Below are 238,916 nucleotides of genomic sequence, written 5' to 3'. Positions count from 1 at the left end.
AACAGGACCAGTGGTCAGGGGTGATGGGAATTGTAGTCCAAAACATCTGGAGGGCCGAAGTTTGGGGATGCCTGATCTAGATCAAGGGAAGTAATAGTACCACTGTATTCTGCTCTGGTCAGACCTCACCTGGAGTACTGTGTCCAGTTCTGGGCACCACAGTTCAAGAAGGATACTGACAAGCTGGAACGTGTCCAGAGGAGGGCAACCAAAATGGTCAAAGACCCCTTTTTTCTTAGTCTTGTCTTTCGGTTTTTGTCATATTAAGTCTGTTAATTTAGCTAGCTCCAAGTATTCACATAGTTTATCTCTCCATTCCCCTTTTGTTGGTATAGTGGTTCCTTTCCAGATTTTTACAATTGTTACTCAGGTGGCTGTTGATGCGTATAAAAAGATGTTGATTTTTTCATATGGGATATCATTACCTAGAATTCCTAGTAGGTCGAACTCTGCTTTTTAAATAAAATATGTTTTTTATTAATTTTTGGGTCTCTTCATGTATCATTTCCCAATTTTTTTGAATTTTAGGGCAGGTCCACCACATCTGGTATAGCGTATCAATCATATTCTGGTATCTCCAACATTTGTTGCTGGCATTTTTGTTTATTTTCCCTATCCTATCTGGACCCAGGTACCAGCGGTAGTGAAGCTTCATTAAGTTCTCCCTCAATGTGTAACAGGCTGTAAAATTTATATTCTTCTCCCAGAATTTTTTTCATTCGCTTTGATTTATTCCAAATCCCAGATCTAGCTCCCACTTACATATGTATTTATTTTTAATTTCTTGCTGTGGTTCTGTGTTGTCTAGAAGCCTGTACATTTTCGAGAGTATTTTTTCATTACTATTGAGAACTTCTTTCTTGAATCTTGAAACTGTATTGCCAAACCCCCTTGTTTTTTTATCTTTCTCAAATGTTGCCTTTAATCGGAAATATTCTAACCAAGATACCCCTCTTGTTTTTAATTCTTCACAATCCTTTAATTTGATGCTTCCATTTACATTTTCCGTTATCTCTCTATACATTAGCCAGACTTCCTTTTTGTAACATTTTAAAGTCGCGTTTGCCTCTCAGCGGTGACGTCCACCATGGAGTTTTATCTATTATTTTTTCTTTTGTTCTTTCCTTCCTTACTGTATGATTTTTAAAGTCTTTATGGATATTACGCTTCTCATACATCAAATACCCATGCCAGCCATAGATTTTATTGCAACCTTCCAATTCCAATACGTCAGGCTTTTCTAAGGTTAGCCATTCCTTCTGCCAGGTCCAGCAAGCTCCCTCAAAATATCTTTTCAAATTCGGTAATGCAAAACCTCCAGATTCTTTTCAGCCTGTCAGTATTCTCTTGTTTTTCATGTCCTGCAGGGTCACCCATTTCCATTTTTATTCTTGCTTTCTTCCCCTGCCATATAAAGTCTGCTAAATCTTTTTGCCAATCTTTGAGATATTTTGTTCCAATTACTATGGGTATGTTTTGAAATAGAAATAGAATTTTCGGTAAAGCTATCATTTTTATCATTGAGACTTTGCCCCATATTGAAAGATTTAAACGTTTCCATTTCTCTAGACTATTTTTTATTTCTTTCCATTTCTTGATATAATTATCTCTAAATAAATTTGTATTTTTGTTGGTGATCCATATTCCTAGGTAATTTACTTTATTCTCTATTTTTATTCCTGTTATTTTTATCAATTCTTCCTTTTCTCTCTCTCTCATATTTTTGTCAACATTTTAGATTTGTCTTTATTTAATTTGAATCCGGATACATCACCAATTTTTTTCATATTATCTAAAGCTTTTGGGGTGCCTTCTTCAGGAGTTTCTGTCATAATAATCAAGTCATCGACGAACACCTTGACTTTATAGCAAAGCATTCCCAGATTTATGCCTCTTATTTCTTTGTCTTTTCTCAATGTTATTAATAAAGTTTCCAAAATCATAATAAAAAGGAGGGGTGATAGGGGACACCCCTGTCTAGTCCCTCTTTCTATGTTAAATTCTTCTGTAATTTCATTGTTTCTAATTAATTTTGCTTTCTGTTTTTTGTAAATTGCCTGTATCCCATTTAAGAATTTTGATCCTAGTTTCAAGCTTTCACAGGTGTTATGTAGAAAACTCCATGATACACTATCAAAAGCTTTCTCAGCATCCACCATCAGCATTGCTGTTTTCATGCTAGGCTTTAGTTCCATGTATTCCATCAAATCAATGATTATCCTAATATTATCTTTCATTTGTCTCCCCGGGAGAAAGCCAGCCTGATCTTTTTCTATTATTCTATTTAGGAAGTTTTTCAATCTGTTTGCTAAGATTCCAGTAAAGAGTTTGTAATCTATATTTAATAATGAGACTGGTCTGTAGTTTTTTTAGGAGGTTCAAATCCTATCCTTTTTTCGGTATCAATGTTATTAAGGCTTCTTGCCAGGACTCAGGTATTTCCCCTTTTTCTAATATTTCGTTCATTATTACTTTAAGCTTAGGTACTAATATTTCCTCTATTTTTTTGTAATATTTAACTGAAATCCCATTGGGCCCTGGTGGCTTCCGTTTTTTCATTTTCCTTATCACGTTCCTTATTTCTTCTTCCTCGGTTTCTGCATTAAGATATTGATATTCTGCTTAAACGACTATTTAAAGAAAATAGGCATGGGAAATAAAACATGGCTATGTCTGGACTAACCCTGCAGGACATGAAAAACAAGAGATTTTTTTTTACTAGATTAATAACTATGTATACAAGATAGTATATTATTATGAGACAGAATAAATAAACAATAAAATATAAAATTACTGTGCTGAAAGTGGTGGAAGTGCTTTAAGATATAATGAAATTTGTTGTTAAATATTTTTTTCTTTCCTTTTTACTTGCCTTATCTAAACTATTTTCTTTTTCTTTTCTTTACACTTTTTCTTTTCTTTATTCTCTAACGTTTATTGTACTTTTTTCTTTTTCTATCAATTTACCAAAAATAAGTTAGCCCAATAGCTTAATCTATTATTCTTTTATTCAATGTATTTGCTGTAAATCTTGTGATTAAAAAACTTTAATTAAAAAATTAAAACAAAACCAAAATGGTCAAAGGCCTGGAAATGATGCCTTATGAGGAACGTCTTAGGGAGCTGGGTAGGTTTAGCCTGGAGAAGAGAAGGCTAAGGGGTGATATGATAGCCATGTTCAAATATATAAAAGGATGTCATATGGAAGAGGGTGAAAGGTTGTTTTCTGCTGCTCCAGAGAAGCGGACACGGAGCAATGGATTCAAGCTACAAGAAAGAAGATTCCACCTAAACATTAGGAAGAACTTCCTGATAGTAAGAGCTGTTCTACAGTGGAATTTGCTGCCAAGGCGTGTGGTGGAGTCTCCTTCTTTGGATGTCTTTAAGTGGAGAACTTCCTGACAGAGCTGAGTGAGATCTTGCAGGAACCTGGAAGCCACTACTACTCCTCCTCGCTTTTCCAGCAGCAGTGGCAGGAGGGGGGCCTGCAGGGGAACCACCCCTTGGACTCCACTGCCCAAGATGGCTGCCTCAGTCTGCCTTAAGGACGGGCTGGCCCCACAGTACATATAATTAAACAATAATGACAACAGCAGCAAATCCTCCAACATTTCTCCAATGAAAATAGGGACACCCCATTCCATAATTTTACTATTTATACTCTGGGTGACTTCCAACATATATAAAAACATAATAAAACATTAAACATTAAAAAAACTTCCTTATACAGGATTGTCTTCAGACAGTTCGGGGGCTGGATAACTCCATACTCTCCAACATTTCTGCAATGAAAATAGGAACGTCCTAAGGAAAAGTGTGACATTCCGGGATCAAATAAAAAACTGAGACGGCTTCTCTAAATCAGGAATGTCCCTGGAAAATAGGGACACTTGGAGGGTCTGCAGCAGCCACTATCAAAACAGGAAATACACAAACATGCTTTAACAATCTTCAGATGTGTAGAATGATGTTTTTTTTGTTTTTTTTAAACTGCCCTATGAAATAGCTGAAAGGAGCCATCCTGGTCGATCTCCTTAGGAGATGGAGTTCCATAGACAGGATATAAAAACTGGCCCAGCCCTGCTTCTTGCTGCCTGCCAGTCCAGGGGAAGGGCCACAGCTCACTGGTGGAGTGCATCCTTGGCTCAAGGCTTCATCCCCATCAGCTACGGAGAGGACAGGCAGTGCAGACACCACCAAGCGAGGTGGACCGATGATCTGTCTCAGCAGAAAGCAGCTTCCTAAGTTCATTACACAGAATGAAAGCTTGTGATCTGCCCACCTTGAAGCAGCTCACCTGCCATATATTGCCACTTTTCAGCTTCCCTGGTTTTTCCAGGGCGGCTCAGAGTAAGACCTCCCTCATCCATGACCTGATTGTGGATAAAGAGCCTGATCTGGTCTGCATCACTGAGACCTGGGTGGGTGAGCAGGGTGGAGTTGTGCCCACCTGGGTCCTCGGTGCAGCATCAAGCCAGACTTGAGGGTTGTGGAGAAGAGCTGCTGTTATCCAGTCGAGAGATTCCATCTTGTGGGAGATTGCAGTCAAAGACAACTAGCAAGCAGAAGGGGTAAAGGAACACAGAGCAGTATTGCTAGATAGACTCAGCTAGGTCATGCCCTATCTCCTTTGGAGCAGGGGTGCCAGGTATATGGGGTACAAGGGGTTCCAGCCCATATTGAGGGGGCCGCCACCCCCTGCTGCCACCAGGTGCCCCAGTCTCTGCTCAGCAGCTGGAGCTGGGCAGGATCTGCAAAGAGCGAGGGCAATCTTTGCTCATCCCAGCCTCTGCCTGGGAGCCCAGGAGCTGGGCGGGAGCTCTGGAACGAGCAGGCATGTCATGTGGCCACACCCCCTCAATGTGGGGGGGCAAGTCAGCTTTTCCCCTCCCTCCCTCCCTCCCTCCCCCCTCCCTCCCTCCCTCCCTTCCTTCCTTCCTTCCTTCCTTCCTTCATCATGTAATCCTTCCAGGTAACCTTGCTCCCAAGCTTAGAGCACGTGTCTTAGAGCATGAGAGGTCTGTGGGGCAGCAACAGGAGAGTGGGTCTTTTCTGCAGGGGCTCCCTGTTTGCTGATCTGGCACCTTTGTTACATAGTTACAATGATTGTGCACTGTTATGTACTGAGCTGAATCCTAGAACAATAGGATTCAGAATCAGCGGGAGCTACCCAATCCAACTCCAGGTGGAAGTGAATCCGCAACCTGATTGGCCTGCTGGAGCAGCCAATCAGGCGGCTGGCAGAAGTGAATCTGCTACCTGATTGGCCTGTAGGAGCAGCCAATCAGGCTGCAGGCAGAAGTCAATCCATAATATAATTGGCCCACAGGTGTAGCCCTGAAGTAGCCAATCACGCAAGGCCCATTGTGTAAATAATGTATATAAGCAGATGGTTTGGGGAAAAGAGCCATTCGTCTTCTCTTCTCCTCCTTGATGATTATGAGCTGAATAAAGAGCATGAAATTCACTCTTGACTCCGAGTATATTTCACTGGCGACGAAGGTGGGATCCTGCTGAGCTGACCGCCACCACGCACTGCACCGCAGCACCGCCACCTGCTGCACCGCTGCATCGCACCGTGCATCCAGGCTTCAGCTCCAGGACCCAAGGAACCCAGAATGGCAACCGACAGCAGCTTCTCGCCATTCAAACCAGCATCAGGAGACTGGGAAGGGTACGCCGCCCGTTTCAACTTCCTCCTGCAAGCGAAAGAAGTCACCAACGATGCCATGAAGAGGGCGACATTCTTCAGCGTCTGTGGAGAGGAGACGTTTGAAATCGCCCGGGCTCTCCTTGCACCTAGAGATGTCGCTACCGTCTCTTACAAAACAATAATGGAACGGCTGAAGGAGCACTTTTCACCACAGCCCTCGGTGGTAGCTTGCCGAAATGCCTTCTACGCAAAGCGGCAAGCCCCGGGGGAAACCATAACTGGGTTTGTGACCTCCCTCCGCCAAGCCGCCCGGTTATGCAACTTCTCAGAATTGGAGAACATGCTTCGTGACCGCCTCGTCGGTGGCCTGAGGGACGAGATGTTGCAACGACGCCTCTACGCCAAAAAAGACCTCACGTTCCAGATTGCTCTGGAGGAAGCCCTGGCAACCGAAGCCGCCGAGAGGTCAACGCAAGAGGCACGACCGGCCCCGCCATCCCAACCGAGGGTCTACCACGAAGACCTCACCGACGAATCCGAATCTGACAGGGAGGAAGTACACCGAGTACAGCGGCGCACTCAAGCAGCACACACACCACAGCAGCCTCGACGAGAAGGAGGGAACTGTGCAAGCTGCGGGGAGAACCACGAGAGGAGGACCTGTCGTTTCCGCAACGCAGAGTGCAGGCAGTGCAGAAAATTGGGACACATCGCCCGGGTGTGTCGGGCTCGACTCACCCGTCGACAAGCATCAGATGACCGACCCAGGAGCCCCAGGTCACACGGCACCATGCACCAAGGCAACTCGACGGAGATCACGGACTACCAGGTATTCCAGTTGCCCCATCCCAGCACAGAGAAAATTTATATAGAGGTACAGATAGAGGGAGCCCCATGCCGCATGGAGCTGGACACGGGTTCAACTCTATCCATAATCTCGGCCCGAACATTAAGGGAACTGTGCCCTAATGGGGGTCCCAAACTAAGGCCGGCCCCATTCACCCTCCGGGACTTCCAGAAACGTAAGGTCCCTACTATGGGGGTGGGGACCTTCAGGGTGCAATATCGAGGGCGAAAGCAACAATTGGACTTGCTGGTAGTTAAGGGCCCCTACGTTAGCTTACTGGGACTGGCATGGTTTGGACCTCTGGGGCTAGCCGTTACCGGGGTGAACCGCACTAGCTTACAAGTGGACGTGGACGCCATATGCAAAGAGTTTCCAGGGGTTTTCGATGGGGCATTGGGACGATATACAGGACCCCCCATTGCCCTACAGCTGGACCCCGCTGTACGACCCATCAGGCACAAGGCCCGCCGGGTCCCGTTCGCCCTGAAACCCCGCATAGACGAGGAATTGGACCGGCTCGTGGAGCAAGGAGTGCTGGAGCCGGTGCCCAACGCCCCCTGGGAAACTCCAATTGTCACACCCGTCAAGCCTAACGGTTCGGTCCGCATCTGTGCAGACTACAAATGCACCATAAACAAGGCTCTCACGGCCCATGCATACCCAGTGCCAGTGGTCAGCCATGTCCTCGCCACCCTGGCTGGGTCAAAAATCTTTGGCAAACTGGACTTGGCCCAAGCGTATCAACAGTTGCCTGTGGACGAAGCCACAGCAGAGGCTCAGACGATTGTGACGCACAGAGGGGCATTCAGAGTTAAGCGGCTGCAATTTGGCGTTAGCGTGGCACCAGGCATATTCCAGAATCTAATGGACTCTCTCCTTAAAGGGATTCCTGGCGTCACCCCCTTCTTCGATGATGTACTGATCGCCGGGCCCACACCAGAGGAATTTGAGGACCGCCTCCGCTCCGTCCTGCACCGTTTCCAGACGGCGGGCCTCAAGGTGAAGCGGGAAAAGTGTTTACTGGGAGTGCCGCAGGTGGACTTTCTGGGATTTAAGGTGGACGCAGAAGGGGTCCATCCAACCGGTGACAAGGTACGGGCCATTTGTGAGGCCCCAGCGCCCAAGAGCAAGCCCGAACTTCAGTCATTCTTGGGACTATTGAACTTTTACCATGCCTTCCTTCCCCATAAGGCAGCGGTAGCGGAGCCCCTACACAGACTCCTAGATAAAAGGGCCCCTTGGGTGTGGGGCCAGCGACAAAGGGCCGCATTCCAGGCAGTCAAGGACTTGCTCGTCTCGAACTCGGTCTTAGCACACTTCGACGAGAGGCTGCCAGTGGTGCTGGCATGCGACGCCTCTCCCTATGGCATCGGCGCTGTCCTGGGACACCAACTCCCGGATGGAAGAGAGGTGCCGGTGGCATACTTCTCCCAGACGCTTGCTGCAGCCGAACGAAACTACTCACAGATTGACAAGGAGGGTCTGGCAATCGTGAAGGGCGTAAAAAAATTCCATGATTTCTTGTACGGGCGGCCCTTTACCATAGTGACTGACCACAAGCCGTTGCTTGGCCTGTTTGCCCCTGAGAAGCAGACCCCCCAAGTGTTGTCTCCACGTGTCCTCAGGTGGTCAATTTTCCTTGCCGGCTACCAGTATGCACTAATCCACCGCCCTGGGAAGGCGATGGGCCACGCAGACGCCCTCAGCAGGCTACCACTACCAGAAACAGGCCCCGACCCAGCGCCTGCGCAAGAGGTTATGACCCTGGAGCTGCTTCCCGACCGACCCATTCAGGCACAAGAAGTTGCGCACCATTCCACAAAAGATAGGGTCATCTCCCGGGTCCTGGACTGGGTGTGGCGAGGATGGCCCAGCAGCAGCCCCGGGCCAGAATTCGCTGGCTACACAAACCGCAAACATGAACTGTCGGCCCACAAGGGGTGCCTGTTATGGGGAAGCAGGGTTGTTGTTCCCCAGCCCCTCCGCAAAAGGGTCCTCACAGCCCTACACGAGACACACCCAGGGGTAGTGAGGATGAAGGCCCTTGCCAGGAGTTATGTGTGGTGGCCGGGGATTGACAGAGAGATAGAGGCCTGGGTCCAACACTGCCAGACCTGCCAAGAATCCCGCCCGGATCCCCCAAGGGCCCCAGTCCAGCCCTGGGAGTCCGCCCGACATCCATGGTCACGCTTGCACGTGGACTTCGCTGGCCCCTTCCAGGGAAAAACATTCTTCATAGTGGTGGATTCCTACACCAAATGGCTGGAGGTCGCACTGGTACCGTCCACTTCTACGGCGGCAGCCATCCGGGTACTACGTAAGCTGTTTGCAACCCACGGGCTCCCTGACACCCTCGTCTCGGACAATGGAACCGCATTCACGTCAGAGGAGTTCCAGACCTTCACAGCGCAGAACGCCATCCGCCACATCCGCTCAGCACCATTCCACCCTGCCACCAATGGCCAAGCGGAGCGCATGGTGCGGACCACCAAGGACAGCCTCCGCCGCATAACACAAGGGGACTGGGAATACCGCCTTGCCGCATTTCTTCTAGCACAGCACAGCACCCCAAGCACAACGACGGGCCGGAGCCCAGCTGAACTACTCATGGGCCGGCGCCTTGCAACTAGACTGGACCGACTTCACCCCGACAGAGCTCAGGATGAGGTAGTGGTGGGGAAAGGCAGGAACCCCCGGACATTTGTGGCCCAGGACCCAGTGTATGCAAAGAATTTTGGGGCAGGCCCAGCATGGGTACCCGCCACAGTCACCAAGGTGACCGGTCCCGTGTCGTACGAGGTACTAACGGAAGGGGGGCAATGTTGGCGCCGCCACTGCGACCAGCTACGACGACGATTCCCAGGAGGAACCCGGGAGGAGAGCGGGACAGAGGGGTCCCAAGGGGACAGCAGGGCAGTGAGGCCTGTAGAGCGAGAGGGGTGGGCAGGGGAAGCAGAAGCAGTAGGCACAGAGGGGCGCCCCGAGGCTGGAAGGACACCGGAACCAGAGCTACAACCTAGTGGTTCAGTGGCGCCAGACCAGACAGCCCTGGCACAGCCAGCAGCCTCGGAACACGAGCCAGAACCAGAACCCCTGACCAAGGAACACCCCAGGCCACAACGCACACGGAGGCGGCCAGCAGACCTTGGGGACTACGAATGCAACTTCCCGGGCAGGACTGGAACTTAGAGGGGAGGGGTGTTATGTACTGAGCTGAATCCTAGAACAATAGGATTCAGAATCAGCGGGAGCTACCCAATCCAACTCCAGGTGGAAGTGAATCCGCAACCTGATTGGCCTGCTGGAGCAGCCAATCAGGCGGCTGGCAGAAGTGAATCTGCTACCTGATTGGCCTGTAGGAGCAGCCAATCAGGCTGCAGGCAGAAGTCAATCCATAATATAATTGGCCCACAGGTGTAGCCCTGAAGTAGCCAATCACGCAAGGCCCATTGTGTAAATAATGTATATAAGCAGATGGTTTGGGGAAAAGAGCCATTCGTCTTCTCTTCTCCTCCTTGATGATTATGAGCTGAATAAAGAGCATGAAATTCACTCTTGACTCCGAGTATATTTCATGCACCTTTGCAGCATCTTTGCTGAGGGGGGCACAGAATTGCAGAGGGTTCCAGGCGCTCACCCAGGGTTGGAGGCTGTAGTGTCATTACCATATATGGTTTAATTGCACATATTTGCTCCTGAGTTTAGATAAAGGGGGTGCAGATCTCCTTGCATTGATATCTAAAGAGCAGATTATTCTTCACAGCAGCCCATCATTGCAGACAGAGCCGTCCTAAGTCCCATCCCTTCTGCTGCCCTCCAGCCCCTGTCTGGTGTTCTCCCCAACTCCTCATCCTTCCTCCCAGAACCAAATGCCGCTCCTCCCCTTGGGCCTCAGCCATTCCAAGCTTGGTGCAATATGGACCATTTTCCTGTGGCATCAGGCCTGTAACCTTGACAACTTCCCCATCATCTTCCACACTTCCTAGCCAGTTCCATACAACTGTAGTTCTGCTGATGGTTTCTCTCTGGGACCCCCGTTAGGTTCATTGCTTCCTGCTGGTCCTTCCACCCAGTGGCTTCCTGGTCCCAGACAACCACTCTCACCAATATTGTAGCACATTGAATTCTGCCCTCTGCAATGCAGGAATCTCAACTAGATCATACATGACAGGGGACGGGGGGGGGAGGACTCAACTGGAAAAAGAACCACCCCCTGCCTGTCTTTTGCACCCTGGAGACTCTCGGTGGCAGGGAGAGTTCTGGGGTGCGGGAGGAGGGAGGGAGTGGAAATGATAATAAAATCAAAATTAACAAGAGTATATAAATATACTATGGGTAGTATATAAATATAAGTTCAATGAGATTGGAAAAAGGTTTGGAAAAACTATAAATGAAAACTGTTAAAGGTGATTTGAAAATGAAAATCAGTATGGGGAGGTCTGAGTAAGCCCATGAGACAATGTTTAGGAAAAATGATAAGGTATATAATTTTTGGTGGTTAGTGTTTGAAGTGTGTTAGTATTTAGTGTGTATTGTTCGGTTTGTTTATTGTTATGTGTATATATTCTTACAAAATCAATAAAAATTATTGGGGGGGAAATAGATCATACATGACAGGTGATCTGCAAAGCTCTTCCTGTCAAAGCCGGCACATGGCTCTACTGTTGTGATGCTCTCTCTCCACGTCCTCACATTTTAGCAATAACCAGCCCAGTTCCTTTGAGAGTCATTACTCTAATGAGGACGAAAGTAGACAATTCATCCCTCCTGGGCATCCTCGGTTTAGGAGGACATCAATTTATATTTGACCTCATCTTTAAAAGTTGTTTTGTGGACCTTCTTTAGCCTCCCACTCCCATCTGCTGAGTGGGTGTCCCTGCGATCTCCGCCCTTCATGTCTCATAGAATCATAGAGTTGGAAGAGACCACGAGGGCCATCCAGTCCAACCCCCTGCCAAGCAGGAAACACCATCAAAGCATTCCTGACAGATGGCTGTCAAGCCTCTGCTTAAAGACCTCCAAAGAAGGAGACTCCACCACACTCCTTGGCAGCAAATTCCACTGCCGAACAGCTCTTACTGTCAGGAAGTTCTTCCTAATGTTTAGGTGGAATTTTCTTTCTTGTAGTTTGAATCCGTTGCTCCGTGTCCGCTTCTCTGGAGCAGCAGGAAACAACCTTTCTCCCTCCTCTATATGGCATCCTTTAATATATTTGAACATGGCTATCATATCACCCCTTAACCTTCTCTTCTCCAGGCTAAACATACCCAGCTCCCTAAGCCGTTCCTCATAAGGCATCGTTTCCAGGCCTTTGACCATTTTGGTTGCCCTCTTCTGGACACGTTCCAGCTCGTCAGTATCCTTCTTGAACTGTGGTGCCCAGAACTGGACACAGTACTCCAGGTGAGGTCTGACCAGAGCAGAATACAGTGGTACTATTACTTCCCTTGATCTAGATCCTTTTCACATGTACTTCTCTCAAGCCAGGTGTCACCCATCCTGTATTTGTGCCTTTCATTTATTTATTTTTGCCCAAGTGTGGTACTTTACTGTTAAAATTCATCTTCTTTGCTTTGGCCCAGTTGTCTAATCTGTTAAGGTCACTTTGAAGTGTGATCCTGTCCTCTGGGGTATTAGCCACCCCTCCCAATTTGGTGTCATCTGCAAACTTGCTCAGGATGTCCCCAAGTCATTGATAAAGATCAGGGCCTGGCGCCGTGGTGCGAACTATCCCTCTGGCGCCCCCCCTTTCCGAGCGCAGCGCCCCCCTGGCAACCCGGCACCCTGGAGCATTGCGCCACCCAGCCTTGCCTTAGGGCTGGCCCTGATAAAGATGTTGAATAAGACTGGGCCCAAGACAGAACCCTGTGGCACCCCACTAGTCACTTCTCTCCAGGATGAAGAGGAGCCATTGATGAGCACCCTTTGGGTTCAGTCAGTCCACCAGTTACAATTCCACTGAATGGTAGCATTGTCTAGCCTGCATTTTACCAGCTTCTTTACAAGAATATCATGGGGTATCTTGGCCACCTCATGAGAAGAGAAGAATCCTTGGAAAAGACCCTGATGTTGGGAAAGATTGAGGGCACTAGGAGAAGGGGACGACAGAGGACAAGATGGTTAGACAGTGTTCTCGAAGCTACGAACATGAGTTTGACCAAACTGTGGGAGGCAGTGCAAGACAGGAGTGCCTGGCATGCTATGGTCCATGGGGTCACGAAGAGTCGGACACGACTAAACGACTAAACAACAACAACAACAACAACAATCTTGTCAAAGGCCTTGCTGAAATCAAGATAGGCTATATTAGGCATCCCCAAACTTCGGCCCTCCAGATGTTTTGGACTACAATTCCCATCATCCCTGACCACTGGTCCTGTTAGCTAGGGATCATGGGAGTTGTAGGCCAAAACATCTGGAGGACCGCAGTTTGGGGGTGCCTGGGCTATATCCACAGTGTTTCCCTTCATCTACCAGGCTTGTAATTCTGTCAAAAAATGAGATCAGATTAGTCCAACATGACTTATTTTTCAGAAACCCATGCTGACTTTTAGTGATCACAGAGTTTCTTTCTAGGTGCTCACAGACTGTTTGCTTAATTATCTGCTCTAGAATCTTTCCTGGTATTGATGTCAGGCTGACTGGGCGGTAATTGTTTGGGTCCTCTCTTTCCCCCTTTTTGAAAATAGGGACAACATTTGCCCTCCTCCAGTCTGCTGGAACTTCACCTGTTCTCCAGGAATTTTCAAAGATTACTGCCAGTGGTACTGAAATCACCTCTGCCAGTTCTTTTAATACTCTTGGATGTAGTTCATCTGGCCCTGGAGACTTGAATACATCTAAACTAGCCAAGTATTCTTGTACTACCTCCTTACTTATTCTGGGCTGTGTTTCCCCTGCTGAATCATCTGCTCCATATTCTTCAGGTCGGGCGTTGTTTTCTTTCTTGGAGAAGACTGAGGCAAAGAAGGCATTGAGGAGTTCTGCCCTTTCTCTGTCCCCTGTTTGCATTTCACCATCTTCTCCTCTAAGTGACACCACTGTTTCCTTGTTCTTCCTTTTGCTACGGACATACCCATAAAAGCCCTTTTTGTTGCTTTTAACCTCTCTAGCAAGCCTGAGTTCATTCTGTGCTTTAACTTTTCTGACTTTGTCTCTACACATGCTGGCTATTTGTTTGAATTCCTCTCTAGTGGTTTCCCCCCTTTTCCATTTTTTTGGTACATATCCCTTTTAAATCTTAACTCCGTTAAAGGTTCTTTAGATAGCCACCCTGGCTTCTTTAGGCCCCTTCCATGTTTCCGTCTCATTGCTATTGCTGGAAGTTGTGCTTTTAATATCGTCCCATCCGAGAGACATTGCTTTCACTTTCTACAATTTGGAGCTGAGAGGTTTTACTGAGATGGTGCGACAAAGATAACTGCCAAAAGTGACTATAGTGAGGTCCCTTTTATTTCTTCCTTTGCCAATATCTTTCCTCACACGAACATTTACTTCATAGGTTATCACTTTCTGAGCCCATGTGTATCTGTGCGAGATTCTTTTGAAAGACAGAGGGTGACCAACTCTAGGTCAGGATGTTATTTCTACTGATCTAGAAGATGTCATTGCAACCTTGCTAGAGGCTCTGGGGAGTCCATTCCCTGGAGTACCCGGTTACTCTGGTATTTCTATGGATGCAACTGCTGTTGATTTGTGTGTGTGTGTGTGTGAATGGTCTGTGCACAGACTCATCTTTTTCTCTTCCAACCAATCCCGCTCTCACACTTTGCTGTGCTGAGTCTTTCTCTCTCTTTGGTTGCCTGTCAATTGACTGGGCCTGTTCCATGAGCTCAGTGACAGTGATCCGCTTCTCTCTCCTGCCACCTGCCAGCTGCTCCTTTCCCCTCTCCACTGCTCTTGGCGCCTCCTAGGGCTCCCTGTTCCATTTCCATAGGAACAGAAGAATTGCCTCCTGGATCAGGCCAATTGCCCACCTGGTCCAGCATCCTCTGCCCACCAGATGCTTGTGGAAACCAGCAAACAAAACATGAGCAGAAACTCCCCTGCCAGGGTTTCCAGCAACTGGTGTTCAGAATCATTGCTGCCTCCAGCTGTGATGGCAGAACAGAGCCATCTTGGCTAGGAGCCATCAATCGCCTTCCCCTCCACGAATTTGTCTAGTCTTCTTCTAAAGCTATCCAAGTTGGTGGCCATCGCTGTCTCCTATGGGAGGGAGTTCCACAGTTTAACTCTGCACAATGTGGAGCACTTCATATCCTCCAACATTCCTCAGATGAAAATAGGAACTCACTCCCCCCCAACTGACCCTCCTCAAACCCCTTGTTGCCCCTCCCCCATAGAGCATCTCCTGTCAGAAGAGGGACGAGTGCCACCACCACAACACCAACAGGACCCAGCACACACGCCCTCCACCATCCTGAGAAAACTCCTTAATCCCAATTTTATTTCATTCTTTGGTGGATTTACAAAAAGAAAAGCACACACATGTTAGAAAGGGGCAAGATTAGATGTGGATACACAGAGCTCAGGGCGGCCCCATACTCCCCACTCTGCGGCCCTTACTAGAGGGCAATTGCATCTTATGCACCATTCAGCCAAATGCAGTTGAAGTCTGCTGATTGAAATCCTGCATGATAAATGCAAGCCAAGCACCTCAGCAACACAACCCGTATTTATTTAAGTCTATCTGTCTAGTGGTCATTCCCATTCACCGACACACGATGGTTCCCACCTTTTAGCCCGTTGAGTGAAACCCAATTAATGTGTCACAGAACTACTTTCCATCACTAACTTTCTGTGGGTTTTTTAAAGGTGTGTTTACAGGTCAAGGTCCGAAACGGCTATTTGCTTGATGTATGAGTTAGGGGCTATAGTTTCCACATTCTTTTGCTTAATTTGGAGCTATGGGCTCAAAGTGCCTGAAGACGTCCAGTTTATTTTATTTTATTATTTTAGTTTCCAACAAAATAAGAACCACCAGATGAATAGAGGGAAAATCTATAAATGCACTGTGTCATTAATATTTAGAAGGGTACAATATTTGTTTAAAATATTTATATGTCACTTTTCCTGACATGATATGATCAATGTTCCTGTAAATCTCAGAGTTAACAGCTACAGACAACTCTTTTTAGATGGCATCAGCACTGAAAAATGATGGTTCAATTATCAGTAATTGCTAAAGGGAACTTCTTGAACGAGGCACATTTTAAGAATAGTCATATATACAGTATGTGGTCTGAAATGATTGCCCAACCTTAGACTGTACTTTCATGTTTGGAGAACATTTTTAAAGTAACTGAATGATCAATTAATTTTAAGCATGTCAGCAGGGTTAGATTTTCTGAACAGTGTTGCACTTTATAGTATAAGAAAGTTTGGGATTTTGAACACACTAAGATAAATCTCTCTTGTCTCCTGTGGCTAGATATTTAAAACAATCATTTACTTGTGAGGACAGAGATATTTTGTAAATCAGAGCCCATTCGTAGGCCTTGACCCTTCCTGAGGAAAGATGCGCCAGCTTCAACATCTGCTTTGGGGGCAAAAGATTAAAACATCATTCATGTTTTAGTAAGTCTTTGCCTCCATGCTCCCTGAGAGCGGGGAGCAGAAGGTGATGACAGAAGCAGGCTCTTCCCATTGGTGGCTCTCCATTTATGCAGGGGTCTTCCTAGGGAGGTCTGCCTGCCTGCCTGCCTGCCTGCCTGCCTGCCTGCCTGCCTGCCTGCCTGCTGCCATTACTATCTATTTTTAGGTGACAGGCAAAAATAATCGTAATTCACCCAGTCCTTTGGAGGTGGAGTCTGATCTCTTTTTACATATATTAACTGTGCATTTTGGTTGCTTAACCTGGCTAAGCAAATCAGCATAATCAGGGGTCCATTTCCAAATCTATAGTCCCATAGATCCCTTTTCAATGTGGTCTGAGGGCTGCAACGTCACTGCATATTAAAACTGGAGGCAGCCATGTTTTCTGCCTAATTATCCCTGAGATATGGCACACATTGTCATCAAGTCCCATTGTTCCCACTGAGACTTGCATGCGGCAGCAAGGAGCCCCACTTGCTAACCATTTCAGATTGCAGGAGGCTCCACGGCAAGAACCAGGTGGTGGCTGTTTGCCAGAGCAGAGAAAGCACTCCAGCCCTTGGACCCCTGAGCAGCCTTGTAAGTTGTTGTCTCTGACAGCCAGGCAGGCCCCAAGAGGGAGACGCTGTGGGCCAAAGGGGCCGGCTAGAATTCCCTCCAGATAGTAGCCGTCTGCAGGGCCAAGGGGAGCCAGTAACTCAAGGCTTTGGGGTTTCTTGCTGCTGGGAAGGATACACTGTTCTCAGGGCCGGCTCCCACCCTGCACCCACCCACCCGAAGCAACAAGAAACGGGGGGGGGGGCGCTGGAGCGATCTCCACACCACGGCGCCCGGGCACCCGACATGGTTGAGACGGCCCTGACTGTTCTACTGGTGCCAGTTATTTTTTAATCCCTCTCTCATAACACTAGAACTTGTGGGCAACCCAGGAAGCTAAAGATTCAGGGCAGATAAAAGAAAGCCCTCCTTCACACATAGTCACTATGGAACTTCCTTGTCCAGGAGGCCACGATGGCCAACTGAGATGGCTTTAAAAGAGGACTGGACAAATTCATGGAGGAGGAGGAGGAGGAGGAGGAGGAGGAGGAGGAGGAGGAGGAGGAGGAGAGGAGGGCTATCAGTGGCTAGTAGCCAGGATGGCTCTGCTCTACCTCCACAATTGGAGGCAGCAAGGCTTCTGAATCCCAGTTGCTGGAAACCATGAGTGGGGGGTAGGGCTCTTGTGCTCATATTCTGCTTGTGGGTTTCCCGCAGGGATCTGGCTGACCACTGTGAGAGCAGGATGCTGGACAGAAGGGCCACTGGTTCTTTTTTGAGGAGAAGCATGAGTTGGAGATCCCCAAGAAGTACTGAGTTCTCAGACCTCATGGAATCCCTGAAGGGGGTATTGTCCACATAAAGGAGAGGAGACCAAGGGGATAAAAGCTCTTCATACTCTGAAGCCCAACCACAGAGGCCACACTGGGCCATGAAGTAACAGCCAGTCAGACCTGAATATAAGGACTGACAGGACACTATTGGTGTGCTTGTTTTCACAGCTGCTCCACTGGAAAATTCAATCCGTGTTTGGATTCAATGGAAACTGGGTCTCCTGAGGTTCTCCTAGTGCCAGAGCGGTTAAAAAAGAGAGACATGTGTGTGTGTGTGTGTGAGAGAGAGAGAGAGAGAGAAGAGAGAGAGAGAGAATCCTCCCTCACACTGGCAGAGCTTTTCATGAAGGAGGACAGATTGTGCCCTACACTATTTTACTAAACTGCTTGTTAAGTCCATTTAATAGCATTCTCCACCAAAAGAAACCCAGACACACATTACAGGGTTACAAATTTATGAAAGTTTTGCCATTATTTTTAGTGGTGCCATATTCAGTATCCTAATGCGAGATTTAGAAAGTATTATTTGTTTTCAATTAATTCACAACTATGTCTCAAAAAGCACAGTCATCTTCACTCCAGAATCCCTGCTTAAGTCACCATTAGCAGTTTAGATCGCTTACAAAATGTACTGAAATATAATACTTGGGTCAAGGTCACCATTTAACTTATGGTATAGAAAAGCTGTGCAATGAAGTGGACTCGCCCTCGGGAGAGCTGTTTTGAACCACAGAAAAGAAATTAATGTTCAATAAACCAGTACAGGGGTGTGAAGCAAGAACTTGTTAAAATAAAGATTTTGCTCAGACCATATGTCAGGAAATCTTGCAACATGGAAACATTGGGCCAAAGAGTACAATTTTCACAGGGTCCCGAGGCAATGAAATCACTGACCTTTGAGTTTTGTTAATGAAAATACCAGCCAGAATTTTGTGGGCACTAAAAACTGAGCCTTAAATACGTATGAACACATCTGACTGCTGATCCACAGTACTTGGGTGGTGAAATACGACAGAATCATTTCACCCCATGTCATGAGTTTCCCACAATTATCACCGTGCTTCCCAGAAGTGCTTTTACTGAAATCCCACCAGAAACTCTTTAAATTCTAGCATATTACTAAAACTAGCCCAGGACAGGATGTATACCAAAGAGAGATGCCTTGAGAAAATTTGCTAGTTAATAAATTTTTGTTTGCCTCCTCCCTTCCCCAAATTCCTTACATGTTCATCCCAAGCAGGAATCTCAAAATGTTGCTCTAGGTGAGGTAGAGTGGCCATGCTTGTCTTGGTCGTATAAGCTTTGCTTATGGTCTAGGCTAGGGGTAGCCAACCTGATGTGGTGCTGGAGACTCCTAGTTCCCCTCAGAGACCCACCAGGCAGCTGGTCACCTCAGCACATCTGCAGCCCAAGCCCTCGGATCTATGTCCTTGGACTCCACAACCTCCTTCTCCTATAAGTCAACAAGATATTGAAGAACCTTAGCCAGGTCAGATTACGGCACACAGATGTCTGGCTCCTTGTCACGAGGCCTCATAGATACTAAGGCAGCACCTTCTAGTCAAAACAGTGTCGCTGGTAACTCTGCAAGGTCATACACTGTGGATATATGAAAGCCACCAAACTGGGAGGGATGGGGAGACAGGAAGTTTAAAACAGGGCAAGTTCAATGGAAAACAACCCAGCCTTAAAGTATGCCAAACAAGGCCATTAATTAGTAATCCACCAAAGGTTGTCCTGTTGCCGGTGCCTCTTGCTCTTTCCCCATGCTAACAGCAAAAACATTCCCCATTGCATCATTTGTGATTACTCTATAGATAAAGATAGTTTTGCCAAGAGAGGTTATTTTGCAAGCAGCCCAATGGATCTGTGTTAATTGTCACAGCCATTGATGATTCTGCAAGTGAAGTACATTGTGGGTAGACACTCAGCAGGTAGCTGCATGCACAGGCTACAATGTCACGCAGGATCAGGATGTGTGAATCTTACTTGCCCTCACTTGTCATCGTCTTGTTACGCTGCCCCTCCCACCTATCATTTGTAGAAGTTGCAGGTAATAGGTAGGGAGCTTGCAAGTTCAAATATCTTCAATCGTAAGTTCATGGGTACTTGCTTCTTCAATGTTTTTTAGCTGACGCAATTCCCACTCTCTTAGTCTATTTTTCTGAAATATAGAGAGAAAAGGGGTTTTTCCCTCCCCATAATTTCATAAATAAATAAATGTGCAAAGGGTTTGGGGTCAGCATGCAAGCATTAGGCAAGAATGGGTCATATGCAGCAAACCTTTTAAGGAAACACATCTCTCAGGGAAAAAACATTTTGAGGAGTGGATAAAAGGAGGGGTTACATCTCATGAAAAACCAAAACCCTCTTTTGGGGGTTTGGGCAAAGATCCCTCAACATATCAACCAGTATCATTGTTGCTGCTGTTGCTCTTATTGTATCTATTAATTAGATTTCTTACCTGCCCTTACCAGCTGTGAGGGACAGGGGATATCGCGAAGTCCCTCCCCTCCTGAGTTCAAGCCCATCCCCGAGCACAGGGGAAAGCAGAGAGAGTTCCGATTCCAGTGGGGAAGCAGGAAGTCGTGTCCGAGGCTCAGGCAAGGTAGCGGAGCCAGGGTCCCAGGTGGGACAGGAAGGGGCAAATAAGGGGGGGAGACCCATCCCCCCAACTCCGGAATTGCGCAGAAAGCGGAGAGGAAAGAAGATGGGTCTACCCAGGCTTTTGTGTTGGAGAAAGACGCGCCAAAAGCCATTCGGAGGTTCTGAACCCGACTGAACACATAGCTCCGTGTAAATAGTAATGACTTCAGCACTGTAAATACGCAGCACCAATAAAAGAATAAAATGCAGAGCTGTGTAGAGTCGTTACTCTGAAGTAGCCCGCTCCGACCACTGTGACAGCAACCTCCGAATCTTTTTTGGGGCTACTTTGGAGTTGCCGGGATGAGTGCGTCAGAGGCGGAGAAATGGCGGCAGATCGCGGAGAAAGCCCAACAGGACCTGCAGCAACTGGCGCTGCAGGCACAGGGGGAATTAAAGGCAGCTAAAGAAGAAACCAAGAAGGTCCAGGAGGACCGGCTACAACTTGCGGAACAGGTGAGAGCGCTTCAGGAAAAAGAGCAGCAATTAAGGGCGGTGGCGGTAGAGCTCCAAAACAAGTTGGATGCCGAGAAAAACAAGGCGGGAGGGGCCCCCCAACTCCAAGTGCTGCCAGGAAGGAGAGCGGGGACCCTAGTAAGCAAGTTCAATGGAGACCCGAGGGAATATCATGGCTTTGAGACTGAGATCGTGTATGCTCTTGAGCTGCAGCATGATGAGTTCCCGGATGATGAGCACAGGGTAGCGTTTATTGTGGAACACCTCACAGGGGCAGCCAGGGAGTGGCTAAGACCGTTAATCGCGACAAAAAATCCTTGCATGAAGAATGTCAAACTATTTCTAGAGGCTTTAAAAACTATGTATGCGTCCGATAGCCATATGGACCAGACCAAGGAGGAACTGCATAATTTAAGGCAAAGAACAATGACAGTTCGCGAATATTGGGCGAGATTCACCATGCTAGTACACAGACTGGGGTGGGAACTGCACTCGCCTCCGATGGAAGCGGCGTTCTACCTGGGGTTGAATGAGGATGTGAAAGATGAGCTCTCGAGAGGTCCAAAGCCCAGTAATATGGATCAGCTGAGCAAAGCGGCTCTGGCGGTGGGGGTGAGACAGGAATCCCGGTGGAACGACAAGCAAGCAACGTGCGCAAAGCGGGCTTGGTTCCCATGGTCGCAGGAGAAGCCACTCCCCCAACAACCCTTCCAAGCCACGCCTGGGGCCAGCCAGGACCAGGAACCCATGCAAATTGATAGCGCGCGCGCGCGGGCTTTTCAAACCCCAGCGGCGACAAGACGCAAGGAGGGAAGGGGCGGGAATTGCTTTCTCTGCAACTCCCCCCAGCATCTCGTCAGAGACTGCCCACATCGCAGAGAGTGGCAAGGAAAGGCGGGAACGGTTGTGCCCTCCCCCACTGACGCAGCACCACAGCAGGGAAACGGGAAAGCCTGGTTGCAGGAGACAAGGGGCAGCAGCCAGGCGCAGTCAGCAGACAACAGCCCCAGCCCGCCCACCCGCACAGCGCGGAGCAGAGCCAGCCCACCCCTCCCAGAGCAGGAGTGGTTCTAGAAGTGACACTAACGCTCCCAAATGGCTATCCCCTGACGGTCCTCGCCTTAATTGACAGTGGTGCATCAGCCAACTTCTTCTCGAGAAACTTTGCAGAGGAGCACCAGATCCAGCTTCTGCAGCTGGACTTTCCCCTGCACGTAGCCACCATTGACGGCAGGGAGTTGCTGGGAGGGGCCATCACTCATCAACCCCCCCCCCCCATGAGAATGACGGTGGGAAGGCACTCAGAGACACTGGCATTCAACGTCACCACCATCTCAGACCCCCCCATCGTCTTGGGCATGAGCTGGCTGGCGCGCCACGACCCCTCCATCAGTTGGCACCAGAGATGCATCACGTTTGGGTCGGACTTTTGTCTGGAACATTGCATGCAGCACCAACCAGGGGAGGGGCCTCCAATAGCCACGGTGGCCACCATGCACGTCAAAGGGGGTGAGGCGATACCCAAACCATACTGGGACCTGCAGGAGGTCTTCAGCGAAGCGGAGTCCGACCACCTACCCCCACACAGGTCTTTTGACTGCCAGATCAACCTGGTGCCAGGGGCAACGATACCCCCAGCCAAGCTGTACGCCATGTCAGACCAGGAACTGGAGGATCTGCGTGCGTTTATAGACAAGAACCTCAAACGGGGGTTCATCAGAGAAAGCAAGGCAGCAGGGGGCAGCCCGGTCTTCTGGGTGGACAAGAAAGACACGCAACAGCGCCGTCTTGTGGTGGATTTTAGACGGCTCAATTCAGTGACAGAGCCAGTGGCTTTCCCCATGCCCAGAGTGGACGATCTCCTGACAGCGGCACGCAGGGGCAAGATTTTCACCAAGCTAGACCTGAGGGGGGCGTACAACTTGATCAGGATCCGGGAAGGCGATGAGTGGAAAACCACGATGTTCACGCCTCTGGGCTCTTTTGAATATCTGGTGATGCCCTTCGGGTTACAAGGCGGCTCAGCATGCTTCCAGGCCTTCATGCACCACGTCCTGGGGTCCCTCCTCTTCAAGAACTGCTTGGTCTTCCTGGATGACATCCTTATCTATTCCAATGACCCAGTGCAATATGTGAAGGATGTCAGGGAGGTGTTGCAGCGCCTGAAGGAGAACCACCTGTATGTGAAGCTGGAGAAGTGCAAGTTTCACACCAGGGACATAGACTTCCTGGGCTACAAACTGTCAGACAAGGGGCTAGCGATGGACAAGGACAAGGTGCAGGCCATCCTGGACTGGCACAGCCCCAGGACGCGCAAAGATGCCCAACGCCTCCTAGGCTTCGCCAAATTCTACAGGAAATTCATCAAGAACTTCTCGCGGGTTACGGCTCCCATCACGGACTGCCTGAGAGGCAAGCAGAAGTTCAGGTGGACACCAGAGGCGCAAGCAGCGTTCGAAAGCCTCAAGAGGGTGTTCGCTTCCGACCAGAACCTGTTCCACGTGGTGCAGGATGCGCCCCTACGTGTTGAAACCGATGCTTCAGACAGGGCTTTGGGAGCGATCCTGTTGCAACTGGACGCCAACAGAGAGTGGAGACCTTGTGCCTTCTTCTCCAGGAAGCTGACCCAGCCGGAGCGCAACTACACGGTGTTTGATAGGGAACTTCTTGCGATCCACGCTGCTTTCCAGCACTGGCGACACTTCCTGGTGGGCGCCAAGCACCCCATCCAGGTGTGCACAGACCACAAGAACCTGGAGTTCTGGAGAACAGCCAGGGTGCTCAACCAGCGGCAGATACGGTGGGCAGAGTTCTTCTCGAACTTCAACTTCTCCATCCACTACATCCCGGGGGAGCAGAATGTCAGGGCGGATGCCCTCTCCCGCAAACCAGAGTACATGGAGCAGGAGTTGCCACCAGCACCCAGGCACATTTTCCCCCCATCAGCATGGTCCTGCGGAGCAGCAGTGGTGAGCGAGGCAGAACTCACAGCACTGACAGCAGCTGATGAGTTTGCCACCCGCATTTTCAGAGAACTGAGAGGGGGGAGGGAGCAGGCAAAAGACTTTGCAGAACGCAGGGGGCTGCTTTTCTACAAGGGGGCACTGTACCTGCCCACCACCCAGCTTAGACGTAAGGTCCTCAAGCAGATGCACGACAACCCAACGGCGGGTCATTTTGGAAGGGACAAAACCGCTCACCTAGTCATGAGACACTTCTGGTGGCCAGGGGTGCAGGAAGATGTTAGAGACTATGTACGGGGCAGTGACACCTGCCAGCGGGCAAAGGTAGTCAGAGCAGCCCCAGCAGGATTGCTGGAGCCCTTAACCACACCACACAGGCCGTGGGAAGTGGTGTCCATGGACTTCATCACGGACCTGCCTGCGTCCAGGGGCAAGACCGCAGTGTTGGTGGTGGTGGACCTTATGTCCAAAATGTGCCACTTTATACTGTGTGCCAGGGCGGTCTCTGCAGAAGAGACAGCCAAACTGTTTGTGGACCACGTATTCAGACTGCATGGATTACCTTTAAGGGTTATTTCGGATCGTGGCCGCCAATTTGTTTCCAGGTTCTGGAGGCGGCTCATGAACCTCCTGCAGGTGGAGGTCAGCTTATCGACGGCTAGACACCCGCAGACCAACGGACAGGCGGAGAGGGTCAACGCCATTCTGCAGCAGTACCTAAGATGCTACGTCAGCCAGAGACAAACGGACTGGGTGGATCGCCTGCCACTGGCGGAATTTGCCTACAATAATGCAGTGCACGTCTCCACAGGGGTGTCGCCCTTTAAGGCCAATTATGGGCGCGACCTCAGATCTTTCCCGGAGAGGGAGGGGGAGGAGGAGGAGGAGGGCCCACTGGCAGAGGATTGGGCAGAGGAACTGGAGACGGTGCACCAGCAGCTCAGAGAACACTTGGAGAGGGCCAAGGAAGCGTACAAGAAGTGGGCAGATCGCCACAGGCGACAAGGGGAGGTCATCAGGGTGGGGGACAAGGTTTGGTTGTCCTCGGAGGGCCTTCCCATTAGAGGGAGGTGCAAAAAGCTGGCGCCCAGACGGCTGGGCCCCTTCACGGTCACGCAACAGGTCAATCCGGTGGCCTTCAGATTGGCACTACCAGAGGACATGAGGGTGCATCCAGTGTTTCATAGATCGCTGCTGTCGCCGTACAGGGAAAGCAGCAGGCTCCGAGACAGCGAACAAACCCCCGAGGGAGGGGGGGAGAGGGAAGGCAGGGAGCAACTCAATGAGGCCACGGCCACCCTTGATTCACGGAGAGGGGTGGGGGGCCTGGAGTACCTCATGGCATGGGAGGATGCTCCACCGTCACAGAATAAATGGGTCCCAGCCACTCAGATACAGGAGGAATTCTTGGTGGAAGAATTTCACGCCCTCTTTCCCCACAGACCCAAGCCCTGGCACATGGAAAGGGAGGGGGAGGGGAGGGGGAGGAAGTACTGGAGAGCAGTTCACCATGGGGATGGGAAGCGGAGTTTGAGGAACCAGAGGAAGAAGTATGGGCGTCGCCGAGATCCACCCAGTCAGAGGAAGAAGCAGACTGGCAGCACATTTTTACCCCCACCAGCTCTGACGCCACGGACTTTTTGGGATTCCAGTCCTCCCAGGCGGAAGGGGGGGGCTCGCAGGACTGGGGGGAGGTGTTCACACCAACGGGCTCGGAAAGTACTGAGTTCTTAGGCTTCCAGTCGTCACCGACACCTGGGGGGGACCTGGGGAGGGGAGAAGGGGAGCTTGGGAGGGGGGTGGATGTGAGGGACAGGGGATATCGCGAAGTCCCTCCCCTCCTGAGTTCAAGCCCATCCCCGAGCACAGGGGAAAGCAGAGAGAGTTCCGATTCCAGTGGGGAAGCAGGAAGTCGTGTCCGAGGCTCAGGCAAGGTAGCGGAGCCAGGGTCCCAGGTGGGACAGGAAGGGGCAAATAAGGGGGGGAGACCCATCCCCCCAACTCCGGAATTGCGCAGAAAGCGGAGAGGAAAGAGGATGGGTCTACCCAGGCTTTTGTGTTGGAGAAAGACGCGCCAAAAGCCATTCGGAGGTTCTGAACCCGACTGAACACATAGCTCCGTGTAAATAGTAATGACTTCAGCACTGTAAATACGCAGCACCAATAAAAGAATAAAATGCAGAGCTGTGTAGAGTCGTTACTCTGAAGTAGCCCGCTCCGACCACTGTGACACCGGCATTCAAAGAAATTACACTCAAGAGAACAGGGCTTTTAATGTTTAGGCTGCTGTTAAAAAGCTGCCAGAGCCTGCTCACTTTTTCCAATGTGGTTGAGAAGCCTCCAAACTGCCCACGCATCCGGAGGTGGGTCCAGAGATCCCACAATCAGAAGGGGGAGGAGAGTCCCACCAGGATTCCCCCTTCAGTCTAGAAGGACTCCTGAACCACAGGGGCAGGGTCACAAGGGGCTGGGGGAGAAAGCTGGGGGAAACCACCACTGCCCCCACAAGCAGGGGTCTCCACTAGGTGGCAGCTCTTTCTGAGGAAGAAAGAAACCCTTCTCCACATGGAAGGGCTACTGTGGACCTAAGGGATTGTCTTTGGGGACATGGCTGTCCTAGCTGAGGGCAAGGACCAAGATTCCAGATCCCACAGGAAAGCACTCTGCAGGGGACACTTGAACCTCCATGGAAAGGGGTGCTGGGGAGCTAATATTGTGCCTTGGTTTGCATGGGGATACCCAAGCTCTGAATCCGCAGTCTGCCATGACACTCCCTGGGACACCCTGGACCACTCAATTTATCTCAGTCCAACCTACCTCAGCCAACTCAGCCAAGAGCATTAGGTCAAACAGATTCCTCACTGGCCTTGCAGACAATTTCATTGTCCAGAAAGTGGGAGAAGCAACAAGAGGATCAGCCATTTTAGATCTGGTCCTAACCAATAGTGATGGCCTGGTTAGTGGGGGAGAAGTGGCAGGATCATTAGGTGGGAGTGACCATGCTCTTCTGGAGTTTATTATTCAGTGGAAAGGAGCAACCAAGCATACTAAGACTCAAATTCTAGACTTTAAGAAAGCCGACTTCAGAAAACTTAGGGAAACGCTGGGTGAAATCCAGACAGAAATACTAAAAGGGAAGGGAGTTCATGATAGTTGGGAGTTTGTTAAAAGGGAGATATCAAAAGCACAACTTCAGGCAATACCAATGAGACAGAAACATGGAAGGTGCCTAAAGAAGCCAGGGTGGCTATCTAAAGAACTTTTAACTGAGTTAAGATTTAAAAGGGATATGTACAAAAAATGGAAAAAGGGGGAAACCACCAGAGAGGAATTCAAACAAATAGCCAGCACATGTAGAGACAAAGTCAGAAAAGCTAAAGCACACAATGAACTCAGGCTTGCTAGAGAGGTTAAAAGCAACAAAAAGGGCTTTTATGGGTATGTCCGTAGCAAAAGGAAGAACAAGGAAACAGTGGTGTCACTTAGATGAGAAGATAGTGAAATGCGAACAGGGGACAGAGAAAGGGCAGAACTCCTCAATGGTTTCTTTGCCTCAGTCTTCTCCCAAAAAGAAAATAATGCCCGACCTGAAGAATATGGAGCAGATGATTCAGCAGGGGAAACACAGCCCTGAACAAGTTAGGAGGTAGTACAAGAATACTTGGCTAGTTTAAATGTATTCAAGTCTCCATCCAAGAGTATTAAAAGAACTGGCAGAAGTGTTTTCAGAACCACTGGCAATAATATTTGAGAATTCCTGGAGAACAGGCGAAGTCCCAGCAGACTGGAGGAGGGCAAATGTCCCTATATTCAAAAAGGGGGAAAGAGAGGACCCAAACAATTACCACCCAGTCAGCCTGACATCAACACCAGGAAAGATTCTAGAGCAGATCATTAAGCAAACGGTCTGTGAGCACCTAGAAAGGAATGCTGTGATCACTAAAAGTCAGCATGGGTTTCTGAAAAATAGGTCATGTCAGACTAATCTGGTCTCATTTTTTGACAGAATTACATACCTGGTAGATGAAGGGAATACTGTGAATATAGCCTATCTTGATTTCAGCAAGGCCTTTGACAAGGTGCCCCATGATATTCTTGTAAAGAAGCTGGTAAAATGCGGGCTAGACAATGCTACCATTCAGTGGATTTGTCACTGGCTGACTGACCGAACTGAAAGGGTGCTCATCAATGGCTCCTCTTCATCCTGGAGAGTAGTGACTAGTGGGGTGCCACAGGGTTCTGTCTTGGGCCCCGTCTTATTCAACATCTTTATCAATGACTTGGATGATGGGCTTGAGGGATTAGACAACTGGGCCAAAGCAAACAAGATGAATTTTAACAAGGAGAAATGTAAGGTACTACACTTGGGCAAAAAAAATGAAAGGCACAAATACAGGATGGGTGACACCTGGCTTGAGAGCAGTGCATGTGAAAAGGATCTAAGAGTCTTGGTATTCCACAAACTTGACATGAGTCAACAGTGTGATGCAGCAGCTTAAAAAACCAATGCAATTCTGGGCTGCATCAATAGGAGTATAGCATCTAGATCAAGGGAAGTAATAGTACCACTGTATTCCGCTCTGGTCAGACCTCACCTGGAATACTGTGTCCAGTTTTGGTCATCACAGTTCAAGAAGGATACTGATGAGCTGGAACGTGTCCAGAGGAGGGCAACCAAAATGGTCAAAGGCCTGGAAACAATGCCTTATGAGGAACGGCTTAGGGAACTGGGTATGTTTAGCCTGGAGAAGAGAAGATTAAGGGGTGATATGATAGCCATATTCAAATATATAAAAGGATGTCATATAGAAGAGGGTGAAAGGTTGTTTTCTGCTGCTCCAGAGAAGCAGACACGGAGCAATGGATTCAAACTACAAGAAAGAAGATTCCACCTAAACATTAGGAAGAACTTCCTGACAGTAAGAGCTGTTTGACAGTGGAATTTGCTGCCAAGGAGTGTGGTGGAGTCTCCTTCTTTGGAGGTCTTTAAGCAGAGGCTTGACAGCCATCTGTCAAAAATGCTTTGATGGTGTTTCCTGCTTGGCAGGGGGTTGGACTGGATGGCCCTTGTGGTCTCTTCCAACTCTATGATTCTATGATTCTATGATTCTACCTCACCGGTAAAATGTGTTGATATAATATGATTGACTAAGGAGCTTTTTGCATAGCTGCCAAGTTTTCCCTTTTCTCGTGAGGAAGCCTATTCAGCATAATGGAAAATCCCTGAAAATAAGGGATAACTTGGCAGCTATGTTTTTGTGACAATTTGGTACCTAGCTCTTGCAGCAGGTCTTCAGGGCTGGGGCAGGGGAGGGTCATCTGCCTGCCTGCATGATTTTGATCACAGCCATTTTTGTTGTGGTTTTGCTACTAATCCCGTTTGTGAAAGTATTGGCCACCAAAGTGTCCTGGCAAAGTGGTCTGCCAAGCTTCTGGCATCTCTTGGTAGGATTTTTTTTGTTTTGGTTTTTAAAATTAATTTCCCTTTCATGCTTTTAAAAAAAAATAAAATAAATAGATGCTTAATACTTGACTGCTATTTGACAACATTTGGCCAATCAAAAAAGCTGTCAGTTTTTTTACCACTCAAATGGCAATTCTAAGCACTCTATAGAGATCCAAAGCCAGGGTCTGAGAAAGGTATTTACCACAAGTTGTTTATCAGTGGCTCCTTTTCTTCTCCTTTTCAGAGCTGATTTTTTAAGAGGTGTTGCATCTTGCCCTTTGCATCCTTCTTCTGCAATGGCTTCCTTGCTTTTGCCAGGCAACTCTTCAGGCTCTCTGGTTCTTTTGACTGGTGATGTGGGAAGGGTGGCAGTTTGGTCCAGTTCTCCCGGGGATCCCTCTGAACCAGTTATAGTGGAGAGTCTTCTTCTAATAAAAGCAAACCGGGAGCTGCTGCCAGGTTCTTTGCTGGGGAAAGACATGACAGGCAGCCTCCCCTGTAGCAAATCCAAAGCACTCTGTGTCTGGGGCTGCCAAGGCAACTCCTCAAAGGATGGTATAAATTCAAAGGACTTCTTGGACATAGGAAATAAATCCCGTGTAGAATTCTGAGGCAGCATTGACAGCTCTGATGGGGTGCTCTCGCTTGGCAGTCTCTTGACATTTAAGGAAATGTATTTTTCTTCAGACATCCTAGTAACAAAATGCCACCTATGGAGAAAATATAATTAGTCCGGGGAATCTGTCAGAAGTATTGTTTGCAGACAAGATTTAAAGCTATTCATGTCTTTAAAATGCTGTTGCAACATTTCCATCAAGCCACCTTCTCCTCTGTGTTTGGCCACCTAGCTAGAAAACGATCTTTTGTGTTCTTCAGAAGCCTGGGGCTCCTTGGGAGGCCCCCCGCCCCCTATATGGAGAATGACAGTATTGGTGGGCTAGGTTCCCTGAAAAATGGCAGAAAAAAACCAACCATTACTGAGGTTTCTCTGCAATACATGGCCATAAAGTGCCCTGTTGGGTGAGCACAGCATGAGCAGAGGATGATGATAATAATGATAATGATAATAATAATAATAATTTATTGGCCAAGTACCAACATATTTGGAATTTTGCTTCGGCTACATTGCAATGTAAACATACCTTATACAAACATTGTTCCACATACAATACAATAGCACGGCAAACCCCACCCATAACTGGGCTCCCCTTCCGCTACACAACTACGAATTGAACAATTTGATGGCACAAGGGAAAAAACTGTTCCTGTGCCTAGCCATTTTTGTGTATAGAGACCTGTAGCGATGTCCAGATGGAAGTAAATCAAACAGATGATGAGCGAGATGCAAGGGATCTGCAACAATTTGCACTGGTCTCTGCCTAGCTCGGATAGTATAAAGTGTCTCTATTGTAGGCAAACTAGCACCAATTACCCTTTCTGCAATTCTTACTGCTCGTTGGAGCCTTTCCTTGTCCATCTTGGAGGCTGTGCCATACCAGGCAGTAAGAGAATTACAGACAATGCCCCCCCCCCCGAACATGCTCTGGAATCCTCGCTCAGCCTGCACAATGGCGGTGCCCTCCTAGGACCTGGCAACCCGGGAGGAAGTGCTGGAACTTCTGCAGAGGGCAGCCCCACAGATGACACCACTTGATCTCCAGCACAAACTGTTATAACTCAGTGAATCCGACCCAGGGCCGTCTTAAGCATATCTGGCGCCCTGGCGACGTGGTGCGAAGATCCCTCTGGCGCCCCCCTGCCCCATTTCCCAGTGCCCGTTGCGCGCCCCCCGGGCGCCCTGCGCCACCCAGCCTTGCCATAGGGCCGGCCCTGGAGCTACCATTACAAACTGGGGCTATTCCGATGGAATGGAATGGAATGTAAATCCTGCAGCATGGGTTTCCTGTACAAACTGGGCTGCAATAAAATAAAGATAAGTCATGCTGCTTTGCCCACAAATCTTTCCCTTTGCCACCTACTAAAAATGGAATTTGTTTTTTTAACTCCTGCTCACTGAATATCTCCATGTAGCTACAGGCAGCCCCTCCATGAAGCCTGTCTTGTCTCTAGTTTAGGGCTAATCCACCCTTCCTCTTGATCCACTGCTTCTCAGGGGGAGGGAGGAGGCTGCTCTTTAGCGCTCAATCAGAGCATTAAACATTTCCCCCAAATTGAAGTTTGTTCCAATTTACAACTGGCAAAGGGGGAACTGCTTGGACCATGCTGAGAAGGTGCAATTCAAGCAGAAAACCACTCAGACCCATGCTTTTTAGGCATGGGACAAGTGGGAGTGTGGATGAGGCCTTTGTCTGATTTGCTTTTAAAATTGATCCCACCTCTGAATTAGATCTCACCAGTGTTGCTCTAGTAAGAAAGAGGCAGACCCTCAAGCACACTCTTATCGCATGGTTGGTCTCCCCTCTCTCTCGCCTACTTATTTTCATAACACCTGCCCACAAAACAATACAAGAGATTGTGTAATGCCTTTTTTTCAGCCGCTGCAAAATTATAAAGCTGCCCTGACAGAAAAAATACCGTAGCAGCCTTCTGATACTTGGTAGGATGATCTACCATGTCTGGAAATCTCACCAAATATTTATTCATCAAATAAAGTTATAGAAAGTCCTTTTAAAAAAGGTCAAATTTTAAGGCGCCCAGCACAAAAGTAGGGGAAACCACTCTGAAGCAAACTGCAATGCACTTTTCCTCTAGTTTGGCACTAAAGAGTGGGTTTTCTCTGGGAAAGGAGCAGGGAAAGGGGGAAACAAGTGGAAATGAGAACAAGTCCTACATTTGCAAATTTAATCCACTTCGTCAAAATGTGGATCTTATTTTCTGCATAATGGATTGACTTGGTTTTTCCAAATCTATTTCTGCTTCTGCCCTGAGCAGCATCCTAAGGACCTCTGATGGAGGCAGGTTTTTCCCCCAAAGCACAAATCTGGAATCTGAACCAAATCTTGTGATCACTGGACACCTCTGGGATTCAATTATTAGTAAATGTGGTTATGCATTTTGGGGGAGTGACTCCTTCAGAATATTTACATCCAGGTACTGTAAATAAGGATGTGACTGAGTTGCGAGGCTGCAGTTCTAAGCATGCATACTCTGGGCATGAGTAAGTCTCAGTGAGCATGAGGGGACTTACATCTGAGCATGTCTATATCATGCTGCAGTGCTACAATTTTGCTGTTAAAACCAGTAGTAATTATGCTTTTGTTTTCGCTAGGAACAGGATTATTGTTGGTTTTAGGTACGGTATTTGGTAAGACAGAAAGGAGAATTCCCTGGATGCCTAAATCCAGGTTTGGGCCAAGTACTCTTTAGTGGGACAGCTCCAGAAGAGATTTAACGTCACAAAACATGCAAGAAAATAAAGCATGGAAGTATTTCTTTAAATATCTTTAAAATATCCCCTTCTAAGTTGTTTCCAAAATTACCCACTCCCCTTAGCATAGAAAGAGGCCACATGCTTACCAACTTTTCAAAGGCCAGATTCATGAACTTTTCTATACAGCAGCAAGAAAAGCCAGACAGTTTAACTTAGTTTCAAAATGGTGAGTGTTTCTAAATCATTTGTATAGAAACACAAAGATGGTTTGCTAAAGCCAGGTGGTCTAAGTTTGGAGCAATCAGCTTAGACCTCCTTACTGATTGGGTTCACCTGGTGGAAGAGTGAGAGAACAAAGAGTTGAGTAACCCTTCCTCTCAAGGTGGGGAGTAGTAGCCTAGTGAAGCCTGGCAAGGCAGCTTATTGGATGGTTTTAATCCCTTCATGCATTAATTAGTGTTAAACATGTTGGTGAAAGGAGGCTGGGTATCCCACAATTACTACTGAGTGATTACTTTTTTTCACTGGTCCTGTACCTGCCTCTAACAGCAGCATGATACTCAGAAATCTCACAGGTGCTGCATTTGGTTCCAGATTAGAAAAATCTTCACTTCCTTCAATTTCCAGACACCCTTTTCAGGTGGTTGCTCAAGACCTACAGGACGAGGAGGACCAGAAAGAAACTCCCTTCAGCTCCCCAATAAAATATTTGAGCCCCACCCCCAAGTTAATGGGCATTGTTATTCAAAAGGTGTGTGTTTGCCATGTCATGTGATTCATTATGTGGGGCAGGGCTTACCTGTGTGTGGGGGGGTGTATTTTATTCAAGTTGCCCCCCCTGGTAACCACAGCCTTTCTGGTAAGCCCCCCAACCCCCCAAAAAAACCTCAGTTTTCTGCTGCCTGTAGAGAGAAAAACTGGGAAATGTTCTCCCACTGTGGGGGCCTGTGGGTGGGGCTGGGGAAACTGGCATGGCAATCTTTGCTCTGCTCTCTTTAATTTTTAGTTCCTTGGCAACTAATACAAAAGGGCAGGCAATTTCTGCTTTTACATTTCACTGTGGGTGGGGTGGGGGTAAAGGTAAAGGGACCCCTGACCATTAGGTCCAGTTGCGAACAACTCTGGGGTTGCGGCGCTCATCTTGCTTTACTGGCCGAGGGAGCCGGCGTACAGCTTCCGGGTCATGTGGTCAGCATGACAAAGCCGCTTCTGGCGAACCAGAGCAATGCACAGGAACGCCATTTACCCTCCTGCCGGGGTGGTACCTATTTATCTACTTGCACTTTGTTGTGCTTTCGAACTGCTAGGTTGGCAGGAGCAGGGACCAGACAACAGGCTCTTACCCCGTCACAGGGATTCAAACTGCCGACCTTCTGATCAGCAAGCCCTAGGCTCTGTGGTTTAGACCTTGGGGGTGGGGTAACCAGGTACTAATTCAGCAAAATTAAAAAGTTCCCTTTCCCCCATTGTCCTCCTTATTATTTATTTATTATTATTAAAGGTTCTCTTGGTTTACAAAGATATGTGCAATGTCTCTTGTAACATTTTTACAAATCAGTTTCATTTGTTGAGACATTGGGAAGTGTTATGTACTGAGCTGAATCCTAGAACAATAGGATTCAGAATCAGCGGGAGCTACCCAATCCAACTCCAGGTGGAAGTGAATCCGCAACCTGATTGGCCTGCTGGAGCAGCCAATCAGGCGGCTGGCAGAAGTGAATCTGCTACCTGATTGGCCTGTAGGAGCAGCCAATCAGGCTGCAGGCAAAAGTCAATCCACAAACTGATTGGCCCACAGGTGTAGCCCTGAAGTAGCCAATCACGCAAGGCCCATTGTGTAAATAATGTATATAAGCAGATGGTTTTGGGAAAAGAGCCATTCGTCTTCTCTTCTCCTCCTTGATGACTATGAGCTGAATAAAGAGCATGAAATTCACTCTTGACTCCGAGTATATTTCAGGAAGAAAAGAGGAAAAGAGGTAGATGGGGGGAGGGTGTATGGGGGGTGGGGTCGGGTGACAATGTTTCTGTTTTGCTTAATATATGTGGGGTTTATTGTCAGCGTCGCTTGTGTAGGTTCTCTGCTGTTCGCTTGTGTTCCTTTGGTGGTGAGAGATGTTGGGGTTGGCCTAGGATATGGTTGTTCATTTGTGGTCTTTGTTTCATGTGTGAGTGGGGTGGGTGGATGTTTTGGATCAGGTTAGCCATATTGAATTGTATGCTGTTGGTGGATTTTTGTCATTGTCTTGTTGGGCTGTGATATGTGATAAAGGGGAACCATGCTGGTCCTTATTTTGAGCCAGCTGTTCTCTGTGTTGTCTTGTCTGAGCATCTGCAGCAGTAAGGTTTCACAGAGCTCTGTTCTGCAGGACAAGGTTTGTTTTGGTGCTTCCTGCCAAGGCCAGAAGTTGTGTTCTGCCGTCCCTGCCTTGTACATTAAAGCAGTCCATAGAAGGAGGGGTCCTCCTGTGGGTAGAGAAGAATTCACACAAGGAAGGGCCCTTCCTGGTGGGGTCTCCGTGGTGGGTGCATTAGTAGTGCTGTCTGGAGGGGCTAATAGCACAAGGAAAATGGACTTAGTGGGACTTACACTGCAATCTTAATCATTTTTACTCAGAAGTAAGACTGCACAGCCTTTGCTCAGTTACCTGGGAGCAAGCTCCAGACGTCCCAACTTCCAAGGAGTGAAGCTTGTGAATCGGCCCTCGTGGTCTCTGAGCCTTGATTTAGGAAGTCCTGGTTGTATTCCTGGGCCTTTACTCACACAAGAGTGTGCATAGGGTTCAAAACCTCTCTACTCATTAGGAAATGGCTAGGAAAAGGTAAAAGGTAAAGGGACCCCTGACCATTAGGTCCAGTTGTGACAAACTCTGTGGTTGTGATGCTCATCTCGCTTTACTGGCCGAGGGAGCCGGCGTACAGCTTCCAGGTCATGTGGCCAGCATGACAAAGCCACTTCTGGCGAACCAGAGCAGCACACGGAAATACTGTTTACCTTCCCGCTGTGTTGTTGTTTAGTTGTTTAGTTTTGTCTGACTCTTCATGACCTCATGGACCAGAGCACTTCCCGTTGTAGCGGTACCTATTTAACTTCTTGCACTTTGACATGCTTTTGAACTGCTAGGTTGGCAGGAGCTGGGACCGAGCAACGGGAGCTCACCTCGTCGCAGGGATTTGAACCGCCGACCTTCTGATCAGCAAGCCCTAGGCCCTGTGGTTTAACCCACAGCGCCACCTGGGTCCCTTAGGAAATGGCTAAGCTTTCCTAATTAGCTGTTTAACTATAGATAGACAGTGATATATTTTGCCTTGCCTATGAAATGTAATTTAACAGAAAACAGCTATTGTAATTTGAAAGAGAAGGCAGGAAGGAAGGATCAGGAAATGAGAAAAAGAATGAAGGAAGGAAAATGGGGGAAGATGAGGAAGAGAAAAAAAGAAAAAAAGAGGAAAGGAAAAAGAAAGAGAAAGGGATGAAGGGAAGGGGGGAATGAAGAAGACAGGGAGAAAGAAAGGGGAAATGGGAGAAGGAAAGAGTAAAGATGGGGAGAGAAGGAAGGAGAAGTGAAAGAGGAAGGAAAGGGACTGGAGAAAGGAAGGAAGGAAAAGCAGGGAGAAAGGAAGACAAAAGAGAAAGAAATGAGAGGGAAAGGAAGAGAAAAGGAAGGGACATTGGGGAGGTGAGAAGGCTTGGGGGATAAGGACACTTTTGGGAAAAAGGCAGTGAATTTACATTCAGCACCAAGTGCAAGCTCTGCAAGATGGGCTTTGCTTGGCAGCTCCTGGCAGAGCTGCCAACTGAACAGACCCCTTTCCCAAGCAGGGCTGGCTTTCTTCACAGTCGAAGATGCTGCTGGACCAAAGTCCCCTCCTTCCTGAACACTGGCCAGGCTGGAGCCCGATATTTGGAGGGCCACAGCAACCACCCCCACCCGGCTTTGCATTTACAATTCTGTGCCCCCAAGGAGCTGAACTTAAACTTGGGAAATGGAAATCCTCTACAGTCATTTTTTTTAAAAAAAACACGCCATACAAGTAAACATCCTGGAAATAGTCTATCCAGGGAATGTTATTTATTTGCTATGCACCTAATGGAGGCAAAACATTGAATGAACTTAAACTATTTAAAGATATTTGTGGCCAGACTCCCCCCAGCCACCCAAAAAATCAGCCTGAAACCCTCAGTCCTTTGTAAACACAGAAGAGGTAGACCAACCCTTACCTCATTTGGAGTATTAGTAGTTGGTTTGTCATTCCAGAGTCGCTGTGGCTTGAGGAAACAAACCACGCAGCTCCATTATATGAACCACTTGCATAGCTGACTTGCTTATTCTTTATATAGCCCAGAGCAGGGAGCAATGGCAGGGAGCAAGAGGAGATTTGCAATGTCATGCTGTGTCGCCAGGCTGCAACATCAGGTCCCAAAGCAGTCTCTTCCCCTCCATTTCTAATGAAAGGGCATTGCCAGCTCCATCAATTTGAATCCTTCAAATTCAACCTGCCTGCCACACACCATATCAAGGTATATTATTTTGTAAAATGAGTCTGAAGATTTTGTGAATTTATGGATGTAACACTACAGTGGTGGTACCTCATGTTACGTACTTAATCTGTTCTGGAGGTCCGTTTATAACCCGAAACCACCTGTAACATGAGGCGCGCTTTCACTAATGGCACCTTCCGCTGCTGTCGCACTGCTAGCGCGCGACTTCTGCTCGCATCCCGGGGCAAAGTTCGCAACAAGGGGCATCTACTTCCGGGTTAGTGGAGTGCGTAACCCAAAGCATTGGTAAGGGGTATGGTACGTAACATAAAATACCACTGTATTTGTAATAGTATCAGTTCAAAAATTGTATGAATGACAATGAATGAGTGATAATATTGGGATGAATGGGAGCTCTTTGCAAGGATTACCAGAGAGAAACCATTGTTGATAGCTATCTTAAATAAATAAGGAGATATGAGGAAAAAAAACCTTCCTTGGAGGAAGAAGAATGTGGCCTCTTTGCCTGGAGGCCTCTAGGGGAATCTGGAAGGCTTGCACTTCCAAGGCCTGGAAGCACGAAGAGGGGAGGATTGATGCAAAAGGGCTTGCAATCCCACCTTGCTCTGTAGTCCTTGAAATTGAAATGAGCGTCTACAATGGACAAAACGCTGAGCAGAAATGGTAAGAACTGTGGTGTCACAGCCACCTTTTGGCAAGCCTGTGCAACACCCCAAGGAGCAGGATGGAGCTCGGACCTCCTTCCACTCCACCATCTCTCTGGGCCACTAGACTTACCGCCAATCCATCCCAAGTGATTGTAGCACTGGCAGAGCAGGTGTGAATGTGTTGCATGACTGAGAGCTCTTGAATAAATGAAGGGAATAAATACTTTTGGAAATGGGCCCCAGTGCCTTGACTTCTGTGGCTCCTTGCTCCAATCATGAGCTGTGTCTACTGCACCATGGAGCGCAGAGCATTGCTGTGGTCTCAACACAGCTGGGTGGTGAGGGCTGGTCCAAAACCATGCAGGATCTCTTTTGAGAGCTGGATGGGATTTGAATCTGAATTCACAAAAACCAAATCAACCACTCAAGAGAGACCCTGAAGACCACAAGTGGGCAACCTTACCCCTGTGCCACATGCTGCCCTCCACACCTTTGGGTTGAGGCCCCAACCATCGGTGCAGCTGGGGGGGGGGCAGGAAGGGGCTGCTGCCCCCCAATCAATAAAAAACAATAAAATACACAGCAAACTGAGGTTCTGGTTCTCCCTAACAAAAGGCCTGCTCCCCCAACCCTGAGGAATGACAAAGACAAAGACGAAGGAAGGAAGGAAGGAAGGAAGGAAGGAAGGAAGGAAGGAAGGAAGGAAGGAAGGAAGAGAGGGTGACTGGGTGAGGGTTGCAGCTGTGCATAGATTAGTGTGTGTGTGTATAGATATGGATGCAGGTGGCGCTGTGGGTTAAACCACAGAGCCTAGAGCTTGCTGATCAGAAGGTCGGCGGTTTGAATCCCCACGACGGGATGAGCTCCCGTTGCTCGGTCCCAGCTCCTGCCAACCTAGCAGTTCAAAAGCATGTCAAAGTGCAAGTAGATAAATAGTTACCGCCACAGCGGGAAAGTAAACGGTGTTTCCGTGTGCTGCTCTGGTTCGCCAGAAGCGGCTTTGTCATGCTGGCCACATGACCCGGGAGCTGTACGCCGGCTCCCTGGGCCAATAAAGTGAGATGAGCGCCGCAACCTCAGAGTCGGTCACGACTGGACCTAATGGTCAGGGGTCCCTTTACCTTTATGTATAGATATAGATATAGATATAGGAGGTTGCATGTGTGTGGCTGGATAAGAGTGAAGGGAAGGAAGAGTGAAATAGGTAATCCGTGATGTTCATCCCACTTGCAGCTCTACCCCACCTGCTGCCACCACATTGTGTCTCTTGGCCACTTCCTCACAAGGGGCCCCAGACCCTCAAAACATTACCTCCCCTTGCTCTACACCCACATATGTCCCCACAGAAGAATGGGCAAAAAGGTCCTGCCTTATTGTGATCTTATTTCAGGTAATCATTTTTGTTGAATTTGGGGGGTCAGGCAAAATCTGGGGATGATAGGCAGGAAGTTAATTTGAACAGAATATTTTATTTTATTTGTATACTGCCCCCCAATCCCTCAATCTCATGGGCTGGACACTTTGGCTGCCCTAACCCTAACCCTAACCCTAACCCGTGTGCTGCTGGGCACCAGAGATCTTCTCTTCGTCCAGATAGGGGAAATGTGGAAGCCGTGCTTAGCACAGATGCGAAACTGCTAATGCAGACGAGTATAGGCAGTATGCAGAGCTGTACGTCTGTGGTTCTGGTCAGATCACGGACAAGAGCATATTTGAAGGGAATGCAGAATAGGCTGCTGCTTTGGACGTGTGATGCTGGGAGCTCTGTGGATGCAGCTGTGTGCTGCATGGTGGCCTCTCTTCGTCAATCTTTGCTAAATGTACAAAGTCTTCAGCATACTGTGAGATACAAGCCTTATGAGGAATGGTTGAAGGAGCTGGGTATGTTAGCCTGGAAAAGGCCAAATATCTCAAAGGCTGTCACATGGAAGAGGTAATATACTTGTTTTCTTTTGCTGTGGAAGGTTAGGACTCGAACCAATGGCTTCAAGTTACAAGAAAGGAGACTTCAATTAAGCGTTAGAAATAAGTTTCTGAGAATAAGAGCTGTTTGGCAGTGGAACGGTTTCCCCCAGGAGGTTGTGGACTCTCCTCCTTCAGAGGTTTTTAAGCAGAGGGTGCTTAAGTTGAGATTCCTGCATTGCAGGGGTAGGTGCGCCATCTCCTAGGGGCTGAGCCGTGTGCTCCGCTCCCCGATATTTTTTGGGAGGGGACTGCACCCCCAATGCTCAAAGCAGGTGGAGGAGGCCAAGCATGGAGCTGAGCCTGGCATGGCTTCAGTGGCCAGCTCTTTCCCTTCCTCCTCCTGCTGTGGAGGGGAAGGGGTGGGGAAGCAGCCCCCAGCTACCATCGGTAGCAAGAGGAAGAGGAGCTGTGGCCACTGAGGCCTCACTGCCACCACATTGCTGCCATGCTTGGCTCTGCTCCCAACTCCTACTGATGCCCTGACATCACACACCATGCAACACCACGCCCCCCATTCTCCCTTGAGAGTTGGGACCTCTGGCACTGGGTTGGACTAGATGACCCTCAAGGTCCCTTCCAAGTCTAAAATTCTATGATTCTATGAGTCGTGTCCAAGGTCCTGGTTTGAAGGCATATGATATAGCAGCACTGCTGAAACTAAGCAGGTCTGTGGTTTTTTTAAGACCTGGGTAGATCTTTTAGGAAAGTCATGTACACTGTTTTGGTTTCCTAGAAGAAATTGTGGTTATCAAAAACAAATAAAAGTATAAATAATTATTGAATTATTTTTCTACCCTCACTTTATAGATCATAGTTAAAGCAGGAAAATGGTGACAAAGTATTGGGAACTAGTGAGAAGTTCTCATGCGTGAAGCAGGATTTTTATTGCACAATGTTCCCTTGGAGTGTTTGCTAATCAAGGAAAAACTGCATATATATCTCTGAATACCAATTATAAATGTTCCCAAAATGTCCATTTCATGAACAATAATAAACTAGGTGTGTTTTAGCAGCTGTGGAGGTCAATAAACTTTGCAATAGCAATAGGTTCCCTGCTTGTGCAATGACGTCAATAACTCCTTTGCATAAAAGTCAGCCAGCTAGTACATTGCTCATCCATTACTGCTGTAGCCCAGTGCCACACTGTGTTCTGTCTTCACAGTGTTTATGCATTCGCTGGCCTCCTATGCATTCTGCACACGCAGAGTTCTACATCCATTTCAGTTAATATTCAACAAGGAAACCTTCCTCAAATGTGCAGCGTATGTTCTTTTTGACGGCTTCAATCCCTCCTGGGGATGTTGGTGTGCTGGATGCTACTGCCAACGTTTGGCATGCACAGTAGCTACAAGGCTAGAAAGAGAACAAGTGATGGAGAAGGAAGAGAATAGGCATTCAGGCACAAAGGTATATGCTAGCAAGGCACACCTGGTGTTCGCTTTAAAGGTAAAGGTACCCCTGACCGTTTGGTCCAGTTGCGGACGACTCTGGGGTTGCGTGCTCATCTCGCCCTATAGACCGAGGGAGCCAGCGTTTGTCTGCAGACCATTTACCTTCCCGCCAGAGCAGTACCTATTTGTCTACTTGCACTTTGACGTGCTTTCCGCGTCACGGGGATTCAAACCGCCGACCTTCTGATCAACAAGCCCTAGGCCCTGTGGTTTAGACCACAGCGCCACCCGCATCCCGGTGTTTGCTTTACTGGGGCTGAATTTCCATTAGCTCCATTCAAACTATAAAATTAGTGAATGAAATGAAAAATGCCCACAGATGCAGTGCACAAATGCACTCTTTTTTTCATCTAAGGCATTTGCTTAAAGTGAACAAGAGTGCAAACAGGAGCTGGACAAAGTTTTATTGAATGAAAATATAGGGGGCTGGTTTTATCACAGGAATTTCTTTGGCAGTCACAAATTCTTTTGCGTCTCCTTCCTCCACTCATGACTCCTCATTAACTTTTTCTCCCTTGTTTTTGAGAAACCCATGCTGGGTCTTAGTAGTCACAGTAGTCACAGCATCCACAAACCAACTGTTGAGTTATCTGTTCAAGGACCTTTCCTGGTGTTAGTGTCAAGCTCACTGGTCGATAGTTACCCGGTCTTCTTTTTTCCTCTTTTTGAAGATGGGGACAACATTTGCGCTCCTCCAGTCTGCAGAGACCTCACCTGTTCTCCAAGGATTTGCAAAGATAATAGGCAGAGGTTCTGAGATTACATCCACAAGTTCCTTTAGTACCCTTGGATGCAGCTCATCTGGCCCTGGAGATTTGAATTCATTTAAAGTAGTGAGGTCTTCCATTACCACCTATTTTCCTAGCTTGGGCTGGAGCTCCCTCTTTCCATCATTTATTCTGTTACCATCGTTTATTCTTTTATCAGCATTGCTTTCCTTTTGGGTGAAGACAGAGGCAAAGTACGGTAGGTGTTGAGTAGTTCTGCCTTCTCTCTGTTCCCCAATAGCATTTCTCTGTCTTTTCCATGCAGAGGGCCAAACACTGGATTATTCTTTCTCTTGCTTTGAACATAGTTGAAGAAACCTTTATTATTATTATTCTTAACCTCTCTTGCAAGCCTGAGCTCATTCTGGGCTCAACCTGCTTGACCCTATCATTTGTCCATTAAGACATTATGCACAATCATAGTTAAGCTTCCTCCATCATCGCATGTCATTATGCCTGCAGGGACTGTTTGCTGACATGCAATTTATTTATTAAATATAAACTGCTATTCACCAAATATTAGAGTGGTTTACAATAACCATACAATAAGAAGCATAGTAAAAAGTTGAAATCAGAAATCAGCTAAGTATTGTAGGAAGGTATCTTCTTCATTGCTCACATAAGTCTCATGGAGTGGGAACTTTGGGAAGTTGTGGGCTTTGAAGCAGAGGTTGGGTGGCTATCTGTCATGGAGGCTTTAGCTGAGACTCCTGCATTGCAGGGGGTTGGAATGGGCATTCGTTGGGGCCCCTTCCAACTCTGCAGTTCTATCATTCTACGAATAGAAAAGTTTTCAGTAAATGTTAAACAGTTTAAAAGTGTTTAAAAGTTGGAATAGCTGAATCTCTATTGGCCAAGTATTCCACCATACTGAGCCAATGGCATTTAAAGGTTTGGTTTCCTGTTGTCAAATGAACCTCCCCAACTTGGGGAATGACCATTGATGTTCCTGCAGACTGTGTCCGTGACTGAGCTGGGATAAAAGTGCTCAGGGGGTCCAACTTTGGACCCAAGTTGTTCAGGGCTTTGTAATACAAGGCCTTGCCCCTGGCTCCATGGTGGATGGGCTGCCAGGGCAAATGCTCGCACAAACAGTGTCCCATATGGTCAACCAGATGCACCCACCAGCAAACTGGACACCACATTCTTCATCGCCAGGTCCAAGGGCAGCCCCACACAGAGTGCATTGCAGTAGTCCGTCCTCAAGGTTAAGAATGCATGGACTACAGTGGTCAGTCTATCCCTGTCCAAGAATGACGGTAGGTGAGTCAGTCCAGGAGGGCCCCATGCCAATGGGATCAAAATCCACTGAGAGACGGAGGAGAAGGAAATGGATTGACATTGGTGACCTGCAGCTCTTTTCTCAGGGATGGCAAGAGCAGCATCAAACCAGAAAAGGGAAAGTGCTGTAAGATTCTCAGATTCTTTTGCGTCTGAACATTGTGTTCCCAACCAAGGGCAGCAAGGCTTCAGAAATGGCTGCTGTTATCTGGATGGAACTGGCCTGCTATGCTTTGGATTTGGCCCACAGATAGTCAAGTGTACATAATGTTCTCTATTATTCAGTCAGAACACTTTCATAATCATACCAATGTGTTTGACCTTCCGTTGTGCTATTCCACACCACTGTTGATGAGGCCTCCCCATTCTGAATAAATTACCTGGGGATATGAACCTCTTGCAAATCAGGCTCCTGCCAGAAGGACCTCATACAGGGGCAGACGAAAGAGTGTGATATTGTACCATTGATGCCATTCATGGGTGCAGTGAGGCAGAAATAAGCTGTTTCAAAGTAGCTGAGCAACAGCAGCATGCAATCTAAATCCACCCCCCAAAATTGCAGCTTTGAAAATGTGGAAGGTAGAGAGGTGAAGGAGAATCGACTGCAACATCCAATTCAGTTAAGGTTAGCATTACCTGGACTTTCCATTGAGGACATCCACTCAGCAGATTTTGTTTTCATTTTGGGACTTATTCACCAAGCCTCATTAGACTGGGTAGGCTGTGATGTTTCAGAGAAGGACATCTGATGGACAGGCCTGGGAAAAAACTGGGGAAAACCCAGTTTTTTTCCTGTTTTTTCCCCAAAGCCATTTTTTTTCCTGGAAAAATTGGGGGAAAGTGTGTGGAATATTCAAACTATATTATACAGCGGTACCTCGGTTTATGAACACAATTGGTTCCGGAAGTCTGTTCATAAACTGAAGCGTTCATAAACTGAAGCGAACTTTCCCATTGAAAGTAATGTAAAGTGAATTAATCCATTCCAGATGGGTCCGCAGCATTCGTAAACCAAAAAATCGTAAACCGAGGTGTTCGTAAACTGAGGTTCCACTGTATTTTCCTCCAGAAAAAAAAAGGCATTTGGGAAAAACTGGAAAAACCTGGTTTTTCCAACTTTTCCATCCCCCCCCCCCAGGCCTTCCCAAAAAGCAAACACTTCTTGGCAAATCAAGTTTTGCTATAGAGAATGAGTCCAGGAATTCCCTGTGGAAGACTGATGCCATTTCTGCTGGTGAGAAAACCCTCTGATGCTCCAAAGACCTTCTCTCTGGCACAAAGGTAGTAATGACACAATTGAAAACCATTTGGTTTGTGGTGAGGTAAGGGATGTAGACGTTCTGTTGCCATTATGAAAAGATGAGTTTGCCCTTGTTGAAGGGGCTAAACAACAGTGTTTCTCCAAGGTGACTTTGGGCCATTTGGACTGTAGTGAGACCCCAGTGAAATTGCAAAACATTTCTAGAGCAATTTTTCAGCTTTCACAAAAGTAAAAAAGTACCAAGAATGGGAGGTGGTTGGATTTTGTGCACACAGAGCAACAGTTAAGAAAGGACAAGATTTACTCTGTTCAAGTTCTGCAACAACAGAGTGCTATTTTGGGCTGCAGGCTCAACAGGGTTAGCAAGCACAATGTTGATAAAATAAACTTCAGCCATATTTATTCAAGCAATTTGTTTCCTTTATTAATTAAATTCCAGAAATGATAATTGTGCAAACACTCAGTATAAAAGTTGCAGTAAGAAATGTACATTCACAAATTTAACATTTCAATCCACTCACTTCTCCCCCCCCCCCAACATAAAAACAGGGCAAATATTCCATTGCTCTTTTCAACTCAACATTCCTGAAAAAGACTGGAAGATACTCTACAATGTTTTATATACATAAAAAGAGACCCGTATTATTTATGCAAATTTCTCATTCCAAGTTACCCAGTGTTAAGTTATTGTACTGAAAAGAATATATTTTCCCCTCTTTGATTAAAAAAAGCTGTTGGGGGTGTGCACATTTAAGTGGGAAAAGTGACACCGAGGAAAGATTTCAGCAGTGTTTGCCTTACTCCAAACCTCTGCTTAACTCTTGGAAGATGCTTTTCATTGCTGGAAAAAAAATATACAAGTCACTGTGCTGCAATTAGCATAGGCCTGAAGCAGTGAGGGTTTCACTTTTTGTTTTTAAAATCTATTAGGATATTTGTAACATAATGGACCAGATCTCAGCACATCAAAATAAATGATAATTGTCATCCATTGAATTCAGAGGGAAGTAGACCCCAGGATCTAAACCTCCTTTATCAAGATCAAGAATGCTGAAAGAGCATGATGGCATGAAACAAGTTCACACATAACATGAAACTGAGCCATGGCTCAAGGGGAAGGGACTTGCATAGAGGGACTTGCAGTAAAGCCCATGGCCACTGCATTCCTCCTCCAAACCTGCTGCCGCCACGCTGCCTGGTTTAGCAAACGATTTCATCCTGTCTCCCTTGGCAAGCCAAGAACAAAACTTTGTTGCAGATTGTGGTTTGTTTGGAGAGTGGCAAACCATGAGCCCAGATTCAGGCATAACGCTGCGGCTGCATGCACAGCACACTGCGCCTCTAAAGCACACACAGAGAGATTCCTTCCCTCAAAGAATCCTGAGCACTCCAGTTTGTTAAGAGTTGCTGGAAACTGCAACTCTCTGAGGGGTAAACGACAGGGCCCAGAATTCTTTGAGGGAAAGAAGGTGTTTTGAATATGCTTTGATGTGTCCACAGCCCTAAGCCATGGCTTGGCTCTGCGTGGTGCAGCAGGAGCAGGACTGGGGAAGGGGCACCCCAGGGGACAAAGCTTTCCCTGAGGGGACTCAGGCATAGCTATGGCTCACTTTGTGTGCCAAGGAGCCAACTCTCAGTAAGACCAAATTCAGCAAGACGGTTTATAGTATATCCTCAGCAGAATCAACGGCTCATCCATGCTTCCACTTGTCCTGCTGCTCCCCCCTCGGGAGAAACCCGCTTTTCCTGCAGAACAAACATCACTGAGTTTTTCTGCAGATTGATGCTTGTTCCAGTTCAGCAGTAAACAGAGGATTTTCTCAGGGAAAGTGGCGGCGGGTCAAACAGAAAAGCTCTTGGAGATCTGTGGTTTCTAGCCAGGGGGCATGCAGAAGTGGGGAGAAGCCCCAAGTGGTAAAACTTTGTCTGAATTGAGCCACTCGGGCAGTGGAGGGAGGGGGCCACCTGCACGTTTGAAATCTCCCACATCTAAAACAAACATCACTTAACATACAAAGCTACCTGCAAGCTGAAGTGACACCTCCAAGACAGGTTTGCTGGTTGGTTCTGTAACATAAACTGCCTCTCAACTTAACCGGATGCTCACTGCTTTGGTGCAGACACATCCTTCCAGCTGCCCTAGGAATGTCAATCTGGCAAATATGTTTTACAAATCAAAGTAAGTCTTCAAAACAATGCCATTATTTTCTTCAGAAATCTAAAGGTGCTTGTGCAGAAGCTTTTTATAGTGCCTTCTAAAAGCTTAAGATCTGGAGCTCACTTCTTTCAAGTTTATAATTATGGAATTTTAATTTTTTCATACCTTGAATGCACACAGTCAACTCTCTGTATGTTTATGTGTTTATTATTTAAATGCATGTATGGATTTACATGGAGCTACAACCACCTGCAATTCACATGCCCTTCGGGCTCCTCATTTCTTACTACTATCTTAAGAGTTTTGTAAAAACTAATGGGGGGGGGGATGAGAAGATGCCCTTGATTTCCACCTGGACAGACAGGCTGGGATTCCTCTCAGTGGCCCAGGCAGGTAGTTTTAGACCTGGGACTAGACAGCCTTATTGATGTTGGGGGGCACAACTTTAGACCCTCTGGCCCCTAGGAGTTGGATCCTGTGGTTGTGAAACACACAACTGACTTTTCTTGTCTATGCACCTCCATTCCCTACTTCACAGCAGCTCCTGCATTCCTGATATGCTGGAGCAAAAATCTAAAAAAGATCAATCTTGTTGAAGAAATACTCTGAGCATGTGCAATTCCTGATTTTAAAAACTCACTTAGATCATAGCACCAACCTGACTGCTGGCGTAAAACAGAGCTTCTTTCTGGTAACCTGCTTATAAGCACATTTGCTGGGAAAGAACGAATTATTGGTTTTAACTACCGTACACTGTTCTTAATTATTCTGTATTTTATAACTGATGTTTTTAAATGCTGCAAGCTGCTTTGAATCCCAATTCCATGTGGGGAGGGAAACCAAGCTTTATATTACTTTTTACAGCCTCTTATCAACACCCCCTCTATATTTTATATTATCATAGAATTATAGAGTTGGAAGGGATCCCGAGGGTCTTCTAGTCCAACCCCTTGCAATGCAGGAATCTCGGCTGAAGCATCCATGACAGATGACCACTCAACCTCTGCATAAAAACCTCCAAGGAAGGAGAGTCCACCACCTTCCAAAGGTGTCTGCTCCCCTGTTGAACTGCTCTTACTGTCAGAAAGTTCTTCCTGAGTTTATTCCTTTCCATGTCTCTTCTTCCTTTCCCATCCTCTCCCTCTAGACTAGTTCTACCAGAACCATTAGCTGACCTCATTGTGGCCATTCTGACTGTCCAGGCCTCCATTGTTAAATGTTCTGCAGATGGAGGCTGCAGCGACATGTGACTGGCTGATTAGATTATCTGTCTGGAAACTGTAGAAATGGCTCCCTTTCCTTTCCTAAAGAAAATGCAGAACTGTGAGTTGAACCCCATAAAACAGGATTTTTTTTCTTTGCAAGGTAAGCTCAGCAACTTTGAGCTGATCCTCAAAAATGGAGCTTTCCCCCTTTGCAAAAAAGCTGCAGAACTGTGAGCTGATGCTCAAAAAATGGAGCTTCCCCCTTTGCAAAAAAAACTGCACAACTGAGCTGATCCACCCAAAAATGGGGCTTTTCTCATTTGCAAAAGAAGCTGCACACCTTTGAGCTGATGCTAAAAAAAATGGAGCTTTTTCCTTTGCAAAAAAACTGCACAACTGTGAGCTGATCCCCCCAAAATGGGGCTTTTCCCATTTGCAAAAGAAGCTGCAAGAAGCTGCACAACTTTGAGTTGATCCCCAAAAAAACAGGACTTTCCTCCTCTAAAAAATTAGGTGCGTCTTTTGGTCAGGTGCATCTTATGGAGTGAAAAATACGGTAACTGTTGTCAGAATGGTGCAGATTGAGAGAGCAGGGAAGTGGTAATGTTAGAATATCCCTGTGTGAGCTTGGGAAAGCTTTTAATCGTTGCTCTGTCACTATAGGTTGGTATGTTCTGATGGCCCTAGCATGTCACATTTATACAAGAAAAAGAAAATAATATGTTATATAGCCATTCTTCAAGGGAACAGATTTAGCTAAATTTTTAGGCTCCCATTATAGTAAGTTTTGCAAATTCACACTCTCTGGCTGTTATGCCTCTGGGTATTAAACAGGCTTTCCACCTGCATTCTGTTCTGGTCACATTATATTACTGACATCCTAATACATTTGTTATTCCATACTAGATTCAGATATTCAGATACTACCATTTTAATAAATTGGGCTTGCTTTGCTCTTTTTGCATTTTTCAAACAAAATAAGCAAACAAAACAAGCAAGTTGTGTAATAAAACTTAAAATTTAAGGAAATAATATCCATCACCACAATTAACGGCATATTTGCATTTGTATATCATACTTCTGGGTATCCAAACCCTCCTTGTAAGAAAATGAATGACAACTTTTGAATAGCAAAATTTTGTTCATCAGGACATCCTGCTATCATATTATCATTGTAAATGACATTAGGAGGAACCTCAGGAGCAATAACTGGAAGTGTTGTTTCTGGTTTAACTGGAAGTGCTTGGGACTATAGCATGCCCACTTACTGAGACATACATGTTCAGAAGCATGACTGAGATTGAAGTCCTGAAGTTTATTTAGAAAACTCCCAGAAAGCAAAGGAAAGAAAAGGCAAAATGAAAATCTGGTATTATTTTTAAACCCCCCAGTTCAGCACAGCGCTTCATTTTTGGTACCACAGTTCATTTTGGAACTGTATGAATCAAAGAAATAAGGCATTGACTCAAAAGTATATTCAGCAATCTATAACATCCGAAAACAATTTCTTCATATATTTTGTATCGCGGATACAACAACTAGTAACAATTATTACCACTTACACAAGCATTTGGGTAACTTAAATGGAGCTATTTCTCCCCCTCCCCATTTTCTTCAATGCAGTTCTGCCTGCTTGCAGCTTGATGGAACTAAGACCTTGACCTTCCTACCTCAAGGTCCGTCTTGCAGGACCTGCAAGGCCCACAGCCTTGGAGGGCAAACTCGCCATCTTTCCATGGGGGTGGGGGGAAGCCCATAGCTTAGTGGTAGAGTCCATGCATTGCATGCAGAGGCTACCAGGTGCAATCCTTGACATCTCCAGGTAAATGTAGGTAGCAGAGCTGGGGGGAATCGGAGGCTGCTGCCAAACATTGAAGTGAATGACCTGACCTGCTGCAGGTCAGCTTCATTTGATCCAAAATTCCTAACTTGAAGGGCCGAGGGAGCAGCACGAGAAAAGACTCCTGCTTGAGAACTTGGGGGAATTGCTGCCAATGAGAGTGTTTGGGATAGACAAAACAGTGGTCTCAGTCCAAGGCTTCACCCACACATCCTCTTGTCCCACTGCTTCTCACCCTGAGGCAAACCGCTCTTTATCACTCAAGTGGAGCAAAATGGCAATTGGGGTCCCCATCTCCCCAACTGCCATTTGTTCTGGTCTATCCCTCAAGAGCAGGTTTTCCTTGGGAAAGGAGCAGTTGAACCCAGGCTTCCTAGGCACGGGACCAGCAGACGTGGGGGCAGACCCCAAAGCAGCCTCATGACTACAGACAGAGACAATTGTGTGCTCTGGCATTTGGGGATTTCCCAAAATCAATCAAACATTTACTTATACCATCAAGTCAAACAAGATAACAATCAGTACTGAATGTGTATGTGTGTATGTGTATATATACATATACACATACACACACACGCACACACACACGCACACACACAACAGTATATGGAGTTTAGTTTATTGCTTCTAATAAACAAAGGTAGCATAGATGCTGAGAGCACATTTTAGATACTGTATACTGTAGACAGAGCAACACTGAGGTTGGCAGAACATTGCAGGTGGTGTTGCTTTGTAATTTTACGTTTGCTTTGCAGTATACACATGCAACTAGTAGTGCCTTAGAAACAATGTGTTAAACTGATATGTCAAAAACATCTAGAAAGATACTTACTCTTTCACTTTAAAAAAAAAACTGAAGTCAGGCATGAGTGGCATGCAGTAAGTAGGTTGCAGAAGAGAAGCAAAAGTGTTTATAAACTTCATGCACAGGTAAAACCTCTGTTTACAAAAAAACCCATTAGCATCTGTTAAAAGTGTGCCTTTTTAAAGACTCGTAGTTTACATGCAACAAACTTGTCATAGCTAAGAGTATTTACAAAATTTCATACATCCTTTAAATAAAATATTAATTAATAAGACTACATGAAAGGCCAATATGTAATAGTGTACAAGATTAAAAATAAATAAGGCGTTATAATACAGTTTTATTTTAAATTTGAAAAGTTACTTGCCACTACAATATAAAACTGTAACTTGAAAGAATATTTATGGCTAAATAGTCCTCTGGTTAGGACTGGAAATGAAAAAGAATTTGGATTCCTAATGCTGGGTTAATGTTTTAAGGCTGGTTCAGATGAGACTCTTAAGAGTACAGAGAGCATGTACAGTGAGAAACTGGAGCTGCTCCTGCCCTGCCCCGCTTGAATGGGCTTATTGCCTCTGGGTGGGGCGTAGGTCCAGGCATTGAAGGCAACATTTGCACAGGGCCTCCCAGGCATGACATCCCATACCCATAAACCCTAAATGTGCAGCTCTGAACACAAATAAGGTCCACTGAACAATTACCGCACACGGGGGTCTCGTGCCCCTAGGCTAGGGGTAGGAGGTGCTTCCCAGGTGCCCTGAGGCTGCCAGTCACTTGAGCCATGTTTTCCTTTGCCCATGTGGTTAGAAATCAATGCATGCCTTTGCCCAGCAATCAAACCACCACTGCAAAGGCAATGGGCCTGCAAGGGATGAGGATCAGCTTATTGCACAGAAGGAGAGTGTGGAATGAAGACCCCACTGAGCCCACCTAGTCCCACAAACAGGAGCTTCCCCACTGCTGCCCTACGCCAATGCAGTTCAGGGACCTGAGACATTAAAACTTTGGGTCCATAGGGTGGAAGGGACCCCGGAGGTCATCTAGTCCAACCCCCTGCAATGCAGGAATCTCAACTAAAGTATCCATGACAGATGGCCATCCAGCCTCTGCTTGAAAACCTCCAAGGAAGGAGAGTCCACAATCCATAACCTCCTAGTCTTCTCTCCCAAACCCCTTCAACTGTTCCTCATAAGGCTTGGTTTCCAGACCCCTGATCATCTTTGTCACTCTCTGCACATGTTCCAGTTTGTCCAAGTCCACCTTAAATTGTGGTGCCCAGAACTGGACACAGGACTCCAGTTGGGGTCTCACCAGGGTAGAAAAAAGTGGTACTTCACTTGATCTGGACAGATCCCTTATTTTGATTTGGTTACCATTTTATGTGATTAGAGATCCAGTTTTGCTCTGAGTTCAAGGCAATGGAAGTTTCCTCTCCAAGCCTTTCTTGTGTGTGTGTGTGTGTGTGTGTGTGTGTGTGTGTGTGTGTGCATGTGTGTGTCCTATTCGCATTCTATTTGATTCTGTGATGTGAACATTACATCCAAAGATTGGACTTGGGGGCAGTGCAGTGCAGGAACTTCCCGTGGAGGCATTGCACTCCATTTCACATGCATTTTGTACCCTTAGAGTCTTGCTCAAATTGGTACATACACTAACTAAAGTCAAGCAATTGAACGAGTGACAGCGATTGAGACTGGATTGTAGAGTCACAACCATGCAACTGCTAGGATACCACTTTAAGCAGCCAAGGCTTCCCCAAAAGAATTGTGGGAACTGTAGTTTGTTACGGGTGCTGGGAGTTGGTATGAGACCCCTATTCCATGCTCCCCAAGAGCTACAATTTATTTCCTGAAGGGGGGTTGTGGAAGCACACTGGGAATTGTAAATTAGCAGGGGGTGGGTCCTAAGAACTCTCAGCACCATGACTGTTTAAAGGGACACTATGGTGCTTTAAATGCAGGGGGGGGGGCTTACTTCACCTACAGTGGTACCTTGGTTCTCAAACACCTTGGTTCCCAAACGCTGAAAAGCCAGAAGTACGTGTTTCGGTTTTTGAACATTTTTCGGAAGCCAAACGTCCAATGCAGCTGTCGGCTATTGTTTCCAGGGCACTTGCACCAATCAGAAGCTGCGCCTTGGTTTTCAAACATTTCGGAAGTCAAACGGACTTCCAGAACGCTTTTGTTCTGGCGCTTTTGTTTTTGTTTGGCGCTTTTGTTTTTGTTTGGCGCTTTTGTTTTTGATATTTATTTTGTGTTTTTGTTTTTGAAGCTTTTCCGGTTTATTTCTTTTTGTGACTGTGTGGAACCCAGTTCAGCTATTTATTGATTGATTGATTGATTGATTGTGTGACTGCAGAAATGGATAAAAGCCCGCCACCCAAACAATGACTATCATCAGTGCAGGTAAGAAAAAAAATAATTTTAATTTTTATCATCTACAATACTGTCTTATTTATTTTATAGGGCAGTACATTTATTATTGCTTTAATTTATGGATTAATGGTCTTGTTAGATAGTAAAATTCATGTTAATTTTTTAAGGGTTGTTTTTTAAAGTCTGGAATGGATTAATCTGTTTTGCATTATTTTCTATGGGAAAGCGTGCCTTGGTTTTGGAATGCCTTGGTTTTGGAACGGACTTCAGAACATATTAAATTTGAGAACCAAGGGGCCACTGTACTTAGGACCAATTCACATAAATGGGGCTCTATTTATGTGGTGGCAGAATGAGATTGTATAGCGCACACACACACACACACGCACACACACACCATGCGAATAGATGCTGGGCATTATGTAATTATACACTTGGGTTATGTTTTACACATGTTATTGGCTCTTGTGGGAGACCTGGTTTGTCATATCAGTCTTTTGCTCTTTATACGTTTAGAAGTATAGATCCCATTTGTTTACCATTAACTTGGAATAGCCTAGGGCTAAACAACAATAAGGATTGATTACCACATGATTACTCATGTAATGTACAACATGAGTGCTTAAGCCAAGGTGCAATTTGTGCTATTAAGAGGTGGCGAGGTGGAAGCTGTGCACAAAGGGAGCCGACATGTGGATGGGCCCAGACAATGCTCTTCTTTCTCATACTGCTTCCCCTACCCAGTGGGGAAGGAAGGCACACACCCTCCTCCATTACATGCACAAGAGCTTTGAGGAGCTTGTGTGTGAGCCTGGCCTCTGAGGCGGATGGCATGGCACACACCATAGGCTTTCTAAATAACACTGTTATTTCCTCGCGTTATTTCCTCATCTGTATTGTCAAGGCAGAAGATGTGAACCCAAACCTGCCTTTAATGCATACTCTCACCATTCAAATATAAGACCAACAGCAGATTTTGGAACTCCTTGGAATCAAAACTTAATCCTCAATATCCCCAGCACTGGAATCATTTTCTTTTTTAATGTGTGGCTGATTCAAATGTGCAAGTACTTAACTAATAATGCAACTCAATGTCTGTTCAGAATCTCCAAGATAAGAATACAAAAAAGTTACCACAGGAATGTTTGCAATTAGTTTCCCCAAAGACCTCCAATGAAAGACTTTTAATTATTACAAATACCTTATTAAGAGAAAAATTGTGCAACTCATGTGAAATATTGTGCTTGCTATTGACAGACCCCTAATAAATAGCTTGCCAAATGACAGTATTTTAAAACAGCAGCTCACATGATTCCATATTCAATGAAGATGGCTGCTCTCATTATGAATCTATTTGCTCTGACTTCATTAAAATGGGAATCACATCCATGCACTGCAGGAAAGAACCAGCTCCTTTATGAGGCATTACAAGCTTTCTCTTAGGACATGGACCGGAGAAGCACACACACACCAAGTCATCTTTCCCATTAGAAATGAGCCAAATGGGGGAAGCAAACATTTTCATGCCACTTTGTGAGGAGTCTTGATCCATTAAGGGTGCGTGGGTGGGTGGGTGTCAGTTTTGCCCCTCAGGGCCTCTAAAAATTTAAGCCATGCCCACCTGCCAATCACTTGGATGGGGGCTGCAATGACAACTGATGGGTGGGGGTGGGGCTTGATTCTGTGTCAGCTGCGAGCACAACTTTCCCAGCTGGGAACTGATACATGTAGTCAAAGCAGCAGGATTTAACCACTGCTGATTAACTGGTTACATCCTGCTCAGTTCTCCTGCTGGGATCAGGTACATGCAGCCAATGGCCAGCCCTTTTGCAAAGAGCCTCATGCTGCTCTTGAAACCTCTGGTTTTCATAGGTTCCACGGGGAGCTGTTTGCAAAAGGGCTTTCCAACAGGCCAGTGCTGCTCTTTGGACCTCCAACAACTGGAGGTAGGGTCTCCTCACCAGAAAAGGTGCCCCACCACTAAGCCAGTGCCATTCGGTAGTTTGACTGGGTGGAGCCTGGTGATGTTGTTTTGATCTTGTTATTGTCTAGCTTCCTAGCTGATATGTTTTCTATGCCATCCATGACATGTGCCCAAAGCCAAGTTTTAAACCCACAAATTCCTAACAAAACAAAAGGTATTGGTATAGTTCCCTGCAGCAGAATTCTTCAACTTTAATAATTATGCATCATGCCCTGAACTGGGGCGGAGGGGGAGGGATGGGACGGGACGGGACGGGACGGGAACAGGACCACATTTTCTTGCTCTCACCGAGTTATAAATCTCCAAATGGAGAAAGAAATAGTACAAGTAAGTTCATCATTTATATAGTGAAGAAAGAAGTCAGCAGGAATGTACTCCCACAAAGCTCTCAAGAAATAAGGGAAGAATTTGCAGAGTTTTATCAATCTCTATATAAAGAAGAAAATAAAAATATTAGTAGGGAAAGCTTGGAGTCTAAAATTGAAGAAAGTGATAGATTAAGACTGAAGGAGGAAATATCATTGGAAGAAATAGAGAACGTAGTGAAATCATTCAAGAGTAAGAAGTCACTGTAGACTTTTATAAGGAAACAATTGATATCCTGGGTTCAGAAATGAAAAAAAAAGTATTCAACAATATCTTAGAAGGGGGGAAAGCCCCAGACACCTGGAAACTAGCTGAAATAGTAGTGATTGAAAAACCACAAAAGGACCCTACAGAGGTGGGGTCATACAGACCAATCAGCTTATTAAATCAAGACTTTAAGATATTTACTAAGATCCTGGCAAGACGACTGGAACAGGTACTACCCAAAATAATTAAGGAAGATCAATATGGATTTGTCAAGGGTAGACACAGAGACCATCCTATAAGAAATGTCCTAAATGTGCTAACAAGTAGGGACAAAGGCCTTAAAATTGGTGGTCTTAAAATTGGATGTGTATATGTGGAATATCATGCGGGAGGTAGGATTAGGAGAGAATTTTGTGGAAGCAATTCGAGAATTGTATAGAGAAGGGAAGGCAGTAGTCAGTGTGAATGAGGGGGTTTCAGTTCAATCAATATACAAAGAGGAGTTAAGCAAGGATGTTCACTCTCACCACTGCTATTTGTATTGCGGATGGAGTATCTGGCAGACAGGATACGAAACTCTGTAAGGATAAAAGGATACAAGAAAGGGAAGGAAGAAATTAAGTTAAACATGTATGCGGATGATATCCTGTTATTATTTACCAACCCCCTCAAGGGTATAAGAGAACCTATGATAATCCTAAAGGACTTTAAAGAGGAGTCGGGATTGGGAGTAAACTTGGAGAAGTTGGAAATTTTATTTTGGGATGTAAGAGGAGAAGAAGGAAATTGCAAAAATGACAAGGATGGATATCAACAGGGAAAAATTTAAATACTTGGGGGTAAACATTATTAAAAATATTGCAAGGATCCCAGATGTAAATTCAAAGAAGCTTGGAGAAAGATTAAGAAGGATATAAAATCATGGAAACATAAGAATTTATCCACCCTAGGGAGGGTGAGAGCAGTGAAAATGTTTCTAGTACCGAAATTGTTATACTTATTTCAAGTAATTCCACTACCCATCAGGAAAATACGGTTTAAAACATGGAATAAGGCATTTAAAAATTGGATATTTGGGAGCAAAAGAGTGAGAACCCCAGACATAGTAAATTATGCACCGCAAGATGAGAGGGGATGGGGAATACCGAACTTAGAACTTTATTTTGAAACATTCCAATTAAAAAACTTAATAGATATTGGATATAAAGATGGGATTAAATGGATCAGGCTGGAGAACGAAATAAACGAAGGAATAGGAAGAGAAGGGATATTTAATAGAGACATCAACACGGCTTGGAAGAAGACAATAGGCCCAAGAAAAACTGGGTTAGGAATTTGGAAAAAATGGAACATGGAATGGATGCCATTATATTCAAGGTGGATGCTATTAAAATATATGCAGAAGGGTCAAAGGGAATCCGGATGGTGGAATAAATTAGAAGACCAGGGATTTTACAAATTGAGGAAAAATTGATACAATGAGGACAGAAATGAAAATAGATATGGTGTTAAACAAAAGACAAATAACAGAGAAAGGGATAGCAGGGCTGATATATAAACAAGACAGAATGGCAAGGATAATCCAGATCAAATGGGAGCAGGAAGGTACGATCCATTTAAACACAGTAGAAGAAATGATGAAGAATATAAACAATATTAAAATAGGAAAGTATAAGGAATTAAGTAGAAGTTTTTTTTACTAAAATGGTATAGAACATCGGCACAAATGGTGTATATAGTGAAAGGGTTTAGCCCAGGCATCCCCAAACTGCGGCCCTCCAGATGTTTTGGCCTACAACTCCCATGATCCCTAGCTAACAGGACCAGTGGTCGGGGAAGATGGGAATTGTAGTCCAAAACATCTGGAGGGCCAAAGTTTGGGGGTGCCTGGTTTAGCCCCAAATGCTGGCATTGCGGTCGTGAAAAAGGACTATACTCACACATGTGCTGGGAATGCAACTTGGTTAAGGAATATTGGCAAAAGATCATAAAGGTAATTTCTGGACTATTCCAAATGAACATAAAAATTAATAGGGACTTGCTATTTTGGGGAATACTGGGAAATAATAAAGTAAAAACTAATAACCAAGAGCTGTATAAGATCATGATTTTAGCTGGAATGGCAGTTGCTCTAGGATGGAAGATGGAAAGAAAAAACTAAATGGAATATGGAAAAATGGAATGACTATGTTTTTGAATACGTGCAATCAGAAATATTTGCACAGATAATGGTAGAGGATAGATGGGGAAATAAATGCCAAAAAAAATCACAAATAAGTGGGCATTTTACAGGAACTGGCTAGAAAGGGGGGAAGCCAACCCGAATATACAAGCACGAATGAATAGACTGTGTACACGGCTAAAAATCTGAAGAAGGAAGGCCTGACCAGGGAAGAGGGTGGGAAGGGAGGGGGAAGGATTCGGGGAGAAAAATGGACTTTGTTATGTAAGTTTTTGTTATGTAAGCCTTTACAGGAACTATATACAATAATGTTATATTGTTATGCATTGTATGAAAATTATTCTTTTTTAAAAAAAAGAACAGAAAAAAAGAAAGAAGTCAGCAGTGCAATGAGAGGAATGTCACTGCTTTGTTGTGACTGGAACAGATGAATGCCCCACCTACATGAGAGTAGTGGAAGACTTGCCACAGCAACATTTCCTACCCCTCGCTGGATTTCATGCCCTCTTTGAGGGACTGAGCAACACCACCTGCACATCCTAGGGAGCTCATATCCAGAGAGAGACATGTTCTACATTAATGCCATCCTCTTAAGAACATCTTGGCTGAGAGGCTTCTAGCATTTGTGTGTAAAGATATATACTGTATAGACAGAGTCTATCTTCTGTTGCCTGTGATCTGTAGTGTCTTGGCTGCTCTGAATTACTATCCCGTTCCCCTGCACTATCAATGTGAAGTTCTACACTTCCCCCATAAAATCTTTGACCCAAGGGGGGAATTTATTCCAAACTGGGGAGAAAAGGAAACATATTTTTGTGGGGGGGCGATGACGACAAATTAACCTTTTTTGAAGTGAAAATGTTTGCTCCCCCAAATCCACCATATAACAATTTTAAATAATGTCAGAGGTGTGATATTGGCTCAATGGAACTAAGACTTGATTTGACAACAGATCTTCGTATTAACCCCCAGGTAACAGTTGTCATGTCCTAGATCACGGATGTGGAACATGGACTCCCCTGAGCCAGCCTAGCCAATGGCCAGCGATGAGGTCAGTTGCAGTCCACCAGCATCTGGGGGACCAGATATTCACACACCCCATCGTAGAGCTCAATGAAACAGGTGTCAGTCGTTCTATCCAATTGTTATAAGCCACTTCAGAAGTCTGTTTGTGCTAGCAATAGTGACGTACGCATTTTGAAATTAAGATGAACAAGATGATGACCAGACTGAAATGACTGTTCTAAAAGTGGGCAAAAGCTGTGGATTCACCCAGAACTTCTGGAAAAGCTCCAATGAAATGAATGGAAACCAGGCAAGAGAGCAGTTTGGTGGTGCCCCTAGACTATTTTGAGACACCAAATTATTGCACCAAGCTCTCCAACATCTTTTAGCAGCTTTAGCTAGAATTCTACTGGTTTTAGCACATTGTTGCTTCCAACTTCCTGTGCATACAAGAAATAACTCACTAAAAGTCAATTAAGAAAGTTTCCCAAAGGTTGTTTCATGTAGCTGTTCTTGAGATGTGCCAAACTACAACATGAGGCATTTCCTCACAGTAAAAAAAGAAAGTGGTAGTTGTTTCTAACCAGACTATAGTTCCTGTAAGTACCGTAATGCTGATGGGGATTAAGACAAATGCAGTTCAGGGGAGGAGGAAATATAAACAACAACCTCTGGATATTCTCCTTGCCAGGTTGTCCGCTGGGGAAAACGGACTCTAGCAAGGGAAAGCTGGCTCAGGAGAAATTGGCACTGGGCAAGGTAAGGGTTGAGCCCCTTCCCCTTGCTGTTTCCAAATCACTCTCTAGTCACACTTTAGCAGGGAAGCTGGTTCTGGGCTCCCAGACCTTGCACCTCCTGCTGGTATTTGATCTACTGCAACCATCTTACTGAAGAGCAAGCGCAAAAACAGGCCAAGCATGGGTACTGTGGCAATAAGTGTGAGCTGCAAAGGAGAACTTTTGCTCTTGTGCAAATCTCTCTCGTATTAATAGGGCTTCCCAGGTGAGCCGCACCCAATGGCATGAAGTAATACTCATGAGATCAGAAAATGGGTAAAGTATGCATCCATGTGCAACACACAAACATACACAACCCATCCTGTGGGCTGACATTCCCCTAAATAGGTCAAATTTGCAATGTTATTATGAAAAGATATTACTTCCATTCAAGACACCCGGATCAATATTGTGCAAAAAGATGTGCTGGTACATTATTGAGTCACCCAATGAAAATATCAGGTTAAACATCTGATCTAAAAAACAAACAAATGAAGTCTCCACTCCAAGTTTGCCAGTGAGAATCTCCAGATGGCAGGTGAGAGGAACCCTTGCGCAGAAACAGAGTTCTGCAAAACTCTGGCATCAAACAATATGGAGAGATCCAAATGTTCCAAATTCTGTTCATGAGCAGAATTCTCCTATTCAGTGGAACTGAATCACCTAAATGCATATGTTGGCAAATGCTTCCAATGAAAGACTGTACCAATGGCCAGCTGTTTGACCTGCTGAAAAGGCATAAACCCTCCCTTAAGACTCTCTTGGCATTCCTGGGCCTGCCACTTTGCAGCATTTATCCAGAGGCAAGTTAGGCTTAGCCCAGAAATCACCTGGAAGCTCCAGTCACACAGACCACCCCTTAAGAGCGCAGCAGCTGCTTCTCTAGAGTGAGGATGAAGTCTTACATAGCTAGATTCTGATTTATTACAATAGATTCCAGTGAATCGACCTGTAGCCTGATCAAAGACTCATTGTTAAATACTTGAAAAAACACATATTTTAAAGAATTAGATTTGTTTACCTGAGGACTTGCTACTTCCTATATTAAATTGCCAAAAAATTCTTGTCCCCCCCCCCCAAATGTTGTGCGAAGGGACTCTACACTGCTTCCTTAAACCTCGGATATGTCTCATTTGCCCTTACACGCCCTCCCTCAAACATCAGCTACAGACATTTTAGATGCAACCACACTGGATATGATTATAAGAGCATTCTCTCTCTTTGCCATTGCAGGACGTCAATTTTCTATAACTATAAACCTCTCCCATTTTAATATAGGAAATATATAAATACTTTTATATAGATGTGTGCATTAGATGTCTCTCTCACCTGTGCTGTGTCACTATTATTTCCAGCATTGCTTTTATAGTTTTCTGAATGAATACTGACAGTCACCAATGACAGGATTTGCCAAAATTTGACATTTTCTGTCCGTCTGTCTGTCTGCCTGCCTGCCTGCCTGCCTGTCTGTCTCTGTCTCTCTCTCTCTCACACACACACACACACACAGCCAGTCTCACCATGACTTTTTCTGATAATTCATTTACCCTTTAGATTTGCTGATAAAATATTCCTTTTCTTCAGAAAATCAGCAGTAGACTTTTCTTAACAGAATTGCTAGCCCTTATTTGATCCACAAATTCATATATGGTGTTCCCAAGTTCTCTTTGGTTGGATTGTAGACATCTTAGTTGACACCAAATCCTGTAGTCTTCAGCTTCCTTGTGAAAATCCAGGTGACTCTGCTCTCTGTGATCACTGCAATGGCCCAGCCACAATCCTCATGGTTCTCATGCCTCTTTTATGGCTGGCACAGAGGGAAGATAGTGCAGCGTCAGATTGGCGTGGGTGGGCGGGGCTTGAAGTGTCCCAGCAACGGCATTTGCTGAAAGGCTGGGAGACGAGGACATAGATGGGCTAATGGTGCCCAGTTTAGTCTGAATGTTTGCTCGCCCATAAGGGTACATTTTCCGCTCTAAGTTTATTGACCGTGTTAGCGAATTGCTTACATTGGCCTTTCCCTCAAGGAAATAGGTCAGCATTTCACCTTTGCCTTTGACACTGACTTTACCCCGACATACAAAGTCATAACTGCACCTCTTCAGTATCCTCTGGACTTCTTCTGTAACCTGTGAAGAAAAGGAACAAGAATCATTTGTGACATATTACACTACGGTGCACTGAAGCTTGTGGCCCATATGTTTTTTTTGCAAGGTGGCAAGGACCCAGGTGGTGCTGTGGGTTAAACCACAGAGTCTAGGGCTTGCTGATCAGAAGGTCAGCGGTTCGAATCCCTGCAACGGGGTGAGCTCCCGTTGCTCAGTCCCAGCTCCTGCCCAAATAGCAGTTCGAAAGCACATCAAAGTGCAAGTAGATAAATAGGGACCGCTCCGGCGGGAAGGTAAACGGCGTTTCCGTGTGCTGCTCTGGTTTCCCAGAAGCGGCTTTGTCATGCTGGCCACATGACCCGGAAGCTGTCTGCGGACAAACGCCGGCTCCCTCGGCCTATAGAGCGAGATGAGCGCCGCAACCCCAGAGTCGGACACGACTGGACCTGATAGTCAGGGGCCCCTTTACCTATGCAAGGTGGCCAAGATGCTTCCATCATCATTTTTACTTTGAACAAAAAGCTTTCTTTCCTATTGCTCCTAGTGATGGTGGCAAGACACTCCTCTGCTTCCTGGCTAATGATGCTGCAGGAGGAAGATGTGCTTTTTCCCAGAGGGATTCTTGGGCAAAGAATGCCCTTGCACCTACAGGGGAAAGAATGCCCTTGCACCTTCACATTGTTCCCGTGGTTATTCCGGGGGGGGGGGGGGTTTGGAGCAGCTCTGGTATTTGAAGTCTGAATTCTATGGCACATTCTCTCTCTATAAAAGCGAATTCCCCAAAGAGGGACTTTTCTGTGGTACACCCTCCCAGGAGAGCTCTGCTTGCTGCCTTCATAGGTAAAGGGGTAAAGGGACCCCTGACCATTAGGTCCAGTCGTGACCGACTCTGGGGTTGCGCGCTCATCTCGCATTATTGGCCGAGGGAGCCGGCGTATAGCTTCCAGGTCATGTGGCCAGCATGACAAAGCCGCTTCTGGCAAACCAGAGCAGCACATGGAAACACCGTTTACCTTCCCGCTGTAGCGGTTCCTATTTATCTACTTGCACTTTGACATGCTTTCGAACTGCTAGGTTGGCAGGAGCAGGGACTGAGCAACAGGAGCTCACCCCGTCGCAGGGATTCGAACCACTGACCTTCTGATCGGCAAGCCCTAGGCTCTGTGGTTTAACCCACAGCGCCACCTGGGTCCCTGTTGCCGCCTTCATAGTTAACCCTAAAGGGCCAGAATAAATATATCTCAAGCTTTTGGTAATATATTAGTTGTAAAGGTTTATCTCTGCTTTTAGTATTATTTTCACCCTTTGCCTTGGTGGTAATAGAGAATTATTTTCTGCTGCTGCTTGCTGTAGTATAACAGCACTCTGGGCGGCTTCCAACAAAACAGAAATTCTAAAATACAGAATGGATGTAGCATATCTTGATTTCAGCAAGGCCTTTGACAAGGTGCCCCATGATATTCTTGTAAAGAAGCTAGTAAAATGTGGGCTAGACAATGCTACCATTCAATGGATTTGTAACTGGCTGACTGACGGAACCCAAGGGGTGCTCATCAATGGCTCCTCTTCATCCTGGAGAGAAGTGACTAGTGGGGTGCCACAGGGTTCTGTCTTGGGCCCAGTCTTATTCAACATCTTTATCAATGTCTTGGATGATGGGCAAGTTTGCAGATGACACCAAATTGGGAGGGGTGGCTAATACCCCAGAGGACAAGATCACATTTCAAAATCACCTTAACAGATTAGAAAACTGGGTCAAAGCAAACAAGATGAATTTTAACAGGGATAAATGTAAAGTACCACACTTGGGCAACAAAAAATGAAAGGCACAAATACAGGATGGGAGACACCTGGCTTGAGAGCAGTACATGTGACCACAAACTTTGTAGACCACAAACTTGACATGAGTCAGCAGTGTGATGTAGCAGCTAAAAAAGCCAATGCAATTCTGGGCTGCATCAGCAGGAGTATAGCATCTAGATCAAGGGAAGTAATAGTACCACTGTATTCTGCTCTGGTCAGACCTCACCTGGAGTACTGTGTCCATTTCTGTGCACCACAGTTCAAGAAGGATACAGACAAGCTGGAATGTGTCCAGAGGAGGGCAACCAAAATGGTCAAAGGCCTGGAAACGATGCCTTATGAGGAATGGCTTAGGGAGCTGGGTATGTTTAGCCTGGAGAAGAGAAGGTTAAGGGGTGATATGATAGCCATGTTCAAATATATAAAAGGATGTCATTTATAGGAGGGAGAAAGGTTGTTTTCTGCTGCTCCAGAGAAGCGGACATGGAGCAATGGATTCAAACTACAAGAAAGAAGATTCCACCTCAACATTAGGAAGAACTTCCTGACAGTAAGAGCTGTTCTGCAGTGGAATTTGCTGCCAAGGAGTGTGGTGGAGTCTCCTTCTTTGAAGGTCTTTAAGCAGACACTTGACAGCCATATGTCAAGAATACTTTGATGGTGTTACCTGCTTGGCACTGGATGGCCCCTGTGGTCTCTTCCAACTCTATGACTCTATGATTCTATGAAAATTTTGATTAATAAGAGATTAGGGAGTCAATATATTGCATCAGACATTTTCAAAAACGTGGAATTGCTTTGTACATAAAACATGCACTTGAACCACAATTAATTCAAAAGGATGAGAAGAGGAGAAAATTGATGGTCCGAATTAAAGTTCCATGAGGAAAAATAATTTTGGTAAGGATCTATGCGCCAAATGAGAATAAATCATTCCCCCCCTCCAAGAGTTAGAAACAGAATTACTAGATTTTGCAGATGAGAAAATGATAGTGATGGGGGACCTTAATGGAGTCCCATCACTAGAGAAGGATAGGGCGATCAAGAAAAAAGACACGAAAGAAGGTAGGCTTCCCAAAACTTTTTTTGAAATGATAGAAACAGTAAAATTGATGGATATCTGCAGAGTTAAGCACCTGTTTGAAAAACAGTTCACTTTTTCCTCTCATGTTCATGGAAGCAGTGCCAGACTAGATGCGGTTTGGGTTTCTAAGGAATTGGAGTCAAGAATTTAAAAAAATTGAAATAGATCCAAGAACATTGTCAGATCATAATTCTATAATTATGGAAATACAAAAAGACACTCACAAAAAGTCCACCTTTCGATGGAGACTGAATGAAGAAATATTGGATGACAAAGTTTTTTGGGAAAAGATAAAAAATACAGTAAGAGAATATTTTGAACAAAATTTGAATAATGAAACTAAACTCTAAATAGTCTGGGGTGCTAGCAAGGTGGTGATGAGAGGCCTAGTCATCCAACTAAATTCAATTAAAAAGAAGATAAGAGGGAAGAAAAGGAGATCTTAAATAAAATAGCAGAAAAGGAAAAAGAACTTAATAAGAGTACCAAATAAAGAAACAGCAAAACAGGCGATAAAATTATTGCAATCACAACATGCTACGGTAATTAATGAGGATATAGCATGGAAAATTAAGAAAACAAAACAGATTTTTTTTTTTGAAAATGCTAATAAACCAGGGAAACTTTTGGCACGGCAATTGCGAAAAAGTGAACAAAACAATTATGTGACTCGGATAAAGCTTAACAGCAGAACAACTGAGAAAGCAAAAGGTAAAAAAGACCAGAAAATTTCACGATGATAGAAGATTATGTTAAAAATAGTAAGCTACCAAAGATAACAGAGGAGCAAATGAGGATATTAAATATGAAAATTTTATCCCAAGAAGTAATTGAAGCAATAAACCAAACAAGGGTAGGGAAGTCCCCAGGGCCAGATGGAATAACAGTCAAATATTACAAAAAACTGAGTGAGCACCTTGTGAACCCTTTGAAAGATACTATGAATGAGGCCTTGAAAACGGGGGAAGTCTGGGAAACATGGAAAGAGGCCTATATAACTTTGATACCAAAACAGGATTCAGATGTAACATTGGTAAAAAATTATAGGCTGATTTCATTATTAAACAATGATTACAAATTGTTTGCATTTGTTTGGCCAAAATGATTTTAAAAATTCGAAAAGATTTTATTCATCATGATCAATCTGGATTCCTTCCAGGCAGACAAATTAAAGATAATATTTGAAATGTACTGAATATTATAGAACACCTGGAAGTGAGAAATGAGGGGAAAAGCAGCATTAATGTTTATAGATGAAGAAAAAGCATTTGATAATGTTTCTTGGAGCTTCATGAGGAAGGTGATAGAGGAGATGGGGTTTGGAGTAAACTTCAATAGGGGAATGCAAGCTGTTTATTCAGAACAAAATGCAAAAATAATTGTAAATCGGGTGATAACGGATGAATGCAATATCCAAAAAGGAACAAGACAAGGATGTCCATTGTCACCACTGTTGTTCGTTCTGGTACTGGAAGTTCTGACAAGAAGAATAAGAGGAGATAGAGAATTAGTAAGAATAAAAGTAAAGAAAAATGAGCATAAATTGAAAGCATTCACGGATGATTTGGTAATAACTGTGGAAGATCCAAAAAATGCTCTCCCAAAAGTAATGAATATAATACAAGAGTTTGGTCAAGTGGCAGGATTTAAATGAAATAAAAGCAAAACCAAATTGCTATTAAAAAAACCCCTAAAGAATCGGAAAGGAAAGAAATAATAGAGATGGTAGGGATAGAAGCATACAAAAAAGCAAAGTATCTAGGAGTATGGCTAACAACAAAAAAATATAAACATTTTAAAAGATAATTATGTAAAAAACTTGGCATGAAATTAAAAGAAATTTGGAAATATGGAATAGGATGAATCTCTCTCTAATGGGAAGAATTGCAACTATAAAAATGAATGTACTTCCAAGGATGTTATTTCTCTTCCAAACTTGATGGCAGGATTTAAACACTCACACCTTTACTAACAAAAAATATGTAGAAGATAAAGAAATAATATAGTGTATTTTTTAAGAAACAGCAGTGTGTAATAAGGGAAAAACAAAGCAGAAGTGGAAGTTGGGGGAAGCCCAGGAGGGGAGGGGAGAGGGAATGTAATATAAATGGTATGAATATGAGATGTATGTAATGATAGAAAAAGAAAATTGAATAAAAATTGAATAAAAAAAGAAGAAGGTGCATAGCACCTGGACCAGTGGAACTGAAACGTGTTTTGTTGTTTAACGTGTTTTTCATTCCAGGTCGGAATCGCAGCATGTGGATGGCATTCCAGCTGACGCAGTGCGACTGTTCTATTTCAGGCTGTAAACAGAACGCAACCATCCAGAAGAACGAGAGCGACATTTTGCATTATGATGTTTATTGTGTAAATGGCTTGTTCTTGCTATGTTATAATGTAAACATAGGGGGTGGTGGAATGGTTCAAAAGACATGTAATGTTTTGTCTGTCAACCATGTTTTTCATGCAGGTTGTAAGCATGAAGCTCCCAGATTGCTGGTGCCTAACACGAAGATGGGCAGGTGTTCTAAATGTGTTCGAGGACAAAGCAACGGGGGAGACAGTATGGGTATCCTAGAAAGGCACCCTATTGGTGACAATGTTTCTGATGGTAAAGAAACAGAGTCAGTGTCAGAAAAGTTTTCTGATGGGAACTGTGACAAGATAAACCCGGAAAAAGAGGCAGGGAGCATAGATTCTTCCTGTGGTATGGAGGCTTGTACAGAGTACTAAGGCCTCATACCAAGCTGATGTTGCTCACTAAAGCTGTTGAGAGCAGTGAAACAAGGGTATTTTCCAAGGCTACCCCACTGCAGAAGGCTCTGCTGCTGATGCTAACACTGAGGTGAGTTCCACTGATAAAGTGGAGGAGATGCGCCAGATGCGCAGATCAGGAGGGGTGAAATGCCTGCCTGGTATGCTCAGGAGTTTGCTAAGATAGCTGTTGCAGATTTAGCTGTGGTTAGTGGCTCGACACAGGTCTTGGAGCCCAAAGTCTTGAAAGGGGTACAGGGTTTGTCCTCAAGGGACGGGAAACCACACCCAAAGGCTGTTTCCTTGGAGAAGGAAGCTAAATCGCATCCAAAGGCCATGTGTGCTAACACTGATTCCTCAGAAAGGAACACGGCTAGGGTTCAAGTTCCAACAAAGCCAAGTGTGAGACTTCCTGATAGTCAGAAGGGCTATGGCGCCAAGACTAGTCAGAAGTGCAAGATGGTAAGGCCCAAGGCCAGGCCAGTTGCAGGTAGTTCCAAGGGTGGAACGGGCTATATAGGGGTATACTGTATGTATGACATATGTATGGTTGTTGCAGTTACACTGATGACTGCAACACAGTTCATGAATTGGGAGAGGTTGTTGGAGATTCATTCCCCGCGTCTGCAGTCATGGGATTGTTGTTTATCACATGACGCTGTATGTTTTCATTCCACAGAGTGGGACGTGACGGAGACAGGATGTTTGTGTTACTGTGTTCTGTGAAGTGTGACTATTGAGATCCAGCACCGAGGGCCTTCTGGAGGTTCCCTCATTGCGAGAAGTGAGGTTACAGGGAACCAGCCTTCTCGGTAGTGGCACCCGTCCTGTGGAACACCCCCCCAGCAGATGTCAAGGCAATAAGTAACTATTTTACTCTTAGAAGACAACTGAAGGCGGCCCTGTTTAGGGAAGTTTTTAATGTTTAATGCTGTACTGTTTTAATATTCGGTTGGAAGCCGCCCAGAGTGGCTGGGGAAACCCAGCCAGATGGGCGGGGTATAAATAATAAATTATTATATTATTATTATTATTATTGTCCTTTGTTCTTTCTTTTTGCTGTCTGATGCTAGAGAGGGAGCCATGTTGCAATGCTCTGTGGTGTTTATATGTAAATGAAGTAGATTAGCCAAATGCTGAGTTGCTGGGGTCTGTAACGCAAACTGCGAACACTCTGCAGATCCCTGAGTGTGCTGATGTCTGTTGGCATCAGTTGCTGTGATGTTCAGACAGAAGAAAGCTTTTGAAGCTCCCAAATGATTAACCAGGTGGGAGAGGACATGCCAGTCGGGCATGTGTCTCTGGCCAGGGTCCTACTTGTAAGTAGTATGACTCCTAACAGTGGAACCTCACAAGTAGCCTGAAAAGGAAGCCACTGTTTAGCTCTTCTATATAGACCAGGCATCCCCAAACTGCGGCCCTCCAGATGTTTTGGCCTACAACTCCCATGATCCCTAGCTAACAGGACCAGTGGTCAAGGATGATGGGAATTGTAGTCCAGAACATCTGGAGGGCCGAAGTTTGGGGATGCCTGATATAGACTGATGTAGTTTTGAAGGATTATGAAAACACTCACCTGAATTTTACCTTGCACTCCAGTACTATCCATTCTACTGGCAACATTTACAGTGTTACCCCAGATATCATACTGCGGCCTTCTGGCACCAATGACCCCAGCCACTACAGGGCCCACGTTAATACCTGGAAAGGGAACAGTGGCCATTCCTTTATTTAATGTTTGCTCCAATATCTATTTCATATATCTACAAAGCATAGCCGGTGCTAAACAGAATGTTCCCCATTTGTACACTTCCCTTTCCTGCAGTGTTTTTTTAATAAGATGTGCTAAGGCTCAAGATTTCTTAGAAGATAAACCATCAGACTGGAAGCTGAGCTACTTACTCCTAAGTAGACCGAACCTGGAGAGGGTAAATGAAATGGCACATGCTCACAGGCATTTTCTTTGCTACTATTTCACACCTTCCAGGAGCTTGGCCATAGATTCTGGGACAGACAGAGACATCATTTGGTGCCGTAAATTACTATACATATTTTGATACCACAAATTGTTTATTCACACAATTAAGCTGTCACTTTGATAGCTACAGGTAGAATCATAGCATCGTAGAGTTGGAAGGGACCCTGAGGGTCCTCTAGTCTAACCCTCTGCAATCAGGAATCTCAACTAAAGCATCCATGACAGGTGGCCCTCCAGCCTCTGCTTCAAAGCCTCAAAGGGAGGAGGGTCCACCACCTCTCAAGGGAGTCTGTTCCACTGTTTAAGAGCTCCTACCGTCAGAAAGTTCTTTCTGATGCTTTGTCAGAATCTCATTTCTTGTCACTTGTGAATGACAATTCATGTCACATTATTATTATTATTATTATTATTATTATTATTATTATTATTTAAATTTGTGTACTTCCCTTCTGAAGATCACAGTGCAGTTCACAACATAAGAACAAAACAAAATGGAATCACAAAACACATAATTCATGACACAACCCCCCCCCCCAAGCAGACCAATACCTCCTTCCCACCAACACGTTTCAAAAGCCATCAAATGCCCCTATTCTCCCACTTGGGATGGTCCTTCTGGTGTGTCTGCATTGGGGGGGGGGGGGGCTGACCTCACTACCGCCTCTCCCTCCTGGCCAATAAGCAGCAGAGGGAGGCCAGAGCACGGCTTCTGCCCCATCTAGCAACTGCCTCTGCTGCGCTGGGTATCCATTTGTGAGTGGCATTGTCATGCGACTAACAGAGGGTGGTGGCTGTAGCAGAGGGAGGGAAATGACATGAGAGCGGATTCGTGTCTGGTGCTTCTTCAATGAGAACCTAATATCTTAAAAAGCCAGGTCTTCAAAGCATTTAATAAGAGAGCATCTAGGGAATTTGTTTATTGAAAAGCAATTCTGAACGGCTTAATGTTTTTTAAGATGTTTCTAAGTGATGCCCCTTTCTTTGCTGCTTGTGAACTTCTCCCTATCTCTGGATCCCTGTCCCAGCCATGTGACTAAGTCTGAAATTCCTGTTCTGAGAAGTGATTTTCTTCTAATTTTCCCTTCCTTGTTTCCAATTAAATTATCAGTAGCTTGTTTATATTACAGATTTATAAACTCATGCACACCCAAAGCTGTGTAGGATTGTTTCCCAGGAGTCTAGACATGCAAAAGAACATAGTTTAGATTGTGCTGCATAACACTTCAATATTATTTCAAAAGTTCTTCTGTTTGTACACCTCTGCCGTGAATTCTGGCATCAGCCCCAGCAACAGCAGCCATACAGAATTAGGGCCCACCCAGACATCATTTTTATTGAGCATTCATGATCAATATAAAATCACTCTTTCAAAACCAATTGCTCCTGTAAAAGTTTCAGGGTGGCCATACTGCTTTGTCAGAAGTACATTTATGTCCTGTCACTTTTCATACCACAATTACTGTATATTCCTGCGTATAAGACTACTTTTTAACCCAGGAAAATCTTCTCAAAAGTTGGGGGTCGTCTTATACTCCAGGTCGTATTTCTTATACGACGAGTATATCCCAAACTCTATATTTTAACTGGAAAAGTTGAGGGTCGTCTTTTACGCCCAGTCGTCTTATCAGGCTCAAAAAGAGGGGGAGCATTGCAGAACAACAAATACAGCAACAGTGAGTGTGGGTGGTCCAGTATAAATTCACCACTAAAACATCATCAAGGGCATGCTACAAAACCAACCACTCAACCCCTAATTCCTGAAAAATATGACTTACCAACCCGAAGAACGAAGTCATTGTAAGACTGATAGTTAATTTCATCGAGAACATCAAACATTTCTACTGCAAAATCAGCCAGTGTACTGAGATGGGAATAAACTGATTTCTTTGCCTAGATTTTTTTTATAAAAAAAGGTTAGACATTATTTATTTGTTCATGTGCTTTCCCTGTCATTCTCTGAAGTGAAATCAAGTGGCTTAAAACACAATAAGCTATTAAGTTAAAAGCACATTTTAAAACAAAAAAATAAACAAGAAGCACATTACTATTTTTGAAAAATCATACAAAGTGTCTGTCTTAACAACATTTTCTCTGAGACCTCCAGATGGCTTGAGAACCCCTTCCTGTTCCACAAGACCTGCCCCACTATGGATAAGGATGGTGGCCATGGGCCCCACACATAGAGGCCTGATTTACCAACAGCTAGACTGCCTCACCCCACAGGGGCCGACTCAACCACTTTGACTGGAGGAATTGCTGCTGCTGCTGCTGCTGCTGCTGCTGCTGCTGCTGCTGCTGCTGCTGCTGCTGCTGCTGCAGGTCCCCATAATGCCCCTTCCTGATCTTTTCACCTGGTGACCATTGAACTCCCTGCCAACGGAGAGAGTACACAGGCCTCATGGCTAGTAGCCATTAACAGTTATATCTTCTTGTGAGGATATCTATTAATGATACTCCACAATCATAAGATTAAGTGAGATGCATCCCAAATGGAGCCTAATAGCTTGTTAGGTGTTACATTCGTGGAGTTGTGTTTATTTTCACCATTTAATGCTATTATTACTCTCAAAGAGTTCGTGGGTTTCCAATATTAGTGGTACCACTGAAAAAATACACCATTAATTGAGAACCCCCAAATCCTCAGAGGGAACTAAGGGAAGGATTTTGAGGATATTTACCGAGAAAGGTCTCAAATAGTTCAGGACAGTCTCACTCTTTTCTGGCTGGTATCTGAAGGGTTTGGCCAACTTTTGGAAGGGGACCATCAAATATTCAGGGTGGAAGAAGCTGCTCTGAGTCTATCTGAACACTGTGCACTCGGACCAGGCCATTGCCCTCATTTCCTTTGGACAGCAGCACCATATAAAACCTCAGGTTCTTAGGGGAAATCTTGTAGCCTCCTGAACTGGAACAGGTCTCTGTTGAAAAACTCACAGGCCAAACAGACCTATGAATTCTCCAAGAGAGGCTTCCTGCCTTGCTTCCTGTTTCCGGTTTCCTAAATCTGAGCAATCCGTTAGTATAAAAGTATACCAGCCTAAATGAGTTCTAATAGCATTCTTAGCATCATTTGTGAAAACGCTTAGAGAAGGCATGAAGAAGTAAAAACACATTACCTTGGTGCCAGTAGTTGGTACAAGTCCCACAGCTGCCATGTATGTGCTGCCAATCGTCTTGATTTTTTCAATGTCTTTATAATATTCTTTGTCCATAAGCTTTGTTTAAAACATAAAACTGTTAAACATTACATAATATTTTAGGCAAGAAAGAAAAGTTTTGTGTATCATTTCCAAGCCTTTGTGCTGTCTCACATTTACAACTAATTTCTTAAGGACTTAAGTGAGCTCATAATGAGACGCTAGGTCATTTTCAAGATACCTGATAAGATTTTCAATATCCTGATGTGATTTGTAATAGGCCTAAATTGTAAGAATTTGTTATTTTTTACTGCACAATTAATCTTACAATTAATCGTGCTCATGGAAGACGAGAAACAGACTCCACCTGAGGATCTCTCCCTCATCACAGTTGATGAGGAATATGAAGACGAGCAACCAAGTCAGTCCTCTGGGAATATGCAGGTAACCTTGGAAGGGACAGCACATGGAAGAATCCCAACCAAGCCTATGAAGAGGCGAGTAGTGGTGATTGGGGATTCCCTACTGAGGGGTACAGAAGCAGTAATCTGTGGGCCTGACAAGATGTCTCGAGAGGTGTGCTGTCTACCTGGGGCCAAGATCAAAGATGTAACAGAACGGCTGCAAGGAATCATAAAACCCACCGACAAATACCCCTTCCTTTTGGTGCATGTGGGAACCAATGACACTGCAAGCCATAGCTTACAGAAGATCAAAAATGATTATGAGGCTCTGGGCAGGAAGTTGAAGCAATTAGATGCACAAATTGTCATCTCTTCTGTCCTCCCAGTTGAACGACATGGCCCAGGGAGAGAGGGAAAAATAGGGGAAGTGAACAACTGGCTTCGCAAATGGTGCAAACAGGAACGGTTTGGATTCCTAGATCACGGTCTGCAGTTTCTTGAAGATGGACTTCTGGCAAGTGATGGACTGCACCTCACAAAAGTTGGGAGGAATGTTTTTGCCACGAAACTCAAAAACCTCATCAGGAGGGCTTTAAACTGACTTATGTGGGGGAGGGAGACAGTGGTCCTGAAGGTAGGAGTCTATCAAATGCTGAAGATGATCATCCGAATGTCAAGGACCAAATGGAGCAAGCAGCATGCAGACCTAGTGGTGGGACGAAAATATCCTTAAATAAGAGACATGGGGGAATGATCAACGGTCTTCAATGTCTGTATACTAATGCACAGAGCATGGGAAATAAACAAGATGAACTTGAGCTCTTGGTACAGCAAACTAAATATGACATAATAGGCATCACTGAAACCTGGTGGGATGAGTCTCATGACTGGAATGTAGTAATAGAGGGATACAATCTATTTAAGAGAAATAGACCAAACAGGAAAGGAGGAGGAGTAGCTTTATATGTTAGGGATATGTATACCTGTGAAGAGATCCAGGATTTAAAACTTCAAAGCCAAATTGAGAGTATCTGGGTCAAAATTAAGGGAGAGAAAAACAACAGTGATCTCATTGTGGGAGTTTACTATAGATCCCCAAGCCAAACTGAGGACACAGATGATGCCTTCCTGGAACAGATGGCCAAGCATTCCAAAGGAAGTGAGATAGTAGTAATGGGGGATTTCAACTATCCTGATATTTGTTGGATGTCAAACTCAGCCAAGAGCATAAGGTCGAACAGATTCCTCACTGGCCTTGCAGACAACTTCATTGTCCAGAAAGTGGGAGAAGCAACAAGAGGATCAGCCATTTTAGATCTGGTCCTAACCAATAGTGATGACTTGGTTAGTGGGGTAGAAGTGGCAGGATCATTAGGTGGGAGTGACCATGCTCTTCTGGAGTTTATTATCCAGCGGAAAGGAGCAACCAAGCATACTAAGGTCCAAATTCTAGACTTTAAGAAAGCCGACTTCAGAAAACTTAGGGAAACGCTGGGTGAAATCCCATGGACAGTAATACTAAAAGGGAAGGGAGTTCATGATGGTTGGGAGTTTGTTAAAAGGGAGATATTAAAAGCACAACTTCAGGCAATACCAATGAGACGGAAACATGGAAGGTGCCTAAAGAAGCCAGGCTGGCTATCTAAAGAACTTTTGACTGAGTTAAGATTTAAAAGGGATATGTACAAAAAATGGAAAAGGGGGGAAATCTCCAGAGAGGAATTCAAACATATAGCCAGCACGTGTAGAGACAAAGTCAGAAAAGCTAAAGCACAGAATGAACTCAGGCTCGCCAGAGAGGTTAAAAGCAACAAAAAGGGCTTTTATGGGTATGTCCGTAGCAAAAGGAAAAACAAGGAAACAGTGGGGTCACTCAGAGGAGAAGATGGTGAAATGCAAACAGGGGACAGAGAAAGGGCAGAACTCCTCAATGCCTTCTTTGCCTCAGTCTTCTCCAAGAAAGAAAAAAACGCCCGACCTGAAGAATATGGAGCAGATGATTCAGCAGGGGAAACACAGCCCAGAATAAGTAAGGAGGTAGTACAAGAATACTTGGCTAGTTTAGATGTATTCAAGTCTCCAGGGCCAGATGAACTACATCCAAGAGTATTAAAAGAACTGGCAGAGGTGATTTCAGAACCACTGGCAATAATCTTTGAAAATTCCTGGAGAACAGGCGAAGTTCCAGCAGACTGGAGGAGGGCAAATGTTGTCCCTATTTTCAAAAAGGGGAAAAGAGAGGACCCAAACAATTACCGCCCAGTCAGCCTGACATCAATACCAGGAAAGATTCTAGAGCAGATCATTAAGCAAACAGTCTGTGAGCACCTAGAAAGAAACTCTGTGATCACTAAAAGTCAGCATGGGTTCCTGAAAAATAAGTCATGTCAGACTAATCTGATCTCATTTTTTGACAGAATTACAAGCCTGGTAGATGAAGGGAACGCTGTGGATGTAGCCTATCTTGATTTCAGCAAGGCCTTTGACAAAGTGCCCCATGGTATTCTTGTAAAGAAGCTGGTAAAATGTGGGCTAGACAATGCTACCATTCAGTGGATTTGTAGCTGGCTTACTGACCGAACCCAAAGGGTGCTCATCAATGGCTCCTCCTCATCCTGGAGAGTAGTGACTAGTGGGGTGCCACAGGGTTCTGTCTTGGGCCCAGTCTTGTTCAACATCTTTATCAATGACTTGGATGATGGGCTTGAGGGAATCCTGAGCAAGTTTGCAGATGACACCAAATTGGGAGGGGTGGCTAACACCCCAGAGGACAGGATCACACTTCAGAATGACCTTAACAGATTAGACAACTGGGCCAAAGCAAACAAGATGAATTTTAACAAGGAGAAATGTAAAGTACTACACTTGGGCAAAAAAAATGAAAGGCACAAATACAGGATGGGAGACACCTGGCTTGAGAGCAGTACATGTGAAAAGGATCTAGGAGTTTTGGTTGACCACAAACTTGACATGAGTCAGCAGTGTGATGCAGCAGCTAAAAAAGCCAATGCAATTCTGGGCTGCATCAATAGGAGTATAGCATCTAGATCAAGGGAAGTAATAGTACCACTGTATTCTGCTCTGGTCAGACCTCACCTGGAGTATTGTGTCCAGTTCTGGGCACCACAGTTCAAGAAGGATACTGATAAGCTGGAACGTGTCCAGAAGAGGGCAACCAAAATGGTCAAAGGCCTGGAAACGATGCCTTATGAGGAACGGCTTAGGGAGCTGGGTATGTTTAGCCTGGAGAAGAGAAGGTTAAGGGGTGATATGATAACCATGTTCAAATATATAAAAGGATGTCATATAGAGGAGGGAGAACGGTTGTTTTCTGCTGCTCCAGAGAAGCGGACACGGAGCAACGGATTCAAACTACAAGAAAGAAAATTCCACCTAAACATTAGGAAGAACTTCCTGACAGTAAGAGCTGTTCGGCAGTGGAATTTGCTGCCAAGGAGTGTGGTGGAGTCTCCTTCTTTGGAGGTCTTTAAGCAGAGGCTTGACAGCCATCTGTCAGGAATGCTTTGATGGTGTTTCCTGCTTGGCAGGGGGTTGGACTGGATGGCCCTTGTGGTCTCTTCCAACTCTATGATTCTATGATTCTATGATTCTAACTTTTGCTTTACCAGCTTGCTACAAGGAAGTCTGGGGGGATGTAGAAACAGTTTAATAACTGCAGCAAAGAATATCTGACCCGCCATGCTATATAAACCCAAATTCCTTCCCTACCAGAGTGTTGTAGTGGTGTTTCTGCCTGGCTGGATCCTGTGCTACTCTGGGAGATACCAATTTGCACTAAGAGGGAGGAACACTTTGGCAGGCAGATAAAATATTACAGCTTGGGTACAGCCAAAATGGTGTTTAGGACAGTATGGAATAAAAAATGGTACATAATGTGATCTCTCTCTGACTTGGTCAGCTACTGAATCATTGAGGAGGCTTGGCTGGAGAAAAGGGTCCCCAATGGAGAAGGGGGGTCAATGTATGCCCCTTCAATCAGAAGCTAAGATGATAGTTAGTTTGGCCTAATTATGAATAATTTTCTGTCTTCATAAAACTAGGAACATTTCCGTTTTTGCCTGGATCACTTGGTAATGCCAACTCAATTAGAATGAACTGTAAACTGAGAGATAATTGTTAAGAGTGTGACCTTCTCAACATGATGAGGAGCTTACACAAGTATTCCTGAAAAGGCAGACTGAATGAAAGAATGCTTACCTCATCAAAATCTGCAATAATTTCATTTAAGAGGCGTAAACATTCAACTCCCATGTTATTGCCATCCAGTTCAATGTAAAAATCGTTGAAATTTGGGATGGAAGCAAACATCACTCCCACTTGTGAATAGGACTGGTAATACAGGTCCTGAAATTTTCAAATTATATTTTCTGTTATAGCAAGCTAATACTTGGATCCAGCCTAAATAAGCACTTAGTTTCCAACGAATTTAATCTAATCATAATAACTTTTCACATCAATTTCAATGGGACCTGTGTAACTAAATTAGACTGGATAGGTAAGGTAAAAGGTAAAAGACCCCTGGACGGTTAAATCCAGTCAAAGGCGACTATGGGGTGCGATGCTCATCCCTCTTTCAAGCCAAGGGAGCCAGAGTTTGTTCACAGACAGCTTTCTGGGTCATGTGGCCAAGCAGGACTAAACCACTTCTGGTGCATGGAGCACAGTGACGGAAACCAGAGCGCATGGAAACGCCATTTACCTTCCCGCCTATTGATCAACTTGCCCTGGTATGCTTTCAAACAGCTAGGTTGGCAGAAGCTGGGACAGAGCAATGGGAGCTCACCCTGTTTACCTTTATCTTTAGACTGGAAGAAGCCCAATTCAAGACAACACTGTCAGCAACAACTTTAAGGTTGTTGTGAAAAAAAGGAAGTTGTAAGATTTTGAGCCAGGGTGCTCAATTGAGGGGAACAGTTTGGCTTAGTGTGAAATTGTGAAGAAAGAAAGAAGCTAGTTAATGTTTTGAAGTGAGATATTTATTTTTGTCTTTTGGAGAGGCCCAGGGCTGTTGTGGAGGCGGCCTGGTTCGTGGGGGTGGTTTTATCAGCAGTGGCAAGATCCGTGGGGGGGGGGATCGGTGTGATCTCCGGTGTGGGGGTGGGTCCCGCGAGGTGGCAGGATCAGCGGGGGTGCGATCCGTGGGGTGTGTGGGTGTGGAGTGGGCTTGCTTGGGGGGGGCGCGGGAGGTTAAGGGATCGGGGGCGGGATCTGTGTAGTGTGTGTGTGTGTGGAGTGGGCTTGCTCAGGGCAGGAGGGGGTCGCGGGAGGCGGTGGGATCGGCGGGGGTTGGATCCATGCGGTGGGGTGTGTGTGGAGTGGGCTTGGTCGGGGGGGAGGGGGTCACTAGTACGTGATCTCCTGGGCGGGCGCAGGTCCCTGGGGAGCGGCCTGGTCTTGGGGCGGTTTGCTCTCTGTTGGAGGCGTGGTCTCCAGGGCGTGAGAGATTGTGAGAGTATGTTTGTCCATTGTTCGTTGAATGTCCACTGGGGGCGCGCAGTTTTTTTGATCACAAATCCAGGTTTATACCTGTCTTAGGTGTGTCAGCTGGTCAGTATAAGTGCATGATTACATGCTCACATGTGACTCTGAGGTTGTGGCCAAATTTCAGGATGATCGGGTAAGTGCTTGTGGGAGAAAAGTGGGGAATAACACACATGCACCTTAATAATAATAATAATAATAATAATAATAATAATAATAATAATAATAATAATTTATTATTTATACCCCACCCATCTGGCTGGGCTTCCCCTGCCACTCTGGGCGGCTTCCAACAAACATTACAATACATCAAATATCACAGATCAAAAAACTTCCCTAAACAGGACTGCCTTTAGGTATTTTCTAAATGTCAGGTAGTTGTTTATCTCTCTGACCTCTGATGGGAGGGTGTTCCACAGGGCGGGTGGAATATATATAGATTATTAAATTAATTTAATTTTATCCTGCCCCTCCTCCCATTGGAGTCAAGGCAGCAAATGATTTGTATAATCTGCCTCTGTTTTGGAGCAGGATAAAAATTAAATCAACAAGCAAATATATTCAAATACATTGTGTATGTTCTGACTTGCTTTAATCAGGGTGGAATATTATTCTTTAATGACTACAACAACCCACATCCGTCATGAGACTGTGATCTTCACAAAGCCACATTTTAAGAATTATTATTCAGCACATCTACGCATAAGCTGATTTTCCTCCCAAGAGGGGAGGGTGGCAAATCCCACTTTATATTGTCTATACGCCTGTGAAGTTGGCCAGGCTGAGACATGATGATTTGCCCAGACCATGCTGTGAGCTTCATGGCAGAGCAGATGTGAACCTCGCTCTCCTCATTCCAAGATCAACTCTAGACAGACAACAGGTAAACTGGCTTTCTCACAAATAATGCAGCTGACACTGTAAGTTTTTTTAGAGTTTTACTGCAGATTTAAAAAAGGTTTGATAATGGCAACAGCACTGACAGTTAGGTAGTTTTGGGCTGCAATTTGAAGAGTTAGTCATCGCTTTTAAAGCACTGAACAATTTGGGACCAGGAAACCTCAAGGGATGTCTCTAATAGGATTCTACTCATCCACTGAAGTATGCAGACGAGGCCCTTTTATGTGTCTCTGCATGGCTGGTGGGAACAGCATCAGGGCCTTCTCTGTGTGGCACCCAGAACCCTGCTGCCCTTGGATATCCATGCCAGGCATCCCTCCATCTTTGTGTGTGTCTTACCCTGTTTCAGTATGCCTTGAGCATGGTTCCTGTATGATTCCTCTCCCCCCCCCCCGGAATTTATATGCACTTTTCCCTTTGCTGTTATTAATATGTTTTAAAAGTTTGATTTTGATCTGATTTGTGCTTTCAATCTATTGTTGTTTGTTGCAGGACACAACCCGGAAAACTCATATTCCTTACCATGTTCCTTGGATTAGACATGAGAAAATGCTGTGCAACATGTGCTGGCAAAAGATTGAAGAGAATTCTTTTGTTATCCAGTTTCACTCTTTCCATATCATCTCTCTCTTCTTCTGCCTACGAAAATAAAATGTGCTTTAAATAATAAAAACTGCAGTCCTGAACACACTTTGTAGAGAGGAAATACCACTAGAGAGAGTTCTGGATCTGGTTCACATAACTTGCTAAGTCAACTGATGGGTTACTGGGACCCTGTCAATTTGTTGGCTCCCAAGCGAGGAGCAAGAGGCTGCACTGCTTCTCTCCAGCTTCTTCTTTTCCCCTACTGTGCTCAGCCAGTGCTCACCGTCATGCTCTTTCTTCACCAACCACAAGAATTAATGAACAAAATGGAAGAAAGACTTATGCAAAATAAACCTGCTGTGGTGGAACAGAAAATTCTGGGTGAACATGCAAAGGGATGTTGGAATAGATTTGGGTATGTTCCTACATCTTTATTCTTCATAAATCAAACTGTAAGAATATAAGAAGAATCAGAATCATATAAGAAGGCCAATGGCTCATCTAGTCTGGCATCCTGTTCTAAAGTGACTGGCCTGTGGGAAACCAGTCACTGGAACAGTGGACTGGGTATCTGGCTGCTAACCAGAAGGTTGGTCTCAACTAGGGCCAGGGCCTTTTCAGTGCTGGCCCCAACTTGGTGGAACACTCTCTCACAGGAGACCAGGGCCCTGCGGGATTTGACATCTTTCCGCAGGGCCTGCAAGACGGAGCTGTTCCGCCTGGCCTCTGGGTTGGACTCAGTCTGACCCCTATTTTTTTCCTCCCTATGGTTTTGATTTGGGCTATTTTAAATATAAGGCTGCATTTTTAAAATTTTAAACTTAAGTTGCATCTTAACCTGTACTTTAATTAATTGTTTTTTTTCTGTCTTATTGTAATTTTACTGTGTCAGCCGCCCTGAGCCCGGCTTTGACTAGGGAGGGCGGGGTATGAATAAAATATTATTATTATTATTATTATTATTATTATTATTATTATTAGGTTGGTGGTTCACAGTTGTATCCAGGGAGGACTGTGGGGAGCATTCCTGCATTGCAGGGGGTTGGACTAGAATGGTCCTCAGGTCCCTTCCAAATCTACAATTCCATGATTCTGATTCTATTTTGTTGGTGCTGAAATACACACAGAAGAGGAGTAGAGACTTCAAGATCCTCTCCTCTCTGGGAGCCCACCTAGGAATACGAGAACAGGTCTGTTACTGCTAGTCCATGAGCACGTATGTGAAATTAAGATTTTATTGCCCTGGCAAACATCTCTGCAATACATTAAATTGACTTTGGCATTTTACTTCCCATTCACTTAGTTTGGAGAGATCCTTTTGGAACTCTTCACAATATCTTTTTCCTGTAACTTTTTGGTTATAGGAGAAAACAATTTTACAAAAGGACCACATTCTACTTTACAAAGTCATCATTTAAAATAGAACGACACGGTTGTTGTTTTAACTGCAAAGCTACATTGCTTAGCATATTGTGCCAAACTTTTTCAACACTTTGGCATTTTACTGACTAGAAATGCAGATCCCTTAAATATTTATTTCTGCCCTCATCATTTACTTTTGAAATAAGCTTTTAGTTCTTGCTGTAATTTAGACAGGAGATCTCAGGCAGAATCAAAAGGTGCACCACAGGGTTAGATGAATAAGAATGTTATTTATTTGTATTCTAGGCTAAGGCCATTGTCTGCCATCTCATAGATGTTCTTGACATTTTGTTTGTTTATAGTTTGCTCTCATTCTTCCTACTCAGTTTCCAGAGATGCAAATGTTACTTTTCCTTCCGTTATTGGGAGTGGGGGGGGGAGCATTATTGGAGGTCATGTGAAATGATTTTTTAAAATAAAAAAATACAAAATTCAGATGCTCAGCAGCAAAAGGGAAACCTCACTTGGCAGACTGTCAAAAGCTGGCTTCTACGCTACTGTGACATTCACAGCTCATAGGCTGTGTGCTGTTCAGTGTGCTGTGGGATCAGGTACAAGAAAGAGGACCCACTCTCAATCTGAAAATATGAACATACTGGTTTTTTAAAACAGCAACTTTTCAAGAACTCTTTTTAAAAAAAATGAATTTTAATTGATTGGTGCTGTCCTTCATTTTGTGATTTTTGGTGGTGGGGGAGAGGAAGGCTGGACCCCCAGCTTCAAGCAGTACTTTCCCTGAGATCTCCAAGAAGGCTGCAAAATGCTCCTGCTGAAACCCTGGCATGTCATTTCTGTAGAAGGCATGTTCCTCTCTTATGGGGATTTGTGGGGAGGATCCTAGGCACCCAGCCAGCCTCTGGTACTAAAAAAATCTGCTTTGTACTAAATCTCTGGTACTAAAAAAATAACGGCTTTGCTTCATTGAAGGGAGGCAGTAGCATCTTTACAATCACCTGAGGCTTATTTGCATATTCAGCAATGAAAGCATGTCATACTGAGTAAATGGGCAAAACCAACTATGTTGAATAGGATTGGAAACAAAGGATCGAGAATAAAAGTGGTCACTCGCAGATGAGCAAAAACCAGCACAGTTACTGCTGCGAGTGCAGGACTCCAGGAAGCAGAAGACCAACATTAATGGAAACCTAATCCAAACAAACCCCCTCTTGACTAGGCCCGTGGGGAAGGATGGAGCAGCTGAGGCTTCTGGTAGAGGTCAGGCTCTCCAATGGCGGGAGCAAAGCAAAGCTACCTGGGAAGGCAACTTGGGGCTGGCATGCAACTACTCACGCAGGTACAGCCTAGGTCTATTGCCACATTTCCACACCCATTTCTTGCTAAATTAAATGGTTTTTAGAGCCTTGTATACAGTAAGAGGCAACAGTAAAGAGGGACTTGACATTGTGCTTTAGAAAGGGGAAAGGTTTCCTTGCCTGCATAGCCCAGAGGTAGTCGAGACGTAGCTTCAAATCCACCTGCCTGGAATGAAGTGCCAAAGCACAGGCAAAGAGCAAGATGGCCAAGATGGGTTCATAGCCACGAATATAAAAGGAGCCACCCCTTGAGAAAGAAAGAAAATGTGCACATAAGCTTCCCTTTTCTTTTACAAAAAAACCAATGCCATTTTCAAAAAGTGCTTGAAAACAACGAACCTCCATAAAATCCTTTGTACACTACAAGTCTTGAATGCCAACCATCTTAGAGGGAGGAAGCAGGGGCAGCAGCCATCAAAGAAGGCAATTTGTGAAGAAGGGAGTAGGAGCCCCTCACTTCTCCCAAGTGCGCCTGCCTCTCTCCTGATTCCTCTCCTGTCATCTTTCGCTTATGCTAGGTTGAAATGCAGGAGGAAGGAAAGGAGGAGCTGCACTGAAGTCTTTGACTTCAACAATAATCCCAGCTTAAAGCAGTGCTGGAGGCAGATACCAGACACACAAAACCATTATTAAGATTATTCATAGAGTGTCGTCAGTATAAAGGTGCTTTGCATAGTTAATACATGAAACAGAGAGCTGCTTTGCACCAAGGACCTTACAACCCAAATTTAGACAGAGCATGGGGGGAGGGGAGAGGCAAGGGCAAATGCAGTTTGCATTGATGTGAACTTTGTTTTGGTTATGAATGAGGATTATGCACATAAAGGCTAGTTTAGGCCTGGACTTCAACATCTCCCACATCCATTAGAATCTCTACTTTGCACTGAAGGTGTGGGGGCAAAATATGAAAACAACAAAACTCTTCCTTAATTATGCAATGAACTTACCCCACTGCTTTTCTGTATCCGCTGAGTTCCAAAATGACTATGTACAAAATTGTAACAAAAAGCAGGAGGATCATTTTTGGCAAGGAAGATACGCGTAGAAATATTGCCAGGGTCAGAGTCCCCACAACGCAGGAGAGAAATGCATAATGGGCTGCATCACATGGAAGCTCACTCATTGTCTTATTTGTCCCACCCACAGAAATGATAACTATGGAGCTGCTGGAATTAGTACTCCAGACCCAAGGCATACATCCAACCTAAGGGAGAAACAGAGTTGAGAGCTGAATGAAAAGTTCACACAAAAACACATGTCCTGCATTTGATGACAACAGCATTAGGGGTGAATCTAGAAGTGATGCTAAATGTGTCATTTGCTATCAAGTCTTTTAAAAAACCAGTTAAATTTCTATAGCACCTTTCATCTGAAGATCACAGGGCAGTTTACCAATACAAAAACACAAAAATACATAACATGGTAGCAAACAAACAAAAAAAGGTTTTATGGACAGTTTAAAAGTTGATAAAGGTAAAGGACCATTAGGTCCAGTCGTGACCGACTCTGGGGTTGCGGCGCTCATCTCGCATTATTGGCCAAGGGAGCCGGCATACAGCTTCCAGGTCATGTGGCCAGCATGACAAAGCCGCTTCTGGCGAACCAGAGCAGCACACGGAAACACCGTTTACCTTCCCGCTGTAGCGGTTCCTATTTATCTACTTGCATTTTGACATGCTTTCGAACTGCTAGGTTGGCAGGAGCTGGGACTGAGCAATGGGAGCTCACCCTGTCGTGGGGATATGAACCGCCGACCTTCTGATTGGCAAGCCCTAGGCTCTGTGGTTTAACCCACAGCGCCACCCATGTCCCTTAAAAGTCCATAGATTGTTTAATTAGCCAAAGGCCTGGGAGAAGAGGAATGTTTTCACCTAAAGATATGTAACAAAGGAGCCCGATGAGCCTCCCTGGGGAAAGCATTCCACCAATGGGGAGCCACTGCAGAAAAGGCCCGTTCTCATGTTGCTGCACTCTGGACCCCAGAAGGGCCTCAGAGGATGATCACATCATGTTTATTTCTTTAATGGAGGACATTCACAAGGTTGGATGCAAATCAATATGAATTTAATTAATAGATTACATTCATTTGTGAAGCAGAACCTTTGAAACAAGATCCTCAAAGTTCCTCCATTACTAAAACTATGAACCCTTCAATTCACAAACAAATTTAGGAAATGTAGTGACTGGCTGCACAGGATGATGAACTGCACTCCACCCCAGAGGTGAGATGCACCCGCATTTCAGACTTCCAGGTGCCACCAGAATGGCAGGCGGAGCATGAGCCTGTTCTCTCTGACAGGCTTGATCTTCGCTAGGGCTTAGGGGAAGCGCAAAGGTGATGTGCACCCCTTAAAAAATCTAAAAGGGGATTTTTAGGTTCTTCGGGGTCCTGCTGCCTGAGACGCAAGCTCTCTTGTGCTCCCCAGCCACTCTGAAAGGGGGGGGGGAGAGATTGAGTTGCCAGGTAAAGGCTCCATTCCAACCCAGTGAAGAAAAGGAACTTCCTGCAGCCAATTGGAAGCCGTGCCTTGGTTTCCGAATGCTTTGAAAGTCGAACGGACTTCTGGAATGGATTCCGTTCGACTTCAGAGGTACGACTGTACTAATTAACACATTTAGTGTACTACTGGATAATACAAACAAGCGAGCAGAGATAACAGAACCTTTCTTCTAACTTTGATCATATTCTACATGGAAAAGATTTTTTTCTTATAAAGCAGCAAGTAAACACATTAAGCAGTAAATGAAAAGAAGTCTTGCGTACATCCTTGCTGCCCCATTGTACTGGCACTTGCACACATTTATGAACAGGCGTGTGTGTGTGTGTGTGTGTGTGTGTGTGTGTGTGTGTGTGTGTGGCACCCATGTCTTTCACATGCAATAAACCAGTTAATTTAAACCTCTGCTCTATGTTTGTGAAGCAACTAAAAAAACAAAAAAACCTTCCATCATTTCAGTGATCACTTGTAATACCCACCATAGAGGCAGAATCCCCAGTATTTATGACTCAAGGTCAGTAAAATGCAGCAAAATCAACTGATTGATTGATTGATTGATATAGCACCCTTCATCATAAGATCTCAGGGCAGTGCCCAGAATAAAATGCAGGAGAATGTGGAGACGTTTGACTGTGTTGAGGCTACAGAGTTGCATGCTTATATGTTTCCCATGAAATAAGTTCCTTATGTACAAAAAAAACAGCAAGTCAGGATGAAAGCCTGGCATCATGCTACTTTTCTAGTTGTAGGGAATCTTCTTCCATGGTGAAGCATTCAAAAGCTTGCAGTGCCCACTTCCATGTGAAATGACATTACAAGTCCAGGAAAAACATTACAACCAGATTTTGCTGCATATATAAACTGGTTCTTGGCAGCCAAAGCCAAAGTGAGGAATAAAATGTAGATTGATTTAGCTTTCTTGGACTTAGAAGAATATAGGTTTTCAGTTTCAAAAAGAAACAGCAATTATAGTCAGCTGTTTATATGATGAGGCAATTATATATGAGGCGGGGGTTTGCATGCTAATGGAAATGATCTAAATGACTTAAATCAGAGCAAACTGAGGGAACAGTAGGTCTCTCCATGAATTAGGCAACCATTCCTATACACTCACCACACAGCCTTGTGCCACTGAATAAATTAATATTACAATAAAAACACATAAAATTGTTCGAATTTGTATTGTCAGGCACCCTGGAAAACACTGAAAGACAAAAACAATAGAGTCTTTGTTAATTCAAAAACAAGGTAGGCATGTTATTTATAAAATAGTAAAAAACAACAAAAAATGAAACTGATGTCTTACATTTCATTTGGCGCAATAAAATTTGTTTGTTGTACGTTCACACAGATATATCTTCACATTCAAGCAAGCTAATTCTTATTTCAGCAGACTCCTATTCATAATAAGTTTGACATTAGCGATTCATTCTCCCACTTGGAAAAGGAGTCTGGGGAAAAGCCTCAGGACTGTGATTAAAAAACAAACCAACTAACTTAGGTCTGCAGTAAAACTGTAAAGGGTGAATGCAAGAAACGTGTTTGCAAGTATGTGAACATTAGGATAATGTTATAAACCTTTGGCTTTCCGGATGTTGCTGAACTACAACTCCCATCAGAGCAAGCAAGCATGACCAATGATCAGGGATGATGGGAGTTGTAGTTCAGCAACATTGGGTTAGCCAAAGGTTCCCTTGACCTCCTATAAAGGTTGCCTCTGGAGCCTCCTTCTGCTTTGGAGAAATGTGAAACATCTCTCTCTCTATGAATGTAAAAAGGGCATGTGGGTTTGTGTCCACTTTTCACCAAAACCACTTGACCGATTGCGTTCAAATTTTGACACAACGGCCCAAGCGAATGTCCGAAGGTTCTTATAAAGTTTGCTAAGACAGATGTCACACATGTGGTAGGTAAAACACCAAAAAACCCGTGTATCAAAACACACCACTCAGACGAAAGTGCATGTTGGGAAAATAACTAGGTTGCAAACCATCGTCCTCTAGTGGTGGCTACACTGGTACTACACCTATAAAACTTTTCCTCTCAACAGCACCTTGGCTCCCGTTTACATACTAGGCTGAAGCCTTTATAGACTAGGCTGAATAGAGGTACTGACTTGCCTGGGTGGGGGTTAGGGAGAGGAGGGCACGGGATAGCTCAGGACACGGTGGGACCACTCCAGGGATAAACCGAGGGTGGGGGGAGAAGGGGGTGTGATACGTCATGGGTCAGGACAGGGAGGGGGGAATCACAGGGATAAGCCAGGGAGGGGAAGAGGGGCCGGGGAGGGGAAATCACAGGGATACGCCAGTCTAATAATAATAATAATAATAATAATAATAATAATAATATAATATACCCTGCTCATCTGGCTGGGTCTCCTCAGCCACTCTGGGCGGCTTCCAACAGAAATATTAAAATACAATAATTTATTAAACACTAGCTGGCCCGGCCACACGTTGCTGTGGGTTTTTGTGTTAAATGGACCTTTTTCTGTTAAATGGACCTTCAGAGTCTCCCTTCAGAGTCCCCTCACCTGCCCTGTCCCAACCCTGACTCCCCTACTGTAAGTTTCAAAAATAAGACTCCCCCACCCACGCGTGTTCCTGAAAATGTCCCCACCACCCACTGTTTTGGCTAACTCAGGGTCCTACCTCCCCCCATGGCTATGTGTCCCCCCTCCCTTTGTTGTGCCTCATCCCTGTGATTCCCCCACCCTGTGAAAGGCCCATACAGTGGTACCTCTACTTACAAATAACTCTACTTACGAATGTTTCTACTTATGAACGGAGCTCCGTCCGCCATCTTGGATGCGGTTTAGATAGGATTTTTTCTACTTACGAAATTTTAGATAGGGTTGCTTTGACTTACGTTTTTTTTTGACATCTGGTGAGAGCCCAGGGGTCCGAACACTCACCCCCCCCCACTTTCTGAACACGGCCCAGGTGGAAGGAGCAGAACCACTGTATGGCAGTGCGCCCAGCTCCCAACCCCTCTAGACCTTTGTCCCTAGCCCGCCGGAGATCATCGACCAGTGGGACCAAGGCAGTTTCAGTCCCATGATGAGGCCTGAATCCCGACTGGAAGGGATCCAAATGGTCTGCTTCTTCCAGGCGTGCCTGGAGTTGTTCAGCAACCACTCGCTCAATCACCTTGCCCAAGAATGGAAGATTTGAGACTGGGCGATAGTTGGCCATATTGGCTGCATGTAAAGATGGTTTTTTAAGAAGCGGTGCTGTGCATAAGAGAAACCTGGTGGACAAGCAGCAGTAAGGGCAGGCCCATCTGCTTCATCCAACCAAGTCTCTGTCACACATGCCAGGTCAAGTCCTCCATCCACGATCAAGTCATGGAGGGCAGTGGTCTTATGAATCATTGACCTGGCATTGCACAGCAGCACCTTCAGGTCATGTGGGTATCCCTTGCTGATTCCAATATCCTTCCAGTCTAGACCAGACCCGGAGGCAGGGATAGTCCTCAGACAACGACTAAACCTGCCTCCTCGGTAATGACATGGTCTGGTCTTAGCGTAACTCCTCCTCCTACCCATGATCATGGAGATCGGTTGACCCAGTGCATCCCCCCCCCCGTGGAACCTCCCCCAGGCATTCTGTTGGCCAAGACCCACTCCCAAGCAGCCCTGACCCCTCCCTTAAGAACAAAATAAAACCTATATAAGCACAGACACAAAAAACCACAGTAAAACAATAAAACCAAAAACAATAAAAATTACAAAGGTGCCAAAATTAAACAAATTCCCAAACTCAACTAAACATCCCTCCCACCACCCACACCACAAAGAATTAAAAAAGGTTTAAAAGCATTTATTTATTTATTTATTTATTTATTTATTTATTTATTTATTTATTAAAAAACATTTTAAAAAGAACTCTGCTGCAGCAGTCCTTTTGAGGCCTGTGAGGCCCCGCCCTGGGCCAGATGGTGAGAGGCAGGGACAGGACCTGCAGGCACTCAGGCAGGGGAGTCCTCCTGGGCAGCAGCAGCGTTAGAAGCAGCAGTCCTTTTGAGGCCCACCAGGCCCTGCCCTGGGCCAGATGGTGGGAGGCAGAACCCGCATAAAACAGGGGGACTCTGAAGGTGAGGGGAGTCTGAAGGGGGACTCTGAGCCTCCATTTAACAGACTGAGCCACAGCAACACGTGGCACGCATATAAACCTTGCGCTATGTTAGGTGCTGTACACTAATAAAATGAAACAGGTTCCTGCCTGGCGGAGATATCAAATGAACACGTATGCAATGCTTAGTAGATCTCTTGCAAGAATCAAGAGGCCACGGCATTTGAGATCACTTACTTGTACTCGGGTGACATGCAGGTACATGATACATGCCACCAGGAAGCATATGCAGAACACCAGAAGGACAAGCACGATGGTACTCCTAGGAGGAACACGCAGAAACCGAGTCATTGAACATACAGAAAAGCACCATCTCCTCACTGGAACTTGGCAGGTGGATTCTGGTTAACTATCAAGCATTTCCCCTTCTTGTTCAAGCATGAGACATAGGCTATGTACACCCTAGGGCAGGCATGGCCAACAGGTAGATCGGGATCTACCGGTAGATCCACAGGATGTTTCTGGTAGATCGCGGGTAGATTGTGGGTACCTTAGTGATCGCCAGCCTAAAAGAAAAGAAAGAGCTCTCCCCCTAAAAAAAACCCCTCAATAACTCTTGTCTCTCCCCCACAAAAAAGATCAATAACCATGGGAAATTGCAGGGAGAGCTCCTTCCCTCTTCCCGATACTGAGCTTACCAGTATGTGTGTGACTGTGTTAGTGCGTTGCACAGAATAGCTGGATTGCTCCCTGTCCCTCTTGCCTGCCTAGAGCTCCCCGGCTCCTCCTCCCTCATGCCGGCAGAGAGGGAGGGTTGTGTGTGAGTTTTCGTGCGTGGGAGGAAAGTGGGAGCCACGACTCACAGAGGGATTTCCCCCCGTCCCTGTCCCTGTCTCATTGAGCCACTGGGAGCCAGAGAGAGAGAGAGAGAGAGAGAGAGAGAGAGAGAGAGAGAGAGAGAGAGAGAGAGGTGGGTGGGTGGGTGGGTGGGTGGGTGGGTGCCCCTAGTTGAGGGGGTGGGGGAGAAAGAGAGAGAGAGGGAGGTGGATGGGTACCCCTAGTTGAGGGGGTGGGGGATAAAGAGAGAGAGGGAGGGAGGTGGATGGGTTCCCCTAGCTGAGGGGGTGGGGAAGAAAGTGGGGGGAGGGAGGTGGATGGGTGCCCCTAGCTGAGGGGGTGGGAGAGAGAGAGAGAGAGAGCAACATTCAAACATGGCAGATGAGCACCTTAAGGATTCCCTGAAGCTGGCCCTGACACAGTACTCGTCTGATATTGAACAGTTGGTTACCAAAATGGTGATGCAGGTGTCACACTAACAATGGATGAAGGCATGTATTTTTTAAGAATTCTTGATAGGTAGGTTAATGGAGTGGGTAAAGGAGTTTGTGCAGCGTACAGTTTTGTGAGTGCTTTTATGCAACTCTCTCCCAAGAAAGCTCTAAAAGTTTCTGTTGTCTCCCGTAAGAAAAGTATTTGGGCAGTGCTCCCCCCAAAAACAAAAAGGCTACCCCCCTTTCCTTCTCCCTAAAAAAGCTCAACAACTTTGAGCCGAACCCCAAAAAATGGGGGTAGATCACCGCTAGATTTTGATTCTGAAAGTAGATCTCAGTCTCTTGGGAGTTGGCCACCCCTACCCTAGGGCATTAAGGTGCCTGTGGCTCATTCTTTCTGGGTGTGCCTTTTCCCACCTTCATCCACAGAAAAGTGCTTTAAATTTTATGACTCTGAAATCAATCTGTCCATGTGGGTGGTGCTTGGGGAGATGCATTTGTGCTGTATGTTGTCTCCTCCTTTATTACTCCCTGACCACCATAAATTGTGTAAATCTGAGGTTATTTGCCTACCAGTGTATGCACAACTTTTATTTTCACTGCATAATAAATACATCTAGGAGCTGCAGTTCCTTGCAAAATGACCAGGGTCTGGAACAACCAGCTTGTGATGAAACATACAACATTTGTGATTTTTTTAAAAAAAAAATTAGGAAAAAATATACAACAGAAGTGTATAAACTCTGCATGGTGTTAGGAAAGCAGGTGGAGATAGGCTTTTCTCCCTCCCTCCTAGTACTGCAACCAGGGGCCATCCAATGAAGACAGACAACAAAAAGGAATTCTTCATTCATCACAAAGTGAAGCTGTCACGGAGGTTGCTGGCTACCCTCGAGCAATGACACTCCAAACCATCTTGTCTTTAAGACTTTTATTGTGAAACTTATTTACAGTGCAAGAGCTTCATGAAAACCTGTCTACTCAGTACTATCAGATTCTCCCAATGGCTCTTTTTGGCTCCTCCACCAGCAGAGTAGTTTGGGGACCCCAAATCTCCTCCCCCTGAGTTTGCGAGCCGCTGATCGCCTCAGTTCCGGGGTGAATTTGAAAGGACGCCCCTCTGCTGTTTCCCCGCTAGAACTCTCTGCTGGCCCGTAGGGCTCTTGGATGCTGCCTGAGCCCGGCCCCACTCCGCTCACTTCCTCCTTCCTGTCTCCTGCCCCTCCGCTGTTGTCTGAACCATTCGAAGAGCTGGATTTGATGAGGGGTGGCTGTTCCCTGTAAGCCACCCCCTTACAGAAACTATGGGATTCGCTAGTGCGGGATGCCATGGGGGCCACTGATAGAGACAGCTTGGAGAGGCTCTTAGACCAACGCAGGGTGGGGCAAGACAATCCATGGCTCCTGGTGGATCTGTCCTGGTGGATCTGAGCTCCTAGGGTGGGGGAGGAGAATCCAGTTCTGAACCTGCTCTCTTGATTTTGGGGGGTGAGTAGAATGTAAGAAATAAAGTTTTCTAATGAATCCAAAGTTTGCCCAAGACACTCCAATTTCATAAAAAAAATTACTTGTCATTTAATTTAAAATACTGAGAAAGCACTTACTGTGGGATTATTAAAAGGTAGACGAGGCCAAATAAGGCAGCTAGAATCAGTGACAAGACGACAGCACTGGTGAAATATTCATCCTGAAGCTGGTGATACTGTGGGAAAAAGAGACATAAATACAGTTATTGATCCATACCCGTCACACCTCCTGGTTCTAAAGACAGAAATACAGCATGCACAGCAGTAATCTGTAAATGGGCTCACCAGATTAGCCCCTGATGAGCACATCATTTCTTTCTGAGTTTTCAAAGTCAGTGTATGGTCAGGAAAAGTAGCCAGAGTGCTTGCAAATCCAGCATGCGCTCCCTCCCCACCACCCTTCAAAATTTGGAGCTGGGGAGGAAGCGTGCTGGCCTTGGGACTGCTAGAGTGGTGGGCCTGGGCCTCCTTCCCCAGCTCAGAAGTGGAACCAGGAAAGATTGGAGGGGCCTCATCCTGAGGTTTGGAGGTATTACAATCAGTCCTTTTCTTCAGCCTCAGCATAGTTCCATCATCTCTCAGGTGGGTGCCATTGCAGGAAAGCACTCCCTCACCTGCGTCTTGCCTTTACGTACTTCTGAGATTCCCAAAACGAACATTTCCAAGTCAAAACGGAAACTGGCCAGTGTGTGCAACTCCACACTTTTTATAAGATTGATGACTCCACCTAGTTCCTAGCTGCTCCTAGCCATGATTGGTCAATTCATATTTCCTTTGCCTGGATCCCTCTCCCAGGTAGTGGTGGTGGGCTTTAAGCTTTCCAGGCAGGCCTCTACCTTTGCGCACATGCGCGTTTGCGCAAGGGCCCTTCTGTGCTGAATCAAAGAGAACGAGGGAGGAGGGGGCACCCCAAAACCAGCTGCTCTAGCACAAGCACTCATTTACAATTACTACTGCCATTTATTTACAAAACACTTTTCTATTTCTTTTTTAGAAAAGTACAAAGCTTTATACAATATAATAAAATACTAAAAATAAAACCGACCTGGGGGGAAAGCATCTCTACACAGTAGGAAAAAAGCAAAAACAGCTAATAGGTTCCGGGTAACCTGCAGGAAGAGGAGTGCCTTCTGATTTTCAGTGTTTGAAAGGAACAAATTACCATTTGCTGCATTTAGACATAATGGGAAACTTCATGTGAGCAGTACACTTCCTCCCTTAGCATGCGAACGAGGAGGGAAGGGGACCTGGGGCAATATATTGACAAAGGCTCCATGAAAACGGAAGCCAATACTTCATTAAAAATATAAGAAAATGAAATCCTGAATGGGGGAAAAACAACAACAAGCAAGTGGTAGTTTCTCTTTTTATTTGACTGATAAACTTAGCAAAAGCCTCACTTACTTTTTGCTCGCGCTCAATCTGTTTGTACCTCAGGGTGAAAAAATGTAGGTCTGCCATCTCCGACTCAGTTTGCCGGGCCTCTATTAAACGGCCAATGTATCGATTCACTCGAGTTCCAGGAGTGTTATACACAACATTTGTAGAAAAAGAGGAACGGTTCCTGAGTTTTTCTGATGCTGTCCTTAATGCCCTCCTCTGTCAAAACCAAAAAACAGTAGGATAAGCTTTTTTATATATAAAAATGTTTTATGTAAGATTTCTTGTATTACAAAATACTTTAGGTGTGTTTTGTTTAATTGCATCTTTATTTTTAGATCTTAGTTTAAATTTGGTTGTACTTTTTGATGTGTTTTACTTATTGTTTACAATTGCTTCTGTTGTGTTTGTTATTATGTAAATGTTTTCATGTTGCCACTTTGAGCATGGTTTTACCATGTGCTTATTTCCTAAAAAACACCCCCCCCCCTGATTCAAGAAAATCACAATTTTATAGTTCAAATCAGGGAAAATAAATACAGTAAATGGACAAGAGTTCAAAGATTCACAAAATGTTTAGGGGTATGTGTACCCCTGCATACCCCCCAAAAAACTTCCATGGGTTTTACCCATGGAAAGGCACTATACAAAGAAGAGGATGGTGATCTGCCTTAGATGCTGTGCAGCCCTTTCTGGCACAGCTCTTCTCCTCAAATGAGGCCAAGTGGGCAGTCCTGGGTGGAGGAGTCCCAGGCTGGAGGCAAGCGCAAATGAAGGCAGAGAATGGCTTGCATGGCACATTTCTTAATGGGGGGGGAATAATAAACTGGCCACCAGGGTAATTTAGAATTAGTGCATGGATTGGGTGCAGCCCAGGGACATGTGGAGGGATCAGCACCACTGCTCCATTTCTTGAAAACTGCATGTCAGAGTTAGGGAAAGGAACAGATCACAAAGAGGATAGTTTTCTGCAATGACACTGTGTGTGTGTGTGTGTGTGTGTGTGAGAGAGAGAGAGAGAGAGAGAGAGAGAGGTGGAAATTTTGGGTTGAAGATGTTCAAATCAGGACTCTTTCACCCTCTTGTTTCAGCAAGAGACTGAAACCTGCAGATGTGTTTTAAAAATACCAGTGAAGTGAGCTTTTTTTTTCTTATGGAGTAACCATAGAACAGCACCATCTAGTGGCAAGGAATATATTGTACTTTATTTAATGCAGCCCCGGGCTCAGCCAGACTTCCTTGTGTTTCTGGGCACAGCTCCGCAGTTTGAAGCTCTGCCCAGGAGTACCTCTTTATATACCAAAAGGCCCAGTGAAATGTGAGGTGAGGGTAGATACCACACATTTCGACAAAGGACCTTGCTTTGCCATACACTACCTTGTCGTCGTCTTCACAAGTCATCACATTGGAGAAAGGGATCTCAGCTTTGAACATTTTGCGACAATGCATAAGTTGAACCAGCAGATAACATACAGTCTTGAACTTCATTCTTTTGGCAGGCTTTATGTCAGAGAGAATGAGACCAGGAAATATCTGTAAGGATAATAATATAAATATATACCTTAGAATAATTAAATATATAAAGCAGCTGTAGTTTATGTATTACAATCAGAATAAAGGTTGGATAGGTTTAATGAACACAAAACAAATATTTGGGACACATACCTTGGGTTTTCATAAAAGAGCAAAATAAAACCATAAAAGATCACAGGGAAGTTCACAACATAACAATACAAAATGCCTGCCCATTGACAGGACCCCCCCCTATGCCCCCAATAAATGGAAAAGCAATAAATCCCCCCACTTCTTTGACAATCAACTTCAACTGCATTTCCAACTGTATTTCCCTAAAAATCCCAACATGCCAAGAGACAGATGATAACATTGGACTATGCTGCAGGCCTGCCATATACTGGGGTGGTGAACCTTGAGCCCCACCTCTCATGGGCCAAATGTGACAGGCAGGTGGGGCAGCCTTGCTCCAGGATCACAAAGGGGGCTGCAGCAAAAGCCCTGCCAAGACAGAACCTGGTGCACACCCTGGGGCCTCTTATTGGTGGCAAAATATCTTGTGTTGGTCCAGCTGCTGAAATTTTACTGCCAGTACAAAGCTGACTAAATATCCACTTCCTATAAGCACTTTCTGATGAACCTACCAAAGTCAGTCATGGGAACTAGTTCATTTAGAGCAGCACTGCCAGTTCTAAGTAGCAGAAGCTCTCCAAGGACTCAAGCTGAAATCTTGCCCAGTCCTGCCCCCCCCATCACCCTCTAACTGGGAATGCCTTGGTTTGTACCTTCACACACAAATCATGTCAAGTCTTTGTCCATACAAAAATGCTGCATATATTAGCCTGCTGCTGTTTATACAGTTGTGACTGTGGAGTTTTATGGGGAACTTCTACAATAATTGTTTTATTGTTTAAATTTTGGGTTAATTTTGATGTGGTTAAATTTGTTACTAGAAGCTGTCATCAGCTTGGTTTTATCACAGAAAGGAGGCATACATATGACCAGATAAATGGGATCGCCCACCAACTTATAACCCCTCTCCATAGACAGGTTCCTGCGCAAAGGAATAACTCCATGAAAGCGAGAGGGGTCCTTCTGTGGAGACAGCAGAGAGAGAGAGAGAGACGTTCTGAAGCGCAGCCTAGTGTCATCACGTGTTTGTGATCAAAGATGAGAAGCCACTTTATTTAAGTTGGTCTTACAGGATCTGTAACTCTGCCTCCTGTCTGAATCAGTGATTAACTGAAGAGTGCGCCTAGACTGAAGAGGAGGTGTGCATTTCTTCATTTAAGGACTATACTCATGAATGATCAGAACGGCCCAGATCCAAAAGCAGCCTCTCCCAGTCTGAGGTCCCGTAGATGTTTGGGAGTTCAATTCCCATTGGCCTCAGCCATCATAGTCAACGTTCAGCCCCAGGTTCAGCACCACCAGGCCTCAAATAAAATATTTAAAAGTGGTGAATATTTTAGAATCTGTCCTCATTTCAAAGTGTAAATGGTACATGAAAAAGCTTTTATACCTTATTGTGTTCACTCTAGATTTAATGAGCCTGCCTTGATGAAGGAGCTTGTTGTCAGAGCCGATTATAAGAAAATGGGTGTTACATATAATCCTCCTTTAAAGCAATTGTGGGGCTTGGAAATAAAGGGAACACATTCCCTGCCATCTGTTGCTGCTAACATTGAGTTTCATTCTTGCTGAAGCCAGTTCATGTTAACATCAAAAAGAACAATGCACAGAGAATACAGTGATTTGGCCACATTTCAACATTTAGAGGCTCATGGGGAAATAATGCTCTATTAAATCAGCAAGAAATGTGAATGTTCAGGCCATGGCTGCTGTGTCTTGCTCAATATACAGTAAAGGAAGAACAGTTCGGTCTCCTACTTCTCGTGATATGATGAGGTAGAAGAATAATTAAAACAGATTACATAGAAAAACTAAGGAAGTTTGGAAATCGGTCCGCAAGAGAAAAAAAACTATGAAAAGTCTTGGTGCACTGGAATGCACTGCTAAGTGACACTAAGGCTCAGTGGAAAAGCCAGTCAATAGACCAGTAGAATTCAGGCAGCATCCTGCCTTGCCAGCTTCCCAGACACTTCATTGATGCATCCCAGAGATCTAATGCTGTTAGCCAAGCTGCAAAGGAACATCTGTCGCTTCAGTAAATCAGTTGCTGACACACTAATGGAGAGGCTGCTCTTTGCTTTTCTGCAGTGATGAGAGATGACAGCAGCAGCTCCTCTCTGGGTGGGGTGTGCATTCCTCAGAAAGAGGAAGAAGCTCAGGCACAGATCATCAGCCCTTTGACCCGTGCACAAATAACAAACATGGGGGGGGGCCCTTGGTGGTGTCTTCTCATGGTGCATCCTAAGCTATTTCCTTCAGTCCCACACCATTCAGTCTCTTTGTCTTCCTTCTTTCCATGAGTTTCTTGTGGCTCCCTTATTCTTCAAGTCTCCTCTGCTTTTGTCATTTGCCTCTCATCTCTGAGACCCCCAAAATAACAGGCATATAATTCCAACTACTAGCCTGGACTAGCTTTGTACTGGCCCATCTGATTAGGCCCATAGTGGCCAAACTTGGTCCTCCAGATGTTTTGAGACTACAACTCCCACCATCCCTAGCTAACAGAACCAGTGGTCAGGGATGATGGGAATTGTAGTCCCAAAGTATCTGGAGAACCAAGTTTGGCCACTACTGGCTTAGGCAAATCTGTGTCAGCTAAAAGAAAATTGGAAGCATTTTTTTGAAAAACTCCTCTGTCTGACCACTTGAAGGTGATTCCTACTTGCTGTAATCAATCAGGAAAGCAACTGTTTACAGACCTTGATATAAGATAGGATCAAAAGCGAATAACTTAGGCATTCTACATAAAAATACATGGCAAAATTAAAACAAGGCCTCTGTCTGTCTCCACTGACACCTACAAAAACTGTGTTGTCTGCCCTACAGCAGCTTATGCATAAACCCAGCCAGATTACAATGCAATACAATACAATACAATACAAATACCTTTATTGGCATTACAAGTTGTTGTTGTTGTTGTTAATTATTAATTATGGAAAATTTTGCAATGCAAAACCTCAGATAGTCAATATTAGAATTGTACGTCCCCATGAAAAAAGCTTACAGCCAGCCATATAGTATCTGAAATTGCAAATGTGCTTGCCAAAAAGGGCTGGAATTTCAGAAGTACAACTCCAATCTTTCTCAAGGAATGCACTTCAATTAAGCTTTAGTACTGGGGAGACAAGGAAGTTAGTCTAGTTATCAGTGCTGCCATTAGGGATATAAGAAGACATCATTTTTCATTCTGCCCTGTATTTGACACATGTAGCACTGTTTTATTCCACCAAAGTTCATATATCACCCAAAGCTATATTATTTGACACACTCTTTGTTGTGGAAAAATAATGCAACTTTGTTGTTGTTTAGTCGTTTAGTCGTGTCCGACTCTTCGTGACCCCATGGACCATAGCACGCCAGGCACTCCTGTCTTGCACTGTCTCCCGCATTTTGGTCAAACTCATATTCGTAGCTTCGAGAACACTGTCCAACCATCTTGTCCTCTGTCGTCCCCTTCTCCTAGTGCCCTCCATCTTTCCCAACATCAGGGTCTTTTCCAGGGAGTCTTCTCTTCTCATGAGGTGGCCAAAGTATTGGAGCCTCAGCTTCACGATCTGTCCTTCCAGTGAGCACTCAGGGCTGATTCCCATCAGAATGGATCGGTTTGATCTTCTTGCAGTCCATGGGACTCTCAAGAGTCTCCTCCAGCACCAAAATTCAAAAGCATCAATTCTTCAGCGATCAGCCTTCTTTATGGTCCAGCTCTCACTTCCATACATCACTACTGGGAAAACCATAGCTTTAACTATACGGACCTTTGTAGGCAAGGTGATGTCTCTGCTTTTTAAGATGCTGTCTAGGTTTGTCATTGCTTTTCTTCCAAGAAGCAGGTTTCTTTTAATTTCGTGACTGCTGTCACCATCTGCAGTGATCAAGGAGCCCAAGAAAGTAAAATCTCTCACTGCCTCCATTTCTTCCCCTTCTATTTGCCAGGAGGCGATGGGACCAGTGGCCATGATCTTGCGTTTTTTGATGTTGAGCTTCAGACCACATTTGCGCTCTCCTCTTTTACCCTCATTGAAAGGTTCTTTAATTCCTCCTCACTTTCTGCCATCAAGGTTGTATCATCTGCATATCTGAGGTTGTTGATATTTCTTCTGGCGATCTTAATTCCAGTTTGGGATTCATCCAGCCCAGCCTTTCGCATGATGAATTCTGCATATAAGTTAAATAAGCAATGAGACAATATACAGCCTTGTCGTACTCCTTTCCCAATTTTGAACCAATCAGTTGTTCCATATCCAGTTCTAACTGTAGCTTCTTGTCTCAGGAGACAGATGAGGTGATCAGGCACTCCCATTTCTTTAAGAATTTGCCATAGTTTGCTGTGGTCGACACAGTCAAAGGCTTTTGCGTAGTCAATGAAGCAGAAGTAGATTTTTTCTGGAACTCTCTAGCTTTCTCCATAATCCGGCGCATGTTTGCTATTTGGTCTCTGGTTCCTCTGCCCTTTCGAAATCCAGCTTGCACTTCTGGGAGTTCTCGGTCCACATACTGCCTAAGCCTGCCTTGTAGAATTTTAAGCATAACCTTGCTAGCGTGTGAAATGAGCGCAATTGTGTGGTAGTTGGAGCATTCTTTGGCACTGTCCTTCTTTGGGATTGGGATGTAGACTGATCTTCTCCAATCCTCTGGCCATTGCTGAGTTTTCCAAACTTGCTGGCATATTGGGTGTAGCACCTTAACAGCATCATCTTGTAAAAATTTTAATAGTTCAGCTGGAATACCATCACTTCCACTGGCCTTGTTATTAGCAGTGCTTTCTAAGGCCCATTTGACTTCACTCTCCAAGATGTCTGGCTCAAGGTCAGCAACCACACTACCTGGCGTGTACTAGACCTCCATATCTTTCTGGTATAATTCCTCTGTGTATTCTTGCCACCTCTTCTTGATGTCTTCTGCTTCTGTTAGGTCCTTACCACTTTTGTCCTTTATTATGGTAATCATTGTATGAAATGTTCCTTTCATATCTCCAAGTTTCTTGAACAGATCTCTGGTTTTCCCCATTCTATTGTTTTCCTCTCTTTTTTTGCATTGCTCATTTAAGAAGGCCCTCTTGTCTCTCCTTGCTATTTTTGGAAATCTGCATTCAATTTCCTGTATCTTTCACTATCTCTCTTGCATTTTGCTGTGTATTCATAAGAGATTTGATTTAGATTGTGTCTTACTAGATGTTAATTTGTTTATGTATGCCACCACAGCTGCGAGGATTTTAATTGCGAAATATTGGAAAAAAGAGGAAATGCCCTCTCTACAGGAATGGCAAATGAAAATGTTGGACTTTATGGAACTGGCAGAATTGACAGGAAGACTCCGAGATCAAGCAGATGTAAGAATGGAGGAAGATTGGAGAAAATTTAAATTATACTTAGGGAATTATTTTTGAGAGTTGAAAGTCTGAACATCTAGGGAAACACAGAAGTTAAGGCAATAGGGAGAAAAGAGGAGATTATAAAGTAGGAAAATTGAGACATCAGGATGATGAAAATTAAATGTAACGAAATAGAAACTGTTACAGATGTACCTAAAATGAAAATCAGATAGAGGGGAGTTGGGGAAGCAAAAGGGACAATGAGTTAAAAAGATGATATAAGATGATGTATGTGTTTTTTTGTTTGTATTGGTGTGTTTTTGTTTTCTTTTTGGTTTTGGTATATTGATGTTTTTGATGTTTTGTTGAGCTATTTTGGTATGTTTTTATGTTATAAAAATTTTCAATAAAAATATTTATATATAAAAAAAGATTGTGTCTTACTGGCCCAGTGGTTTATCCTACTTTCTTCAGCTTAAGATTGAATTTTGCTCTAAGAAGCTGATGATCTGAGCCACAGTCAGCTCCAGGTCATGTTTTTGCTGACTGTCTAGAGCTTCTCCATCTTTGGCTGCAGAGAATATAATCAATCTGATTTCGATGCTGCCCATCTGGTGATGTCCATGTGTAGAGTTGTCTCTTGTGTAGTTGGAAAAGAGTGTTTGTGTTGACCAGCTTGTTCTCTTGACAGAACTCTATTAGCCTTTGCCCTGCTTTGTTTTGAACTCCAAGGCCAAACTTGCCAGTTGTTCCTTCTATATCTTGATTCCCTGTTTTAGCATTCCAATCCCCTGTGATGAGAAGAACATCCTTCTTTGGTGTCATTTCTAGAAGGTGTTGTAAGTCTTCATAGAACTGGTCAATTTCAGTTTCTTCAGCACTGGTAGTTGGTGCATAAACTTGGATTACTGTGATGTTAAAAGGTCTGCCTTGGATTCGTATCGAAAGCATTCTATCATTTTTGAGATTGCATCCCAGTACAGCTTTCGCCACTCTTTTATTGACTATGAGGGCCACTCCATTTCTTCTATGGGATTCTTGCCCACAGTAGTAGATATGATGATCATCCGAACTGAATTCGCCCATTCCCGTCCATGTTAGTTCACTGATGCCCAGGATGTCAGTATTTATTCTTGCCATCTCTTTTGATCACCACCAGCTTACCAAGGTTCATGGTTCTTACATTCCAGGTTCCTATGCAATATTTTTCTTTACAGCATCAGACTTTCCTTTCGCTTCCAGGCATATCCACAACTGAGCGACCTTTTGGCTTTGGCCCAGCCACTTCATCAACTCTGAATCTACTTGTACTTGGTCCTCCACTCTTCCTCAGTAGCATGTTGGACGCCTTCCGACCTGAGGGGCTCATCTTCCAGCGTCATAACTCTTATATGCCTGTTGTCTTTGTCCATGGAGTTTTCTTGGCAGGGATACTGGAGTGGCTTGCCAGTTCCTTCTCCAGGTGGGTCATGTTTAGTCAAAACTCTCCACTATGACCTGTCCATCTTGGGTGGCCCTGCACGGCATAGCTCATAGATTATCTGAGTTATTCAAGCATGACAAGGCTTACAGCCAGCCATAAAGCTTACAGCCAGCCATATAGTATCTGAAATTGCAAATGTGCTTGCCAAAAAGGGCTGGAACTTCAGAAGTACAACTCCAATCTTTCTCAAGGAATGCACTTCTCAATTACCGTAGTACTGGGGAAACAAAGAAGTTTAGTTATCAGTACTGCCATTAGGGATATAAGAAGACATCATTTTTCATTCTGCCCAGTATTTGACATACTGTATATTCCTGCGTATAAGACTACTTTTTAACCCAGGAAAATCTTCTCAAAGGTCGGGGGCCGTCTTATACGCCGGGTCGTATTTCTTATACGGCGAGTATATCCCAAACTCTATATTTTAACTGGAAAAGTTGGGGGTCGTATTATATGCCCAGTTGTCTTAAATATGTACGTAGCATAAATTACATTGCCATTGTGTTATTCAATCCCATTCAATTTGATGCAAAGGAAATTATGGAAATAGGATGGGGAAAATACTAGATTTATTTCTGTTCCCAGGTTACGTCTTTACCATTGAGGGTAGTGGCACAGTGCCAAGGTCCGGAGGGTGCCAGAGACCTTGGGGACAGTGTGGGGAGGTAAGCGAGGCGGAACAGGGGCTTGGTGCCTGCGCGCCTCCAGCGCCAGGGTCATCCCTGCCGGTGGGAAGGCTCCGGATGCTTTCCTGCAGTCCGGAGCTCTCCCCGCTGGCTCCGCGGTGGTGATCTGGCCACAGGTTGGGGCCGCTCTCTCTCTCTCTCTCCCCTCCCCCCACCCCTCCGAGCTCCTTCCACAAGAAAGGATGAAACGGAGCCTTGTTGTGTGCATCCGTCAGAAATTGGCAGGAGGCGGAGAAGGTGAGTGGAAGGGGGAGCCGAGGTGAAGAGGGAGGATGTAAAGGAAGAGGTGGTCGCAGGGCGCTCAGGTGCTGGTGGCAGCCCCGGCCTGGCAGGAGGCATGGAGGCTGGTTCCCCTCGAGGGGCTTCCCTTTGCTCTTTCCTAGCCAACTTCGCCTCAGAGGTGCAGTTTGGAAACTCCCACCCTGGCCACCGTTCCTTGGGCTGCCCTCTTGCCTTCCCACAGCCCCCTCAGTGTACACTCAGTTTCTCCCCTTTTCCCCCAACCATAAACAGGAATGCCATAGGTATGGGGGGGATTGTTGTGTTGGCTTACTGCATGTATTTCAGGGGAATTCCCACCTCACAGTACACAGATCTGTTCTTGTCCATACAAACATGCCGAAAGCAGGAGTGGTTTTTCAGGCAAGGAGGAAGGAGAAACAGGCTTGCAATTTGAATGGCAACCTGTGCCTTGATGCAGCTTGGTTTCAGGCCATTTGAAAACAACAACAAGGCCCGTTTTCATTTGGGTGCCTCCCCATTGCTGCCTCCCCCTTGCTCCTGACTCAGCCAAATGAGGGAAATGTGGGCTGTGGAAAGGTGCACATGTTTGCGCTGGTCATTGGTTACCACAGCAGCCCTGTTGGGTGGTTGGAACTAAGCAGCAACTGAAACGTAGGGAGCGGAGGAGTTTGTAAGCGCAGCAAAAGACACCAACTTAGAGCCAGCAGGAGATGTACTAAATATCCCCGGCCGGTGTTCTCTGGTGTGTGTACATAAGGAGGAGGCCTGCTGGCTCAGATCAATGGTTCATCTAGTCCAGCATCCTGTTTCTCACAGTAACCAACCAGGAGCCTATGTAGCCCAGAAGGGGGGATGTGAAGGGGGATCAGAGGCACAGGTGGGATCTGCAATGAAAGGTTCCAGTGCTTAATGCTCCTGCTCACTATTCCATTCAGTTAACTATGCCCTTTTCCATGATAATTTAGGCGACAGGTGAAAATGTTATATGAGATGACCCTCGGGGTCCTTTCCAACCCTACAATTCTATGATTCTAACAAGGCCTTTGGCTGATTAAACAATTTATGGCCTTTTAAATGTGTTTGTGAGAAGGGCATTATCAGTTTGTTTTTCTGATGTGTATTTTGTGTTCTCATTTTGTATTTTTATGCTGTAAATTTCTCTGTAGTAGTAGTAGTAGTAATAATAATAATAATAATAATAATAATAATAATAATTTATTATTACCCCACCTATCTGGCTGGGTTTCCCCAGACACTCTGGGTGGCTCCCAACAGAATTGATGATGATGATGATGATGATAAAGCAATAGAACACCAGACATTAAAAACTTCCCTAAACTTCTCTGTGATCATATCTATCTATTCCATTCCTCTTCCAATCTGATCTTCTGTTTCCACTTCATCTTTCAGCACTGCAGCTTCTCAGTATTCCTAGTCCTCTCTGCTTTTGGAGTTTCTTTAAGGTTTTTTTAAAAAGGAAGAAGAAGTTTTTTTTGTATTTAGGAAATCTGAGGATACCTCTATCCCTCTTGTATGTGGGTGCTGGTGATTTTGCTACAAAAGCAATGACACTGACATCTGAACAATGAAGATAAAGGAAACGGGGTGGTCCTACAACAAAATGTTATGTGTTTCTGGGGGGAGCCTTTGAAAGTCTCGCTTCTTAGGCCTACAACTAAAAAAAGGGTCAACAACTCGGGGAAATTGGGGGGGGGCAGAGGGATCTTTGTTTAAGACAGCCCTGTCTGTTCTAAACATGGGCAAATAAGCAGACACTGCCAATTTCCATGGGCAATTTCCTGTTTCCATTTTCTTCAGAATTTTTTGACATCCCTAACTACAATAACAGCCTTGGTTCAGAAAGAAAGTACCATACATGTTCAGCATCTCAATGTGGGTATCTGTGAGTTGTACTATACCATTTCAGGTAGGGGAATCAAATATATCAAATGCATTTCGGGGGCAGTTTCTGCTGCTGCTGCTTCAGCAGCCAGAACTTCCACTACCGTATTTTTCGTTTTTTGTTCCATAAGACACACTTTTTTCCTCCTAAAAAGTAAGGGGAAATGTATGTGTGTCTTATGGAGCAAATGTGTGGTACCTGGAGCCGAATTGCCCAGCAGATCGTGTGTTTTTTTAAAAGAAAGAGCTAACAAGAGGGAAAGAGGAAGGTGCTCAGCAGCTGATTGCAAGAGATCAGGGAGGGAGATAAGGGACGCTAGCTCCCTTCCAGCCCGCCCCCTTGCCCAGGCCTCCATTGTTGAATGTTCTGCAGAGGGATGCTATTTGTTTCCCTAGCATCATGTGAGTGGCTGATTGGATTATCTGGCGGATTAGATTATCAGAAGCTGCAGAACAGTGAGTTGAAAAGAATTTTTCCCTTTGCGAAGTAAACAACTTTGAGCGGATTGATCCTTTAAAAAATGGGGCTTTTCCTCTTTGCAAAAGAAGCTGCACAACTGTGAGCTGATCCCCCCCAAAACTGGGCTTGTAGCGCAATCCCACGGACACAGGGACTGGACGCAGAGACACTTGCACTTTATTATAGAGGATGCATCTCTGGGTTATTTGTGGGGCATGGGAATCCGTTCATTTTCCCCTCCAAAATATAGTCCAGCCCACCACATGGTCTGAGGGACGGTGGACCGGCCTACGGCTGGAAAAGGTTGCTGACCCCTGATCTAAACTCAGCAATATACATTGAAAGGCTCTCTTGGGCCCTTGTTATGTTTGCAGAAAGGATTACATTGTGCTGTCTCAAATGGTTTGGGGGAGAAATACCCTTTGTAAGATAGCCAGGACATCATTTAAAGGTATATTAGCAAGTTGTGCTGGTGCTATTTGATTGAATGTGATGCTGAACCCAGGTTTCCTAACCCTGCAACTCCCTTGGAATGCTAATACAGGGGTGGCATTTGCGTTTGAGAACACACATTCCTCAAATTAAGGTAGCTTTGTCCTCAACCACAGGGGAGCTTTGTGTTCCCCCTCCCACACCGTAGTTTCCTATGAAAAGGCGTCGCTTAGCAGCCAGATAACTGAGAGAGGATCACATAGCACATAACTGACTGCCTTTTGGGGGCTAGGCATATTTCTACCAGGGGTGAAACTGGGCTTTATTTCACCCGGGTCAAAGACCCAGTTTGGTACCCCCTCCCCACAACTGTGCATTTGCACACAGGCTGGGAGCCTCAATGGTGCCCCCTGTAGGCTTCACGAAGGGCAAAAAGCCTAGCTAGCCCCCCAACAGCTACAGCCCTGTTTTTACACATCTATGTTTACCCAAATCTTTTCTCATCATCAAAGCAGAATTTACACACACCTCTAAAAGTTTTCCAAACCATTAGATAGCTAAAGATATGAAAAATAGCATTGTAAAGCACGGATGAACAGAGCAACTTCCAGCTGAAAGACAGGGCCATCCAGGCCAGGCAGCATTGCTTACAGAAGCCTCAAAGGAAGCTCCCCCCCCCCCCAGGGGCAGCTATCAGAACACTCATCACCCCAAAGGTCAGTGGTCCAAACACAAATATTTATGCAATACAAACAGCCAGTCTGCCCAGTTCCTTACTCATAATTGTACATAATTGCTGCAGATGAAACATCATTTTAAATGTTTTATGTTCTCTATCCTTACAAATATCAGAAAGACTTGAAAAGACACCATGCTCGCATGCTGAAATGTAAAAACAATGGTAATGATAATGATGATAATAATTGTTATAATAGTTTTATTATTTGTACCCAGGGCCAGCTCTAAGGCAAGGCTGGGTGGCACAGGGCGGCAGGCCACCTGGGGCGCGCTGCGCCCACCCGCCAGCCACAGTGGGAAACGGGGCAGAGGGGGCGCCGGAGCGATCTTCGCACCACAGCACCAGGGCGTCCAATATGCTTTAGACGGCCCTGTTTGTACCCCACTTGCCTCAGCCACTCTAGGTGGCTTCCAACAGATATAAGAACACAATAAAACAGCTGCCTTCAGATGTCTTCTAAAAGTTGTATATTTATTCATCTCCTTGACATCTGATGGGAAGGCCCGCTGCCTGGTTCCCTGTAACTTCACTTCTCTCAGTTTGTAAAGATATGAAGTCAACATTTAAGGGCACAATGAATGATTTCAGTGTGGTTTGCACAAGAGAACTTTCAGGTAAAGTGTTCTGTAGAATACTAGTCTAATAAAAAAAAGGAAAATGATGGATGAATGTTAGTTACTAGCATCATGCTTATTTTTTATTTACATTTCAAGTATTTATAGACCGCTTTTCATCAGAAAAGATCACAAAGTGGTTCACAAAGAAATCAAACAAGTAAAACACAATATATACTCCCACTCACCCAATAATCACACAAATTCCATGCCATTTTATTTTAGACTGAATACTTTTTTGTTCAAATGTCCCAGTTCTCTAAGTGTCCACAGTGTTCACAGTGAAATAGATTGACCATCTATCTGACATGGAGTGTTTTAGCTCAGCATTTCCTGTTCAATTCAAGTAGAAGTTCAGCTCATAGATGAAAATGCACGTGAATCGTCTATGATGTCACAACACCATAGAAGAATCAGACCACAAAGCCTATGCAGTTAGCAGCCAGAATGAAAGACATACCTTCCTCCGGTGAGATGGCACAATGAAAAAGGTCTCAATATTATGCTTCTTCAAAAAACTGTTCCTTTCATGGCCAAAGCCTGGTTCGACCTCGTAGTCCCCATTGAGGCACTCTAAGGTGGTCTTTGTAATATGCACTTTCCTAGAGATTAGGTGGGAGGAGGCAGGAAAAAAGACAAGTTGTCAGTGCCTTGAAACATCTGCTAGGTCACCATTTTTTTCTAGCCTATGTGTATACACACACACACACACACCACACACACAGGGTGAAGAAGGGTGTTTGCTAAACCCCAATCCAAATCCTCAACAGGTTTGGCTGGGGAAATCTTGGACATTCCCAAAAAGATTGTCTCATCCAGTTTGGTCCTAGCACCAAATCAATAAATGTTTGCAATGTATGCCCTTTCAACAGAGTTGGTGGCATATTAACACACTGAGTGGCATGAAGTCTTGCCATGGTGCTGACAATGGAGCGACCCCTCTGACATTTGCAGATGCCACAGGCTTTTCCTGCAAGAATTCACCACCCTTCACTGGGGCCCTGAATACCCTTCAGCAAAGGCGCAGCATGTGTCAGTGGTGCCTGGGGTGCATACCACTGGCGCTGCTGGAGTGACTCCCTGCCACCCAGCAGAGCTGCGCTGCACACCTGCCCAAAGGGCATACCCACACTGCCCTGCCAACTCTGTGCTGTTTTGCAAGGTTGCAAGGCTGCGTGAAGAGGCTGCAGGAGGCATGTGCCATTCTGGTTCTTTTCATGCAGCCCTGCAGCATCGCAAAACGGTGTGGGGCTGGCAGGGCAGCATGAGTGCGCTCCTTGGGCACATGTTTGTTGTGCCCATCAAGGGCCATGGGGGGCAGGAGCACAGTGGAGCAGGGCTGGCAGGGCAGTGAGGAGCAAAATCACCCACCCCCAAAAATGCACCCTCCCAGGGCACCCGCCCCTCTGCCCCCCCCCCCCGACACCACTGGGTGGGTGGCAGAACTTCAGGCTGAGACTTACCCAGGCAAACCTCCAGCCTCCATGACATTAGCCAGAGTCACATCATTTGACCAAACATCATACTGCCATTTGCGAAGGCCCAGGACACCACAAAGCACCCTTCCTGTGTGCAGGCCGACCCTCATGTTGAGATCTACTTCAGTGGCTTCAGCTACTGATCTAGAAAACACAGAATCAGAATGCAGTACATTAGAGAACATTTATTATCATCTTTCCTCTTTCTGTTCCCCACAAGGGTAAAAGCTCCAGTGTATACAATACTGTAAGGCCAAAACACCCGGCTTATTTTCAATTCCTTGGATGTGGACCACTTAGTCATGAAGATTAAACTTTGTGTTATCTTTTAATCTTTTTATGATGGCCACAGCATTTCAAGACTTGATTACTGCAATGCACTTTATGTGGGGCTACCCTTGTGCTGCATCTAAACGGTTGATAGGGACAGAAACCTGGCTCCATGATAGTACCACCTGAGCCCTTTTATCCCTTTGGGGGCATGTCTGTTGGTGGTCCTCCAACTAGAAGCTGTGCATGCAGGGTTGTGGGTCTCTTGATTGGGATTAGACAGACACTCTCTTTGCAGAACTTCAGCTGCATGGCAAGGACTTTCTTCTCCCCGTGGGCATTTTAAGGTCGTGTTCCATCTGAAGGCAGCCCTGTTTAGGGAAGTTTTTAATGTTTGATGTTTTATCGTGTTTTAAATATTCTGTTGGGAGCCATCCATTATTGTTATTATGTCTCTCTGTTGCTTTATTCTCTGTATGCTTTGTTTTTATGCACATTGCTTAGAAATGCTAATGGTTAAGTGGTATATAAATGGCATAAACAAATAAATGACATCACACCAAAGACAGCAAAAAGCAGCATGATCTTGTAACAGAATGGCTGAGGTTTTTTCACCTGAAATGTATGAGGTTACAGCACTTCTTCATTGTAAAGCTGTTTTTAGGGCACCTGTTGATATCCTCTCCTCTCTTGCACAGGCTTCTCAGGTTGCTTTTGGTCAGTGCACAGGGGGTCCAACTTGAATAAAATGGGAGGTAAGCCCCACCCTGCATAATCGATCCCGTGATATGGTGCATGCACACCATTTGAAAGGCAATGCCCATCAACTGGAGGGGCAGCCCCCTCAAATATTTTATGGGAGGAGCTGGCTCATATGCCAGTGCAGCATTGTCTGCTGAGCCGCCTCACTCAGGAAACAATGCTTCCAGGCAGAGGACGAAAAGCAGGACCTACAGGCAGAAGAGCAGCAAGATCTGTGGTGGAAACCGCAAGCAGCAGCTACTGGGGGTGGGGGCATTTGGCAGCAGGGGCAAGTACACAGGGGATTGCCCTCCAAATTTTGTTTTAAGAAATAGCAAAACCAACATATACCTTGAGTACAAGCCCTTGTGCAGCCAGCTGCATTTGCCCCTTTCATATCACTTTGGCAGCTTCATTATAAAGCAATCTGAGGGAAGAATTCCTCCTTTACTCTCTCAGTGCCCATCACTATAGGAAGACACAGTGAAGGCAGGCCTACATGACCTGCAACTTTCAATGCCAAATACAAATTTGAAGGATGCACAACCCTCCCCCCCCAACATTGGCTAACCAATATGATCTTTTGAATTCATATCCTGAATTTCCTTTATTTGGACTCCCAGGTACCACCTGTGATTCATGGGTGTCCCATGATCCCTTACACCAGGGATGTTGCTGAGCTACAACTTCCATCGACCCCAGAAGGACATCCCCAAGGACCAGGCATGATGGGAGTTGCAGTTTAGCAACACCTGGAGGGTCAAATGTTCCTCAGACCACATAAGAATGAAGGAAGAGCCATACCAGATAAGACCAAAGGCCAACAGCATCCTGTTCTCACTGGTGAACCAGATACCTATTGTAATGATTTCCAGGCAGGCTTCCAAGCCCAGAAAATAATTAACGAGTCTCTGGCAGTTTTAATGATTTCATTTATTCACAATACAATCAGAGCGGTAGCCTTCGGCTCCATAGATATCAATTGGTCACTCTGAGAAATCACTTGTGTCACAACAGGAAAAAAAGCCTTCCCCCTTTTGCACTTCTGTTGCAAATCTACACTGCCCAAGGACAAGCTCCCAGTCCTCTGCCTATCTGATTGTTGCTTAGTAACCCCCCCCCCGTGCCCCTCTTCCCCTCCCTCCTCTTGCGAGCTGTCTGTGTCTGCTCTAACTAACTCAATGAACTCTTGGGGAAGGGGGGCTGAGCCCACTTCCTCCTGCTGCAATTAAAGAGTCAGACTCTTTTTCTCTTCCATCTCCTTCATCAATCACTTACCGTATCTCGGCATGCTCCTGACACCTATAGGAAGCCTGCAAGGAGGACCTGAGTGCAGCCCCATTCTCCGCACTTGTAATTCCCAGCAACTAGTTTTCAGAAGCCCATTGCCTCTCTTACTGTCAGGGAGTTCTTCCTAATGTTTAGGTGGAAACTTCTTTCTTGTAGCTTCAACCCATTGCTCTGTGTCCGCTTCTCTGGAGCAGCAGAAAACAACCTTTCTCCCTCCTCTATATGACATCCTTTTATATATTTGAACATGGCTATCATATCACCCCTTAACCTTCTCTTCTCCAGGCTAAACATGCCCAGCTCCCTAAGCTGTTCCTCATAAGGCATCGTTTCCAGGCCTTTGACCATTTTGGTTGCCCTCCTCTGGACACGTTCCTCCAGGTGAGGTCTGACCAGAGCAGAATACAGTGGTACTATTACTTCCCTTGATCTAGATCAGACATCCCCAAACCTCGGCCCTCCAGATGTTTTGGACCACAATTCCAATCATCCCTGACCACTTGTCCTGTTAGCTAGGGGTCATGGGAGTTGTAGGCCAAAGCATCTGGAGGGCCGCAGTTTGGGGATGCCTGATCTAGATGCTATGTATACTCCTATATTTCTACTGTGTCAGACCAAGACGGCTACCTACCTGAATCTGGAAGATAGTTTACATTCTTGTAAATAGGAAAGGATGTAGCATATATGACCCGTTTCTTTAAAAGGTTTGGAAGCTCTCCTTCCTCCTTGGATGGGTGTTGTTTCCTCCTTAATCCAGTTAGAATTGGCTTGGCCATGGGTGCTTCTGTGTGTGTTGTTACTGAACATTTCTGAAGCTCCTTTGATCCCTGCTCCTTCTTGGTCTTAGGGTAGGCATGCAGAAACAACATCTCTTTCCTCTGGACCCACATCAATCAATAAGGAGATGCTACTGCAGGGGGAGGCAGGCTATAGTTTCCCATGGCTTCTGAATGGGAGCAGCTCCCAGCTCTGCTGTATCAGCTGGCGAGGGTGGAGAAGGAACTTCTCACTCCCCTCCTGGAGACCCTGAAAAGGGCTGGGTGTGTTCTGGTATGCGTGGGAGTGTGGGGTGTGGGGTGACCACACTCACCACTGACATGTGGCCCCTGGGCTGCTTGCTATGAAACAATGTGGCCCTTGGGCCAAAAAAGGTGAGCCACTCCTGCTATGGAAGCATGCAAGCCCGTGAAGAACTTACGTGATAGTGTCAATCATATCCAATCCCATTTCCACACAGCAGTGGGCGTGGTCTGTTTTGGGCTGGGTCAGTCCTGACACACAGTAGTAACAGTCCCCTAAGATTTTTATCCTTCTGCAATGATTTTCCTAGAAAGAGAGAGAGAGAGAGAAAGAGAGAGAGAGAGAGAGAGAGGTTTTTACTGCGGCAGTACATGTCTCTACACTTCTGCATAACATGTTCTCTAATAGTATTTCCATAGCTCTATCACAACCCCCCCTGATGTGTGCAGCCTTTGGCTTAACACATTAGAGCTCAATTACTACTGAAACTAACAGACAGGTTCCACATACTGCAGTGTCATATGGGTACCGGCACCTGTGCATATTCAACCTACGAATTTTAGGATTCATGTTTGCCTTCCCTTTCTCTTCCTCCTTAATTTCCCTTTGGTTGAAATTTAAATTGTGAGCTGTTTGGAGCAAAGTATATGTACACAAAAACTTTGGCTGTGGCTCTTTTTTAGAGTATGGGGCTATTCCAACACTCCTCTATTTTTCTACAAGGATTGAGGAGGAATAGCACAAAACTTCTCCCCTTTAGGCTCACTTTGCAAGTTTAGCAATGACAATACAATTTTTCTGTATCAAAGTAGTTTATTGCATTAGCCATATGACCATAGCACATGTACAAACAAACAGGTCACTGTCACACAGCAATAAAATCTAACAAATACAGTTAGAACATTAAATATAAAATCCAGGAGAATGCGACTGATTAGGTAAAGGCGAAAGCAAGGCATGTTGGCTAAAAGTTTAACAGGAATTTACATAGGACTGGGGCTGGACTAGTTAGCCAAGAAAGCGGCTCTGAGTTTAAGGGCCTGTAGAATGTAGATAGCTACGTCACGTGAAACCAGGGGGTTGGCGTCCACCAGTAAGTACTTCATGTGATCGATGTCCCGTGCGATGGTCGTCGGGATTAAAGGAAGAAGCCTGGATCTTACAGAATCATAAGGAATGCAAAGTCTGGAATAATTGCATTTGCAACAATTCGTTTCTCACTGCAAGTTCACATCTTTTTCAGGGCAGTTCTAACATCTTTCTCGTTGCTGATACCATGCATGGAACTAAGTAGCATATATTCTGATGGTATATAGAGATCTCTGACTTTGATATGCTTGACCTACCTTCTGAGTCAGGATTGCCAGTGCTCTCAGTGCTATGTTTATGCCAGCATGTCATTATCCTGCCAAGGGCAGCTTGGTAGCCACATGTGAAGGGAACAGAATGTGCCACACTAGGAGGACAATTGTGAGAACTGGAGATCATTCACATCCTATTACTGCGGTATTAATTTGTGTCAAGAGCTTTGGAACAATACCAGGAATCTGTAAATGCACTGTTGCAGAACTGGAGATGATTCCAGTTTGAAGAGGTGCAAACCTCCTTGCTGCAATGCATAGTTCTTCAAAAATGTGTAAGCAGATTTTCCTATTTGTCTTGGGAAAGGCAGTCTACCGTCCTCTTGCCCTCCTACTCACAAGTCTTTTTGTTCCTTCCTGAGTATGGAGACCATTTTTGCATTTTGTGCAATATCACTGCATGGCTAGGGTTCTCTCCTCCCATTCTAATCTGGAATTTCCAGCAATAATTTGAGCAAGTACAACACCAATTACCAGTAGTTCCAGGTAAAAATGGAGAGGAGCTAATTTTCTTAAATTAATTTTTATGTTCATTTGTATTTTTTGTACACCACAGAACTGTTTGTCTTAGGTGGTTTAGAAATACTTTTCAATCAATAATGAATAAATCAAAATGTCGACAAGCAATTCAAAGTAGTAAACAACCAGATTTGGGGAATTTATATTAGAGAACAGATATTCTTTTCATGTAGTTCTTTTGGAAGCACTTCAATGTGAATATCAGAAAATATTTATTTATTTATTTATTTATTTATAACCACCCATTTGGCTTCCAACAAAATACTAAAATACAGTAGTCCATAATAATAAATTAGAATTCTATAGAAATTGGAAGAGAAACTATGGGAATTCGAGAATGGTAATATAATACTAATGGGAGATTTGAATGGTGTTGTATCTATTGAAATGGATAGAACCAATAGAGAGAAAGCATTGAACTCAGGCAGACTACCACTCTCCTTTTTTCAGTAGACAGACAATTTTAACTTGTATGATACCTGGAGATTAAAATATCCTACTGAGAAGGATATTACCTATTTCTCCAAAGCTCAAAAATTCAGGAGGGAGAATTGATGCAATCTGAACCTCGAAAAAACTGACTGAGTTTGGTGAAAGTAGAGATTTTGAATAAATCATTGTCCAGTAATGATATATATGAAACTTAAAAAACAAACCAAAGGAAGGTGGAGAATGAATGATAATTTGTGGAGAGACGAACAAAAGGTGGATAAAATAAAAGAAATGCTGAAGGAATTTTTTGATATAGAATCTATAGATGAGAAACAAGGGACAGACAGGAAAATAATTTGGGACGTGAGTAAGGCATACATGAGAGGCATTGGAATACAACAAATGGGGACAATAAGAAAAAATAAAGAAAATAAATAAACGAACAGATAAGGGAGAGAAAAAAATGGACAAAAAATCCCCAAAATGAGAGAATATTACAAAATATAAAAATTGTACAATCCCATCTAAGCAATTTAATAAATAAAGAGGTAGAAAATAAGATTAAATGAACAAGGCAAAGGTACTTTGAATCAGCTAATAAACCCGGTAAAATGCTATCCTGGCTAACACAGGAAAGACAAGCAGAAAGAGTTATAAATAAGATTATAGAACAAGGTAAGGAAACCACAGGCCCAGATCAAATAAAGGTAAAGATCAGAAATTTCTATTAAAATTATATGAATTTGAACACAAAAAAGAGACTAAAATTAAAATAAAAAATTCCTTCAGTAGCACCTTAAAGACCAACTAAGTTTTTATTTTGGTATGAGCTTTCGTGTGCATGCACACTTCTTCAGATACCGAAAGCTCATACCAAAATAAAAACTTAGTTGGTCTTTAAGGTGCTACTGAAGGAATTTTTTATATTTTACTTCGACCCAGACCAACACGGCTACCTACCTGTAACTAAAATTAAAGACTATGTCAGAAAAAAATAATTTTCCGGAAATTGAAAGTAGTGAATATAGTTATTTAAATTTGTGTATAGAGACTGAAGAGATTTTAGAGGTAATTGAAATTGAAATACTTTATTGTCACTTGTACAACTTGTATACAGTGAGATTACACGAGCACCCCCACTCAGCTCTCTTAGTCTTAATTCCCCTCATTTACTGACGCACACCTACCAAACCCGAAAGTCAGTTGCCCTGTTGTTATCTTTTCATTCAGCAGCCTAATAGCCCATGGATAGAAGCTGTTCTTTACCCTGTTGGTGCGTCTAATCACGCTTCTATATCTTCTGCCCGAGGGCAGGATATTTTAAAAAGTGCCGGCCAGGGTGTGAATCATCCCTAAGAATTTTTCCTCACTCTCCTGAGGCAACGGTCTTCCACGATGTCATCCAGCTGTTTCACGGGGCAGCCCATAATATCTTGTGCTGTATTCACCACCCTCTGTAGGCACTTCCTATCTGTTGATGTCAAGCCAGCGTACCACACCGTGATGCAGTATGAAAAGACACTATTGTAGAAGGAGATCATCAAATGTTGATTGACATCATTCTTTCTCAATATTCTAAGGAAATGGAGTCTCTATTGGGCTTTCTTAACCACCTGGGTTGTATTGATTTTCCAAGTAAGGTCTTCACTGAGATAAACTCCTAGGAATTTAAAGGAAGAGACTCTCTCCACACAGCCCTCCCTGATGTGCAGCGGGGCTAGTTCTCCTCTCTTCCTCCAGAAGTCCAACACCATCTCCTTTGTCTTGCTGATATTAAGGTGCAAGTTGTTCTCTATACCATGTAGATATTTTTGGGACCTCCCCTCTATACGCTGATTTGTCTCCACCTGTTATTAAACCCATTATGGTGGTGTCATCTGCAAACCTAATAACTGCAGTAGACGGGTCAGATGATACACAATCGTATGTATACAATGAATACAGGTAGGGACTTAGCACACATCCCTGTGGTGTGCCAGTGCTGATTTTTTTAAGGAATTAGATGTTACTTGTTCAATCCTCACTGTTTGTGTCCAATATATCAGAACGTCTTTAATCCAGCCACATATGGTAGAAGAAAAGTTCGTGTCAGTCAGCTTTTTAATGAGGATGTCCGGAAGGATGGTATTAAAAGTCGAGCTATAATCAATAAACAACATCCTGACATAGTTCTCCAGTTTCTCTAGATGACTTGCTGCAAGATGAAAGGTGGTAGCTATTGCATCATCTGTGGACCTATTTCTTCTAAAGGCAAACTGATGTTTATCAAAGTCTGGTGGAAAGCAAGTTCTAATGAGTTGAAGGACCAGTCTTTCGAAGCATTTCATCACTACAGATGTTAATGCAATAGGTCTGTAGTCATTCAGGCAGGTAATTGCCATTTTCTTTGGAACTGGGACAATAGAAGTTGCTTTCATGCTGGAACACAAGCCGTTTGCAGGGAGATGTTAAAAATCTTTGTCAGGACCCCTGCTAGTTGATCAGCACAATTTTTGACCACTCTCCCAGCATCCCATCTGCGCTAGCTGCCTTCCTGGGATTCATTGCCTTCAATGCAGCTTTCACTCGATGATCATATAGAATGAGTGGCTGAGAGTTTGAAGGCTGGCAGGCAGGGGCTAAAGTGTTCAATCTTTTAACCTCGTAGCGAGCAAAGATGATGTTCAGCTCCTCTGCCAACGTATCATCAGCCTTAACCATGTTCCTCATATTGCCCTTGTAGTTGGTTAGGTGCGGCAGTCTTTGCCATACTTGTATCATGTTGTTATCAGCTAAATAATTTTCCACCTTAAGCTTATATTGTTCTTTTGCTGCCTTTACTGCCTTATGAGATTTGTTCCCTGTCTTAAAGGCAGAATCCTGGGTTTTCAGGAGTGTTCTTACCTCAGCAGTCATCCAGGGTTTACAGTTCCCATAGACTCCAATGCATCTCTTCGATGTTAGGTTATCGGCGCACACTTTAATATAGGAAAGTGTAGCATCTGTGTATCTATGCAGATTTTGATCTTCAAACACATTTCAATCAGTGCTCTCAAAACAATCCTGGAGCTGACTAAGAGCACCTTCTGGCCTTCTGAAATTTGCAGGTATGCATGTGTTGAAGGACAAGGTTCACGGGAGTAGGAAGAGACAAGAATGAGACATTAATTTGGTAGGAAGCGGAAGAGACTTGGGGCACAGGTAGTCTTTTCATCACTCCTTCCCGTTGAAGGTTGTGGCCCAGGAAGAGAGAGGAAAGTAGTTGAGTATGAGTATACCACTGGCTGTGAAGGAAGGGTTTGGCTTCTTGCAACATGGTCTCCACTTCCTTGAAGAAGGACTTCTGGTGAGAGATGGGCTGCATCTCACAGCAGTTGGCAAAAATGTGTTTGCTAAGAGTCTCATGAACCTAATCAGGAAGAGTTTTATACTAGATCTTGAGGGGGAGGGAGACAACGTTACAAACAACAGAAGAACACCTAGTACTGGGGAGAGTAGCTTCACTGATGCACAGTAAATTGAGGTGGTATTCCAGATACCTGCTAAAGGGCAAGAAGAAAGCAGCTTGAGGGAACAACTCATGGTTTCAGTTTTCTCTAAATACACAGAGACAAGCAAGACAAATTGGAGCTTTTAGTACAGCATGACAAATATGACCTGGTAGGTATTACTGAAACCTGGTGGGATGAGACTCATGACTGGAATGTAGGAATTGAGGGGTATAACCTGTTCAAAAGGAATAGACCAAACATGATGGGAGAAGGAGTAGCATTTTATGTACGTAAAGGATGTGTACACTTGTGAAGAAATTCATGACTTGGAGCATGGAAAGCAGATTGAGAGTATATGGGTAAAAATTGTAGGAGAGAGAAACAACGGTGACCTTACTGTGGGTGTCTACTTCTTCCACCTTCTGGGCAATGAAATTGTCAGTGAGACAATGAATGAATTTGTTGGACCTTACATTCATAGCCAAAGAATTGATGCTTTTGAATTATGGTGCTGGAGGAGACTCTTGAGAATCCCACGGACTGCAAGAAGTTCAAACCTATCCATTCTGAAGGAAATCAGCCCTGAGTGCTCACTGGAAGGACAGATCCTGAAGACTCCCTGGAAAAGACCCTGATGTTGGGAAAGATGGAGGGCACAAGGAGAAGGGGATGACAAAGGACGAGATGGTTGGACAGTGTTCTCGAAGCTACTAACATGAGTTTGACCAAACTGCGGGAGGCAGTGCAAGACAGGAGTGCCTGACGTACTCTGGTCCATGGGGTCACAAAGAGCTGGACATGACTAACAACTCAACAACAACATTATTGGCAGAGTTTGAGTTCCAACAGATATTGGGGAAGGTGTAATCTCCCATGACTTCTATTTCTCTCCTTTTTTCATGTTTGGTAATCTGCTCTAAGAAGACATCATCCAAATCTTCCGTTTAGCTTGGCAGTCTATAGCAGACCCCCACTGTATTCATGCTGTAGAGGGCTGGGAAATGATGCAACTTCTCACAACGTTATTCCAGTACTTTGATGGGGATGATGACACTGGCCAGTAATTGTGCTGCCTGATGACGGGCTCTTGGCTCTACACCTTGCCAAACTCCATGCGCTGCAACTAATGCAGAATGAGGTCACTAGAAATCCACTTCAGCCTGCAAGATTCATTACTCCCACATACCACATCCCCACTGTGTGCTAAACGCACAACAGGGAATTCATAGAATCCTCGTAGAGTTGGAAGGGACCATCATGCAGAGATGAGAAAATCCAGACTTGCTGAAATCCTTGCTTCTACACTACTGTTACAGGAACAGAGTGCTTCTCCTTGATCTGGTCACACACACTCAGCTGCACAACATATGAAGTATTTTACCAAGCTTGTCCTGCGTCTTGTGATTTTCATCTTCCATTCATGAGGTGGTGAGTACAGAACTGGCAAAGATTACTTCACCCAGTTCCTAACCTTAAACTCTACCAGGTAGCCTAACTTGCAGGCTCCTAAGACTTGGTGAGGAACTCACCTCAAGAGGCAAGCTGCTGGGAGGAGTGGCAGATCTGGTTGCCATATTTCAAAACCAGGACACCCCCAAAGTTGTTTTTTATTTTCATTTTTTTACAATAACGCCCCGAAACCATGATTTTTCAATTGAATTGCCTAGGATCCAATACAAAACCTGTTGGAATTTCCCAACAGATACCAATTTCGTCTTTGAAATCCCATTAATGGCAGCCCTACTCTATCTGAGACTGGTGATGATGAAACAGTTCGTGATAAATTACTCGTAAAATGCCAGCTCTAGTTTTTTCCCCTTTCCACTTTTTTACCACTCTGTTGCTGAAATCCAAAGCTATAAATGATTTCAAGAAACCTCAGGAATGTGTGGTGATTCATGGGCCTTATTGTGGGAACAGGATTAGCAATCAGTCTAATTCATGCCTTAGATGTGCATAATCTCTGACATACACACAAACCACATGGTTAAAAAATCAATTCAAAATAGTTTATAGAAGGAAAAAGTACATGCTTACAGTGGCCAATTCATCAAACTTCCCAAAGAGTTCATTCAGAAGCTTCACCAATTCTTGAGCAGTGCATTGCGATGCCAAACTGGTGAATCCCACAATGTCCGCAAACAATATGCTACAAAGAGAAGAAAGGAAATGCAGAGGTGAAATGTAAGGCTGAGTAACAGCGCAAATCCCTTTACTTAATTTGCAGTCTTCAATGACTTCTATTGGGGCAAGCCAATGCAATGGCCCAGAGCAGCCTTTCCCAACCTGGTGCCCTCCATATGTTTTGACTGTTGCTCCCAGGATCCCCACCTGTGGGCTGGAGGGAGCTGTCTGAAGTCCAGGAAGGATGGCAGGCTGCCTCATGGTGGCAAACCAGTTGGTGCAAATTACTGCTTCATTATGTGTTACATGTAGCATACACAGATATAGAGACAGAGGTCTGTCCTGGTTCTGGGCTGGAGCCAACTTTCCTGTCCCTTGGTTAATTCCAAAAACAGAGCTGAACAAGCTTGCCATGCCTCATCTCAAAATAACTAGGGTAGGAGCAGGGCAAGAGGGAAACCATTCGGATCAGGGCCATGGGACAAGCAGAGGTTTCATTTAGACAGAGGTTTTTATGTGGCCATTGCTTATAACTTGGGCACCAAACCACATTCCCAGTCTTCTAACGACAGCAGTGAAAGGGGGCTTCCCAAATCAGAATCATACAAATGTCCTCAACTCTCACCACCCTGCTCTCATCTAAAGTGAAAAGGGTTTGCATTAAAAGGATACTCTTTAATCTTCAAACTAGTTTACAGTCTGAACGTCAATCCAAATTTGCCTCCTTGAGCATACCCCTCGCACACAGTTCTCTCTTTTCACCTCCTAGGCTCCCTCCTCTCCTCCAGGTCTCTTCCTGCCTCTTCCTTGAGGGACACGTGAGCCACAGCTCTTCAGTTAAGGAGCAAGCCCTGATCAGATCTCCCTGATCAGAGAGTGGGTCAGCACGAGGATGTCCTCTTTCCCCCAGATAAATCTTAATTAGTTTTCAATTACATTCCAATCAGCCTCATTATAACAATGTCAATTTATAATACAATTATTAATACCAATCATTCAAATACCAAATTATATAATTTAATTAAAGTGGCCCACCAGATGCTAGATTTGATGGCTTTCTGATTTTCTTTATTTCTGCATTCCAAAATCTTATTAGTTTCAATTACATTCTAGTTATAATAACAATCCCTTATTCAACAACTGCAGTATTAGTAACTTCTATTCGTGTTGACACACTAAATGATTTATGAAACTTCAAGTGAGGGGCTTAAACTATATCCTTGTTCTTCCTGTGTGTGGCAATTATTCTGTCCATGATATTTCTTTCTGTCCTTGTAAGATGTTATGTCTTTCTTTCCCCTGTTTGTTACTCCTATCCATTGTGCCTTGGGGGGGAGATAATATTCCATTGTTGTTCTCCATCGCTCCGTCCTGTGCTTCATTGTTTTGCACCGAGAACTTTAACAACAGCTGCAAAAGTTGCTCTGTCCCAGGAAATACACTGTTGTCACTATTTTTTCCCCTCAGCCTGGGAAGAAGAGCGGTCTGTCAGATATATTGCAGACAACTCAATATAGAACCTGATCAGTTCCTTGGCAGCTCACAGAATCCTTTCATCCTTCCAGGTGGAGATATGTGGCTAATTATCCTTCCAATTAAATTAAATTCCAAGTCCTCTTAGCGTTATTCAGTTCACTTTATAGATAATAATGGATGGGGAAGAGTCAGCTCTATGTTTCCATTGTAAATCTTTTGCAAAATAGAGGTTCCCTCTCTTTTCACCTTCTTTACACACACAGTTCCATTTGATGTTACAATCCATATTTTTAATCCAATTTCTTCCATCCTCACTTGTACAATTTGAACTAACATTCAGGGGAGGGTTGCCGAATCATAAATGTAGAGATAAAAACTTTAAATAAACAAACCGTAGGCTCCCCACCCCCATTGTATTTTGCACCAAATGAAGTCTTATCTCAAATTCAAACCTTAAAATCATTGCAGTTGGTTTGTTCCACAGTTTGTGATCTCATCTCTTCTAGCACACACCTGCATTCTAGTCCAATTAAGCTCTAATTAGCAGGGGAACCTCTGCTTCTTAATGGTGGCAGTGGAGGGTTTTTGGCAGGCGAAGTGTTTTTGCACTCAACGCCTCCCTGGCCCCCGCATTCCATGCTGGAGCGGGAGCCAGGTATCGAAATGAACTGCAAGTGAAGTGAAGCCCGTACGCCATCCCTGGGGGCAATTTGCAAGGATAATTACCCTCAATCATCCTGGTTTCTCCATCACCTACGCTCTCCTGCTGTCATGGGGGCTGCCTCCACTAAGGCAGAGCGGAATCAGAAGCCAGCACGAGGCTGTCCTGCAGTGCTGAACATCAGAGCACCTTGCAGCAGGGATAAGTTGCATACCATCCTGAAGGACACTTTGAAGGAGAGGAGCTGGACTTGCAGACTAAGGGCCTAGGTACACATTACAGTGGTACCTCGGTTAACAACACAATTGGTTCTGGAAGTCTGTACTTAACCTGAAGCGTACTTAACCTGAAGCGAACTTTCCCATTGAAAGAAATGGAAAGTGGATTAATCTGTTCCAGACGGGTCCATGGAGTACTCAACCTGAAGCGTACTTAACCCGAGGTATGCGTGTAATTGGTTCCGGAAGTCCGTACTTAACCTGAAGCGTACTCAACCTGAAGTGAACTTTCCCATTGAAAGTAATGGAAAGTGGATTAACCAATTCCAGACTCAAACCGAGGCGTACTTAAACCGAGGTATGACTGTATAATGCAGCCATGTGTAGCACTAGCCAACCACCTCTGTAGGCAAGACCAGGTGGGGGTGTCACTTGCAGCAATTTTATTTCTTCCTGCCACTTTTACTGCAATCCTTCCTCCAGGCACTTTTACCCCATTGGTGTTCCAGACAGATAAATGCTCACCTCGTAAACATGAGTCTGGGAGCCCATAGGGGGAAATAATGTGAGAGAGATTTCAGGGGGAAAGTGGCAGGCCATATTTTCCCACTGCAAATCTCTCACTCTCACTGCAAAAGGCTACTTTGTTTGCATTGAAGAAGCAGCTACTGGGCAAAAGCTACAGAAATGGTACAGAAGGCTGTGCTGCAACATGCAATTTTAGCCCTTTAGCTGCTTAACAAAAGTCCTCTGGTGAGGGAAAATTAGAGAGGAAACACATTTTAAAATATGCACAGTAAACTCGCATTATATATACTTATATAGCATTGGCAAAGAATCCCAGCAGAGAGGTTAATAAAGTTCACCACACACATTGTGGAAATAATCACATCTTTCTAGTTTTATCCTCTCAACTATCAAGATGTGGGTTTGTGTAATTTATGATTTGCCCATTATTGTAGCCTGCTTAAATCCCAGCTATGCAGCTCTTACATGTTAATGATGAATATTATCATGGACACCGAAGAGAGGAGTAGTTTTCAAAGTTTGGAAAACCATCACATCATGGTCAACCACAAAAATTCTTCCAGAGCATAATCTGCATCCTGTTTACATAAGTTCCGCTGTGGGAGAAACCATCTGTTGTATGTGATTTCACCTTTACTGCTGCATCTGTTCCTAAGAGAGAGACTTCTACCACTATTTTGATTTCCTGGGAGTCAGGAAAGAGCTCCTTGCATCCTCTAACTGAAAAGAAGGTAGGAACACTGGCCGCAATGGGACTTACTTTGAAGATTGCCAGCATTTCTTTACTGGTTTTGCTGCTGGGCTTAAAGGAAGCAAAACATACAGAAATTAAACAAGCGTACTGTATCTCAATGCAAGACTTTTAACTCCATGCAAGGAAAAGCTCCATCTTCTTTCTTTTGTATGTCAAGCTGACATTTAAGCCATGGAACATCAACAGCCAAGTGTTAATTCCTGGAGGTGGACTACAGTAGTTCTAAACTGTTTTGGATGATGCATTGCCCAGCCCTAGACTCAGTGACATGGTGAGGTCGGGCGGGTGGCACTGTCCTTGGCAGAGCACATCAGTCATGGCACCACATGCAAAAGAGGAGCCCCAGGGCACTGCTGGCCTCCCCAGGCATCAGCCTCCTCAGAGCCAAGGGCATTTGCACCCTGGCCTCTCCCCTTGGCTGCCTACCAGCAGCCCCCCTCCAGAGCACTGGCTCCCACTCATGGGAGGCACCAGAGGCTGCACCATTCCTCCTTAGCGCTGTGGTGCTGCTCCCCCCTGTGCCAATCAACCACAGAGGCAGCTGGGGGACTTGCAGGATGCAGCCATGCCTCCACTTCCCAGCAACCGATGCAAAGAGGAAGGGAGGGAGGGAGGAGGCAGGCCACATGCTTGGCCAGCAAAGGAAGCGACGGCACTGGCAGGTAGGAGGGTGGGCGACAAGCAAGCAAGCAAGCCAGCGCACACAACTGGTAGGTGCAAGCATGGCTGGTGGAGGCAGGCAGGGGCAAAGCTCCTTTTCGGGCTCCTGAGGCCAATGGCTGTGCTGCACAGGGAGGGAGGGAAGGAGAGAGGGTGGTAGTATTGGGTGGCTTTTCAGGACACAAACTGTGAGGAGAGCTGAGTAGGCCGCATGTGAAATGCTGGCGACAGCCGAGAATGAAATGCATGGTTCTGGAGGCAGCTAACAGGGTGAGTGGGGATTCACTATATATTGCCAGTTCAAAAATTCTGAAATAAAACAGGGTCAATCTAAAGGGTCAATTTTACAGCTAGCCTCTATTATCTGATAAGGTTCCTGTGTATAATACCAGTAGAATAGGCAGAAATTCAGCAGATAAAAGTTTTACACAGTGTGTTTGCAAACAAGGAAAAGAGATCCAGCTTCTGAATTCCTATGTTCCTGGACTTCCCACCATTGCACCCGGAGTTATTACTTGCTGCTCTCGAAGAGCCATTATCTCAAGCAGAGAACTGCTGGTGATCTGGGTTCCTGTCATGGTGGTGGTGGTGGTGGTGGGGGACAGCTGCAAACGGTCCTGGAAACTTGATCAGCCCCAGAATCTATTTGCAATACCAGGACTAAATTCTGGAAGATAGGAAGGGATTGTTTTCAGACTGTTTCTCCGCAGGTTCAGAGTGTCTTTTCCTCCCTGTTGAGTAACTACACACTTCGGATTAAGGAGCACAGCTTTCAGAGGTGATTGCTTGGGGGTCAGATGGACTTCAAGTTCTCTTCAGACTGATGTTTTAAACCAATTCCAAATTTGTTTTATGTGCATAGACATGTGAATCTCTGACACACATATTCATGATTAGATTGAAATATATAGGCTCCTGTCTAGAGCTTCTTGGGCAATTATTCTGGCTCCAGTTTTCATGTCAGCTTTTAGCTCCTTGATCTTTCTCTTTGAGAGCCAGTGTGGTGTAGTGGTTAAGAGCAGTAGACTTGTAATCTGGGGAACCGGGTTCGCGTCTCCGCTCCTCCACATGCAGCTGCTGGGTGACCTTGGGCTAGTCACACTTCTCTGAAGTCTCTCAGCCCCACTCACCTCACAGGGTGTCTGTTGTGGGGGGGGAGGGGAAAAGGAGATTGTTAGCCGCTTTGAGACTCCTTCGGGTAGTGATAAAGTGAGATATCAAATCCAAACTCTTCTTCTTCTTCTTTTGATATGGTGCTCTGAGGCTTTCATGGTCTTTGCAGCTTTACTACTGAGAGCAGAGGTGATTATAAGACTTCTTTCCTGTATTCTTTTTGCATAAAACAAATAGATTTGAGTTCAAAGACATTGAGAACCAAACCACAGAGTTCGTTTTGAGTAAACAAAACAACAGCTGCAAATAATTCTAATTGGGAGCCCTATGCAGCCATAAAGTGAAATTCAGCAGAACAACCTTCATAAAAAGAACTTTAGGAAAACCAAAGAAAGAAGAACTCAAATCCTGTGTACAGAATAGATGGGTGCTTTGATACAGAAGTGGTACATATCAGGATTGTTACCTACAGAGAGTTACACAAGGGCTGTTTCAGTTTATTTGTTTTTGCAGAGATAGGAATAATAATAATAATAATAATAATAATAATAATAATAATAATAATAAATTATTTATACCCCGCCCATCTGGCTGAGTTTCCCCAGCCACTCTGGGCAGCTCCCAATCGCGTGTTAAAAACAATACAGCATTAAATATTAAAAACTTCCCTAAACAGGGCTGCCTTCAGATGTCTTTTAAAAATAGGATAGCTGCTTATTTCCTTGACATCTGCTGGGAGGGCATTCCACAGGGCGGGTGCCACTACCGAGAAGGCCCTCTGTCTGGTTCCCTGTAACCTCACTTCTCGCAATGAGGGAACCGCCAGAAGGCCCTCAGCGCTGGATCTCAGTGTCAGGGCAGAATGATGGGGTTGGAGACGCTCCTTCAGGTATACAGGACCGAGGACCGTATACTGTATATGCCTTTGTATGTGAGCAAAAACGCTCCACCGGTGCTGCTTGGCATGGGGACAGGGTGCGTTTCTATTCCAATGGCACTTGGGATCCAAAACAGGGCCAGAAGTGTTTTGTAGTGGGTTTCTGGGCTATTTCCAGAGATGGTCTGCGAGGCTGGAGCTGCACTAGGGCACGGTGTTGCATGCTCTATGGCATGCACAAAGTGAGGTTAATAGCTTTGAAAGAAAACTTATTCCCCTATTCCCCTAATAATATTTTTTTTTACTGATTCAGACCTATTCTGCAGCACCTCAGCTTGTGCCTGTGCCTTCACTCCTCCCCCTACAATGAATTAGAAGCAAAGCCCCCACTCCATCTTTTGCACTCTTGCAGCCCCAGAAGAATCAGGTAAGACAACCCTTCACTCTATGTGCGTGTGAGATGTCTGTTAGACTTTACATTTTGCAAGCTTGCATCAGTCCTACCTAACATTGTCATGTCTCTGAATGTAAATTTTATGGAAAATCCTTTCAGGTGGCTTCAGGAAATCTTCCTTCATTTCCATGGCAACATTCCTGGGCAAAAGACTCATCAGAAGTCGCTCCTAAAAGTTAAACAAAAACAAAAGCATAGTTGTCAAAACTGCTATTAAACTGGAATAGTTCATCTGATCAAATTTGTATGCAGGATAACATCGACACAAGGAATCCCAATTAGAAAAAACTCAAGCATCTAAAATGTTGAGCATAACACTGAGGCATTTAATATTTCACAGTTCCATCTAAAGATCTAGCTTAGTGTGAACCCCCAGTTTGCTGGGGAGAAGAATGTTTTAGTGATTTTTCAGGGTATAGAGACAATTACAAACTGCCCTGGAGAGGAGATTGTTACTGCTGTGCGCCTCCCTTGCATAGCTGCCAAGTTCCGGCCTGAGAAATAAGGGACTGGCCAAAAGTAGCAGGCCAAAAGTTGTGCTGCCGCCATTTTAGAACTGGGCGGAGCATGCTCAGAAGCTACTTTTGATGCTGCTCTGCCCTGTTCCAAAATGGCCACCGCACCAGAAGTCGCGCTGCAGCCATTTTGGAACTGGGCAAAGCAGCATCAAAAGTCGCTTCTGAGCATGCTCTGCCCAGTTCCAAAATGGCCGCCGCGCCAGAATAAACTGGGGAAAAACAAAAAAATCCGTTTTTTCGGCTGGGAACAGCCGGGAAAACAGGGGTTTCCCGGGAGACTTGGCAGCTCCCTTGGTCCTGCTGCCTTGCTACCTAAGTCTCAGTCCATCATCTGAACTTGGGGGCTCCAAAATGTTTTTGCACTGCTACTGCTATCCTTTCTAGCTAGCGGGATTAGTGGTCAGGAATTATGGAAGTTGTAGTCAAACATCTGTGGACCCAAGGTTGAGAGAGTTTGCTCTAGTGTCTGGTCTGATACTGTCTCTTAGGAATATGAGGTTGTGACCTTGAAATTAAAAATTACATTTCCCCTCCCGCTAGCCCTACATAATGTACTTCTCCTTGTGTAGACTTGTTTACACATATATATGACATAACAGATGTATGAAATCTGATACACAGTAGTATCCAAAAGCTCCAAAGACAAAGTGCCAAATACTCATTTTTACTGATGACATGGTGCTGTCTTTCACTGATACATGTTGCGGTAAGTATCAGAAAATTAACCCTTCTGGCCTGGACATGGCACCATAAGCATTGACCCCTCTCCTGTCTGCTAAGTATTTGGTATCTGAAGAAGTGCGCATGCACACGAAAGCTCGTACCAATGACAAACTTAGTTGGTCTCTAAGGTGCTACTGGAAGGGATTTTTTTTAAAGCATTTTCAGGACAGCTAAGTTTCCAGACTGTGTGAACAAAGACTTTCACTAATTGGGTAAATATTTTATTTGCTATTCCACGCTACCCCTAATCTTGAAGAGGATTAATTATGAGCACTATGAATACCAGAGTTAAGTAAGAAACGGGGGGGGGGGGGAGAGAGATATACTTCAAACCCAACTGCGCAGGAAATGGCTGAGCCAAAAAAAAGATGGTGGGGAGGCTGGAACGGATATAAATCCCAGTGCCTTACAAGAGATTAAAAAAGAGATATGGCTGAAGTAAAAACAAAGCTTTCAGAGTTGCATAAAAAAAGAATGAATTTGAACAACATTTGAATATGCATGAGAATCAGAGTATTGCAGATAAGCAGATCTCACTCTTGGAATCCCAAATACAGAGTAACTGGCGTCAGATACACTCCTTCACAAAGAGAAGCACTTGAATTTATGGAAGACTTCTTTCTCTGCCGGAAAATCAAAGCATTGAAATCAAACAATCAAGGAGTCTGATGGAGTGTGGAGGAGAACTAAAAGCCTTCTGGAACATAAAACCTCCTTATGGTTATCACATAAACAAATATGCAACTCAAATGGGTTAAATAGAGCGATTTAAAGCGTTTTCAGGACAATGAATGTGAGCTTTAAAAGTTCAATGAAATATAAAACTCAGTGGGTAACTGGTTCCAATATTATAAATGAAATGAAATATATATTTTAAAAAAGATTTTAAAAATGGATTTGCAGAGCAAAGGTCAAACTTTGAAGTAGGTTTATGTGAAATTTATGAGAAATTACTGTAATTGGAAAGGTAAGGAGTCATTCTATCATAGATATGTGGTGGACCTGCGGAAAAGCAAAGACCTTTGGGGACATGATATTAATGAAATTGCAAGGGGGAAAAATCCCCTAAAGCCAGCAGGGCCGTCTTAAGTATATTTGGCGCCGTGGTGCGACGGATGCCTCCGGTGCCCCCGCCCCGTTTCCCAGCGTGGCGGGCGGACGGAGCTGCGTGGGCGGGCTGGCGGGCGGGCACAGCGCACAGCGCAGCTGCCGGGGTGCAACTCTGTGGTGGGCGGGTGGGTGCAGCTGTGCAGCGGCCCCCTGGCAGGTGGGCGCCCTGGCACCCTGCACCACCCAGCCTGGCTGTAGGGCCAGCCATGAAAGCCAGGCAACTGGAAAATTTCACACTGTTCCCAGCAAAATTTTGCATAAAAATATCAGGATCAAGCTCATAGGTTTGAGATTTCTGAAAATGCAGAAGCATTTCTGAATACAATCAAATCTACAATAGGTTAAACATCCCCTGCAGAATGCGAAAACATTGAGAAATCTCTTGCAGCAGCCCCCTTCTCTCTTTCCACTTTGCATCGCAAACAAGTCTTCACCATTAGGGAAAATATATCCACAGACAGAAAAGAGAAAAGAAAGCAAAGAAAATAGGCAAACTTTGAAGCGCTCTGCCATTACCGTATCAACTTATCAAGATAGTCCGGGAAGAATTCCAGAACAAGCTTTGTTTAAGTATTTTCAAGGACTGGACAATATTGTATCTAAATTATTGCCAGCTAGGGAACTTATCCTTAAGGCTCAGAATTACTCTCAATATTTTGACATCGAAGAGGCGACACATTCTGGAAGTCATATATTTATTTTTCATTTCTCTATTAAATCCATCACTTATTTAGTTTTGTTCTATTTTTCATTGTTTAGCTATAATTAAGTTTTTAGTTTTCCTTTTAAAAATATTTTCCTTTCTTTCTCTTACTTTCTATTTCCTTCTTTTTTATCAAGTTTGTTTTAGCTTTTCTATTTTTTCATATATAATTATTTTGCATTAATTTAATATATAGTTGTGTTTCTTATTTTTTATTATTTTACAATTGTTATCTCAGACTTATTGGTTGATTTGGAAATAGACTATATACATAGGTAATATTTACTGAACTAGGATTTAAATACATATGATAGATTCTTATCCACAAATATGATTGAATATGATCCAGACTTGAATTGATTAATAGATTGAAAGAAAAAAGTAAATATGAAGTTTGATATACGGACGTTAAGAAATGATTGGAACAAAGAACTGGAACTTTCAATATTATCCAGACAGTGGGAAAGAGTTTTAGCCTCGGTATCAAAGGTATCAATGGATTTTAAATTAAGACTTCTATAACAGAAAATAATATTTAGAATTTACTGGACTTTGTGTTTGTATAAAAAAAGGAGTAGCTAAAGTAGCTCTTTGTTGGAGATGTAATAAGGACAATGCCTATTGGAAACATATGTTTTCAGAGTGTTCCATACTTACTAAGTTCTGGGAGAAAGTGTTGGATATTCTTTTGAATGGCTTTGCAATCTAGCAAAGATATCTGGTTGCTCCATTTTGAAGAGCGAGAAAAACTGAAATAAAGGAATAATGATCAGACCTACCAGGGGGCCTAACAGCATCTTGAGCTCCCTGTAGAACAGTCAGGTACCGTTGTGATCACACACACACACACACACACAGAGTTAGGCTTTGCTTGGAAGGAGAAGGGATGAAAACAACCTTTTTTCCGGAGTAGGGATGAAATCCTTTCCCCCCCTTTATGCTCAGCTTTAGCCACCCAGGTGCTGACATGGGCTGTCGCTATTTCCTTGTGAGCAGAAGGCAGGCACCAGAGCAGCCCCCCCCCCCTGGAGAAACCTCAGCCTCCACCCTTCCTTCCCTGCCACAGTCAATCAGGCAAACTTCCCACTTTGCACTGGCTGCTCCATCACAGCCAAGGCAACTCATTCCCAGAAATGGAGAGTGGATGGGAAGGAGAGAAGGAATCTGGGACATGACTGGAAGGCAGAAAGCAGGAGAAGGTGCAGGATTCAGGCTGGGGGGGGGGGAGAGAGAGAGAGATTTGCAGATATCCAGGGTGGGTGGCTGGCATGAAGAGGGAGAGAAAGAGGAGAGCTGTCCCACGGCTCCCCCAAGGGCGCTGAGGCACACAGGTTGAAAACATCTGGATTGTACTAATTGTATTACACTGTACTTTCTGCACTTTTCTTTTCACACCTTTTTTTCTTTTTCTATCATTTTATTTCCTTATAAATAAAATTATTTTAATAAAATATTAATAATCAAGTACCAGAAAATTAAATAAAAAAATTCCTTCAGTAGCACCTTAAAGACCAACTAAGTTTTTATTTTGGTATGAGCTTTCGTGTGCATGCACACTTCGACAGATGCCCACCCCAAGCATTTCTGTTATTTCCCACTGAGCTTCCTGTAAATGTCAACATTCTCCAGGTTTCTGACATTTATGAACTACACACACCATCTTACAGCCTGACTGTAAGATGTAAGCAAGCAGAGGCATCCTTTGCCCTGGTGGTTCTTTGCGCCCACAACCAAACGTGGGACCTCTGAGCTACAGCCACAATGCCTGACTTCCTCTGCACAGCACAAAGCATTCTGCAGTAATGGAACAGAGATTTCAAGAGCATGCAATTTCCCCTAATTACGGTTGCCATCATAATACTATGAATAATAGCTTATTGTAGTACCTGTAATATTTGAATGTGAAAGAAAATACGGGATCATTTCCTTTCCTTGTGTCTGCTGCTTGAGAATTATTCAAGATGCTTTTTTGCTTCGCCTACCAAGGCAGGTTACGAAACAATGAGATGGATCTCTCACAAATTTATTTGCTCACCCTTAAATCTGCTGTGTCGACCACAGCAAACTATGGCAAGTTCTTAAAGAAATGGGAGTGCCTGATCACCTCATCTGTCTCCTGAGAAATCTCTATGTGGGACAAGAAGCTACAGTTAGAACTGGATATGGAACAACTGAGTGGTTCAAAATTGGGAAAGGAGTACGACAAGGTTGTATATTGTCTCCCTGCTTATTTAACTTATATGCAGAATTCATCATGCGAAAGGCTGGACTAGATGAATCCCAAGCCGGAATTAAGATTGCCGGAAGAAATATCAAGAACCTTTTAATGAGGGTGAAAGAGGAGAGCGCAAAATATGGTCTGAAGCTCAACATCAAAAAAAACAAGATCATGGCCACTGGTCCCATCACCTCCTGGCAAATAGAAGGGGAAGAAATGGAGGCAGTGAGAGATTTTACCTTCTTGGGCTCCTTGATCACTGCAGATGGTGACAGCAGTCACGAAATTAAAAGACGCCTGCTTCTTGGGAGAAAAGCAATGACAAACCTAGACAGCATCTTAAAAAGCAGAGACATCACCTTGCCGACAAAGGTCCGTATAGTTAAAGCTATGGTTTTCCCAGTAGTGATGTATGGACGTGAGAGCTGGACCATAGCTGCCAAGTTTTCCCTTTTCTCGCGAGGAAGCCTATTCAGCATAAGGGAAAATCCCTTTAAAAAAGGGATAACTTGGCAGCTATGAGCTGGACCATAAAGAAGGCTGATCGCCGAAGAATTGATGCTTTTGAATTATGGTGCTGGAGGAGACTCTTGAGAGTCCCATGGACCGCAAGAAGATCAAACCTATCCATTCTTAAGGAAATCAGCCCTGAGTGCTCCCTGGAAGGACAGATCGTGAAGCTGAGGCTCCAATACTTTGGCCACCTCATGAGAAGAGAAGAATCCTTGGAAAAGACCCTGATGTTGGGAAAGATTGAGGGCACTAGGAGAAGGGGCGTGCTATGGTCCATGGGGTCACGAAGAGTCGGACACGACTAAACGACTAAACAACAAAATCTGCTGAACATTAACACTGTCTTCTCTGCTATGAAACACCTAACAGCAACAAACATTGCATTGTTAGGGCAACATGTTAGACACCACTTCCGTCTGAAACTGATCTTGTAGATGGAAAAAAGACTCAAATGGAAATTCCAGCTGTGAGTGAAGATTAAAACCAGCTAAAATCTAGTCTGGTCTATCAACACTGGAAAGCAAGGTGCCACTTAAAACAAAGGGATAATTTAAAAGGGATTTGTAGCCAGTAAGCAAAATAAAAACAAAGTAAAAGCTAGTTTGCCTCTTTTTAGTTGCATTAGTAACAGTTTTAAAAGAGGGCTTTCAGGAAGAAAGAAGAGTGGCCATGAAATCCCACGAAATCCCTGCCCAGTGGACTCACCAGCCATTCATTGCTCCCTCCCACTTAGGACTCGTCCCCAGTTCCGCATGTCCCATGTCTTTAAGCGGAGGCTTGACAGCCATCTGTCAGGAATGCTTTGATGGTGTTTCCTACTTGGCAGGGGGTTGGACTGGATGGCCCTTGTGGTCTCTTCCAACTCTAGGATTCTATGTCCAAGCAGTTCTGCCTTTGCCCCATTGCTTTCCCCCAGAAAACCCGCTCTTTCACACTAAATTGAAGCAAATGACTATCTGGAGAAAACCCCAATTGATGTTTGCATTGATTCTGCAGTAAGTTTCCCGGGGGGGGGGGGGGAGGAGGGGAAACCTGAAGTGTGGATGAGCCCTTCCTCAGCTCCCATTCTCCACTCCTCAGTGTCCAGTCCAGGGTTCAGCAATCTTTTTCAGCTGTGGGCCGGTCCACGGTCCCTCAGACCATGTGGTGGGCCGGACCATTTTTTGGGGTGGGGTGGGGTGAATGAACGAATTCCTATGCCCCACAAATACCCCAGAGATGCATTTTAAATAAAAGCAAACATTCTATTCATGTAAAAATACCAGGCACGCCATACAAATAACCCAGAGATGCATTTTAAAGAAAAGGACACATTCTACTTATGTAAAAACACGCTGATCCCCGGACTGTCCGTGAGCCGGATTGAGAAGGCGATTGGGCCCACGGGCTTGAGGTTGCCTACCCTGCTCCAGTCCAAGGGGCTAAAATGGATGTGATCTCTGCTAAGCTCACCAGTAGCTAAGAGGAACAAACTAGCCATGTCACTTGAGAGCAATGGGGCAAAGGGAGGTCAGGAGCAGCAGGAAGGCCCTGCTGATAAAGTATCTGGGTCCCAGCACACCACTCTGCCCATCTTTTCTTTCACTGAAAGAAAACAAAAAAAAATTCAATAATAAATAAAAAGATAAATTTAATAACTAACTTCTCCCTCAGATCGACCCGCATACTTGAGAATTAGAAAGCAGTCAATTTGACACCAATTTTTTTAAGGGGTCCTGAAAATTACAGGTTAGTTAGCACAACATCTGCCAGAGGGAAACTGGCAGAAAGTTTTGTTAAAGACAAAAGTTCTACGCTTATAGATTAGAAGAACAAGGACTGAGTAAGGGTTAGGGCTAGAGAAAAAGAGTCAACCTGATAGAGGTTTATAAAAGTATGCCTGGCATGGAGAAAATGGACCAAGAACAGTTTTTCTCCCTCTCATACATATAACACTAGAACTCATGCACACCCAGTGAAGCTAAATATTGGAAGAGAAAAGAAATTAATTTTCTTTTAATTATCGAAAGGAGCGATAAAAGAAATATATTTTCTGTGTACCACATAGTTAAACTATGTAACTCACTATGCAGGAGGCAGTGGTGGCATTGGATGGCTTTCCAAGAGGATTTGACAACTTTCTGCTGTCATCTATGTTCTGATAACCTCAAGGTTAGATTCTGCAATGTGTAATACCTAGCGCTGCATCTGAAGACGGTTCAGAAACTTCAGCTAGTGGCAGAATTCAGTGTCCAGGTTGCTCACCAGAGCAAGACAGCTTGAGCATATTTCACCGATTCTAGTCTTACTGCACTGGCTGGCAGTTAGCTTCCAGGCTCAATTCAAAGTGCTGGTTTTGACCTATAAAGCCTTAAACAGCTTAGGACTGTGTTGTGTGTTGAGTCAGAGGATTTTATATATGTATTACTATTGTCTGTATTTGCTTTAGGGCAAAGTAACTGCCTTTTGGTTCCAGAAGGTACAGCTACTATTGGTTCATTGAAGCTGCTGTATTTGGATCCTCTGTCTTATTGGTTCCCTCCAAAAGGCAGCACTGGGATTGCCTGATATTGTTCCCTCCAAAATGTCTCCCTTTCTAGCTAGTCCCCTGTCCCTATAAATGTAGCTTTCCTGTCCTCAGAGTCAGTCTTGTCTTGTTGCCTTAAATAAAGAGCTGTTATCATGAAGATGTTGTCACTGAATGACTACTATTAAGAAACCCACGACACAACAGACTGCAATACCTCTAGGACTGCCTCTTTCCATATAAACCTACCTGGACCCTAAGACCAACTTCTGAGGCCCTTCTTTGTGTGCCTCTGCTACGAGAAGTCCGGAGGTTGGCAACACGGGAATGGGCCTTCTCTGCAGTGGCTCCCCATCTGTGTAATGCTCTCCCCAGAGAGATTCAGCTAGCATTTTCATTATGCACCTTTAGGCGCTAGGCAAAAGCATTTCTCTTTAACCAGGCCAGTGTGATGTAGTGGTTAAGAGCAGGAGACTCATAATCTGGGGGACCAGGTTTGCATCTCTGCTCCTCCACATGGAGCTGCTGGGTGACCTTGGGCTAGTCACACTTCTCTGAAGTCTCTCAGCCCCACTCTGTCACCGCAACCAAACCTGGTGGCTGCCTCTGCCTCCCCACCATCATGCTTGGTTGTGCCCGACCCGCCTTCCTGCGATGCTCTCGGGTGCATTTAGAGCCGCGGTGACACTGGTGAGCGAGCGTGAGGCTGAGCGGTCATCGGCTGCCTCAAATGTAAATACCTCAGCTAAACTACACGGGGAATGTGGCTTGCGTTTTCAAATTGGATGGAAGTGGCTACTCACTTCTTTCTTGGGTGGGCGGCGGTTGTGGCCCCTCACCCTCGGCCACTATCTCCAGCAGCCAGAATACATGTGTTGGGCCAGCCATTTGGGAATTTCTCTGGTTGGCAGGCTTTCTGCCAAAAAGTTAAGTTCAAATTGGGCCAATCAGAGACCCCACTGATGGACTGTGCCTGGCTGGCTGACCAGGCATTGGGTGCTATCAAGCTGGGTCCAGCAGCGATGCAGAGAAGCCAGTTGCACATGCCTCTTGCACCACAGTCAGCAGAAGATCAAACCCTCCTTCCCTCCCTTATCATTCATCATTTGCTACATGCTAGGTCAATTCTTTATCATGTAATTTAAGCCTCTTTTGCTTTCCTGGTTGCTGCTTTATCCTTGCTTTATTCCCTAGGTGTTCTGCTTGGCGATGTCAGTAGATCAGAGTCTTGGGGATGGCCATAATCCCTGGCATGACCCTGAAAAAGTTCCAGCCCTCCAATAGGAGGCGAGGCTGAAACAGATATATACTCAATGCCTGAGCCAAAATTCCACCTGCATCAATCAAGTTTTCACCATCTTTAATCAAGATTGTTGTCTGCTTGAGTTTATTGTATCACACCTGACTTTAGTGGCACTGTGACTGGGATAGCAACTGGTTTGACTGAGGAGGCAGCAGCAGCAGCATTTCTCAAGAAGCTACAGGGTGGATAATATAGAATCATAGAATTGTAGCGTTGTCCCATGCTGGGATTGAACCTGCAGCCTGACATAATCAGCACCAGGCTCTAGCCAACTGAGATATGGATTGTGGTTGGCATCAGGACAACTGGGGGTTAGGAAGATGCTCCGTCCACCACCATGCAGGAATGGCATTAGCAAAAAGCAGCTTCCCCTTCCCAGTCTGCTCTCCCAGTCTTTGGTCTTGTAGAAAACTTTTGTTTGTTTGTTTAGTCGTTTAGTCGTGTCCGACTCTTCGTGACCCCATGGACCATAGCACGTCAGGCACTCCTGTCTTGCACTGCCTCCCGTAGTTTGGTCAAACTCATGTTCGTAGCTTCGAGAACACTGTCCAACCATCTTGTCCTCTGTCGTCCCCTTCTCCTTGTGCCCTCCATCTTTCCCAACATCAGGGTCTTTTCCAAGGATTCTTCTCTTCTCATGAGGTGGCCAAAGTATTGGAGCCTCAGCTTCACGATCCGTCCTTCCAGGGAGCACTCAGGGCTGATTTCCTTAAGAATGGATAGGTTTGATCTTCTAGCAGTCCATGGGACTCTCAAGAGTCTCCTCCAGCACCATAATTCAAAAGCATCAATTCTTCGGCGATCAGCCTTCTTTATGGTCCAGCTCTCACTTCCATACATCACTACTGGGAAAACCATAGCTTTAACTATACGGACCTTTGTCGGCAAGGTGATGTCTCTGCTTTTTAAGATGCTGTCTAGGTTTGTCATTGCTTTTCTCCCAAGAAGCAGGCGTCTTTTAATTTCGTGACTGCTGTCACCATCTGCAGTGATCAAGGAGCCCAAGAAAATAAAATCTCTCACTGCCTCTATTTCTTCCCCTTCTATTTGCCAGGAGGTGATGGGACCAGTGGCCATGATCTTGGTTTTTTTGATGTTGAGCTTCAGACCATATTTTGCGCTCTCCTCTTTCACCCTCATTAAAAGGTTCTTTAATTCCTCCTCACTTTCTGCCATCAAGGTTGTGTCATCTGCATATCTGAGGTTGTTGATATTTCTTCCGGCAATCTTAATTCCTGCTTGGGATTCATCTAGTCCAGCCTTTCGCATGATGAATTCTGCATATAAGTTAAATAAGCAGGGAGACAATATACAACCTTGTCGTACTCCTTTCCCAATTTTGAACCAATCAGTTGTTCCATATCCAGTTCTAACTGTAGCTTCTTGTCCCACATAGAGATTTCTCAGGAGACAGATGAGGTGATCAGGCACTCCCATTTCTTTAAGAACTTGCCATAGTTTGCTGTGGTCGACACAGTCAAAGGCTTTTGCATAGTCAATGAAGCAGAAGTAGACGTTTTTCTGGAACTCTCTAGCTTTCTCCATAATCCAGCGCATGTTTGCTATCTGGTCTCTGGTTCCTCTGCCCTTTCGAAATCCAGCTTGCACTTCTGGGAGTTCTCGGTCCACATACTGCCTAAGCCTGCCTTGTAGAATTTTAAGCATAACCTTGCTAGCGTGTGAAATGAGCGCAATTGTGCGGTAGTTGGAGCATTCTTTGGCACTGCCCTTCTTTGGAATTGGGATGTAGACTGATCTTCTCCAATCCTCTGGCCATTGCTGAGTTTTCCAAACTTGCTGGCATATTGGGTGTAGCACCTTAACAGCATCATCTTTTAAAATTTTAAATAGTTCAGCTGGAATATCATCACTTCCACTGGCTTTGTTATTAGCAGTGCTTGCTTACCTCTATTCATGGTTCTTACATTCCAGGTTCCTATGCAATATTTTTCTTTACAGCATCGGACTTTCCTTTCGCTTCCAGGCATATCCGCAACTGAGCGTCCTTTCGGCTTTGGCCCAGCCGCTTCATCAGCTCTGAATCTACTTGTACTTGTCCTCCGCTCTTCCTCAGTAGCATGTTGGACGCCTTCCGACCTGAGGGGCTCATCTTCCAGCGTCATAACTTTTATATGCCTGTTGTCTTTGTCCATGGAGTTTTCTTGGCAGGGATACTGCCAAGTAGAAAACTTACAGTAGGCCTAATGCCCTGAAATGCTGCCATCTTGTGGGCACTGAAGTAAATTGTGACATTTATGTGCAGTTGCTTTGTTACTGCTGTGCAATGGGTGTATGGTGCTTTTATTTGTTTTCCACACATTAGTACATTAGTTTATATTGGAAACTGCAAAGTTAGACTCCTCAAGTATCCCTTCAGAAGAAACACATTCATCATTTTAAATGAAAGGTTTTTGGATATTAGTTACTCAGTCTGCATTAAGATCATAAAAGATTCTTGTGTGTGTGTTCTGTTCAATAACTGGAGAATAAAAGAATCTGGAGTTTTTAGCTATAAAGCTTACATGCAACATAAGATGGGTCAGGACATTTGCTCATCTAGGGCAGGATCCTGTTCTCACAGTAGCTGGGCGTCTGGAAAGAGTGCAGGCTAGACATGAGCACAAAAGTACGTTGCCCATATGTGATTCCCAGCAATGGATATGCAGAGTTATCTTGCCTCTAACAGCAGAGAAAACATAACCATCATGTCCAGTAGACATTAAAAACCATTATTAAAAGTTGTTGTTGTTGTTGTTGTTGTTGTTGTTATTATTATTATACTACGAGGTGTGCCCAGAAAGTTCGGTGAATGGTCACAGAAATCGGACAGCAAGAAATATTCAAACCTACATGCCTTACAGATCGTCAAAGGAGGCCCCCTCTGATACAATGCACCATTGACAGCGTTCACAGAACTGTTGGGAACTTCTGGAGAAGTCCTCTTTTCGTACTGCTTTCAGTTTCCTCGTCACAGCAGCTTGGACGTGTGAAATGTTGGAAAATTCTGTGCCCTTTCAGTGCAGATTTCAGTTTTGGAAAAAGAAAGAAAACTGGTGGGGCCAGATCGGGAGAATATGGAGGGTGGGACAACTCAGTAACCTCAGTAACGATTTCATGCGGAATATGCAATTCTTCTGCCATCATTGGGACGGACAAACACCGATCCTGCATCAATAACTCACAAACTCTGCTGACATTTGCTGCCGTTCTGCTCATTGACGGTCTGCCAGACCAAGGGTCATCTTCGATGGTTTGCTGCCCTTCACAGAAATGCTTAAACCACTCATACACTTTGTTTTGAGTTACAGCTTCATCTCCGTAGACAATTGGGAGCATTTGTGGGTTTCCTATGCTGATTGTATGTTCAAATATTTCTCACTGTCCAATTTCTTTGACCATTCACCGAACTTTCCAGTCACACCTGGCATATATACCGCCCCATACCTGCAGGTATGGGGTGGTTCACAGGATAAAATCAGAATATAAAACCTCAAAGTACGTAATCAAAATAACAACATCATCATCAACAACAACCCAATAACCCCTCCCCACATACAAATAGATTTTAAAAGGGCATAGGATGTCAATCAAATCAACCAAAAGAAGAAGAAGAAGAAGAAGAAGAAGAAGAAGAAGAAGAAGAAGAAGAGTGGGATCTGCTACATAGCAGCCATACAGGAAAGAGTCCTGAGGGCAGTGCATCTCGCTTTGGGAATGTCCAATCCTCTGAGATGCAGTTGGTGCTGACCATGGCCGTAGCTAGGGGGTGGCGAAGTGGGCCGCCTCCAGGGGCACAGGCAAGAGGGGGCGCAAAATCAAAGTCAGTGCCTTTCCTGAAACTGGCACCCCAGAGCTGCAGGAGGCTCTGGGCCGCTTCCGGCATAGTTGCAGCGCTGCTAGGGCACCATTTTCACTCTCGGGGCTGCACTAGGGTGTGGGGTGGGTGGCGGTGGAGGAGAGGAGGGCTCACGCCAGGCAACCGCCGCTCCGTCCAAAGCCTGCAGCATAGCCCCAAAAGCCAGGGGCTCACACCAGTTTGTTTTGTGTGTGTGTGTGTGTGTGTGTGTGTGTGTGTGTATATATATATATATATATAGATTTTACAATTTAATATTCAACACATTTATCATATTAAAAAATGAAATGAAATGAACCCCCACCACCACCCTGTGACTTCCCTCAACTTCCTCTTCTGGTTCTTTAACAATTTGCTACTTCTGCTTAATTCTATTTATCGTACTTTTTGTCTTTTAGCTAAATGCTCTTATATTCATATCATTTTTATACCAGATTTTCTTCAAGTTACATTTTACATTGCATTAATTTCCATACTGTTATCTCTTAACCTTTACACTTGTTTTCTTAGTTGTGTTTACTTGAACCCTGCTAGTGAGTCCATTTCTTTACAGTATTTTTGTAAATACAGCATGTACAGTTCCCAGACTTTTTTAAAAGTTTGTCTTGTCATTGTCTCTGAGTCTTCCCATGAATTTGACCATTTCCATGAGTTCAACCTGCCAATCTTCCATGAGTTTAACTTGCCAATCTTCTTTCATTGGTATCTTATCTTTCCATTTTGGGGCTAGTAAAATTCTAGCCGCTGTTGAAGTGTACATGAATAACTTCTGCTTTTTTGGTAATTCCTGCCTTGTAATACCTAACAAAAAGGCTTCAGGTTTTTTTTAACAAAAGTTATTTTAAACTCTTTTTCAATTTATTATATATCATTTCCCAATAATTTTTGGTTACTTTCCAGTTCCACCACATATGATAAAATGTACCATCTTTCTCTTTACACTTCCAGCTCTTAGTGGAACTTTTTCTGTCCATTTTTGCGAATATAACAGGAGTCATATACCATTGATACATCATTTTCATATACCGTCATTCTCTTTCAAGCTTATACAATCAGTAAATTTTAAATCCACTTTCCATAATTTCCCCCAATCTTCCATTTGTATATTGTGTCCTAAATCTTGTGCCCATTTAATCATTACATATAGAATAGAATAGAATAGAATAGATCTTTATTGTCACTGTCCCCTCGCAGGAACAATGAAATTCCTCAGTTGCTATATCAACTCAAATAAGACATATAATTGTATAATTGTAATATATAACTGTATTTAATAAACCAAAATCTATTTGACCAAACCAAACCAAAAACCACTTATTTATCACAAAGTGCCCAGAGTTGTTGAGCTTTTGGGGGGAGCTGCTAACCAAAGTTTTGGAGGTTTTTTTGGGGGGTGCAAAAATTGCTTTGCTTTTGGGGGGGATGCCCCAAAGCTGCTGAGCTTGTTTGGGGTGAAAGAGAAGAGAAATAAATGACGAATAATACCTTCGCTGGAACTAACATGCAGCACTGACATAGTTTGCCAAAGTGCCAAAAAACCCAGCACAGAACAGGTTAAAAACGAATGCTGTTACACCCAATCATAATCTGCCCAAGCGCCAGAAAAAAACAGCACAGAAAGGGTTAAAAAACAATCTTTGGCTACTAGCAACAGCGGAGACAAGCTGTAACAGAGACAATCTGGAGGAGCGGGAGAACAAATGGGGGAAAACAACAACAACAGCGTGAATGGGCCGATGGGGCGCATGCCAGCAGTGAGGGCTCTGCGTGTCACGTCTGACACGCGTGTCATAGGTTCGCCATCACTGCTCTAATACAAACACATTCATTTACTGGAATGCCTCTGTGTCTCCCATCTCTATAAGCAGAGTTTATTGTGTTTAATCGTAACTCTGTAAAAGCTTTCTGGAGTTGTTCAAAAGTCAACTCATTAAAATACGTATGTTCGTGGGCCTCTCTAAGTTTAAAATATAATGGAACGTATGTGAATGAATACATGGAATCTACAGTGGTACCTCGCAAGACGAATGCCCTGCAAGACGAATTTTTCGCAAGACGAATGTGTCTTGCGATCTGATGGTGACTCACAAGACGAATTCGTTTTGCGAAAAATTCATCTTGCAAATCGCGGTTTCCCATAGGAATACATTGAAATTTAATTAATGCGTTCCTATGGGCAAAAAAGAAATTTCAATGCATTCCTATGGGAAACTGTGATTCGCAAGATGAATTTTTTGCAAAACGAATTGACTCGCGGAACGAATTAAATTCATCTTGTGAGGCACCACTGTAAGTCGTTTTCACGAGACAGTGTCCTTACGGTACATTTGAAAAAAAAAATTTGAGCATGTAGGGAAAGTTCCTTAAGCTCAGACATTGAGAGATCATATTTGCCCATCAGTTGTGCAGTGTGATGTACCCAGTTTTTGAGGGGTAATCCATTCACAAGCTCAATCAGGCATTTTTTGGGTAACCTATTGTTGTCCATCTGTTGAACCAGTAGAAGAGGATTCTTTTATCTATTTGGCTCTCTATGCTCAGCATACGAGTTTCCAGCCTAACCATGGCAGATTGGGCATCTTTGGGAAGGCCTAAAAGGGCTCTTAAAATTAGTTCTGTGCGGGTTCCAGACCAGAAACTTTTGAAGTACCCCAAACCTCTGCACCATATAAAATCTGGGCCATTGATTTTGCTTTGTTATTTCCATTTTGCTTTGTACACTGATAGAGCTGGATTGACTAGGTCATAGCTGCCAAGTTTTCCCTTTTCTCGCGAGGAAGCCTATTCAGCATAAGGGAAAATCCCTTTAAAAAAGGGATAACTTGGCAGCTATGGACTAGGTTCCCCCCATTGCAAGCAGCAAATTTCAAAATAGCTTTTGCCAATTTAAAGGCTTGCAATTTAATATTGGACAGCTGTGCATTCCAAGATGCCGTTTCTGAATAAACCAGTCCCAGGTATTTGAACGTCTTTACTTGGTTTATTATGTGTTCGTCCAGGTGCCAAACATGCTTTTTAGGGTGCTTCCCAAATACAATGACCTGTGTTTTATCGTAATTTATGGATAAGGCATTCCTCGTACAATATTAGCTTATTTTTGCAAGCAATCATCTCAGACCCACCTGGGTTCTAGATACAAGTACTAGGTCATAGGCGTACATTAAAACTGAGAATAAAAAAATTCCTTCAGTAGCACCTTAAAGACCAACTAAGTTTTTATTTTGGTATGAGCTTTCGTGTGCATGCACACTTAAAACTGAGAGTTTTTGATCAAGAATTGTGACAGGGGCAAACTGCAGGCCCGCCAGTTCTTTAACTATGTCATTAATATAAAAATTAAACAAGAAAGGCGCCAAAATACATCCCTGTTTAACACCAGTAGTGGTCTTAATTCTTGTAGTGAGATGGCCGGCAAGATCCACCTTTACTTGTATCGATGTATCAGTATACAATGTTCTGATAAGAAATAATAGACGGCGATCTATATTTGTCTTCCCCAATTTCTGCCACAATGCGTGTCTCGGAATCGTATCAAAAGCTGATTTTAGATCAATAAAAGCAACATACAGTTTTTGCTTCAAATTATGGATGTATTTACATAGCAGAAAGTTCATCACAAAGCACTGGTCCAATGTGGATTTCCCTCTTTGGAAACCTGCTTGGGCTTCAGATATCACCTTATTTGTATCTGCCCATTCTTCCAGTCTCCAAAGGAGGAGTCTGGCATACATCTAACAAACTAATAGGTCTATAATTAGCAGGATTTTTCTTATCACCCTTTTTATATATTGGGGCAGTTATGCTCAGCTTCCACCCTTCTGGTATGCGACCTGAACTGTTAATATACGAGAACAGCTTTGCAAAAATGGGTGACCAGAAATCCAGTCTTATCTTATAAATCTCCACTGGGATCATGTCTTCTCCTGGGGATTTATTGGCTGGTTGGCTTACGATTAGCCTCTTAATTTGGTTGGGCGTGACGTCTGGCCATTCTGGCAGTTCTGATAACTGAATGTGGTCAACTTGTGAGGGTGAGTCGGAATCGGGGGCCATATATTCCTGTAAAATATGTCACCCAATCCTTTCCTTGGACTGATTCTTCTAGCAAGTAGCCCAGCCCATTTGTACCTTGGGTGACCATATGCCAAAATTTCCATGAATCATTTTGAAGTGCTGCATCTCCCAATGCTTTCCACTGTTGCTCATAATATATTTGTTTCTTGCTTGTAAGTAAGTAGTAATTGGGCTACCTCAGCTTGTATAACAAGATTGTGCTTATCATGTTTTAACTTCAATTTTCTGAGTTCCCTAGATAAGCTTTTTTAACTATTCTGACACTCCTTATCAAACCAGGTATGTCTTTTAAACTTTTTATTTTTATCATACTAGTTGTGGTCATCAATGGGCGCATTCTGTTAATTATGTTCTCATACACACCAATTACGTTTCCTGTTTCTAACAACAATTCCCCCTTTAATGAAACAAATTCATGGGAATCCAGGATCTGAATCATTTTTTCTTGGTCCTGTGCATTCCATTTTCACCTCTTATTTCCAAGTATCAGATATTCCATTTCATCCAATAATTTAGGAAAAGCAGGAGAAACAAATGACGTCAGAGATAACTCAAGTGGGAAGTGGTCACTTTCAGCTCTGGGAATTATCCTAAAGGTGTCTCGGTTAATTGGCACATTATTAGATGTTAGAATATAATCTATGTTGCTGGTAAATCCTCTGGGGGAGATAAAAGTAAAATAACCCTCTTGATCCCCTTGACTGTGCCTATTGCATAACAAAAGGTTAAGCTTAATTATAAGTTCACAGATATTTCCCTGCGCGGTTAGAGATGGTATCCATTGCTGCCCTCTGGTAGATTTCGGGTTCATCCTCCAAGTTTAGTCCAGATCACGTATTTTGTGGGGAAACAAGGCCAATCTGGGCATTGAAGTCGCCTCCCAAAACAAGCTGAGGGTTGGGAGACAGAGAGTCTATACTTTCAAGTAGTTGGTCAAGTTTTCCCCAATATGATCTCAGTTCCCCACAAGACTTTACTGGAGGTATGTACACACAGATACAATAAATATTTCTCTGGAGACTATCAGAAAGGACAACACTAAAAAATTAGGGGTGGTCAGTGAGGGACACTTTTGAATTGATACATGTTGATGTTGAAACCAGCAGCACCAGCCCCCTGGTAGGCCTTCCATACTTTACATTTTTAAGAGCTGGTTGAGTGTAACTTGTAAAACCCTGTAGCCTAGTAGAGGAAAAAGTTAACATAATTTTTTGGATTTGATTTGTGATGTTCAAGGGTTCAGTTCCAACTAAGTCGATCTCTGTGAGTCCAATACCAAGTAAGTCTGATAAATGTTGTTTGGAATGCTGGACACCTTTCCAATTAGGGGTTTGATCTAGTCTACCAAGAATTATCATGCAGATCTTTTTTGGTTGGAAGATTAAATAGGAAGATTTTGTTTTAAAGGCCTCTACGCGTTCTCCGTTGAGCTTAGGGGTCTGCTCTTCTTGTAGCTGTTTCACTTTGGTGCTTTGGTGTTCTGCTAGTGCCTGCTTGTTATTAGTTGATAAACTGTGGACCTCTTTAGATAACTGGGTTATTTGAGAGGCAATACTCTAATTTGTTGGAAGATATGCTCAACCGTTCTTGCAATTAGAGTTAATTGGGTGCTCTCCCAACTTGTTATTCCTTCCTCGCTTAAAGGCACAGGGTCAGCTTGCCCCATCGTTGGATCCAGTTCTGCGCTCCCACCCTGAGTATTCTCCTCATCCTCACAATCATCTTCAAGGGGAGAGAAATGGTTTTTTGTTGGGACTGTAAAAGCAGATTTGTTAAAGAAGTCCTCCAATTTAGATTTCTTGGAAGCGGGTAATGAAACTGCTTCCTCTGAGTCCCTGTTGTGTTTACTAGCAGGCATAGTATTGCAGTGGGAAATAAACAAGGAAAAGTTTCCTTAACCAAAGAAAAGAAGAGGTAGAAAGCACTCAGTTTGTTCAGTTTAGGAGCTTCACTGTGGTGACTGCCAGGAGCAGCTGTCGGCCTGCCCAGGATACTTCACGGAGCTTGCCCAGGGTGTTTTTCATAGCATAGATAAGAGCGTGCTGATAAAATCTTAGTAGGCTGGTGAATTTAAAAGTTTAAAAATAGAAAATAAAAGAGGAAAATTTACTTCCCTGGGTGGCAGTTGATACTATTTACAGTCCTATTATCAGCAGAGCTCTGAAGCCTGCTTGCTACTCCGTTGCCATCTTGACTCCTCCTCCAGAAGACATCTGAAGGCAGCCCTGTTTAGGGAAACAAAATAAAAAAAAATTCCTTCAGTAGCACCTTAAAGACCAACTAAGTTTTTATAAAAACTTAGTTGGTCTTTAAGGTGCTACTGAAGGATTTTTTTTATTTTGTTTCGACTCAGACCAACACGGCTACCTACCTGTAACTGTTTAGGGAAGTTTTTGATGTTTGATTGTTTTTTAAATATATTTTTTTGAAGCGGCCCAGAGCGGCTGGGGAAACCCAGCCAGATGGGTAGGGTATAAATAAATTATTATTATTATTATTATTAATTATTATTATTATTATTATTATTATTGGTTTCGTTAATTCTCAGTAGCCAGGTATCCAAGACCTACAAAACCTGCTCATTCTCAAGAACGCGCTCAGCTGTTTCTTTGTTTGGTGCAACAGTGCCCTTTCTATAATCTCTATTCTGTCTGACATAAGTGATCAGGTGCCAGTTCCCAAGACGTGCCCTAAATACTTCAAATTCTGTTGGCAATACTGGAGCTTTTTTGGAGAGACCTTATGCCCCTTGTAAGCTAAAGAAGTGAGGAAGTATTTGGTGTCCGCCTGGCTGTCATCGTGGGTCTTATGACATATCAGGAGGTCATCAATACAAATCAAAAGGAAGCAGGTGGTAGAACTATATATTGCAAATCCTTGTGGGGGATTGAGGAAAAATAGTGTGGCTTTCTTCATATTCTTGGGGCAAATGGCTTCAGGTTAGTTGACTGGCATCCCAAGTGAAAGCGAAGAGGAATTGGTTTTCTTCTGCGATGGGGATTGATAAAAATGCAGAACACAAAACAGCTACTGAATACCAGGCGGTGCCAGTGGGCCCTGCACTTGGAATACTGTGGGGGTTGGGAACCACAGCCTGTCTGGAGATGACAAAGTCCTATGAGTCTTAAATCTTGCACCAGCCTGTACCTGACAGGGTTCCCCCGGACCCCACAGGTTTTTTCATGGGCAATAAGGGAGTGTTGCAAGGTGAGGCACAGAGCAGCAAAATCCCCTTGTCGTCTTCTTCTTTGGCGATCCCTCGTAGCCGAGTAAGATTGTCTTCCATAAACACGGTTTTAACAATGAGTCCGTAAGTGACTGTGGAGGCCAATTCCGGATCCCCACATTGGTAGCACCCTCTCAGGGGGGGGTCCACTTCTTGGCATCCCTTTCTATGTCTTCTACCTTCCCTTCCTCCCCAGGTGGTGGATGTGTGTGGGGTCCATTAGGGCTAGAGCAAAGACAGGTGATTCCTTTCTTTCCTTGTTTTGCCTTTTTTGAAGACTTTTTGGTGATGGCCAAAATCTGTAATCTCACCAATTTTCACCTCCAGGGAACTGAGACAATTTTCTATATATGAAGCATTACCACATACAATTCAAAGCATGGACATACGTGTCAGTATTCAGATAATATATTTTCTATGTAGTTCAAGGGCCAGCAATATCACACACCAAGTCACATGGAAACAAAGGGAAATCTGTTCAGTGATACTTGCCAGACTTTGATAGTAGATGTCTATAATTTATATGAAGCTGATACTGGCAACGACTATTGATCATCATATGCTGTTAAGATATTTTCACATTGGTTAGATGGGATGTTCCTCTAATTAATGGTTCTTATATTCATTTAGTTAGCCGACATGGAAAGCAAACATTTAGAGAGTGTTCCTGGGCTTCATCATCTATAATCAAATCTAGAGACAAAAATTAATTCAACTCCAAACATCACAGCTTTTCAGAGAGCAAATTATGAAGCTGCTTCAGATTGTGTGAAGGTGTTGATGATATGCTAATAATTGGGTTCTGCAAAAAGAACTCCCTGATCCTAAGAAATTATGAAGCTGCCTTACACTGGATCAAATCATCTGTTCATCTAGCTAAATATTGTCTACTTTTACTGCTATTGACTTTCCCAACTCTCGGGCAGAGAGGGGTGTTTTTTTTTTATCTAAGAGCCATTACCTCATTGCTGGGAATCTCCAGTCTTTGGGCCTAATTTGGCCTACAAAGCCCTTTTACCCAAACCATGGAAAGAAGCACATTCCTTCAAACTACTGTCCAATTAGCCTACTGAATATAATTAGCAAATTTTATGCCAGACACTCCAAACTTGGGTGGAACATGGAAATATTGCAGCTGATGAACAGGCTGGATTTAGAGCAGGACAATCCACTATGGATCAGGCATTAATACTGCAGCATTTGGGGGAGAAGCATACCAGCAAGCCCAGAACACCTCTGCTTGCACCCTTTGTTAATTCAAATCCATCAAATGACGACAGACTGCAATCCCACTCCACATTTGTTCAACTTATTGGACAATGCATGTGACCACCCTAACAGCCATCCATCCAAGCTGTCCAATAGGTGCCTGCCTACAGTATGCTATTATACGCTGCAATCATGATTATCACACCCCCATATCCTATAGCACAGGTGTCAAACCCAAGGCCCGCGGGCCAAATGCGGCCCGCCAGACCTCCTCATGTGGCCCGCCGAGTGCCCCAGCCAGCAGGACCCAGCAGCGGGACCTTGCTGCTGAAGCGCCGCACCGACAAACAGGCCGCTATCTGGAGGCGCGCGGGGAGCGCTCCGCTTGGAGACTACAGCTCCCAGGGGCTCCTTTCGGGAAACCGTTCTCGCCTCTTACTCTCGCGAGATGGCCCGCCGCCGCTCCCTTCCCCAACCCCACCTCTCGCAACTTCGCGCTCGCTTTCGGCGCGGTGGTTGAATGTGGGGCGGGGCGGTGGCAGCGATGACAACGCGCTCCGCTGCCGCGTCGTCTCCTCCGATGAAGCTGTCCTTGTCGCCGTTCGTCCGGAAGCTCCGCAAGTCCTCCAAAGTCCCTCTCCCTTTCTGGCTAGAGGAGACAAGCGCGCTGCAGCCGCAGCTGCGGCTTCCAGGGGCGCCGAAATGAGCGGCAGAGGCAGGGCTGGCTGCTGCTGCTGCTTCTCCCTCTCGCTCGCTTGCTCGCTCGCTTGCTCGCTCGCTCTGAACTACCCAATGAAGGGTTGCTTCACTGGGAGGGATCAAAAGAGCAGCAAGGGGTGTGGGAAGGGAGAGGGTGGGAGAAATGCAACAGTGGAGAAACTGAGGTCGGGCTGCCTTTAAATGGGAGTTTAAAAAAAAGGTTTCAATCCAAGTGGGGGGGGGGGAAGAGAAGGAAAAAATCAACTCCTCCTGATTCCCGAGGAAATCAGAAGCAGATTTCAAGACATTTAATCACACACAGGGTGTCACTCTTGTGCGTGTGTGTGTGTGTGTGTGTGTGTGTTATGCTTTTCAAAATCTGCTTCACCCAACAAGGACAGCGAATTTGGGTTTCCTGTAAATTTCCCAAATGGAGAAGGATTGATTGGCGAAAAAGGGGAGGGGGAAGGGGTGGGCGGCTAGCAAAGGAGCGGAGAAGAATGGCATATTATCTGGCAGGGGAGGGGTGGCAGGAGGGAGGCAGCCCTCCATTCCTCCCTGGATAGTTTATATAGATCAGGGGTGGCCGACTCCAGAGAGACTGCTTGAGTTGTTGAGCTTTTTTTAGGGAGATATATGGTCCGTTTTCTGAGGAACGAACAGAAGCAGCCACTAACGTTACGGAAAGGGTTAAACTCCGACTTCACTTCTGCACAGGGAGAGGGGGCGGGGCCAGAAGGGCAGAGCCTCGCAGGGATCGACCAATAGACTAACTTGCAGGCTGCAGCTAGCTGCAACAGAATATTCTAAAGTAGAGCGGTTTGAGAATTTGTTGAATATAAAACATTTTTACTTGTCCTAGATACCTGCGTGCTTTGCTGATTACTGGATCCATGGTCCCTTGTGTTCACATTAATGTTTGCATATCGTATGACTTATGAGGCTCAACCCAAGGCTGCACTTCCACACCCATTTATACAAACCTATGCTCCATTGGGTATTAAAGATACATAGGCTTGCAGTGCAGAGAATTCTTACATTTGCCCTCTGCTCCATGAAGCGCCAGAGCAGGAGCCCCACCCAGCCCCCTTCTGCCCCCCCCCAACCAGCAGGAATGAGGAAGGGCTGAAGGCTTCCTCACTCAGCCCCACACCCAAGCCCCTCTCCCCAGAGAACCCTGTGAGGCGCAGGGGAATGATGGGGGACCCTTGTAAATCCATCTTCCTGAACAGCAGCTCCAAGCGTTTGGCAATATTTGTATGTTTAAAAAAAATACTGTCTGTTACCAAAAATCATTTTTCAATAAATTGTACAATAATTGTACATTTGAATATCTACTTGCCATTATTCTGACTATTTTTCTGCTTTCAGAGCTAGTTATTACTTACATTATTACAAAAAACAGTAATAATTGAATGCAGTGACAATAATTTATGATAATAAAGAGTGGACACATAGTCCTACAGATGCAACCGGCCCTTTGAGGGTGACCAAACTACTGATGCGGCCCCCGATGAATTTGAGTTTGACACCCCTGTCCTATAGCATACCCTCTAACATTTCTCCAATTAAAATAGGGATGTCCTTTTCCATAATAATAATAATAATAATAATCCAAAATAATAATTTTATTATTCCAAAATAATAATTTTATCATTTATACCCCACGCATCTGACTGGTAGCCCCAGCCACTCTGGGTGGCCTCCAACATATATTAAAACATAATAAAAATTAAACAAAAAAACTTTGTTATTCAGGGCTGCCTTCATATGTCTTCTAAAGGCTATATAGTTACTTAGCTGTTCCTTGGCTGTTCAACAGTGGAATTTGCTGCCAAGGAGTGTGGTGGAGTCTCCTTTGGAGGTCTTTAAGTGGAGGCTTGAAAGCCATCTGTCAGGAATGCTTTGATGGTGTTTCCTACTTGGCAGGGGGTTGGACTGGATGGCCCTTGTGGTCTCTTCCAACTCTAGGATTCTATGTCCAAGCAGTTCTGCCTTTGCCCCATTGCTTTCCCCCAGAAAACCCGCTCTTTCACACTAAATTGAAGCAAATGACTATCTGGAGAAAACCCCATTGATGTTTGCATTGATTCTGCAGTAAGTTTCCCAAGCACCCTGGTACGTTCCAGAGAACGTGCTAGTGCTTCTGTATCAGTCTTATAATTCTGCCTGTATAGGGTGAGTACTCTGATAGGTCTCAGATGTACGATCTGCGAGTGAAGCTCACTCCCCCCCCCCCCCCGTCCTGGGGGGAGCTTGCAAAGACAATTATCCTCAAATCATCCTTGTTTATCATTTGCAAACAATCTCCACTAATGTGGGAACAGCAGCCATTAAGGCAGATCAGCACCAGAAGTCGATTATGTACAATAAGTTTGATGCTACAGGTTAAAATTGTTGCATTCCAGAGTGCAAATAACCTTTTGTGAGATTTTGCAGAAATGAGCAAACTTCATCATATAGCATTTGAATGCAGAAAAAGTGTTTTAAGATACACTAGTATCTTGTTCTGATATGATTCCCCCCATCTTCAAAATTGTCCCAAAGAGGGAGGAAGAGCAGGTTGTGCTCCTGCTTCACTCTCCACTTCATTCATCAGGAAACAGAAAGGGTGACATCTTGAAAGAGAATTTTATCACAGGGACACCCCCCACCCCCACCCCTGGGAGCAAGGTCTGGGCCAAGAAGAGGAACTCAGTGGACAAGACAACGTTATGGAGTTTAAAATGGGCACAACTTTATTCATTCCAGATGTAGGTTGGATTTGGCTCAGGCATTGTGTGTATACCCCTCACAGCCCCTGACTCAGCCAGATTGGCCAGAATTCAAATAAACCAATGGTGGGAAAGCGCGCCAATCTCCAGAAGCCAGCCTGGGAATTTCCCATGGCCCGCAGCCTAGCCCCGATGTTGCTTCCAAGGGCGAGGGGCCCAGCATGAAGGGTTGAAACAGCCCTCCACTCTGTGTCTGGGTAAGCAGACATTATTCAGAGGAATGTGAGATAACATGTTTAAAATAAATATATTCACCTTTTTCCATGGGAGGAGAAGAATCAGGACAAAACCAATCACAATCTCTCCCTCATGATGATCTGCTGGTTGAATAAGGTCTGAACAGGCTTCAGGAAACGTCAGAAAAATTGCCCTTCCCATGGAATAATGAAGGCTGAATCCTCAGCATGGTGGCGCACCATCTGCTCTCCGACTCACTCAGCTGCTGTCACAGCAATCAGATTGTTGCATGCATGCATGGACAGGCCTGACAAATGCACTTCGCTGGCAGGCTGGGTTTGCTATCCTGCACAGTTATGTCTCATTGAGCTTTGTACAGAACTGTAGCCAGTGGGCACAATTCTGTAACTGTGTTCAATATCCATGTGTGCTTGTTTACTTAGCTATCATACTACCAACTTTACTGTACGCTTGTGAAACATGGACCACTTATAAGCGCCATCTCCAACTCCTTGAAAGATTCCATCAACAGTGTCTCCAAAAAAATTAACACATTATTTTGGAAAACAAGCGAATAATGCCAGTGTACTGGAAGTAACAAAGATCGCTAGTGTCAAAGCAATGATTCTTCAACTTTGTTGGGACTAGTCATGTGGTTCAGATACCTGATTATCATCTTCCAAAGCAACTACTCTGTTCCAAACTTAAGAATGGAGAGTGAAATACTGGTGGACGAGAAAAGAGGTTTAAAACTCTCTCAAGGCAAATATTTAAAAATGTAGTATAACCACTGATAACTGGGAAACATTGGCCTGTGTCAAGGTGGTGTTCCTTCTTTGCAGTAACAATCCAGTACACTCAGCGTGATATTTACAGTCTTTATTACATATATACAAAAGAACAGCTACAGTTCAAAATCATGCGTCCGAACCTGTCAAGTCAGATTCAGGGAGTGGCTTCTTTTGATTTTGGCACCAGCAAAGTAGGCGTGGAAACCTCGTGAGACGTCTTTGATCTTTACGTTTCATTTCCCTCCTTGCCTGTGCTGATGTGAACGCCCCCCCCCTTTCTGAGTCTGAACTTCCTTCTCTCGACTCTTAGCCATCTCTGACCGCCTGCTCTGCCTGACTACACTCCGCCCCCTGTTCTGCTTCATGCGTCATTTCCCTGTCTTCCTCTTCTGACAGTTCCTGCTCAGAACCCTCCCCTGCTACTGACGAAGCGGCGCATCCTGGCTCTTCCCTGACAGCCTGCAAGCGCTCCAATTGGAAAATAGCCTTTACCCAAGGTGTTGTGGACTTTGAAGAAGCACAAACTCAGGAAGAAAGGGAGAAATGAGCTAAGAGGAAGGCAGCTTGGCAAATCCTCACCAAGATCAACTCCCGCCCAGAAACCTATGTCCCCACTGTGGAAGGATGTGTGGATCCAGAATTGGCCTCCACTGTTACCTACAGATACACTGTTAAGACTGTGTTCATGGAAAACAATCTTACTCAGCTATGAGTGATTGTAAAAGAAGAAGCCGAGTACATTTCCTTACATCTTTCCCTCCCTCAATATTAACTACCAGTATTGAACTGCTGGATTATGTCTTAGATTTTGAGTGGGGTGAACTGCTAAATAGTTTGACCATTTCACAGGTGGCACAAGGGAGCTGCCACTGGGGATATCTAAGAACAGCCCCCTACTTGGATGTTGTGTGTAGGGGCTTGAGACCCCTGTTTTTGAATCTATTAGTTTGTATACCCTACACATTTCTTGTGTTTCTGTTTCTGAGAGAATTTTAATTCTGCTTAGCATCTGTTAGACTGACACTTGACTAGGGCTAAAAATATAGAAGGGTTCACAGCATCATGAATCCTAAAATCACTGACAAAACCTCACTGCATGTAGCTATTGAGATGGTATCCTTGATTGATTGAGGGCCAGGGGGAAAGTTGCCATGCAATCACAGTCACAAAGGGAAGTCCCGTTCATCACCACTATGCAGAATCTAGTTACATATGATCACAGCTTTCTGTCTCTCATAGAATCATAGAGTTGGAAGACTCCACAAGGGTCATCCAGTCCAACCCCCTGCCAAGCAGGAAATACCATCAAAGCATTCCTGACAGATGGCTGTCAAGCCTCCACTTAAAGACCTCCAAAGAAGGAGACTCCACCACACTTCTTGGCAGCAAGTTCCACTGTCGAACAGCTCTTACTGTCAGGAAGTTCTTCCTAATGTTTAGGTGGAATCTTCTTTCTTGTAGCTTGAATCTATTGCTCCGTGTCTGCTTCTCTGGAGCAGCAGAAAACAACCTTTCTCCCTCCACTATATGGCATCCTTTAATATATTTGAACATGGCTATCATATCACCCCTTAACCTTCTCTTCTCCAGGCTAAACATACCCAGCTCCCTAAGCCGTTCCTCATAAGGCATTGTTTCCAGGCCTTTGACCATTTTGGTTGCCCTCCTCTGGACACGTTCCAGCTTGTCAGTATCCTTCTTGAACTGTGATGCCCAGAACTGGACACAGTACTCCAGGTGAGGTCTGACCAGAGCGGAATACAGTGGTACTATTACTTCCCTTGATCTAGATGCTACACTCCTATTGATGCAGCCCAGAATTGCATTGGCTTTTTTAGCTTCTGCATCATGCTTTGTATGGCTGATAAGAATAACCATTATAACAAAATCTATCTACACCTGGACACTACATATTTCTGCGTTCCCTGTTCTCCCTCTTTTTTCTATTGATGGTTCTCTGGCATCCATTGGGAAGCCCACTTTGTTTTCCCCATGTGGCAGTGGGCGAGGGAGCTGGCCAGCCCAGGCACTGGTGTGCCCACGTCAGTGGACATTGCCTGTGCCATGGCCTGGCCTGTGCCCAGAGAGAACTTTCTTTGGGCAGCCCAAGATGCTAGAAAGCAGCAAGGAGGGTCAGGAGAATTTTAATTGTGCCACTGTCCCTATGATGCGCTCATCACTGCTCTGCATGGAAGTTAGCTTCTGGGAAGAAAAAATATGTTAAAAGTGCTGTGAACTTCTTGCCTTCCTCATACACCTTAATAAATGCATTAAAAAACACTTGAAGTAATGGGTTTGGGGGAGACGTCCGTAGAGGTATAAACACAATTTACTCTGAACAGCTAGCTAAACTGATTATAAATAATGATATAACAGAAAGTTGTAAAATAATTAAGGGAACAAGACAGGGGTGTCCACTGTCCCCATTACTATTTATACTAGTCTTGGAAACCCTGACAAGGAAAATAAGAGCAGAGGGTATAAGGGTAGGAAATAAATCTTTTAAACTAAAAGCATTTGTGGCTGATCTTATAAAAACAACAGAAAATCCAAAGGAAAGTTTGCCAATAGTTCTGGAAAAGATTATGGAGTCTGGTCAGGTGGCAGGTTTCATACTCAACAAAAATAAAACCAAGTTGTTGGTGAAAAATATGGTAGAACAAGATAAAAAGGAGGTACAAAGAATTACTGGTATGACAAGAAGTAAAAAAGTCAAATATTTAGGAGTATGGATTATGGTGAAAAATATTAACTTATTTAAAGACAACTACCTAACAACATAAATAAATAAAAAGAAATCTGGAGATCTGGGGCAGACTAAATCTATCATTCTGGGAAAGGTTCTCTATGATAAAAATGAACGTGCTACCAAGGATGTTGTTTTTGTTTCAATCAGTTCCGGTGATCAGTGGGGCAAGTCCCTTCAAAGATCGGCAAAGAGACATTTCAAAGTTTATTTGGTAGGGGGACGGACCTAGAATTAAACAGAAATTACTAACCAAAAGGCTTCTCACTACCAGATCTAAAACTATTACGAGGCATCCTGCCTCTGCTGGATCAGGGAATGGATACTTTTACAAAACACAGATATGCTAGATTTAGAGGGTTTCGGCAACAGATTCGGTTGGCACACGTACTTATGGTATGAAAAAGGCAAAGTACACAGAGGGTTCCTGAATCATGTGATAAGACGATTATTATGCATGGTATGGAATAAATATAAAGATTTGCTAGAACAAAAAATGCCCTGGTGGCTATCACCGCTTGAGGCAATTTCAGTAAAGAAAATGAACATGAGCAAAGACTGGGCAACCTCTAAAGAACTTCTTAAGGAAGAAGAGAACTAGTTAAAATTAGGGGGAGAGAGGAAGTAAGAAACTGCTTAACTGACTGGTTATAATATTACCAGTTGAATGATATATTCAAAGCAGATTTTTAAAAAAGGCTTCACCACTAAGTTATCGAGATTTGAGAAGTTAATACCAAGTAAGGGGAAACTACTTTCCACAATGTATAGGATCTTGCTAGATTGGTTGGTGAAAGATGAAGAAGTAAAATCAGTGATGATTCAATGGGCCAGAAATTTTGGGTATAACTTTCAAAGAATGGAATGGAATGGAATACTTTATTGTCATTGCGCATAGTACAACGAAATTCAATGCCATCCCATAAAAAACAAAATAAAAACACAATTACAGCCTGGGAAAAACTCTGGAGAGAGTACTTAAATTTTACGGCATGTTACACTTTGAAAGAAAACTACATGAAGATGCTCTGTTGCTGGTACTTGTCACCCTGTAAGCTAGCGAAAATGTACAGAACCAGCTCCAACTTGTGTTGGAAATGTAAAGAAATAGAAGGAACTATGTATCATATGTGGATAAAATGCAAAAAGATAAAGGAATTTTGGGAAATGATCTACAACAAGCTAAAAAAAAATGTTTAAATTAACCTTTCCCAAATAGCTGGAAGCCTTTCAGCTCGGGATCATAGGTGTAGAGATACCAAAAGACTTAAGGAGATTGTTCATGTATGCAACTGCAGTAGCGAGAATGTTGTAAGCCCAATGTTGGAAAGGAGACAAAAATGGAATGGCAGACGAAATTATCTGAGTACGCTGAAATGGCAAGATTAACAGGGATAGATTAATAATTCAACAGAGAATGGGATAAATATAGACAAAATGTAAAAAGTTCACTGTAAGCATGTAAAATCTTTGTTGGGCATTGAATGACTTCTGCAATGTGAAATAACTCTAAGACGCATTGGATAATTGTAAAATAGATGCTGTTCAATATGCAGTTGATATAGTTACGCAGAGAACCCAGGTTGGGGAGGAGGGAAGCCTCAATATGGGGAAAACCTTATTTTCTTTCTTTCTTTCTCTTTCTTTCTTTCTTTCTTTCTTTCTTTCTTTCTTTCTTTCTTTCTTTCTTTCTTTCCCCCCACCCCCCTATGTATACTACTAATGGAGAGCTAGAACTGTGATCCACTGTACAAAATCAATAAAGATCAAAAAAATAAAATATAAAAAATTAAAATAAATGCATTAAATTGTCAATGCTTTCATTGCGGGTAGCAGAGGCACCGGACAGGATTAATAGTCTACTGGGGGTCTTGCACAACAGTGGATGATCAGATCCCCACACAATGTCATGTCAAACTCTGGTAAGATGTAACCAAGAGCAGTTGTCACCCATTTTTACCCCTGTTACCAGAATTTATGGAAAGTTTGGGGGGTTGCCCCTCCAGCGGACATCATACACACACAGCCCAACTACCGAAATCAACAAATCACTCTTGCAGATGTCCCCACAAAACACTTCATCACACAGTCCCCCCCCCCCCCAATCTCTATTCAAAGGGCCTCCGCTGCACATGATCAAATGTAACAATTCACTGATAAATGCATCTATGTAATGGCTCAATGGGAAAACTTTAAAGTCATATAAAATTGCTCCAGTATAGGATTTTCGCTGTTCCAACTTTGTTCTGTTCAGAAAGTAAACGGCTACAAAGGGGGGAGCCTGGGATGTGGGCAGGGGCAGCCATAATCCCTGAAGCCTGAGAGCATGTACTCAGCAGCTCCTTTCCTAGGTGTTAATTGCTGGCATCCTGGCCCCAGAGTGGCAGGCAAGTGGCCATCTCAAAGACAATGGTGAACCCAGCCAAAATGGATTGGGGACTCAGTCAGAACAAAAAAGTGTACTTGAAACAAATAATTTATTACGGTCGAAGACCAGCTTTTGAAAAACACATTTGGGAGAACAATCCCGAAATACAAAACATATATATAGAACTTTATACAACAATAAAATTAATATTTATAAATGTAATGAGCATAAAAATACTTAAAACTTTTAAAAAGCTGTCATGGAGAACTGGCGCTGGGTCGCTCGGGGAACCGGAATTAGGGACTTTCAAATGAGCTGGTTTGTCTCAGGGGAAGGTCTATGTCTGCAGATCTGGACACAGAATCTGGCGACCGCCCGGGTTGTCTTCTGGTCTTTGCCAAACAGGAGCAGGTCATATCTTTGCTTTTCCGGGAGGTCAACTAACCTCACCAGGATGGAATCCAAGGTCTCCCTACGTGCCTCTTCATAGAAGGGACATCTAAAGAAAAAGTGCTCTGGGCTTCCTATTTCCCCCAATGAGCAGATGCAGAGTCTTTGAGCATATGGAACTTTTTTGTGAGCTCCTTCCAGGACAGGCGTGGGCAGGGCTGAGCTTCTGGCAAGTGTGAAAGCCCCTCTTGCCTTTTTGGCTAAGAGAAAAAAGAGGTAAGCTGCCGGAGCAGCTATATATCTCCCAGTTTCTCCAATTTTATATTCGGGGCATCTTGAGCAGTCCTGTTGTCTCTCAATGTCTATGATTCTTTGTCTGACCGTGGCCTTTGCTTGGCTCAACCCCAGACTTAGAAGGGCTTGGGGAGCAAAACCCATTTTCTGGAGAGTGTTCAGGACTGCTGTTAGCCAGCCTGATCGCAGAGGATCGATGGAGCTATTCCTCGGGGGAGCAGATTTAGTGCCAGCCATTTGTAAATTGATGATAGGCAGATGAAAGCCTCCACTCTCATCATCCCCATTTCTAGTCTAACCCATGCGTTTGAGACGCATCTGGGGACATGTAGGAGAGCTCTAAGAAATTTAGATTGCACATGCTCCAGGGGGGAGAAGGAAGAGGAAGGTGGAAACAGAAAGGCTCCATAAAGGAGCTGTGCCAGTGTTTTGGCCTTGAATAGTTTAAGGGCTGCCGGGGGGGGGGGGGGAACCCCTTGGGCTCTGAGAAATTTGAGGATGCAGTTTGCAGTTTTTTCCATGGAGCTCCCAGTGGAATTTATGCGAAGTTTGTTGGATCGTGAGGCCTGTACCACCCTTCCGAGATATTTATAGTTTGTGACTTGTTCTAATTTGTGGCCTTGAAGTTCCCAACTTCTAAGCTTTGGTTTTTTCCCAAAGGCTAATATCTTCGTTTTTTGATAGTTGATTTTGAGGCATTCGGTTTCACAGTATATAGCGAGCTTTTTTAGTGCCCTTTTGAGTATAATAGGGGTTCTGGATAGAATTACCGCATTGTCGGCATATAACAAAACCGAAATACGGCGGTTTGTGAGCTTTGGTGGATGGAGTTCTCAGTCATTTAGTGCGGCTACTAAGTTATTTAAATAAAAGTTGAATAGCAGTGGAGCCCAAAGGCCCCCTTGCCTGGCTCCCTGGTAGGTATTAATGGGGTCTGTTAGGTGTCCTAGGCGGCCGCACCTGACACTGAGAGCCGTGTTTGTGTGCAGTGCCTGAATTAGTAGCAGAAGCCGTCTATCAACTGAGGTGCCCTGTAGTCTGTCCCAGAGTCTGGTTCTGGAAACTGTGTCAAAGGCTGCTTTTAAGTCTACGAAGGTGGCGTATAGTTAGACCTGCCCTCTTGACTTATATTTACCTACTAGTTGGCCCTGCCATGCGTTGCGGTGGCTCAGTTTGTTAAATGGAGCCTCAGAGTCCCACTTCAGACTCCCCTCACCTTCAGAGTCCCCCTGTTTTTCGTGTGTTATGTTTACATAGGTGCATCCCTGTGTCTCCCCCCCCAACCTGTTCTGTCCCTCCTCCCCCCATCCCCCGGTTCATCCCTGTGATTGGGCCCAACCTGTCCCAACCTATGACCTATTTGCCCCCACCCACCCAGGCAGGCCCCTACCTCCACTTGGCCTACTCTGGAAAGTGGCCTAGCCGAGGCAAGATGCTGTGGAGAGGGCAGGTTTCATCCCTGTGTCTCCCCCCACCCTGTTCTGACCCATTACCTATCCCTGCCCCCTATTCGGCCCCCCATACTCCCCGGGCAGGCCCCTACCTCCACTTGGCCTAGTCTGGAAAGCAGCCTAGTCTGCTGCGGCCTATTCAGTCTGCCGGGCAATGTTGAGCCTTGTTGCTGCAAAAGGCCTGTTTTCAGTTGGTTGCTGTGGAATTTTGTGATGTCATCTGGTGGTGCGGCTTTGGAGGCAGCAGCGTGCAATCTGTCTTTCTATTGGATGCTGCTGGAGTCTTCAGAGCTTTTGCTGGTGATGTCTAATAGGGACACCACTTTTTTGCATTTAATCATTATTTTAGGTGTGAAAGGTGTGGTTTTTTGATAATTTTTTTATGCCAGATCCCTCCCTGATGGGCATGGAATGCTGTGGCCAAATTTGTTGGAATTCAGTTCAGCAGTTACGGAGGAAGGGTGTTACATAGATGAGATGTTGTAACGTTAGGCAATGATCTGTTGTGGACCTGCCTGGGTATCAAAACTCACAGAAGTGGTGGCTCAGTAGAGGACAAAACTTACCTCAGGAATAGTGGCGACAGTTTGTGTCTTAGAGTTACACGGAGGAGGCTTAGGAGGATAACCTGGGGTGCCACAAAGTTGCCAGAGTGGAAAGGGCAAACTTTTGCAGTGGGGAATCAAACTGAGTGAGACCCTTTACTGTAGGCAGGAGGTTATTCCGTCAAACAGCCTAGAGTTTCTCAAGATACCAGGCCACGTAAGCTGGAAGACTCTCTTTACTAAGAAACCCAAGTAACAGGGGTTTATTTTAAGGCGGCAGGAGAAGAGGGAGGGTGGTTTCACCCCTGGATTCCTGTGTCGCATTTTTAGTAATAGAGAGGGAGGACATTTCGTCACATAATTGGTGGCAGCAGATCCCCTAAAGTTTAGTGACAACGCCGGGACTGGGTTTGTCGAATATTAATTGGTGGCAAAGTCCTTGGGTCTGTCGCAGGGGCAAACCTGTTGCTCAGGTTTCTGCTGGAAACCCCTTCCAGATTGTGACTTAACTATGACGTATTTGTGATATATGCATGCATGATGCGTCACTAAGGGTGTTGTGGGTAAAAGGGGGGAACTTATAAAAGAAGGAGCCATCCTTTGTTCAGGGTTTCTTCCTGCTTCTTCCATGTGGTGGGTGAAAGTCCTGTTGCAACAGTCTTTTGAATAAAGATCAGGCCTACTGGCTGCTGTTTTGCTCCTATATTCTTGGCTGGTGTCTTTGTTTGGCAATCCAAGTGAGCCCAGGGATTTTCCTATAACACCCCTAACAACACACCTCTCTCCACGTGGTGTGGAACTCAATACTCTTTGCCTAAATTTCAAGCTGCAAGTGGCTAAGGAGTAAGTGGACCATTAACAGGTCCACTAACAGATAATATAAGGTTATCTCATCTGCAGCTTTACCTGAACAATCTTGTTGCAAATTCAAGACTATGCATTCATAATAGCATCCGCTAAGAAGACTGCTTACTGGATTTAAATTAGTTTTAGTACACCAGTGTAGTTTGGCCCCTGAAAGTATTCTCCCCACCATATATATATATATATATATATATATATATATATATATATATATATATATACCAATGCTAGTAAAGAGAAGGCAAGAAGAAGCATGACTCTGAAATCCAATTTACAAATTAAAATATAATTTGCATTTTGGGTTAAGTGCTATCTTACTCGAGGCCAAGTGAAGATTCTCCCATTTCTCTGCTTTATCTGGAGCTTATGCTAAATATGGAATCAGTGCTGCCTGCTGTGTTTTCATTGTTGATAAGAAATCAAGAGTGGGGCAACTGCGCTTGCAAATGAAAATACACTTTGCAATGAGATGCTTTTCCTTACAGATCAGACGCTTGTCCTACAGGATATGTGCCAATATGATGCCAAAGAAAGACAAGGGGGGGAAAAACAAAAACACATTTCCACTGACCTGTTTTTCATTTTCATCCTCCAGCTTCAGCCTGTCCTCTATGCAGTTCCTGGCCTGAAGGAAAGCCTTTCTTTGCGCCCTCTCTGTCAAAATCCTCACAAAGACCCCATACAAATTTACACTGACAAAAAGGATAGCATTGGCCACAAGCTGTAAGGGAAAAGAAGGGGACAAAAGAGAGATATTATAATTCAGACACTCTCACATATCACTATCAATCACCATTCTGACTCAAATCCAGTTTATTTTCACAGAATTAGTTTGCAATAGATCTGTCTTGCTGCTGGGTCAGATCACTGCTCCATCCAGTTCCCTCTTGTCTTCCTCGACTGACGCTACTTTGTCAGGTCCCCAGGAGTTTCCCCAGCCCCTTTCCAGTGATTGCACGTGGGCAGTGGCAGAGTGTGTTTTAACCGCGCCCAAGGTGCAGGGGGCAAAAGGAGCCCACCGTGTGGCAACCCAGCCCCAAACTGATCCCAGTATCACGAAAGGCTTGGGGGCTGGGGTTGTGTGAGGAGGCTGAGATCCAAGGGGGCATGGAATCCTTCTCACACCACTCTCCCCAAGTCACGTTGAGAGTCTGGGATCTGTGTTTTTACATTGTGTATTTTTATAGCATCGTCCCTCCCCCGTCGCTGCCACCAAGAATGAATGTATCAGGCTGCAACTTAACTGACTGCGGATGAGGTGGTTGGCACAGGCATTGGGTGAGCATTCTAATTTCTGCGCTTACTGAAAATGACACCAGAGTGAACCCGGCAGTGGAGATTCCCATGGCTTACATCAGATTGGGGGATTGCCACCTCTAGGAGCACTGAGGTCCAAGCCCCCCATCTGGGCAAATGGACAGATGCAACTCCACCACGGAGCCCTTTAACAGGATACCCTATTTCTGGAGGGGAAAGTGAGAGTACAACAACCCCCACCCACCCAAGGCTAAGGTTACCCAATGCCTAAACTGCCAAAGTTGTGGCAATTGCTACGAGGTAGGCAAAACCTCCAGCTCATAGCCAATTCGCCTGCAATATACTCGGAGTCGAGAGTGAATTTCATGCTCTTTATTCAGCTCATAGTCATCAAGGAGAAGAGGAGAAGAATGGCTCTTTTCCCAAAACCATCTGCTTATATACATTATTTACACAATGGGCCTTGCGTGATTGGCTACTTCAGGGCTACACCTGTGGGCCAATCAGGTTGTGGATTGACTTCTGCCTGCAGCCTGATTGGCTGCTCCTGCAGGCCAATCAGGTTGCGGATTCACTTCCACCTGGAGTTGGATTGGGTAGCTCCTGCGGACCAATCAGACTGCTGATTCTGAATCCTATTGTTCTAGGATTCAGCTCAGTACATAACACGCCTGACAGGCAAATTCCTACCCGGCCCCAAAAATATGGTGACCACCGCAGCCATAGCAAGGTCAATTCAATGAGTAAATGAAAAATTACAGGAGTGGATAGGTAGGTTAATCCAACGAAGAAGAGCTTGGTGTTGAAGGCTGGTGTGGGCTGCGTCAAATCCCCTGGGAGCAGACCTGAGGGAAGCCTGATTGTTTCCTCTACCCCCCCCCCCCAAGAGCCCGGACCATAGCTGCCAAGTTATCCCTTTTTTTAAGGGATTTTCCCTTATGCTGAATAGGCTTCCTCGCGAGAAAAGGGAAAACTTGGCAGCTATGACCCGGACCTTTGTGCCAGCCTGACATTGGCCAATTCAGCAGGCTGCATGGAGCAGGATTTCAAGCCAGGAGCACAAGCCAAAGCTCACGCTCTGGCAGGGATGAGACCCTGACACATAGCCCTGCTTCATTGGGGGGGGGCACTGTCTGTCCCACAAACCAGCCACACCCCTAGAAGGGGGTAAGCAGACCTCTAGAGACAGATAAGCAGAGAAATGTAGTAGAGTGGAGGCCACAATTATATGTGTGTCTGCAAATAACAAAAATATATACCTCAAAGAAGCTGACATTTTTATGTGGGGAGCAGATAGGCACGTCACTTCTCAACTGCATTGCTTTTTCTATTCCTTTCAAGACATGCTCTGCAGAGAGTTTATAATCTCCTCTGGCTTTATCCCAGTTAGCAGAATGAGTTAATTCCTTCAGATGCATTACCTGAGGCTATAATTAGAGTGCATTATACTCTGCAAAATGTTGTTTTGAAATGCATAAATAAATTCCACAATATGAGACTAAAATTAGTTCTGGCTTCTGAAAAACATCCCAGTCCTTCATTTGGATATGATGCAGAGGCAGCAGCAGCAGCACATTCATAAGGATCTTGGGATCTTGGGGTCAATTCAAGGAGGTTTTACCAGGAGAGCCAGGGCAGGGTTTGTAGGGCAGCCAAGAGATTTCAGCAGAGGGCGCACAGCTTACTCCTGAACCCCAAAGCAGAACTGGACAGAAGCCGTGGCCAAGAACTTTGGCTGTACTGTAGTTAAAATATGATACCTCACAATATAGAGAAATATAGGTGATACTGAGTCCTAGTTCCAGGACTAGGTTCAATGACAGTATTATCTTCAATTATAGTACATCTAATTGCAGTCTGCTTATGGCATGTATAAACTACTCCCTTTCATTTGGGGCCAGATGGAGCTCATGAGAACCAGAACAGAAACATGCAAGTTGACACCCGGGCACCAGTTCATGGGGTGGCCGTGGTCTGGGCCTGGGTTCGAGGGTGAGGCAGCCCTCATCCACAGGGACTCTGGACTGGGACCAATCCTCTCATGAGTTAATTGGGCCATGGAAGGGCAATGATAAGAATGATACTGTGATTCAAGGAACAGAGGAAGGGATGCAATGCTAACACCACCCATTCTGAGGAGAGGGGGGGGAGTCCAACTTTCCAAAGTTTCACCATGACTGAAGCATTTAGGTCACAGCTGTTTCATTTTCCTATTCTGAGGCGAGGCGAGGCATGGTTGGGGCCATGCCTTGCCTTCACAGAGCTCGGATGTTGCTTCAGCAAGAAATAACCTGAAACCTAAAATAATAATAATATTTTTTTTTGTACCCCACCCATCTGACTGGGTTGACCCAGCCACTCTGGGCAGCTTCCAACATATATAAAAACATTATTCCTTAAAAAGCTTCCCAATACAGCTTTTAGATGTCTAGCAGCAACATCCTAGTTGTTAGTCGGTGTTGTCCCCTCAACAGGAAGGTGCTGCTTTAGTTCAAGGGGTCCAGCCCTCTCCTGTAATCTCCAATGGCAATGGGACAAGGGCTCCTCTGGCCTCACTTCTGGGCCCGAGGGGGGCAGACCAGGCAGGCTTCTGCAGTAGCTGCACTTCCAGGGCTGACTCTGGCAGCCATTTCTGAAGGCCAGAAACAAACCATTCCCACAACTGACACCCCCCTCCCCCCCCAAAAGCTCACATAACTGTCACATTAAGCCTGCTAATAAATTCATGGATGCAGTTAACACAGTGCGTCCCAAGAAAATGAAGCCAATTCCATAAGGAAGCCAAAGAAATTTGCAGAAAATATGTGTCTAGTATTCTTTTTTGGCTCCTATCCACCTTGGCCCTCAAACACTCCACTGCCTTCCTGGCCTCTGAAAAAGGCCTAGGACCATCTTGCTCTGGCATCCAGGGCAAGCTAGGCAAGGAAATGCCTGCACTGCTGCTACAGTTTCCCACAGGGGCTAGAAAGTATTTTTTTAACGTGGAATTTTTTGAAAAAGCTTTTTAAAAGATCAATCAATCCTAGCTGCCCTGGCAAACCACAGTGATGGCACAGGCCTTCTCCTGGCCTTCTTCGAGTAAAGGCAAGGAAGAGGCAAGTTTATAAAATAATGCATGCCATGGAGAAAGTGGAGAAAGTTTTTCCTTTCTCTTAATAGTAGAAGCCATGAACATTTAATGGAGCTGAATGTTGGAGGATTCAGGACAAAAGATAAAAGAAAGTACGAATGTGAAACTTTCCCCCACAGGAGGCAGCAATGGTCACCTCACCAGCAGAGATGCTTTTACACAGGGCCGCCCTATGGCAAGGCAAGGCTGGGTGGTGCAGGGCGCCCGGGCGCCCGGCCACCAGGGGGGTGCCGCGCTGCTGAGCCTGCAGCAGCCGCACTGTGCGCTACACCCGCCAGACAGCTGCACTGGGAAACGGGGCGGGGGGTGCCGCCGGAGGGATCTTTGCACCACAGCGCCAGGGCACCGGGTATGCTTAAGAGGGCCCTGCTTTTACAAGTGGATTACAAGTGGATTAGGCAACTTCATGGAGGAGAGAGCCACTGCAGGCTCCTAGCCAGGATGGCTCTGCTCTGCCTCCAAAGTCAAACACAGTCAATCCTTTGAACAGGAAATCACAGGAGGAGAGAGGGCACTTGTGCTTGGATTCTGAGTTGTAATTTTGAGTTCTTTTACATTGTTTTACTGTTGTGGTAATGCTGTATTTTAATATTAATGTTGTGTTTTAATCATTGTCATCTGCCCTAGGACCTTAGAGTGAAGGGCAGGGGTTAAAGCGCAATCATCATCATGCGAAAGGCTGGACTAGATGAATCCCAAGCCGGAATTAAGATTGCCGGAAGAAATATCAACAACCTCAGATATGCAGATGACACAACCTTGATGGCAGAAAGCGAGGAGGAATTAAAGAACCTTTTAATGAGGGTGAAAGAGGAGAGCGCAAAATATGGTCTGAAGCTCAACATCAAAAAAACCAAGATCATGGCCACTGGTCCCATCACCTCCTGGCAAATAGAAGGGGAAGAAATGGAGGCAGTGAGAGATTTTACTTTCTTGGGCTCCTTGATCACTGCAGATGGTGACAGCAGTCACGAAATTAAAAGACGCCTGCTTCTTGGGAGAAAAGCAATGACAAACCTAGACAGCATCTTAAAAAGCAGAGACATCACCTTGCCAACAAAAGTCCGTATAGTTAAAGCTATGGTTTTCCCAGTAGTGATGTATGGAAGTGAGAGCTGGACCATAAAGAAGGCTGATTGCCGAAGAATTGATGCTTTTGAATTATGGTGCTGGAGGAGACTCTTGAGAGTCCCATGGACTGCAAGAAGATCAAACCTATCCATTCTGAAGGAAATCAGCCCTGAGTGCTCACTGGAAGGACAGATCCTGAAGCTGAGGCTCCAATACTTTGGCCACCTCATGAGAAGAGAAGACTCCCTGGGAAAGACCCTGATGTTGGGAAAGATGGAGGGCACAAGGAGAAGGGGACGACAGAGGACGAGATGGCTGGACAGTGTTCTCGAAGCTACGAACATGAGTTTGACCAAACTGCGGGAGGCAGTGGAAGACAGGAGTGCCTGGCTTCCACCAAAGAGTCGGACACGACTAAACAACATCATCATCATCTGGTTGTCTATTGTGAGAACAGGATGCAGCTCTAGATGAGCCTCTGGCCTGATCCAGCAGGCTCTTCACATGTACACTCCCTTAAAAATTACATTTAAGTATAGATTTTAGTTTTTTAAAAAGTGAGCAAATACCAGCTGTGTTTGGCTTTCCAGGGTCCGGAAGCACAAACACCTTCTTTGATATTCTGGTAGCATCTGCTGTTTACTTGGTCTGAGAATTATTTCTCAAGGGAAGCTCAAATGCTGGCTCAGCTCAGCCAAACCGTAACTGCTGGCTCAGCTGTCAGTCTTGCCCTTCTTCATTTGAGTCAGGCAGATTCTCCGTATTTTAATTAACGAATGTTTAAAAGCACTGCAAACATTTATCTGTTCATTTGCCACCTTATTCCTCTAATAAAAGAATATTTCATCTGTGCAAAATTCCTTCAGATATTGAATGGGTGGGATTTCTTGGTGACATAACTGGGGGGAGGGATGCATTAGCAGAATGCACTGCTAGTTCAAAATTGCAGAATAATTTTGTTCTGTTTTCCCACACCTCAACCTTACATGGGAGAAGTACATCTTGAATAAACTAGGTAATGGCATATCCAGGTCAGCTCCACTGCTCTGAATGTTTAATGGATCTTCACCCTACTTTTTATATTTGCTGGCACATAGCCTTCAAGACTTAGGAGTGTACAGTAGTTTAGTGCTTGCTCTTGTCTTTCCGCTCATAACAAGCTCTTTCTTGTACCGACTGCTTGCCACCTTAACTGCTTTCATTTAATTTCATTTCACTGTTAATTTGTATACCGTCATTCCTTACAGAAGGTGGCTACAAGCTTAAGAAACCAGATCTGAAACCAAGAACACGCTTCTTATAACAATACCCTACGCCAAAGGATAACCCTTATAACCCTACGCCAAAGGATAAATGGACATAAATCTGACATCAGGAATCACAAGACAGAGAAACCAGTAGGAGAACACTTCAATCTCCCAGGACATTCTATACAATATCTCAAAGTAGTTGTCTTATTACAGAAAAAAATCAGAAACAGCCTGGAAAGAGAAGTTGCTGAATTGCAACTCATTACCAAGCTTAAAACCATGGAGAGATCTGGTCTGAATAAGGACATTGGATTCTTATCTCATTATACATGATAAAGCTTTCTTATGCCATCTCACCCCTTGCTTTTTCCTGCAAGACCAATTGCAGTCGTTAACAGTCATCAACAGGTTTACCACTCCTATCAGCCAATCACCCATTCCCACCACCCTTCTGAGTAATACCCCTCCCCACCCTCTGACTATACATAAGGGTCTGGTGACTTCTGTTTCAGTGTATCTGAAGAAGTGTGCATGCACACGAAAGCTCATACCTATGACAAACTTACTTGGTCTCTAAGGTGCTACTGGAAGGATTTTTTAATATATTTTTTGTTTCGACTACGTCAGACCAACACGGCTACCTACCTGTAATTTTACTTGCTAGTAACTGTGATAGACTATCCTTTCCTATTGGAAAGGGTAGCTGATATATAACCACTGGGGAAATGAGTCTGAGCCTTCAATCTTCTGGACTTACCACCTCTCTGGAAAACCATTTCTTCTCTTGAAAATATCCAGGTAACTCTCTTAATTTGTATGTGCCTTCATGAGGTCTACAGAGGTGGCATCAGGATGGTGGGAGAAAGAGCAGGAACACACAAGCACCTGAGATTGCTAAAACCACTGATTTTGAGTCCAGAACACTAGGATACGATTGGGAACCAGGCAGAGGGCTTTCTTGGTGGTGGCACCCGCCCTGTGGAACGCCCTCGCATCAGATGTCATGGAAATAAACAACTATCTGACTTTTAGAAGATATCTGAAAGCAGCCCTATTTGATGTTTTATTCTGTTTTTAATACCCTGTTGGAAACTGCCCAGAGTGACTGGAGAGGCCCGGCCAGATGGGTGGGGTATAAGTATTAAATTATTATTATTATTATTATTATTATTATTATTAAATGAAAAGAGGACAGTCATTAAACACTGCCTTGCTATGGAAAGTAGGATAAGCACAAGAGATCCATGAGAACCTATCTGGAAATTTTCTCTCCCTTTTTAATAATTTAAAAAAAAGAGAATTGCTTTTCTAAAAAATGGTGGGAAATGGTAAAAGAAAGTAAGAGAAATTATTAGCATAGCACAAGACTGTACTCAGACAGGTAAGCTCAGATTTCAGTGCAGGTAAGCAACTGGCCATCAAATTATCCAAGATAAATCAGTGAGCAGGTCCAAGTGTCACATAATCATCCATTGTAGAAGTGAGGCCCATGACCTATTTGCTCTCAATATCACCCAGTATCTATATATATAAAAGTGTGTGTGTGTGTGTGTGTGTGTGTGTGTGTGTGTGTGTATACACTGCGTGTGCAGAGGTAACACCCTTGCACCGTAACCGCTGAAGCGAATTGCATCAAATTAGGGCAAAGCGTACCTTGCCCATCAGGGAGGGATCTGGCGTATTAAAAAATTCAAAAAACCACACCTTTCACACCTAAAATAATGATTAAACACAAAAAGTGGCGCCCAAATTAGACATCACCAGCAGAAGGTCTGAAGACTCCAGCAGCATCCAATAGAAAGGCAGATTGTGCACTGTCACCAGCAGAATCTCTGAAGGGCGGCGCCAAATAATGATGTCATCAACCGAGCAACTGAAACCACAAAGGCGGCCATTACCAGACAACCCACAAAGTCAGGCTAGGGCCAAGGAATGAAGATACAGGGCGGAGCCCTTGGCTCGCATTTAAATACTAGCCCAAGCCAAGGCCGACAGACTAGGCTTCACCTCTACTTTAAAGCCTACAAACTAGGCCTCGGCTCTACTTTACAGACTAGGCCTCGGCTCCACTTTACAGACTAGGCCTCGGCTCTACAGCCTACAAACTAGGCCTCTACTCTACTTTAAATACTATCCCGAGTGGGAGTGGGGGGAGGGGCCCGAATAGGTCATGGGCTGATGTAGGGTGGGGGGAGGGGGATGGGATACCTCATGGATGGGAGTAATCACAGGGATGAGACACAACAACGGGGGGGGATACATAGTCCAAGGGGGAACGGACACATCCTCCCCATTTCCTGGGAAACAAGGACCCTGAGTCAGGCACAGCAAACAATCATAAGAAAACAACAATAATTATAACAACAAAACCGAGGTCTCTGGCATCGCGAAGGGGGGGGGAATCCGCGGGGGCATGCGGATCCCCGTAAAAAACCCTGGTAGAGCGTCCAGGGGGCATACCTGCCCGGCGGAGCTCCAAACGCGACTCCTCCGTTGCCCGGGAAGCTCAGTAGAGCCCCCGAGAGCCAGCGGAGTGGCAGTCGCGGGAGCCATTTTGGGCACCATTGTTACCTCCAGAAAGCGAAGCTCCGAGCCTACAGTCTGCAAGCGGTGGATTCTTCCTAAAAAAGTTAAGACCTGGACTAAGTAAGTCAAAATTTATTGATTGGGATCAAGAATTTGGCACCGGGAGGAGGCGTAAAAAGGAAGTCAGCCCCCCCCCCAACTGAGTATGGAATGAAGCAGTAAGCTTTGGAAAACCCAGAAATACAGTTTTAAAGAACTTTTTCCTGATGCAGAGTAAAGGGAAAAGTTAAATGTGTACTTAATCTCTGCAAAAGACTGAGATTTGACAAGAGAGAACCCCCCTGTGAACTTGGAGCCGGGTCAAAGGAAGTATCAGCTAGTCCTCTTTGTGGCGTCACAATAGAAAGGAATGTGTCTGTCTGAGAGTGAGAGACTGAAAGCTGCAGACAGATAAAGAGGATTTCTTTTAAAAATAACTTTAAGGCTGCTCAGTACTGACTTTGAGTTGGATAGTCAAGAGAAAAAGAAAAGAATTAGAGGTGGGATCCAGACCAAACTGGATTTTATTTTTTTTCTATACCGGATAATACAAGAACAACAACAATACCACTTCCTGTCTGCTACAAATATGGAGGAGGAATGTGGCAGTGGACTGGGAGAGAAAGTTCTGGATGGTGGTGAGGAAGACACACAGTTGGATTTATTGATACTGAAAACAATTCTGGAACTGACAGAGTATTTCTAAACTTGACACATGGCTTTTGGTGGATAAGACTGTGGAAGTACCAGTATTGAACATTGAAACAGATGAATCACTTGAACTTAGAAAGCAAGAAAAGGGAGAAGAAAAAAGACCAGAGGAGAGTGTATGCGCTGGTGTGACTTATGGGGGAATCCCAGAAAGGATAGAGGAGAAATACAACCTTGAAGGACAATTTGCTGAACCAACAGACTTGATATTTGAGATAGAGGAAGAGGAAGAAGAAATTACTGTTTCACCAGTGGGAGAGGTGGAACAGGGAGGGTATCAAGAAGAAACCACTGTTTCACTGGTGGGAGAGGTGAAACAGGGGAGGGTGGGAAGGAGGTAGTAAGGAGGTAGTACGAGAATACTTGGCTAGTTTAGATGTATTCAAGTCTCCAGGGCCAGATGAACTACATCCAAGAGTATTAAAAGAACTGGCAGAGGTGATTTCAGAACCACTGGCAATAATCTTTGAGAATTCCTGGAGAACAGGCGAAGTTCCAGCAGACTGGAGGAGGGCAAATGTTGTCCCTATTTTCAAAAAGGGGGAAAGAGAGGACCCAAACAATTACCACCCAGTCAGCCTGACATCAATACCAGGAAAGATTCTAGAGCAGATCACTAAGCAAATGGTCTGTGAGCATCTAGAAAGGAACGTTGTGATCACTAAGTCAGCATGGGTTTCTGAAAAATAGGTCACGTCAGACTAATCTGATCTCATTTTTTGACAGAAATACAAGCCTGGTAGATGAAGGGAATGCTGTGGATGTAGCCTATCTTGATTTCAGCAAGGCCTTTGACAAGGTGCCCCATGATATTCTTGTAAAGAAGCTGGTAAAATGCGGGCTAGACAATGCTACCATTCAGTGGATTTGTAACTGGCTGACTGACGGAACCCCAAGGGTGCTCATCAATGGCTCCTCCTCATTCTGGAGAGTAGTGACTAGTGGGGTGCCACAGGGTTCTGTCTTGGGCCCAGTCTTATTCAAAATCTTTATCAATGACTTGGATGATGGGCTTGAGGGATTAGACAACTGGGCCAAAGCAAACAAGATGAATTTTAACAGGGAGAAATGTAAAGTACTACACTTGGGCAAAAAAAATGAAAGGCACAAATACAGGATGGGGGACACCTGGCTTGAGAGCAGTACATGTGAAAGGATCTAGGAGTCTTGGTAGACCACAAAGTTGACACGAGTCAACAGTGTGATGCAGCAGCTAAAAAAGCCAATGCAATTCTGGGCTGCATCAATAGGAGTATAGCATCTAGATCAAGGGAAGTAATAGTACCACTGTATTCTGCTCTGGTCAGACCTCACCTGGAATACTGTGTCCACTTCTGGGCACCACAGTTCAAGAAGTATACTGACAAGCTGGAACGTTTCCGGGGGGGGGGGCAACCAAAATGGTCAAAGGCCTGGAAATGATGCCTTATGAGGAACGGCTTAGGGAGATGGGTGTGTTTAGTCTGGAGAGAAGGTTAAGGGGTGATATGATAGCCATATTCAAATATATAAAAGGATGTCATATAGAAGAGGGTGAACGGTTGTTTTCTGCTGCTCCAGAGAAGCGGACATGTAGCAATGGATTCAAACTACAAGAAAGAAGATTCCACCTACACATTAGGAAGAACTTCCTGACAGTAAGAGCTGTTCGACAGTGGAATTTGCTGCCAAGAAGTGTGGTGGAGTCTCCTTCTTTGGAGGTCTTTAAGCAGAGGCTTGACAGCCATCTGTCAGGAATGCTTTGATGGTGTTTCCTGCTTGGCAGGGGGTTGGACTGGATGGCCCTTGTGGTCTCTTCCAACTCTGATTCTATGATTCTAACTGATACCTGTAGTAGCAGCGTTGTGGAGAGTCAGCCTACACAGCTTGCCAGCGGGCCAGTGTGGACAAAATGCAGGGGCTAGAAATGAAAGCAGCTCAGAGAGCGGGAAGGACCATGGAAGTACATTCTCAGAGAATGAGGAAGGGGTGGGAGCTGACCCCCTGAGTCCAAAGTCTAAGCGTATCTAGGGGGTCTTCAAGACAGAATACATCACAAGAGAAAGTTTGGCTGTTTCTGGTCTCACCGGAAACACCCTCCTTAAAAGGGGCATCTTTGATTTATGGACGGACGGCTGTGGTGGCCACTCCTATTAACTCTGTTGTTTTTGCAATAAATCTTTTTAATTAACTATGCTCATTTGTTATCAAGACTCCCTCACAGATGTGGGCCAACAAACTGAGGTTGAATCAGAACAGGATGGACATGTGGTGGGATTAAATGGGTTGCACTACAGAGAAATCCAATACAAGTTGCACTAGTGGAAACTCATTCTGCAACAATCTGCTTTTGTGCAACAAAGTTATCAGCAACCTGCTAATGCATTCTCTAGCACAACAATGCTCTTGTTATCACAAAACATTTATACAGCAGAACAAGAAAACTGTAAAATGGCGCTAACTTAGCACTGCATTAGAGAGAACGGCAAGTATGCTGTTTGAGAGTGCTCCTAAGTTTGTTTGTACACTGGAATACACTTCTGTCCTTTCTGCAAGCTGATAACTGGATAGGTGAGTAAGCTCCATTTGAGGGCTAATGATCAAGACCAAGCTGTACAGTGAAGCTCTCGTTTAGTGGGAAAAGCACTTGGAAGTGTTCTCTTCTTCTTCTTCTTCTTCTTCTTCTTCTTCTTCTTCTTCTTCTTCTTCTTCTTCTTCTTCTTCTTCTTCTTCTTCTTCTTCTTCAGAACAAGTAAAAGATTATACATAAAGCATGGTTCTGACAGCCTCCATATTGCTAAACAAAGGCATGACCATGTTAGGAATAAAATGGTGTCTGGGTCAGTTTCTTTCTTCTTCCCACATTAGGACAGATTTAGCTGGAGATATAGTGGCCACACTCTCTGCTCCGGTTATCAGAAACAGTTAATGAATGATGCCCAATTTGGTCAAAAGTCCTTGAAATATGAAAGGGTTTGCCTTGAGCAAACTATCAACAGCATTAATTTTCATGTTCTGTTACAATAAGCCTATCTGCTTTTTGCTCCAATTGCATTTTGTGAGAGCTGTCTCCAGAGATGATATGCTTTTCTTTTTGCAGGGAGATTTTAGCACTGGCATCTCCTGTCAGTCCTGCCACTTGTGAACTCCAAAATTCAACCCAGTTTATCTTTCCTAGAGAGGCTGAGCTCTTAATTATTGCCCTATTTGCCACCCACAAATGCTTTTGGAGGAAGAGTGGAATAGAAATTTAGAATCAGAGTTGGAAGAGACCACAAGGGCCATCCAGTCCAACCCCCTGCCAAGCAGGAAACACCATCAAAGCATTCTTGACATATGCCTGTCAATTAATAATCAGTTAATGATTTTACATAGGTTGACAGGCATATTTGCATTTCCCTGCGTGTCTCCACATTAAACCCTGTTCAATATTGTTAATATGTGTGTTATGGCATATAATATATTAAGATCAGGACAGGGATTTGAAGCAATTGTATAAACCATTTAGGCCAGATAGGGCTTGCTGATCAGAAGGTCAGCGGTTCGAATCCCTGCAACGGGGTGAGCTCCCGTTGCCCGGTCCCTGCTCCTGCCAACCTAGCAGTTCGAAAGCATGTCAAACTGGAAGTAGATAAATAGGTACCGCTACGGCGGGAAGGTAAACGGCGTTTCTGTGCGCTGCTCTGGTTTCGCCAGAAGTGGCTTAGTCATGCTGGCCACATGACCCAGAAGCTGTCTGAGCACAAACGCTGGCTCCCTTGGCCAGTAAAGCGAGATGAGCACCGCAACCCCAGAGCTGTCCACGACTGGACTTAACAGTCAGGGGTCCTTTACTTTTACCTTTACCTTATCAAGACCTTTAGATCTTCCATATGACTCTCCACAGCAGCCCTAACACACTCACATAACTGTTGCCTCAAGACTTCAGGACTACGAAGAGAGAATTGGGGCTGACCTGCCAATGCTACTGGTCATGTTGTTCAAATGCCTGATTATCGTCTTCTAAAGCAACTACTCTATTCCGAACTTAAAAATGTGAAGTGTAAAGCTGGTGGTCAACAAAAGAGGTTTAAAGACTCTCTCAAGGCAAATATAAAAAAGTGGTATAAACATTGACAACTGGGAAACACTGAACAGCCTTTACCAAAGGTGTCATGGGTTTTGAAGACGTTCAAACTCAGGACGAAGGGGAGAAACGCGCTAAGAGGAAGGCATGCTTGACAAACCCTCACCTTGATCAACCCCCACCCAGAAACCTATGTCTCCACTGTGGAAGGACGTATGGATCCAGAATTTGCCTCCACAGTCATGTACAGACTCACTGTTAAGACCATGTTCATAGAAGACAATCTCACTCAGCTACGAGTGATCACCAAAGAAGAACTGCTGTGTGTCTCAATAGCAGCATTAAAGGTAAAGGTAAAGGGATCTCTGACTATTAGGTCCAGTCGTGACTGACTCTGGGGTTGCGGCGCTCATCTCACGTTATTGTCTGAGGGAGCCGGCGTACAGCTTCCAGGTCATGTGGCCAGCATGACAAAGCCGCTTCTGGCGAACCAGGGCAGTGCATGGAAACGCCATTTACCTTCCCGCCTTGGAGTGGTACCTATTTATCTACTTGCATGTTGAGGTGCTTTCAAACTGCTAGGTTGGCAGGAGCTGGGACCAAGCAACGGGAGCTCACCCCATTGTGGGGATTCAAACCTCCGACCTTCCGATTGGCAAGCCCTAGGCTCTGTGGTTTAACCCACAGCGCCACCTGCGTCCCAGGCAATAGCAGCATTACCTCCATGTCAATATCAAGAAGCCAATTCCAATGAAGGAAGAAAGAAGGAAGTCCTTTCCCTTTTCCCTCAGAATGTTTTCCTAAGGATTATAGAAACGTCCATATTTCCCTGTGGTTACTTGAGTGTAGCCAAATGCCAGGCATTAAAGGCATTTCTGGCCACAGTCACTTTTCCATAATTCTGTTTCACACCATTTCCATATTAATCCATATTAATCAGTGTTTTTCTCTATCTCTATATATGATTTTAAAAAATTAAGAACGCCATCCACAATCCACATTCGTTCATTTTATGGTGCCACATCATAATCCTGGATTTGCATGAAGTTTGGGTGGGGTAAGGAGCAAAAGTGAAGGCAGGTTGCAGAACTGCAATGCCCATCAAATGGCAGAAAGAAGGAAGGAGCAGGGGACATGAAAACAACCGAAGACTGAGTAAAATAGGGATGGAGGAAACTGAGAGAAAAACTGTGGTTTTAAACAATAGCAGAGGTTTGAATAAAGTACTAGGGAATATCTGGGGCTTCCACTTCATCTCTCTGACATGAGGCAGCTGAGGAATGGAAGAGGGAAGAGTTTGACTTCAGTGAGCATAGTGAGAAGGGAGAGGAAATAATAGTACAGTTGTACCTTGGATCCCAAACGCCTTGGTACTCGTACGTTTTGGCTCCCCAGATTACGAGTCTACCGCTCTTAACCACTACACCACCCAGGAGAGCATTCCACAGGGCAGGCATCACTACCCCAAAGGCTCCCTGCCTGGTTCCCTGTGATTCCACTTTTCATAGTGAGGAAACTGCCAGGAGGCCCTCAGAGCTGGACCTCAGTGTCTGGGCTGAACCAATGGGGTTGGAGACGTTCCTTCAGGTTTACACACCAAAACCATTTAGGACTTTAAAGGTCAGCACCAACACTTTGAATTGTGCTTGGAAATGTACTGGGAGCCAATGTAGGTTTTTTGACTGGTGTTATGTGGTTCCAGAGGCCACTCCCAGTCACCAGTCTAGCTGCCACATTCTGGATTAGTTGTACAGAAGTTTCCAGGTCTCCTTCAAAGGTAGCATTGCAGTAGTCTAAGTAGGAGATAACTAGAGCATGTACCACTCTGGCAAAACAGTGCGCAGGCAGGTAGACACACTCAGCTGGCACACAAAATGGAGCTAGTAGACAGCCGCCCTGGGCACAGAATGCTGAAAGGGGTGGAAGTGGCTGCTTTAAACAACAACACTCTCAGAGACTGGTTGGGTGATGCAGAGCTGTGGGAGACGCCAGCCCAAGAACCCTCAAGGATGACACAGAGAAAGATTTAGACCTGGAACAGTGGTGGTAGGACACTGAGGAACAGTCTGTGGAAGGGACAAGCTGGGAGGTGATAGAAGCAGGAGGTTTGAGTGAACATGGGGGCTCAGAAGCAGAAAGCCGTTCCAGGACAGGGCAGAATCCAGAGGGTCTCAGTGTTCTGCTGGATCTCCTCCTGCTGGATCTCCTCCTCCACTGACATCCAGATCACAAATTATTATAATTTATTTATTTATTTATTTATACCCCACCCATCTGGCTGGGTTTCCCATCTGGGCGGCTTCCAACAAATACAAAAATACATTAAATCATTAGATCAAAAAGAATATTGAATGTTGGCGAGCAATGGACCAAAATGCAACTATGTCTGATTTTAAGTCTGAGCTGTAGACTGCTGTTGGAGTATTGCTGTAGAATGGATTTCATGACTGTCTGCTGTGAATCTGTTGTTTTAATCGAACTATTGTGATAGCTTCAATACTGATTATATTGTATGTATTTTTTCTTGCAACCCACGCTGGGATCCTGAAAGTGATTAAGTTTGGGGTATTAAGTGCAAGCAAGCACAAGCAAGCGATAAACAAACAAACAATAAAATTAAGGCACCTGTCAGAACTGCCTTTCCTGGGTCTTCTTCTACCCAGCATGCTACAGAGCAGCATACAAACACTGGAAGGGGAGGTGTCTCCTTCCCTGCCACTTGCCACTTGCCTCCTACTGCTCCTACTTGCCTCCTAACTGCTTGGAAAGGAAAGGAAAGGAAAGAAGGAAGAACTTAAAGACTCCCGGGTGGGAAGGGGATGTTGGCTGGACGGGGGAGAGTTTGTCCAGCCTGCATTTCAAAGTGAACTAACTTAGCCTTGCACTTCCAGGACTTATGCTTGGATCAGAAAATTATAATTAAATTCTCTGAATTTTGTGATTCAGCTCTCAGCTCAAAAATGTAGATTTTTACATATATTTAAATGTGCACTTAAGACAAAATACACGTAGAAATGTTACACTGAGGTAAAATACCTATCTATTTACATATGAATTTCAGTTTTAAATTTATTTTATTTTAAAAAAGAAAACACCCCGCAGATTACTGTGGAAATGAGGACACATGTGCAACTAGCATGAGCTGGAAATAGAGTGATCTGCGCAGCCCTCATGAAAGTATAAGAGATTGGATACCACTGCATCCCAGATTTCAGTGGGGTGGGGTGTAAATCAATTTGGCTTGACAAAGATTAAACTCCCAATTTGGAGTGTGTAATAGCTTGCTTTAATCTCCCCTTAATCTAAAACAATCCAATTCAAGCCTGAGGTGCTCACCCATGATCATTAACACATTTTAAAATCAATTTTTGCAAAAATTAATTGGAATATGGAATGAAAATCTGTAAAGACAGCAGCTTGAAGAAAGCATATTTTGCGGGAATAGACACCCATATAACGAAAATGGAAATTTAATAAACTCCAGAACAATTTAGAGTTCACTCAAGAACTCATGTAAAAGCCAGAAATAGAATGAAGGACATCCTGAGTTCTATGATTTCTTTCACAGAAACAAGCTGTGACCCAGGAGGCAATGGCACTTCACAGAACCGCAGCGGGTGGAGGCTGGGGAGCTGGCTAGACATTTGGTCTTCGCAGTCCTCCTTGTTCTGAGCAGGGAGCAGAGCAGATGGCAAGGGGTGGGGAGAACAGGAATAGAAAAAGAAGCAGTAAGAGAGGTGGAAGTATTCTCTATGGGGGATTTATCCAGCGTATAAGGAATTCTAAGGCATCACTGGCACTAATACTTATGGCCATTCCCAACATAACATTTGCCATTTTATCCCCTAAACCTAAACTGGGGCTCCAACTATGTTTTCCATATGTTTTCCAAATCTTCTGAAGAAAGGCCCTGATCTGCCCCACCATTCCTCAAGCTGAGAGGGGGGCTGAGAGATGTGAGGGACTGGAGGCCTCTGGATCTCCGTGGGCAGAAAGAGAGGAGACTTATGAAGTGTAGGTGCCCTCAAAGCATTGCTCCCTCTCATCACCAGCCATCCAGAATGGACGTTATAGGAAGAAGAAATGTCTCTGTTGCCTACTTGTGGGGTTGCCACCTATCCCTTGTAATAAAGGGATTGTCCCTGACTTCAAGTACAAATGCAGCGTCCATTAAGGGATGCAGTTTGTTCCATTTTTCTGCCTCACTTTCTTCTCCCCCCCCCTCTTTCTCCTCTGCAGAGGCGAGCGCTGGGCTCAGCACCACCCCCCCGCCTCCCATCTCTACCTGCGCACTTGCCTCCCTCCTGCCTCCCTGTGTTCTCTTTCTCTCTTGCTTCCCTTTCCCTCCCTGTTTCACTACGGTAGATCCAGTGAGTGACACCTTTGGGGATGGAATTGTAGGGGCGGGACTGAGAAAGCTTTGAATGGTTGGCGTTGGGAAGGGGGAGGGGAGGGGAGGGGAGGTTGGCCGGCATGAGTGTTGTGCGCACCCACCTGAGTGTGTCTTGTTCAGTTTCTGTTAATTGGTTAATTGGTTCTCATGGGAAACTTACAGATTCTGGCTTCACACAATTAACTCAAGGCAGTGTCAATTTACTCTTGGCAGAAAGCCAAGGTCTGCCTGACCTAGAAACTACTCTCTTCTGATTGGTTAATGACCAGCACTGAACTCTGTTATCAAGGAATGCTAGCACAGTTGGTTTTTGTTAGGTGTTAGGAGTAGAAGTGCTGTGTATATGGTTGGAGAGAGAAAGAGTAAGGATTTATTTTGCTTTGCTTTGTATGCAGAAACTCTGCTACTTTTATTTTCTTTTAATAAATCCTGTAAATAGTTATTCTGCGTCTAGCCGACTAGTCACTTCCACCTCAACTAGCTTCTGCGCTGTGCAGGAAAACTCTGCTACGTTTGGGCTAAAGCCACTAGAGCTATGCCTGACACTTCAAAATTCTAAGATGTCTCACATGAAAGCTGGCAGTTCCTTTCCTGCAGACCAGGGAAGCAGAGGATGCTAGGCTGCTGCGTGGGTCCTTATTGCTTTTACGTGTTTCCCTGACCCTGTTCCTTTATAGAGGGGCAAGGTGGATATTGCAATCCTATTCTTTAGGTACCAAAGAAACCTCCTCCCCCACAAAACCAATAGCTTCTAAAAGTGCTTTAAATGTGTACTGCAGATGAGGACTCAAACTCCCTTGCAAGAAACTGTCACAGTCCTAAATTCACTTTAAGCCTGAACCTTTGAAAATAGAAGTACAGTAAGTCCCAATTAGTTCAGTTGAATTTATTTTCAAATAAGGATTTTCAAATAAGGATTGAAGCCTTTAAAGGGTTGTTGTTTTTACTTATTTAAATAAATTGATGCAAAATATTGTATAAAGGACAGGGTCAAAAATGAAGCACACATGTAACCCTAGTGGTCAGATGAACTTGTTTGAATAGGATGATGTGTGTGGATGTGTGTGCCATTAGCAGCTGCATGGAAAGGGATATTGGAGGCAAAGCTCTGTGAGCAAGAGAAACAGAATTTGTTGCTATCCTCACCCCCTTTCTCTTTTTGGATGGGTTTCTACATTTACCATTCTTCTGACGTGCAGAAATTCAGCAGGTGGGAAGGATGTGAGTCATTGAAATTAATGTGCATTGCTAACTTAGATCCATAAAATTCATTGGGTCTCTATGAGTATGGCCAGCACTGGAAACAAACCATTATAATGGATGATTTTGAAGTCATTTCTGCACCAGGTAAAGTAATTTTTAGCTCCCCAATTCCCCCCTCCCAACTTGTTCCATATTTTGCCCTACCTACTTGTAAGTAGACCAGAACGACTATGTTGTAATGCATAGGCTAGGATTAGTCCTATTTTTAGAGCTACAGTGCTCTGGTTTATTTTGTATTCTGTTTCAACCTTCTGCCGGCTTTTCCTCAACCTTTTATTGTTTAATAGTTTCACAAGTTCAACGTGCCAGTCTTGTGGGATATAATCCACTGGAGCAGACAAGTACAACATTACCTGTGTTGCTAGAGTTGACATGCAGGGGATGTTGGTCCAGCCAGTTGAACTTCCTGTTACACCTGGCTGGAGCACCCTTCCTTTGCATGTGACTAGTAGTGTGGGATCACACTGTGCTGTGTCTGATCACGAGTAAACGTCTTTTTGTTACTTATTAATAAGACTGTTGTGTCTTTATTCTTTTAGGAGGGATAAAAGGGGTCTTTTAGGAGGGATAAAAGGGGTCTTACCAGGAATCTTAAGAGATTCTAACGAATCTGCAACTAGCTTCCTGCTGTGTAAAGGGGGAATGCACTCTGCTGTATGAAGAAACTGGCTAGCACGAGTTAGGAAGGATAATAATAATCAATATATCCTCTCCTGTTACCCACAACATTCCCACAAGTCTCAGGGTTCAAGAATCCCCACATGCCAGAATGCTTGGCATTCAGGATACTGGATGTTTAGGATCAGAGTTTTCTCAGAGTTCCTAAGATCTACACTGGAAGGAAGCCATTTTGATGTGGAAATGTTCATACAGAGTATCTGGGATGAAATGGAGAAGTCTTGAGGATAAATTGCGGGTAAATTCTGTGTATGTGACTGGCACCCCAAAAGATCAATTGATGCATATTCCAACATATGCATTCTTGTAATTAATATGTCCACACACAAAAAAGGAAGGGAGAAGACAAATTGCATGCATTATGATCCACTAGAATTTGTTCATTCATGGGTAGGATAATTGTCAAAACCAAAACATTCAGGGTCTGCTCCTCCATTTGCTGTTGTCCTGATCTAGCTTTTTTACAAATAGTGGCAAATGCCCCCCCCCCAAAAAAAATACTATCATCATCATCTGATTATACCTTTACATAACAAGGTAATAGTAACATTCCCCAAACTCTGACCATCCACAAGTAAGTAAAGGTAAAGGTAAAGGGACCCCTGACCATTAGGTCCAGTCGTGACCGACTCTGGAGTTGTGCGCTCATCTCACATTATTGGCCGAGGGAGCCGGCGTATAGCTTCCAGGTCATGTGGCCAGCATGACAAAGCCGCTTCTGGCGAACCAGAGCAGCACACGGAAATGCCATTTACCTTCCCCCTACTTTGACGTGCTTTCGAACTGCTAGGTTGGCAGGAGCTGGGACCGAGCAACGGGAGCTCACCCCGTCGCAGGGATTTGAACCGCTGACCTTCTGATCAGCAAGCCCTAGACTCTGTGGTTTAACCCACAGCGCCAGTCATTAACAATCAGGCTATGATTAGTACAAATAAATTATTAATTCTTGTAATTTTACTTAACTTCTTCATCCAAAACATACTAGAAAACTATCAGAAGGGTCTTCAGTGGTTGTAAAATAGCAGTATGTTCTATGATATCTGTCAAAGACTTGCGCTTTAAAGAATGGCTACAGTTATAATTTTTTTCAGAAGCAAATTGGTAAAACATTATTACTTATATACATATCAGATGTGTTCAGTGGAGTGGAGTCTCATTAATAGATCTTACAAAACTGCAGAACCTTGAAATATTTAACTGTTAAAAAGGCAACAATTGGGAGGGGAGGGGGAAGCTTTTCTTTATTTTGTCTTTATTTTCTATTTAATGAAGATTATGCAGCATGCCTGTAGGATCACCTCAGAGACCCACTGTGTCTTTCTGCTCCATTTCGGTTTCTCCAGGGTGAATCCACACACAGGACACCTGCTTTACTATATGAAGGGGAAATGATTTTGCTCATATTCCTAGAATTGTGTTGTTCTCACTGGAATCAAAAAGTGAAGTGCCATCTGATGCTTTAGAGGCTGGCTATTTTATAAGATAAAAGGTAAAGGACCCCTGACAGTCCAGTCACAGACGACTCTGGGGTTGTGGCGCTCATCTCACTTTACAGGCCGAGGGAGCTGACGTTTATCCACAGACAGTTTTTCTGGGTCATGTGGCCAGCATGACTAAGCCGCTTCTGGCGCAACGGAACACCGAAACCAGAGCAGCGCACGGAAACGCCGTTTACCTTCCTGCCAGAGCGGTACCTATTTATCTACTTGCACTTTGGGGCATGCTTTCGAACTGCTAGATTGGCAGGAGCAGGGACCGAAGAATGGGAGCTCACCCCGTCACGGGGATTCGAACCACCGACCTTCTGATTGGCAAGCCAAAGAGGCTCAGTGGTTTAGACGACAGCGCCACCCGTTTATAGGATAGTCAATACTTAAACCATCAGAAGCAGCTGCTTTATCCAGCCTCTCCCTAGAAAATTCCCAAAAGTAGGACTAAATCCTAAAAAGCAACTCTTCATCAAGCACCACTGTTTGCAAACTTTCTTTTAAAAACACAAAAAAAGAGGCTACTGTGACAAGACGCTGCTTGGTGCAAATCAGAACATGGTGCCCTCCATGTCTCCTGCCACTCCCACCCCCTGAGATGACATCACTGGGACAGCAAAAGGAGGAGGGGCAAAGGATGTGAGGTTTCCCTCTCTTTTGGGAGCCACAGCCCCTCCCAGCTCTCCCCAGTCTGAGGCTAATGGGTGGGCCAAACCGAGCAGAGAGCATTAGACTAGCCAGGCAGGAACAGGCTAAGGCAGCAACTCTTTGAATTCTTAGCTTACATATGCAAAGGTTCAGGCTGCAAAATTTTAAAACCCCTTCAATGTGCTTAGAGATCCATCTGATTGCCTGTAGGCTAAAACACTACATTGAACTGTAAATAGGCTAGTTTCTCCCAGCAATCTTCATAGGCAGAATATTCCATATATATTGAAAATATTTCAATTAAATGAAATAAATTGAAGAAATTAAAAGGAAACAGAAAGTGTATAAAAAGTATGAAAATAAAATAAAAACCCTGAATTCACAATCTCAGAAAATTAGAATAGCGTTTAGCTACTCAATCCATAACACCTGCAAAGGGTTCCTGAGCCTTTAAATGGTCTGCTTCAGTACGAATCACAATCATGGGAAAGGCTGCTGACCTGACAGTTGTGCAGAGGGAAAGCCTCAAAAGGTAATTGCAAAAGAAGTTGGATGTTCCCAAAGTGCTGTATCAAAGCACATTAATGGAAAGTTATGTGGAAGGGGAAAGTGTGGAAGAAAAAGGTGCACAAGCAGCAGGGATGACCGCAGCCTGCAGAGGATTGTCAGGAAAAGACAATTCAAACGTGTTGGGGACTTTCACAAGGAGTGGACTGAGGCTGGAGTTAGTGCATCAAGAGCCACCACACACAGACGGATCCTGGAGATGGGCTTCAAATGTCATATTACTCTTGTCAAGCTGCTCCTGAACAAGAAACAACATCAGAAGCGTCTTACCTGGGCTAAAGAAAAAATGAACTGGTCTGTTGCTCAGTGGTCCCAAGTCCTCTTTTCTGATGAGAGCAACTTTTGCATCTCATTTGAAAACCAAGGACCCAGAGTCTGGAAGAAGAACTGAGAGGCACACAATGCCAGATGCTTGAAGTCCAGTGTGAAGTTCCCATAGTCTGTGCTGATTTGGGGAGCCATGTCATCTGCTGGTGTTGGTCCACTCTGCTTCATTAAGTCCAGGGTCAACGCAGGCGTCTACCAGGAGATTTGGGAGCACTTCATGCTTCCTTCCGCAGACGAGCTTTATGGGGATGCTGACTTCATTTTCCAGCAGGACTTGGCACCTGCCCACACTGCCAAAAGTACCAAAACCTGGTTCAATGCCCAAGGGATTACTGTGCTTGATTGGCCAGCGAACTCGCCTGACCTGAACCCCAAAGAGAATCTATGGGGCATTGCCAAGAGAAAGATGAGAGACATGAGACCGAGCAATGCAGAAGAGCTGAAGGCCGCTATTGAAGCATCCTGGTCCTCCATAACACCTCAGCAGTGCCACAGGCTGAGGGGCGCCTTCGTGGGTGCCCACCACGCCACCAAAACGCGCACCACACCCCCGGAATGCACACCACGGCCCTTCGGGGGGTGTGCCCCACCCCCAGACATAGTTATCCTGCTGCCAAGTTATCCCTTTTTTAAAGGGATTTTCCCTTATGCTGAATAGGCTTCCTCGCGAGAAAAGGGAAAACTTGGCAGCTATGCCCCCAGAACATGCGTTACGCCCCTCCGGGAAGCGCGCCACCGCTCTGGAACGTGTGCCCTGCCCCTCCGGGAGGCGCGATGCTCTGCCCCTCCGGGAGGCGCGCCCCACCCCCGGTGCCGGAGCATGCAGCTCCGCCACTGGGCCCAAACCAAATACTGAGCACATATGCATGCTTCTACTTTTCAGAGGTCCACTATTGTTCTATTTGCAATCCTTGCTTTATTGATTTCATTTAATATTCTAATTTTCTGAGATTATGAATTTGGGGTTTTCTTCAGCTGTACGTCATAATCATCACAATTACAACAAATAAAGGCTTGGCATATCTCGCTTTGCATGTCATGAGTCTATCTCCTATATTGGTTTCACCTTTTAAGTTGAATTACTGAAACAAATGAACTTTTTGACGACATTCTAATTTTTCGAGTTTCACCTGTACTTGCCTAGTACAAAGGTATATACAGTAAGTGAAAATATTATTCCAATACATTGATTTATTTATAACTGACTATATTTTTAGTATTCAAATGTCATTATATTTGTCCATACACAATCTGTCTTTTAGCAATCTGTTTGTATGTTGCAAGAGTTGTCACATCTTCTATCCATTAATTAAAGAGGGCCATAGGTTTTTATTTTCAGTGAATCAAGGCAGACCATCCCAGCAGGATAGAAGCCGCTGCTCTTCTGCAGGATTCCATGGCTCTGTGTTGAACTTATACAATTCTAATCATATAGCTTTTCAAACTAAGACAATGTGTCTCCCAAGAAAACCAGCCTGTTGGTTTGTCATGAAATGGTTGGAATCTTGCACCTGCTAATTACTATTGGTCTCTAACTGACTAATTTAGGTTTTTTTAGCATGAGTACAGAGCATATGTTTCTCACCTTCTCTCAGTCTTCAGGTGATTGCTTCAGTTCTAAAAAGCCCCAACCTTGATGCCATATGGCTTGTGCTCATCAGCATGATTAAAAAGAAAAATCTGAGCTAATCAGAAACAAACGCATGGTGCCCTCCTTGTGCAAGACATCATTGTTGCATCTGACTGCATTTGGAATCTCATCCCTTTTTAAACCTTCCCTCCCACTGTCCTGATACAAATGGTCCCCTATGCTGCCTTGAAGCTTAGGAAAAAAACTCAATAGCAGCATAGAGTCAATCAACACTGGAATCACAGAGGAGAGAACAAATTAAAAAAAATAAAAAATTGTCCAGTAGCACCTTAGAGACCAACTAAGTTTGTCATAGGTATGAGCTTTCGTGTGCATGCGCACTTCTTCAGATACACTGAAACAGAAGTCACCAGGCCCTTATACCTGTATATAGTGGGAGGGTGGGGTGGGGTTTTTCTCAGAATGGTAGTAGGAGATGGATGATTGACTCAATGGGTATGGTAAACCTGTTGATGACTGTTAACAACTGAATAAGTCTTACAGGAAAAAGCAGTATGCAGATGACCAAAAGTAGCTTTAGCATATGTAATGAGACAAGAATCCAATACAGTATCTCTTTTCAGACCAGGTCTCTCCATAGTTTTCAGTTTAGTAATAAGTTGTAATCCAGCAACTTCTCTTTCAAGTCTATTTCTGAAATTCTTTTGTAATAAGACAGCTGCTTTGAGATCCTGTATTGAATGTCCTGGGAGACTGAAGTGTTTCTCTCAGCCTACTGGCTTCTCTCTTGTGATTCCTGATGTCATATATTTATGTCCATTTATCCTTTGGCGTAGAGTTTGACATGTTTGTCCAATAGAGAGAGCTGAAGGGCACTGCTGGCATTTGATGGCATCCACAATGTTAGAAGATGAGCAATAAAATAGTCCTGAGATGGTATGTTGGATGTTGTTGGGGCCAGTAATAGTGTTGTCCGGGTATATGTGGCAGCAAAGTTGGCATATGGGTTTATTGCAGGCTCTGGTACCAGTGTCCATGTTAAGTCTGGTTGCTGTATTATTGTGGGTGTAAAGGTAAAGGTAAAGGGACCCCTGACCATTAGGTCCAGTCGTGACCGACTCTGGGGTTGCGCGCTCATCTCGCATTATTGGCCGAGGGAGCCGGCGTACAGCTTCCAGGTCATGTGGCCAGCATGACAAAGCCGCTTCTGGCAAACCAGAGCAGCACATGGAAACGCCGTTTACTTTCCCGCTGTAGCGGTTCCTATTTATCTACTTGCATTTTGAGGTGCTTTCGAACTGCTAGGTTGGCAGGAGCTGGGACCAAGCAACGGGAGCTCACCCTGTCACAGGGATTCGAACCGCCGACCTTCTGATCAGCAAGCCCTAGGCTCAGTGGTTTAACCACAGCGCCACCTGGGTCATTATTGTGGGTGAGGAGTTGTTTAAGATTGGGTGGCTGTCTGTAGGCAATGAAAGGTCTTTCTTCCAGAGCTTGAGAAAGAGAACTGTTGTTGTCTAGGAGAGGTTGTAAATCTCTGATGATGCTTTGAACTGTTTTAACTTGGGAGCTGTATGTGATTACCAGTGATGCTCTGTTATTTTCTCTTTTGGATCTGTCTTGCAGCAAGTTCTCTATGGGTATCAGTCTGGCTTTGTTGATCTGTTGTTGAACTTCATCAGATGGATATTTTAGTTCCAAAAAGGTTTGCTGTAGATCTCTTAGGTGAGAATCCCTGTCTGTAGAGTTGGAACAGATGCGGCTGTAACATAGAGCCTGGCTATATACAAATGATTGTTTGGTATGGTAGCTGGAAGCATGTAGATGTTTGTCAATCAGTGGTTTTCGGTATAAGGTCGTGTCTATGCGCCCATCCTGTTGAGAAGTGTCCCCCCCAAAAATATGTATTTCTTGCATAGATTGGTTCATTCTTAGGTTGATGGTGGGGTGAAAGTCATTGAATGTCTGGTGGAAGGTGTCCAGGGTCTGCTGACCATGTGTCTAGATAATAAAAATATCATCAATTTATGGCAGGTACAAGAGAGGTTTGAGTGGGTAGGAGTTTAGGAAGTGTTGTTCCAAATCTGCCATTAAGATGTTGGCATACTGTGGGGCCATGCGGGGGGCCCATTGTTGTGCCGCTGATCTGAAGGAACAGGTCATCTCCAAATTTGAAGTGGTTGTGGGTGAGGACGAAATGCCAGAGTTTGGTAGCAAAGTCCACTGTGTTTTTATCTGAAACTAGCTGTACCCGGCCATGCATTGCTGTGGCTCAGTCATGGGCCTCCTCCACTCAGCGTCCCTGTTCCCCACTCCAGCCGCATGATGTCGAGACACCCGTCTCTGGCCCCCCCACCACGTGATGTCATCTTCCTCCCGCATGATGGCACATGGCACCCCAAGCGCTCTCTCTCTCCCTCTCACATGCGTGTTCTGGCAAATCCCCCCGCCCCCACTTTGCAAAATCATTGCAGGAGATCTTGGGGCTTTATTAGGCCCCAATGGTGTAAGTGGTTTCGTTAAATTATGAACCATATGAAAGTCTGCTGCTGTTTTCTGTAGATGCAATAGAGGTGGTAAAGAAGGTCCTCTTTACCATCGCTATCGCCACTTGGTAGGCTAGATGTTGAGCTCTAACTTGTGTGCGGTCCAATTCAGAATGAGTTTTCCACCACCAGCACTCTAGACATCTCAATGATTTTCATTGCCCTCAGCTCTGGGGACAACCACGGGGCTGCCCGGGCTCCATGCAATCAGAGAGGGTGCTTTGGAGTCAATAGCCCTGGTTAACTCTGCATTCCAGGGGGCCACCAGGGAATCAGCTGTAAGGCCATCAACGTGGGGAAAAAATATCCCCTACCACTCTCTGGAAACCATTTGGATCCATTAAGTGGTGGGGGTGGACCATCTGAATCGGTGCCTGCAGAGGGGAAGGGTTGCGGAGAAGTCCAGTTGCACCAAGAAGTGATCTGACTATGACAGTTCTTTTGTTTCACTTTTACTTAGTGTCAGGTCACCCACATTCATAAAGATGAACACCAGGTCTAAGGCATGCCCATGCTATGAGCTGAGCCAAACTTATTCAGGGACAGCCGCATGGAGGCCATGCTTTCCATGAAGTCCCGAGTGGCCCCTTGTAAGGTCGTGTCGGCATGGATGTTAAAATCCCCTAGGACAACCAAACTAGGTGTCTTAATGAGCACATCCGCCACGACCTGAAGCAGCTTGGCGAGGGAACCCTTCATGCAGCAGGGGGGGGGTGGTACACCAAAAGGAATCCTGTACTGCCCCTATTGCCCAACTTCCAGAACATGCACTCAGAGAACTGGTCTTCCAATAGGACACCTGGTGCAAACTAATGACTTCCTAAAATTACTGCAACCCCCCCCTCCCCGCCCACAGGGCCTGGGTTGCTGGGTGTAAGAGAAACCTGGTGGACAAACAGCTGCAAGGGCAGGCCCATCTGCTTCATCCAACCAAGTCTCTGTTACACATGCCAGGTCAAGTCCTCCATCCATGATCAAGTCATGGATGGCAGTGGTCTAATGAATCATTGACCTGGCATTGCACAGCAGCACCTTCAGGTCATGTGGGTATCCCTTGCTGATTCCAATATCCTTCCGGTCAAGACCAGACCCGGAGGCATGGATAGTCTTCAAACAACGACTAAATCTGCCTCCTAGGTAATGACATGGTTTGGGCTTAGCATAATGCCTCCTCCTAACCGTGATCACTGAGATCGGGTCTCCCAGCGCATCTTCCCCTGTGGAACCTGCCCCAGCCATTCTGTTGGCTCGGGCCCACTCCCAGGCAGCCCGGCCCTCTCCCCTTAAAACCAAAATACAAACTAAAGAATAGAAACTAAACAAGAAACAGAAACAAAAAACCCTAAAATTAAACTAATTCCCACCCTGAACTAAATATTTGTCCCACCCTCAACATAAAAAAGCCCAGCATTTAAAACGCCAAATACCCTGTTTCCCCTATTTTAAGACGTAGTCATAAAATAAGCCATAGCAGGATTTTTAAGCATTCAAGGAATATAAGCCATACCCCGAAAATAAGACATAGCAGCAATGTCGGCCGTGGCAGGAGGAGGAGGAGGAGGAGGAGGAGGAAAAAAATAAGACATCCCCTGAAAATAAGCCATAGTGGGGGGGTTTTGAGGAAAAATAAATATAAGAAGGTGCCTTATTTTCGGAGAAACACGGTACTAAAAACTATTTAAAAACATTTTAAAACATTCTTGCTTGCTACTGCCTTTCAGCAGGGAACAGCTTCCTCCACACTCACAAAGCAATATGGTGGTGAATATAATGGTCTGCACAATTCTATGGGAGGCTGGTGAATGTCCACAAGGGCCAGTCATTATCCACATTAATTACTACAGTGGTACCTCGCAGGACAAAATTAATTCGTTCCACGAGTCGTTTCGTGTTGTGATAATTTCATCTTGCAAAGTGCTGTTTCCCATAGGAGCAGTGGGAAAGGCTGTGGAGAGTTGACCTAAAGTTCACCGCCTGTAATAATTTGAAGGAAAACATCTTTAAAATGATGTACAGGTAGTATCAAACACCTGATAAATTAGCCAAAATGTATAAAAATCAATCATCTAGGTACTGGAGGTGTGATGCGGAAATAGGAACACAAATACACATGTGGTGGAAATGTCCAAAGATGTGTAAATACTGGAATGAGATTTATGAAGAACTAAAGAAAATGATAAAACTTACATTTAAAAAGAAACCAGAAATGTTTCTTTTAAATATAATTCCAGAGGACCTCAAAAGTGCCAATAGAACGCTGTTAATGTATGGAATAGTAGCGGCAAGAGTACTAGTCACAAGAAATTGGAAAAGCAGAAACACACCAAGCATACTAGAGTGGCAGATTCTAATGAAAGAATACTCACAGCTAGCAAAATTCACTGGAAGAATCAGAGGGCAAACAAAACAAAAAATTAAAAAGGAATGGAGGATTTTTGATGATTATATATTGAATAATAAGATATCCAAAATCCAAATGGCAAAACATAATTGAACCCAAATTGAAGTTAAAGGAAAGATAACAATGTAAATAGAATAAGAATTGTGTGATATGGTAAGGTTAATATTTGTAAATTACAGAGAGGAAAATTGGAAGTCAATGTAGAGAAGAGGTAAATGATTGTCTAATTAATTATTGTTTTTGTTTTTGTCTTGTTTTCTGTGTTTTTTTTCCTACTGTAAATGATTCTTTTGTATGTAGAATGTTTTTTTTCCTGTAAACATGCTGTGTGCTAGCGTTTTTAAAGAAAGAAACCAATAAAAATCTAAGGAACGCATTAAAGTTTAATCAATGCGTTCCTATTGGGGGGGGGAGTGCAAAAAAAGGCGCCGAGTCACCCGCCACAGCCGGACGTTTTTCGGGGGAAGCAGGAGGAGGGCCAGGGAGAGGCTCCCTCCCTCTTTCCCCAGCAGCCGGACCCTCGCGCCCAAGCAGGCAGGCAGCCTGTTTGTCAGGAGTATGGGCAGGAGTCAGGCTCTGGGGCCTGTAGTGCTTTGCAGGACTGGGGCCTGCCTCAGCGTGTGCTGGAGAAGCAAGGCGTGGCCACACAGGTGAAGACCTCAGCTTGTGCTGGAGAGGCAAGGAGTGGTCACTCAGGTGAGGCCACTTGATACCTCACTGCACCTGGAGACAGGAGCTGGGAGGGATAAAAGCTCAGCATTTCCCTTCAGCTCTTGGCCACAGCAACGCTATCCCTGCCTGGTTGCCTCTGGCCTCTTGCTTTTTGGACCCTTGCCTTGCCGATGTCTTGATCCTTGCTCCGTGGACCCTTGCCTTGCCGACATCTTGATTCTTGCTCCTTGGACCCTTGCCTTGCCGACGTCTTGATTCTTGCTCCGTGGACCCTTGCCTTGCCGACGTCTTGATTCTTGCTCCGTGGACCCTTGCCTTGCCGACGTCTTGATCCTTTCTCCTTGGACCCTTGCCTTGCCGACGTCTTGATTCTTGCTCCGTGGACCCTTGCCTTGCCGACGTCTTGATCCTTGCTCCGTGGACCCTTGCCTTGCCGACGTCTTGATCCTTGCTCCTTGGACCCTTGCCTTGCCGACGTCTTGATCCTTCCTCCGTGGACCCTTGCCTTGCCGACGTCTTGATCCTTGCTCCTTGGACCCTTGCCTTGCCGACGTCTTGATTCTTGCTCCGTGGACCCTTGCCTTGCCGACGTCTTGATCCTTGCTCCGTGGACCCTTGCCTTGCCGACGTCTTGATCCTTGCTCTGTGGACCCTTGCCTTGCCGACGTCTTGATCCTTGCTCCGTGGACCCTTGCCTTGCCGACGCCTTGATCCTCGACCCTTGTACCTTCGCCTTGCTTCTTGTACCTTCGCCTTGCTTCTTGTTCCTTGAACCTTCGCCTTGCTCCTTGCTCCTTGGACCTTCGCCTTGCCGACGCCTTGCTCCTTGACTCCCAGACCTTTGCCTCTGCCTTGCTCCTTGACCCTACGACTGCCTGCTGCTGGACCCTCAGCCCTGCACCTGTTCCTGCTTCTACACCACCATCTTGCCTCTGGTCCTGACGCCCGCCGACCGGACCATGACACTGTTTGCACGCAGGCAGGCAGGCTTAAGGTGAGTGAGGGGGGATCCGGCTGCTGCGGAAGCTGCGCGATGGCGGGTGGCGGAAGCACGAGGCGGCCAGGACTTTCGTCTTGCGAAGTTTTCCAAGTCTGCCAAAAAATCGCAAAACGTTGTCGTCTTGCGATTTTGTGCCGCGAGGCATTCGGCTAGCGAGGTACTACTGAACATTCCCTCCATTTACAGCTTTTTAAAAATTGCTATTATCTTGTTACTGATTATAGAATGCATGGTGTATTTTTCACTCCATAGGACGCACCTGACCGTAGGATGCACCTTGTTTTTAGAGGAGGAAAACAAGAAAAAATATATTTTGCATTCTTGAATTGTCCTAGGCATAGGAGCCAACTCCTAGAGGCCCATGTGCCTTTGCCCCCCCCCATTAAATATTTGAGGAAGCTTCTTTTGCAAAGGGGGCAAGCTCCATTTTTTTTTAGTATCAGCTCAAAGTTGTGCAGCTTTTTTAGCAAATGGGGAAAGCCCCATGGGGGGGGGGGGTTCTGCTCACAGTTGTGCATCTTTTTTGCAAAGGGGGAAAGCTCCATTTTTTAGGATCAGCTCAGTTGCTGAGTTTCCTTGCAAAGGGAAAAAATCCTGTTTTTATGGGGTTCAACTCACAGTTCTGCAGCTTCTCTAGGAAAGGAAAGGGACCCATTTCTACAGTTTCCAGACAGATAATCTAATCAGCCAGTCACATGTCTCCCTCTGCAAACAACAATTGAGGCCTAGGCAAGGGGCCCGGCGGGGCCCGGACGGGAGCTAGCTCCCTTATCTCCCTGATCTCTTGCAATCAGCTGCTTAGCGGGTTCCTTTCCACACTCTCTTTCCCTCTTGTTAGCCTTTAGCTCTTTCTAAAAAGAAAAAAGAAAAAGCACGATCTGCCTTTCGCCCCTGGGCAATTCGGCTCCAGGGACCACACATTCGCTCCATAAGATGCACAAACATTTCCTCTTACTTTTTTGGAGGAAAAAAGTGTGCCTTGCGGAGCAAAAAATAGTTTCAGTAACAAGATAATAGCAACACACACACACACACACACACACACACACACACACACACACGGATTGCTTTCTTATATACAACTGCATATTACAGATATTAGAATTCTGGTATATTGTTAACTTGAAAATAAATTAAATGAAGGGGGGAATAGAATAGAAATGCAGAGAGTATGCAACCCTAATGTTTGCTGGTTATGGACACAAAGCTTCTATGCCCATAATTTTATCTACAATACACTCTGACACTCATTCTTTCCACCTCCGCTTACAAGCTGAGGTTAGAAATTTCTTCTCCTGGTTTGTGCTAACTGGAGCTTGTAATTTTGTCTGAACCCAGCAAACTATGGTTTCTGTGCAAATTATAGTTTGATGGGTTAGCAGGTCTAACAAGTAAAATAAGAGAGCAAGAAGACCAAGTATGTAAAGAGGAGTGGAAAAACTGTGGTGTATTTGGAAAATAATTGCAAATAAGTAAAAACGCTAGCAGCATTAAGGTAAATTTAACAGTATAATAAAGGAAGAATAGGGGAGAAACTGATTTAAATGGATGTATAAGAATATGCAGGAATGTTGGGAAAATTAAAAGAACCTGGGAAGGGTGAGAAGGGAAGTCACTGAATGTTTTTATTTTAAAAAGCTATTAACTATGGAAATGTATATTTGAACGTGAATGTGATTTTGGAAATGGTAATAATGAAAATTATAAAACGATAGATGATAGATGAGAGAGAGAGAGAATAACCAGAGCATGCACCACTCTGGCAAGACAGTCTGCGGACAGGGAGGGTCTCAGCCTGCGCCAGATTTAGCTGGTAGATAGATGCCCTGGACAAAGAATTGAAGTCATACCCCGAAAATAAGCCATAGTGATACTTAATAAATAAGCCACCGTGTGGTTTTTTGAGGAAAAATAAATATAAGACGGTGTCTTATTTTTGGAGAAACACGGTACATAAAGAGAGAACAAAGAGTTGCATAATCCAGTAAGGACATGATAAATAATTGCTAAGAAGTCTTTTAAAATTATAGTGGGAAAACAAAGTACGGTATCTTTCTGGTTCCAAGCGTGATCCCTACTGAAAAACTGATCTCCCAAGATCAAGTGTGTGCTTGAAAACCTGAATCATTCATACCATTAATCATTTTAATGTAACATGAAGATCAGTTATAACTTCAAAAACCAGTTATACCCAGGTTGGTTATTAATGATATGTTTTTAATAGCATAAATGTTTTCTGTAGAATAACATGCATTATTGGAAACATTCTAAATTTCATGTAAGCTATGAATGATGACATGATCTCTTTAATGGGTTTGTGATTCTTTTGCACTGGTTTGTAACTTACGGATAATTTGTTTTTTCTTTTTCTATTGTGAGATTAAAGTGCTGCTTAGTAAATGAGTTGGGTTTTTTGTGTAACAACAATACAAATACTGCATGACAAAATGGCAAGAAAAGATTCTGCCACAGCTTTTGTGAATATTGAGGGTTTTATGTACATCTTAAAATAAGAACTGTGCTCCAAAAACTATGGATGTGGTTTCATAATTAATTTTCCAGAATTATAAACATCAAATCTATGACATATATGAAATATTGCCAAGACAATATTCCAGGAGGTGTTGCCTTATGTGTAAAAAAAAATCAGTGTTTCAAGACTGGGTGCAGAACTGAGCAAATAATAAGCTAACTTTCATTGATTTTTTCCATACAGAAATACAATGGATTGTATTTTTAGTATCCAGTGACACCATTTGCTGAGTACCTGCTGCAATAATTTGGAGCCCAATTTAAAGAATGTGCCAATCTGTTATTGAATAAACCCTCAAATGGCAGTTTAAAGCCTGGAGGATGCAATGAATTCTGTTCACTCATCCATTTAGTTTCATTCCTTTGTAAGTTATCTGTGTTTACATTGACATGCAAATAGTTGGCAGGAACCAAAAAGTATTTGCTACAGTTCTGTCAATACATAATGCAAGCCAGCACCAAAGTAAACAGATATTGACATACCACAAAGGCAATGTTATTTGGCCATCACAAATAGAGAACTATGCATGTCTATTCAGAAGTAAGTTTCAATGAGTTCAGAGAAACTTACTCCAAAATAAATGTCTTCTTAAAAGTAAGTCTTAATGTGCTCAGTGGATCTATCCCCTGGCCTGTACTGTATAAGTGGCTAGAAGATGCGATGAAATCCAACTGGAAGTGTAAGAGCTTTTCATCCATTTCAGCTAGGTTCTTCCCTTAATGTTAAGAGATACCGGTATTTACAGGCAGACAGTCTCTCTCTTAAATGTCTACTGTAATTGTGACAGCAATTCATTGTAGGCAGTGGGTTCAGAAGAGTAAATGTAATGATGAAGAAGACTGTTCTCAGGTCCCCACATCAGTAAGAATACTCTTTGTAAAATCTTGCTGAAATATGGAGAGGATGAGTGGTTCATTGCGCAAAGCTATTGACAAAAGTGTGAGTCTGCTATGGAGTGGGGAATGTGGAATATACACCAGAGTAAATACCCTTTTGTGTCCCAGTTCAGTTGCCAAATGCACACGAATTCTAATGGAATGTCAATAAATGAACCTCAATTGGAAGCAACTGCGTGGTCTTCTGTCGAGTAGCTGTCCTAGCTGAGCTTCCACATTTCCTGGAGTTTTCTGGAGTTGGCATAGGACACTTTTATTCACGCCTTCTTTCCGTGGCCTGGGCAGGGTAGAATAATTTAGCAATGTGTTCTGAGCCCTAAGGGGCAGACAGAGGTGAAGAGGGGTTTCCTTTGAATGTGGGACAGTAGACCAGTGCCTGGCACTAGAAATCCAGAGCATTCCTTAATGCAGCGCATGGCAGATGAGGGAATCTCTGAAGGTGAGCAAGGAATCCCACAAGAGCCAGCTCAAGAACTGATGCTTGGGAGCATTCAGTTCACCTAATTACTATTTGATTAGTGGGAAAGTTTAATGTCTAATATCCATGTCATGTAGTTCATATGTGACAGATCTGCTGAGAGTACCAGAATCAAAATTGTACATGTTAATCTACAGTAAAGCAAAATCCCTCTAAAAAGTACCGGTAATAATAATAATAATTTAATAACAATCTATTATTTGTACATTACCCATCTGACTGGATTGCCTAGTAGATACAACTGTGTTTTTGTACACACTCTATTCCCAGCATTGGATTCTGCAGCTGCTTGTGATGAAATAGGGGAAGGTATGTTCAGTGCTTTTAGACACAGTGCTTTTAGTTCAGTGCTTTCTGGCACCATAAATTTGAATTTCACTTCAATTTAATAAGTTCTAAATCCCCCCCAAAATCAGGAGGCTGGGTCAAGCCTTTAGAATTTACTAACTGCAATTGGATGATAGTCTTTGGTTTTTATATATATAATGCACCAAAATGAATATTTTTGAAGCATCTAATACCATCTCCATTTTAAAAGGGAATTGGTCAGAAACATTACTGTGCGCTTTCTATATAATGCCAAAATAATCCTGTTATACTGAGGGCTCTAAAATAAACTGGGTTAGACAACAGTTAAGTTACAGCTGTAGGACTCTTTGGAGGGTAATGTCTGTTTTCTGTACAAACACTGTTTGTTTGAGATAATTACTGTTAAAAATATTAACTGTTACGAGTGTCGTGCTAATTTGACCTATAAATTCTCGTTGCCCCAGAGCATACAGTTCAGCTATACTCTTGAAACAAATGGTGCTTTGAGGGCTTATCCACACTTCTTCTTTTCATCTTCATATAGGCAGCCTTCTGTGAGAGATAGTTAACTTTGCTGCAGACATTCAATCTCATAGTCTTCTTATCCAACAGGTTTCTTCAGTCCCCCTGTTAAGCTAATAGATACAGAAATGCCCTCCATCATTGTCTGGTTGGTGGAGAATCGGGTGAAGAATGTTCTTTTCGCCCTGGTGGGAACCTGGAGCCTTTGGATACATGTGGCCCAAAGGTCCCTCACTAGTCTCTCATGTGTTCTTAGGTCCCTCTTGGCTTACTCTGGGCCCTTTAGATGTCTTATGCCCACTCTTCGCTCTCAGACTTCAGCTTAGAGCCTTGACATGTGCACACAGAGAAGCAAACTGCAGCTGAATCCAGAGTTTGTGGAAAGAGCAGGAGACGGAGGTTACAGCTGCCCGATTGGTTCATGCATATTGTGCCGGCATGTTACCTTTCTGTATTTTGCACACACAGCAGCAGTAGCTCCAGGGAGGGGAGGAAGGTGGCACCCAAGAAGCTGCTGAATCCATGTCTCAACTCTTGGTGCAATTAGAAACCAGCAGTGATTATCGCAACCACCTCCTAAACTCTTGCACAGAGCAAGTGCTTCTGAACAACTGCCCCTCCCTCAGTTTCTCCCTTTCTCAAAGAGACTGGAGAGGGAGGAAAGAGAAGGGGGAGAGGAAGAGATGTGCGACAGAAAAAAATAAGTGTGAGAGAAAATGGCTGCCTCTGGCTCTGCCAACAACTGAGTTTTCCCATGGGTCAGTGGCTCCCCAGTGGCACTGCATCCTTTGTTGGCATCCAGGCGGGTGGGCATGGGGCACAGGGGGGAGACGGATGGCCAATGCAGCCCTTGGTAGGTACATCCCCCCCCAACGCTGGCCAGATGGCCATTCAGAAGAGGAGTTCAACGGGGGCACAATGCTAGGCAAGGCCTGGCTCCAGGGCCCAAGTGGTCTTTTTGAATGGATTGCCCTTCCTAGAACAAAGGTGGAGCACCTTGGGCAGCTCTTCTGGAACCACGTGCCCAAAGTGGGTGGTGCCAGAGGAGCAAGAGCTTTGCACCTTGCAAAATAGCCTACATCCATTTCTCCATCCTCCACCCAGGCAAGACCCAGGTTCAAGCACAAAACCATACAAGAGAGCATGGAGGAGGGCAAGTAAGATCATGGCCTGGGTAGAGTCATGAGCGCTAGATAAAGATGCCTGGCAAGCTCCCTTCTTCCTTGCTGCCCTAGGACTTATTCCAGAACCCTCTGCATCAGGCCAGGCTTTCATAATAATCTACAAAAATGCAAATGCAACACGCTGGCTGGTAACTGTTAATGATATATAATCAGTTATGATGTCATTCAAAATATACGAATAAGCCACTTCAAAATGGTATATATATCATACAACACATGTAACTAATCAAACAAATCAATGAATAACGAGGTACACCAAGCTGTCTCTCAAAGGAAGACGTCTCACAAAAGTCTCAAAAGGACAGTATATCTGGAATAGTTCAACTGTTTCGGAATAAAGTTTTCATCGGCTGGAAATGGAATATAAGGCATTGCAAGCAATGAATGACAACAAAACTGAGCAACCTGCATATAAATTATACAGTAGAACAAAATATATAAAGAGCTACATACCAAATATTCTGGATGACAATACCACCTCCTTTGTCTGCTGGTTTAATAATTATATTGGTGTCATTAGAAATGTTATTGAGACAGGTACATTGTGACTTCGTTAGATTGTCCCTAGTTCTAGGTCCCTTCTATTCTAGCTTTTCCCTATCATGGATAACTAATTGCTAGAATAATAAGATAGAAGGAACTATTCCGGATAAACTATCCTTTTGAGACTTTGTTAAATAGATAATAAAACACAATTATAGAGTTCCAGCCTCAACATTCCTTAGTTATCTTTTGTTTTCTCGGTGGCTGTGCTTTGCAGAATAAATCTCCTTCTTTGTCTGAAGCATGTCCACGACTCATATCTAATTTCTCTCTTAAGTCATGGAGCCTGGAATCGCTCGTAGAATCAGCGTCCAGGAGATCCAGACTCCCACGGGGGCTTTCCATCCAGTGCCCCCAGCCCCTCCTTCCTTCCGAAGTCGAAGCTGGTGGTGGGCATCTGCGGGTGAGACTGCGTCTTCCTGTACCCCCTGGGAAGATTTCGGGAGGCTGCATACTCCCATTACAGCCTCGTAAATTACCCCGTGGGGGGCCAGAGAGATGGTATTTTCAGCCATCTTCTACGGCGCCCGGACGGAAGTCCTGACTATGCGATTCTCAATCATGTCAGAAATCATATATCCTTTCATCCATCGAGTACAGCTTTATTTGTGTATATATTCAACTGTCTATTTGCCAGTGCAGCTTTTCCTGACTTCATTCCAATTTTCCAATCCAGGCTGTTGTCCAAGTCTATCATTTGAAGTTTAATGATGCAGCAACTCCCAAATTGTTAAATTATTCCAATCTGGGCTGTTGTCCAAGCCTGTTGTTTAAAATTTAATGACGCAGCAACTTCCACAATGTTAAGTTGTTACTGATTTTTCCGCCGTTAAATTATTTGAGCATACTGTTTACAATATTGCAATGTAAATGAACTGTATCCCACAGATATAAGTCATTTGGCGATCGATCAGCTTTGCCAGAGACCACACAATTCCCCCTCCCGGGCCCTAGAAAGGGGGTTGCTAGACACCTATTTAGCCTTCTCTCTCGCTCATAATGAAGAACTTCTGCAAACAGATGCACTGTATGTTATTCCAAATTGTTGTCTTAAGTCATTATAAAGTCAGCTAGCAAGTATTTCCTACTTTCCTCAAAAAAGGGAGGAATTCTCATTTTTCTGTGCTGCATCATATTAACAAGCACCATCTTGTTTCTTCTTTTATCTTTATCAAGTCTTTCAAGTCTAAGCTGTGCAATTGAGCACTTAATTATAAAAAGAAGTCCATCTGTACTTTTCAACAACAACAAAAGGTTTCTTAATGAGGCTTGGCATAGAAAAACAATTGTAGGTATTGAGAAGGGGGGGGGACGTACCAATTACCTCCGTAATCCAAACACCATGATGAGAATTTCTTTGAATTTTCACAGTCTTCGGTCCAGACTATGTCTGCTTATTGTCCAAATCTAATTATTTTATCAAACAGATATTTCCGGCTATGAGAGTGACTTCGGAGAGTGCCAGCCATGTTGTGCTCTGGGACCCAGCATCCTGCCACTTGCACCTTGATGCAAGCTGACAATTTCAAACGGTCTGCGGGTCTACGAGACAGTCCTCCCCCACCCTGGGGAGTCTGCCAGGGCTAATTGCCCCCACATCAACCCTGATATACACGGCTGAAGTCCAATCGTGTGGGAGTCAGCCATTTCTCACTACCAGAAACAGGAAGCTGATAACTGGGAAACATTGGCCTGTGAGTGCTCCAATTGAAGAACAGCATTTACCAAAGGTGTCATTGACGTTGAAGAAGCATGAACTCAGGAAGAAAGGGAGAAAAGAGCTAAAAGGAAGGCACATTTGACAAATCCTCACCATGATCAACTCCTGCCTGAAAGCATATGTCCTCACTGTGGAAGGATGTGTGGCCTCCAGAGTCACTTAAAGACTCACTGTTAAGACCACATACATGGAAGACAATCTTACTTGGCTACGAGTGATTGCCAAAGAAGAAGATCAATTAGCAGAGTGAAAAAGATACACTTTAACCCAACCCTCAACAGTCTGAAAAACCCTTGAGTTCACATCAGTTGATACTGCAGTAAGTTAAATTAATTTGCTGTCTTTTCTGTTTCCCAAAATGATTAGCAGTAGTGCTTGTTTTTATTTGTTTGCTTCTCTCTGGTGCCTTGTCAAAGTGGAATCTGTAAAACCTCAAGTTCAAGTTTGGCCAGAGGACTCAAACTAACTCAGCACATGAAGTACAAAGATCCTCTACTTCAGTTAAATTTGATAAGAGATTTTGCACTGTGTTATTTCTTGAAATATCTGCCTGGAACACTTACATAAAAATAGCCTCTCAGGTTTAGAGGTCTTGGTCTTAGCTACAAGCATTCCAGTAAATCCACAACAAGCCCATCTAGTGACTGGGAATACCTAAGAGCACAATCCCATACTCAGGATCTTCCAACTAAGTAGCCCTAGAGTTCACTGGAAGTACACAACACTAGCAGAACAACAGCTACGCCACCCCATGACAAATATGCTAGAATGATAATCCAACATCTCAGATAATCCAACAGAATGGCTGAAATGGAGTGGAACAGTGGGTCGAATGTAGGCAGCAGGGCAGAGGAGCACATTTACACTGTGTCCTTTACTCCTTCAATCCATGACCACGCTCTTAACAATTTTATACCAGCACGCATTTCCCTCTCACTGACTTCAATGGAGGGAGGATTATGGTACCTGCCACCACACTGGTGACCACCCCACCTACATTGCCAAAACACCAGATGTAGTGTAACCTAGTACCTAATCATAATGCACCCCCATGGTATAGAAACCCCATGTAGGATGGTCATAGCTCAGATGATAAAGCATCCAATATGCTCCTACATTTGCAGGTCAGACACACAGAAATTGGACAATGAGAACTCTGGAGAAGTGAAACTTGGTGCACAAAAAAAGGAAAACTTTATGCAAAGCAGTCTGGCCTCGCAATACATGTGGGAGCTTGAACACATTGCTAAAATTCTAGAACCCTAAGGGTTAATTCAACTTGGGACTTCCAACCCAACCCTCTTCCACTCTAGCAACTGCTACAGTGCCAGTTGCAACCATTCTGTGAGATGTCTGATCTGGCCACATGGACACATGCCTTCGTTACATCCCGTTTGGAGTTCTGCAGTGCGACCAACATGGGACTGACTTTGAAAAGGGCTCAGAAACTTCAACTGGCTCAAGCAGCTGCAGCCAAATTGCTGATTGGGGCTCGTAATAGGGAGCAGGTGACTGCCTTGCTAGAACAGCTTCACAGGCTCCCGGTCTGTTTCCAGGCACAAGTGAAAGTGCCTGGAAACATTTTGTGATAAAAATTTCCATATGGGGCTTTTTAAAATAAATAAATCACAGATTAGTGTGAAAACAAGACTCGCCCACCTCTGTCAACTGGAATGTTCTTCAATCAACAGCATAATCTAGACTGATTCCCCAAAGTCCTTTCCACCATCTCTGGGAACTTCGGGAACCATGAGTAATGCTGCCTATAGCTTCTTGCAGTCCTGGAAAAAGCAGAACAAAACTCCTGGAACTTTCTAGGGCATAATGAAAGCCTCACCACTAAGGCCTCCCTGTAGTCATTGTTGGGAGATTCATTCCCCGTCTGCAGTCATAGGTTTATTGTATATCACATGACTGTATGTGTTTTCATTCCACAGAGTGGATGTGACATAGACAGGATGTTTGTCTTACTGTCTTCCTAAGTGGGACTGTTGTTCCTTTGTTCTTTCTCTTTACTGCCTGTGATGCTAGAGAGAGGGAGCCATAATAAAAAAGCTCCAGGTCTGTTTATATGTAAATAAACTAGCTTAGCCAGAATGCTGTGCTACTGAGTCTGTTTCGCAACTGCGCAAACCTATGCAGATGTGGAAGGTGTGCTGGTGCTTCATCACACCAGTCACTGTGATGTTCGGGCTGAAGAACGCTCCAGAAGCTCCCGAACGATCTCCCAGGAGGGAGGGAACATGCCAGTCGGGTATGTGTCTCTGCCATGGCCTTACTTACGAGTAGGCACCCTCCTGGACATGCCGACAGTCATCAGCAGGACAAATCGGAACAGAGACGGAGTAGTGAGGACCCTCAGGTGGCAGCTCTTGTAGGACCATTAAAACACAATAAACACTGATTGCTTTGTTTATTGTTATAATTTACCACCAGTGAGCGGTGCCATTTAGATTTTTAACACTACCAATTTCTAGCACCCTTTCTATAAACATGGATGTTCTTGTTTGGAGTGAGGGAATCTGTTTCTATCCAAAATCCCAGCTTCTTCTATAATAAACCAAGTTCATTTTGTTCATCAGTAAGGGAAAAACAGCACATAATTTCAGACACTAACATATGCAAACTGTGTTTACTTGAGAGCTCCACTAGCACCCAAGAAAAGGAGTATCCGAGTCCTCTTGTGAATCAGGAATTGGTTAAGGTGCAGGAAGCAGAGAGAAGGAATAAATGGAGAGTTCTCTGAATGGAGAGCTGTAGAAGTGCACTCTGCCAAGAAGCAATATTAAGACCTGTGCCTCTCAATTTGTTCATAAATGAGCTAGAGATAGGTGGCCAAGATTGCTGACAATGCTGAATTCTTCAGGGTCATTAAAACATATAGAGGTTGTGAAGAGCTTCACTAGATGTCATGATTCAGGACAGATAAAAGAAATTCCTTCTTCACACAGCACATAGTTAAACTATGGAACTCCCTCATGAAGGCCACCAGCTGGGGTGGCTTTAAGAGAGGCTAATGAGAATGCTAGCGATAATGGCTCTGCTCTCCCTGCACAGCTAAAGGCAGCAATGCTTCTGAATACCAGTAGTTGAAAAGCACAGGAAGGGAGAAGATTGTTGTGCTCTGATCCTGCTTGCTTCCCAGAAGAGGCATCTGTTTGGCCATGGGGAGAGCAGGTGCTTGACTAGAAGTGGTGGAAGAATAATATCAGTAAAACAATTTTCTTCTTCTTCCTCTTTCTCACTTGGTTGAAACACGTTTCATCTCCTAAATGCATGGGTAGCCTTAATTCAAAACAGTAGGAAATCACATTGAGAACTTGAGTGACAACTAGGGCAAGAGGTCAAGCCTACTAAGGCAGATGGAGGTAGAAGAGCCAGAGGCGGTGGAGGTGGAAGCAAAGTAAATTTATTTTGGCCACTGGCCCATATCAAACATCAATTCAACATAAAACAGCCAAAGCAATACAAATTTTACAATTTAGGCAATACCAGCTTAACAACCATTAATAATCAGTTGAGATCAATAAAATTACTCCATATATTGAATAAAATAATCTATCTATCTAAAACTTGGTTAAGATCTATCAGATAATTTTAATTTACAGCATAGTTTTGATTCCTCTCAGTAATTCTTAGTTTTAATTGAACTATCAAAATCGTGCAGTGATAAGGACAACCTCAAAGTAGAATCTTACCGCCCAATCTCATTAATAAATCAGGATTACAAGATATTCACATCAATCTTGGCCAATCGCTTAAAAATCTTCCTAGGCAATTTAATAGTCCCAGACCAAACCGGTTTCGTCCCTGGTCACAATATTACAGACCCCATCAGGAAATTACTAAACTTAATTGAACACAGCAAGGCAACCAAACTTCCACTGACAATTATGTCCCTAGATATCCTCAAAGCTTTTGATTGCTTAGAGTGGAAATACTTATTAGCGGTACTAACTAACATGAAATTTGACCCCAACTTCCTTCAAATTCTCAAACAAATATATTCCCAAGCCTCAGCAAACTGCAGAATTAATAATATGGACTCAAACACCATAGCAATCCAAAGAGGCACAAAACAAGGATGCCCACTGTCTCCATTCCTGATTATCCTGGCTTTGGAGCCCCTAGCAATCCGAATCTGAGCAGCCGCAGACATCAAGGGAGTGGAAATAAAAGGCAGAAATTATAAATTAGGGCTCTTTGCAGATGACCTAATGGTCACAACATCAGACCCCTTAAATACAGCAACCTTCCTAATCAGAGAACTCGACTCATTTGCAATGGTATCGGGCTTACAAGTAAACTTTGGTAAATCAGAAGCCATGTGCTTCAACACACACACCCCACATCCAAAAAGAACTTACTAATATCACCAAAATAAAACTTTGTCACACCAAATTCAGATACCTAGGAGTACAAATAACAAAGAACCTCAACAAATTATACCTCCACAATTACAAGCCCCTGTGGCGACAAATAAACAAAGATCTAAAGAGATGGGACAGTATGAGTTTCACTCTTTCAGATAAGATAGCCATGGTCAAAATGGTCACCCTCCCAAAGCTAACCTACCTATTCCAAACCCTCCCAATTTGGATCCCCCCAACCCAACTTCGTAAATGGTAGGGAAAATTACACTCTTTTATTTTCTCACATAAAAAACCAAGGATTAGCATCAAATACCTTCACCTCCCCACCTCAGCAGGAGGATGGGGAATCCCCAACATAGAAACATACTACAACGCCAACCAAATACGCCATATAATCCCATATATACTTGAAGATGAGACAAAACAATGGGTACACCTGGAGAGGGACTCAATTGAAAATATCTACACCACAGCATACCCATTCCTCCCAAACAAACTAAGGAAGATTCCCACAACACTCAACAGATACACACAAACCATGTTCAAAGCATGGAAAGCAGAAATTAGTAAATTATCTCCAACCCCATCCCCATTAATTCCCCTGGCTTACCATCCATTGTTCCATCATGCAGCACAAAACCTTCAGATAAAAACCTGGCGAACCAAAGGTCTACATCGCTTAATGGACTTCTATAAAGACAACAGACCTTTGTCAACACAAGAAATACAGGACAAACTAGAAGACATCCCAATGCCCTGGTTAGCACAACATCAATTACATGCCTTTCTGAATAACCCAACAGTAAAATCGGCAGCAACTAGACCTCTGACAACTTTCAAGAGCCTCCTCCAAATGTTAAAAGGACATGGAAAAGGGACGGTATCTGCAATATACAAAATACTACTCCAAAATCCCACAGACCCCTTGGACAACCTAAAAAGACAATGGGAGGATTGACATAGGATATGAAATCAACCCTACCCAATGGACTAGAATGTGGTCGAAACCCCCATTCAAATCTATATCAATGAAAAGAAAAGAACTCTCATTGAAACTAACTTATAGATGGTACCTGACTCCAAGGAAACTAGCACTAATACGTTCAGGAACCTCATCAAAATGTTGGAGAGGATGCACTTCCATAGGCACATATCTCCACATGTGGTGGGAGTGCCCTAAAATCCAATCATTCTGGATGACATCCATGAAAGAAATCTGTAAGATAACTAAGCAAGTGCTAGATATTACCCCAGAATTGGTTTTACTAAATATCTTTCAAGATAACAACGCTCATTCAGATCACAAAGGACTTATAATCCACCTATTGTCAGCAACAAGAAACATCATAGCCAGGCACTGGAGGGGCCTGTCAGGAGTAAGCATGGTCCAATGGTACCAAGCTGTATGGGAAACGGCCCTACTAGAAAAACTAACCAGTAAGCTGAAACTGACACGGGGACAAACAGAAGAAGACAGCTTCACCCCAGTATGGTTCCCTTCATCACTTATACAGCCCAACAAGACAATGACAAAAACTTACTGTCAGCATACAAATCAATATGGCTAACCTAATCAAAACATCCTCCCTCCCCACTCACACGAGAAAATGAAGACCATCACAGCCAACCACAAATGAGCAATCACACCCTAAGACGAATCCCGACCTCTCTCACCAACAGAGAAGCACAAACAAACAACAGAGAACCTGCACAAACGACGCTGACGCCGAACCCCTACACATAACAAGAAAAACAGAAACATTGACAATCCACCACACCCAACTCCCCATCCCACCCACCTCTTTCCCCCCTCCTCATAATGTCTCAACAAGTAAAATTGAAGTGTAAAACTGATGCATGAGACACTGCACTACCTTTGTAACCCCAAAAAATCCTTAATAAAAATAATTATTAAATAAAAAATTAAAAAACCGTGCAGTGATCTGCTTCTCTTCTTATGAAATAAGACATTAATCAGGAATCTAACGACCGTAAGGGATCTGCTCAGTTCATCATCATTCAATAAATTAATTTATTTGGTTTCCTGCGTCTTGTCAGCAATAGTGGATACAGGAATCTGGACCGAGCAGCCGAATGAACTGGGCAACAAAAAAGTATGTGGTGTAGAAATTCTACAGAGCCACTGTTACAGTCGCATAGAAGGGAGATCTGGCCGTTGGAGAATCTGTTACCCATAACATTTGGTGGAAAAGCATTGAATCTGGCCTTTATAAAGGCATACCTATGCGTCGCCACAGATAAAGTTGTTAGATAAGATGGTAATTTCATTGAGGGTGTTAAACCAAGATTTATCAGAGAACAGGTGCCACAGCCCATCAAGGTATTGGACTGGAGATCAATCTCCTTTAGTTTTTGAGTGACAGCTCTCTTGGCTGAGACTAAGTCCAATTCCAATAGTTCAAATGGGGATAGCCCAAGGGACACAAGTTTCGAGTGTGTTCCCTTTGCCCAAGGGCTGGGAAAATCATCTCTCCAGAGACAGTGAATCAGGTGGAGATTGGGGAGTCTATGCCATAATGCCAACCAGTAACCGAAGATGCGTTTCCAAAGAGGGTTTTCTAATGATGTAACATTAAGTTCCAGGCGTATAGCAGAGTTGCTTACACACCGGGGTAGTTTTAGTAACCTTCTCAGAAACTGGTTTTGGATTACTTCCAAAGAGAGTAAATTTACAGAGGACCCCCATAATGGGATTGTGTATGCTAATGTCGCAATCACCTTGGCATTGAAAACTTTTAGCACAGATGGAACGTGGGCAGCTCCGTCTGAAAAGAAAAAGCACAAAAGTGCAAAGGAAAGGGCTTTAGATCGGTTTGATGCATAGGTAAGATGGGCCTTCCAGCCCATATTATTTTGTAAAAAGACACCTTAATACTGAAATTTGAAGACCTGCTCAATAGATTTTCCATCTATTCTCTAGTTATAGGTTCTCAGGCTTTTTGAGAAAATTAAGACTTTGGATTTGGCATGGTTTATTGTAAGAAAACTGGATTTGCAGTATGAACCAAAAATTGTTAGTGCTCTCCTAAGACTGACTCTTGTGAAGGATAGGATCACTGCATCGTCTGCATAGAGTAAAAGAGGACAACAATATTGGGCAAGGCGTGGGGCATGAATAGTTTCCTGTGATTCTATCAGAGGCATCCTCATATCACTGATAAAAAGAAATGGGGCAAGGATACATCCTTGGCGCACTCCTCTATTAATAGGTACTGAATTTGTGAGGTCGCCAGCAGGGGTAAGTCTTACCCTGGCAGCTGACCCATTATGCAGTTGAGTTATCAGCCACAAAAGCCTTTTGTCAATTCCCCATCGGGCTAGTTTCTCCCACAATAGTTCTCTGGGAATACTGTCAAATGCAACCTTTAAATCAAATAAAGGCCGCACAACGTTGGCCTCTGTTTGGGGAAGAGTATTTCCGGGCTAGATGGTTTTATGCACTAGAACATACTGAGCAAATATTTGGTTTTTCTTCAGCTGTGAATTGGAAACACAATGCTCATCATTTCATGACCAAAGGGGCAGAGAGTGGGGGTGGTCAGAGACATTGTGAAAAGTAGGGAAATACCTCTAGGGTGCCACTACATCCATGCACAAAACAAAATGACAGATAATAGAATCATAGAATTGTAGAGTTGGAAGGGACCCAAAGGGTCATCTAGTCAACCCCCTGCAATGCTGGAATCTCATCTAAAGCATCCATGGCAGATGGCCATTCCACCTCTGCTTAAAAACCTCCAAGGAAGGAGGGTCCACCACCCCACATGGGAGTCCATTTCACTGTCGAACAGCTCTTAGTACTGTCACTGAGGAGTTTCCTTCGATGAAATTGACCAGGCAATGGCTTGCAGTTAAGCAACTTAAATCTTGCTCTGGAACTGGCTGAGAATGTTTTCAGACTCATTACGGTGCCTGCCACATGGCTGTGGGAACAGCAAAGAGATCCACTGCATCCCCGGCAGAGTTGTTCAATGTGGCCTGAAGGCTGGTCATGCCTGACCTGGAGCATGTGATGGCTACCTGGAATTGGCTGGCTAAACATTTTGAAGATAAAGTTGCTTGGGACTGCGATGGTGCAGATGCTGCTCCTGTGGGCATGCCAACTCAGGTGACCAACATTTTATCAAAGCCACTGTTGAGGGATCAGTTCCAGTTAATGCAACCTGGCTATAGGTGTAGGATGCTTGCAATGATACATCCAGATCCAGCCATCTGCTCATTAGGTACTTGTCCGCCCTGGCTTATGAAACGGAACTGAAATGGGGTGGCTGATGGCCTCAGAGGTGTGGTAGTCATAGCTTTGCATGATAGTGTGCTGCTACCTGATCTGAAAGAGGCTTTAAAAGCCCACTCTTTATCCAATGGAGTGTAATAACTATAGACTAGTTGGTGATTATAGCTCAAGAAGCATCCCAATACGTAGAGAACAAACAGGCAAACCACTTTTCAAAATATATAGTTTGTTTTCTAGTTTTAATAGCTCCAGCTGCAACAACATAAACCTAAAATCTGACTAAAATAAATATTGCTGATCTATTTAATCCAGACCTTTATTTTTTCATGGTCAAGCTCTTAAAACAATGTGTTATGCAAATCTTTAGCAGACACAATTTGTGGATAGCACCAATAGGCTCTCACCTAGGAACATTTCTCCCAATCCCTAGAATAGTTTTGTGTTTAATTGAAAATAATAATAAAGTGTCAAATGAACAGATAAAGGAATACACATACATTAAAAATCATTAAAAGATTAATGGCCCATCTGAAGAATGAGGACAGGGGCAAGGCTGACACATAATATTGAATCGAACTTTGTTGCTGTATGTGTGAAAACCTGAGAGAAGACTGGGTTTCTTGCACATTTGAATAACTTGTTATAGGTTCTATTTTTATTAAAGCTACCATAATTAATAAAAACCATAGCTGATTGATAAAACTAACATATTATTAATCAGAAAATTACATGATTAAACTTGTCCTAAAAAAATTGGGCAACTATCTATATACATAAAAATGTAAAAGGTGCATGTTTGTACTTGATGACCTGTCTCCAAAACCACTTGACCGATTGCGTTGAAATTTGGACACAACGTTCCAGTCCAAATTGCAAGTGTTTGCATAAACTTAGATTACACAGATGTGACACCTGTTACAGGTAAAAACATGATTTTGTGAAAAAAAAGCTCCTTCCAGTGGATGTCAAAGGAACAGACTGTGATGGCCTGGGACTCGGGCTCGGACTCAGAGCTGGAGAAATCACAGCCTGTACTGGATGAACCTAGTCTGGGGCCTGTTCCTGAAGAGCCTCAGTCTGCTCAGGTTCCCCCTCAACAAGCACCAGCTGGGGCCTGAGCCTGTCCTGGCTCCAGGTGCTGAGAATACCTCATTGCCAACAGCTGGTCCACTACCGGCTGGGTCGGCTCCTGGGTCCAGTAACCCTCCAGCGTCTCCCGAGCTGCAGAGACTCAGGGCTGAGAGGAGGAGAGACCTGAGTACTCGCAGGAGGAGTGCTCGTCTTCAGGCGAGGCAGAGTGGTGAGTCATCGGGGGATCGGGATCGACCATTACCTTGTCAGAGATAAAAGGCGGTCAGACCCTGCCCCAACATTGCTGCTTGCCAGACCTTGCCTGTGTTCCTGCTCCTGACCTCGCCTAGTTTCCTGCCCGGCACCCTGCCTCAGCTTCATCAGACTGACCCCTTGTTAATTCCTTAGACTTCAGACCGGTCCTGGACCTTGCCTCTGACCAGCACAGATGCCATTCATGTAGTAACACCCCACCCCACCCCACCCACCCCTCCTACTACTACTACCTCACCAGGCTGTCCCTCCCCCACCTCCAACGCCGCCTCGCCAGGCCTCCAGACCCATGGCAGGTCCCAAAGCTGCCTTAGCCACCTCCAACGATGACACGAGAGGCAGGCAGCCTGGACCCTGCCACCACCGATGCCCACGCCACCTCCACAACCAGGCCAGGCCTCGAGAACCAGGTCAGCCCTCCAGACCCAGGCCACTCCCTGAAACCACCTCTGCCATGGGGGAAATGGGAGACCCTCCCCAACATGACCTACAGGTACCCCCTACCCCCTCACCCACCAGGATCCACCGGGGGACCTGCACAGAACCTCCCTGAACTGCAAATCCTTATATGGGGGGGGGGGGACAGATGGGGGTCGGGGGTCATATCCTCCCCCTGTCCTGGGAAATGGGGACCCTGACTGAGCCACAGCAACGCATGGCAGGATACAGCTAGTATTAAATGAAATTAAAGTAATAAAGGGATACAAACTACAATTAGATTAACCAAGTATATTATTTTGGCGACCTAAGTCTAACAAAAGACACAAACATGATAAAATACCATTTTGGTAATGATATGGATAACAATCTGTGCAAACTGGGAAACTAATAACCCAGTTGTGAAATTCACCAATATGGCGAAGGTTAGAAAAGCAGTTTTTTGAAAAACTTTTTTTAAAAAATGGAACAGGGTTGTTAGGTACTGGTTGAAAAACCGGGGGGGGGGGGATGTACATTACTGGATCCATTGTAAAAGGAGTAATATTGTATCTAATACAATTATGTTAAATTGTTCTGATGCTCCACTGCTGATAGAGCAGCACTAGTTACCAATTTGATACTGGGCCAGGGTCAAGGTTTTTGTGCTAATTCACAGGGTCCAAAACAATCTCGGTCCAATCTGACTCCCTAATAGAGGTTTAGCAGGAGTCATCCCTGTATTGTTCAGGCAGGCCTTTGGAGCTTCAGATTCTTTGCCATCCAGCTTTTACTGTGTTTGATGTTCCTATTGTTTTTTGTTGTAGTACTGTGTTTTCAGGCTGTATTCCACCTTGCAATATTTTATATGAAAGTATGGTTTTAAAATATTTAAACAAATAAATAAAATACATACAATTCAAAAAATATTAATTGCATGAGTAAAAACAAACATTCTGGAGCAAAACTTGCTCTGTTTCTAAAAGCAGGACACATATGAGTTGATTAATCTAACTGATAAAGCACAGAAGTCCTACATAGACATTTGCAAGATGTGGAAAACTTACATTAAAGCAAGTATAGATTTCTGTAATTTTAAATATCACACCCAAGTCATGTGAAACAAAATGGATTAAAATAGATTTTAACATGAATTGATCAGATCAAATGCTATCTTAGAATCCTAGACAGGTCTTGCGCCCTCCACTGTTACATATGCTTTATGTCACCTTTCTACTGAAAGCAGATTTCATGTCCATTAAAGGTGAAACTTCCATATCCTACAAATCCAGACACCATTTCCCCTGTTTAGGACTACAAGCTCAACCTCAGAATGCAAGACGATCCTGCATAGAAAAAATAGTCCATACTCCTTTCAGAATTGGTATACATGTTAAGGTAGATTAGGTATGGGGAATACTTTCAGTATACTAGTTGATTTCATAGAATCGTAGAGTTGGAAGAGACCACAAGGGCCATCCAGTCCAACCCCCTGCCAAGCAGGAAACACCATCAAAGCATTCTTGACATATGCCTGTCAAGCCTCTGCTTAAAGACCTCCAAAGAAGGAGGCTCCACCACACTCCTTGGTAGCAAATTCCACTGCCGAACAGCTCTTACTGTCATTTACCTGACAGGAAAATATTGTTAATCTGTCTAGCATTTGATTGCACTCAAATATTGTGTGTCAAGGCCCCATGACCCACAGTTACCTAGCGACAAAGTATTTAGGTTTATGGGTTCAATTAGACCACAACTTTACTGGTTACTGGTGTGAGTGGATTGGTTTAGGCAATGGGTGAAGTCAGGCTATATCACGACTCCCATCCATCTGCAGGGAGGTTGTTAAGGTTAAACCACCAATAGGGGGAGCCTGATGGCTTACATCAAATAGGGGCACCCCGAGGGGTCCCCGTTAGGGTCATGGCATGCCCCTAGCTCACGTCCGGGCATCAGACAGGACCCACACCCCCAGATCCCCAGGATACCCTTAATGAGGAGGGGCAGACAGAGGCTACAACTTCACTCCAACCAAACAAAGGCTTACCCAATGCCTAACCACACAAAGTTGTGACGATTGCTACCAGGTAGGTGAAAACCAAATGGTTGGTGCCAATTTGCAAAGTGGAAAAAATTCCTCAACGGCCCCAACAACTTGGCAGCTGAAATTTGTCCACAGCAAGGTCATGTCAGAGCAAATCAAGATAAAAGATCAGGTGGATTGGAAGATCCAGCAAAAGGACGAGAGAGGAGGGGGCCCCAGCCGCACCACAGTTGAATTTCCTCTGGCTACTCCCCCACCGGTGCTGATTGGCCAGCGGGGCCACACGGGGCTTGGTAGCGCCCAGTATCGGTGATGGGCAGGGATGGCACAGGGGGGGCATCAACTCACCACCCTCACACCAGATCACTGCAGGGGGCCAGATGCTTGGCTGCAACACCGCCCACCGAAAAAAGTGAGCAGACTTGTCAAATATGTCGTGAAGCCAAGAATGCCCATGTGTAGGCAGTCTTTCTTTCTTTTCTTTTTTTTACTGTCTCATATTGTCAAACTCAAGTAAATGTTTCTTCTCTCCAGGTTTGCTGATGTCTGGAAGCACACAAACCATTTTTTTTGGGGGGGGGTCTATTAAATGTGCTATGTGTGCATTAGTAGTTAAATTTATTTTTTTATTTTAAAAAAAATCATAGTGGTGTGAACTATCCAAAGGATTCAAGAATAAAAGCCAAGACTAACTGTTCAATGTCTTGAATATTATTAATATACATTTATATTCACATAACACTTTTGACAAAAATAGTTGATCACAATAGTGTAGAATTTCATATCATTGTCTCATAACAGTTAACTAAATTAAGCTTAAATCTTAAAAAAATACACTTCTTCTAAACTAACAGGAATAATTACGTGCCAACATCTGACTACTGCCTGGTTAAAAATCAAGTGTTTTTGACCAGTTTAATTACCAATGTGAACTACATGATCCACAGATTCCCCTCAATCCTGCAATTCTTTTCAGAAAGAAAATTATTTCAGGGGCAGAACTGCTACCGTAACTTGTGTATTCCAAAGCCCTATACAGACTCTAGTTGCCACTGAGGAGGAAATCAAATCACAAGTCAGAAAATAGCCATCATGACTGAACATCATCACAGTTCAAGCAGCTGAATGAAAATTAACAGATATTTTGAAAAGGATTCTAAATATAAATAAGCAAGCAGTGGCATTTTTTGGGGAAAGCAAAAGTGAATTTGGAAAACGCAGCAGTAGTTGGGCTTTCATTCATTGGAACAATATTTCATTCTTTCTTTCATGGGCAACATCAAAAACTTAACAGTCTTCCCCCTCGTGCTCAGTGGAGTAAAGGATAGTCACACATTTTTGCACAGCATGAAAGACATATGAAAACAACAAAATAAAAGCCTTGTGGTGTTGTGTGATAGGCGTGAGAGATTCAGTGATTATATAGTCACCTATTATACTGGATGCAAATTGGAGTACCAATTCAAAACAATATATGTGATTATAGCATTAGATTTAAATTCTTGTCAGCTACCTGAAGCAATGCCTTCAACAACATTTTGCCAGTGACATCCTGAACCATGGTCTCAGCCTGCAATTTAACTCTTCTTGTAACACAGTTGGGGGAAATGCTAATCCTGTGACAACACAAAATGTATTACATTATAGATTATTCTTGCTGGGAGTGTGTTAACTAGGAAACATTGCAAATCAACATTTCCTTTCATTTTAACAGGCTCTAAAAGCTGCCACCTCAATCACTTGATAGGTTATCACATTTTCATCTTGTGACAGGCATATTCTTTATTCAGTGCTTTAAACAAAAAGCAGAGATAAACAGTAAATTGCAAGAACTCAGGCCAGGATTCCTGGCCCAAGTTCTTGGAATTTACTGTTTATTTCTGGACTTCACCAAGAACTCCAATTTCTACAGTTAAACAAAAAGCAAGCAACAGAAGCAGAGTTGGATATACACAGTCAAATACAAAACAATTGACTATTACTGTACAATGTCATATCAAAAAATACATATATCTGTTCAATGGGATATGGCAGACACCTACATTTTGCCACATTCCTGGTGTAAGTTTCTGGAATGCTATTCATCTAGAAATTTCATCCTCCTTGGTAGAGAGAATCTTCAAAGAATTCAAAAGCTGTTTCTTTAGTACAGAACAGTCTTTCCCCCCAATGCATTCACTCATCTCTCCTGATCTCACAACTGCCAAGAGAATCTCTCAATGCCACAAAATACCCCTGCCTACTGCTTTGCCCTCTAGCCACATCTTTGACTGATATTTACCCATCATCCTGTTGGTTTGCTCTAAAGTTTGTCTCTATAAATATCTAAAATCCTTTCAAAGCCGCATTTAATGCAATCAGTAACCCAAGTAAATGCTATTAGGACATGGATATCTGCTGACTCTTCCACATGTATCCAGTTTGCATGTACAGGTTCTTTATAACAATGTAAATTATCATTGCAAACAGTGTCGGCTCCAGTGTTTAGCAATGCCAGGCATTTGCCAGTGTTGTAATAGCATCAAGGGACCCACATCACAAGCAGAGATGCCGCTCTCATTTTCCCCAGAACCTCAAAGAAGGCCAGATACAGGAGGATACTCAATCTGCATGCTCAATTGCTCATGCCCTATGTCTTCCAGGTAAAGAGAAACCTCAAAATCATGAAAGCTACACCAAAATACATTTAACTCATACAGCTCTTTATTTAACCAGGGATTATATTTGGATAACCTTGCCCTGTTTTGGATGCTAAATGGGACATACACCCATTAAAACTTCCTTTTAGATGCCTCTCTGGGCTTTCTGATTACATGTGAGGAAACAAAATAAGCTATTTTGTTCCTTTAAAGTAATTCTTCTCCTTTAAAGCAAGTTATGTTCTGTTTTGTAATTCTCACTTAAAATGGGTTATTTTCTTGGTCAGAAAATGATGACTTCATTTACTGAGCTGGTACACAAGAGTGCAGCCCTCCATATAACAACAGAGGTAACTAAAAACAGAATGGAAAGACAGTTAGACTGATGAAATGGTTCCATGATACCAGCCTGACATAGATGGCCTTGCTTTTGATTAACTCAAATATGTATAATTTTTGCTTTTCTATATAGTACATGTGGAAGACTCCTCATTATTTCAAGGCACCCAGTCAGCTACTTTCAATTGGATTGTGCCAATTGTTTCCTGTCTAATGTAGTCAGAGGAAATTACCATTCCAGAAACCCTCTCCCTTTCATAATGTGAGTAAGTTCAATATTTATACCTTGAGTAATTTATAAAAATGCTTACACCTTGCTTTCAAAACATTATAGGAAACACTAGCTTCCAGTAATAACTTTTAGCCCCAATGCAAAATATGTATACTCACAAATAAGTTACATTGATCTAAATAGGATTTACTTCCAAGTAAGTTTGATAGTTTGAAGCCTAAACACTTACTAGGGAGTTCCATTAATCTCCTGAATAACCTGAACAGAAGACAACCATGCAGACAATAGAGTTGGAAAACTGTTAAGTACGATAATATATATATATCCACAGGAAACGGTAGAGAAATTTTGCTGCTTTGTTCATTTTTTAAAAGAGAGCAGATGCAATTCAAGGCTGCGCACTCACACCTAGGTGTGGAGGAGAAATCTGAAGCAGTTCACATTTAAAGAACCCATCCAACTGACATTTTGGAAACAACAGGCAACCAAAACACAGCCATCCGTTGACATTTATATTAGGAAACAACGGCAGGCAAAAAGGTAGATTTGACAAAACGATATTCAAAAATGTGTTTATTATGAGAAATGCACACTAAAATGCTGGCAAATTTTCATGAGGCTTGAATTTAAGATTGGAAAAATCAGCAACCAGCATGTGAACTCCTGCCTGTTCTTATTATAACAAGCTTTTGAGAACTGACAGCTTTTAATGAAAGGCTGGCTGCTGTTCTGTTTTTATGGTAATTGTCTTCATGTTTTAAAAAGTTATTATATTTTTATATATAGCATTTATTCTATAAATGCTTAATTTTTTTATTTATTATTGTTCTCCCTAACAACCCCCCCAATGTTTTTAGCTGTTCCAATTTTATATGTAAGCCGCCATGAGTCCCTTTCAATGAAAAATGTAGGGTATAAATAAATATATAAGAATATCAGAAGAAACCGAGAGAACACAGATTCCTCCATCCCCACCCACATGACTTGAAAAGCATGTCCCTTTGGGCACAAAATGTTGTGGGATTTCATAAATATGTAAATTTTATTGTACAACTGAAAACTGGGCTGTTGGCACGTGCTTTGGCACAGAAATCTATTCTTTGAAGTTCAACTGTTCACATATTTTCTCTCAACCTCTCAACCATGCACTTAAAAATAGACTACCAGATAATCTGGGTAAATCATAAAGCTCAGCTTATCCCTCCCCCCATGCTTCCCTCCCTCCCTCCAAACACACAATTTATTTTGTCCACCAGCTCAGTAGCAGTGAGCCAAGAGTAATCTTGTAAGCTGTCTACATGCGTCTCCTTATGTATTTGGTGTGAGCACATATATGTGATCCGTGAGCATGTGTCCAAAATCCAGAAAGATTCAACCACAATAACCAGCCAGTATAACTTCCCCTCTTTCACTGTGGGTGATGTTTGTGTGTCATGACAGTCTTAGTCAGCCAGAGAAAATAGAATCAGAAAGCACCATGGAAGAAAAAGGCTGTTTTGTTTCCACCTATATTATTATTCTGAAAATTAGATTCGCCCAAGCCAACAGCATCTGTGAACTGCCAAAACAACAGACAAGCAAACCATCTCCCACCTGCATCCTCTCTCTTCCCCCCAGCAAAGATTCAGAAGAGCAGACGGGGGCCTCAAATCTTGAAACCTCCCCTGCTCTCTTCTCTCCTTTCCAGCTCACGTCCGTTAGGCTGCGGACACCTGAGGAAACCCTGCAGAGCCATAAATAGCGGCCGGCGGGCGGGGGGGGGGGCGGATTTGCAACAGCACATTCCTGAAGATGCTGTAGAGCAGCAGCTCCGCCACGGGATTAATGGGCGAGAGAGAGAGGGAGGGACGGAGGGAGCCTGTGGGGGGAGGGCGGCGGAGAGAGGCACGGGCAGCTGCTATGGGGAAGCAGAGAGAAGGGGGGCTGAATGAGAGGGTTCCCGAAAACATCCGCTTGCCTATATGGAATTAGAGATGGGAAGACAAAGGGCTCCATCAAAATATCTTCTACGCGATTTAAATTAAAAAGAAACTTTCCCCCCCTGTCCAACCTCATTCGCTGTCAGCTTTCCGCTGTCCATGTTTATCCCATTTAAACTACGAGTATAACTCTGCTATCTCGTTGAAAACTTGGCGATATATGCCTTCTCTCTCTGCACATTATACGGTGTCCGTATCATCTTGGGCATAGATAAGCTGTTTTCAGCAGTTCCACAAACAGCAAACACTTAATAAACCACACACATTTTAAGCACCCTGTTCCTCCACAAAAGCAGCCATGTGCTGCCAGACATTCATTCTCTTTCTCCTTCACCCACACAATTCAGCGCACCCATTTCCCACTGTATCAGCTATAGGCAGAAAACACGCAGCTCGAGCTATTTTCTCGACCCCCAAGCCCAGTTTGCAGACCCCAGGGGCATCTTCGAGCGAGCAGCATCCCCGACAGCGAAACCCGGGCGGGGCAGCCCAGATAAGGCCATGTGCAAAGCCAGCTCTTTGGCGATGCCCCGGGAGGCGCCCGCCATCTCAGCCCCGGACTGAACGGAACTTCCTCGGCAGCTTTCTGGAGAGGCCCTTGCGACGAAGCGCAGCCCGGCCGTGCCCCGTCGGTCCTCCTCGGTCCCTGCCCACCCGCCCGCCCGCCCGCCGGGCGCACGCACTCACCGTCCTCCAGAGCGGCTGCCTCTTGGCGCTAGCCGAAGTGAGCGCGACGATGAGGTGCGAGACGGCCACGACGCCGCCGAAGACGATGGCCAGGAGGGTGCGCACGGGCAGCAGCGCGTACGAGAGGAAGGTGACCAGCAGCAGCTGCCACATGCCCTGCTCGGGGGCGCTGGGCGGCTCGGCGCCGTGCGCGCTCAGCGAGAAGGGGCAGCACAGGAAGGCGAAGGTGAAGCTGAAGAGCAAGGTGAGCTTGACGATCTGCTGCAGCTGCGTGACCTGCAAATACTTGACGTTGGTGACGATGAAGAGCGAGAGGAAGATGATGCAGTGCACCGGGTGCGAGCCCTTCGAGATGGTGAGTCCCGGCGCCGACAGCAGCTCCTGCAGCGCCAGGCTGCCCGTCAGCGCGATGAGCACGGCCAGCGCCTTCAGCGTCGACGTCTGCTCCAGCTTCAGGTTGTAGTTCTGGAAGAGCGACTCGAGCTCCTTGCACGAAAACTGCTCCTCGCACGCCGACGCGCCGTCCAGCAGCGCCGCCGCCGCCGCCCCTCCGACGGCCGCTGCCGCTCCCGGGGCGCCGCCGCAGCTCTGGCTGCCCGCCGCTGCTGGCGCTGGCCCGGGAGGAGAGGAGGCAGCGGAGCAGCGGCGGCGGCAGCAGCAGCAGCAGGAGCCGCAGCTGCGGAGGCACTTCTTCTTGCTCGCCTTCCTGGCTTTCTGAAACGGCAGGTCCTCCATGGCCAGGCCATTCATAAACCCGGCGGGGAAGAGAAGCGAGGCTCTGGGGCCGCCGCCGCCGCCGCCGCTGCCGCCGCCGCTCCCGTTCTGCTCATGGAAGAGGCGGGGCGGGCGGGGCGGGCGGCGGCCTTTCGGCGAACGCGGGAAAACGGCAGTGACAGCGGCAGCAGCAAGTCAGCCCCTCCGAGCCGCTGCGAGGAGGCGCCAAGGGCGAGGGATCCCGCGCCGGACGCCTCTTGCGCGACTAGCGGCGTTGGCGCTGCGCGCGCGAACGACCACCCGCCAGGAAAATCCTCCGGCTGCCGGCCAGGCGCGCAGTCCGCAGGGTGGGCAGCATGGGCAACGCGGCCTGAGAGCAGCGAGGCGGCGGCTTCGGCGGGAGCCCAGCAAGCGGCTCCCGGAGGAGGCGCGAAGAACGAGCGGCCCCTGAGGCGACCCGGACGGCGCTGCTGGCTGCGGGGAGCGGAAGACGGACTGGCCGAGGGGATTCCCCGCCGGGCGAGGCGAGGCGAGGCGAGGCGGCCAGGTGATCACGGCTCCGTCCACCAGCCTCTCGGCGCGGGGCACGGCCTGCGCCTGCGCGCTGCCGCCGCCACCGCCGCTGCTGCCGGAGGAGCCCGACGCGTCTCCGCACGGAGCGGATTGGCGCGCGCGCCGCGTGGTCGCTGAGCCGCACGGGCCGGCCGGCGGCGCGGGAGCCCGCGCGCTCCTCTGCGCACCAGTCCGCGCCCAGGCGCGCGTCCACGGCTGTCTCCAAGCTCCCAGGAAAAGGCTGCGCGCTCAAAGGACGAGCGGGATGGGAGCGAAAAGCACGGGCTGAGCGGCCGCTCGAGCGCGAGGGCGATGGCGATGGCCGGGAGAAGCCAGCAAACGGGACGGGGCGGCCTGGTGCTTTCTCTGAGTCTATTCCGCTCACCCTCAGTCTTTGATTTTGACCGGCCAAGGAGATTTCCTTAGCTCACGATTCTACACAGAATTGCGTGAAAAGGTAACTTTGTAAAATCTACCAGGTCTTTCAGTTCTAAGCTAAGGTCTAAGCGTGGACAGTGCTAGAACCCGGTGTGTGTTTTCCCTTGCATTTCCAGACTAGACCAGAACCCCAGCAAAGCAGACCATAAATCTGTAATGGGATCTATGGCGCGCTCTCACACCTGCAGCTAGAGGTGCTGATGGTGAGCAGGGCTGGGTGGCGCAAGGCGTCAGGGCGCCCGGCCACCAGGGGCGCAGAAGGAGCGCCGAACGGCTGGTGTCTAGGAGCAGCTGCTGCCGGCGGCCCCCCCCCCAGGTGGCAGTAGCGCCTGGCCATTGAGCTTCCTCCACTGTCGCGTCCCAGAGTGGCCACTGGAGGGAGGGTCCAAGGAGGGGCCAATCTAGGGCGGGAGGCCGACCAGCCCCTGCAAGGTGGTGCGCACCGTCCAGGCTCCACCACCCTCCATCTCCGCCCCTCAGCCGCGCACTACGGCCGCTGTGGGGGAGGGGCATTTGGAGGATTCCTGAACCACGGCGCTGGATACCCTTAAGACGTTACTGATGATGAGAGGGGGCTTCAACCCTTTCAGCAAAACTGAGTTTCAGCACTCCAGCCCTACAGTTATTGTCTGCCCCTCGATGAGCCATTTGGATCCCCTCCAGTTGGGATTCAGGCCTCATCATGGGACTGAAACTGCCTTGGTCCCACTGGTTGATGATCTCCGGTGGGCTAGCGACAAAGGTGAGAGCTGTTTCCTAGTTCTGCTGGATCTCTCAGCGGCTTTTGACACCATCGACCATAACATACTTCTGGACCGTCTAGAGGGGGCACTATCAGCTCCATCTGGTATGCAGACTGAGACCCTACCTGCCTGCAGACTGTCTCGCCAGAATGGTGCATGCTCTAGTTATCTCTTGCTTGGACTACTGCAATGCGCTCTACGTGGGGCTACCTTTGAAAGTGACCTGGAAACTACAACTAATCCAAAATGCAGCAGCTATTTGGATTTTTTTTTTAAATGCGGCAGCTAGACTGGTGACTGGGAGCAGCTGCCACATAACACCAGTCTAGAAAGATCTACATTGGCTCCCAGTACGTTTCTGGGCACAATTCAAAGTGTTGGTGCTGACCTTTAAAGCCCTAAATGGCCTCAGTCCAGTATACCTGAAGGAGCGTCTCCACCCCCATCATTCTGCCCAGACACTGAGGTCCAGCGCTGAGGGCCTTCTGGCTATTCCCTCATTGCAAGAAGCCAAGTTGCAGGGAACCAGGCAGAGGGCTTTCTCGGTAGTGGTACCCGCCCTGTGGAACGCCCTCCTATCAAAGAGAAAAACAGCTACCAGATTTTTAGAAGACATCTGAAGGCAGCCCTGTTTAGGGAGGCTTTTAATGTTTAATAGTCTGCTGTATTTTATTTTTCTGTTGGAAGCCGCCCAGAGTGGCTGGGGAAACCCAGCCAGATGGGGGGGGGGTATAAATAAATTATTATTATTATTATTATTATTATGAAAGCCAACAAGCAGCACCCAGGGCTCCAGACCCTGCTGAGCAATAAGCAGGTATGGCCAGATTCCCTGATACTCTGACAATAAGGCAAGAGCTCCAGCTCTCCCTCACAAGAGCAACACGCTAGACAATGGCCACAGCTGCCTTGCCCCAGCAGCAGTCCTTTGCACCTTGAAGATATGCAGCAAACCCATTTTGAAATGGATCCCATGTCTTGTGTACCAATCCTCTTAAAAGGTATTGACTTCTGCTACCACCTAATGATAACTATATTCCATTCTGAACGAATGATAAGACTCCCCTTCCATCAAATGTCAAATACATTTATCATATGTTTTTCTAGTCTCATATGATCATAGTCCAAACAATTAGCAGTCTGGTGAGGAACTGCAATGGAGAATAAACTATTTATTATGGAGCTACTGGGGGACATCCCATGATCAGAATATTCAAAAGAGAAGGGAGTGCAAGATGGATGGGAGTTTCTGAAAGGTGAAATACTGAAGGCACAAATGCAGACAATTCCAATAAGAAAGGAAAGTGGGAGGCATCTAAAGAAACCAGGGTGGCTTCATAAGGAGCTTATAGATAAGCTTGGATTTAAGAAGGGCATGTATAAGAAATGGAAGAAAGGAGAAATCACAAAGAAGAAGTATACATAGAATCATAGCATCAAAGAATTGTAGAGTTGGAGGGCTCACTAAGGGTCATCTAGTCCAACCCCCTGCAATGCAGGAATCTCAGCTCAAGCATCCAGAACAGGTGGCCATCCAACCTCTGCATAAAAGCCTCCGAGGAAGGAAAGTCCACAATCTCCCAAGAGAGAAAGTTCCACTATTGAACAGCTCTTACTGTCAGGAATTTTTTTCTCATGTTTAGTTGGAATCTCCTTTCTTGTAACTTGAAGCTATTGGTTCAAATCCTACCCTCGAGAGCAGGAAAAAACAAGCTAGTTCCCTCTTCCATGTGACAGCCCTTGAGATATTTGAAGATGCCTCTCATATCCCCTCTCAGTCTCCTCTTTTCCAGGTTTGACATACAGTGGTACCTCTACTTACGAATAACTCTACTTACGAATGTTTCTACTTACGAATGGAACTCCGTCCGCCATCTTGGATGCGGTTTAGATAGGATTTTATGTACTTATGAATTTTTAGATAGGGTTGCTTCTACTTACGAATTTTTTCTCCCAATGCATTCCTATGGGATTCGACTTACAATTTTTTTCTACTTACAAATGTGTGTTTGGAACGCATTAAATTCATAAGTAGAGGTACCACTGTACTCAGCTGCTTCAACCATTCCTCCTAACTCTAGACCCTTGATCTGGAATGCCTTCTTTCTCTCCAGATTCTCTGTGCATTTGCATGTTAATCTCAAGCATGTGTACCTTGTGTTAGGCCATTGGGACTGTTTGGAGAATCTGTTTGTGTACCATGCACCTCTTTGCCCAGTGAAATCCTTGCCTGAACTGACTGAGGTAATTTTGGATGTGGTGTTGAGGATGGCAAAATTGTTGTTTTGGGGGATAGCGACATGCACACTGAGATTGATTTCTCTGGGGCAGCTCAGTATTTAATGACTACCATGAAAACTATGTCTCTGTACCAAAATGTAATTGGGCCAACACATATAGCAGAACACCTCAGAGATCTAGTTTTGTTGGCTGGGCAGGTGATTTGAAGGTAGGAGACTTCACACAGGCTTTATTGTCATGGTTAGTTCACCTCCCTTGGCAGAAGTAGGAGGAGTGTGGGAATGTTCAGGGATGCAGGAGATGATATCTTGTTTGATTATATCCTTTCCAACTTGTGTTAACAAGTTCTACAATTTAGCAGAGTAACATTCCCCTTTTTAAACTTGCACAGCGGATGTGTTTGCTCAGGCTCGCTAAAGCCTCTAAAATAAGTTACCTGGTAATTTTCCCGTTAGTCCCTCATAAAAGAAATAGACATGAGACAATCTTCTATAAAAGTATAAAAGAGTTTACTCACTCACATTCTGTTCACAGATGGATCCTAGAAGGCAGACTTAAGTTACAAAAGTAATATACCTGGAATATATCCCATAAAGAGCATCTTAGGCTAAGCAGATGTTGCTTCTTTCATGAATGTAGTCAGAGAGAGAGAGATGGTGGCCATTCCTATTCTTTTGTTACCTGCACAGGTGAGGCCATGCCCACCTCTGGTCACATGTAGAGGAAGTCTGTCCCAGCCTAGGGGGAAACAGGAAGTTCCAACTGGCTGGTCCAGACATCCCCTTTTATGTCCACTCTAGGGATGTTGTACTTGACTGCTCTGTGTTTCACATACCACAAGGAGTACTAAAAGAAAGGACCCGGGGATGGGTAAGTCTACTTCCCAGCTCCTGCCAACCTAACAGTTTGAAAGCACACCAGCAGAGTAGATTACTACCGGTAGGTACTGATCCGGTGGGAAGGTAAACAGCATTTCCATGCACTCTGACACTCATCACAGTGTCTCCTTATGCCCAAAGTGGTTCAGTCATGCTGGCCACATGACCCAGAAAGCTATCTGCAGACAAATACAAGGAGTACTAAAAGGGTCAATGGAGAAGCAAATGGATCTGGATAATTTGGAGAGGGCTTGGTGGTGGTCAGGTCTGACTGACATGGATGGCTCTCCTATACAGACCTTAGTCCATCTGTGGAATGAGCGTAGGTGACACAATAGCTCCTGTGTGCCCTCTCCCACACAGTGCCTCAAAGAGCTCTATATTACACTCCAAAGCTGTAAGCAATGAAGTGGATGGTTACTGTAGAGCAGATTTCTGATATTTTTGGAACATGAAGGAACTTGAACTTTGATTTTGTCACAGTAACTAGCAAACTGGCAGAGAATGGAAATTTTGAAAGTTTTGTATGGTATCAGTATCCTGTCCCCACAAGGAATTTAGCCAATGCCCCTACTGGAATATAACAAATTGGTTTCTGGACCTGAAACTCTGGGGCTATAGGACTTAGCCTTTCGATTGGACAAGTGTACTCAAGGTGCAGTTAGCCTTTTGGAGCCCCTTTGGAAGGTGAGAAAGCAATTTACCCAAGAGTGCAGATCAAGGCAAGATAAAAACTCTCACAGAGGATGGCAAGGGGTGAAGACAATTCTCTCAGGACGTGTCAACATTTGTGCCAGTTGGGAGACTGATGATGATCAATGAAAGCCCTTCCACATGGATTCATTAAAGGGGAATTGTTGTTGTGGAATAACAAAGATATCGGGTCCAGAAGACTAATTTGACACTGGGCACAAAAGTAAACTGATGGAAGAAAAACTTCAAGTTTCTTTATAAATAGATCTTCCTGCTGAGTGTAAAGCATAGCAAGGGAGAATACTTCTCCCAAGGTTCTTAAAAGTCTATCAATGATTGAAAGGACTCTCATCTTTGAATCAATGAGGTTGGTCTCCTTAGATTAGTTGGATCAAGGAAGCCTTAAAAGGGAGGTTATTAATTTTCATCTCAGTCATTCACTGTATTGTATTGTATTGTTATGCTGTGATATTCAATGCTTGTAAAAATGTGTTAATAGTTTTGTAAATGCCCAATAGGTAGATTGATAACTTTGATAAGGTGTGATCATAATGATATAAGAATTAGAGACCAGATGTATATTTTTATTATTTTAATAATGTTTCAATGTTTCACTTCAATTGCATTTAACCTTTTAGAATGCATTAGGCTTGATTTTTGTGTGTTCTGCATTTGTGAGTCTCTCCTATTCTGCATTCCATCTATCCTTATCTACCACTAAAAGTGGCACAAATGGCAGGATGATTTAGCACCAGAGTGTTTATCAGCTATCCTTGAAGCTATTTGAGACCGAGGAAGAGGATTTTAAGATGCTCTTCCCTCCCACTGAAGGCTAGGCTGCCAGGGTAATGTCAGACACCTGAGACCTAAAATCGTCAAATAGTCTGGGCAAATTGGGGCCACTCCAAGGTGGTTGCAGGGATGAAGATACCAGTATGGAGCCATGCATGTTTTACTTCTTTTATGGCTCTTTGTTTGCTGTGTTTGAACTACTATATAAGCTTTTGTTCTGAAGTGCCTCGGGGCAGACCTTCTCAACTGGCACGTTGAGTTGAGTGAGCTCTGTCCTGTTGCAATAGCTATAATAAACACTGGGTGCCTCCCGAATGCTGGACTCAAATTAGTCTCCTTGCTTCTGTGGTTTATTCAAAAGGTGGTTGATCCTCATCTGGGTAATGAAGAAGGTGGTGTACAGGTGAATTCTTACCACAGTGTTCCACACTACCTGCAACCCGACCATCCTCAACATAGAACACAGTGCAGTGATCCAAGTTTGAAGTTACCAATGCATGGGCATCTGTGCTCAATCTGTCATGATACAGAAGCAGTCATAGCTGTCTGACTGGCAAAGTTGGGAAAAGGCACTCCTAGCCATTGAAGACCCTTGCACCTCCAGTGATGCAGTTGGATTTAAGAGTGTCCCCAAACTATGTACCTGCTCTTTCAGGGAGAGTTGCAACCCCATTGCCACAGGAGTGTGGCACAGTTCAAAGTTGGAGTTATTGGCAAAACCACAATACCCACAGACTTGGTTGAGTGCCAGGTCAATTGAACAGAGCAGTTTGATCCAAGTGATCTTAAGCCATGAAATTCAGCTGCTGAGACTGAAGGTTCCTGCTTCCTCACAGCCAAGCAATCAGAGACTGTGCCTGCATGAAGCCAACCTCTCCTTCACTCTCTTCATGCCTCTTCTGGTTCTGGAAGACCAGAAGGGGAGGGAAGCTTGTTGCAGCATGACAGAGAGACACCTCTTCACCAGCCTGACTCATCTCTGCCTCTTGGCCTCCCTCATTCCACTCTCCTGTTTCAACTTCTGCCCCTGATTCTGGACTACTCTCTGCCACAGACTCTCCCAGCTCACTAAACCCTGTTACCCAGTCAGCTTCCGACACCATTTCCCTCCAGTCTTCTCCCTCATCTCCCTCTGCCCATCGTTGTTCCACCACTACTCCCTGGGCTCCGAGCCTTCTTCCCTTGGGAGTTCCCCAGCTGGTTTCTCCCGCCATTCCTCTGCACCCAACCAGTCCATGACACCCAACCAGGGCGGGCAATTTACCAACTTCTTGGAGCTGGGATCCACTAACACAGAGCTTCCATCTTGCCAATATTCTGTTTATTTCTCTTTGTGCAGCCTCTGAAGTGTTTATTTCACATTCAGTAGCAATAATGCAATTGAAAATGAAATATTCTAGAAAGCAGGATGTTACATTAATCCTATGTTACAGGTAGGTAGCCATGTTGGTCTGGATCGAAGTAAAATAAAAAAAATTCCTTCAGTAGCACCTTAAAGACCAACTAAGTTTTTATTTTGGTATGAGCTTTCGTGTGCATGCACACGAAAGCTCATACCAAAATAAAAACTTAGTTGGTCTTTAAGGTGCTACTGAAGGAATTTTTTTTATTTTACATTAATCCTATGTGTTATCAAGTAACCATAATGAAGCAACTGGTGCAATATTGTATTGTCCACACCTGACATGTATTCTCTCTTCTTTTATTTCATGGTCAATAGAGCTGAAGGTTGGTAAAAGCTAATTCCTTCAAACTATTCACTTGAAATGAATTCCATATGTAAATATGGAATTTCACATGTAAATAAAACATTGTGCTTTTTCTGACAGATTATCATCAGAGGATCACAGCATGTTCAAAGTGTGAGAAAGATGGGATAAAGTCTGTGTTATGGCTCTTGGGTGAAAAAAAAGGAATGGATGGGGAACCACCTGCTGCAAGGTTTCCTATGGTGCATGGGGCTGCTTGTGCTGTTGCGCAGACTGGGCCTGGTGCTTGCCTCCAGCTGCCTGATTTGCTGAACCTTCTGCTATTGCAGCTCCTTGCTCTTCTTGAGAAAGTGTATTGTATTGTATTGTATTATTATTATTATTATTATTATTATTATTATTATTTATTATACGACCCTCCATCCATAGATCTCAGAGCAATTCATAGCATAAAAATATAAGATTAAAAAACAACAACATCAACAGGCAGAAAAACTATGAACAATTTCTTGGACTGACTGCAGTCATATACAATACATATAAAAGCAGATAAACAAGTAACTTTATAAATTAGAAGCTGCTCAAGAAGCGTTAATTCCAGGATGTACGCAAATAATCTTAGTAAGTAGAACTGAATTTTCTTCAGTTTCCTAAGTCCACCAAGTCCAATCACATATGGATACTTAAACTCACCTCTCTTGCCTTGTGTAAGCTTTCTGAGCAAATCTGAAGCATTCATGACCTACTGAAACAGGGGTAGACAACCTCAGGCCCGTGGGCCGGATGCAGCCCAATCGCCTTCTCAATCTGGCCCACGGACGGTCTGGGAATCAGTGTGTTTTTACATGTGTAGAGTGTGTGCTTTTATTTAAAATGCATCTCTGAGATATTTGTGGGGCATAGGAATTCATTAATTCCACCGCCCCCCAAATACAGTCCGGCCCACCACATGGTCTGAGGGACGGCTGAAAAGGTTGCTGACCCCTGTAACTGAACCTATCTGCTAATAATAGCGTATCTGCCCAGCAAACAGGAAAACACTTGTAGTTTCCTTCTTGAAATTTTAATTGATTATCAGGAGGAGGGACTTAATCATTCCCTGTCTACTTCACTCTCCTCTCTACCGTGTTTCTGGTTTTAAATATATCTAAATGTTCTGCTAATTAGGTGGAATGAGGTTTCTTTCCCTCTTCACTTCTGGAATATCTTCTGATGTACCAGCTGTGCTGTACATACTTCTTTTCCCCCCTTCCCCATTTTTCTGTACCTTCCAAATAAGGGCCCAGGCAGGGAGAGATTTTCAAACCTGAAGTAAGGTGAAAACACTATTCTGTCAATGGTTGTGTACACATGACAATTTAAACTGCATGCTTGTCTTGAAGGTACCATAGGACCTTCAAAATATTTCACTGGAATATTCCAGAATTTCACACGAGGGACCAGCACAACCCAAGGTTGCTAAAAAAATTCACATTTCGTGGAATCCAAAACAAATGTTGAGGTACTTCCTCAAGCAAACCAACTGAGAAAAGTGACAAGAGTTTCAATAAGACTAGCAGAATTTTGCACATCCATTCTTATAGCTGATCAGTTTATATTTTAAATCAGAAAATGCTTGGTTTTGGTTTACTTGGGTAAATCTTGAGGGTGGGGTGGGAAATCATGTTACCTGAGTGAGGGCTGCCTTTTAGCAGTAGGTGTGCCTGCACACACTGCTTGAATTTTTGCTATTTTGATAATTTATTTTATATGTGGTTAAACAGTCATTTAAAGATCAAAGATGTAACAGAACGGCTGCAAGGAATCATAAAACCCACTGCCAAATACCCCTTCCTTTTGGTCCACGTGGGACCCAATGACACTGCAAGCCATAGCCTTCAGAAGATCAAAAGTGATTATGAGGCTCTGGGCAGGAAGTTGAAGCAATTAAATGGACAAATTGTCATCTCATCTGTCCTCCCAGTTAAATGACATGGCCCAGGGAGAGAGGGAAAAATAGAGCCGCAAGAATTCTACTTGCAAAGAATTGGAAGAATGAAGAATTACCAACAGTGGACGAATGGCAGAAGAAGCTGATAGAATTCATGGAACTGTCTGAGTTGACCGGGAGACTCCGGGATCGGAGTGAAGCAGCAGTGGAAGAAGATTGGAAGCAATTTAAAATATATTTAAAGAATAAGCATATAATTGACTAGAATTAGTGGAAGTGAGGGAGATAAAATAGAGGTTGTAGTTAATACAATAGTGTGAAATAGGTATTGTTAGAAGTTAATGATAATTTAATTAAGAAGTAAGATATAGACAGAATATAAAAGGATAAGATGTAAAAGATAGAGAAATAAGGTAATATTGAACTAATAATTAGAAATTATATAAGATTTAGAGTTTACTACAGATGATATGTAAAGAATTGCAGAAAGAGGAGGAAGGAGGAAGCCAATAGATTAGAAAAAAGGGTTATAAGTTAGAATTTTTTGTTTTTATATTTTTTGTATTTTTTGTACTTTGTATTTTTTGTGTTTTGTATTTTCTTTTTGTGTTTTGTATATTTGTATGTTTTTGTTGTTTGAAAATATTTAATAAATACATTTAAAAAAATAAAAAATAGAAAGAGAGAGGAAAAAATAGGGGAAGTGAACAACTGGCTTCGCAAATGGTGCAAACAGGTCTGCAGTTTCTTGAAGATGGACTTCTGGCAAGTGATGGGCTGCACCTCACAAAGGTTGGGAGGAATGTTTTTGCCATGAAACTCAAAAACCTCATCAGGAGGGCTTTAAACTGACTTATGTGCATAGCTGCCAAGTTTTCCCTTTTCTCGCGAGGAAGCCTATTCAGCATAAGGGAAAATCCCTTTAAAAAAGGGATAACTTGGCAGCTATGCTTATGTGGGGGAGGGAGACAGTGGTCCTGAAGGTAGGAGTCTATCAAATGCTGAAGATGATCATCCAAATGGCAAGGACCAAATGGAGCAAACAGCACGCAGACCTAGTGGTGGGAGGAAAATATCCTTAAATAAGAAACATGGGGGAATGATCAATGCTCTTCAATGTCTGTATACTAAGGCACAGTCTCATGATTGGAATGTAGTAATAGAATATTTAGCCACACTGTTAAATCGCCACTCCTTTTCAATAATTTTTTTCCCCATGTCCACAGAGCCTTATGTCCTAATATAGCAGTTTTCTCATGATGGCTTCTCCAGGAAGTATTTTCCCCCCATTTTCCAAGTGTAGAAGCTGCCCAGCTTGTCCGGCATTTCGGGTGGGTTGTCATCAATATGCTGATGACACCCAACTCCAACTGTTGATGGACAGCCGCCCTACCTCGGCCCCAGACACACTGACCAGATGCTTGGAAGCTGTGGCTGGATGGCTGCGTGGGAGATTATTGAAGTTAAATCCTCCAAAGACAGAGGTCCTCTGGCTGGGTCAGGACGACATGGGGTTAGGGGGCCAACTCCCATCTCTTGCGGGGGCTGAATTAGTGACAATGCCTTCTGTTAGGAGCTTGGGTGTAACCTTCGACGCCTCCCTTTCTATGAAGGCGCAGGTTGCAACTGCGGCAAAGCTGGCATTTTCCCACCTCCGGCGTACTAAACAGCTGGTCCCTTAGCTCTCTCGCCCTGATCTCACCACAGTGATCCATGTGACGGTCACCTCCAGGCTCAATTATTGTAACTCGCTCTACACAAAGCTGCCCTTGAAGCTGACCCAGAAACTCCAGCGGGTGCAGAACGCCGCAACGAGGCTGCTTACAAGGTCCTTGCTGCAGGACCACACTCATCCAGTGCTACACCAGCTGCACTGGCTCCCGGTGGAGTACAGGGTCAGGTTTAAAGTGCTGGTTTTAACCTTTAAAGCCCTATATGGCCTAGGACCCTTGTACTTATGGGACCGCCTCTCCTGGTATGCACCGCGGAGGACCTTACAGTTGTGATTTATGGGTTCCCACCTAATTTTATTTTGATTTAAGATGTGATTTTGAACTGTATTTTAATCAATCATTTGATTTTGTGTTTTTAATGTATCATATATTTGGTGTTAGCCGCCCTGAGCCCGGTCTTGGCTGTGTTAGAATATGGGGGTGATAAGTCCTATATTCTTACTTCTGCCACTGGCTTCGGTAAAGAAGACAGCAAACAACTGTAGCTTTTAACTACGTTTATTAGAGAGCGATGAGAACAGTGTATTCTCCATCACTCTCAGTTAGAAGTGAAAGTAAGAAGGAACAAAGAACATCACATGACAGGAGATCAGGTTACAGTGTCTCCTGTGGGGGGGAAAGTTACAGCAGTCACACATCAAACAGTAAACAATTATCCTGTCTCGCATGCAGCTGGGCAGTGGACAGAATTGAATATGCTAACAGGCTGGGGAGGGCGGGATAAAAATTATTATTATTCTTATTATTCTTATTATTAACACTTTCTTCAGTGTTTGGCATGAGAACAGAATGAACATAGTGCTAAAGCAGACACACTATGGCAACTTTCCACTTAATAGTCATAAATTTTCCATCATGATTTGCCCATGAAACATAACCCAGACATACACAGAAAGTCTCAACATGAATGGAAATAACATTTGCATAGGACTTGGTGACCAATGTCCAACTGGACAAAGCTAAGAATAAGTAAAAGCTTCTTGTCTTTATCAGTCAAACAAAATACAACAAGGATACAGCAACAAGTTGTATCCAACATTGCACAAGCTTGCATAATGTGCAAGTACATAATTGTACAGTACTTACATAATGGATTTTCCTTTTCCCTCCTTCCCCTGCAGTCATGGCCCCAAAGTCACGGGAGAGGGTTGAGGTGGAGACTACCCAACTGTGTGAGCTGTGTCATGTGGGCATACAGTGGAAGGGAGGAAGGAACTGAAATCAAGTAGAGGAATCTCATACAGTGCTGCATACAACCAGCTGTCCCCAAAATTACAACACTTAATTTTTCCATTTGGAAATTTCAGTGTTTGTGTAATGGAAATCTTCCTTTAAAATTAACTGAATGTACAGAGTTAGTGTTGGATTTGGATTGTTAGAATCTCATTTAAAAAATAGGGGGATTAATTAAAAAACTTGGATGGGTTATTCATCATGTATGCAACATGCGCACACAAATGAGTAGGGTATGATGATGTCTTGGCAGACTTTTCCCATCCAGCTCCCAGGGCACAAACTGAGGCAGCCCCTCCACTGGGGGAAAGAAATAAAAAGCCTCCATCCAGCTCCAAATACTCCCCCAAATGTCACTTCTCCCACAACTAGTAGTGACACCAGAGACTTTGGGGCATCAATCCAGGATCCCAAACAGCAGAATAAGCAAGAGGGACCCTAAATGCAGCAGGACTGGCTTATGACATTTGGAAGTAAGTGATTACCATTTAAAGATGGCTGCTTTACAAGAACATTAAGTCCAGAGTTTAAAATGACCTAAGCACACAGCTGCCCACAACTGCTGCTTGAAGATTGAAGCCTGATTGAAGAGCAGCATAGAAATAGCAGATTTTTAAAAATAAAAAATAATAAAAAGTCCCCCTCCCCCACACCACCCTTGTTTGTTTTCACTGTGTTATGGCATACCGTGTTTTTATTGATGATTATTGTTTTTAATCATTTTAGGCCAGCTGCTTTGTGAGAGCTGACTGAAAAGCAGCATATGAATACCTGAAATAATTAATACATAAGTACAATACGGTACCTGACGTGTGAATGGAACAAACCCTGGAAGTGAAAGGAAAGTCCAATGCTGTAAAGAAAAATATTGCATAGGAACCTGGAATGTAAGAACCATAAACCTTGGTAAGCTGGATGTGGTCAAAAATGAGATGGCAAGAATAAATATTGACATCCTGGGCATCAGTGAACTAAAATGGACAGGAATGGGCGGATTCAGTTCAGATGACTGTGGGCTACTACTGTGGGCAAGAATCCTGTAGAAGAAATGGAGTGGCCCTCATAGTCAACAAAAGAGTGGTGAAAGCTGTACTGGGATGCAATCTCATAAATGATAGAGTGATCTCGATACGAATCCAAGACCTTTTAACATCATAGTAATCCAATTTTATGCACCAACTACCGGTGCTGAAGAAAGTGAAATTAACCAATTCTATGAAGACTTACAACACCTTCTAGAAACGACACCAAAGAAGGATGTTCTTCTCATTATAGGGAATTGGAATGCTAAAGTAGGGAATCAAGAGATAAAAGGAATAACTGGCAAGTTTGGCCTTGGAATTCAAAACAAAGCAGAGCATAGGCTAATAGAGTTCTGTCAAAAGAACAAGCTGGTAATGACAAACACTCTTTTCCAACAACACAAGAGACGACTCTACACATGGACATCACCAGATGGGCAGCATCGAAATCAGATTGATTATATTCTCTGCAGCCAAAGATGGAGAAGCTCTATACAGTCAGCAAAAACAAGACCTGGAGCTGACTGTGGCTCAGATCATCAGCTTCTTATAGCAAAATTCCAGCTTAAACTGAAGAAAGTACAAAAAAACCACTGGGCCAGTAAGACACAATCTAAATCAAATCCCTTATGAATACACATTGGAAGTGAGGAACAGGTTTAAGGATTTAGATTTGGTGGACAGAGTACCTGAAGAACTATGGATGGAGGCTCATAGCATTATACAGGAGGCAGCAACGAAAACCATGCCAATGAAAAGGAAATGCAAGAAAGCAAAGTGGCTGTCCAATGAGGCCTTACAAATAGTGGGGGAGAGGAGGCAAGCAAAATGCAAGGGAGATAGGGAAAGATACAGGAAACTGAATGCAGATTTCCAAAAAAATAGCATATCAAGGAGAAACAAGAGGGCCTTCTTGAACGAGGAATGCAAAAAAAAAAAATAGAGGAGAACAACAGAATGGGAAAAACCAGAGATCTGTTCAAGAAAATTGGAGATATGAAAGGAACATTTTGTACAAAGATTACCATAATCAAGGACAAGAGTGGAAAGAACCTAACAGAAGCAGAAGACATCAAGAAGAGGTGGCAAGAATACACAGAGGAATTATACCAGAAATATATGGATGTCTCGTACACCCCAGGTAGTGTGGTTGCTGACCTTGAGCCAGACATCTTGGAGAGTGAAGTCAAATGGGCCTTAGAAAGCACTGCTAATAACAAGGTCAGTGGAAGTGATGGTATTCCAGCTGAACTATTTAAAATTTTAAAAGATGATGCTGTTAAGGCTACACTCAATATGCGAGCAAGTTTGGAAAACTCAGCAGTGGCCAGAGGATTGGAGAAGATCATCTACATCCCAATCCCAAAGAAGGGCAGTGCCAAAGAATGCTTCAACTACCGCACAATTGCGCTCATTTCACATGCTAGCAAGGTTATGCTTAAAATTCTACAAGGCAGGCATAAGCAGTATGTGGATCGAGAACTCCCAGAAGTGCAAGCTGGATTTTGAAGGGGCAGAGGAACCAGAGACCAAATTGCAAACATGCACTGGATTATGGAGAAAGCTAGAGAGTTCCAGAAAAACATCTACTTCTGCTTCATTGACTACGCAAAAGCATTTGATTGTGTCGACCACAGCAAACTATGGCAAGTTCTTAAAGAAATGGGAGTGCCTGATCATCTCATCTGTCTCCTGAGAAATCTCTATGTGGGACAAGAATCTACAGTTAGAAATGGATATGGAATAACTGATTGGTTCAAAATTGGGAAAGGAGTACGACAAGGCTGTATATTGTCTCCCTGCTTATTTAACTTATATGCAGAATTCATCATGCACAAGGCTGGACTGGATGAATCCCAAACCGGAATCCCAAGCCGGAAAGATCGCCAGAAGAAATATCAACAACCTCAGATGACACAACCTGGATGGCAGAAAGCGAGTAGGAATTAACCTTTTAATGAGGGTGAAAGAGGAGAGCGCAAAATATGGTCTGAAGCTCAACATCAAAAAACCAAGATCATGGCCACTGGTCCCATCACCTCCTGGCAAAAAGAAGGGGATTTCACTTTCTGGGGTTCCATGATCACTGCAGATGGTGACAGCAGTCACAAAATTAAAAGACGCCTGCTTCTTGGGAGAAAATCAATGACAAACCTAGACAGCATCTTAAAAAGTAGAGACATCACCTTGCTGACAAAGGTCCGCATAGTTAAAGCTATGGTTTTCCCAGTAGTGATGTATGGAAGTGAGAGCTGGACCATCAAGAAGGCTGATCGCCGAAGAATTGATGCTTTTGAATTATGGTGCTGGAGGAGACTCTTGAGAGTCCCATGGACTGCAAGAAGATCAAACCTATCAATTCTGAAGGAAATCAGCCCTGAGTGATATTTTGGCCACCTCATGAGAAGAGAAGACTCCCTGGAAAAGACCCTGATGTTGGGAAAGATTGAGGGCACTAGGAGAAGGGGACGACAGAGGACGAGATGGTCGGACAGTGTTCTTGAAGCTATGAACATGAGTTTGACCAAACTGCGGGAAGCAGTGGAAGACAGGAGTGCCTGGCGTGCTATGGTCCATGGGGTCACGAAGAGTCGGACACGACTAAACGACTAAAAAATAACAAAAGCAATAGCATTTTTTCACCTTATAGTAGATGTGGTCACCTATACCTTTGCCTCAGAAGTATCCTCAGGGTTTTCATTCCCAGAAAATAAAAGCATGCTTGATAGTGATATTTATTCTTCAACTGTTATGCTGAGGAAGTAAATTCTCTGTCTCCTCTGTCTTTTAAAATTGTTTTATCTTAGTTAAGTGACATAGAATCACACAGTTCGTGACCTATGTTTCTATCACATTCGCTTCAAAGTCTGCTGCATGGGTCCCTCATGGGGTGAGACGTTTTGATCCCACCAAAAGACCTTAGTAACCCTCTGGCAACTTGTGTCAGTGATGGGATTACAAGGGCAGGACTACTGGGCTGCTTGCTTGCTTGCTTCTCTGAACTAGTGTCTGATGTGGCTAGCAAAATGTAAAGTCCATATTTAGAACATTATTGGGAACTGAAATACTTGTTTTTAAAAAGGGATAAGAGGGGATTTCTTTTTTCAAAGCTGCAAAGCCAATAACAAAATAGTTGGCCTCAGCTCCATTGAGGTCTGCAATTTATAACCCAATCCACAGCCTGTTTATGATAAAAGACTTGGATTTAGACTCTGAAATCAATTGAATTAAATTCTGCTTTATACCAAGCATTTGATCTGAAGTGGAAGGTGGGTCAGGCAAACTGTCAGATCAGGCTGAATGTCAGTCACTGTGCTTAGCATTAAGTTTAGATGCTAATTGTGTGCATGCACACAAACACTTCAGAAAGTAAAAAAATTCCTTCAGTAGCACCTTAAAGACCAACTAAGTTTATATTTTGGTATGAGCTTTCATGTGCATGCACACTTCTTCAGATATCTGAAGAAGTGTGCATGCACACGAAAGCTCATGCCAACATATAAACTTAGTTGGTCTTTAAGGTGCTACTGAAGGAATTTTTTTATTTTGCTTCGACTCAGACCAACACGGCTACCTACCTGTAACTAGAACTTCAGAAAGTAAACTGTTCAATTTTTTAAAACTATGTTTTTGAAGTCTTCTGTTGCTCATTATCCATATAACAGAATACTAATTAAACATTGGAAGGAAAACAGACGTTTTGCATAATGCAGAATGTTTGCCAACCAAGTGGTCAAGGTACTTGTAGCTCAGTCTCTGGCCTGGCCAACATAGGCACTGGAACTTCAAAATTAACTACTTTATTAACCTAAAGGTTAACATAATTTCTGTGCCTGGCATTAATAATGCATAGCATTTATACAATGTATTTGGAAGTATTCAACACATTCTGTATACATTTTCTCAGTAATTCTTACAACATCCATAAAAGATAGGTCAGCCTGAGAGATGATGGTGAAGAGTAATGGTGAGCAAGCATGTCATGTGATTTCCCCACTTCAGCATTATGGCTGCCCCTGTGAGATAGAGAAATGCACATTGTGATGACATCACGCCACATGTCAACTGAGCCTCAGGGAGAAGATGGGGATTGACAGAGAGCAGCTCTGTTTCTATCGATGGGACTTGCTTCTGAGTAGACATGCACAATTTTACTCGTTGACGGTTTTATTTTAAAAGTTATTTATTGATTTGATTTTTATACTGCCCTACATCATAAGATCTCAGGGCAGTTCAAATAATAAAATGCACTTCATTTTTATGATTAAGTATCTGTATTAAAGCAAATTTGCAGGAAATAGCACAAGACTTATATCTTTAGGGTGGCTCTCAATGACTTCCGCTAAACTGTAAGGTGCTATTTTAATTAGATTTATTTTTTATTTTAAATATAGCTTTATGTATTTCTTTACCTTTCAGTAATGCAACTTGCTCAAAGCAAAATGGGACTAGAAATGTATATATATTAAAATATCAGCACAGAAAATATGTTTGATTCCGGGAAATTTCTCGCAACAACATGCAGTTGTGCACCAAAAATCTTAAAAGGCGTTGCCTGTTGAATCAATCATTATGGAGCCATCAACCCTGAATATTATTTTGCAGAGGCAATTAAATGCCAATGTAAAGGCCACATTTTTCATCTGCTATCATTAAATATGAGTTAATTGATATAGTGCTATCAGTCTTAATTATCTCGCAATTCTGCTTGTTTGATATGATATTAAATTCAGTATTACTGTTCCTGGGTCATCTTTCAAGTAAGAGGAAAGGGAAAAGAGGCAATTTTACTTACTCTTATACACATTCACTCCAAAATATCAGGGTTCAGCCTCCCAGTGGAATAATCAGATATCGTCCTATGCTATGTTTGATCTTTGCCAAAGGCTAAGGCTGTATCTATGGGATGTAATCCACTGGCTTGTTTAGCTAGAGCAGTGTTTCTCAACCTTTTTTGGGCCACGGCACACTTGTTCCATGAAAAAAATCACGAGGGACACCACCATTAAAAAAGTTAAAAAATTTAACTATGTGCCGCCCTATATTGATTATATAATTATGACTGTAAGAAACACTTGCCAATTGCTGTGTTGGTTGCAACCTCCTGTAATAAGGCTTCACAAGCCACTGATTTCTCTGCCAGCACAATCCTTTGCTCAGCAAGTTTCAGGTTGAGCTCATCCAGCCAGCTTCTTTAAGTTTGTCTAAAACCACCCTCCCGTGGTGGTGGCTGTTGAGAGCTGCGCTCGCCCCGCGTCATGACCCGGCCGGCTTCCTTTCCGGCGGGTCAGCATT

At 44.4% G+C, this 238,916-nt stretch overlaps 1 protein-coding gene across 4 annotated transcripts; it reads right to left on the bottom strand.

The window, feature by feature from the left end:
* Positions 1-44,580: 44,580 nt before the first annotated feature.
* On the bottom strand, positions 44,581-219,703 carry ADCY1 (adenylate cyclase 1). 4 transcript variants are annotated; one of them, XR_015946465.1, is made up of 21 exons: positions 218,944-219,703; positions 161,419-161,568; positions 125,840-125,958; positions 118,962-119,073; positions 111,321-111,448; positions 107,807-107,965; positions 106,804-106,945; positions 94,207-94,362; positions 92,854-93,048; positions 91,528-91,625; positions 88,890-88,974; positions 85,691-85,780; positions 83,026-83,282; positions 82,199-82,325; positions 79,281-79,397; positions 76,575-76,721; positions 71,932-72,030; positions 70,591-70,705; positions 68,414-68,538; positions 60,633-61,214; positions 44,581-50,324 (listed from the first exon to the last, which is right to left on the bottom strand). XR_015946465.1 is itself a non-coding variant. In XM_035101384.3 (20 exons), the coding sequence occupies exons 1-20, from the start codon at positions 219,691-219,693 to the stop codon at positions 60,876-60,878; spliced, it is 3,510 nt and encodes a 1,169-aa protein (XP_034957275.1). In that variant the 5' UTR covers positions 219,694-219,703; the 3' UTR covers positions 44,581-60,875. The 4 variants fall into 4 exon arrangements, 2 of the variants coding, with proteins under 2 accessions (XP_034957275.1, XP_088510584.1); XR_015946466.1 differs by having other exon boundaries at positions 44,581-61,214; positions 71,932-72,049; XM_035101384.3 differs by having other exon boundaries at positions 44,581-61,214.
* Positions 219,704-238,916: the final 19,213 nt, after the last annotated feature.

Source organism: Zootoca vivipara, chromosome 11 (genome assembly GCF_965207765.1).
Source record: "Zootoca vivipara chromosome 11, rZooViv2.hap1.1, whole genome shotgun sequence".
NCBI lineage: Eukaryota > Metazoa > Chordata > Lepidosauria > Squamata > Lacertidae > Zootoca > Zootoca vivipara.
This window is presented reverse-complemented; position numbering and strand designations above follow the sequence as displayed.

Bases quoted from the DNA above. Each gene is read 5' to 3' on its own strand.
- ADCY1 (XM_035101384.3), bottom strand. From the start codon at position 219,693: ATGAATGGCCTGGCCATGGAGGACCTGCCGTTTCAGAAAGCCAGGAAG. The intron at 91,626-92,853 runs GTAAGTGAGGCT...TTTTTCCCACAG, and splicing joins AGATTGAGCGCGAGCAAAAA to TATCACCAGCTTCAGGATGA. The intron at 88,975-91,527 runs GTAAGTGCTTTC...TGTTCCTCCTAG, and splicing joins TACCTTTTAATAATCCCACA to GAGTACCATCGTGCTTGTCC.